Raw genomic sequence first — 288,358 nt, forward strand, 5'->3', positions numbered from 1 at the left:
ATCTAAATAGAGACTATAATATAGTAATTTCCATGGGGCGCCTGGGTGGCTCAGTCAGGTTAAGCGGCCGACTTCGGCTCAGGTCATGATCTCACGGTCCGTGAGTTCGAGCCCCCCGTCGAGCCTGTTTCAGATTCTGGGTCTCCCTCTCTCTCTGACCCTCCCCCGTTTATGCTCTCTCTCTCTCTCTCTGTCTCAAAAATAAATAAACGTTAAAAAAAATAAATATATAGTAATTTCCCTATCCTGAATGTAATGAATGCTCTAGAATTTCTCTAATTATAATGAGTGGTTTTGGCACATTGTTCCTAACTGAATATAGCATGTTCTATATATTAGATTTCATAAGAGGCAGGTGGAAAGTTAATGATAGAAAAATGCGACTAAGCCCATGATTCCCCTGAGCAGTGTTTTGAGTCTTGCAGAAAGAGAACAAAACAAACACAGAAAGTGGGAAGGGAATGTAATTTTGGGGCATGGGGAGAGACTTTTAGTTACCCATTGCAATGTGTTGTCACACAACTCTATTAAAGAACAATATTATTCCTAATTGTTCAAAGTTTCTCATAGATAACTATGTCTCATAAGAACAAAAGTAGGACGAGCATACATGTCTCATTTTGTAACGTTATCTGACATATATTGTTATAATACACAATATTTCTTGTTTTCCATGGTACTTAATCGTGAGTAGAAAGGAAGAAAAGTTGCAAAATGTCACTTGCTTTGCCACTTTGCCTAAAGCCAGTCATGCTAATCACATACTTATTATAGTTACAAATCAGCTTCCAAAGCTAAACACTTGATCTCTGGAGACCATTCAGAGGTGGCCCTTCTTAAAAATTATCTAGTGTAGACCTTGGACGATAACCTAGAAAAACAAAGACACAGGATATGGACCATTTGGTTATACCTACAATGCCATCTTTAAGAAATTATTGAAAGAAGGCAGGGGCTGGGCTTGGAATATAAAATGTAGCTGAACAGGGACAGAACCACAGTAATCATGGTTGGGATGAAGATTCTGTTTCTCATATGTGAAAAACTGAAAGGTAAGAAGGAGAAGGAGAAACAGAAGCACTGTGACCATACATTTCCAAGCTGTCCTAATTAGAATATAAAGGAAAAATAAGTATATGCATTCTCCAATATAAAACCAATATAATCAAAGGGTTATAAATAATATTTTAGTTTAATATTCTGTATGACCATCCACTTTTTATATCGAAAGAAAATAAAATGGGTGCCTGCATGACTCAGTTGGTTAAGCATCCAACTTGATTTTGACTCAGGTCATGATCTCACAGTTGTTGACATTGAGCCCCGCATCAATAGGATTCTTTCTCTTCCCCTCTCTCTCTGCCCTCTCTTTGTTCCCCCCCTCTCTCTCAAAATAAAATAAATAAACTCAAAAAGAAAAGAAAAGAAAACGATAAAAAGGCACAGAGGTTTTCTTCTTTGTTTTTTGCTTATAAAATCTCTGATGGGTGGAAACAAACAAACAAAACTTATTTCAATTCAAACAATACTTAGTATAGAATGTGTATGTGCTCAACCCTGTACCTGGATGCCATGCTATTCTGAAAAGTGTAGGCTTAAGTCATGAATACTTTAATATGTATGTGTCTTCCTGTTAAATAACTTTCTGCTTGCATGGAAATATAATAGCAATAACCATCTTTTCCACTTTTACTCTTTAAACTCTTCTCTGGTTGAATAATTTTTTTTTAATTTTTTTAATCTTTTTATTATTTTTTGGAATAATTTTTTTAAACAAAGGCAAGTATTTCAGTGTCTGCATGCCATTGAAGGAAAGACTGTTTCCATTGGATTTGATCCATAAACTAATTGCCTCAAACTGTAATTACCCATCCTTGAAGTATTGCTACAAGTCAAACTCTGTCCGGAACTTTAATATGGAAACAAAATAGCCAGTCTATTTTTTTTTTTTTAATTTTTTTTTTCAACGTTTATTTATTTTTGGGACAGAGAGAGACAGAACATGAACGGGGGAAGGGCAGAGAGAGAGGGAAACACAGAATCGGAAACAGGCTCCAGGCTCTGAGCCATCAGCCCAGAGCCCGACGCGGGGCTCGAACTCCCGGACCGCGAGATCGTGACCTGGCTGAAGTCGGACGCTTAACCGACTGCGCCACCCAGGCGCCCCCAAAATAGCCAGTTTAAACTCCAGAAGCAATAGTTCATGGATCATCAGGATGGCTTGTCGTGGAGGCTGACAAATAGAAGGCTAGAAAGAGAACTGTGATGTCCTTCACCTCGAGTCCTTCCTGGAGCCCTTCTCCAGCGCAGACCTACAAGAGCATAACGGTTTGCATATAGTCAAACTGCTTACAACACTGCTCAGAAATGTACCTTTACTTAATTTGCCAGAGGATTTGTAGAGTTACAAACTATTTTTGTCTTTTTAAATTAAAAAAAGGTATTTAAACTCTGTCAAGAAAACAACCTCAAAGTTCAGGCTTTTTTAATATCCTTCTTGCTTTTTTCCCCCTATGATTTTTAGGAATGAACACTATACATTTGAATCAGTGAAAACTGAAATCATAGGAGGAAATTTAAGGTGGAGAGTAATGTCCAGAAATCAATGTAATGTCCAAATATTGAGAGAGTCTAAAAGCCTAAGATTACGGACTCTGTACTTCAGAAGTCTTCTTCATACTTCAGTTCTCTACCTCTTTACCTGGGTGATGTGTTCTTATGATAATTCATTGTCTTGTGCATTTAGGAATGCTATTTTTTTCTGTATGTATATCCCATTTCCATGAAAAAAAGACAGAAAGACAGAGAAATAAAGACAGAAAGAAAGAGAGAAAGAAAGAGAAAGAGAAAGAGAAAGAGAAAGAGAAAGAGAAAGAGAAAAAGAAAAAGAAAAAGAAAAAGAAAAAGAAAAAGAAAAAGAAAGAGACATGGATTCTGAAACTAAACTGCCTAGATGTGAATCTTGGCTCCATACCGTACAATCTATGTGACTTTGGGTAAACTCCTTAACCCTCTGTGCCTCAATTCCCTCAACTATAAAATGGGGATGATAGTAATGGCACCTACTTCAGTTGGTGGTTATAGGATTTTACAACTTAATATATGTAAAACATGTGAAACAGTGCTTCACACATAGCAAGGTATATATAAGTATTACAGTTGTTAATAGTAACCCATTCACTTCTTTAACACTCTAGAATAAGAATCCTTAGATCATCCTTAATGAAAATCATTTAAGGAAATTTCCCAACTTTTCACAGACTTTTCATTGATTTCTCAAATTGCTCATTTTTTCCCTTTGTTGTCTGGAGAACTCCATAGGAAACAATTCTTTATCAGTTTTCCCTCTAGATTTAACATATAAAGAAAAGAGATTAAAATATATACCATTGGATATTTACAAATATATTAAATATCTTCACTGACATATAGTTGCCATTCTGCTTTTCAAATGCTATTAAGTCTACTTTTTAAAATATCTATTATATATATTTATTCATTAATCTTCATTTAAGAATAATTAACCTAGCCACTTTTGTGACTGTATATCCTGATTTTTTTCTGCATTAGTTGTCATCACTTAGCTTTTTAATGGCTTTGCTAAATATAGCCAAATAAAATCCTCTAACGAGGACTCAAAGACAATCACTCTGGGAACCAGTTTTTAATCAATGAAACAGACATTAAGTACTAGCATCTATTCTATATTCAATATTCTGTCAGGTGCCCTACCAAGAAGTTATGACACAGAGACAAGGAATTAACAATAAAAACCATCTAATAACAATATAAATGGTTTAAAAAAAAACCTTATATGTAATTTGAAATAGGTCATATAAATGATATATACTTGTGACTCAAAAGAATTGAGTGATTAAGGATTGGAATAGATTGGGATATGAGATGAATAGTAGATATATTGCAGGTAAGAAAAAGGACATGGCCAAAGACATAGAAAGAAGTGTAAGATAGATTAAGCAATAGTAAGTAGGCAAGGTGTTTGAGAGAGAATTTTTGTAACAGGATAAAAGAAGATAAGTGGGAAAGACACTGAGATCAGAGTATTCAGAATCTTGAATGCCAGTCTTAAAAAAAATTGTACTTTATGCTATAGGAAAGACTGTATTTGTGGGTTTGTTTCAGGAGAAAGATGTATTTAAAACAGCGTTTTAGAAAAATTCACCTAGCTGCCACGTTTAGGATTAATTGAAAACAAGTGAAAGAAATTAGGCAGAAATTAGGGGCCATTGCCATAGGACCAGAAATATTAAGAACATGTATTTGAGCATAAACCACAGGAATGGAAACAGGAATTACATTTTTAAGAAATTATTATTAGAATTTGATAATGCTCTGCTATCATGGGGGGTAAGGAATCAACAATGATTTCTAGGATTCAAGCTTAAATTATTAAGAAAATTAATAGAGAAACCATTAATAGAGGAGAGGTGTGGAGAGGTTGTACTTGTTTGAGAATATATCATGAGCATAGAGGCAAGGGGTTTGGACTTAGGTATATTGCATTGAAGGGGCACCTGGGTGGCTCAGTCGGTTAAGCATCCGACCTCAGCTCAGGTCATGATCTCACAGCTCGTGGGTTCAAGCCCCGCATCGGGCTCTGTGCTGACAGCTCAGAACCTGGAGCCTGCTTCGGATTCTGTGTCTCCCTGTCTCTCTGCCCCTCCCCCACTCATACTCTGCCTCTCTCTCTCTTAAAAGTAAATAAAACATTTAAAAAAATTTTTAAGTATATCGCATTGAAGAAATTGCTAGACATTTTTTGCACTAGATTTCTAGTTGGAAAAGCAGAAACAGAGCTCAACAGTGGGAAAAGCTATAAATGCACAAAATCTTGTGTCAGTATGTGTATTAAAATGCATCAGCATGTTTGTGAAGGGCAGAAATATCAGAACTGCATGTTCCCTGCAACTTTTTTTTGCTGTTATGTTCTAACTATACATGGTAATGAGCAAAATGTTATAATTCATATTCTGTTACTTATATATACAATCACATGACATCTGTAAACTCTGTGTGGGCTTAAAAACCTCTTAACTCTTGATGGAAATTAAACCTCATCTCTTTTTACTAGCATGGTTGGCTTGGTTTTAAAACATGATTGCAAAGTGTTATCCTTGTTTTAATGTAGTCTGATTTTGACTATACTGTAAGCTGGCAGATTTTTACTGGGGTATGATATCATCATCAAAAGGCTTTTAAGCAGTAACTCCTTGAATATATTTTACTTATTGTTTAATATGGTAAGTTTTAATGTTTGAATTTGGGAATTCATTTCACAAAAATTAGTTTGAGTGAGTGGCAAAGAATCTTTAAATGAATAACATGTGGATTTCAGTGTTAATTTGCATATAGACAACCTCTCTCAAAATATAAAAATAAATAATATTTCCATTAGAAATTATAAAAGGGAACACTAAACTTTTCAAAGGCCTTAAACAATTATGGTCATGTCTAAGCAAGCTACCAAATAAACAGTTAAAGGAAAAAAAATTAAGTCTAGTACAGCCTTCATTTGTTGGTAGAAGAAAGAAAGAAAGAAAGAAAGAAAGAAGAAAGAAAGAAAGAAAAGGAGAAAGAAAGGAGGGAGTGAGGGAGGGAGGAAGGAAGGAAGGTAGGACAACAACAAAGAGTAGAGTAGAATATAAACATATTCCTTGTGTTGCAAATAATTACACTAGTTGCCAAAAGATGGTTCAGTTCTAGTGTCTAATGCAAATTGTAAAAGCTGTTACCCAGTCAAATAAACCTAGAAACTCCTTTTCTCAAGTCTAACTTCTTCTTTCTTTCATAAATCATATGATATTCATGGAAATTAACTCAACCCCTATGTCACCTCTTCTTTAAATATTTTTATAATATATTCCACCATATATGGCACAAACCTATATTGAATACTGAGGATAATAAGAATAAAAGTAGAGTTACTATATTCTCTCTTCTCTACCAGAGTGGCAAGTGGTTCACACAACTTTTAGGATAGAAAGAGTATAAAATAATACCATTAATGGTTTCTTCTCCTGGATTAACACATGTATTAGCTTCTAAGGAGAAAGAGTTTCAGTCTATCAAGAAGTATTTAGAAAGAACTATTTATAAAAATGCATGTTGAATTCATAAAGACCAAGGAGTAAATTTTAGCTCTTTTAAAACTGACCTTCATTCACTGGATTCAAATTGCTTTCAAAATGACCATGATTTCAAGTTTCAATTACTTATTTTTCAAGGAGTATAATGATGTATGAAATTTTAATGTTTACAGGTAGCAGAATTTTAATAGAATGTGGCCTTAAAGATTTAATCCTTGGTCTGGATCTATTTGTGACTGATCTTAAAGGTTGCAATGACAGTAATATGCCATTTTGCTAAAGCACAAATGTAAATCTTACATTTACAATCTTATGCTATAAATCTTATGCTACAAACTATAAATTTGTACTTGTAACTGATAACTAAACTGGTAGGTCTAGTCAACTGATTACCCAATGTCTGTAGTTCAACATAGACTGTTGTTCTTATTTAATTTATTGTCTCACTTAATACTCCTTAAGTAACCAATGTTATGGCCATTTTACCAAAAAAGCAATTTTATCCTGGAGTGATATTCATGTGTTGGAAAGTCAGAAAGGTCATAGGACATAATCCTCATAAATACCAAGGGCTTACAATATATTAAAGAAGCAATACAATTAATCTGTTATTTACTCTTACTTTTCATCCAATCCACAATCGATATGCTTGGACTTCTAATACTACACTATAATCTCCATAACTGAAATCAGTAAGGTCTGTGGTCAATAAATGTTTCTGAAAGCATTATAAGTGCTACAAATCTAAAATTGCTCTGAAAATACAGCCTATTTTTAAAAATCATTACATTAGCAAAGTGTTACGTAAGTCTAATTTCAAAATATTGTTTAACACTGCAGTGTTACTAATACTCAATTTTATTAGAACATCTATAAGTCAGTCTGGGATATCTTAAACAGAGTTTGTATTACTTCTAGCAGTGGTACTATGATCAATGTACATAATCCAATTTTTTATGAGAAACAATATGAAAGGTCTCTAAGGAGATTATTTTAAATAAACTCAAAACCAAAACCATTAATTTTATTTACAGACATGCATACTTCAGAGATATTGTGGGTTTGGTTTTAGACCACCACAATAAAAGGAATATCACAATCAAGTCAAATGAATTTTTTGGTGTCCTAGTACACATAAAAGTTATGCTTGCACTACTCTATATTGTGGTCTATTAAGTGTGCAATAGCATTATGTCAAAAAATGTACATATCTCAATTTTGTAATACTTTATTGCTAAAAATTATTGTCATTTAAACTTTCAGCGAGTCCTAATCTTTTTGCTAATAGATGGTCTTGCCTTGATGTTGATGGCGGCTGACTGATCAGGGTGGCCGTTGATGAAAGTTGGGGTGGCCATGGCAATTTCTTAAAATAAAACAACGATAAAGTTTGCCAAATCCATCGACTCTTCCTGTCATGAATGATTTCTCTATAGCCTGGGATGCTGTTTGATAGCATCTTACCAACAGTAGAACTTCTTTCAAAATAGGAATCAACTCTCTCAAACCCTGCTGCTGCTTTATCAACTAAGTTTATGTAATATTCTACATCCTTTGTTGTCATTTTAACAATCTTCACGGTATCTTCACCAGGAGTAGACTCCATCTCATCCAGAAGAAGCAATTCCCCACTCACTAAAATTTTATCATGAGATTGCAGCAAGTCAAGTATAATAGTATTCAAAAAGTTTGAAATATTTCAAGAATTACCAAAATATGACACCGAGACAAGTGGCAACTGCTGTTGGAAAATGGCACCAATAAGCTTGCTTGATGCGGAGTTGCTACAAAACTTCAATTTGTGAAAAAAAAAAAAAGCAACATCTGCAAAGCACAATAAAAGGAGGAATGCTTGTAGTTTTCAATCAGAAGAAACTAGTTCAGTATCATCTTAGATGCAAATTAGCACTATTCTCTTACTATCAAGAATTTTGTGGATGCCCAATATCTTGAAATTTTGAACTACAGAGCCCTACTTTTAGGTAGAGTTTTAATCTTTCTCATTTTATAAATAAGGAAATCAAGTCATGGAAGGGAACTTAAGTGATTTGCCCAAAACCACATCTCATAGATGGCGGAGTTGGTTCTTGAACCCATGTCTTAATTCAAAGCTCAGTGGTTTTCACAGAGTGAAAAAAAAGTACACCTATTTGTAGAAACTTTATTTTTCTATTATCTCACTGCCACAATATTCTTTATTATAAACTTAAGTGCTAAATGCTGTGTTTAAATGCAGTTCTCTGTATTTCTTAAGGCTGCTGTAATGAGATACGATACAATGGGTGTCTTAAAACAACAAAAATTTATTCTCTCACAGTTCTGGAGACCAGAAATCTGAAATGAAGTGTTACTAGGGTCAATTCCTTCCGGAGACTCTGAGGAAGAATCTGTTCCATGCCTCTCTTCCAACTTCTGGTGGTTGCTGGAAATCCCTGACATTTTTTTTGCTTGTGCATAACTCCAATCTCTGCCTCCAAAATATACCAAATCAGTCTAAAACAATAGAGGCGCCTGGGCAGCTCAATCGGTTAAGCATCCACTTCAACTCAGATCATGATCTCACAGTTTGTGGGCTCGAGCCCCACGTCGGGCTCTGTGCTGATAGCTCAGAGCCTGGAGCCTGCTTTGGATTCTGTGTCTCCCTCTCTTGAAAATAAACAAATGTTAAAAAAATAAATTAAAAAAATAAAACAATAAAGTAAACTGCATCTCAATCACCAATTTCAGTGGATCATCTCAGAAATTCTACTAGACAATTAACCAATAAAATACTTCTGTCTTTGTCACATGGCAAGTAATTTGAACAAAAATGGATTCTTTGGGGGCAAAATGTAAAAATAAGAAATGCTTTAATAAGTAAATAAGTTGTAGTTTAGTGTAAAAAATTCCACGAAATTATAGTATAAACTGCTAATGGACACCCAATACCCTTTCTTCTTGGGTTTGTAATAAACCTGGTTTCCTAAATCCAGGAAAAAAAGTGAGGCAAACATTTATTTTTTTTAACTTTATTAGTCCAAGCAATAATAACTCCCTTCTTCCTACATTTTAACTGCATGCTCTTGTCATGCCAAGCAAGAACCTGAAACTGAGAAAGATGGAAACTACTGGAACATTCTGCCAGTATTGGAGAGTAGTTACTGAAAAAGCAGAATTAGATTACTGAATTGTACCTAGTTCCACCACATTACAGCCACATAACCTCTAGAAAGCATTATAATTTGGACTTTCTAAAGTGCTAATAATCTCATCTATAAAATGAAGATAATCATATCTGGGGATCAAATAATATAAAGATGGTGAAATCATTTAGAAGCTATAAAATAGAAAGTATTTTATTGTAGTTCTATGCTTATAATTTATGCCTAATGGTTAGAAAAACAGACAAAAACAGAATAAGTAAAAACATTGAAAATCAATTGGTTAACAAGTGCTTTTAAATATGTTGAATGTAGTGGCACCTGGGTGGCTCAGTCAGGTAAGTGTCTGACTCTTAATTTGGATTCAGGTTATGATTGCATGGTTTGTAAATTGGAGCCTCACATGAGCCCTGCATAGAGACCCTTATTGCCGTCAGCACAGAGTCTGCTTGGGACTCTCTCTTTGCCCTTCCCCCCGTGCTCACTGTCTCTCTCAAAATAAATAAACATTAAAAAAAAAAGATACTTTAAAAAATAATAAATATCGAATGTGGATTGTTTGTGTAACAGTAATTCAACCAAGGTGTAAGACACACATATATAAATGTTAAACAAAATTTCTTTATAGCAGTTACTAACTCTAAATTCAATCAAAGACCATACATTAGTTAAAACAGTTCAAGAGTTTTGTTTTTAGGGATGCCTAGGTCACTCAGTCAGTTAACCGTCCATCTTTGGCTCAACTCAAGATCTCACATTTGTGAGTTCGAGCCTCACCGCTTCGGATCCTCTGTCCCCCGCCTCTCTCTGCCCATCCCCTGCTCTCTCTCACTCTCTCTCTCAAAAATGAATAAACATTTTAAAATAAAGTTTTGTTTTACACCAATATCATATAGTCATTTTGCCTTTTGAAATGAAAAGCAAACAACATAAAGCTTTTACTTAATAATTAATAAACAAATTGCCATTACATAGTATCTTATGTTCAAATAGAGTCTCACAGTTTATAAAGTATTATCCTATATACTATTTGAGTCCATCTTTACAACAGCCTATAAACTATCTACTAAGTGCCAGGAAGAGAAAGATTGTTTGGTTAAGAAATATTATTTCAGTCGAACTTGAGGTATTAATAGAAATCTTAATAGAAGAGTTTCCTGAGAAGAGAGAAAGATTCTACACAGGAAAGAGTACAGAGAAGGTAAAGCCCCGCCCCCCCCCCCCCCCCCCCCCAGTACAATGGAGCAAAGAACACTAATGACACGTGGCAGGAGATGGGGCTGGAATGTACACGAGAGCCAGAACACAAGGGGTCTTGTATGGTGTGCGAAGTAAGGAGCATTTATTTTTACCATTTTAAGCGAGAAACTACTCAATGGTTTTATTCAAAGGAGTGATGTGATTTTATGTGAGTTTTTGCAATCGTTATGAGAATGAAAAAAGAAAAATAGTACAGCAGTGAGATGATGAAAGACTGAATGAACTAACACAGCGGCAGTGAGGGGTGTATTTGAGAGACGTTGGGAATATGGAATCCCTGAGATTTAAGTAACGATTTGACAGGGAATAAGAGAGATGGAAGGGCTGAAGGTGATGTGCGAGGTTCTGATTTAGAGCAAGGGGTTGATAGTGGACACCTTCAAAGTGCTAGGGAGTATAGGCAGACTGGTGGGAGCAGAGGGCAGAGGGGATAATCACTTTGTAGATGTTGGATTTGAGGTTACTGTGAGAAATGTGCAGGAAGATGTTCTGTAGGCAGTTGTAAATAAGAAAATAGACAGCAAGAGAAAAGTCTGGATTTAAGATCACCCATGGTCATTTTTTCTCTTCTGGAACATTTCTTCAGGATGGTATAATGAACTTAAAGGAGAAACATAGTAAGAACAGAAAACAAAAATTGAGGGAGACTTCTGTTTCTATTCTCCTTCATGTGGTAGATGAAAATGTGGGAATGCTGGGATAGGTAGACTTTTTCCTGGACTTGTTTCCTCCCCTCTCCCCCTCCCAAATTAGATGGTCTAGAGTCAAGGCAGGCAAGTAGCAGTGGGCCACACGGTGGAAGATTCTGAACACGTGACTTAGGGTTTGAAGTTTTCTCAGAAGAAAATGGGAGACTACTGAAGAGAAATAAGATGATCACAGTATTCACAATATTTAGGTGAATAAAAAAGTAGTAATTTATAGGGGCGGAATCATGACATTAATTGGAGTGGGGTGAAGAAAGAGAAGCTGAGGCTAACTGAAGAAGGCATCTGGAGATATTACTAATACATATTGCCTCGGTTTCTTTCTCATATGTAAAATGGATTATAATAGTAGCTATATGTAAATAAAGTCATTGTGAATGTAATATTGCATTTAACATGCTCAGTACACTGCTTGGTACACAATAGGTACTCAACAGGTGTCTGATAAATGAATGAGATCAGAAGGAATTCAACCTGTAGGCACTGTTAAACACAGCCATTAATTCTTCAAACATTTTTCTTTTTCTGTTTAAAGTATCAATACAACCCACTCTTAGAAACTCTAGTACAGGTACTAAACCTACATTCTGGAAGACAAATGAGAATCATCAGTGATCTCTTCCTCAACCTCCTTATGATGGTCAAATGAACTTTATTTTTTTTAATTTTTTTAACATTTATTCATTTTTGAAAGACAGAGAGAGACAGAGTTTGAATGGGGAAGGGGCAGAGAGAGAGGGAGACACAGAATTTGAAGCAGTGCTAGGCTCCAAACTGTCAGCACAGAGCCCGATGTGGGGCTCAAACTCACGGACCGCAAGATCATGACCTGAGCCAAAGTCAGCTGCTTAACCGACTGAGCCACCCAGGTGCCCCCAAATGAACTTTAAAGGAGGAATATGGTAAGAACACTAAAAAATGAGTCTACCGTTTCATTCCTCCTTTAAGCATGAAGTGAAAATATAAACGCAACTGTGAAAATCTTCTGGTAGAGAACGTGGGTTTGTTTTTGTTGGTAGTCTCAGGAGTGAAGAATTCATATTTTTATTTTCCTTTATATTTTATGCTAAAATTCTCTGTTGAGCTTAGGAGTATCATTATAAATTCAAAGGAACTATATTAAGGAAAATAAAGATTGAAGGTAGAAATAAGTTAGTAAGATCTCCTTTAAGCAAGAAGGGCTTTTGAAGACCCTTTGGCATCAGATGATTTCCAAAGTACAGAAGCTCCAGAATATGAATTCATGATTATATTTGCAGTGGCTATTCACACAACTAAAGAAGAGTACAGCCTAGCATACAGAACTATCTAAAAAGTCACTGAAGGAAAAAACAGGGATCATATTTAGTGTAATTCTGCTATTTTATGTGGTGAAAACACACAAAGATAGTGGTGGAAATTTCCAGTTTAAGAGCTGTGCTGGGATTCTATAGGTCAGGCCCCAATGTAGAAGACAGAATGAAGGACTCTCCATTCTTAAGGCTGCATACCACCTACATTTGTATGACCGTTTCTTTTCCTTTTTAGAGAGAGAAGGGGGGGGAGGGGCAGAGAGAGAGAAGAAAGAATCTTAAACCCAGCATGGAGCCAATGCAGGGCCCCATCTCATGACCCTGAGGTCATGACCTGAGCCAAAATCAAGAGTCAGACACTTAACTTACTGAGCCACCCAGGCAGCCCACCTGTATATTTTTTTAAAAATAGGGTAAATAAAACAGAATCAACATAATTATCTCATGTAATACATCTCCTCTGTAAGGATTAATACCTTCAGCTTTCTGAAACAAAGACACTTTACCTATACAAGAAAATTGCTATCATTATTCTGCATGAATTTAAATTAGTATAAATCCATTTTCCAATTCCTCTCTTTTCATTTTCCAACGTTGACTTTCAAACACTTAATTTTCCTTCCAATTTCCTAAATGCCCCATGCCTTAAGTTCCGCCATCCTTGGCTCATATACTTTATACACAGCATGTCTAATAAATAATATTACCACGAGCTCAGAGGACCACAAGCTCAGACCTGTTACCCTCCAGGCGTTCTGTGCTTTTACTGTCATTCTCAGTGTTCAACTTGTCTATGTCTCCATTAAAGTGGATGGCAATATTAAATGAAGTTGTGCACACCTAAAAAGTCATTCTTGGTTTTGTTTTGTTTGTTTAAATCTGGGAACGAGTAAAGTGGAAGTAAGACTACCTGGGAAAACAATATAATTTGCAACAGAGGAAAGGAACATGGCTACCCAGTTGTTTCTGGGCAAATGAGGATTCTACTAGATATTCCAAAAAAAAAAAAAAAAAGCCAAACAAACCCCAAAACTCCTCTTTCCAGCACCTTCCTCCCCCCCAAATCTCCAGAGAGTATGAAATCTCCAGAGGGTATGAAAGCTGACGCCGCTATCCATCCAGTGTTGCCATCCAGTGTTGCGGAGGAGACTTTAAGTAACAGAACAACTGCTTTAGCTTGATGGCAATGGCATTCTTTACTCAGCAGAGTGCGGTATTCCTGTCCCTTCTACGCCTGAGCGGGGGACCAGGCACCTCTGCTCCTCTGTGGTCACCAGAAACATCTGCAAATGCCTAAAGAAAACAGAGGGTTCCCTTATTTTTTTTAATGTCTGCCATTCTCCTTTTCAAGTTCATTCCACTATCCTAAAAAGGGGAATTGATTTCTGTAATTTAAACAATATTCCTTTGGTGTCTTTTAGAATTTGCTTCCCCTACTGTGGTTTCATGCTGCATATAAAACTCGACCAAAGGGCATCTCAAAAAAAAAAAAAAAGTTAACAACAACAAAACATTAGAGCTTAAGAAAATAAAGCTGCAAAATAGCTGGAGATTAAAAATCAAGATACCGCCTTAGGACGCCAAACGACGCTTCAGTGCAAATAAAACTTTTTAAAAATTCTGTCTGCCCAATTAGACAAAAGCTGCTTCACAAAAGCGCATGCATCTAAATCAAATCTCCCCTACAACAGAACACGGTTTAAAGTATCAGTGGTTCGTTTCTTCCTAAACACAAGTTGAAAGTAACTTATCTAAAACCGAACAATGCCGCGAAAGAGATCGCCAGGGCGCAATAAATAGGCCTGTCTCTTTCACGCCGAGAAATGGCATCCTGACCCCTTCCTTTGGCTGATGCAGATTGCAGTGCGGAGGCTGTTCTCGAGAGAGAAACCAGAGAGCCCAGCGTAAAACGCTTTAGTAGGGGAAATCGACAAAAGATGAGAAATTACTCTGAAAGCTTTGGAGATTGTCTCCGCGGCCAACCAGAACGACTCATCCAGAGCTGACTTTTGCCCCCACCCCATCCCAAACAACTGACGGAACCTCTCGGCGGGTCCCGCTGCGCAGTGCGCACTGCGGGCCGGGAGCGCGGAGCTGGCGCTCGCCAGACTCACAATGTGCTCAGTTGCCGCAGCGCGCCCGGGCGCGCGCCCTGCTCCGCGAGACTCCGCGCTCCGGGTTTCCGTGGTCGCCAGCACCCCGCGGAAGAGCCCCGACGGGAAGGGACGTCTTGGAGCTGTGTCCCGAGAGTCCCGCGAGCTCTCTCCTCTCTGCGCAAACTGCCAAACCCGACTGGCCCAAGAAAGCGCGTTCCTGGGCTCTGGGGCGGCCAGATCGGCTTTGAGCGTCAGGCTGTGGCTCAGGTGTCACTACTGGTGGTCCTCACCTGGCACAAGCCTTTTACAGGGCCGGAGACTGGTGGGGCGGAGTTTCTCCTGGTCTTCTCTAAGTGGCCTCAAGTTATTCCCAGCTGGACTCCCCGACTTGGCAGCCAGGAGCAGCTCCCTCCTGGCAACGGAGATTTGTCTGTCTCGAGCTCTTTTGCCACGGGAGATGCTCTTGGTGTCCTCGGAACCAAAAGATTAAGTAACACTGCAGTTTTCCTGAACGTGGTAAGGTGTGTGAAATTGTAAAGGTCTCTATTTAAGGAGAACTTGGATCTTCACTGTGCCTCCAGAACTGCCTCCCCTCTTGAAAATAAAACTCCCTCCTGAATGTAAACCTCAGGATGGGGTTTTGTTCGCTTCATGTATCCCCAAAGCAGTGGCTAATACTAAGTAGTTGGTTAATGCATAATTTTTGAATGAACGAATGAATTAATGTGCAAACATACACACTTGAGGAAAACTGATCAGGTTGGAAACATCTGGGAATTTTTGCTTTCCTGGTAGGGAGGCGACCAAACATTTACTGGACACTACTCCTTGCCAAGTCTTCTAGGCTTTGGCAGGACAGTGGGGAGCGGGGGAGGGCTAGCAAACACATGCATCCTTAGTGGACACAAAAGGGGGCACTATAATATCGCTTGGTCCAAGCCCTTAATCCTCGATTCCAAGGATGGTTTGTTCCCTCCCATCTACCACCCCCTCCCCGAGCATAGTCAATAAATATTTATTAACTGCATACTGAAGGCGCTTGTTAAATGTTTGTTGATGGTTAGCATGATTTGTCCAAGGTCACACAGGGCAAGAAGTCTCGGAACCAGCTCTCTTCAACACACATTTCTCTAACCGCTCTGGATAGGACTGTCCTCCCAGCATAAGACCCTAGGATGCAGTGGCCCACGGAAAGTGCCCACCATAACTATTCCTTCACAGGGGCCGGGTAGGTATGGTCACAGCTAGCTCTGGGGACATACTTCCTTTGGAGAAAAGGATTTCTGCAGTTTTCTCTGTCATCTTACAGCCCGACAAAGGGTCGGTCGGGGGTCCCCTGGGAGCCTTGGCTGAGAGCCTCGGGAAAAGCAGGCTCCAAGTGTCCCATTTCTGGCCTTCGCCTTCACCACCAGACTCCATAACAGCGGGGCGTGGTGAGCCCAACTTGCTCTCCCTACCGCCAGTCCAGGTGCAGGCTGCTCTGGTAGCCTGGCTCCCTTTCCCTCTGTACTTTCCTTTTGAGTTTCTGCTAAAATCTGGAGACATGGAATCCATCCGCGGGAACTCCGAGCCCCTCCAACTGAGCATGCGCCAACGCCAGGCTGCTTTTGGTCACCGGCTCCACAGCTCTCTCCACGCTGGGGCTGCGGAGCTGGAGGAAGAGGGAGGAGGGGAGAGGGGAGGGGGTGCCTCGAGAGGCGGCGGCTCGCGCGCCTGCGCAGCCAGCTCCAGGGACCCTAGGTTTTCTATGGGATTCCCAATCTGCAGCAGAGACTTACCCGAGCTTGTTGCGGCGGCGGCTGGGCTTGCGAGGCGCGATCCAAGAGGGATTTAAGCAGCCTACAGCTCCAGAGAAAAAAAGAGCGCGAGAGAACCACACACAGAGACGGCTTAACCGTTTTTCTGAATTATACATATATATATAAAGAACTGTTGAGTTTTATTATTTTCATTAAGTGACCGTGCGCAGCGCTATAACTGTAAGTGGAAAATGCAATCTTCGTTGCTTTTCTGCATGTGTAGTACAGCCAATTGTCTGAGAGATGCTTTGGCTATTGTCACATACTTTGCATAGAGCGTCCAAATGCCTGGTGACAGTTGCTTTGGTTAAGGCTGGCCATCTGAATGTGTTGTTAGTCAAAGGGGGATCTTTGGGGATGATGGGGGTGGGGGAAGGAGGAGTGTTTATATGCGGCGTGTTTGGGGGTTTGTCTGAAGCTAGATTTAAGATAGGTGAAACAGAGGTGCTTTTTTAGTGTAAGTCTATAAATAAGCGGATTTCCTCTCACACACATTTAAGTAGCTGTTTGACCGATTGTGAAGTTTTCCGGTTGCTGATAAAACTATTGAGCGGCTGCAGTCAAGTACCAACCTGCCATCCGTGAGCTTGGTGCACCATTTTTCTCACCGGGGAAGAGCAGTGAAGGTGTTTGCTAAGTGAAACTGAGTAGACGAGATGGTGTGGAAACCGGGGTTGGTTTCCAAGCGGGGTGTTAGTGTTTAGAACCACGGAGCGACGCGCAAAAGAAGCACATTTCTTAGTATTGAGAAATGAGTAGATAATTTTTCGGTTTTGATTCTTCGTCATGATGGTGAATGAGCAAAAAAGGAGAGATGTTCAACCACATAGTCAGCCGTCTGTCTTGAGCAGAGTCTGAGACCCAGAGCCTCTCTGAATGGAAGCTGTCAGACCCAAACTAGTTGCCTGCCTCTGCACCCCGTATTCCCATTCTGGAATGCGGGGTTGAGAAATGTAAGCCCAGATGTGTTACATTCGGTGGTGTTTCTTTAAAGGAGAAAAGGTCGTTTTGTGTTTTGAGTTAAAATGGGTTGTTCCGTGCCCAGGAACTAAAGCAGGGTCTTTGCAAGGTCAAACCCACTGTGGAAACCGGGGGCACTGGTGAATGGCGGTGGAGGGACAGAGGAAACGGTGAGGTTCTGGGCGAGCGCTCAGCACTGCACGCATGGATCGGTGCCCTGTGAGATTCGAGAGTGGGAATCCATTTTTCTAGAGTTGTGCTCCTGCCCATATTTTGGAGACTAAAATGAAATGGAAATGTTAGTGGGTGTAGAAAACACAAGTGGATACTATCTGTGTGTCACATCCCACTTGAAGACAAGAAGAGCGAAGGAGTTGTATTTCTCCATATTAATTTTTGTTTTTAATTTAAAGGAATTTCAGGCTGAGACAAATTAAAAATGAAACTCTTGTGAAAACATATTTGATCCCCACTTCCATCTAAACTGCGTGTGGTGGTGATGGGGAGGTGGTCCTGCATCATTGAATACTTCACCCATAAGTGCACTCTCATTAAGCTTGGGTGTTTAATAACTCCAGAAAATGCTGCACTGAAGCAGTTGGCAGAATGGCATGAGGCAGGCAGACAAGCGAAGAGCATGGCCAGTGAGCTGGATGGATTTCCATGGAAGAAGCAGATTCAGTTTCTGTAATGAAATAAATTTTCCTTCAAATAAGGCAGATCATTATAGGGCTCATTGGCCCTTTAGTCAGTCCAACTATTTTGAGCCCCTCAAAGAAATTTGCAATTTCTTTAAATGGATAAAATTTGAAATAAAAAATTCGAGAATATTCTCTCCGTGGAAACCCAAAGTGTAAATCACTGTTCCTCTCTTCCTTACCCCAGGGCAGAAGGATCAATCATTTGTCATAACTGAACCATACTCCTCGTCCTCACTAAGAGTTGAAACGTGCTTCATGAATCGTGCAGTTTTTACACTGCATTGATAAATGGGTAGTGCAGGAAGAATGGGGGATCTGGTACGAAATCTTAGAGGTGTTTAGTATCAGATACCCTGGCTCATGGGCTGACAGTCATAGAGACGTACCAGACAGAGACCTTCTAAAGTATCTAGTTCAAACCCCGTGTTTTACGTAAAGATGAGGCCATTGAGGCCCAGAAGCTAGGGAGCTAGGGAAATGTCAGTTAACTTCTAGTCTATGAAATAAACAACTACAGAGTAATGTTGAGCGGAAATGTTCCCTTCTCTCTATACTTTTAGCATCTTCAGTGACATTGCTAAAGTCTTTAGATAAATAATTGTCTGGTCCCCAGCACATCTTCAAGAGAGTCCCAAGGTTCCTTTTCACACTATTATCATTTCTCCTTTCTTGCAAGGTCTCTTTCTATCTCTTTTCTATTGCCCCTCACCTACCATCTACCCACCTTATTCACTGTGTAACCGCCCTTCCTGGCTGCCTCTGCATCTCAGTTAGTTTCTTTGGAATCCTTGGATTTTTTTTTTTTTTTTTTTTTTTTTTTTGAGAGAACTGGCACATCACTCAAAGCTCCTGTCCAAGGACTGCCCAGACCCATCTCCGTCTCCTCCATGCTCTAATCCTTCAGGGACTCCAGGCTTCAGAGACACTGCAGGTGCCGTCCTCACTCTTCTGCCTGTCTTACATCTTCCAAAACTGCTGCAGCTGCAGGGTCTGGGTCCTCGCGGAGTGAGGCGACTGCAGCGTAAACACACAATGGGCCCTGCCAGCTCTCCCCTGGCTCCTAGAAGGCAGAACCTAAATCCAAGATGCCTAACTGTCCCCAGCCTTCTTGGAAATCCTCCAGATGCAGCCACCTGCAGAGAAGGGGAGGGGCGGGGGCGGGGGGTGGAAGACTGAAGGAAGAGTGCTTGAGCGGCTCAACCTGAAGTGGGCGCTAGAGAGGACGGCAGTGCCGCCTGCAAAGACTTTAGGGCTTGGCAAGCCCTTGCACAGCCTCCTTCTTGGTCTTGCAGCACTGGGACTGCAAAGCAGGCAATGATTCCTGCCTACCTGGGCCTTCTTCTCTTTCCTCCTTTTTATATTATCTTTTCCTCTCGCTTGATTTTTCTATTGCTCCCTCGTTTTCTCTCCTGAATGCCCAGATAATACAGCTCTGGGCCATTTAAAGATAATCCAGGCCCTCCTGTTCCTTTTTGAAGAAATATACATCTCCCAAGCCCTCAGAAACATAACCAAGACCACCACAGATGCACCCTTTGGGAAAGTGCCAGGAATTCTTACCTGAAAAAAAGCTGAGGCATTAGGGAAGGCTTGAGGAAGACAGTCTGTTTCTTTCTCCTTTGAAAGATAAGTTAAATACTCTTGGAAGTTTTTGAGGAAGCATGGAGGTGAGTGTCTCAACACAGTCACCAATTAACATTTAATTTAACCCCTCCCCTCATGGTAACCCTTTGTTGAATTGGGATGAACTCTGTCTTGGATAGAGTCTGTCCCTAACAAATACTCTTGGGTCAGATGTCACCTGGTCTTATTATCCCACTCTGAAAATAGTCGTGCCCAGGCTATTCTGAACACCAGGTAGCCTATGCAGAGACCTGCAGCTGCCAAGCTGCTTCAATTTGCTGTGCTGTGAATCTCGTTCTGCAATAGGATAACTGGATTAGAAATGTTGTCCTGGTCAAGCTATAGGTTTTCCGTTGGGGTTGCATACAGGTATGGATTACAAACATTGCTGAGGACCTCCTTGGGGAGTTTCATAAAATGACAGTATAATGTCAATAGCAAACAAATGTTATCCTACTTCACGAGAGCAATACCTTTTAATGTCCTTCTAAAGATCTTTTTCTTTGTACTGAGTGATATCTATGCTCCTTAGATTAGTAATTATTTAGAAAGATTGGAAGACTCTTCTCAAAGAAGGATCACATTCAGTTTAGTCTAAGGTTGAAACTGACAATGTCCATCTCAGTTACATTTAGTAGATATAAATGCATTAATTTTCCTGAAGTATCCAATGGTACACAAATTAATACATGATTGATATTTCTACTCTCCCAATGGTTAATTCACATAATTAATACAGTGTAGGAACTGAATGGGATCCACATAAATTACTTAATCCATCCCTCCAATACATAAAAAACATAGGATATCAAGGAACATTTTCATTTTAAAGAGATATCTACAATATGAAAGCATAGTCTACAAGGGTGTATATTTTAATGATCTTTTTAATATTTCCACAATATTTGTACAATGTCTTTTATAGTACTTTACAATATATGTCAATTATATATCTGTTCCAAGAATCAGTTGTAAGCACCTTATTAATTAATTACATTAAGAAATTAAATTGTTTTGACTAAAAACATTGCACAATTAACATTGCTTTCAATATTCTTATGTTACTGAAAGGAAAAGCTGGACTGAATATTATTTTATAATTTATTTTCACTAAAGATATAAAAGCACTATAATAATACCTTCAAGAGTTCATTTTAATCCACGCATAATTTTTATCTCTTAAGAAGTAAAAATATAAATTATTTGTACCTATCTACAAGAACTGGTATTAATAAGTCAAAGAGGGAATTTAAACTCAATGGTAGCTATGTGTACTACTTAGATCATGGGTCCCTTGAGCTATGGAATTATTTTAACATGTTCACACGGTGAAGGGACCACAATAGTGCATTTCTTATTTACATTTTGTTTCTAATGGTAACATGTGCTCTCTTAAGTGAGTCAAAATAGTTTGAGTTGCTCCCAGCCTGGTTCATTGAGAACTTCATAAATGGGGAACTTGGGGGTGCTTTAGAAACTATTTAATGAATGAAACAGAAATGGAATAGCAAGTTACTCAAGAATCCTCACAGAGGTTTGACACTTTAATAATAAGGTGCCTGTGAATACATTAAAGAGATGTTCTATACCCTTATCAGCGAACTTAAAGCATGCAAGTTGGGTAATTTGTCATGATCCCTATGCTTTCTCTGGATTTCTCTACCGCCTTACTTCACTCTACTTCAAACGCAGATGAACTGCTGTGTAACCACCAACTGTTTTTTTTTTAAGACAATTCATTGCTTTTATAACCATTTGTTGGATTATTTTCAGGTGAACAATCTGTTTCCTCTTGTTCTAAATTACAGTTCAGACTTGGAGGACTCTCATTGATCAACTGGCCTTCAAGCTCAATATATCTGATAAAATAATTGCTGAACTTTTTATAGAAAATAAGGCTCTCATTTTATGAAGTATCACTCATAACAGACAAAGTGTTAACATAGCAGTTAAATTTACATGCTATTATTACAGATCTATAGAATGAATTCTTATTTTCTTTATTCTTGTTCAGATAAGGACTTTTCTGACAACAGAAATCTGTCACTTTAAATATTTTTTTATCTCCTTTGTTTGGATTTTGTTTATTATCTCTTAGGCTCTGAATTTTTTTTTTTTTAACCTTTATTTTTAAGACAGAGAAGGAAAGACAGAGTGCAAGCAGGGAGGGGCAGAGAGAAAGGGAGACACAGAATCCGAAGCAGGCTCCAGGCTCTGGGCTGTCAGCACAGAGCCTGACACGGGGCTCAAACTCACGAAAGCAAGTTCATGACCTGAGCCAAAGTCAGATGCCCAACTGACTGAGCCACCCAGGCGCCCCAGGCTCTGAACTTTTGAGGAGCTGAATGTAAATAGATTTTTGCAAATCACTAACATGTTAAATGGGCTTTGGAGCCTGGGTGGATTTCTTTTTAACTCAAAAAACTAGACCCTAATATTTCTGTTGTTTCATATTTTATTGTAATTGAAAATTTCTTAAAATATTAGGCTCTGGTGCTACAGAAGTCTCTGGTGTTTTATATTTTGTATTGGTTTTATTAATTTGTGATTAGTGTGTTTATTTCTGATTTCTTGAGACCCAATCTTTTTTTTTTGTTTTTTTATTTATTTTGAGAGAGAGCAAGCGGGGAAGGGCAGAGAGAGAGAGGGAGAGAGAGAGAGAGAGAATCCCAAGCAGGCTCCACATGGTCAGTGCTGAGCCTCACGTGGGGCTCGAACCCACGAACCATGAGATCATGACCTGAGCCGAAGTTGGATGCTCAACCGGCTGAGCCACCTAGGCAAGCTGAAACTGAATCTTAAATTATGAGTGAAATGTCTCATTGGAGGCTCATTAGGCATTATCAGTGAAGTTGATATGCTTATGAATATATTTTATTTTAATGCATCAAATAGTGCTGTGCAAGTCAGACTTTCAATTAACAACTTCTATTTGTTAGAATTCTTTGGCGAGTGGTGTTATGAGTTTATGAAAAACAAAACCATCCACTTAATCTTTATTCCTCTTTCGTTTGTGAATAGGAAAATTCCTCAGCCCTCACCAAGGTTTTAACTGACTCAAAAGAAATTATGATAGGAAATAAAAATAAGAGTTTTCAAGCTGGACACACTTAGGTATAAAAATCCCCCAGTTCCACTAGCTTATTAGTTCAAAGACCTTGAATAAGTGGTTCAAGCTCTCAGCCTCAGTTTCCACTTAAAATAGTAATCACAGGATTTTTAAACAGAAAATGAAAGACTACATATGTAAAGATATAATATAATGCTTCATCATTAAAAATGCGGGGCACCTGGGTGGCTCAGTCAGTTAAGCATCCAATACTGGGCTCAACTTATGATCTCACGGTTTGTGAGTTTGAGTCCCCCATTGGGCTCTCTGCTGTCAGCACAGAGCCCGCTTCAGATCCTCTGTCCCCCTCTCTTTCTGCCCATCCCCTGCTCACGTGTATGCTCTCTCTCTCTTTCTCTCTCTCTCAAAAATAAAAATAAACACTAAAAAAAGAAAATGCAATAAATGACAGTTATTATTGTCAATTATTGTCATTACCATTATCTCCATCAGAAATCAATATCCTGAAACACGTTAGTCTCTGAGTTGTAGTAGAACCAACATTCGTAGTAGAACGTCTGAGCGAGGAAGTGAGCTCTTAAAAGCAATGAACACTGAACAGTGCTTAGCCTACCTTGTAAAACAAGTATCCATGGAGTATATGTGCCAAGTACTGTGTAGTCACTGTGGAATCAACGTTAAATAAGATACAGTCCCAGCCTTCAAGGAATTTATGCCTAATGAGGAAGACAGATAAATGCAATTTACTAAGTCGGTAAAATAGAAAGTGGCATGGATGCATAGAAAAGAGAATTTCTAGAAGAAATGCCTACACTGAGACCTCAACCTTCCCATTTTTCTTATTCTTTCTTTCAGTGCATCTCCTTTCCATTATACCTTTTCTCTACTGTCATCCCCCTGCCATGTAATAGCAGCATATAATTGGGCCCAACAGAGTATGGAACTGGTAGCACATTTTTACATTCGTTTCCTCATTGAATACATTTCATAATTGTTTTTCAAGGCATAGTAGTCTCCTTTTATCTGTAGTTTCACTTTCCTTAGTTTCAGTTACCCCCAGTCAACCCAGGTGCAGAAACTTTTGATCCTCTTGAACACTCATCAGAAGGTCAGCAGTAACCTAATGTTAAGTCACATACATGCCTGTGTCACTCACCCCACCTCATGTCATCACATAGGCATTGTGTCATCTCATATCATCACAGGAAGAAGAAGTATGAGTACAGGACAATAAGATATTTTGAGAGAGAGAGAGGGAGACCACATTCACATAACTTTCATGACAGTGTATTGTTAGTATATTATTAGTTATTGTTATTAATCTTTTACTATGCTTAGCTGATAAACTTTATCATAGGTATTTATGTATCATAGGTATTTTTCCTATAGGAAAAACCATAATATATATAGGGTTCAGTACTATCTGCAGTTTTGTGTATGTGTGGGAGGACTCTTGTGTGATCTGTTCTTTTATTCTTTTCTCCTAGGGCTTTTATGATAAGAAAAGCAATCCTTCTTACCTACTGAGCTGAAAACTTGTTTCCAGCCTGTCTGTGCTTGTGTGGGTGTGCACACAGGCACGCACATGCACACACTTGCATGCGCACACACACACACGATTTCAAAAATGGTATTATTGTCTTTAGTTCTTCTCTTTTTAAAATGTTTCTTCATTTATTTTGAGAGAGAGCGAGCAAGCTCACGTTCATGCAAGCCAGGGAGGGGCAGAAAGAGAGAGGGAGAGAATCCAAAGCAGGCTCCAAGTTCAGCGCAGAGAAGTGGGGCTTGATCCCATCACCGTGAGATCATGACCTGTGCTGAAATCAAGAGTCGGACACTTAACTGACTGAGCAACCCAGGCGCCCCTGTCTTTAGTTCTTCTAAGAGCCATTTTTCATCTCAGCTTTTTCTCAATTCTCCCCATATTTCCTGCTTCATTTTCTAGGGAAATTCAAGTATATTTCTAATCTGTGGTTAAAAAGGAGAAACGTTTTCTCCTTTTGAAATCTGTAAAAGTCACACATCATTCTGAGGGTCTGTTGTACAGTAGGGGAGTCTTAGATCATTCCTAGAATTGGTCAGGATTTTTGGTCTTAATTAATTTGGGGGGCCCATTTTCTCACTTGTGAAATGGGATTAATATATTTACTTTATAGGGATGTCAAAGACCATATATATGTGTATGTACAGATATGCATATGTACAGGTGTATACACACATACCACCTAAAAGAGCTTAGCATAGTGTAAATAATCCTCCCTCTGTGGACTTCCACCTGCCCTCTTGCCATTCTTCTCAGTCTGCATCCCACTGTTTCTCCTAGTCTCCTGTTCTAAGTGTTCTGCTCTAAGCATGTTTGTTCTAACTCAGTCAACGTCCTAGCATAGACCTGTGTTCTGCATCCATTTGGGAAAGCTCTTCCATTTATTTAAGACGTGCCTCCTGCTAAAGTTCCCAAAGCTTCCAATGACCAACATTCAATTGATGAACAGTCTTTCCCACACCAATGACCTACGGTGTGCTTCATAAATAATGTCAGAGAGCATCTGCCAATGTTTACTTGTCTTCTGCCCTCTATCCTCTCTTTCCTTCATCTTTTCCTCCAAGGTGCTTAGAGTGCCTATGACACATCCCCATGACACCCTGACGTCGTTTCTTTGGTCAGGCCTAGTGCTATCACTTAGTCCATCTGTTGTCCATCAAATAAATATCCATCAAGTAACACCCAGTAAATGGCAGGAAGGGAAGCCTTGGTGGTACACACAATTAATGTTGTAGAACATGTTTGAATCAGGAGTAGCCTATCAGAGCCTTCGTTTGTTGAGTGTTTGTAGAAGTGCACACTAGTGCACATTGACAAAGAGCAGAGAACAGGTCTCAAAGCAGGAGTGAGGGAGCAATGCCTATACACGCATACATGATATGTATACAGTAAGTTTAATGTACCATTATAGATCATTTGATATTTTTAAGCAAAATATTTCAGAGCAAATAGCTTTATACCAAATCAGTACTTATGAGATGGTATTAAAAGAAAGGCCTATTGAAAGTTTCCTCCTTGTAGATGAAGTGGCAGAGTTAAAAGGGAGGGTGGTTTAAATTTGGTAGTAAGGACATTTTAAACTTTCTTTCTTTCTTTTTTAAGATGCTCCTCTTATTCTTTTTTTTTAAATTTTTTAACGTCTGTTTATTTTTGAGAGACAGAGAGAGACAGAGCATGAGTGGGGGAGGGGCAGAGAGAGAGGGAGACACAAGATCTGAAGCAGGCTCCAGGCTCTGAGCTGTCAGCACAGAGCCTGACGCAGGGCTTGAACCCACAGACTGCGAGATCATGACCTGAGCCGAAGTCGGATGCTTAACGGACTGAGCCACCCAAATGCCCCTTCTATTCTTTTTTTTTTTCATTTACTTATTTATTTTCAGGGGAGGGGCAAAGAGAGAGGGAGAGAGAGAATCCCAAGCAGGCTCCACACTGTCAGTGCAGAACCTAACTCAGAGCCTGAACTCACAAACCATGAGATCATGACCTGAGCAGAAATCAAGAGTCAGACGCTTAACTGATAGCCACCCAGGAGTCCCAAACTTTGTTTCCTTAAAGAAATATTTCCAAGACACTGATAGTTACTTCCCCACAAAAAGTTTTGTGAAAACTTTTTTTGAGGGAGTTCATGGTTCCTGCATCCCACTCTTAGATATTCCTAGTGCATGTGTGTATTGATGTAAGTCTGAGAGTTCCTTTTGTAGAGATCCTAGAGTCTGTTTAGCTTTGCTGGACCTTATGTTTCCAATGTTTACTCAGGGAACTCATGTTAAATTACACTTATCACCATCTCCTTGCCTTCTGAAGAACCCAGTTGGAAAAGCTGCTTTAGCAGGACACAAATGGAAGTACATAATGGAAAGACCATAAAAGTAGGTGGCATTAGCTGTGTTTTAGGCATCACAGCTGTGCTGCAGTCATCATCAATGCAAAGTCCTGGAAAAATCAATTAAATTTTTCTGAGTTTTCATTTATTCATGTGAAAATAAATATGGGTCTCAATTTCGTAGGGTATAACATACAAGTTGTGAATAACATAGTCTACACTTTATGATGTTCACATCATGTTTATGATGTCACAGTTTACCCAACAAGGAAGGGGGAAGAGAAGGAGATACTTCTTGAAGTGTGCAGTGTTTGTAAACGTGCTTGGCATATCCCATGCCTCTACACAAAGGGCTCTGCCAGGTTCTTTGCTTTACTTGCATATTACTCATCCATGTTCACAGCAATCCAATGAGATGGATTATCTCTACTTTAGATGAATAAATTGGTACAGGGATTGAGTAATTTGCCTAAAGCCATGTGGTTTGTAAGTGATAACTCTAAGATCCAGAACAGATCTGTGCCCTTTCTGACTACTCACCTGTCGTTTTTATGTTCATTACATTGTTTCTATATGAGGTACTATCTCTCTGACTCATCAATGTATTCATTCTTTCAAAAAATACCTATTGAATATCTGTCACTTGCCTAGCAGTAGACACGCAGGGTGAACTAAAATAACCATAATCCTTGACCTCATAGAGATCAGAGTCTAGTTAGAGAAACATAAATTAAATAATTACAAAATAGCTTAACATTACAAATAAGATTAAGTACACTGGAAGAAAAATACATGATGCTATAAGAAAATGTGACAGAAAGACTTATTTTGAGGTGTTTCAAATAATAGATTCCAGGGAAATCCAGTGAGAATTGGCAAATCTTTTACAAAGAACATTGTCCAAGGGGTCAAAAAAATCTTCATATTCCAGCCTGGGCTTTGCTTCTAGCTTTTCATCTTGGTTAAATCACTTTCTCTTGATGGGCATTAGTCTCATTATATGTAGAATTAGTAGGATTAGCTAGTATGTCCCTACTAACAGCCTTCCAGCTCTATCTACTATTACTGAAAATCTCATACATTTTCTTATCATAACTTTAAAGTCATATAAGTGTTATACAGCAAAAATCTAGCATTGAGCCATTTTCTCAGGAATAGATACAGATTTGTCTCCATATATTTATACCTCGCCTTGTCTCAGAAAGGATTAAATACTTCTATTGTTCTTTATTTGTGCAAAAGCAATATGATAAGAAAATGAAATAAGCTGTTTATTCAATATTGGAAAAGAGATTAAATTACTATTTTTTGCTGGCTGTATATAGAGAAAGTTGGAAGATTCAAGTAAAAATAAAAAATAATAAATGTTTGATAAGGAGTTTAGACATGAGATAAATTATAAAAACAAACAACTTCTTTCATTTTCGTCTACCAAAAAAGTATTCAGAAATGAAAAGTGGAAAAAATATTCTATATACAATAGCAACCAAGATGATAAAATGTTTAAGATTAAAAGTTTTAAGAAAAGCAAAGTGCCTTGGGGAGCACAACTATAAAATCTTATTGAAGAACAGAAAATATGATAACAACAAATGAAAAGACAATATGAAGACATCATATAAGGTAATGAATAGACATGATATGTTTGTAATATACAATAATTATAATGCCACAGGATTTTTTATTGTAGGCATCATTTAAGTTTTTTTAACTTGGTTTTAAAGTTTATCTGAACACTGCATCCTCAAATATCATGTCAAATTTGAATATCATGTCAAATTTGAATATCATGTAAAAAAGAATAGAGTAGTCTTGCATTACCGGATGTTAGAACATATAAACACTGTAATCAAATTAAGATGGTGTAGGCATATGAGTAGACAAATAGACCAGAGAACAAAATAGAGAATCAGAGATAGCTCATTTTCTTTGGGATTTTATGAAATACCACTAAGGGTGCCATTTTAATTTAGTGGGAAGGGTGCAATTTATGTAATAAATCGCACCAGAACACCTGATTGTCTACTTAGAAATATCTACTTATAGAAATATCCATCTCACACTATATAAATGTATTCCAGATATAGTAAAGACTTCAAATTTTTTTTTTAAGGCTTAGCAGAAAGTCCAGGAGATGTATTTGTAACCTAGATGTAGTGGGAAATAAGCAATCCAAAAACTCTAAAAGGGTAGGCATATTTGATTACATAAAAGATACTATGTTAAAAGATGTTATTAACATGGAAGTGTTCAATACTTTTTAGTGAACTTTAGAAGATAAGTTTCTGTATCCTCTGGACCATAATGCCTGGTTCATAGCTGAGATTCAGATGAAAGCATGCAAGTAGAATGGGATACGGGTCATGACAAGAAGGATAGATTTTGTTCTAAGAATTTTGGGTGTGAAAGAGCAAATTAGTTTTCAGTGGATTTCTTAGGTTGTCTCTTTGGGGCTCACAAGTTTCTTCTATGAGAATATGACAGTTAATCCAGCTCAACAAACAGTAACTGACTAATCCAGTTTAACAGACATTGAGTGCTTACTATGTACCAAACCCTGTACTGAAAAAATTTGGAAGCAAAAAAAGATAGACTCTCTCATGGAGCTTATGGTATGGAAAGGCATGACAAATGGGTGATTAAAAACTGATTAGTCTGAAAAAAAGGGGGAAGATTATGCTCCTGTGGGTATGCATAACAAAGAGACTTAGTCTAAGGAATCCTGGACTGACTCAGAGTGAGATTTATGCTGGATACCTAAGTAGGGGTGGAAGTTTGCCAGTTCAGGAAAGGTATAGAAGGAGTGCTCCCCACACAGGTAATAGCATGTGCAAAGAGCTGGATTTGATAGTGAACCTGGTAAGAAACTGGAGTGAGGCTGCAAAATTAGCAGCAAACAGCCAGGTTCCAGGTTGTGATGAATCTTATAAGGAATGTTAAGGGATTTTTTTTAAAGGTTTTTTTGTTTTTGTTTTTGTTTTTTTCTGCATCATGAGAGCAGTAAGAATCTATTAAAGATTTTAAAAAGGAAGTGACTTGATCAGACTTAAATTTTCAAATGATCCTTCTGGAGAATGAATCAGGGAGACCAGTTTGGAGGCAGTTGTATTTGTCCAGGTGAGAGGTGATATTGGCTTGGTCTAAAGTGGTACAGCACAGCTTCAGAGACCTGAACAAATTTGGCAGATGTTTAGGAGGTAGATCATATAGGAATATGACTATTTGTGAGGAGAGGGAGAAGAAAGTTAGCTACTGTGTTAGTGAGCAACTGTGTAGAGAACTGTACAATTCTTCAGATGGAAAACATATGCCAAGTGTCTGTTCTTTTTTGTCTCTTAAGAATGCAGCTCAGGGGCACCTGGATGGGTCAGTTTGTTAAACGTCCAGCTTCAGCTCAGGTCATGATCTCGTGGTTCATGATTTCGAGCCGTGTCGGGCTCCGTGCTGACAGCTCAGAGCCTGGAGCCTGCTTGGGATTCTGTGTCTCCCTCTCTGTCTGTCCCTCCCCTGCCCACACTCTCTCTCAAAAATGAATAAACATTAAAAAAATTAAAAAAAAAAAAGAATGCAGCCCAAAAGTTAATCAAGAAAATGACACTCCCTTTACATTGTTCTAAATAGGTACACTTGTCAGAATAAAACATGGGACTCACCCCAAACACCCTCACCATACAGCAGGGTCTGCAGTACTCCCAGCCTGTGGAATTGCTATTGGAGTCTGTTGAGGTTTAATTCAAGCCTTTTGAGGCTTCTTCTAGTCTACACTTTGTACCAGGTGTTCCCCATCTTTTTTACCACTACTTTATACTTCTGGGACTTCTCTGTAATGCCAAGTTTTTCAGACTCCCAAGGCTAGTAATTGTAATTTCATTATTAGTTGATTTCAGAGAACACATTGGGACAAATAGCTACTATGAATTCAATAATGTTTAAAATTCACCTTTAAAATTTACATTATTGATAGCAATAGTATTGACACACATTTGAAAAATAATACACTGATATGTGAAAGATACACTATTCCATTTCTAAGGCTAACATTCATATGTATTCACAGACCCTTTTAAATAATTGAATGCATTCTTCCACTTCCAGACTTCATTCTAGCAATCCACAAACCAAATTTTATCTTTAAGTCGATCATAAGCTTTTTAAATTTTCATTAAGAAGCAAAGCTAATGCTAATATGGTCTCTTTAACAATTGCACATTCTTTAGAAATCAAAGAGTAAATTTTTGTTCCCTAATGATGGCATTTAGACAGGACATTGAGATTATATAAATAGGTATTCTGTCTGTTTTGGCATAAATTGGGCCCTAGATTTAGAATCCAGTCTGTCCCCATTGATGGCATATATTGCCTTAAGGGAATTTTATCTTCCTCTGAATAGTATTATACAAAAAAAGACTTATTTTAAGGAGAAACATCAGAACTGGACCTACAGACCCGTTAGGGACCAGCACAACTAGGTATTTGCCACTGCCTCCTTTTCTTGATCTCTGGGATCCGAGATGTTCCTCTCTCTATACATAACATCTCAGTTTCTCTATCTGCCGGTTAGCTCTGCACCCACTATTGATGAAGGATTGATACCAAATCTCTTCCATTCCAAATCTCTGAAAGAGCAAGTCTGATTACTTTTATCTCTGTTTGCAAGCCCTTCCCACCATCCAACTTCATCAGCTGGTCTGCGCTGTGCCACTTTTGGGTCAGTGACCCATCTTTGTTTGGATTTTTACATCATTCCTGCCTAAAAATGGCTGAACTATACTTTTCTAAATATGAAGTATGGATAAGGCCACTGCAGCTAAAAGAAGAGATGAGACATATTAATAACTGATATGTCCAGTATGTTGGGCAAGGAATAACCAGGAAGGAGATATGAAGGGAGAAGGGAACTATTTCATGACAAAAATAATTCGGGCACCTCACATAGCAAAACTGGAGAATATTACAGTAGAGAGATATAAAAATCATCATCTTAATATTCAAAGTTAATATCGATTATTTGGCATATTTCTTTCTGGCCTCTTTTTTATATGCCTCTTTCTTTTTACTTAGTTGTGATGTTGATATAGATAAACTTTACCCTCTTCTAAATATTCCTTTTTAAAACCAATTCCTTTAATTATATCCAATGTTTTTCCAGTCATGCTCTTCTCCGTTTTTTTTGTTTTTTTTTTTTTTTTTTTTTTTTTATCTAGTCTTCTTCCTTGTTCAGAGAGGATTGCAGTTAGGTTTCTAATACAGTAACGTTTTTAAAAAAATTTAACTTTAATTGCCTATTTATTTTTGAGAGGGAGCACGAGCGAATGTGAGAGGGGCAGAGAGAGAGGGAGACACAGAATCCCAAGCAGGCTCCAGGCTCTAAGCTGTCAGCACAGAATCTGACGCGGGGCTAGAATCTGTGAACCACGAGATCATGACCTGAGCAGAAGTTGGACACTTAAGCGACTGAACCACCCAGGCACTCCTAATACAGTAACATTTTAAAAAATGAATTAGAAACGAGAGGTTTCAAAAAAGGAAAATGAAGATTGTCTTCTGATTTGTTCTATCCCACACTTCTGATTGTTAAATAGAACTTGTATGTGGTTTGGCAGCCTCCTCTGTGTCTTCTTTGAGTCTTTCTGACCTAAGATACACTTTCAGAGCCTATAAGCTGAAAGAAACCATAGCTGGCCAAAGATGTGTTCCGTTTTGGCACAGAAATGCATATTTATTATTAAGTGGACTTTATTACACCATCTCACGAGGGTGTTCAGAGAGGCCTTTAAGAAATTAATTCCAATCCTCATGCATAGGATTCTGGAGCAAAAACAGCAGCAACTATAAGCCATTACGGCCTCACTGTGTGTGTTTTAGTACAATGGCAAGAAACCAGGTGACTCAAAGAGTCACGCTTGTGCCAACTTTGAGTCTCTCAGAGCCTCTCAAGTTGCCTTGCAAATGTGGTTAAACAACAGTGTTTCAATATCCCTATTCAAGATGGAAATTGAAATTGTATTAAATCATTTTTCAAAACACTTACTGGATGCCCATGTGGCCTAGGCATTGATGAGTAAGAAGGGGTCCCCCTCTTCCAAGGGTTCCAAGAATCTAGTGGGGCCAGGCAAATAAGCAAGTGATTACAGAGCACAAAACTACCTTGATGTGGTTAAAGCAGTGGATGTTCCATTGGATGTATGCCTCCTTGTATTCACTGCAGCATTGATCAGAGAAGTATTTTTTCCTAAACCAAAAATGGACCTGCTTTAAATGGGTAAAATTCTTAGAGGATGGCACAATTTTCTCTTCAGCGTTCTGCCACATGTTTCCTTTGAAATGAACGTGATTACTCTTTATGATAAGAGTTGGAGGAAAACATTATCCAAAATCATAAATGACACCCAAGCCATTTGATTAATTAACCATCAGTGATGTAAAGTCCTTAGGAAAACATCAGAATTAGACAGAAATATGAATTCCAAATGCTTTAAAAGAAAACATACTACTTTTTTATTGTGAAACATTTCACACATTAAAGTTCAGATAATAATATAGTAAGTATCCACTGTCCTACTGCCTAGAATTCACAACCATTAATATGTTCTCATATTTTGAAATTCTCTTCATTTCTCTTCTTAGTTCCACTCACCTTTCTTTTTCCTCAGAAACATTCTATTGAACTTAGCATGCATTTTCTTCACGAACATGCTTATTCTTTTTACTAAATACATGTCTCTATAGTATCATCTTTGCCCTTTGACATTTAAGTAGATGACATCATACTGTGTGTCATTCTCCTACTTATCCTCTCAAAAAAAATTTTAGATCACAATTTTTATTCATGTGATATCATTTATTCATTTTAACTACTATACAGTACTTCATTATGTGACTATACCTCCAATTACCTATCCATTTCCTATTTTATGATCATTTAGGTTGCTCTGACTTTTTTTTCAGTGTTTGCTATTAAAAACTTGCAGTGTGCGTCTTTTTCACATATCCCCTTGGATATTTGTGTGAGTTTCTGTAGGGCGTATGTGTTGAAATAGAATTGCTAGATCATATTCTATATGCACCTTCTGCTGTATTAGATATTGCCAAATTGTTCTCCAAAGAAGATGTACCAGTTAATATTCCCACAAATAGTATATTAGAAAGAGTCCATACTTCTTTACGTCTTTGCAAACAATTGGTATCAGCATATTTTAAAAATATATTTAATTTTTTTAACATTTATTTATTTTTGAGAGACAGAGCATGAGTTGGGGAGGGCCAGAGAGAGAAGGAGATACAGAATCTGAAGCAGGCTCCAGGCTCTGAGCTGTCAGCACAGAGCCCAACCTGGGGCTCGAACTTGCAAACCATGAGATCATGACCTGAGCCAAAGTCAGATGCTTAACTGACTGAGCCAACTAGGCACCCCCCAAAATTTATTTTTATCAAACTAATTGGAAAAAATTGTTCTTTGTAATTTTCCATCTCTTTACTCTTTATTGGCCATGTAGATTTTCTTCTCTATTGATTATCTAGTTTTATGCTCTACCTATTGTTTAATAGTATTGTTTGTATTTTTCTCATTCATTACTTGGAATACTTCATATGTTCTGAATAAAAATTCTTTGTTATTAGGTACATTGCAGATATCTTCTCCTTGCATATTACTTATTTAACTTTATTCATGGTTTATTTTGTCTTAAAAATAGTTTTTAATCTCGAAGTAGTCTTATTTATCAATCTTTTACCATGATTTGTGCATATTGTGTTAATTTGGGTTTTAATCCATCGGAATATATTTTGTGATCAGTTGGAAGGTTGGCATCTAATTTCATTTTTGCCCAAATCTTTGAGCATCTAACTGATCACTTCCTTAAGTTAAATTCCTGGCATGAAGAGTATTGACAGTTGAACGGGCTTGATGCCTATTACCAAAGATGCTATTTTTTTTCACTAGTCATTAATAACTAATATGCTAGAAACTTGAAATATTGAGTATAAAATTAAACTACCTTTATTTTATTTTTATTTTTTTAATTTTTATTTTTATTTTTGAGAGAAATAGAGACAAAGCACAAGCTGGGGAGGGGCAGAGAGAAAAAAAGCAGGCTCTGAGCTGTCAGCACAGAACCCAATGTGGGGCTCGAACTTGCAAACCACAAGATCATGACCTGGGCCAAGGTCTGACACTCAACCAACTGACCCCACCCAGGCTCCCCCAAACTATCTTTAAACTTTTGTTTCTTTTTGCTTTTTTACTCATTGTCAAAGAGTGGCATTTAAATTCTTTTTATTTTTTTACATTTTATTTATTTTTGAGAGAGAGACAGACAAAGCACAAGTGGGGGAAAGGCAGAGAGAGAGGGAGACACAGAATCCGAATCAGGTTCCAGGCTCTGAGCTGTCAGCACTGAGCCCAACGCAGGGCTCAAACTCAAAAACCATGAGATCATGACCTGAGCTGAAGTCGGACGCTCAACTGACTGAGCCACCCAGGTGCCCCTCAATAGAGTGACATTTAGGTGGACCTTTGAGAATTCCCATAAATATTCTTTTCTTTGGGAATGTTTGAGGAGGACTGTTTTCTGCTCAGTCTCAGACACCTGGCATGATGAAGGGATATGCCTCAATATCTTGGCATATCTCTAAAGTGAGTGTCTCTCTGACATATAGTTCACTTCTCTTTCTCACTTCCCTCCCCAGTAGAGCAGGTGTGTTTTTTAAGGAGACGCTTTCTACAAAGAAACATAGCTTTTTAGTTTTTGTCTTGTTTCTTAATCCCTTAAGAGAGAGCCTACTGTGGAAGAATGAATCTCAAGAGGACTGCACTGAGATGTAGATGCTTGGGAGAATCACGCCTTAGCTGGGTGATTTATTCCTACACACCAGCCGTACACCAAGAATGTCTCACATTCATGTTCCAAGAAAGTTATAAATTGGTTCATTTAATGGGCCCATAATAGAATAGTCAAATTTTGAAATGTTAAATCTATTAACACCAATGGTTGACTATATTTGGCATCAAGATTTTTTAAATGAGTCCATCTATGGTTTGGTATTATTATAAAACTTTTTCCGAATGCAAATGGAATATATAGATCAATACTTTTACAATTTTACAGATGAGGAAGCCGAGTCTCAGAAACATTAGTTAACTGCCCCAAATTGTAAGACTAATAAACACCAAATAAACCAAATAAAACTGAGCTTTCCACTGTTCAATCTTGCTTTTTTAAAAAGTTTTTAAAGTATATTTATTTATTTTGAGAAAAAGAGAGAGAGCATGAGCAGGGGAGGGGCAGAGAGAGAGAGAATCCCAAGCAAGCTCCGTGCTGCCATCATGGAGCCCAACATGGGGCTTGAATCCACAAACCGTGAGATCATGACTTGAGCCGAAACCAGGAGTCTGACGTTTAACTGACTGAGCCACCAAGGCGCCCCCAAACCTCCAAAAGCACTCTAGAAACACAGAGAAAAACAACTTATAATTTTTAAATATCCAGAATACCAAGAATAGATGGTTTAGCTATGGTATGCGTCAGGTAATTTTCCTGAGTGGTAACCCACATTTTGCTCTTGGTCCTAGGATACTGTCTGATTCAAACCTAACACAATTAATAACATTTTTTAAGTGACACTGTAGCCCTAATATGACTTAAGGCTATTTATTTCAGTTGTTTCCTGAAGTTGGAAATAATTAAGGACTCTGCTGAGTTACATATCCTTATTGAGTTCGTGAGCAGGCAGATAGGGGAATTTAAAGTTGACCTTTCCTTCAAACAATTTGGCATACAACCTATTTGCACTGATATGTGAAATGAACACATTCATATGGTAACTATAAATCACTGTCACTATCAAGAAAGGAAGTTTATGTTTAAAAATTATAGAAAGTTAAGATATTCATTTTATGACTATTAAGTACCTACTTAGTATCTGGGATGGGTCTAGATACAAAGAGTGATAAATAAGACAGGCCAGGTTCTTGCCCTCTTTGAGCTGACATTCTATAGTGAAAAAAGACCATCAATAAATAATCATATAAATTAATGAATACTTTAGCTAAGTTCAGATATTCTTACGGGCTACAAAGAATATAAAACAAAGTAGGGAGATAGTCGTTGGAGAAGAGGCTATTAATAGTTACTTATTAATAGTAATTACTATTAACAGTATTAATAGTTTGAATAGAAGAACTCAAAAGGTGACATTTGATTAGTGACTTGAATGGTGAGAAGTCAGCCATGAAAGATCTTGGAAGAAGAGCGTTCTAAGGAGAGAGAAAACTAATGCAAAGGCCTTAATGGACGAATGAATGTGGTGTGTATGAGAGAAGGCCACAGAGTCCCTAGGGCTGCAGCATAGGAAATAAAGGAGTTTGATAGGTGATAAAGTTGGAGAGGCAGGGTGACAATACACCCGAATTTGCTTAAGATAATCCTGAATAATACCTATTGCCTTGGTAGAAGTAATAGCACGTTCCTTCACTCTCAGAGTGTGCTCTTTGGACAATAAATTATAAAGTCTCCCTATTGAGAGTTAAATAGGGGCCAAACTATTTGGTCTCAGACAGCAAAAGAGCAAAAAACTTTAGAGACCAGATAGCAAATTAATTCCTTCTTGTTCCTTTGGCTCTTCTTATTTTAATCTGAGTTGGAGTCAAAACATTTTATTTGGCATTAGTGTGATGTATGCAGTAGGATAAGGGAGATATACAGATAAGAGCTGGTTGCCCACAAAGAACATCTTGTGGAAAGGTTTTTAGATTTAGATCTGAAAGAGGCCCTTAGTCTTACCTAGTGACTAGAGCAGGCAAAGATAACTTGTGCTAAACCAAAGAATTAACACTAAGAGGAGGAGGAGAGGGGGAAAAGGGAGAGGAAGAAAGTGGAAGAGCTCCTGTCCTAAGCTATGCAATTTTCAGTATTCTATATTATCTCATCTTTAATTTTTACAGTTTGTTTTAAGATAAAATGAAAGCTATGAGAGCTTTGATAGCTTGATTGAAGTCACACAAGTAGTGAGAATTAACTCTCGGATTTGAATCTAACTCCATCTGACTCTTTCCATTAGGTTATCCTGTCCACCTGAAGCTTTCCAGCTGTCTTCCAGTATTTCTTTCTTTTTTTTTTATTTTAACACATTTTCATATTTGCTTGTACCCACAAGATCTTTTTATATGAATGTTCTTTTTAAAAAATTTTATTTATTTATTTTTTTTAATTTTTTTTTCAACGTTTATTTATTTATTTTTGGGACAGAGAGAGACAGAGCATGAACGGGGGAGGGGCAGAGAGAGAGGGAGACACAGAATCGGAAACAGGCTCCAGGCTCTGAGCCATCAGCCCAGAGCCTGATGCGGGGCTCGAACTCACGGGCTGCGAGATCGTGACCTGGCTGAAGTCGGACGCTTAACCGACTGTGCCACCCAGGCGCCCCCAGTATTTCTTGATCCGTGAACATGCCGTGTTCTTTTGTACCTCAATGTGTCTATTATTTCTACCTGACAATCCCTATCCAACCATTGCAAAGATTGCTTCTCATGTGAAGCTCTCCTTAATTCCCACAAATATGGTTGTTTCCTCTGCCCTTCTGTAACAACCATACAAATCTCTGTTACACAGTTTTATTCATCCATCCGTTCATTCATTCATTTATTCAGCTGTTGAATATTGGGCTTACAGCAGTGAGCAGGACAAACACAATACCCAACCTCACTGAGCTTATGGATAGAGAAGATTAATTAGCCAAGATATCAATGTCATTAAGAAATGTCTTTATTAAATTTCCTTTATCTCATTTATTCATTCATTTGTCCATTCAGTAAGTGCCTACTATGCTAACAGAGACCTGATAAAATATTGAAACATTTTTGAAAATGCAAATTCAGTGTGAGCATGAGTCTCAAAGTTAAGACCGAAGTAGTGAGAGATAGAACGGAAGGAAAGGCACCAGCAAGATCATGGTGGCCTCTATGGGTACTTTGAAGGAATTTATACATCCTTTTTAGGCAACAGGGAAGCACTGAAGGCTTGAAGTGGTCAGATATTTATTCTAGTAATAACAATATGGTGACAGCGTGAAGAATAAATTTGAAGGGTAGAGACTGCAGAAAGACTAATTACATAGTTGTTGACAAAAAAACAGTAGAGTTTAAAATAAAATAGAATTAGTCAAGGCAGAATTTCTGACTAACTAGGACTAGGGTACAAGGAATGGAGAAGCATATACAGCCTCCTAAGTGTCTGACTGGGCTTATAAACTCATGACTGTCCCCTGAATTACTGAGACAGAGATGAGGTCTTACCCCTGTATCCTCCATTATCCTCATAGTTCTTTAAAAGACAAGTAGCCCGTTTCTTCTGTCACCTTCTGTTTTCGTTGATGCACTCTGGGTGAAAGCTGCGTTTGAAGAGAACATTGGATTTGTGGTCAGGAGATGTGGCTCTGGAACTAGATCTTAAACAGACATTCCCTACACTCTTAGAAGAAGCTTATGTTTTCTCTAGGCCTCAGGTTCTCATCTGGAAAAGGAAAGCATTGATCTAAGATCTATTTGTTTACTCTCTCTCTCTGCACCTCAGCCTTCTCAACTTTATAATAAGGACGATTAATTAGATTTTACAGAGATCTTTTCAAGTTCTCATATTTTAATGTGAGTTAATATAGTAACCTATAGGAGATCTTTCACTATTCAGCATGAATGTGCTACCATAGAATCTTTTACATTTTTAGGGATGTCCTTATCGCTCCATATTATACATTGTAACTAAATGTGTGCAAATTATTTTTCTCTCCCATTGGATCATTGGTTTCTACGGGAAATAAGCAAGCAACTTCTTTTATTTTTATTTTTATTTTATCTATTTATTTTGAGAGAGAGCATATACGAGGGGAAGAGAGAGAGAGAGAGAGAGAAAGAGAGAGAATCCCAAGCAGGCTGCACTCTGTCAGCACAGAGCCCAATGTAGAGCTCGGACTCATGAACCATGAGATCACAACCTGAGCTAAAGTCGGATGCTTAACCAATTGAGCCACCCAGGCGCCCTAAGTAAGCATTTCTTATTTATCCCCATGCCCAGATAGATACATAGTATGATTTCTGCACATAGTCTGCACTTTTTATTGATTTGTAAGGAGGAAAAGAGGAAAACAACATACTTCATTTTTTTGCAGTAAATAGTTGTAATTATAATGTGTATTCAATGTTGTATGCCCACTTTTTGCACTTAGCATATCATAAGTAATTTGCCATGTTTCAAACTTGTACTTATACTTTTATATTCCATTGAGTCAACATACCATAATTTACTATTTCCCTAAAACTAGAGTTTCTACCATTACTAAATAAAGCTGTAATAAATATATCCCTTTGTATAACTTTTTCCTCTTGGAATTTTTCTTTAAAATGGGTACCCCTGGTATCAAAAGTGTTGCTGTTTACAGCTTCTTCATTTCTATTTTTAAGTGGGTTGCAGGAACATGCAGTTTTACCGTAGGATTGGACTTGGCCACTGAGATTTCATCTCTGTTCTTGTTGGTTGTTTAGTTTTCTATCAAATTCTCTTACCATTTATTTTTTTTAATTTTTAATGTTTTTTTAAATTTATTTTTGAGAGAGAGAGAATGAGAGAGAGAGAGAGAGAGAGAGAGAGAGAGAACAAGCAAGAGAGGGAGAGAGAAAGAGGGAGACACAGAATTGGAAGCAGGTTCCAGGCTCTGAGCTGTCAGCACAGAGCCCAAGGCGGCGCTCGAACCGTGAGTGAGATCATGACCTGAGCCAAAGTCAAATGAGCCACTCAGGCGCCCTTCTTACCAATTATTTTTAAGCACCTTTAATATTTAAAAAACATTTATGTTGCCTATTTTTTCTTCCACTTGACGTTTGCTATTTTTTTCTGGTGTTTTTAGACTCCCTAAACTTTGAATTTATGTAGTTCTATCTATCAATCTTATCTTTTATAGTTTCTGTCATTGCTTTTGTTTAGAAAGTCTAACTTGACCTTAATAAATAGGTTAAACATGTTTCTCTGGGTTTGTTTACTATTTGTGTTTATGCTGGTATGAATTTTCTATGTACACTCTGATCATTCATCTAACGGTTCCCTTAATAATTGGAATTTGCTTTATATATAAAGCATATAAAGCTATGTGTATGGATACCCATAGCTATTAACATTTTGTCTAGCGTATCTTCAGTTTCTATTAGTTTTCTTTGACATATTTTTATATTAAGCTTTTTATTCCAAATGTTAATGATTTTTTTAAAACATGGTACATAGTGTGGTTCTGTTGCAGGATATTTTTTTTTTACCTCAATACCCCAGATTCGTTGTCTCACCGCTTCGAAGAATGAAGAGGTAGACACAAGATGAGCAGCAGATTAAAGTTTATGAAGGTATAAGATTAGAAAGTAAGAATTTGAGCATAAGGTCAGAAAGTAAGACCAGTATGAAAGCTCTCTTTACAGAGAGGTGGCATTCGAAGGTGAAAGCCTGCGGACTGTAGGCAAGGGACTTTGTTTTGTAAGGTTCTGGTTGGCTCCCTCTTCCCTTACCCTTTGTTCCTTCTCAGGTTCTACCCTTATTGGGTGGGTAACTCTAAATGCCTAATCATTCCTTGTTGATTGGCTCATTTGCATTGTATGAGGCATGGTCTATGGTCTATGGTCTAGGTTCCTTGTGGGTCATACATTTTATGGTCTACTACTTACTTTCAGTTAGGTCTTTTGTCAAATTCCTGAGGGGAACCTGAGAGGGGAGTAGATGGTGTCTGTTGCATACTTAAGAGGAACCTTACCCCCCCAGGGAGTTTGTTGTAGTCAGACCCTCCCAGCATTGTTCTAAAATATCTGTTTTTCCCCTCTGGGGGCCTCAGGTCCCAACGTCTCCCTCTCTGCCTATTTTATCCTCTTTTCCCTATCATACTTCTGACTTACATTTTTTCCACCAAATTGCTATCAAAAGCACCACTTATAAAATTATATTCCCTTCTCCTCTTGTTCTGAAAAGCTTCCCTGATCATACATTAAGTAATTATGTATAGCCGAGTCTATTTCTAGACTCTCCATTCTGTTATGCTGATCTATAGGTCTATTTTTGTGCCAGTAAATCCTTCACTTACTTATTCAAGGAGAGCTCAAATTTCCTTTCCTGAGTCTTTGCTTCTTCTGGTTAAACATCCTCCGTTCCTTCAATTGCTGCAATTGTATTAAGCATTCAAGCCCCACCCCCCCCCCACCCCCCAGCCCCCAAGGACCAGAAGCTGGTAACTGGGAAAGAAACAACCTAGCCTCTTGGTACTGGAAATTGCCTCACTTGAGTAAAGAAATGCATAGATCAGGGCAACACCCAGGCAAGAAAAGAGAATGGTGAACCTTATATTGAAATAACAGTTTCTGTTCTGGAAAGTACTTTCTTCTTTCTCATCTCCTTTAACAGTGCAGAATAGTGAACAGTGGATCGGAGCCTTGCAGGGTTCAAGTGCAAACTCCACCAATTTTTTGCTGTGTGACCTTTGGAAAGTTTCCTAAATTCTCTAAGTCTTATTTGCCTTGAGTGTAGAATGAAGGCATAGTAATATCTACTTCATTAAATTACTATAAAGATGAAATGCATAATCCATGAACACAATAGTAAGTGATAATATAAGCTATGGTTATTACTGCTAAAATGTTAGTCATATAGATTTATTGTTTTATTTAACTTTTTAAAAAATTGTTAATTGAAGTACAGTTGACATACAATATTATATTAGTTTCAGGTGTACAACACAGTGATTTGACAATGATATACATTACACAGTAAGTGTGGTTACCATCTGTCACCATACAAAGTTGCTACAATATTATTGACTACATTTCCTGTGCTGTACGTTTCATCCTGATGCCTTATTTATTTTATAATTGGAAATTTGTACCGCTTAATCCCCTTCACCTATTTGGCCCATCCTCCCACCCCCTTCCCTGTGGCAGTCATCAGCTTATTCTCTGTGTTCATGAGTCTCTTTCTGTTTTGTGTTTGTCTGCTTGTTTGTGTGTTTCATTTAAGATTTTGAGGTAGTTATTAACATACACAACTTAAAGTTGAAAGAACGGAGTAGGAAAGTTTCAGGAACTTGCCCAAAGTTACAAGTTAATGGACATGCAAGGGTTCGGGATCTCCCTCTCTCTAACTCCTAGGCCTATGCTCTTCCTTGTAGATGCCATCACTGCACAGCATGATGGAAGAAGCTACTTGTGACTGATTCTTTGGGTTCTGCCTTGGTTACATAGGTGAAGTTGTAAGTTCTTAGGTAAAGGTTAGTAAAAGTTTCAAATGTATAATATGATATATATGTCTTGAGATTTCCTTTTGGTTTCAGTGTGCAAGGGCATTAGATTAATGGGAAGTAGAGATATGATTGAATATTCATATGCAATATTTATTTAATATTCATATTTAATATTCAATATGCAAATTGGCTGATGGGGAAACATATCCCTTCAAATTATTGCTCAACATACTGCTCCAAGTGGCAGTGACACGGCCCAGAAGCATTTGTCATCCCCACAGGGTGCCAGAGGAAGCAGCACTTCCTCTCCCTCAGCACATGTTACCTGTGCTCTCAGAAGGCACATGGCCGGCCGGGAGGGAGGCCGGTGGAGGATGCCACGTTAGCAGCCTGTGCACACAACTGCCAAGTCAAACAGAACCGGAAGGTCTAATTTTAGCCCACTCAGCCTTGGCATTGTCCCTTTTAGCCAAGATATTTTTCAAGCACCACAATAAAGTGCTTTGTTCCAGCCTTGCTGGATACTTCACAAAGGCCCAGCAAGGACAGGGTGAGCAAAATTCAGAACTGGAAACACATCAAAGACAGGAACCTCATTGGAGAGGGTCAGCACTGCTCCAGCAACCTTTGGCAAATATGCCCTTTCCATCCACCTCCCAAAGCTCCAAGAAAGGGCCCATGGCTGCCTCCCTCTTCCTCCAGCTTGTCAACCTTCTGTTGGCTGCCTGTCAACAGGTGTCTTTTCTCTTTCCTGCTAGGATTTGCAATTTACTCATTCTCTTTTCCCCTGCCTAATAAACCCACTTCTTTCCATATATCCGGATCTTGTTTTCTTTCCTGAGATGTCCAGAAAGTGCCCTAGATTACAAGCTAGAAACAATTTTACCATTTATAAGATTTGTCCATTACAACGACCTAGTGAATTAGGTGAGGTGGGAACTTTGATAGAATTTTTGGAGATGAGAAAACCGAAGCTCAAAATGGAAGCCCACTGTGGCTAAGGTCACACAGGAAAACACTGGTGGAGTTGGGACTTGAACCCAGCTCTGTGCTTTAGGGAAAATCGTGGTCTACCAACCTGTCAAAGCAGACAGTCCACACAGGCTATTTGGGAGGGCCCTGGAAAATGTTTCCTGAGAATGTCAGTTGGCTTTATAGTCAACAGCTCCAAGCTGAAGACTGTGAATCACCATTTCCTTATTTCCTGGAAAGAAGGTAAGGAAGGTTGATCCACAGACACATCCAGTGATGCTACTGTTTCCAAAGCCTTTGTAGGGGAGGAAAAATAATTTTCCCTTAACCTTTCCAGGTTCTTGGCTAAGATTCCCACCCCTGACCCCCCATAATAAAAGACAAGTCAACAGGAGGAAAACAAACATAAGTCTGATAACATGTATACCTCTTGCATACAAAGGAGATACCCAGGAAAACCAAAATGGACCAAACCATCACCTTAAATATCATCTCCAGCTAAACACAAATAGAATGTGAGGGACAGGAGGCAGTTTGGGGGGGTCTGTCAAGCAAAACAGTAAACAAGGGTATGGTTGTTATGCACATTTAATTCAGTTGCCTTCTCCATTACAGAGTTTCTAGAGATTTAGTCATCTCCCCCTTGAAGTTCCATAGTGAGACACCCTTACAAATGGAGATTTCTCTTATGAATATAAATGTCTCTTTCTCGGAAGGGTAACTTCTACTCATGTTAGAGATTGCCCTATGTCTTCTGTTTCTTAAAAATACTCAGCCTAAAATAATCCTACACCGAACAGGCATAGATTGGGGTAGCAAATTCTGCTCCATTTCACCTTCTCACCTCTTTCCTTTGACCTTCAAGTAGATCTCTCTGGATCTCATTAGACAATCTTAATCCAGCCTTAGGCAGCCATAAGTGATGATCTCTGGGATCATCATCTTTTCTATCTTTTGAATTTGAATTTCAGTTATTATAATGAATACTGGAGAGTGCTTTAGCATTTACAAAGCTCTTTTCTATCTTATATCTCATTTAAACCTTGTGATAACACATCAAGATTGATATTATCATCATCAGTCTCGCATGGTAGAGCTGAGCCTCAGAGAGGTTTCCTGACATGACAGATCCTGAGGGTCAGGAACTCTGACCTGGCCACACTTTGTCTCCCTATCAATGCTTCTCTAGGGCTTTGAGATGGGTGAGAAGGTGGCAGATTCAGGGTTCTTCTGAGCCTCTCCTCCATGTTCATCATTTCACCCAGAGCTACCCAAGATGGTCCTCAGAGTGGTCTTTGGTCTGGAAGTGAACCCTGACATATTGCTGCATCAATTGTTGGAAAAGGGAGTGGCATTAATTCAAAGCATCTTGGAAGTTCCCTTTCCGGGATGCCTGAGACTGTTTTCTGAACAAAAGACATTTTGTTTGTTGAGATTATTTATATATTTTTTATGATTATAAATGTTACATGTGCTCATTATAAAAAGTTCAGAAAGATATTAAGAAATGAAATATTACCATTATACCACCAGCAGTCATAACCACTGTTAAGATTTTGATGTAAATTATGTACTGCCCAAAGTTTCTTTGCACACAAGCTTGAGCTTGCATAAAGCAAAGCTTACATAAAGCAAAGGCAAGGTGATACACATACTGTCTTGTGACTTGCTTTTCTAACTTAACAGTCTATTGCAATGTCTTCTCTCCTCTTTTCTTTCTTTTTTTGGACCTCAAGTGCACGTTTATGGTAATCATACTCCTGTGTTCATGGCACACTGTCATCATTGTATATATAAAGCCCCTTTTGGATTTTATTATATATATTTTTTATTTTCTGTACTCCCACTTTCCTCTTCCATTCTACTGTGTTTAATACATGTCCTCAGTTAAGTGTTTATCCTTAAAAATACATAGTTGTTTTGTATATTCACATGTTTTAATATAAATAAATGACATCAAATCAATACCAATGTATGTCATTAGATGTAGATCTCTATTACTACTTCTAATGGCTTCATAATTTCCATTGTGCGGTTATAACCAAATCAATTTAACTAGTTTTCTATGACGGACATTTAAGTTGTTTCTTAGAAGGTAGGGTTTTTAAAATTATTTTATTTTTTTTTAATTTTTAAAAAAAATTTTTTTTCAACGTTTTTATTTATTTATGGGACAGACAGAGACAGAGCATGAACGGGGGAGGGGCAGAGAGAGAGGGAGACACAGAATCGGAAACAGGCTCCAGGCTCCGAGCCATCAGCCCAGAGCCTGACGCGGGGCTCGAACTCGCGGACCGCGAGATCGTGACCTGGCTGAAGTCGGACGCTTAACCGACTGCGCCACCCAGGCGCCCCTAAAATTATTTTAAACAATGCTGGAGTAAACATCCTAGTATATACATCTCTGGATTTTTGTGATTGTTTCCTTGAGATAATTTTGAAGGATTACTTTGCAAATAATTCTTCACACAATTTTTCAGCTCCTAAAGTAGTTTTATTACTGGTTCCCTAGAGTTCCCTCCCACACCTCCCTCTTTCTTTGTTCCTCCCTCCCTGTCTCTCTCCACTTGCTGGTGTCTCCCTAATGGCACTTAGCACATTCATCTTTGATCTCTGTTTCATATGTTCTCTCTTATCGCTCAGCTGATAAGCTCTAGCTAGTTGTTGACAGAGATCACATCGTAATTAATTGATTCAACAACATTTCCTGGGCACCTGTTCAGTGTAATCTGAGGCTAACCTGACAATCACTCTGCCCTTGGGGAAGCCCGGGTCTAGGGAGGTGGCAGACATGCCTTACGGTGGGCAGACGTGCCTTACAGCGACCATGCCCTGGCAGGTGGCATGGTGACAGCAGTGTATACAAGAGTCAGGGTGTAAAAGAGGAAGCCAGATAGTGAAGTCACCCCAGATGAGGTGTCTCATCTATGTCTAGAACATGGTTTGGAATTTACTAGAAGGCTAAAGGGGAGCTAATAGGAACTGCCCTCAAAGCCAAAGGAATAGCTAGTACACAACCAGAGGTTCAAGTTGATGCAGCAAGTTGGATCACGGGCAGGGGTGAAACCAAAGAGCTCCTGGGTGTGGGGCGGCAGTGGCCCAGGTGAGTGGTCTGGAAAGCCTGCTGCGGATTGGATTCAGGGTGAGGCTAATGGGAGTCCACTAAAGGGGTTAAGCAGGACAGTGGCATAATTGGATTTGGTGTTTTAGAAAGGTCCTTTGGCTATTATGTGGAAGATGGATTTCAGGAGGGCAAGACTGTCGATGGGAAGCAAGTTTGGAAGTTTGGATAATGATAAAAGTGAGAGATGATGGCAGTCTCAACTAAGATAGTGGCAAGAAAGAAGCTGATGGATTTTGAAAGAAAGTTAGGAAGTAGGATCTACAAACTATTTCACTTGATGATTGGTCGGATACCGGGATGTGATGAGAGGCAGAATCCTGCATAACCCCCAGGCTCTGAATGGGACCCTGGGCAGATGGCAGGGTCATTTACTGAGAGAGGAGCGCAGGAAGATATGTTGAGTTTGGTATGGTTGTAGGATACAAAGGTGGAAATGTCTAACAGGCAGATGGAGATATTATCTAGTATTCAGGAAAAGCTTACCTTGGAGATGATTTGGAAATCATCTTTATCTTTGCAATATAGCATAATATTGAATAAAAGATTCTTGAATAACTGAATGAATGAATGAATGAATTTTTAGTGTCATTCTCCCTTCAAATAGAACATTTACTTCTATAAAGCTACCTTTATTTGAGACTTTCAAACTCTCTGTATTTAAGACCCACCCGCATGAGTTAAACTATTTTTTTAGAATTACTGTAGAAATAACAATATAGGGACACGGTAAGTGCAAACAGCTCTCAGAAAGGAAAGACCACCAGCCTGAGAATCGGAAGACTTGAGTGACTTTGCCACTACATATAGACACTTGGACATGTTACTCTCCCATCAGGATAGATATCTCAGATACTTCTGAGAGCAAGGACTTGGATGTCTATCCTGACCGCTGATGCTCAAGGCTGCTCCCAGCCCGGGGACTGGTGATGTGCAGGTGACGCAGGTGCCCCTGCTCTGTGATTCTCTCCCGCAGCTCCCTGCTGCTCTGAGATAAGGGCCACGGTCCTTCCCCACTGGGACCTGGCAGCACAACCTAGCACACAATCTGTTGGACAGAAGGCTGTGATTATTAATGAAAGCATTTCCTCTGTTACCTCACAGAACTAAGTGAGGTTCTGACACTGCCAGAGACGGCCTGTTTCCTTTCATAGAAATCAATGCTCAGAACACATAGAATGGTTGGAGAAAGATGTACCAGGAAGTAAAAATAAGATGCAGAAAAGTGGGTGGCTGCTTGAAACACTCCCAGATGAAAGGTTACCAGCTATTAATCAGCTTACACTTCTGTTCAGTGGGTGAGTGGGGAATTAGATGGAAACTTCACTCAACAGTTGATGCTTAGTCAAGGCTGTGGGGTCCTCAGATGACTTTCCTCTGTCAGGTTGGATATGAAGCACTTTTACTTGGAGGAGAAGAAGCAGGAAGCAGGACCACAGTAAAATTTCCCAAGTGCCACAGTATGTGTACTTCTGTTTACACATACCAGGTCTTGTACGAGATGTCAGGGTTAAGGTGACGCCTAGATATTGAGGCCTGAATCATGAAATGTCTGCCTCCCCATCTTCTGGAGCCATCCAGTTTGCTGGGTCCCATGATAAAGATAATAATAGCTACTGTTTGTTGAACATCTGCTATGTGGCAGGCACTGTAGGAATAATTCAATGTGTTATCTCATTAATTCCCATAACAACCTTGTGAGCAAATTTCATCATTTCCATTTGACAAATGAGTAAACTGAGGCTCCAGTGGGCTGAGTAGCTTATCATAGAACATCATAGATGTTTTCTATGCAGCAGGAACATCATTTGATCCAGGTCTGCCCCCAGGATACTTATTTTTGTCCCGCCAAACTATGTCCAGTGAAAAATAAAAGAGACATTATGTCCCAATAGAAAAGGAAAAGAACTTGTAAGGGAGGGTGAAAGGGAAACTGAGTCTGAGCAGAAATTTTTCCAAAGTTATAGCCCAACACCTGGACGCCAAGTGTGGCTTCGGGTTTAGCCACACTTCCCAGATGTTTAAGAGATGCTCTTTGTGCCTGGGCAAGGAGGAAGAAGGTAATTGAGTCGGACCCCCAAAGCCAGTTAGGCCACTTGATGCCTTGTAGATCAGAGTCCCTGAGCACATGGCCACCTTGTTACCAGGTGGGTTTTAGTTTGGAACCACCTAGTCAGATCCAAGGGCTAACGTTCACAAGCGGCTCCCATCCTGGTCAGGGCTGTCCCCAGCTAAGGCCCTAGGAAACTTCAGACTCCACCCCTGAGCGGTAGAGAGGCTGCTCAGGTGGCAACTTGGCTGGAAACAACTGGGACAGGCCTAGAGAGGGAGGCCACTTTTCACAGCCTGGTGACAGGGACATAGATTGGTTCTTCCTAGTCCTGCAGGGCCTAGGACCCTCAACACAAATCAGCACCCAAGGGTCACAGGCCTGGGCATTATAGCAGCCTCCAAGTCTTCTTGCCCAGGCTTAGTAGCCAAGGTGCTGCTAGGCACTGTCACGGACTTGCTGTATTCCCCTAACGTTCCTGGACTCTTCTAGAAAACATAGGGGTCAGATCAGATGATTGATCCCTGGGACCCACTTCTGCTTTCACCTCCATGTATTTATTATCCTTTCTGGGTTGGAACTCTTGTCATTTGCCCTGATGGTGCCATTGCCACTGCCATCAAAATGTTTTTCCTCATTTATTACAGATCAAATAAGTACTCATGCCTTATCTTGAGTCCCCAGGGATTCAGTCCCTCCTAACCCTACCTGTTTTATGCTTGCAGGCCAGACCTGAGCTGTAATCCTATGAGGTTCAGGGCTTGAGGTAAAGTCATCAAAGAATGCCAAAAGAAAGCATTTTTCCCCTTTTCTGAAGCTGCGGGGGTCCCCAGAGACAGCAAGAAAGGCCAGCCTGGGATCCACACTCTGCCTTTGGGGAGATGCTGCTAGAGGCTTGAGAATACTCTGTTGAGGAGGCTACAGAGGAGAGAGGCAGAAAGAGCCACTGTGTCAGATAATTGTCCTTATTAGAAAAGAAAACCCCACACAATGTGCTGGGCAACTTTGAGGCATGGTTTTCAGGGTTGCTTTAACCATCTCTGGAAACTAGCAACCTCCTGTCATTTGTTTATAGTATCCCAGGGAGGTGGTGATGGAGATTGTTTCAACAACCCAGCTGGGAGATAAACATGCATCCTGGCTTGCAAGCTTTGGGTGTTTGGCCTGAGGACAGCGTGCTGCTGGGGTTGGAGGGTGGGATCCCCCAGCCGGGTCAGGAGACCAGGGTTTTCATCCCCACTCGGCCATTGGGTGCCCGTGTGATCTTCGAGATTCTCAAGCTCTCTAACCTAAAATCAAGGGGATTAAAAGCAGAAGAACGCAGGGGCAAATCTTTTCAACTTTGGTCTTCCCTAGTTGTGTGATTTTTAAATTCTTTTTTTTTTTAAATTTTTTTTCAACGTTTTTATTTATTTTTGGGACAGAGAGAGACAGAGCATGAACGGGGGAGGGGCAGAGAGAGAGGGAGACAGAAACGGAAACAGGCTCCAGGCTCCGAGCCACCAGCCCAGAGCCCGACGCGGGGCTCGAACTCACGGACCGCGAGATCGTGACCTGGCTGAAGTCGGACGCTTAACCGACTGCGCCACGCAGGCGCCCCTGATTTTTAAATTCTTAATGTTAATCCCAGCGCAGGATCTTGAAACAACATCAGGGGTGTCAGAAGGAGAGCGCGAGGCATTAGCGAGAACTTAGGTTATGTCTGTGCTGCTCTGTGTGTCTTCTCCTCAGACCATCTACTCTGATTTTTGTTCATGATTTTCATCACTGCTCCCCCAGTTGACATGCGTTGCTTGTTAAAAGTACAGATTTCCTTCTAAAGGAGGGTCTTAGGAAGCTGCATTAAAAAAAAATTTTTTTTAATGTTTATTTATTTTTGAGGGAGAGAGAGAGAGAGAGAGAGAGAGAGAGAGAGAGCATAAGTAGAGGAGGGACAGAGAGAGAGGGAGACACAGAATCTGAAGCAGGCTCCAGTCTCTGAACTGGCAACACAGAGCCCAAAATGGGGCTCAAACTCACAATCTGCAAGATCATGACCTGAACCCAAGTTGGAGGGTTAACTGACTGAATCACCCAGGCACCCCAGGAAGCTGCATTTTTCACTAAATAAAGATGATTCTTTTACTCAGGCGCATTTGGGGGACTCTAGTTTAGAGCTGTCACCTGAAGACCACCCACAGGTGAAGTTGCCTGATCTGGTGGGCATTTGTCTCTCTGTCCCCAGTGCTCCATAGGTCTCTGCTCTGAGCAGTCATGTCATCAGATCCCACATCGCCAGGGGCGTGAGGGTCTCCTGCATCCAGTTCTGAGCCTTTCAAGATTGGAACCACATCTTCTCTGTATATCCCACCATGCCTAGCACAGAACCTTTCTCGTAGACAACACCTATACCTGTCTGCCGAGCTGAGCTGCCCAGAGCTAACCAGGCCAGGGTCATTGTTGATGCAAACTATGCTATCAAGAGAAGAAGGGAGAGTGGTAGGAACTTGTGAAGTGTCAAAGAGAAGACAGCAATGGAACCGAGCCTTGCAGGAGGAGTCAAGTTTAGACAGGTGGTAAGGGAAACAAAGAGCCATCCGGGTAGGAATCTAAGCATGAAAAGGCCCGTCTCTTCTAGTTATTCCAGTGTACAAGTGAGGAGCCCAGGGCTTAGAGAAAGCACCTGATGTATTCAAAGTTTGCCCAGGTAATCTTACACTACAACGAGCTCTGCTCCCATTTAAGACTCTTTCCACACATGGCTATATTCCATCGGCCTCCAACTGAGCCTCTAAAGCTCTTTCTCTGCTCTGAGTCCTGCTTCCAGGCCTCGTTCCCCACTGGTATGCTTACCCTGTGTGTATCTGCACATGTGGCTGGGCCTCTCTCTCTCAGCCCCCAGTCTTTGCATGAATCTTGCCAGGATTCAGCCAGGCTGATGGCCAGATTACCTGTGAAAAGCCAGGCCTGCTGTTCTGTGTGCCTCATCGCACGCAGATGACCCTGCTGTGTTCTAGGAGGTTGGACTTAGATATCAGAGTGGGTAAAGGACCAGCTCAGGGCAACACACACACACACACACACACACACACACACACACTACTAGAATCTTTCTAGGACCCAAAGGGTTTGTGGAGGAAAAATGCCCATGGGTGCTCCTTACCTCCCCTGGTGGTCTTTTCCTCCTTTAGGAAGTCTCTCAGATCTGTTCTAAGGGCACTCGTTCATGTTCTGCCTCTTCTGCTCTGGAGACATGGCTGGAAGTGGAAGAGAGGTGGGCAGAACTCAAGGCAGGAAAACCAGTTAGAAGGTGGCTGCAGAATCCAGGCAAGAGAATATGACAGCCTGTATCAGGAAACCAGTGGGGTTCTGGAGAACGACATGTATTCTGAGCAAAGCTTTATTAGCTGGTTGAGCTAAGGCGAAGTACTCATTCTCCCTGAGCTTCAAAGTCCTCATCAGTAAAAGGCAGATGATAATAATCTCTTTCTTACTGGGTTGTTGCATGGGTAAATGTTGCTGCATGAAGACTTTTGTAAACTGTAGAGTATGAAAACATGGTCTTTTCCGGGTATCATTTGCAATTTGGTGCTGGGCTTTCATCACCCACAGGCCCATTCCTGGTGCCCATCACTGGTCCTGTTCTATGCCTGTCTTAATAGCCTGGAATGCCAACTTTAAAATAATGCACTCCAGTGCCTGTGCCCTCCCTTCTTAGGCAACAAATGTTCAAGTACCAACAGGTGCCCAGGTAAAGAATCCACAAAACCAACATGTGTGGACTCTTTCAAGACAAGCCAACTTCAAATCTGTGACTCATATTTTCATATTTACAGAACTTATGCTACAGATCTGTGAATGATGGGGTTGGAAGGGCCTTAAAGGTCATGTGTTCCAACTCATTTGTTTTTCAAATGGGGAAACTGAACAACAGAGGAAGAAAAGATTTGGCTCAAGATCACAGAATGAACTAGAAACAGATTTGGGATAACCTGCCACCTCCCCCCACATGGAATATTTTATTTTATTTTATTTTATTTTATTTTATTTTATTGATGTCATGAAATCTTTTTATTGGGAATATGATAAGCTTTACTGTCATTTTTACCCTTTCTGTTGTCCTGCTGCCATAATGAAAGACACTACTGACCCATATCACTGCAGCCCCAGGACAAGGGGAGTATAGGTGGGGAGTGTTAACCCAATGCTTTCCTTCACGTATCAGATATTACTAAGCACCACATTTATGCCAAATACTGAGAATATTGAGACAAAAGACATGAGCTCTGGCTTGAAGATGTTCAAAATTTAGTGACGAAGACAACAAAAAAATGGTCTCTGACGGGGGTGGGGGGCAGGCCATTTTCCAAACAGTTAAAAGAAACATTCTTCCCATCTGTTGCCTGCATGTTATATTTATACTTATGATTGCATTGACTCTTTTCATATATACATTACTAGGAGACTGACTTTCCCAGAAAGAAACATACCAAATACCACAACGTGATGAAGGCCAGTGCCAAGGTCCTTGACTGTGGACTCCACAGTGGCTCAGTGCCCCTCATTCATTCATCCCCTCAAAAATTATTTGTTGAGCACCTAGTACGAAGTAGCAGGGATGCAAAGATAAATAAAAGATGGTCCTCTTTCCCAAGAAACTAACAATCCAGTAGATTGGATAATGAGTAATGAATAATGACCATGAAAGCTTTTACAAGAGAGTGGAGACGCCTTTGAGAAAGGATGCCTAAGCGAGCCTTGGAAAGTCAGCAAAGGTTTCACAGAAGAGGTAGCATGTGAGCGGAGGCCACTTAAAGAAAGAGAAGAAGTCTGCTGAGCAAGTGAAAAGACAAGATGGGCAGAAAATGAGGATGTGAGTAGGCAGGCCAGGTGCCAGGCGAGGGAGATAGGGCTGCATGCTGTAGACAATGGGAAGTATTGACGGTTTTAGGGAGAGGCTCAGAGAGCAAGGTTTGTATTTTAGAAATTCATTCAAGCAGCCATACAGAAGGTGGGCTGGGGTCAGAGATCCCAGTGAGGATCATGAACCCAAACAAGGCGTGATGAAGGCAGTGGTAATGCTGCTTTGAGCCAGGCCAGAATTTGATTTTCTCTGTAACCCATCTACTGCCAGGCACACCTAAGTGATAGTGCTGAGCATGACCTATAACCAAGAAGCATGAAGTGCTGCATTTGAGTCTCCAAAATGGTGATTCATGGTCCTGACAGTGTTCCCTGTGTGAGACCACCCTGTCCCCAGTCAGTCAACAGGAACATAAATGATCCATGGAGAATCCACGCTTCCTTGCTTAAGAGAGAAGCTGACACGCTGTTGACCTTCTAAAGGCATTTTTGAAGGCAGTTTTTAATAACCCTTAATCCATTTTCCCATCATTAATACAAACCCACTCTGGCTTGTGGTTTTGGTAAACTCTAACAGTCTTTTCCCAACTAGGGCCTGGCAAAGTGACTGATCCCTCTCTCATCCCTTCTTTCAGCGCCAAGAGGCACTGATTCAGCCTTGCAAGCTTTCCTGCTTTTGCCCCTCCTGTTCCTTCTGAAATGCCTTCCATCCACCTGTCTGTCTGTGATTGTGCATTCGAGTCTTGCTAATCCATGTTCAAATTCTGGCTCTGCTATGCATTACTTGTATGATCTTGTACAGGAGAGCTGCCCTAATCCTTATTGCAGAGCTGTCATAGGGCCAAAGATCGAGGGTAAAATGCTCAACACAGTGCCTATCCCACAGCCAACCCTCAGTATTCAGCAGCTGTTATTGTTAGGTGAGATTCTAGTGCAGAAATGAAAATTTGTAATTCTCTACTGCAAACAACAAAGTGAAGTCCTGAAAGTTTGGTAATACATCTTTCGATTAGCAGGGTAACCATGGATTAGAGTGTTCTTACCCAGCTTAATTACACTTGACACCTGAGTACCCAACTTGATTTCCACATCCAGCTGTGGAATCCCACAGTAACCTATTATTAAGAGACAGTTGCTAATAAGAGACATGGAGCTTGAAATTAAGAGCAAATATCAGTCGAGACGCTCCATGATAAAAGAGCAAAGTGGCTGCTCCTCGGTCCTTTGCTCAAACAGAAGAATTGGGAAGAAAAATGGCCATTTTCAGGATATCTTCTCACTGTGTCCAGCTGGGATGATGCTGAGGAGGAAGCTTTCCCTGGAAGTAGCAAGAGTGGTTTGGTTTCACTACAGTGAAAGGATTTTCAATGTTAGGGCAGGTCACTGACAATGGGTATGGAATCTGTTGTAGAAGGAGGCAAAAAAAGCCCCAACAAAGCATGTGATGAGATTACCCTTTCTGGGTGATTGCAAGGATAGACCTGCCTGGAGCCTGAGAGAGAATTTGTCTCAAGAACATTGAAGGCCTAGATCCACTGGGGTAAAATTTTCAAAGCCTAATTCAGTTCCCGTATCAGGGTTTTGAAGATCTTGTGGCTTTCCTTATTCTGGTGGTCCTTCAGATTTTCAGTTTAATTTTACTTTTTAAATCAATCTGTGGTTAAGCTTGGTTTTCATTCTTTTTTTGTTATAAAACAACAACATTCAAGGGAAATTTTTAAAAGTCACCTTCAATTTTCTGGCACTAATACAAAAAATAGTTTAATTTTGGAGTATTGTTTATCTTTGTTTACCTACTTATTTCTTAATCAGCCATCACAGTAAATCTGAAAGAGTTTAGTTATTATATAATATATATAATATAATAAAATACAATATAATATATATTTAGTTATTATATAATATATATTTGGTTATTATATAATATATAATATATACTTTAGTTGTATTATATATGTGTAACATATATATTATATACATAATTTTATTAAGGAAGAAATTTAAGACAAAACAGTTCATTAATATTGCCCTAAGTAACATACATGGCAAACGGTCAATAACCTGGCACATAACTGATATAGGTAACATTATTTTATGTATTTTATGCACTGTTATTTGCTGATCAGATTTCCCAAGTCTGTTTGTGATCACTTGGCTATAAAGCCTTCTCATTGTGTGTGTCAACAATCCCACTCAATATCCTTACAAACTACATGTAGCATTAGGCAGCTAGGCGGCAAGTGCTAATGGATTTTAATTCAGAAAAAGAGGGCATAAACAGTTCCCATGTACTTTACATGAATAGCAAAAACAAGGATGGCTGTTTCTCCATGTAGGATCTATGCCATGTAAAAGGGGACATGTGACGGGGAAGGCTGAGCTCTGCTGCCTCTTGAGCTGTGAGAAGAGTCTTGTTCCGTCCTCTCCCTACTGGAATGCCAAATAGAAGGAGGCAGACTTGGGGGGACTTTGACCTGACACACGGGAGGGAGTTCCCACCAAGGGCTGCTCAGGACTCTGACGTGGCTCCTAATCAAGCTTGAAATGACCACAGCTAATTGCATTAATTTGCTTTCCTTCAGGCAGAATGGGGAAACAGAATAGCAAACTGGCCCCTGAAGTGATGGAGGACCTGGTGAAGAGCACAGAGTTTAACGAGCATGAGCTCAAGCAGTGGTACAAAGGATTCCTCAAGGACTGTCCAAGTGGGAGGCTGAACCTCGAGGAATTTCAGCAACTCTACGTGAAGGTAAATGGTTTCCACCTCTTGTTTTCTTAAGGCCACAAAATCCAGTCTTCATGAAATGTAGCTTCCTATGGAATTACAACTCCAAGTAGCCTATCTGTTTCAACACTGGTGGTTTTCCAACCAAAAGGAAAAAATGGGCATTTTTAAAAATGCAAAGGGGTGTGTTTTTTCCAGACGTAAGTCAAGCAGTTTCTGAATAAGAAGAGTAATTGTTCAGCCAAAACACTGACTAGAGTTCAGAAGATGACAGTGTTGGGTGAAAGAACAGTAGAAATCTCAGTACAGTGTTTGCTGATGATTATTGACAAGCTGTTAATTATACTATTGTTTGGCTTGTTAAAGGTATCTGCACCTCTCTCCATTAAAGAGAAAGTACCTGGGCCCTTTTTCACTACAAGGTGTCTTCCTATATGCAGATAAGAAAAAAACCTGGATTCCCACATCAGCACATTTGGAAAGGGGTAGGGAGGTCCGGTATACATTTGGGCATCAAGGTCTACAAAATGAACTCTTAACTCAGCATTTTGTACTGTTTACAAGTAAATCTTACCCTGGACATTAGATAAAACTGTTCCATGGCAGGTATAATTTCTACTGCAGTGGTATTATTTTGGTTTGTCTGAGTTTATCAGTTGTATTGTTTCTAGATTTGGCAAGATCTAAGACATTCTATTTTGTGTACACTTATCTAACGTTAGGCTTGTGGAAAAATGCATTGTTTTTCTTTTAACTTTTTCTGACTAAAATACCAAATAGAAAACGTTGCTTTTATCCTTTAAGTGTAGCAATCAGTTTGAGCAGTTGAACCATCCGCATGAATATATGTGTGGAGGATGATTGTATAGGCATTGTTTTTACCTCCTGAAGTTGAATGCTTCACATAGCTTGTGGTCTGGCAATTCCATCCTTGCACAAGCAGGGACACGTATAAGAATGCTCATAGCTGCACTGTTCACAATAGCAAAACTGGGAAACAACCCAAATGCCCATCAGAGGGAGAGTGGAAAATAAACTGTGATGTATTCACATAGCAGTCAAAACAGTTGATCTGTAGTGACACTAAAACGTTAAGTGCAAAAAGTGAGTCTTAAAATATTCTAAATTAAACACAAAGAAGTTTACAAAAATATTTTACAAGACTACCAATAAATGCAATAAAGTCATATAAAAAGGAAAGCAAGATTGATGAATACAGGATCCAGACTGGTGGCCACATCCAGTGGGGAAGAGGCAAGGGACGGGATAGGAGTAGGGCCACAGGGTTAGATACAGATTGTATCTACGTTGTAGCTGCGGTTTCAGGTGGTGAGTTTGCAGATGGGCGCTTATTGCATGATTAAAAGCTCAATAACCCTGTAAGGACCACTGATGAGTGTCAGGGACACAGAATTCTCACTAATACAAAGCTGAGCAGCTGGGGGCCGCAGGTAAATACAAAACTATCTCCTTAAATGTGTGTCGAAAGGTACCCTTAGGGTGGCCTGTGTGTATATCATAAGATCACTGTGCCATTTCTAAGATCGAAGAAATTAGTTTTTATCGTGTAGAGCTCTTTCAGGTAGAAGTGCTGAGAAGTGCATTTATTGTTCAATTGATATAAATTGCTTTTGCAGAGAAGTGGGATCATTTGCGTTTTCTTAAGTGATTAAACCACTCTCCATAGTTTTGAAAGTCACATCTTCTAACATTTTATCACCCAGGAGTTAGCCTGAGCCTCACAACTGTCTTCACTCTCAGCCCCAAGGGAAGTACAGACAAATGAGATTTGTCAAAGCTACTTTCATATCACTGGAGGTCATGCAAGCTGTCACTCTGTGTTTAAGAAAGCTCTGTGTGCCACATTCCTCGCCATTTGTTTCAAATGAGAGCAGTTTGCCTTTGAAGAAAGAGTTGAAATGCAGGAAATGAGGTATTTCATTTACACACTGAAAGTACTCAGCACTGGAAGAGCACTAGCCTCAAAATGGGGGGTGGGGGGCATATAAACATTAAACGCGGCTCAGCTGTGGTACAACTGATGTATATCTACCAACATCATCCACCTCCTCCACCTCTCTCACTCCACCCCAGAATGGACTTTTTTATTCCAAGAAGAGAATATATGACTTTCTGAGTGGAGTTTAGATTCCTGGCAGCCTCTTCACAACCATATTCAAACTCAGCCTATGCTCTTCCGTCAAATAGTCAGAAAGCAAGCAAAGTCTTCTTGTCCTTCCAGAGTTGTCCAAGGACATCATACAAAGCAGAACCACAGAGGAAATATGCTGTGTACACAGGGAGAGGAGAAGAAAAAAAAAAAAAAAAAAAGACAGCTCCAATATGCTAGAAGGAAGAAGCCCAGAGAAAGATGTGGATTGTGTAATGAGGCTCAAGAGAGGGGCTAACAGAAAAAACTTCCTTTAATGCTGCTGAAAAGTGCAAATATTTGGCAAGGCACGGTCCTTACCCTGGTGAATAGGCACATTTCTGTAGTTCCTTCTGTCTCGGTGTGGACACTGAGACATCCTAGAATCCGGCTGAGTGAGCAACTCTGCCCGTGGCCACTGCCCTCCTGTCTGGGTAGTCAGCCTGGTGCGGGTACAGTCACCAGTATGACCCATTTCAGGCTCTAGGAGAGACACCTGGCTGCTGTAGAACCACTCTTTTCAGGGTGTGGGGAGGAGCAAAATAATGGGAAAGGCCCCTCTGCAAGGCCCAGAGCCACAAACTCTGAACTTCAGAAACCTTTGCATCCAAAATGTAAAGGAACCCCTTCCTTAAGTCCATGTTTAAAAATGTTTAAAACTGAGGTTCAGAAAAATGAGGCCTGGTGTCATAGAAAGAAGGAAGGTAGGATGCGTATTAAAGATGGGCTTGCCAACCGTCCCCGCAGCCCACAGCCCTGCCTCATGACTGGATTCCATGGCAGCCCCCATCAGCCCACTCCAGCCCCTCCAACATACAGCTGCAGGAGCGAGCTTCGCAAAACACAGGTCTGGGCACGGGTCTTCCCTGTTAGGCTCATTCTTTAGTCCTGTAGACCATAGTCACCTCATTTCAATCAACATGAGACCCAGTGGTTAGGATAGAGCCTGCCACAGAACAAACATCAGTAAGCGTTTGTTTGAGTGAATTATATTAAATGCTGACTATGTATCTCCTTCTCAGGGAGCTTTGTAGTGAAGACATAGAGAAATGACTAATGGATGGTCCTGCCTGTCCTCCAGGATCTCACAGGTTAATTGAGAAGACACAGTTAAGCCCAATACAAGGCAGAATGACATAAATGCTTGTTGGTGGGGCAAAAGGAGAGGTTAATTTCAAAATGAGATACTAAAATAAGAAGCTAATTTATGCAATGATTAAAAGCAAACTTTTTTCTTAGCCTTTTGGAAGATAAAACGTCTGAGTAGATAGTTTTTTGTTTTTTGGGTTTTTTTACCTTTTTCAACCTTGGTACCATGTTTATTTTACAAAAATATATTGATGGGGGGCGCCTGGGTGGCTCAGTTGAGGTCTGGCTTCGGCTCGGGTCATGATCTTGCAGTTCGTGGGTTTGAGCCCCGCGTTGGGCTCTGGGCTGACAGCTCGGAGCCTGGAGCCTGCTTCGGATTCTATGTCTCCCCTCTGTCTGCCTCTCTGCTGCTTGCACTCTGTCTCTTGCATTGTCTCAAAAATAAACGTTTAAAAAAACTTAAAAAAAATATTGATGGAATCCCATTCAATAAGAAATTTTCTGGGCCTGAAGCTTTGGAAATGTAAGTCTACTCACCAAAACTCTATTGACACAACTACTCAGAGACATGTATTAAAACAAATAAAAAGAAATGATGTCACAGACTCTGGAGCACCTAAATGTTTTATGATAAAGATCTTTTGATAGACCAAGGGAGATTTTTCTAGTTAATGATGTATCAAAACCATATTCTATAATTCTTTATAGAGTTTTAGAACTTAACTTGCAAATTGTGTTCTTATGCCTAAAAACCAGTATCAGAAGAAAAAGGCATGCTTCCTGGAAGTTATATGCAAACATATAAATGTAAGATTTTACGTATAAAATCTTTGTTTTATAGAATATGGAATAAAACATTTGCATTTCATTCTGCCCTGTTTACTGTGCGACTTTGGACAAGTGACTTGGCAAATGAAAAAATTGATCTACATCCATGACCAATTCAAACTTGAATGTGTATTGGGGCACCTGGGTGGCTCAGTCGATTAAGCATCCGATTTTAGCTCAGGTCATAATCTCACAGTTTGTGAGTTTGAACCCCACATCGGGCTCTGTGCTGACAGCTCAGAGCCTGGGGCCTGCTTCAGACTCTGTGTCTCCCTCCCTCTCTGCCCCTTCCCCCCCCTCAAAAATAAATAAACATTTAAAAAATTACAAAAAAACTTGAATGTGTATCAAAATCACTTGGGCTATTTAATCAGCAGATTGATGAACACCTTCCTCAGTGCTGCTGTTTTACTGGGCCTAGGACAGAGCCCCAATAAATGGATTTCTAGTAAGACCTCACAGACAGTTCTAATGGAGAAAATCCATGATGGACTTGCTGAGAAGTGCTGGCCTAGAGTTTAACCTGGGAGTATCCTTGGGTTGGCTTCTGGAATTCTGTACATGCTGAGATGGTATGTAAAAGTCTGTATACTCTTTTGGGATAGCTTTCATCAGATTTATAAAGTGTTCGGTAGTCTGAAGAAAGGTTAAGAATCACCAAAAATGCTTCTAACCACTGTCAGGCTGACATTCTAATTCCCACCACAGCAGAGTTAGTGTGTCTTACACTAATACAAAGGGAGAAACATCTCCTTTTGAACTATACTTTCAAATGAACTTACCTGGCAGAAAATAAGAATGCACGTTTCTTATCTGCACCTCGTTAAATTGGTTTCCAGTTTGCAGGCGATGTTTTCCTGATTTGGGGACCTTAATTAATTTGTGTTTTATTCAGAGCCCCATGGAAATGAAAATGGGAAGGCCCCAATAAGATAAAATGTGATCCCTCCCTGTCATTCTCTCCTAAGCACACCTACGTGCTGGATACCGTGTAGGCGTGAATCCACCGGGAATGTCAGGGTTCCTTCCCTTGGGCCTCTGTGGTCTGGTCTGCCCTCAAGGACCTGATAGGTGAGTGTAGGCTTCATATATAAATATATCTATGATTGTGAGGAGGCCCATGAAAGACAAGGAAGGGTCTCTGGGCCCAGGGAGGGCTGGCAGGGAAGGTGATATTGAAGCTAATCCTCAAAGGAAAGGTGGTTTGGACTTAAGAATCTGTAGGTCTGTCTGGAAACTCAAGAATCCCACTGACCAGAATTCAAAAAGCTGGAATAAAAAATGATTATTGTGTTTGAGAGCCCCTTCCTATGGTGTTGGCAGGAGGCCCACAGACTGAGTATATTAGGCTGAAACGAAAACATAACAAAACAGAACAAACAGCTCAAAAGCTTCTCCCAGGAGAGCCTTCCTTGATCTCTCCATTCTCAAAGAAGAGTCTCTTCCTCTGCTTTCCTGTGACTTTGGTCCCCCCACCTCCTTTCACAAGGATATTATGTCTTTAAAGCACAACCATGCAAGCTTTTCTCACCTCACTAGCAAGAGCCCTTCTCCATCCCCCAGAGCCTACAGTGCTATTGGTGTTTTGCCTGATTACACATAAATGTGGTGTCGTTTAACCGGAAGCCTGGATGTGTACCTGCCTCGGCCATACACTAGCCATGTGAACTTGGGACAGTCTTATGCTTAAAAGTTTGTTAAATAAATCAACAAAACACTCTGACTCTCTGTTTCCTAATCTGTCAAATGGGGAGACTATTCTGAGTGCTATTAACTTAATGTGAGAGACAACCAAAGTGCTTTGTAAACAGCAAATCATCTTGTCCTGGAGAGGCTCAGCAGTGGCTTGAGCTCAGGCACATGGGTGTGGGAGGGCTTCCAGATGCCAGATTGCCCAATCTCTTGGGCTGTGACATCAAGAGCTGGCTCCCCCATATATTTTATCAAAAGAAAATGTGACAGAGATGGCTATTATGGCTTCTCAACATCTGATTCGAATCAATTTTGAAAGTAAAACTCTTGGCTCAAAACAGATTTTTGGATGATCAGTTTTCAGGGATTCAGACTGCTTGTTCCTAAGAGGTAATTAGGAGTAGGTAGGCCTTATTAAAAATTTGTCGGCAGAACTATATACAGAAACATTTTAATTCCTTCGGGAAATAGACATTACATAAGACACAAAATGTCATCCAGATTGGGCTGGTGAGGACGTTGCAATTTTTAGTGAGAACCTGGGAATTCATTTCCATTTGGAATGTTTGCCAACATGATTGAGGCTGCACTTCAGCTTGAATTAATGTGGAAAACAAGAGTTAGGGACTGAAATCTTGAGGAAGAAATGACAATAAAGTTGTAGTTCTGGGAAAACAAGGTCCCATGTGAGGCTCTAAAGCATTTTATTATGGTGAGATTGTCTCAGGGAATAGTTGGCTACCATCGCGTCTTGCATTGGAGAGAGCATTTATCCTAGAGGGGTAGAAGTGATAACCTTCTCCTGTCTCACAGGGTGTGAAATTATTTTGGATGGCTTCCAAAATAAAAACCTTGGGATTTTGCTTTCCAATGATAGGGCAGGTGTCAGTTAGAGAGATATCAATGGCCATTGCAGCCATGATATCCAAAGGAATGCTCTTAGATGATACCTCAACTTCTCTGCCCTCAGGATACGTTCACACAGGAGGAAATTGAAGCCCTTGGGGGGGAGGGGGGGAGGAGTCCAAGATGGAGCTGTTTCTTTATCGCTCCAGTTAACCCCCCAAATGCTGTGCCTCAACTCCAGCCTGATTATGGAGGTTTCAAGCCAGAAGGACCTACTCTCCCTCTAGCATTTCTCTGCAGCTAATTGTTAAAGAACAATCCATTTCTCATTGGAAATAAAGCCAAAGAGGCAGAAGTAGCCCATTTCTATTACAGAATTGGATTTGAAGATACAAATCATGTCTGGACCTCTCACTGTAAACTGCTTTACATTGGATTTGTCTGACCCTTTGAAAGGGTGACGGGGGTTTGATCTGATACCATTGACCCATCTTGGTGGGAATCATTTCCTCCCTACCTTCCTGTGGCCCACTGAATGCCTGCCAGAAGAATGCTCACTATTGTTGATTATTTGCTCTCGTGTCTCCACTTGGAATGGGTCTTGGGCCATTGGCATTTCTCTCTAAAGGTAGATACAGAGCTTGGATTCCCATCCTTGTGACCGCCTAATATTGCTATGAATCGTGTCCTGTCCTGAGCTCTAAGTCACTTTTCCCATCTCAGATGAAATGCAGTCCTAAATGGGGGAGAAATGGAGGAGGTCAGCAGCAAAACAGGGCTAAATCTACCTACAAAATATCCAAGGGCCTCATTAGCTCTAATGTAAGAGAATCCATCTGCAGATAGTAATCCGGAGAAGCTGTTAGCAGTCTCCCACCTTCAGCAAACACTATCAAGTGGTATCTATAACTAATTTGTAGCCGAGAGCTATGGGGTTGCATAATGTGAGTCAGATTGCCTCACTCACTTAAAGGCCTAGCAGAACAGTCTATATAGATAGCAGAAAGATAACAGAGAAAGTTTTATTTGTCCCAAGACCAGTGCAGATAATCCAGCCTAGCAAATTTCTGTAGAAGTACCTTCAGTGAAGATTTCAAGATACCTTGAAATATAAGTAGGATCTGTAGCTCTTAAGGATTTCCTTAAGAGGAGGGAGAATCTAAGCAAGGCACAAGGGCAGGGAGACCCGGGGATGGTATGGGACATACTCAGCAAGTTGTTGTGAAATGTGTTGGCTGAAATGTCAAGTGACCAAACAGGTATCACAGGAAAAGTGAGGTTGGAGATGTGAATGGGGCCCAATACAGAGGTCAACAAGTGCCAGAAAAGCCCTGAAGTCCTGAATATTGTGGACAAAGCAAACAGATGGTTTCCTGCCAAGATGTGTTAGATGACCACGGACGGACACGGACGTTCGGGTGACCTGGTGTTGTATGCTTCTTAAAACAACATAACGACAGTGTCAGGCCCGAGCAGTTCATTTTCATTTCCCTTGTAAGTGTTCTTGGTGACTCAGTGAGTAAGGCTGCAGGAGCTCACAGTGTGCCCTCAAGCGAACAACTTAGAAAAGGTTGGCTGAGTTATTCAGTGGGTATTTATTGTCTGTACCTTGTCTGTGCTGCACAAGACTAAACACAGAGAGAACCAGCAAGTCCCATGCTGTCTGGGGAGATAAAGCCTCCCAAACAGCCAAATGCGGAGAGCTAAGTAGGATATGAGTCAGTGAGAGCTTTGGGAGCTCAGGGGAGGAGGAGGGAGACACAGCATCAGGGAAGGTCCGGCAAGGCTTCCTGGGTGGAGGAGAAGAGGGGTGATGTGCAAGCTGGGTGCTGAGATCCCCCGAAGAACTTAGACAGGTGAAAAAACTCTCTCACTTCTCAAGACCCTGATCTTGGAATGACCGGGACACTGCTCAGGGACATTTTGAAATTGTACTTCACATAACCTGTCTGCCCAGGCAGCCTCTCCGTCTCCTCCCTTCAGTGCCAGTCACTGACCCCACCCCCCAGGCTAGTCCAGTTCTCACCCTGGTCCAGTTCCAAGCAGAGCTGCTGGCTGGGGGCCCTCCACTTCCTAGGGGAGCAAGACTTTCCTGGGTCTTTGTTTCTGTCACAGAGAGGAGCTGGTGGTGACTTGCTGAGAAGAAGGTGAATTTGTTAAATCTCCTGGGGTGGAAACAGCGACGCTGGGTGCTCTGTGAAGGCCAGCAGGCCTGGTCTGTGCAACCAGCTGCATCTATGAAGTCAGGCCCCTCTGCCTCCTCCTTGTAGATGAAATTCCTTTTCTCTCAACTAAAAAGTGAGCGCAACATGTTTTGGTTTGAAACTAAAGACAAATGGATGGTGTTATTAGTGTGGTTTACGTTGTTTTCAGGAAAAAATGCAAGCTAGGTATTGTCCTGTGTTTTTGTGTATATATTTTACTACTAAATGACAAAAAGATATAAGGTAAGGTTATGCGTATTATCATTTTGGGCTTGGATCCCTCTATCAGAGACCCAGAGAGTGGCTTAGAGTGGCTTAGGATATCTACGTGTTACTGAAAAGGTGGCTTCTTTTGTGGAAAGGCAGCCCTGATGCCAGACACAGCAGTCTGAACTGGGGGGAGAGGGGATGGTTAAAGAGCTGAGAGTTCTAGCACAGAGCCCTCCACTCCCCCCCTCCTTTTTTTTTCTCAGCTTCTGAAGCTGTTAAATGATTCTTTGCATGTCCCTTGCAAGGGCTTGACATTAAAGGTGCTCAATGAATGCTCAATGAGGTCACTCTCATTAGTACTGGAGCCTTGAGGACTGGTGACAGGAGCACAGGGTGAGGACACTGGCCTCACCGTGTGCTTCTACAGCAGAAATCTTTCATGGTCTGTTCGGCTCTGTGAGGCCTCAAGTGGCCATCTGCTCCAGGGGACTGTCCCTCCCTTTGCAGAGGGCTGTCTTGGCCTTCAGTCATGAGAACCAGCCTTCCCCAGGTTTTCTCTGTAAGCCTTCCAGTCTGGTCCAGCTCCTGTGTGGAAAGAGGGGAAGGGAGGAAGAGAAGAGCCTGCCCCAGGCACAGGTGCTGGAGGGAAGGCTCCCAGCGGTTGGGGAGGTGAGACAGCTGAGCCAGTCCACCCCTCCCTGCGCTTCTCTGAAGCAGAAATGAACAGCCTGAAGGTGTTACATTAACTCCAGAGAAAGGCTATGGGAGAAACATGACATCCTCTGAACACGGCATCCAAACAGTGTCCCTGGGTCGTGTGGCATAGCCCCCACTGAGGGCTGACCCAGAGGGACAGGATCCCATTTGAGGCAAAGCATCCCAACACTAGATATTAAGGCAGGTGGCAGAGAAGGTTTTATCTTGTGCAATCAAGTTTACTGTCTGCTCTAGGGGACTGTCACACGCACAAATGTTTTGATTTGAAAATAAAGATAAATGGTTTGTTTTATCAGTATGGTTCAGTGTTTCCACAGTCACCTGGTGGGGGCGTGCTGGTTGCCTTTACAACATAAAACACCATAGAAACTAGGCACACTTTAGGTCCTTTCTAGAATAAATCAGAGGGTGGCTAGATGCACAGATGAATAATAAATAGGTGATAATAGCCAGCATTAATTGAATGCTTATTGAGTGTCAGGCTCTGTTCCAAGCATAGCACTCTGAATATATTACTCATTTGATCCTCACAAGGGTGTATGAGGAAGGTATTACGATTGCCTCCATTTTACAAATGAGGTAACTGAGGCACAAGCTGGTTAATAACTTCCCCAAGGTCATGCAACATTCAAATGCAGACAGTTGGACTCTACTGCTAGTGCTCTTTACGAGGTAGGTGGATCCTTGATGGAAATCTCAGGTGTCCTGATCCCTGCTCTTACGGGTGGTTTGTGTGGTTTTTCTAAGCATAGTCTTTAATTAAAAACATTCAAATAAATGACCAGTGTGGTTTCAGATGACTTACAGCTGGAGTATGGCAGGGGGAAGGAGTAAGAGGTATGGGGTCAGAGATGAGTCTGCATCCTGGCTCTGCTGCTCCCCTGCTGCTGGGCTGTGGATAATTCTTCATTCTCCAAGTCCATATTTCCCCATCAGACAACAGAAGGCCTACTTTTGTTGCCTTCCAGTGTACCAATGATGCAGAGTCTGACAGTGTGAGAGCTCTCGTTGGCTGTGTTGGAGTTGGGTCAGTGGAAAACCTGGTGGGTTGACTATCTTATGAGATTGGAGAAGCCCACCCACCATGAAGAATTGCAACTTCCTCTTCAAGTACATTTAATGACCACAAATTATGAGATCATGCCCATAATGGGTGGCACTGACCTAAAGAGACATGGAGGGGTGGCTTGATTAAATGAGGTGTCAAACACGATTGGTCACCTACCCAATGGCCATCCTCCACTCCTCTCTTCTTTCTCTCTGGTTGTGGCCAGCCTCCCACTGTAGAAGCTAAGAATCCAGGTACACACTTTCCTAGTCTGCTTTGCATATAGTATGTGGGCATGTTACCTTATCGTAGTGAGAAGGGATCTAAGAAAAGATCTGCTGGGGGGTTAGGAAGGTAGTGTAAAATATTTTCTTCACTCATTAAAAGACTAGCATGCTGGTGTCTGTACTGTGCATATGATACCTGAAGAAACTATAGTTAACTTTCAACACTTAAGAGAGATATTGCATCCAAGCTGAACATGGTAGAGTAGAAAGATAGAAAGAACCTGGGCCCTTGGTGATATCCAAGATCTGTGAGATCAGTCCTGAAACAGTATCTGGACCATATGTTTTGTGGGATACTTGACTTTTTATGGTTTAGGCCACCTTTAGTTGGTCTTCTGTTCCTTGTAGGAGAAAGCATCCTACTTAATAAAAGAAAGATGAGAATGAGAGGCAGAAGCCCCAGTCCTGGTCAGGACAATGCTGCTAACAAGCTGTATGATTCTGGGCCAGTTACCAACCTCTCTGAGTCATAGACTCTCAGTTTATTGAAAAGCCTGGTAATCCCCACCCTATCTCCCTCAGAACATTTGTGGGACCACATGAAACATTTTTTGAGCCCCACCAGCTACTTTTTCTGGAGATCTAGAAATGAATAAAATATAGTACAAAGGCAGATATGAGAGTGAACTCCATGTCCAACAGACAGAAGTTCAGTATTGCTCAGAAGAAGAGAATGAGGGGATGAGAGATAGAAGGTGAGGTGTAGGCACAGCCTCAGTTTCTCCCTCTGTAAAATGAGGTAGAGAACCATATGACCTCTTAAGTTCACTTCCAATGCCAAGATTCTAGAAGTCGGGGGGGGGGGGGGGCGGCTGTCGCTGTTAGATTTCTGCTAAACCTGAATGTCCCTGTACTATAGGTCACTTGGCTTTCTAGCAGTTTTCCTGTACAACTACCCACAGGGACAGAGACTGTATCTTATTCATCACTGTATCCCCAGCAATCAAAGACAAAAATTGGTTGGTTGACAGAACGCATTAATAAATAAATAAAAGGCCCTCTCTTATAGATTAACTGAAATTCAATCTGAAGAATAACTGAAAAGAGGGAAACATTTTATAGTGTGTTATCCAGAATAATAAACCCACAGAGATTCATAGAGAACCATGTTGATGTAGAATACTTAAATAAGCAGGATGCAACATAACGTATCAGGATCACATTCGCAGAGTCAAGTGGCTAGCCAATTTTCTTAGGAAGATGTGAGGCACTAGCCAGCAAAACAGAGTAGTCCATGGACTTCCTTAAATATTATTTCCCCAAAGAGGAGATGAAAGGCTAAAATGTAAAACTAGAGATGTCTTATATGAAAAAGCTAGCTGATGATTTGGAAATTAGGCTGGTGACGTTTCAGTTTGGAATGAGATTATCAGAGAAAAGTGTGAAAACTGAAAGGATTTTAGAAGAAATGCAAGGGAGATCATAAAAGACATAGATGGTCTCTGAAAATAGATGACTGTGTCTGCTTTCTAAGTAAATCTCACTGCATAGTCAAGGTAGGACTTATTTTTATCCATATTTTTAAAAAAATGTGACATGTCTACCAGGCACGCAATAAATGATGACACCTTGTTAGAGCTAATAGGTTGTGGCTTTACGGCTTGGCCTCAGTCAAATCTCCTGTGGACTCAGAAGCTGGTGCCCAGAGACATCTTTCAAGATGACACAGCTGGGTTGCTGGGATAACTCACTAGATGAGGATTCAGCCAGCTTTGGACAGATTACATAAGACAAAACCAGGGGATGTCTTGGAGTGTTAAGGGATGACAGGAGTTGGGGTCATTGTCCATTCAGCTTTCAGGATGAGGACAATGGGGGGACTTTGGGAGTGGGTTGCATTAGCCACCTGAACCAGCCACTGAATAGAAAAATCTTGGTGTCCAGACTAATGAAGAATGTCCTGGGTAACTGGGGATTCCAGCTAATAGAGAATTAACATGCTATATCTCAAGCAAGGATGACTGTTTTCATACGAATCAGTCTTATCATTTCCTCTTAAGGTTTCAAAGATATCGAAGATGCCCAATTATTTTGTGTTAGAGACATATGTTAATATATGTTTATTGTTCAAATGGATGAATGACTTCCTTGAAGTCCTTCCTTGAAGGACCAAACTCAATTGAATTAATACCTGAAAATGAAGATCCTGCTGAGTGAGTGTGTGAGAGAGAGATATTATACATATACACACAAATACACACATATATATTCAATTTATGTATGAGGGTGCCTAGGTTAAGATAAAAGTTCAACTGAGTATGACAGACTCATGTGGTTTCAACATGACTAAAGACTGTTTTTCTCTCACAGAAAGTCCAAGCCAGCTTTGCAGCGCTGCTCCACAGCCATCAGAAATTCAATCCCTTTCTCTCCTGGTGCCCCTTCCTAGGGCATTGCTCTGATTCACATGACCCCAAGTAGCTCACCACAGTCTCACCTTCCAGCTAGTGGGAAGGACAAGACAGAAGGAATGGGAGAATATATCCCTCCCTTTAAGGGCAAGCCCCAGAAATTGCACACATCACCTCAGCCATATCCAGGACTTAGTCTCAGGGCAACACCCAGCTGCAAGGGACACTGGGAAAGTAGCCTTAATTTGGGATGGCCATGTGCCTAGCTAAGAAGTCAAGGACTCTGAAAGGAGAGAAAGCTAGATGGAAGACAGCTAGCAGTCTCTGCCCAGAAGGTACATTTTTGGTGGGTGTCTGTCAACAGCCTCTCTTCTAAAGGTCAGGTGCAAGATGTACAGCTGGGGTGCCATTTGAGCTTCTCTGTGGATGAGATTTGAGGCCAGGACAAGCAGAAATGGACTCACTCTGTGTGTGTAATTCTTCTTTACTGAGAGTAAGTGATGCCAAGATAACTCTACTCTGCTGCCTGCCTTGGGTCTGTCAACCTCCCCAGGTCTTCACTCTGTTGTACTGGGGCCTGATGGAAACTTTAACTAAATAGAGAGTTTAATTGTGGCCATAAAGGTACCAACAATTGGTCACTACATATGTGTCAGTCAGTGGAGTTTGTTTTTTAAACATGAGAAACTGTTGTCCATAATTTACTAAAATATTAACCCCTGTAGCTCTGCCCTCTTCCTGTACCTACTCCCCGAATCTTTGTCCCCACTGAGGTGCCTCTACAGGGTGTGCAGTGGACTGGTGGACAATGATTAGTGCTGGCATTTCTCTCCTGGTGTCAGTTTGGCAGCAGAGGCATGTATTTGCCTACATGACTTGAGCACAACATGAGAAGCAGGCCTGCGGTGGCATTAGGCAAATGTAGCGTCATGAGGGACAAACACTTAACAATGGGTGAGAGATGCTGAGACATAGGATCTGTAGTCACGCTCATAGTAAGATTTACCAGTGCAGAATGACTTCTTGGTCTTTGTATTCCATCCATCCATCCATCCATCCATCCATCCATCCATCCATCCTTCCATCTAGCTGATCCACCCATCCACCCATCCACCCAGCCAGCCAGCCAGCCAGCCAGCCAACCAGCTAATCCATCCATCCATTTACTCATTAAACTTATCAAGCATCTCCTCTACAACACTCTCAAATTAAGAACTTGCATCACTGAAATGAACCAACCGTCATGGCTACTCACTCAAGCTGTTCAGTTGATGGGGGAGCCTGTCAATGAAACTGGAAATGGTGATACATTGAGGTAAATGTTGTGCTAGGTTCCATGAAAAATGGGTAGTGCTGGGAAGAGGCTCTAAGGGAACTACCCAGAAGAAATCATACTTGAGCCCCATCTTAACATAGTGAGCTAGGTGGCAATGAAAACATGGAACTCCCAATAGCAGCAAGCATTTGCAATCTTTTTTTTTTTTTTTTTTTTTTTTGGCTAAGATTTTTTTTCCTAGTCCAAAATCATCTTGCAAGTCAAGATCCTAGCTATTTCTCAGCCACACTAAAAATACATCCGTAATCTAATGGAAAGAAGCGCGTTGGCAAAACGTTCCCCTTCCTGCCCATTAGTCAGCCCTTTATCAGAACAAGCCCGTCGAGGACCGAGAACATGACATTGGATTGCAATGTGTCAGTGATGTGGGACTGGAAGCATTCGATGACAGGGCCTTGGCTTTCAGTATCTACTATGCGTTTCCAAGGAATCTTCTTCTGAACTCTCGCCAGGCAAGGGCCACATCTCAAGGCCTTGACCTCTGCTTGCTGTGATGTAGTAGCGCCACTGTTGGCTGCTTCTCCTACGGATTATGGAAATTTTTGTTCCATAAAACAAGCGGTTGTGATATTTTTCTGATCCTGATGGCAATTTTCAGAAAGACAAGGGAAAGGGAGTTAATATCGACTGACTTCCTGCTGTGTGTCAGTAAATTCTATGAGAGAAACAGTGGAGATAGGATCCTCTGGAAGCAATACTGAATATTAACAATAACAAGATCAATAATAATAGAAAATACTTCTGTAGCATTTACTATGTATGAGGCACAATTCCATGTATGTTCTGTATATTGATTATTTTAACCACACAGCAGACTTTTGTACTGGGTAGCATTAGTGTCCCCACTTTACAGATGAGACAGCTGAGCACAAAGAATAGTAATGTGTCTAAGGTCACACAACCACTGAAAACTTATACCAGTGTATAAGTTTTAATTTTGGATCTCCCAGTTCTGACCTTTACTGTGTGACCTTGAACAAGTTATATAAGCTTTAGTTTCTTCATCTACATGATTGAGATAGCAATGCCTGACACACAGCTCTGTTGTAGGGATTCCAATTATGTTGAGAGACCATGCTTGCACAGAGGTAAAATGAAGGGTGATCATGCCATATGGAAAATATGCTGTGGTATGCTCATGTACAGCTGCTTCATCCAGGAAGCCTTCATCTAAGAAGGGGCTTGAACTGGGCCGAAAGGTGGACTTCTTCCTGGCTAGCACAAAGTTTGGAGGATTATTCTGAAGAGGATAGTGGTGGCTCCAAGTGTGAAATGAGCCAACTGTGTTTCCTGGGCCTTGTTCTCTACACCAAAGCTCCTTACCCCATGCCGCCCTCTTCTACCCTTGCCCTCCCCTCTCCCAAATGTTTCTAATTAATTTATTTATACTCCCATACCAATGACTGATTAGACTTAATTTGTATACCATGCTAAGGAATTTGCAGCCTATTAGGAAAGCCAAAATAGTAATGGTGAGATTTCAAGACCTGTGGAAAGGACCTTTTCTGTGTGCTAAAATTCACATCACATCATACGAGTAGGCAATGCAGGGCAAGACTTTGTTAATCATGAGGGGTGAGAAATTAGACAAGCCATGCCTAACTCTTCACTCCAAGCAGATAGGTATGAATGTGTGCCAAGGGTGGAGAAGGAATGGGTGTGTTTGAAAGTTTCTTCCTTCCTTGACTTTGGCTCCTTCAGCAGAAGAATCTCCTTACAGTGTGATCCTTTTTGGGGCTAATGCTCTCAACCCTTAGGAGTGAAGCAGAGGGTGGCCCCAGAGGGTGCTTGACACCTGTGTGATCCCTGTGGCTTGTGTTGGGGGACTGACCAGCAAGGAACTCCCATTCTAAAGTGGCTCCCCAATATAAAAGCCCCCTTCCCTGCCCACAAACATCCCATCAGTCCTTCATCAGAGACCCCTGGGGTAGGGTTAGGAGTGAATGTGGGAAAATCCTTATAGACATTCAGCCCCACCAAACTTTACTGAATAGATCACCCCAGATATTACAGAGATGAATCTATAGCCAATGCAAGGCCATCTCCAGAAGAGGTTGGGGAAACTGGAAGAATCTAAAAGAATAGTTCCTAATCTCAGGGTATGCATTCTTACTTTCCACATGCCAGATGGGGTCCACCCCTCCCTCTCCTGGTTCAACATAAAGGAGGTGAAATCAACATCTATACTTTGAAAAAGCTCCAGGATGACTTTGAAATGCATCCCAAGGTACCACTAGGCTTTAGTATGATGCTAAACGGGGACAGACTATTCTGGATGACAGCAGTAGTTTCATTTCCCAGAAGGTGGGTTTACCCATTCTACAGTTCATTCATTCAGTCAACAAAGAGTTCCCAAAACCCTTCTTGAAGCCAGGCTCAGGCACAGTCTTCAATGCTAGGGGATGAGTAAGACACATAACCATGCCACAAATGACCACAGTCCAGTGATGCCGTTTCTTCCCCCCAACTCCTCCACATCCTGCCTTCTGACTTCCTTCCCTTTCCTCCCTAGGCCACCCCCAAGTCCACTACCCTCACTGTTCCTAATTATCCCCTATCTTCCTTTGCTTTTGGGAGCTCATACTATATAGTGCAGCATCCTTCACCCATGATCCACTGTGGTCTACCAATGGCCAGGAAGGCCAACTTAAGTGGAACAAGCAAGAACATGGCTCTGTGATGGTATCAGCTGCAGGAGTAACCTCTCGAATCTTCAACAGGGATTTTTAGTGAGTACACAGAAAACATTAACTGAGGTCAAAAATAAGGATCATAGAGAACAATTAAAGAAATGGGTTGACAAGTAGAGTAAAATTTTTGGAAAACTTTTGATGAATTATACACATGTCTACATTCCTGATATCATTATGGTCGAATCCAGATGATGACCATAGGATAGTAAACAGAAGCAGCCTGGACTGCTAAGTGAGCCCTGGGCTGGATGTTAGCAGACAAGTGTTCTAGTTCCAGCCCCACCACTGTCCCTGGGAGACCTCAGACAAGACATTTCTCGTCTCTTGGCCTGTTCTCTCACCACAAAAGGCATCAAGACTAAACTACCTCTAAGGACTCTTCTTGGAACATTCACCCTAATGTTTCCTTCATGGTAAACACTGTTTAAAAAAATTTTTTTAATGTTTATTTATTTTTTGAGAGAGAGAGTGAGCATGAGCAGGGGAGGGAAGGGGTGGTTGACAGCAGATCTGAAGCAGGCTGTGTGCTGACAGCAGAGAGCCCAACGCAGGACTCAAAGCCATGAGCCATGAGATCATGACCTGAGCCAAAGCAGGACACTTAACCGACTGAGCCACCCAGGCATCCCTCCTTCTTGGTAAACACTCTTTTTTTTTTTTTTTAATTTTTTTTTTCAACGTTATTTATTTTTGGGACAGAGAGAGACAGAGCATGAACGGGGGAGGGGCAGAGAGAGAGGGAGACACAGAATCGGAAACAGGCTCCAGGCTCTGAGCCATCAGCCCAGAGCCCGACGCGGGGCTCGAACTCACGGACCGCGAGATCGTGACCTGGCTGAAGTCGGACGCTTAACCGACTGCGCCACCCAGGCGCCCCGGTAAACACTCTTAATGCCCAGGTTTCTTTCCCACCTGGAAGGGGGACCCTATGTGGGAAGATGCTTGGTTTTCCCCTGAGCCAGACAGAGCTACTGGTGCAAAGCTTATTTTTTCACCTTCTCACTTTCCATCCTGTTGCCCAGAAGCAAAGGATACATGTCTCCCTGACCAGTTCTTCATTCATTCATTTATTCATTCATTCCATAAAAACATACGTACCTCCTGGCATTTAAGTGACTTTTAGGGTGATTAAGAACTCGAACTCAGATAAGATCATGCTCCAAAGAGCTCCCAGTATAAGTGACAAAAGATAAATAGTTAAGGCCATAAGGTAAAGGGAAATGGGGTGGGGGGGTGGGAAACATGCACAGATGGGGGCTGTCAGAAAAGCCTTCTGGAAAAGGTCAAATTAGAACTGGTCTCTGAACTGGGGTGGGATTCCCCAGGGCAGTGGTGGAGAGGGCATGACATCAGGAGAGACTCTCACGCGGGCAAAGCCCCCTGGATATAGCTGAAGGCAGGAGAAGACTTGGTGGTCTCTCTTACCACCTCTGTTTTTGTGGCGGCATAGGAGGGGGCATCAGAACTTTGGCTTCCTGTTGTCAGATTTCCAGCTGGGGCAAACATTGGCCTAACAACGTTCAGCAATTACATATTTACAATGAATCCTGTTGGCAGATCTTCCCAGCCCTGAGCATCAGAGATGCCTCTGACAGCATAATTACCCTTCACTGTGAGTTTTGCCAGTTGTCATTTTCCCAAGAGCTTCAGTTAGCAGTAGGCAAGGAAGCCAGCCTGATGGGCTCCACGTGGCACTTCCTTTGGTTTCTTCTCCTATCCTCCTTTGCCTCCAAACCCCTGCCAGTTTGTCCCTGCCTCACTCACTCAGCTTTGGCCAGCCCCAAAGGGGGCACCCATGGATCGGGTCCAGAGCATTTTAGCTTCCCAGCAGGACCCACCAGAAAGATACTTTGTGGGCACTAGAACATGAGGGCTGTTATAACAGGCCACCCATGGAAAAATGCAAACCTCCTTGTTGGTGAAACAGAGGAACCAAGGTCTTTGGCGTCAGAAAGAACTGGGTTCAAATTCTAAGTGAGCCTCTGTAAAATGAGAATAATCTCTCAGAGGAGCTGGATTGAATGAAAATGCCTGACATAGTGCCTCCATTCAGGAAGCCACCAATAAATCTCAGTTTCCCATTTTCCTTTCCACCGGGGAGGTTTTGTCTGATTTGTTTATGCCCTGCTAATAGGTTAATGATTACGTATCAACTTCACCTTCCTTAAGTACAGCTCCCATGATATCCTACCTCCTCAAAAACCTGGATCCATGCTATCTCATTAAATGAAAAAGACCAATTGCAAAACACTTTATAGACATATGTATAGCATAGAAACACATCTCTCCCCACATCCTTCCTTTTTCATAGTGTTTAGTTTCTAGAAGTTTTGGTGAGAGGGAACCCTTCACTCCTTACTTTATATACTTCTTTATTGTTTGAAGTTTTCATAACACACATGTATGACTTTTATTTTAAACTAACCTTAGAAGCAACAACAAAAGCTCCCCTATGGAGGTGGGGGCGGCTTTTCCAACTAGAGAAAGTACAAATTCCATTTCCTTGCACTGGACCTGTGTCACTTACTTGGCTACAAATAACTAGAAATCCAACAGACAGTGCCTTAAACAATAAGAGTTTATTTTTCTCACATAAAAGGAAGTTTGGAGGTGGCCATTTGTTGAGTATTAGATCATGACTTCTGAACATCTGTGGGATTCTCTTGGCCTTACCTTCATGGATCCCAGCTGATTGCAGCCATCTGGCAGCATATCATCATTTGAGTCTGCCAGAGAAAGGGAAAGGGTACTGGCTGCATCAGTCCCTTTATATCAAGAAATAAAAACATCTCCAAGAAATGCTTCCACCCCACTCACCGTCAGCAGACTTAACTCTTTGGTCTCTTTGGCCTAAACTATATTTCTTGGCAAACAAACAAACAAACAAACAATAAAAATTAAAATTAAAAATAAAAAAATTGACAAGCAAAGAACAGGATTGCTATTATTGGTTTTAGTCCAATCATCATCTATTGCCTGGGGCTGGGAACGCTGATGCTGTGAACAAAAGCCAAGTTAGTGAAAAATTGGGGAAGAGACAGTAGATAGGTGACAGACTATCTGCCAAAGGACCTGCTAACCTCACTGCACTATTCCTAAGGGCTGCCTACAGTCATCAAACATTCTTCAATATTGCACCTCAACCCTGTACTCAAGCTGTTCCCTTGGTCTATGACATACTCCCTTGGGAGGTCCAGGTAAAGGGAATAAGGCACTCACCTACTGCGAACATCATCACAGAGTGAAGCCCAAGCAAGCCACACACAGTCCCTTGACTCCAGGTGGCCCTGTAGCCAGCTCTGGCTCCTGTCGGCTCTCATTTTTAATTAATGAGCTCCAATTTATTTATCATGAAGTGCTATGAAATGGCATAGTGTAGCCTTGCCCCATCCAGGCTGCTAACTCCCTAGACCCCTTCTGCATCATTGTAACAAGTCCCACAAAGATGGGGAAGGATGGAACTTCTTCAAACACCCCACTGCTGACTGGTGGTACAAGGGTAGGTGGCATGAGCTGATGGAGCAAAGTGAATTTGCTTTCTAAACAGGTAATCTTGACCAAGATGAGCTCCATGTAGACCCTGGATTGCAGTTACCTGTGTGTATTCTCAACTTCCCTGCTGGACACTAGCACTGGAGGTCAGGAGTTAGTGGAGCATCCTTAGAAAAGTTAGCTGGTTAATCAGGTTGATTTGAGGAGCGCCTCCTGCTTTGTGTGACCTGGGCCCCAGAGTCCCTCCTGGCCAGTGGCAGGGCTTAAGAGCCATGATATGGTCCCTGAGGAACAATAAAGGAAGCAACACCCTCGGAGCTCAACAGCAGGCAGGTGGACTCATGGCACGTTCACTGTGAAACAGGGCATGCCTCTGTCAAGGAATAACATAGAGAGCGGCTTCCTTCCACCTAACTGCTCCTGGGGCTTTTTCCAATGGTGGGGAAGGCTGGTTTTCAGAAACGCAGACAAATAGCCATCAACCTGACCATTCTTTAGCTCTGCCCTCTTCCTGTTCTCAGTTTATCATCTTCCCATGAAAGTCATCTCACAGTTGTTAGAGAGGCTCTCATGAGTCATCCTGGCCAGCCCCCTGTTCGTTGTACAAAAGAGGAAAGTGGGCTCAGAGGAGAGAAAGGATTTGAACAAGGCAATCTTGAATCCAGTGCTCTGTCCACTGTACTTTGCAGTCTCCCATCCCTGTTCTCACACTTCTTGGCTTCCTGAGTCCATGAAGTTATTGTGGAAAGGGGGGAGATAGCAGAAGTGCTCCACGCTTAGTTAGATATGCCAGACCCTGTCAGGGTGCAGAGCTGCTGAGCACTGGGTGGTAACTGGATTGCACAATGGCAGAGCTGTGCTAAGGAGGCAGCGGGCAGAAGCCAAGGGATGCTGTTTCCATGGCAACTGCCATTCATCCTGGCTTGCCAGGTTGGGCATCCTGAGTTGAGCAGGGCTGAATTATTGCCCCCATTGTATGGCACACTTTTTCGTTTTGAGATGTCCTTATCTACACACATACACGCACACACACATGTGTGGGTACGCACACATCCCTGCACTTTTTCCCCTCTACCTTTGCCCAGAAAAGAAGAGATGTGGTTCCTAGTGGCACATTTCAGGCATGGTAACACCTTCTCAGCCCCTGACAGTATCGTTAACCCGGGGAAGGAGTACTGGGGGAATGAGAGAAGGTGAGGAAGGCGGCTAGTGTCATAATACCTAGTGATCAAAGGAGTTTGGTGGCCATTGTTTCTATCAATGTTAAAAAATATAGTCACCTGGTGTTTCAGTTTCCTACTGCTACCTAACAGATTACTACAAACTGAGTGCACAAATTTATAATCTTATAGTTCTTAGAGGTCAGAAGTCTAAAATGAGTCTCTCTGTGCTAAAATCAGGATGTTGGCAGGAGTGCGTCCCTTTTAGGGAGAGTCTATTTTCTTGCCTTTTCTACCATCTAGGCTCTGGCTCATGGCTTCTCCTCCATCTTCAAATCCAGCATCATTGCCTCCTCAAATCTCTTCTTTTGCTCATCTTCTCACATCTCTCCCTCTGACTCTTTTAAGGACGCTTGTGATTACCTTAGGTTCATCTGGATAATCCAGAAATAATTTCCCCATCTCAAAGTCCTAAGTTTAATCACATCTGCGAAGTCTTTTTTGCCATGTAAAGGAACATATTCATAGCATTCAGGAATTAGAGTGTAGACACCTTTGGGGACAGCATTTTCCTGCCTACTCCATCCGGTTCCTATAATGTGGGTCCTCAATAACCTAATAAATTTCCCACATACTCACTACCTAATATGTGATAAGCACTCTGCTAAATTCTTACACAAGTTAGTTCAGTTAATCCTCACTAAAGCTCTGCGAGGATGGTATAATTATCCTAATTTACACATGGGGAAATTGGACATGAGAAGCTCAGTGAATTGGCTCATTGAGTTTAGGTTAGGGAGGCAGAGGAAGGAATGGCCTCAAGTGTATGTGGATGCTTTCCACTATGTCACCCCAAAATTCTCCCAGCACTTTAGACCAACTGTGACTGGAAATCATTGTCTCATTTCTAAACAAGTTGGAGGTGGTGGTGGGTGGGAGAGGCTGTGAAGAGCACCTTATGGTCTGGCTGAAGGGAGAGAGCAGTAGACACCCGCTGTGTAAGCGCAATTTGCTGGTGTCCACCCAAGCTGTTCCACTGATGGAACTGTGCCATCACCCCAGTTCTGTGGAGTCAACCACTGATGCCCGAAGGGGTTGAGTAACTTCCTCAGAGTGAAACAACCAATAAGTCACAGACCTGGAATTGGATCCAGGCTTCTCTGAATCCAGGATCCATATCTGTCCCTCTTCTTTCATTATATCTGCCTAGTTTCCCGGATGGTAGTGAGCTGGGCGTAGGCAGAGGGTAACCAGGGTCTTTCTTCTCAGAATGCTAAATTTACTTGAAGACTGAAAGGTGGTCGAGTAAGTTAACTATAAATTAATTGTAAACATGTTTCAAATTTTTCCAGCTTTATTTAAGTTAATTGATACACAAAAAATCCACACAAATTTAATGTATATAATATATACAGTTTGATAAGTTTGGGCATAAACATACAGCCATCACTACAGTCAAGGTAGTAAACGTATCAAACATCTCCAAGATTTCCTTGTGTCCCTTTGCTATTGTTTTTGTGTGTATGTGTGTAACATGACATCTACCCACCTTAATAAGCGTTTAGTGCACAATACCATACTGTTAGCTATAGGCCCTATGTTGTAAGCACATCTCTAGAACTTATTCATCTTGTATAGCAGCAACTTTATACTCCTTGAACAGCAACTCCCATTACCCCTTCTCCCATTCCTTAGCAACCACTATTCTAGTTTCTTCTTCTAGAAAAAGACTGTTTTAGATATCTCATGTAAGTGGAATCAGGCAGTGTTTGTCCTTTTGTGACTGACTTATTTTGCTTAGCATTATGTCCTCCAGATCTATTCATGTTGTCACATAGGGTAGACTTTCCGAATTTTGGGGCAATGAATAACATTCCATTGCATGTATATACCACATTTTCTTTACCTGTTCATCTGTCAATGGACACTGGGGTTGTTGAGTATTTCAATTTGTAAAGGAAGACATTTTGGAGAGCATAATGCAAATTTCAAGAAAATGTGAAATAAAATGTGAAACTTACAGTTCAGGAGCTGTAACCTTGCTGAGGCCCCAGGTATTCTCCACTCTTTGGGCGTCTGGTAGAAGCATTTGGGCATGGACCTCAATGTGTTCAATAGGCTGACTTTACCACATTTGCCTTTTTAGAAAAGGCTGCTTCTTGGCAAGGAAGTAGAGTAACCAGGTCAGAAACTATACTACAACACCCTGTTCTGATTCCCATCTGGTGGTCCTTTTACTGCACTGGTTGCCCTTCCCTGGTTGTGCATTTCCCCACCTGAAAAATGAGGTAACTCATTCATTCACAGAATAAAAATTTATTGGGCACCTACTATGACCAGGGTGTGTATTAGGCATCAGAGACTGAAAAATGGATTAGTCTCAGTCTTAAAAAAAAAAAATTAAAAATTAGATGCATCCCCTACCCTCAAAGTCCACAGGGGTGTTACAGGTCCATCTTAAGTGATTACAATAGCACAGCTAGTGCCATGTTGGAGTCACATTCAGGGTGTTAACAGCATGGAGGAAGGACACTCAACCTAGCTTTGAGGTCAAGCTTCCTTCCTGAACTGAGTCCCAAAGGACATGTAGGAAAATGCCTGGGGCATTTAGAAAGCATTAGAGTGGAAGCTCTTCGTGTAATAGGGAGAACATGAAGGTAAGGAACTATCTGCTGTACACCGCCAGGGGGGTGGCGGGGGTACATTGGGGAGCACAAAAGTTTGTTTTGCTAGAGCTTGATGCATGAGATCAGGCAGGGAGGACTCCGCTATACAAATGGGATAACCCTGGAGAGGTGAGCAGGGCCCCTCTCCTGGATGTTCTACTCCAGAAAGTGATGAAAAGCTAATGAAGCAGGACGACTCCATGAAATTTCTATTTTTAAGTAGCTCGTTCTGGCAGTAGTGTGGACAATGGATTGGCAGAGCGAGAGGAGCAGGCTAAAGGCAGGAAGGCTGGCCAGTAGGTGCCCACTAGGTGGTCCAGGCGGGAAAAGAGAGCAGCTGCGCCTCTTCCCTTGGGAAGGTTTGCCTTTTGCAGAAGGTTTGCTGGGTGGAGGACTACTTTCCCTGACGTAGGATCACTCATCCACAAATCAAGCCTCTAATTAAAACCAAGGGGCCACTGAAGAATGCAATCATCTCTGCTCCCCCGGGGAAAGTGGGCGGGTAGGTGAGCAATATGCTACTCATGATACTATCTTTTGAGGAAAAAAAAAAAATTTCACACCCACCATTGTCTTTTACCTAGTGACATTACAAATAGGTTCCAAGGCTCAGAAATCAAAGAGGGTGTATAATAAAAAATAGCAAAGTTCACACAATCTTCACTCGCTTGTGTAAAAAAAGCACAGAGTAGCCCCCTAATAAATTCAGGGGAAAAAAATGAGTAGAGTGAAACCTCTCAATTTAAGCTCACTGGGAAAGGCTTATTTGAATTTTACATCATTTCTAAGGAATGCAGTTATAATCTCACATCTAAGCATAATAAAATAAGAGAATCATTGTGTAATCAAATGCTAATGAGTAGAATAAGGCAATAATAAAATCATAATAGACTTGTGTTACATCCTGGTGAGTCATGGGCACCCTGGTCATTTGGACATCTGAGAATGAAGCTGATGAAGCATAGCTTTCTTAAAACAATATCCAGCACCTCACATAACAGGGCATCTCATTGAACATGCAGCCCCATGAAACCAGCAATGTCTGGGGAGGCTACTGATGTTTAGACTGGATTCTTCGGGATAGCTATGAAGACATTGAATAGTCAGAGTAGGAGAGGGTAAATTGAGTAGGTGAGGTTTTCATCATGTTCTTCATGCTGCTCAATTCTCCTGGGTCCCTTCCTTGCCTCCTCCCTGATAGAGGGCCCCACCCATATCAGAAGCCAAAGCCGGAGGTCTCCCAAAACCTTCAGCCTTCTCTCTCCTCATCTCTTAATCTAGCACCAGTCTTACCTCTATACATGGATAGGAAAACTGTCAATGAACCCTAGTAACTCATAGTTAAAGTATTTTAAAACAATCATTGGCCACAATCAAGTAAGCTTTCCCCTCCAGGAGTTTAAGGATGGTTTAGCATTAGAAAAACTATACGGGCACCGGGGTGGCTGAGTCAGTTAAGCATTTAACTCTTGATTTTGGCTCAGATCATGATCTCAAGCCTGGTGAGTTCGAGCCCCAAATCGAGACATGGGCTGACAGTGAGGAGCCTGCTTAGGATTCTCTTTCTCCCTTTCTCTGTCCCTCCCCCTGCTCATGCTTGCTTGCTCACTCTCTCTCTCTCTCTCTCAAAATAAATAAATAAACTTAAAAAAAAGAACTATAAATACTTCATAATAGAATTATGCCAATATTTTTTAAACACGCAATCATTTGGATAAATGCATTTAAAAGCAACAGCATCCTCTAAAAGAGAAAAAATCTTTAATATCTAAAAATGGAAAAAAATCTTTAATTTGAGGAAGGTTTGCTGTCTTAAACTTACATTGGCATCACCATCCTTAAAATAAACACCTATTAAAATCAAGACTGAGGAAAGGACACTCTTGATCTTTGACCACTATTATTTAATTTGTTACCGAAATTCTCCTCCATCCACTTAGTATCAGAAATTGAGAGATTTCATTATTGAAGGACCATGTATGCCCTCAAAATCTATGAGGACCAACAGAAAAAAAAAAAAATAGGTTAATAATGATTGATTTTAAATGGCTAGATATAAGTTAAAAATACAAGTCATTATCTTTCCAATATACCATTAATAATCAGAAAACATATTAGAAAAAGATAACACTATTATGGCAATAAAATAAAATACCTAGAAGTAGCCTTTAGAAAAAAAATGTGGGACTTGTATAAAGAAAATTTTATTGAGGGATATAAAAGAAGATGTAAGTAAATAGAAACACAGTGTTCCTGGCTAACAAAATTACATATTATAGTGATATCAATTATTCTGTAATTAATTTTGTGTAATTAAACATCAATTTTTGATTTTTCTGAAGTCTCTTTGGAAGAATAAATACTTGAGAACAACTGACTATTAAGTAAATGTCATATTTTCTCTGTTAGACACGAAAATATATTTTATACCTTCAGTAATTAAAACAGTATGGCCCTGGTGCTGGTGCCACCATAGAGAAATTCCTGAACAACTAAGTTGGAGCCCCCTGCATTTATATGTAGTATGTGATCAGATGCCCTCATTGACTGTTGGCTGTGTGGACAGCTGGTTGTTTTGTCTGTTTGTTTGTTTGTTTGTTTTTGTGGGGAGAGAATGGAAAATCAATTCGGATCCCCCCTTTGCACTAGACACAAAATAAATTCCAGATAAGTTAAGGAGATGCTTCTTTAAATTAAATAATAAAAAAATGGTAAGGGAAGAGAAGTGGCTGTTAATCCATTATCTGAGTGTGGGTGATTTCTAAGCATGAAAGTAGTAAGGACATACCTATTGGATCTGTAGGTTGACCATATACATATTAAAGGTAGTGTATGTCCAAAGCACCACAGGACAAATCGAAGGCCAAGAGCCAACTGGAATGCTCCTGAAGAAATCCATTGTGGCATATTAACACAAGGATGAATGGACCTGGTTAGAAATACCAATTTCTTCAAGGCAACCACCTAGGAAAGGAAGAACTCACTCATGTCTCCCAGACTTATTTCTGGGTTAAGGCCAGAGTTGATTTTGGCTGATAGATGTCAAATCCAGTCCTTTCAGGGACCCAGACGTGGATAATCGCAAACTAACCACTGGTCTTCAGTTTATGAACTGAGTAAACTTGGATTGGTCACTTCACCTTCCTGTGCATTTTGCCTCATGTGGAGAATGACAAAGGTGGAAGGCAAAATAATGCCCTCCCCCAAAGACGTCTTCCGGCGTCCTAATGCCTAAAGCCTGTGAAAATGCTACATTATGTGGCAAAGGGGAATTAAGAAGTTGTAGTTGGAACTAAGGTGACTTATGGGCTGACTTTCAAGTAGGGGCAACCCTGGATTATCCAGATGGGCCCAATGTAATCACAAGCAGCCTCAGAAGTGAAGAGGAGGACCGAGAAACGCAATGCGTGAAGGGCTCTGCTGGCCATCGCTGGCTTTGAAGATGGAGGAAGGAGAAGGTTGGCCTGCCAGCACTTTGACATTATCCCAGGAGACCCATGTCCAACCTCAGACCTCCCGAAGCGCAAGTCGATACATTTGTATTATTTTAAGCCAACAGATTTGAGGTGGTGTGGTACAGCAGCAATAGGAAACTACTACAAGTAGTATTCAAATGTATAGTTGAGATTATTAGACAAGAACACCTCTGTGTAGTGTCTCCTACGGTGGTTGGTACCCAGGTGCTCAATTAAAAATACCCTGGTTACCAGAACAGCAGTAGCTATAATGGGACTCAGTACCAGAAAACAGGTTTCCTGAAAAGTCTCGACTCCTTGACTTACAAACATGAAGCAGTTTTTTTTTCTTGTAACTTCACGCAGTCACCAAGCTGTGGCAAACTACTCTGACGTGTGTGGTGGTTGCTTTGACGGCGTCTTGGCAAGACTCCCTAAGTTTGCAGTCACTTTCGGTTATTAAGACAGGCTCATTTCAGACCTTTAGGATTCAGTCCTGTTCATTTGATGATATTCCATCTCCAGCTTAAGTCAGAGCTCCCCTTGCGTCCTCCAGAACAGGCTGACTTCTCCGTGGATGCAGCTTCTAGGGACAGGGGTGGGAGGTACCAATGACCAACTGTTGGCACACCACTCCTCCAGCCTCCCCTCCTGGCCACTCCACTCCCCCAGTGTGTTGGGCTAGGGAGAAAGAAAGAAAAGGGAGCCATCTCTTCACTGAAGGAGGAAAGTTACAGTCCTCCTGTGGCTGATCATCTAAGTTAGCTCACTGTCTCAGGGCTCCTGAGGACTGGATTCCAATGTGTCCCATCAATAAGAAGGAAGCTTCTAGCTATGCCATCTGATATCTGCTGCCCCTTGGGAGCTGTGGATATTATGCTGCATTCCTGTACAGACTCAGGATTTACTCCCAGTCAGACACGGTCCCTACCCAACTCTCAGCCAAGTGGGCACATGCAGGACCCATCATCCACCCCCCTTAGGAACTTGGGCATCATGAATGAACTTAGGCATCATTCCCCACATCATGTCTCTCCAATTCCCTTCCCCAGTCAGAACACCCAGGTGTCACTAAACAACTGGCCACACAGTAGCCATCTATGGAACGAAAGGCCAATCTTTCCTTGGCCAATCAGCATCCCTTGGCAGTAATTCCCTTGGAGCCCCTTTGGCTGCGGGGAGGGGAATCACTCACCCACCCCCTTCCTGCACGAGAGAGAGGGGGACAGGTTCTCTCAGATGACCTGGAGACCATGGTTGGATGCAGGACTCGTTCTGGAATTAGCACCGTGTTTGTGTGTGTGTGTGTGTGTGTGTGTGTGTGTGTGTGTGTTGTTTGTTTGTTTCTTTTTTAATTTTTGGAGAGGCAGAGAGAGAGAGGGGAAGACACAGAACCTGAAGCAGGCTCCAGGTTTTGAGCTGTCAGTACAGAACCCAACGTGGTGTTCGAACTCACAAACTACAAGATCATGACTGAGCTGAAATAGAATGCTTAACCGACTGAGCCACCCAGGCGCCCCTGGAATTAGCACCCTGTAATCAATCCCATCAGCATATGGCTTAACCCAACTGCCAGCAGCTCTGTGAAGTTAGAATGAGGGGTTAATGCCTTTGATTCCCAGTTTGGGGCATTTGTCATAATTCCAGGACACCAGGAAAAGTCTGTCACTGGCCAGAAGCGTCACTAGGATTCTTAGAAGAGGCTTTGGAAAGAGTCATGAATTTATTCACATGATGAAGAAGTATAGCACTCAGAAGCCAGCCCTGCTTCCAACTGGGTCTGATCATTGCCAGGGCCTACTGCATCCAGCATGCTTACCGCACAGACTCAGGATGGAGTAAGTCCCGAGAAGGGTTTTTAGCAGCAGTTAAAGCAATAAAGGACTATTTTGTCCCAGGCCTACTGTTCCTGGCCTGCCTCAGCAGTCCCACCCTCATTTCAACAATGCTGCATACTACCAGCTTCATGGGCAGCGTGCAAACCTGGGTCCGTGCAACTCCAAACTGGGCCCCCTTCTCTACACCACTGCTGTGTGGCAGCCTCAGGGTTGCTCCAGGAGGTTAGAGGAGCAAACTTCACACACTCACCCATATTTATATGCAGACAGACCTGAAATTGCTTCTAGGGCCTATTCAATTATTCATTCTTTCAGGGAGGCACCTATCATGTGCCCTGCTCCAATCTTTGACGGATACAAAGGTAGACAAGAGATCGCCTTTCTCCTTGGTAAGGTACCCCAATCTGCAGGGCAGACACAGACACATAGCTATTAAATAAGACCCTGATAGGATAAAATACCCTAAGAGAAGTATAAATAGAAGGTTAAGAAAGCACAGATCCGGGAGACAGATTCTAACCTGTACTGTAAGCAGACGCATAATGGATTGTGAGCTGTTGAGAACAACAGCCACATCTTACCTCTTTCTGTATCCATCTGGGTCTGGCACCATGTCTGACACATATTGGGTATCTAATATTTGTCTATCCATAACAATGGCAGCATATGAAGATATGAATGAAAACAAATAATTACACATGTCTGGGGTATAGCACAGGGAGGAGAGGGTTGTGACGAGAAAGCAGTCCCCATTTTGAAAGCCCTTGAATGCCAGGCTCAGGAGGCTACGCTGTTTCGTCCGGGCAAGAAGGGGCAGGAGAGATGTTGAAAAGTGACATGAAGATGGCTTTTTAGGAAAAATCACCATCAGTGCCCTGGGTGATGATGAAAAGCAGGTGTGGGGAAGTCATTTTCTTCCAGGGGGAGAAGAGATTTGTGAGGACTGCAATCATCCAAGTGTTCAGCTGTGGGTTTCAGTTTGCTACAATACCTCCTTTTAATTGGCATGAAAAGAGAAATTCAAAGTGACATAGCGCCTCCCGCAGGCTGCTTCCCTCTGGGGCGCAGGAGAGACCTTACCACTATGCCCAAGGTCCTTGGGTTGACAAGGGTCAGCCGGAGAAGGCACTTCAGTAGAACACGGAGGGGAGTGTAAATATGAGGAGTGTATAATATATACAATATTTATTTTTAAAGTAGTTTTTATGCCAGCTGTCTTTCCAGAGAGGATCTTGTTGGTGGATGTAGTTCACGCAGCAGTAGAATTTATCAAAATCTCTGGATAGTTGAAAGTGACCGGACCGAGGCCCGGCAAGGCAGCAGACTGGTAGGCAGGCAAACATATCTCTAAGAAAATGTACCAGCTGCTTTGAAGGCTGAAGATTGTTTTTGTATCACGTACAGCATGTAGACATTTTAAAACAGATCTTCGCTGGCAGGCTGTCCCCAGACCTGAACAGGAAGCCCGGCCTCCTGCCTGGTGTCCAGCCCTGCCAGGGTCTTTGCGGATCCAGGGCTCAGGAATCGACTCTCTCCACCGGCAGCTTTCAGCCCTTTTCTGGCACCCTCATTCTATCCCCTGCCCCACCTGCTTTCACTCCTGTCTCCCCCGTGGTCACAGAGCCTCCGCTCTTTTCTTGTCTGTATTTTAAAACTCCTGGTTCCCACTAGACAAAAATAATGCCTGCCTTCAACATGGGGATCAGAGCCAGGCAAAGCTTTCTCATCCCCACCTGTCTCCCATCTCTATATTTCCTTTGGGTCTCCGCCCCACCTGGCCCCTTTTCTAGGCACCCAGCCTGCCTCCCTCCTCTGAGTCTTTACCCACCCCCCAGGCTGGGTTTTCAGGCTGTTATTAGGTGCTTTCATGCTCAGGGTGGCTTAGTGAAAGGCTCGGAGAAAGACAGATCCAGGACCCAATCCCAGAGCATTAGCTACTGAGCCTTGGGCAGGTGAGCAAACCCTCAGCTCCTTCCATGACCAGGAACACCACCCACCTCCAGAGTCGGCCAGAAGATGCAGTGAGATGCTTACATAAAGCGTCTACCCGAGGACATGCACGTGAATTGGCACCTTTTCACTTCACTCAGGAAAGGTCTTTTGGGCCACCCCTACCAGCACCTAGGCTGGGGCAGTTTCTCCAGAGGAAGATCTATTTGTTCAGAGCTTCAGGGCTCACAGCTCTGCGAGAAAGGGAGATGGCTGTTCACACTCCAGAAGCCTGATCATTTGGGCAGACATAAATAAGCAAATGGACGCTCCAAGTTCTTGGATAGGAAGACTTAGAATTGCAGAGATGCCAGCTCTCCCTAAATAATGCAACAGCTCCAAGCAATCGTGATCAAAACCTCACTGGGTTTTGCTTTGTCTGGTTGTTTTGCAACTTGACCTAATTATTTGGAAGTTCCTCTGGGAGAATATATGTTCACTAATAATGAAAAAAAAAGAGGGAAGGGGGTGCTTGGCACCTATGAAAGTGTATTATACGCTTGCGATAATGAAGGCACTGTGCTGTTGATGAAGAATGGGCTGACTGACAGCCACAGAAAGAGAATTACTGGCCCACACGCCAGATCCAGTGTTCAGCCTGAGCACAGCATCTCACACCAGCAAGGAGAAATGGACTCTTCGTGAAATCCTGTGTAGCCGCTAGAGTCACAGAGTAAATGTGACCATTCCAAGAGAAATGAGAGAGCTAGAGAGAGATTGAATCCGTAGAAAACAGAATATCTTGAATCTCAGGGTGGGGAAGGCCTTTCAGTGACACCCAAACCAGAAGCGAATTAGGAGAATACCAACAGACTTTACCTAAAAACGTAAACCTCAGTAGCAGAGGAAAGAAACAAACAAAACAAAACTATTATAATCAAGCATGCTTATGATTTTCCCAAAGGGATTACAAAAGATATATACAAAAGACATGTACATCCTCACTAGAAATCAGGGAAATGCCAAAACACTTTTTCTTCTATCAGAGGGGAAACTAGGGAAAGTGCTAACGCCCAGCACAGTCTGAGATGTGGGACAGATCAGCACTCTGACGACCAGGTATTAGAATGTCACTGGGAGCGATGCATCAAAATTAAAATTTGTGTACTCTTTTACCAACAATCCATTTGGGGAGATGACAGAACAATTTGACGAATAAAAAAAAAAAGTTCACTGAAGTATGGATAATAATGAAATTTTTAACAGTTCCCTAAGGGTTAAGAGCTGGCTAAACAAATTATGAAACATATCAACCATAAAAAAGAGGGTCATACATGAAAAGTCAGTGGCATAAAAAGAGTTTCAGGAAATCGCACTAAATGAATACTAGTTAAAACAACAAGCTTGTGTGTGTGTGTGTGTGCGTGTGCACAGAACTGTACATAGGCACTTACGTAAACAATGACCAGAGGGAAGGAAAGGTTTTTTGTGGTTATGATTCACTGCTGTATCCTGAACGCATGAAGCATAGTCATTTTTCAGTAAATACTTGTTGAATCAGTGAATGATCGTCTAGGACAATGTTCACTGTTAATAGTGGCTCTCTCTGAGTGGTAGGTGTTTGGATAATAACTCCTTATCATTATCTCTTAATTTTGTTACAAATGTGTTTTATCTTTAGAGTCAGAAAAAAAATTGCTGTTTTCATTAAATGAAAATAAAATACTTTAAAAAATATCAACAATGAATTCCCAGTACATTGGACAGATCACTCTTTGGAGAAGAATTATGAGAGAAATGTAGAAATCAGCATGTAAATGATATCTCTTGGTTAATTTAATATAACAGTAAGAAAAGAGCTGCATATGAAAGACACGGTGGGGGGCTACCTTCACCCATTGTCCGCCAAGAGAGATTTATTGAGTATTGTGTTCCACGCATGGCCATTCGCTCAAGGACCTCATAGCAGAGTTGGTGGCAGGGGTACAAACAGATGGTTACAATGATGAGTAGCAAGTGTCCTGAGCACATGGACACAGGCAGGGCTTAGGTATGGGAGAGAGTGGGGTTCAAAGGAACGACTAGTCTGGGAGGACATCTCAGAGGAGGTGACCTGTGAACTGAGTGACAAAGACCTAATGGGAGCTAACAAGGAGTGAGAGAGAAAAATGATATTCCTGGCAGAGAGAGAAGTGTGGGCAAAGCATGAAAGAGCACTTTGGAAGGATTGCCAAGGAATCTGTACAGGCCCAGAGTGCCCGAGGTGTGGGTTGGGAAATGAAGCTGGAGCGATTTGCAGGCCCCAAGAGGTCCAGAAGGGCCTCCAGTGACTGGCTAGGAGGGTGGCTTTAATCATGGGTTGTGGGAGCCTGTGGTGGGGAGGGCGTCAAAGAACTTTCAGCAGGTAGGGGTGTCTGGGTGGCTCAGTCAGTTAAGTGTTCGACTCTTGATCTCAGCTCAGGTCATGGTCTCACGGTTGTCTGATTGAGCCCCGAGTCGGGCTCTGTGCTGGGTGTAGAGCCTGCTTGGGATTCTCTCTCTCGCCCTCTGCCCCTCTCCTACTCTCAAAAAAAGAAAGAAAGAAAGAAAGAAAGAAAGAAAGAAAGAAAGAAAGAAAAAAAGAAAGGGTTAGATCTGCCTATGTACTGGCTCATGCTAATGCAATGTGGAGACAACACTCGACCAGCTTCACTCCGGGCAGCTTCGTGGCTGTGACCGTGTTGCTGCTCAGGGCCCCAGGCAAGAAGGACCCTGTTCTTGGTTCAATGCTCTGCCGTTGCATCCTGAAATTCTTAATTTTTAAACAAGGGGCCCACTTCTTCATTTTGCACTGGGCCCCATAAAGCGTGTAAGGAGTCATGGCAAGACCAGAGGCTGGCTTTGTACTGCACTTGACCAGGAGAGAGAACAGTCCAGGGAAGGAGCAACAAGTAAAACGGGGATGTGTGGCATCGCCCAGGCCAGGGAAGATGCCCTGCAACGTATGGGTGGGAAAAATGAGTCGCAGGCAAAGACTTCCCACGGCCCCTTTACCTCCCCCCACACCCTCATTTTGCTTCTGCTTGGACACCGGGATTAGCCGAGCAAGAACAAGGTTGTCAGGTAGGTGCTGGGAGAGGGGCAAGACAGATGTTTTGTGTATTTGGTTTTGTCTTGCTGGGAGCACAACTGCCACAGAGAAGATGGGGACCACCCTGCTGGAGATCATTGAGTTCCATCCCCTCACTAGTCTGCTCCCATATCATCCTGGGCTCCTGCTGCAGGAAGGTGCTGCTTTGGCTTGGCTGTGCCCCAAACACACACACACACACACACACACACACACACACACACACGTGCATGCAGCTCTGGACACATGAGGGTTTGTTTTTGTCCCATGAGGGTTTCCTTCCACACATCTCAACGTGCACCAGCTGCTTAGCAACACGCCCTTGGGCAGAGCCAGGAATCACATGCCTCTCTGGCTGCTGCAACCACACGTGTCCCTTGGGAGGGGAAGGGTCTCCAGGAGGGGCTCCAGGACACTCCAGAGATAGCACAGTCGGGGCTCCGCTACAGTGCCAGGAACTTCAGAGGTCTGCTGGGAACAATGCTCTAGAAAACAGAATCACAACAGAAAGTGCAGAGAAGCTTCAGGCATGGCTGATAACAGGTGGCAGGCAAAATGTAAAAATCCAGAAGTACCTGCTGATGGGATTTGCCTTGGCAGGATCTGGGTTCAGATCATCATTTTGGCTGCCCTAAAAGCTTCTGCACTGGTTTGCAGTTCTTGCCTTTGGAGCTGAAGGTCAAAATCCCGTCCCCAAAGAGTCCTACCTCTGGTATAGCCACAAGACAAAAGAGGTCAGCAATGGGGCTCAGCAGGTGGATTTCCTAGGTTCACATCTCAGCTCTGCCATTTACTGTGCGACCTTCAGAAAATTACTTAACCTCTCTGTGCCTTGGTTTCCTCATCTATGAGCCTTAGCTCAGGACTATCTTGAGAATTAAGTTAAAACAGGTAAAAGGACTTAAAACAATGTCTAGCATATGGGTATGAGCCACCACTTGGTAAATCACACTTCTCCAGGATAAAAGTACTTTGTTGTTGGCGATGGCACAAACAGTACACTCCAAAACATAGAAATACATAATCCTGGGGCACCAGGGTGGCTCAGTTGGTTAAGCATCCTACTCTTGATTTCAGCTCAGGTCATGGTCTCACAGTTTTTGAGTTTGAGTCCCTCATCGGGCTCTGCACTGACAGCACAGGGCCTCCTTGGGATTTTGTCTCCCTCTCTCTCTGCCCCTCCCCACTCGCTTTCTATCTCTCTCAAAATAAATAAAAGTAAACTTAAAAAAAATATTTAAAAGAGTAACCCATGATCCTAGAGCAGGAAGAGATAGAAGCTGCCATTTTTAAGTGTCTTCTACGTATCTGGCATTGTACAAAGTGCTTTATGTCAGCAATTGCATCAATCATACATGGGCTTGGTCTTTTCATACTGGTGAAAACTGAGGCTCAGAAACAAAGTGTCCAGCTCAAGGCCACACGGCCACTTTGGAAGTACAGCTAGGGTTTAATGGCGGTCATTAGAGCTCCAAGAACCCTCCTCACTCATTCCTCTAGGCCAAGCCGCCTCTCCTATTGCTTCTCAGAGAAGAAAAAAAAAAATTACTGATTTCTCTTGCCGGGGGGTCAGGACTTGCTAGAGAGAGCTCCTCCTCAGCATAACATTCCAGAAATAGTGTACAAAATCCGTGTGATGACTGGCACTTCCTGGTACATGGTACCCAGGAAGGGGAAATACCAGCCAAGATTCCAGAGGCATGGAAGATGTTACCAAGGTATGGAGGCATTAGACACCTGGATTTGCAGTGGAAACATGGATTTGTGTAACCGTTCCAAGCTCCACACTTAAGCAGGAGGCCCAGAGCGGCCCCTCACTGGCCTACAAGCCTGGTGTGTCCAAGAACAGGAAGGGAAACTAGTGTCTAGGCCTGAGAGGTTACAACGTGTTCTCAGAGACGGCTTTCCTAGTGAACGCATAACCTTTTGCTTCCCTGACCAAGTGGACGCTTGCTCAGTGACTTATACATCTTCCTGAAGTTCATTTATAGCCGGAGCCTCAACACCCATTTGCATCGTCCATGCTGTCCCGGGTTGCAGGGTTCCATAGAGCAGCCTACATGGGAATTGAGATGTGCCATAAGTAGGACACACACACACACCAAAGTCAAAGACTTGGTCCAAAAAAATGTAGACTACTTTATTAATCACGTCAATATTGATTACATGCTTAAATGTTGTAATTTGATGTGTTTGAATACAGTGGTATAAATAAAATATGTTAGAATTAATTTTACTTGTCTTTCTTTCTTAACTTTTTTAATAGTTATTAGAAAATTTTGGATAATGGATGTGGCTCACAGTATCTCTCTATTGGACAAGGCTCCTCTCCAAGGGATTTGTCACAGGCCGTGAGCTCAGAGAGTCCTTTGGCTGTCATAAAGCATCAGCCTTTCTTTATGATAGAATCACAGAAAGTCAGACCTGGAATGAGGAGCCTTAAGCCATTTTGTTCAATCTCTTGATTTACAGGCACAGAAACTGAGGCACTGAGAGGAAACACATTTCTGGTGTTCCAGGTACCATCTGCAGACCCCTACCCTGATCCAAGCCTCCTTCCCATTCCCTCAGCTAGGGCTGGCTGACCCATCCTTTTTCAGCATCTCCTGCCCTGCCCTGCCTTGCCCTCTGCTCCCCTGCACTCCCCCCCTCTCTCTAGGGAAGGCCAGGAGGACTCTCCCAGGAGAGTCTCAGCATCTTTATTCATGAGCCTGGCGGAGGGCAGCCCTGGGAGCCTGTGAGAAGGCTGCTCTCTGCTTTCCCTGCAGAGATAAATATGGAAATGTGGGAGGAGAGCTTCCCTGTCAGGAGCCAGGACTGCTGCCTCATCTGATGCAGACATCTAGGGCTGGAGGAGGAGGCTCCTTGGGGCTGAAATCAGCTGAGTCTCTTCAGCCCAGCTCAGTGCCCCCTCCAGCCTGCTGTCTGTCACTGGGCAGAATCACCCTAGGCAGGCTCAGCAGACCCACTGGGGGTCTCCCCATGCTGGCTCTTGGTTTCTGTTCCCCACGCCACCCCCCATAGGCTGCCCCCTGACTCCCCACAAACGCACTGGTGCCTATGTACCCTCCTGCCACCCTCAGAACCCTGCTTCCTCCAGCATACCTCCCCTCCCCTCCCCAGGGCTGCCCGGGCTTCCTTATTCAAATCCCACATGCCTGGTATCTCCATTCTTGCTTCGTGTGGTCTGTGGACCACCAGCTCCTCCTGCATCACGTGTTAGATATGCAGACACCATGGGCTCCATCCCAGTCCTGCTGAATCAGAATCTGCATTTTAACAAGACCACCAGGAGACCCACTAGCATGGAAGCTGAGCCCTGGCTCACATCACTGAGAGCAGGACACTATCCGGTTAGCTCTGTACCCACTGCAGTGCCCAGCACAGTGCGGAGCTTACCAGGGATACTCTGAGCACAGAAAGGAGGCCCTTGGTTGGGGCCTCACAGTCGATGTGGCAGTTTTTCACCCTGGATGGTGCTGCACAGTTAAGTCAAGAATGCTTGGCTCGGGTCAAAGCCTGCAATCCCTAAGCAATCTCTGAGCCACGTGGCCCATCGGGAGCTTCAGAAGAAATGCAGACCTCACCTGCCGGTTTCTTTGCTGCATCTAACTTCATGGATGCAGATGGTCTACAGCTGGTATGTGGGGAGGCAGACTGAGATTTGGTGTCTGTGTTCTTGTGTTAGATCAGAGATGTGTAGCTCAGTGGCTACAGAAACTCTAGAGCCAAACGAATTCAAATTCTGCCACTAACTGTGTACGTGATCTTTGACAAATTAACATAATATCCCTGTGCTACTGTTTACCCATCTATGTAGTGGGGCCAGCAATAGTACCTACGCAGAGGGTTATTAGAGGATTACATTGTTAAATACTGACAGTGTGCTTAAACCATGCCTGGCACTTAGTAAGTGCTATAAATGTTTAATTAAATCAGCATATTTTGTCAAGTATAATGCTGACAGTGGGTAGATTTAGAATCATAGGAGTTGATAGAAGGCTTAGGGCTCACAGACAACCAACTCCCTCATTCTACACAGGAGGATACAGGCCCAGATGGCCACATCCCTCTCCTAACGTCAGACAGCCAATAAGAGGCACAGTGGGAACTTGAACTCTGTTGTCTGCACCAGGCTCATGCCCTGGAGGACATGAGCAGAAAGAAGAGTAGCTCCAGGTCTGGCCAACGGGAGCCCAGGTTGCCCACTGCTGTGGTTCCTGTCCTTTGTCCTTATTAGGGTGGGAGGATTCTAGCGGCGGCTTCTACTGGCAAGCCCTCCAGAGACTTCCCCTGCACCCGAAAATCTAATCTCTAAATCAGTCCTTCTAGACCACGGAACCCAGAATCAGATCACATTTGCCAGGGGGACGCCCCGGGAGAGGAAAATCAGGAGCAGGCGTTTGGGCAGAGAGACAGCAGAGGAGGGATCCTCCCAGGAAACTGAGTCAAAGGCTGGCTCACCCCTTGTTCTGAGGCTCTGCAGGGATGATAAGAAATGGTGGGGTCAGGTGCCTGGGCTTGGCCATCCCTTTGTGGGTTTTATGTTCCTGCTGCGTGTGCCCATGAGTTCTGGCTCTTGGCGCATCTCTTGGTCTTTCTAAATGAACCTTCACGTGTCCCTCAGCCAGGTTGCAGCCTCTAGGAGGTTGAGGTACACAGGACTCCCTCCTGGAGTCAGGCCTCTAGGGCTTAGCAAGGTTGGACCGTAGAGAGCTGGCAGTGTTCTGCAAGGATCTGCTGAAAAGTCTGGACTTTTCATTCTGCCAAGGGGCTGGGAGGATTCTGAGGTGCCCTGCCCTGCTGCCCTGGAAGGGAGCAGTAGTTCTCATGTTACAAAATTCTTTGCCTCAGCTGGATTACCGGTTTTGAGCAAATTTGGACTCTGGTTGATGCTGGTTTTGTATGGGCTTGAAGGTAATAAAAGGACGACCTAGAGACCGCAGGATGCATCTTGCACCTTCTGCAAGGCAGGGCCAACAACCCCACCCCCTCGCTGGTTGTGTGCTCCCTTGGCTGCCGGGCACTGCTGATGAACTCTGGGTGTGCTTCCCTGTCTGCTGCCCTAACCAGGCTGAGCTCCCGAGGTACAGTTTCCACTTTTCTGCATCCTTTTCAACACCAAACCCAGCGCCTGGCACACGGTGGGTGCACACACTAGGTGATTATTGACTAATTGATCAATATATTTTTTCCATAAAAAAATAAAAGGAAGTCATTTCCTTTATATGGATGTTTATAATGTTCCTCAGTCTTCATACTCTCGGTGCATATAGGGCACAGCCTTGGCAAAACACAAAATAATAATACTATCACAGCATCTTTCGTTTGCTGAGTGCCTACGGTGGGCCAAGTACTATGTGCGGGAGTTATTACACACATCATCTTAATCCGAGAGCATCGTAACTGGGCCCATCCAGAGAAAAAGAGCCCAGGTTCACAGCACCTCTTTAATAGAACTGCCCAGTCCTAGGCATCCTGACTCATTTCCAGTGTCCTTCCTGTTAGATTCCAGCCCAGCAGCCAATACTCCCCCACCTCCAGCTCATTTTTCACATGAATAAACTAAGGCTTTGAAAAAGATTTAAAACCATTTGCCCAAGGTCCCACATGTAGTAAACTGCAGAACTGGTATTCAATTCCAGACCCCTCTGAGCACAAAGCTCACACCCCCACATGGCACCTTCCCTTCTCTGCAGGATGTATCTCCTTTGTGTGTCTTGTTGCAGCCAGACCTTTTCCTATCCCTCAGGTGGCAGTGATGGGCGTACATGGGACTGAAATGATGGGGTAGCTGCTATAGATGTGTCAGTAATGGGGGACAGTAATAAATTTGGGGGACCATCTTAGAGTAGGTGGGAAGATTCCTCCTTTCCAGGAAATGAAGGGTACATCCTCTGAGGCAGTGGCCCTGTATATATTCATTTCTTACAAACTTCAGCTTCTGAAGACAGAGCTCCCCTCGCTCGGGCTACTGTTGCTGTCACCCACTGTATTATAGACAGCTCTCTCTCCAGGGCTGCAGACTGGTGGCCTATGGCATGCCAGTAGTGTTCTAATTGAGATGCGGTCAGGCTGAACATTCTTGTCACTGTCACCATGACCTTGTGAAGTGAGTTGAATGTAGGGTGAAATGGGAATCGATCTTGAGCAGATCACTTTATTCTAGGAGTAGGGGAGATGAAACAAATAACCAGTTTCAGAACCAGCTGTACCCACTTCAGTCGGAGTAATGGAAGAGAATACCAAGTGAGGGGTCCCTTTCCAGTTTTCCCCATGGCAACCAGCCTTCTCTCAAACACCTTCAAAGATCCTCACCCCTTCTCTAGTTTCAAAGATGAGCTCCTTTTTAAATTGATAAAACAATCTTCTCTCCAATCTTGACAGATTGCTTTTAGATGGAAATCCATGGCAGTTTCCAGAGTGTAATTTACTATTAGTGATCTCCTATTTTGTAATAAATGCTAACAGTGGACTGATTTATGTTGGTGGCTCAAGATTAATCAGCAAGAGAAGTACTAGAGGAACCCCCTTGCCCCAAATCAAGATGTCATTGATCCAATTTGTAATGTGAATGGGATATTAGACTGAAGTAGAGAGAGTTCATTTGATTTTTTAAAGTCTGAGTAACCAGTGAGTATCCATCAGGCTCTGTGAAACTTTCAACAGAAATAGAGGTGGAGATATGACAAAGGGGTAGAAATAGAAATAAATATATAGAGAAGGAGATAGAGATAGATAGAGATAAGGAGAGATGTTATACAGATAGAGGTATGATCTAGATTGGAGATATAGATATCTATAGATATAGGAGCAGAGTTATTGAGGTAGAGATACAAATACAGAGATATTGCTACCAATGCAGGTATCGATGTGGATATATTCACCCTTCAAAGTTTGATCCTGTAATTAAGACATACAAACACAAGGGAATGATAGGACAGGTGCTTTGGTTAACAACAAGTGAAAAATCATGGAAGTACCATTTGTTTGTCAAATTCATTCTTTTCTTTTTTTTTTTTTTTGAGATTTTACTTCCAGAATCAGAAAAATAAATAGTACAGCTAAAAGGAATTTTGAAGCTTATCTGATTTATTGCCTCATTTTATATTATTTAAAGGAAAATGGAAGTCTTAAGAGACAGAATGGCTTAGCTTTAGTCACACCCAGACACCTTGTCACTCAACCCAGCATCCTTTCCTCTGCAGCAGGTTGCTTCCTTTATCCATCTTAAGCATTTATAAAGCACCTACAGTATACCAGATCGTAATTTGATATAAGAAAGGGCAAAGCATAACATTTCTCTTAAAGTAGAAGTTATTTGGGCTTTTCTCTTAGCGATAATTCTAAAACAAAGGAGATCTGAAGATTAGTGAGGAATCTGGATTTCTGCTGCCTGAGTGTTTTTCTCTATAAAAAAGTAACAGAACTTCTCTGGGAGTTCTTGACCTTCTTGGGACAGTGTAACAGGGTCAAAATGCAAACAGAAGAACCTGGTCTAGGACATAGGTAAAAATTGCTTCCGCTGACCCAAGAGGCAAAGCCCCCTTCTCTAGAAATTTAGCTCAGGACTAATTTTCTTCTCAAATAGATGGAGTTATACAGGAACCAGGAGTAATTAGTGGTTGCCTTGTAATAAAGCCTGGAGCCCTGAAGGAGCCATGACTGCAGAAAATGGATATTGTCACCCGGAGGACAAGTGAAGAGGTAGCTTTCAGAAGTGACCTCAGGATCTGGGGGTGGCGTGGGGTGTGTGTGTTTTAACCTCCTCCCAGAGAGCCTATGTGTGGAAGGCAGCTCACTCTCTGGGCTGCATCTACCTTTCATTTTCTGCTCTGGGGCAGAGACCAGTTCTTCTATTTTACTCTGATTCTTTGTTGCCTCTCCTCAGCCTCCCTCCTGCCCACACAGAGCTCAGCATAGAGCCTGGAACCAATTAGGCTTTTGTGAGTATCTGTTGAATGAACACGTTGGCAGAAAACAGCTTTTGGACTCCCCATTTCTAATTAAGGGGAAGTGTCTCTCTCCTCTTCCCATCCACGTGACCAGGTACGTGAACTTCTCTAGGGATGATTCATACTGTCATGAATCATCAGCTAAAGTAGTAATGGCAGTGACATGTTTTAAGGCCAAATGGTGAGCCTTCTTTAGCATAGCTGCCTTAAAACAATCTTCAGAACATATTTCAGCCCTTTTACTGGTCACTGTATGCATTTACCGCTGTCTCTGGAGGCTCGAAAAAGACCCCGCTGTGCTGAGTCTCTAGGTCATTCAACAGATACTTACTGAACACCTTCTGTGCGCCTGGCCCCATACTAGGCACCAGGGATTATAGCCGTTGGGAAAAACCAGGCCATTCCCTGCCCCATTTAGCTTACAGTCCACTAGGGGAGAAAGTTATTAATCAAACAATCCCATGAACACAGGATGATGGTTACCACGGATCTCAGTGATGTGCATGTACCTAATGGAGGATTCTGACCTAGGTTCAGAGAAGTCTTTCCTGAGAAAATGAAGACTGAATCCAGGTCTGAGGACAAACAGGTGTTGACTGGGCCAGGGCAAAAAAGGAGCATTTCAGATGACGGAATCAATAGGATGGCAGCTGGAGAACCCAGCAAGGCCCCGGTGGAGTAGACATTGGACAGGCAGCAAGGACCAGACCTGGAAAGGCCCAGAGGCCTGGGAATAATCCCGCTGCTTCTTGTGGGAACAATTAGATGTAACTGGTGTGTACAGGAAGTGGACATGACTAAGTGGGTGTAAGAGTTTCTCTCCAGAACTGTGGGCAGGAGGGACTACAGAGCCCTGGGAGTGGGTGGGAGGGAGCAGGTGAACTGGAGGCAGAGAATGTGGGCTGGTGAGGCAGCCCAGGAGGCAAGGATCCTAGTTCTGGGTGAGGTTACATGAATGTGAGGAGCCTAAATACCAAACACCAAGTTGACCCTAAGGGCACCAGTTGGGCCAGCAGTCTGGGGGGTGTGCACTGAGACCCCACTATGAACCACCTGCTCACCTGGGTGCATCAGGGTATGGGATATATCACAGCAGCCTTGAGGGACCCTCCAATACCCAGGGTCCCAGCTCCTTGTGACCTCAGGCACCTTCCACATCTGTCATCTCCAGTAAATCTTACAACAATCCTACACAATAGGAATTGATCACTGTTGCCCCATTTGGTGGATGAGGAGACTGAGTCTCAGATGGGTTAACAGGCGTCCAACATCACACAGTCAGACAGAACTGGGTTTGCATCCCACCTCTGCCTCTCATTAGCTGTGGTGGGTCCTGCTTTCCTTCAGGAGCCCACACCTGCAGCCCTGGGGGGAAAGGATGGCGCTGGGCCTCAGCCAGGGTCCAGGAAATCCTTGGGCTTGGTTGGCACATCTCCTTCTTTCCACAGCAGCACCCACCCCAGGGTCAGGGGCCATAGCCCCCATCTGCCTGCCCTGAGAGTGAGTAGCTCTGCGTGGGCCTCAGAAATCCCACCAGGCCCCTTCTGCTGCCTGGGGAGGCAAGGGTAAGTGTGGAACCTATGTGAGGAGTAGCATGTTTACCGCTTTCGTCCCTTGTGGGTGCCCTCCTTCCCACAGGCCTGCTGTGGCCTGGCCCAGTCCTGCTGAGGACTGCAACAGGAAGTCAGGGCTCCTGTGAGCACAGCACAAGGCAGGGGAAGCACTGTGTGGGGACTAAGAAGCGGAGGGCTGGGAAGAGAGAGGCAGAACCTTTCTGGATCCTGGTGAGGAGGTGGATCGTAGCTTGGAGTTGAAGGCTGGGCAGATTCGGCAGCTATGCACACAGGCGGCATTCCTCAGACAGAGCCCGTGTGCCTAGACCAGCCCGCCTCCCCTTAGTGGTATGACCTAACCCACAATAATGCCCCTCAAGTCCTACACTTGGTGAAGAACCAGCTGAGGTAGCATATGAAAAAGGCCTTAAGGCCTTGATCCCTGATAGACCCTCATGAAAAGGTAGCCGCTTGGCAGGGCCTGGAGAGGTGGGCACTGAGCCAGGGATCCACAGGAGGCTAGAAGCCTCTGGCTCATTCCAGCAGAGATGAGGGCAAATGACCTGAGGTAGAGTAGCCCTATTTCGGGGGTGGGGGAAGTGAAGAAGACTCCACCCTTGGGGAGGGGATTGTGTTTGTGGGCACATTAGCCAGAGAACATAGGCTTCTGACAGCTGCGAACAAAGGAAAACAGAATTGACCTGAGTGAGGACATTTTTAAAGGGATGGTGTCCTATGAGAGATTGAATGGCCGACCTCTCCAAGACTGTGAGCTGTGGAGTGTCCAAGAATATTCTTGTGCTCTTTGATCCCATCGTGAGCTCTATTTCAGGCAGACTAATGGGCAGAAATCTGCTCTGAGGCCTGAGAACTGATCAGCGTCAGCCGGGAGCTGAGCAGAGCCCTGGAGAGTCTGTCCTCCCCAGCGGCTCTGCCGCCAACCACTCTTAACACAGCATATCAGCCGTCACAGTGGGCCACGGCTGTGCTGTAAAACCTCCCTCAACCTGAACGTCGGGCGGGGGAGCCTCTAGGAGACCTGCATCCTCCGTTACATTGAGGCAGGCACCAGTGTCCACTGGGAGAGGGCGAGGTTCTCATGGGAAACGTTGCAGTGCTTTCTCTGCACTCAGCACAGCTTCTGGAAGGATGAGATGTGCAGGCAGCAGAAGAGTGCAAAGGACTGGAGTGGAGGGTTCAGAGGAAAGACTGCCCGAGGGACTGGAAGCACAGTGTTCGAAGGCTATTTCTTAATACGGCCACCAAAGAGCCTTCTGTGCCTTACTTGGAGGGGCCCTGGGGTTGCAGAGGCGAATGACACCATGCATATTCAGCACGAAGTGTCTGGGGCTCATTCACCACTTATTAAAAGAAACAAACCTTTTAATATTCACAACTGAATATTGAAAAGAAATGCAGGGCTTTGGCCCTCTATCTGCAGGGAAAAGCCTCTGGTGGCTTTGGAGCAAGCTGATTAATGGATGGAGAGTTTCTTACTGTCTTTCTGAGGAAAGACAGTCCTCAAGAACTTCCTGGGATTTTCTTTTGCACGTTGGTTGGTTCAGAGGAAGGCTGTGTAGTACAGTTGGGTACAATCCAGGTTTGTGAAATCCCGGAAAGTTTCAGACTCTGAGACTATTCCTAAACTATGAATAAGAAACAATGAATTGGCAGAAGCCTGCATATTAGGGTGCAGGGAGAAGACCATGCAGTAAGTTTTTGGTTAAGTTTCAAACTCATAAGACCATCCCCATTAGTGGCTGTGGCTCTATACATTTGTGATGGATCAAAGTGTAATTTTACACTTATTTATGTAGTTGTTTGCTTCGTATCTATTTCCTCTATTATCCTTAATGCTCTAGGTCTTTTTTAATATTTTATTCAGTATCTAACACGATACTTGACACAGAGTAACTGCTCAGTAAATGCTGAGTTAAAGAATGAGTCCTAAAAATATCCCTCAGCATCCTTTTAGTAATTTCCATGCAGTACACACATGCTGTCAGAAGGTGGCGACAAATACCCACTGCCAGGGATTGAGGCCCATACATGGAAGGTAGCAAAGAATTACATAATGCAACAAATACGGTTGCTTCATAAATGTGGATTTAGGTTTATTTCCTCAGCTTGACAAAGAGAAACAGCAAGATGTAGCAGAAATGACCAGATCCACCTGTCACATTCTGCTAGGAACCTGGGACAAATGCCTGCAACTTTCAAGCTTGTCTCCTGGTCCACACAGAGTTTATGATGGCAAGTTTTGCTATAAGAACCGAATGAAGTAACACGCATAAGAAGTATTAGAACTGAGCTCATTCCAGTGCTGTATGATAATCACGAAAGCGTTCCAACAAATGTTGACATAGATGACAATCTGTCCCTGACCTTTCTACCTTCTGTTTTGGACGTTCTTATTCTGGGAAGATGTGTACATTTCTTACTGCTCCTTTGCATAAACTTGCAGCAGGCTGACACAGTGGAAAGAGAATTAACTTAGGGGTTTGCTGGACCTTTCTGAGCCCATGTTTCCTTGTCCATGAAGTGGAGCTGAGGGTTACTGCTTGACAAGGGTATTGTGAGAGCTGATGACATAGCATAGATCACGCTACTCACTCAATACAGAAGCCAGTTGCCACACATCGCTACCTAAATTGATACGTGTGTTAAATAATATTAAAACATGCAGTTTGTTGGTTACACTAGTAACATTTCAAAGGTTTCTTCCCCCAATGCCCTCAATGCTCTGTCTTTTTACATTTAAAAAAAAATTGTTTTAATATTTATTTTTGAAAAAGAGAGAGAGAGAGCATGAACGCGGGAGGCACAGAGAAGGAGACACAGAACCTGAAGCAGGCTCCAGGCTCTGAACTGTCAGCACAGAGCCCGATGCAGGGCTCAAACCCACGAGCTGTGAGAGAGCTGTGAGATCATGAGCTGAGCCAAAGTCAGATGCTCAACTGACTGAGCCACCCAGGTGCCCCAGTGTCTTTTTAAAATTTTATTCCCAGCACCTCACGGTGGTTGACCCATATGGCTGGTAGTTATCATTTTGGGCAGTGCAGTTGTTGAATATTGTTATCCTCACAAGAAGTTCTAGAGGACAGAGCTGGCTAGATTTTAATAAATGTCCAATGAGTGGTGGCTGTTTTCAGCAGCAGTGCTTGAACACCTCTAGTTGGCACTACAAGTGTTTCTTTCACTTGGTCATTCAACGAGATTGTATTTTGCACCTGTCATCTGCAGACCCGCGGTATGTGCTATGGATACAACAAACAGGCTTTGCACTCTGGGGATTTACAGTTTAGTAACTGATATCAAATAAATAATCCCCTAATAAATAGGAATGACAGTGCTGAACCTCTGCCTAAAAACCCACTTCTCTGTTACCAAGGAAAAGTGAAAAAGAACCAAATCATCCCTTTGGGTTGTCTTGAGGATCCCAGGAGACAGTGAACGTGTCACCAGTTGCAACCCTGCAGTGCCGTTATTAGGCAGGGCAGCATCAGTTCTGGCACCTTGATTTTGGCTCAGATAATATTTCAGTTTGTGAGTTGGAGCCCCGCTCCAGTGCAGAGCCTGCTTGGGATACTCTCTCTCCCTCTCTGTCTGCCCCTCCCCCTATCTCTCTCTCTCTCTCTCTCTCTCAAAATAAATAAATTTTTAAAAAGAAATTGGTTCACTCTTTCATTCGCTAAGTCATTGAGCACTGCTAGGCAGAGATTAGGCAAGGAACAAAACAGCAAAGGAGCCAAAGCTCTCTGCCCTCACGGAGTTCACATTTCTCACGGAGAAAGAAAGACATCGAATAACTAATTGAAATATGTTGTATGGTGGTCAGTTTTTTGGAGAAAAAATTGAGCAGCAAAGGGAGATAGGGAATTCTAGGAACAGAGCACTGACATTTGACGAGTTGATGTCATGGTTTTCACTAGTGTTCAGTTGTGGCAGGAAACTCTGCCTGCCCTCACAGGAGCGTGAAAGCATTTAGTTAACTCAGCACCCCCATTTCACAGATGCAAGAGTGACATAAATGGAGGTACAAAGATGTGTGAGACCGCAGTGCCTGTGCTCACTGGAATGGGCCCTTCTCAGGAGGCGCTAAGCACCGCTACAGGCCCACAATACACATGTGGTGGCTGCCCTTCCGGGACTCCCACGCCAGGAGGGACACAGCAGGTGCAGACCAGGGTCTACGACAGAGGGTTTGGGAAAACTCATCTAGAAATCAGTGAAGCACAAGCAGAGGGAGAGATTCAGTCCAGTCATGAAGTTTCCACAGAGGCAGGGAATTTGAGCAGGACGTAAAGAAAAGGTGGGATTTCTCCATTTGGCCAGGATGAGATGGGATGCAGAGGAAGGCATATAAAATACAGAAGCAGGGGGCATGTGTGGTGGCACCTGGGAACACAGCCGGGGTGCAGAGGCAGAAAACAGAGGAATGAGAGAGACGTGCTTGCAGGTTGGGGCAATCATGAAGGGCACCAACAGCAGGGTTCCAAGTTCAGAATTCAACTCTGCAAATGTGAGCCTCTGGAGAGCAGAGCCCAAAGCAGGACACGCAGGATCGAAGGCACCTATTGGGTCAGATATGGAAGCCCTAGGTGTTTCTGTGAAGAGAAATGACACAATCAGAGCCACACTGTAGGAAGATCAGTGCTGCTCAGGTGTTCGACCTTGAGGAGACCGGCGGCAATTAGGGGACTGTGGCCAGAATCTGATGGGAGGTGACAGGTCTCTGGTGGAGGTAGAAGGGAGAGAAGGGGATAAGCTATATTCAATCCTCCAAATGGAATATCCACCAGAGAGGTTGCACGAGAAGACAAGCAGAGGAAGTCTTGACCCATCAGGACCTCCCTGAAGAGGAATCACTGAATGAGGAGAAGGTGTTCTCTGGGCTGCTCTCCTCCACAGTGGAAGAGTGGGCCCTGTGAGCTTCCCTGTGACCCAGCCCTGAAGACAGACAGCCCCTGCTATCAGACTGTGCCCACCTGTCTGGGCTCTGCTGGGTGTCCAAGTGGAGGGGTCCTGGTCTTTCTGCTCCCCCCCACCAAGAAAGAAGACACAGTGGGTGCAGCTCTCCTTTGCAGCAGCTCCCCACAATCTGGTGGCCAGTACAATGGCAGCCCTCATTTCCAGGCATCCTGGGAGGGGAAGTCAACAGGAAAGGAGGATGGGTGGCCCAGAAAACTTATCTCAGGAACTTCCAGAAATCAGTCCAGGGGAATACCAATGCCATAGGACACAAACATGCTCCTCCTCCTTGTCATTCAGCAGGAAGAGAGCAGAAATGGTGACATTTTCCTGTGGGTATCATGCTACATGTGGTAGCTGGGCCCTGGTCCCACCATAGGCCAGCAACATCTAGAGCTTTCTCAGAGCACAACTGGGGCAAAAGACTGCCCCTGTGGTATGACAGGGACAGCTTAGTGTACAGACTGATCTTGAGGTCAGAGTCTCACCAGCAGGGCCAGAAGTAGCCAGGGACACAGGGCCCTTTCTGCCCCCCACCTTCTACCAGTCTCCCACTAGTAAGCTGGGAGCCCCTAAGTGTCAGAGCAAAAGGGCTGTGGGCTGGCAAGGGGAAGCACTGGACCCGGGGAAGGGAGCTCCAGGGTCCCTGAAGAAATTGCCGCTGTCCGGTGAACCATTCTGGCCAGCCATCATCCTCCACCTGCCTGGGGGACTGGCCTGATCACCTCCACCCCCAAAGACGCCTTGTCCAAACTGGAGCTGACAGTGCAATTCCCACCCTCAGGATGGAGTCTAGGGCTCTGCGGCCAGCAGCTGAAGCAGGCCCTGCTCCACCCCCAAACCCCGCTCTCCAAAGACAAACCTTCTCTCAGGCACCCTCAGGAGGGCAGGCTGACCTGAGGTGCCAGGCCTCACCAGTTTGGCCTCCAAGAGCCATACCACACAATTCCCAAAGTCACCGGAAGGACTCCGGTATCTGATTCAGTCAGTGGGGATCAACTGACCATCTGCAGCTGCTTCCCAGATGGTTTTCTTCTTTTAATGGAAATGCAAGATATACTCGATACAAAATTTGTGACCGACCAAAAGTAGAAAAACTAAGCGTGTATGTATATAGACATAAAACAGACACTAGAAATTCATCAAAGACTGGCTATATTCAATCATCTAATACAGTTTGTGATATTTCTCACAGCTAGAGTCATCTTCTTGCTAACAAATTGCTATGGACTAAATATTTGTGTCCCTCCACAAATTCATATGTTGAAACCTAGTGCCCAAGGTGATGCTATAAGGAGGTGGGCCTTTGCAAGGAGCTTAGGTCATGAGGGTGGAGCCCTCATGAATGGGATTAGTGCCCTTATAAAAGAGACCCCACACAGTTCCCTTGTCTTTCCTCCCATGAGGACAAAGCAAGAAGTTGGCAGTGTGCAGCCAGAAGAGGGCCTTCACCAGAGACTGACCCTGATATTGGACTTTGTCTTCCAGAACTGTGGAAATAAATTTCTGTTTATAAGCAGAAGACTTGTAGATTATTCATGCCACTGAAAATTATTTCCACATCACCATATAATACAGTTGGTAAGGCAAAACACATTGACTTTAAAAAATAAAACACATTGCAAGCAACAATATGCAAAAAAATACTTACATTTCTCAGGTACTATCGTAGTCCAGAAGTGAATGTGAGTTCAAGACCCTGATCTCTTCCCAAAGAGATTGAAGAGTATGGCTTTGCTTTTCCTGTGATGATGCAGCCAGAGTTGAATCATTTCATCAAAAGAAAGAGCATTCCCCTGATTAGAAAAACTCAAAGCGCTCAGAACACGATAGGATGAATTTTCCAAAGGGAACAAACCATCCAGATACGTGAGGGGTCCTGGGCACACGCTCAGTTCTTCTGAAGTGAACGCATTGGCTCTAAAAGTCAGTAAACAGGCCTTCTGCAAGGCGCATGTAACTTTTATAGCCCAATTGATTTTTTCCTCAAGAATTTTCAGATCTGAATTAATTTTTAATATACTGACCTCAAGTTCTCAGCTATTTTTAGATAAAACTCTCAGATACCCCTTCACTTTAAAGTATGCTATGAGAAATGATAGTTAAAGCCTTTCACTTCCAGAAACCCACACAGATGTTGAAAAATACGCAGCGGTCTCAAGTCACTGCATATAGTAAGCCTGGTGGATACACGGCACTAAGGAGAGTGGGAATCTGCTCACTCTGCTCTGCTCTTAGGCCATTTCACAGGTGCCAGCTCTGCCCAAGACTCCTGACCACAAGGCAGACACATCAGCAAAGAGCAGAAAGGGGTGAAGAACACTCATGCACACAGCACATGTGATATAATAAATACATAATCGGTCTTAGTTCCCAGTTCGTGACACAAGAGCTTCTTCTAAGACCCTTGGAATCTCTGTAGTGAACACAGTGCCTTTGTATGCTAATGACTGCTGTCTGGGGCCCCTAGATAGCTTCAGGATGGGAGCTGGTCACCAGAAAGACCCAGGCATAATTAGAAGATTGAAACTTGTAGTCCAGCCCTCACCCTACCTCTGGGGAAAGGAGAAGGGCTGGAGATGGAACTGAATCTTCATTGACCTATGGTTGAATGAACTGTGCCTATGTAATGAGGCTTCCACGAAAACCCTTAAACTACAGGCCTGAGAAGTTGGTGAACACGCTGAGGTGCTGGACAGGTGGCATGCCCGGAGAGGGTTCTGCATACCCTTCTCGTGCTCTCGCCCCTTACCCTATACGTCTCTTCCCCCAGGCTGTTCCTGACTTGTGGCCTTTAAAATAAACTGGTAATAGTAAATAAAGTGCCTTCCTTAAGTCTGTGAGTTGTTCTAGCAAATTATTGAAGGAGGGCATTGTGGGATGCCCCTGAGTTTACATCAGGTCTATCAGAACTACAGGTGGCAGCAGGGGACATGCCACTGGCATCTGAAGTGGGCGCAGTCTTGTGGGACTGAACCCTGACTCACCTGTGGGGTCTGCACTGACTCCCCAGGGGTTAGTGTCAGAATTGAACTGAATTCAACTGGACCAGGTTAATGTCCAGAAAATTGGAGAATTGGCTGCTGGTAGGGAGAAACCAAAAACCAAACTAAACCAAAACAAAGCCCACACATTTGGTGTCAGAAGCATCATTAAGTTAACAAACAGTTCAAAGCACATGTGGCTCAAACTTACCTATTTAGAAATTGTCAAGGTCAAGTTCAAAAGTCAGCACCTGGCAGCCCATCTTCAGGTATCTACGATGCCTCTAATGACATTGGGGGGTGGAGAGAAAACAGGCTGAGCCCGCGACAGAGGACAGGAGCCTTTCTGTCTTAACTCTCCTGTCTTGAAACCAACCACACGGTCTTTTTTTTATATATATATGTAACATTTTATTTATTTTTGAGAGACAGAGAAAGACAGAGTGTGAGCAGGGGAGGGGCAGAGAGAGAGAGAGAGACACACAGAATCAGAAGCAGGCTCCAGACTCCAAGCTGTCAGCACAGAGCCCAATGCGGGGGCTCGAACCCACCAACTGCGAGATCATGATCTAAGCCAAAGTTGGATGCTCAACTGAGCCACCCAGGCGCCCCTCTTGAAAGTAACCACGCGCTCGTTAGCATTAGGAATGTCTTGTTCCTTCTTCTGTTGTAGTCCTTTTCTGATAACATGACCTTCATTTTCAGTTCCCCCCTTAACTGCAAAATACCAGAGCCTGGGGACAGTGAGGTGCTGATCTCTGCTTTCCCAGTACCAAAGACAGGGCTGGGCCAGAAAAAGGCCTCAGTGGATTTTGATGAATCATGAAAAATGAAGGATAGGAGACATAATGTGTGTAGGGGATGAGGGAGCAAAGGATAAAGTTGTCCTCCATAGCCTCAGAAAGATAAGTTGGTTGCTTAAAAAAGAAGTGGTTGTTGGGGCGCCTGGGTGGCGCAGTCGGTTAAGCGTCCGACTTCAGCCAGGTCACGATCTCGCGGTCCGTGAGTTCGAGCCCCGCGCCAGGCTCTGGGCTGATGGCTCAGAGCCTGGAGCCTGTTTCCAATTCTGTGTCTCCCTCTCTCTCTGCCCCTCCCCCGTTCATGCTCTGTCTCTCTCTGTCCCAAAAATAAATAAACGTTGAAAAAAAAATTTTTTTTTAAATAATAAAAAAAAAAGAAGTGGTTGTCAAATCTTTATTTTCTGACATTAATGAAAGAATTGTTGTTTTAAGCCACTCTGATTTGGGGTGATTTAAAAAAATTTTTTTAATGTTTATTTATTTTGAGAGAGAGAGAGCAAGCGGGGTTGGAGCAGACAGCAAAGGAGAGAGAGAATTCCAAGCAGGCTCCACACTGTCAGCGCAGAGCCTGATGCAGGGCTCGATCTCACAAACTATGAGATCATGACCTGAACTGATACTGAGAGTTAGGTGCTTAACCGACTGAGCCACACAGGTGCCCCTTCAGTGATTTTTTGCACACAATAGTAAGCAGAACAGATCTCAGTGTCCGGAAGCGAGTGCCATTGAAATTCAAGCCCCAGTCAGCTCTGCATCTTATATGGAAAGACCTATTTTATTTCTGGAGGGAAATGTTCCACCTTTGGATTTGTGGGCAGCAGGCCCAAGGGCAGGGTGCATAGTGAGAAACTCCCAAAGGGAGACAGCCCCGGGTGGGCACGAAGCAGGCCATCTGCATGGAGGCTGGCCAGACTGTTCCAGTCACAAGTGGCAAAACGTAGGAAGGAGCAGGGAGACCAGTGACATCCTCAGAAATCTGCTTTCATGTTTGTATTTGCTAGATTTGCTCACCCAGAAACATGTATATACCCTTTCTGCCTTAAAACAGCACATGGTTTGTTTTTGCATTTGATTTGGGGTTGGTTTGTCTTCCACCCTCCACCTAGAGAATGTCCTTCAGCTTTGCTGGGACAGAGGGTCAAGTGACAGAACTGCCTGCTGTTTGTGACTGGCCTAGACTCCTATCAGGGGGGCCGACACCCCTGCCTCACTGCCCATGGTCTTACCTCCTCTGGGGTCTGCCCTTCCTTTGCTTCCTGGGTCCATTCTTTGTCTCCCTACAGCACTCTTGCCAACTGTTGGCTCTGAAAAGAAACCTCTTTATATCTTGCAAAAATAAACCCAGTCATGTTCTATTTTTAATGGGTTTTAAATGTCTGTTCTACAAAAGAAAAGTCCCTGTGAAAAGAAGTGAAACCCTGGAGCCTCATCGAGGGAGTGTGGATGGGAAGCCGGGCAGGGGGGCAGGAAAAACCAGGTCTGGGCAACCTTGCTCTGGCCCCACGAGGCAGTGAACCTGGACATCCACAGGGAGAAAGGGGGAGTTCATGGAGCGCCACCCCGTGTGGGGAGAGGAGTCTGCTACCTGCCTCAGTCCTCGTACTTGTGGGAGGGCGGCCAGGGAAGCCACGGATGAGGGACGCTAGCTGCGGGCTTGAGGGCCTGGCCACCACAAAGGCATGTCCCCGGCCTCACCCACAAGAAACAGCCAGGCGTCTGAGTGAGGACGCGCTGATGGACGCCTGCCCTTGGCCTTGAGCGCTGGCCCAGGCAGGAGGCCCGCCGGTCACACCCCCTCCCACGACAGCCCACGAGAGCGCCCGGTGCAGCCCGCGGTCTAGGCTTTCCTGGGCCGCGCCCCGGCCTGAGGTTTCGGGCCCTCCCGGCACCTGAACCCGTGCCTTCTGCTTGCAGTTCTTCCCTTACGGAGACGCCTCCAAGTTTGCCCAGCACGCCTTCCGAACCTTTGACAAGAACGGGGACGGCACCATCGACTTCCGAGAGTTCATCTGCGCCCTGTCCATCACCTCGAGGGGCAGCTTCGAGCAGAAACTGAACTGGGCCTTCAACATGTACGACCTGGACGGCGACGGCAAGATCACGCGGGTGGAGATGCTGGAGATCATCGAGGTGAGGCGGTGGCCCCCGAGGGGCGGGGCCGGGGCCTTCGGGTGGGGGGCGAGGGCGAGGGCGGGGTCGGGCTTTCGGGGGACCTGGGCGGGGCTGGGCAGGGCGCGTGGGGTGGGGCACCCTATGGAGCCGCCAAAGGGAACCCTACGGAGGAGGAGGGGGGCGGGGGGAAGGGCCCCGCAGGCCGGGGCTGGCCTTCCGGACGAGGGCAGGGCAGGGCAAGGACTCGGGGTGGACTTGGCCGGAGCGGGACTTCAGGATGGTGGGCGGTTAGGCTCCCTGGCTGGCCGACGGGCAAGTAAGGCAGAGACCCCCGGAGGAAGCTTCCTGGGGCGTGGGCCGTGGCAGCTTCTTTTCTTCCCTGCCAGGAGCCCTGCATGCCGGGCCTTGAATTCTCCGGACCCCTGTGCCCCTGCCTCAGCCTCAGCGCAGCGCTGGGAAAAGTCACAGATCCATGCCGCTGGGCCCAGATTCAGTTCTGCCCTTGGCTTAGCTCTGCTCTGCTGGATGTCCCCTTCTTCCTCAAACCAGCTTTCCCTCTGGTGGATGTAAGATGCTGCCCGTGGCTCTAGCTGGCATTTTTTTTTTTCTAACTGACATTTTTAAAAACTTTGAGTTATTTACAAACCATAAATTCATCCATTATAACTGTACAATTTACTAAAGTAAGCCGCCATCGCCATAATCTAATTTTAGAACGTTTTAATTCCCCCAGTAAGACCCCTCATGTCACCTGCCTGTTCCTATTCCAGACTCAGAAAACTCCACTCTTCTTTTTCTCTGTGGATTTGGGTTTCTGGACCTTTCATATAAATATAACCATACAATATAAATATCTATACCCTTAATGAATGACTTCCTTTTTTGTTTAATCTATGTTGTAAGACTTATCAGTATTTCAGTCTTTTATATTACTAAAATAGTATTCAGTTGTACAGATACATCATATCGTTTGAGCATTTGTGTCGTTTCTACTTGGCTATTATTAATAATGCTATGAACATCCACCTGCAAGTCTTTTTTTTTTTAATTTTTTTTTTTTAACATTTATTCATTTTTGAGAGAGACAGAGTATGAGCAGGGAGGGACAGAGAGAGAGGGAGACACAGAATCCGAAGCAGGTTCCAGGCTCCAAGCTGTCAGCACAGAGCCCGATGTGGGGCTCGAACTCACAAGCTGTGAGATCATGACCTGAGCCGAAGTCGGACGCTCAACCGACTGAGCCACCCAGGGGCCCCCACCTGCAGGTCTTTGTGTGGAAGGGCATTTATTTTTTTTCAGGCAGTTTCCTAAAAAAGTTGTTTCTATTTAGGAAATTCTCACATTGAGAGATAATTGTGTACAGTTAATTGAACTGGACAGTTGGAAGTCCTTATGAACAGAGTCCTTGATCCACAGATCTCCCTAAAGTGTCTTCTTTCTGGACTAAGTTTTACTGGCTTGCCTTGCTCAGTTATCCTAGTAGATTGTAAATTCCTTCTTGGTTGGAACCACATTTTCTGTTTTCTTAAATCTTCAAGGGCTGGTGCTCACCTGCACCTCAATCCCAGAATGTTTAAAACAGAGCTCAGCGCTCTCCTCCTGAATAAGGATTCCTCATCCATTATTCTTGTGCTTACCACGGAGCCACTCTTTCTACTCACTTCCTCCAGCCAGAAACCCGGGAGTCAGACAAGACACACATATCTGATTATATCTCTGTCTTATTTAAAACGATTTAAGGAGTCCTTTGAAGTAAATTTAAATTCTTTATCATGTCGTAGGAGAACTTTACGCTCTGTTTCTGGTTTTCCCAAGGCTATCTATAAGATGGTAGGCACTGTGATCATGATGAAAATGAATGAGGACGGCCTCACGCCTGAGCAGCGAGTAGACAAGATTTTCAGCAAGATGGATAAGAACAAAGATGACCAGATTACACTGGATGAATTCAAAGAAGCTGCAAAGAGCGACCCTTCCATTGTATTACTTCTGCAGTGCGACATTCAGAAATGAGCTGAGGTCAATGCTATGGACTGCACAAAAGTCTCAATGTTCCATTCAGTCTGCAGCTATACACACACACACACACACACACACACACACACACACACACACACAAATATTGCTTGGACTACCTATCAATGGACTTGCTTCTTGTGTTTGAAACACTTGTGTGCATGAGAATGTCATTTGCTAATGAATTTTAAAAGCATATATTATAAAACAAACAACCTGCCACGATGTGATACGTGTAACATCATTTCATAAAAACCCTCCTCCCCTAAAGCCTGGGCAGAAATGTGCTGCAAAGAGTTCTATGGTTTCTTGTTCATGTTTTGCCAATGCTCGTGTCTCCTTGATTACATGTTAGTAGCACTGAGACCCCCACGGTAATGTAACTTTAATATAAGCTGTGTCACCATTCTCCTGTAAAATAGTACTGACAGACATGTGGAGGGGCCTTGGCTCCTCTGTGTGGTCCATACTCGAGATCTTGTCTTATCAGTGGAGATAAATGTGCTACATTTGCATGCCTCTTAGGTTTGCCTTAATTCTTACCTCATTTGCATCCTATCAATCTGGAAAGAGCTATGTTGGAATTAATGCAGTATAAAACTTAAAAATCCTGCTAAATGACTCGTTAAGTATATCTATCTATATATACATATACACAAAGATATTATTTATTGAAAGTAAAAAAAACAAACAAACAAACCTGGAAGTGTATTGATTTCTGCTTGAATTTTCAAAGGCATCCAAAGAGGTGGCAACAGATGTCCCAAATAAATTTATAACATTTGACTTTTTCCCTCAATTCTTACTTCGTAATTTTAAACTTGATGTTCATAATCAAGGGTCAGGTAGCAACAACTTACCAAATCGACCCTCTTAAACACACAACTTCGGAATTCAGAGAATTAATGACACCAAATGACAGCAACTTTCCAACCCTTCATCCTGGCCCTCAAAAGCAGGGCAAAAAACATGCTATGTAAAGTTGAAATGAAACATAAAGCTTGTTTGTTCTCAACAAATGCTCACTGTGTGAAAATAAGCTTCATCTCAACGTGACTGGGTGCTGAGGACACATCATCTCTTTTCTTTTTCTTTTAATTTTTTTAATGTTTATTTATTTTTGAGAGACAGACACAGAGCATGAGCGGGGGAGGGGCAGAAAGAGAGGGAGACACAGAATCCGAAGCAGGCTCCGGGCTCTGAGCTGTCAGCACAGAGCCTGATGAGGGGCTCGAACCCACGAACCGCGAGATCATGACCTGAGCCAAAGTCCGACGCTTAACTGGCTGAGCCTCCCAGGTGCCCCAGGACACATCACCTTCTTCAGAACCATGTGGAGGACACGTGCAGCCAGCTAAGTGTCCTCCAAAAGTAGCCCGTAGGAAAGAATACGTCTATCTTTCCAAGTCAAAAGTATACTGGTTGTTATTTTTAATGATAGAACAAAATGCTGACCCTTTTAGCCCTGAGGAAGGCAGGTGGAAAAGATTCCCTCAAGAACTCTAAAGGCAGGTTGGGATTTTCAGAAAGTATCTAGAGAAGCTGTTTTTTTCTTCAGGGCTGTGCAACAGAACTCTCTGGGGTGATGGAAATGTGTACGTCTGCACCAGCTACATGTAACCATTGAGTACTTCGATATGGCTAATGTGACTCAGGAACTTAATTTTCATTTTAATTAATTTATTTGCCACATGTGGCTAATAGTTACAGTATCAGACAGGGCAGTGCTATATATTATTCACTTTTTATTCCACGCCTTTTTTTTTTTTTTCTCTAAGTACTCTTCCTTTGTCTGTCTTAGGATCATTAAGTCAGACCAGAGACCAGGGCCTAACGATTTCATGCAGCCATTCAACAAGAAGCTGTGAGCAAGCACACCTCACCACAAACACTCGGGACGCCGATGGTACCTGAAACACTGATAGAACCGTCCCAAGTGCTAATAGAATGTCCTTCGCCCCTGTGCTTGGTGAGTCCAAAGTGGGGGCAGGGAGAGATGGGAGAGCCTCGGTGCCCCCCGATATTCTCTCCCCCTACTAAGTGACGGGGAGGTGGGGTGAGGAGCCGGGGAGGCTCCTTAGAATGGTACTCGGTTAAGTCAGACTCTGGCTATGCATTCATAGCAAATCTTCATTGTCCGCACCCTACGCACCCAACGCCCTTCTCACGGGGGGAGAAAAATGATACCCAAACACCACACACACACACACACACACACACACACATCCACCTGTAAGAACAGCGAAGAAAAGAACCATGAGCTGAGAAGGATGGGCAGCGATGGCACGTAGCAGTAACTATTTGTGACGGAGTAGTTAGGTGACATGTAGAGGAAGACCTGAAGGAAGGGAGCCACCGAGATGTTCAGGGCAATTATGGAGAGAGAAAAAAACCCAACCCTCCAGCAGCCCGACTCGTTCTTTTCGTAAATACAATGTGGGGACTGGGCCAGCAAGTGAACACGGCACCGGTAGTGTAGACGGGTGCAGCCGAGCTTGGCTAGAGCAAGTGCGCGGGCGCTCTGGGAGGCAGCATGCTCACTTCTGGGTGTATTGCCCGGAGAAGTGCTCACAGACCTACAGGGCGCCGTAAGGGGACGTGTCCCAGGATGTCTGTGACACCGTGTGGGGGAACTGCAGGCAACCTGGCGGCTCATCGCTGGAGGAATAGGTAGGTAAAGTGTGATCGATGGATCCTAGGCGAACTACACAGAGGCCAGAAGCAACAATGCACGCACAGCAACGTGCCGAACGGGGAAAAGAGAAATAAAATCTCTTGCAGGGTGTAATATATAAACGTCAACGCATTCTCATGGTAAGAACACTGAAGTCATGTTGAAACAAAAGGAAATATCACATCAGAGTAGTTATTGGGGGTGGGGAGTAATGGGAGTGGTTCAGTCACCGGTGTTCCACAACACCTCACCCCCAACACCTGGTGGCTTGAGATAGAAGCAATCATTTTACTATTTCCGTGGTCTGCGGGGCAAGGGTTTGAGAGAGGTGTGGAGGATTCTGGCTCGGGGTCTCTCCTGCAGTTGCAGGCCTGTGGCAGCTTGAGCTGACACAGGGGTCTGGAGCAGCTGGGGGTTCTCTTCCCATGATCTCAGGGCTCCCCCCCCCCCATCTGGGGCCAGTTTGTGCTTTCTCACACTGTGGTGGCCTCAGCGACTTTCATGGTGGTTCAGGCTCCAGCTCAAGTAGTCCTAAGAAGAGGCTGGACGTTTCATAGTTTTTTCTGACCTGACCCCAGGTCATGAAATACCACTTCCACAGAAAGCATTTTACTGGTGACAAGAAAGTCAAAAACCCATCCAGAGTCAAGGGAATATGATTCCATGTCTTGCTTTTTACAAGGGAATCCTTTTGTTTGAAGAAATTATATTTCCTATAATTCACTCATTTAGGATAAGTCTCTGGATGAATAATATGAACTTCTTTCTTTTTTTTTTTTTAAAATTTTTAATGTTTATGTCTATTTTTGAGAGAGAGAGAGTGTGAGCAGGGGAGGGGCAGAGAGAGAGGGAGACACAGAATCTGAAGCAGGTTCCAGGCTCTGAGCTGTCAGCACAGAGCCCGACACATGGTTCAAACCCACAAACGGTGAGATCATGACCTGAGTTGAAGTCAGATGCCTTACTGACTGAGCCACCCAGGTGTCTCTGAATTTCTTTCTTAAAGAGCAGAATTTTCTCCACACGGTTGGAAATAATGTCAAGAAGTAAAACACATGCTTAAACAGATGTGTTCCGAGAGCCCTATGGCAGAGGATGTGTAGGGCTGTGGCGAGAAACTGATAGTCAATTAGAGCCTCTAAATACAGTAGCATAGGGTTCCCGTAGGTCCTTTCTTGCAAGCAATTACATTTCTCCAGTATTCTGGGCACACAGTTTGGATTTTTCTCAGCATCTTGCAGGTGAACTATAGATCTTCAGACTTTTAAGTGGAGTTTTCCATTCTCACACTCGCCAGTGTGACTTTCCTCATCAAGTAGCAGTGTGCTGGCCTCCTCGTCCGCTCCTTTGCCGCCCTTGTGAAAGGCACCGCATCACCTTAGGTTTTAGGCCCCAGGCCAATTATCCTTGATTCTTCTCTCACAACTCCCCAGTATTACCAGCAACTCCACTGCCTCTAGATCTCAAATTTAAATGCTTCTCCGCCCATTACTTTGGCCCAAGTCCCCATGACCTCTTACCTGGACCACCGTCAGGGCTTGCTTTCTGTTCACCACGGCCCAAACCCTACTCTATTCCCACGGCAGCCAGGAGGAGTCTTTAAATAGGTTTACTAGACCAGGTCTGGAAACTTCCTTAGACGTCAAATGATCTTTCTTCTGCCTACCTCTGAACCTCATCCCCTTTGCTCATGAAGTTGTATCAACATGAGCCTTTCGATTCCCGGACATGAAGTTCATTCTCACAAGAGGGCCTTTGCCCTCATTTCCTCTGCCTGGAACTGCTGCCCTAGGTCTTCCCATAGCTCGTTCTCTCGCTCGTTTCAGGCTCTGCTTAAATACCTTCTGCAAAGTCTTCCCCTAACAGGGCTTCTGAGATACCACTCCCCTCCACTGTTAACTCCTTACCCTGCTTTATTATGCAAGCAATTACAGTTACCTGGAAATTATAACTTTCAGCTCCATGAGGGCAGATTTGGTATTACTCACAGGAGTGTCCCCCGTGCTTTAAAGTGCTATAAGCACATGGCAGGAACTTCATCATTTTGCATGAATTAATCTCTACATTCGTATACTGCAGAAAATCAGGGAGCAACAGCCCTCTAAACTTGCTGATCAGTGAGTGTTCTCAGGCCACAGTTGTTTCTATGGACTCTATCCAGATGCCCCGGCCAAAATGTAATAGGGTAGGTATCAATATTATATATAATTAGGACAGAACATTTCGTTTGCTGACTCAAAGAAACAGTGAACTTATATCTACCCTATTAGTTTACCACTCTTTAATCAAAAGCTATTCCTATTAAATACTGTTTTGGTGAATCTTCAAGTCCACAGCCATTTAGCTCCTGTCATGAAGTATCTGTTACCCTATGAACTCATAGAACTCTAAGTTTCAAACCAGTTCTCCAGAAAGTCTGAGCTGGCTGAGGTACATCTATCTGTGTTGACGTAAAACCAAGTCCTAAATCTAACTGGAACATTACTGACTCGGGACACAATACTTCGTACTAAGTTGTGCCACACCTGCCTGTACAAAGGAAATCGGGATCCTTGGGGCTCCACCAGTCGAAAACACTTCTGATTCAGCCCAAGTCCTAGACAATAGTTTCCTACTCAGAACTGAGACATTTTGGAGACATGTGAAGGAAAGAAAAAAAAAAAAAAAGCAGCACTAGAGAACAGGAGAAGTGAAAATACTTAAACAAGAAGGCAGTGACTGAATCTTCAATGTAATCTTAAATATTGAGTAACTATTATTTATATCTTGGTTTACTAAAACTCATCGTATTTGTCACCTTGAGACTGGTTTTAATCACGTCCACCCCACGGATTTGAGAAGGTAGGATTGAAGAGTCCGAGGGAGTATGTGCCCCTTGTTTCCCAGGATTTCATTCCTCAGTTCAGCCCTGATGATAAACCAGGGGTCGAGGAACCCTCTGATGTAGTGAAGTCACCCCATACATATACGTTTTAAGCTTTATTTTTAGAAGTTACATATAGTTATTTTTTTTCTTCTTTTATTCTAATTAATCAATGTTACTATTAATTAGAACATTAATTGAGATTATTTTCACTTATGATAGTTGAAACCAAAACTTTGTGAGGCTAAAGCAATGAATAATCTTCAACTCTTAGCAAAAGATACTCAGATACTTATTTTCTGGATTTTATTTCCCACTCTGCACTCAGAACCGTAACATTCAAAAACTATTGTTAAGGATTTAGATGCAAAAATTATTTAGCTAATCTAAGTTTACGCATTTGGTATATTCATTTTTTTAATTTGAAAAAGCACATGTATGTTAAAAAATAGTTTTGATACAAATTAGTTATAAACATAACTTGAAAAGGTCAGACTTTGTATGGTTATGGAGGATGTTTAAAACTTTCAGCATACATCTCCTCTTTCTATAAATTCTTAGATTAGAAAAGAAGTTTGCCAACTGATCTCACATTAAGGCTAAATCAGACTCCCTTCCCTAAAATAAAAAAACAAAATCCATTTTTTCTCAGCAACAACAGAAGTGTTGTTTTTTAAAATACTGTTTTTCTTAAAATACGTCCTTTTCAATTACATAAATATTTATTGCTGGCAATACAGGAAGTGCTTCTTGAATACCCATGTCTGTCTTAAAACTTTAGCACTTACCCTAGTATCAAACACAGAGAATCCAGGCAGAAGTCCTATTCATGCCTTCTTAAAAAAGATTAAAAAAAAAAAAAAAAGCTGATAAATACCATTTCCTACAATATGCTAGATTTTATCATTCCAAGGCCAGATCTAAAATCAGGAGAGGTCTTTGATAGCACTGATGTCAGTTCCCATCAACAGGCTGGCCTTTGGCTCTGGGCTGCTTTCCTGCTCCACAGGGGCCCCCAGTTCTCCCAGACCTTCTTCCCAGCCTGGGTCCTCTCAGCTGAGCCAGAGCCCAGGAGCCCCAGACAGCGGACTGAGGGGTTGTAAACCAGGCAAACAGGCTGCAGGTCAGGGTGCAGTCCTGTGTCACAATCCCGTTGTGACACGGGTCAGACGCTTAGCTGGGTGGACGACAGGGGACTCTGAAAGGCACTGTGTCAGAGCTGGTGGTGTTCCAGGGCTCCTTCAAAGTGCCATACAGACAGAGGGCATCCTCAGTTTGAATGAGATATAGTAATTAAAAGTACAGCTCAAATCTATAGTTGTATCTCTAATGGTACAAAGTGACCTGTACAGGGATTCTGACCAAAGCTTTATACTCCTGTGCAGGCCCCTCATCATTAATAAGCACAGACAGACAATAAATCCACTGTAAACTGGTCCCCGTCCCCAGACCACCTGTGCACCACCTGCGATGAGAATGTGATATTCGGGAAAACAAAACTAAATATAATCAGGTGCTCAAACTTTTATTTTAATTCTTACAAAATACCATAGAAATGAACCCAAACTAAACAGATATGTACATGTACATATGTACAAAATTTTACTTCTGAAAAACAATCTATAAAAGTAGATGGTTAAAAAAAAAAACTTAAAAAAAAAAGATTTAAAACCAGTACTATGAAATTAATTTTCTCAAAGTAAAGTAACAGTAATTTTAAATTGCTGGTTGTAGTAGGCTTTCTAGATTTATTTACACATTTTATTGGGGCCAGATGCATAAAGGAGCTTCTTTTATTTCGGAATATCTTCAGTTTCATTTTATTTCATCACAGACTCCTGAACTGTTTCCCTTTACAACTCTTCCACGTGAGGATGCAGCCCGTGGCACCAGCAGCTACAGATCAGCTCCGGTCTTCTTCCTCCTCATGAGTCACAGGTCGGAAAGGCAACGTAGTCTGTCCTCTTTCAGGGTCAGACATCCGAAGAATTCTAATCAGTTTACTAGATGGAAGTGAACTAGAGGAAGTAAAGTTAATTATTCAAAACGTCTAGGAAATTTTCTTCACATTAAAAAAAATTCTACTCCTACCTCAAGAAAACACAAATCTACCCTATCTACTAATGTGGGATATGTTGAATATCAGGAGTTCTAGGAGAAATGTAATTTGCAATCAAGAAATAATTTGTTTTCATTTTTAAAAATTAACTTCCTGCTAAATGCCAGGGGCTTTCAGTTTAGAAGAAAAAGAAAATGAGATTTATATACCAGCTCTTTCTAACTCTTGCTCTTCTTGTCTTGCCAGGAAATTCTGTCTACCTGAAAATTCCCAGTCACAAACTTAAATCTTGTCTACCTGAAAATTCCCAGTCACAAACTTAAATCTCCCTAGGACCAAGTGACCGCTTTAGAGGCAGAGTATCAACTCTAAGTGACACCATGCCGACTGCCAGCAGGGGAGAGCTCCTTATTTAGCCGTAAGTCACCGGGAAAAGAGCCAAGACTAGGGAGATCCTGAATTGTGTCTTTAGTCTAAACAGAATTAGTAAAATTAAATTACTTTATTAGTTGGTCATGATAATTACAAAGGAACAGAGTCAAAATGGAAATAATAACAAGTCAGTACTCATATTTAAATCAACTTGGTTTTGTTATGGAAGGGAGATAATAAAAATACAATTTTAAGTACCTAAAAAGGAAAAATTATCTTAGATCTCCTGACACAGGAACTGATTTATTTCTTAATATTGGTGATTTATGTGTTTGCATTTTAAAAATTTAGATTATAAGAGATTTATTTTCCCCCTTTATATCTTGATGTATATATTCACAGAAGAAGTTTTTCAAAGTTACCTCATGCTTTGAGGGGTAAGCAAGATGAACTGTCTGAAACGCTGGGAGTCCGCCATCTTGAGTATCATATCCATGGCAATTCTCCGGTTAACCATGTCCTAGGGAAAAAAATTAGGGTCACTGCTGCATTAATCACGTTCCTGCAGAAGCAGCATTCTGCTGGCTGATACCAACTCCTGCATTTTTATCCAGGGATCATCTACTACCTTATTGATGATGCCAAACTATTCTTACAGGGAAAGATAATATCCAAAACTATGAGCGGAAAATGATAATACAGGTCTCTTCCAGGTAATTTCTATAGTCAGATTGTTTTAGTAAACATAGCTCCCTCCCTCAAATATATTTAGCAATTAAAATAATCAACAAATATCCCAAAGACACAACTCAATGTTACAAAATGAATCTAATTTGTACAGTAATAATAATTAATACCTCAGGAGAACAACATAAAAAATGACTAGCTATAAAGTTTCTAATTCTGTCAAAATGTCCCTCAATGATTAAGGTGTTTTAAAACCTCTGACCCTGCCCCACCACTTTCTACAATGTGTACAATTTGAACCAATGTAAATTTACAAACCAATTCCTCCATTCAATCTTTAAGTTGAATAGCATATCAGTGTATAGAAAAATAATGCTTCATTATAACAGGGCTTTTTTAATTAATTTTTTTTTCATTGTAACAGGTTTTGAAACTAAATTAAACTGTGTGCTTACATTTTCTGAGTTCAATTATCAGAGAAAGAAAAAAATCAAAGTACTGCTCCCTACCTTGAAACCTTGAAAACTGAAAAGTTGAAAACATAAACAAATGTTATTATAGGCATAAATTTTTAACAGTCTATTTGAAAATTTATGTGGCAGTACAGCATGGTGGTTAAGAACACACTGTTTGGGGAGCACCTGGGGGGGCGGTTAAGTGTCTGACTTTGGCTCAGGTCACGATCTTGCGGTTTGTGGGTTCGAGCCCTGCGTCAGCCTCAGTGCTGATAGCTCAGAGCCTGGAGCCTGCTTTGGATTCTGTGTCTCCCTCTCTCTCTGCCCCTCTCCTGCTTGTGTTCTGTGTCTCTCACTCTTTTCAAAAATAAATAAACATTAAAAAATAATTTTAAAAAAAGAACACACTGTTTTGGAGGCAGACAGGTTACTAACATCCTGGTTGCACAGCTCAATGGCTTGTATTATATAAATTCTTCCCTCAGGCATATCTGTAAAGCAACCTAACTTAAAGTTAACAAAAATAACGAGAGCTTGTTCAAGTAGAATGCTTTCCTTTCAAAACACTGCCCTGGGGAGGCCTATCATTTGATAACAAAGCCGCCAAACCACCAAAATGTCTGCATTTGCTTCCAATTGGTTTTCAGGACTTAGGTACATTTTTCTGAATAGTTCCAATGGGGCAAAATGCCATTTTGATTAAGAACCTCTAAGTTTCCAGGGGCGCCTGGGTGGCTCAGTTAGCTAAATGTCTGACTTTGGCTCAGGTCATGATCTCACAGTTCATGGGTTCAAGCCCCACGTAGGGCTCTGTGCTGATAGCTCAGAGCCTGGAGCCTGGAGCCTGCTTTGGATTCTGTGCCCCTCTCTCTCTCTCTCTCTGCCCCTCCCCTGTTTGTGCTCTTTCTCTTTCTCTCTCTCAAGAATAAATAAACATTAAAAATTTTTTTTTAAAAAAGAACCACTAAGTTTCTAAAAGAGAAAGAACAGAATTAAATTTGACAAATAAAAGAGAAGGCTGCAAAATGGCATTTTGGACAAAATCACTGCAGGGAAAGAGCAATCATCTTCTGCGATTTGTGAATTAGCTCTGAAGCCAATTCTCTGAAGAATTTCTAAGCAATCGCAGCAATGTTATCACAGGGAAAAAATGACACTGAAGGATTAAACAGGATTAAAATGCTCCATGAATGAGCATTTTCTAAATACTTATGGGCCAGGCATCAGACAGGTAGAAACATGATCAAGCCATAGTTGGTAACTTCCAAAAAAAGGTATAATTTGGTAGAAGATTCAGACATGAGAATAGGAAATGGCAACAGAATGAAAATGTACAAAAATCTACGTAATAGTAAATGTATATAGTACAAATTACATAATAATATATTCTATAATATAAAAAATAAAAATAACAGTGTGAATTGGTGTAGGGTGGTGGCAAAGGAGTTCTGAGAGGTTCCTAATTCTGCCTGGTGTTCACAAAGGTGACATAAAGGTGACATCCGAACCAAGCCTTGAAAGGTGAGTAGACAAAGGGGGGCACAACACGCAGAGGCACAGTGTTTAAAAATCGTAAGTAGTTAGGAAAGCCAAAGTGGGTAGATACTCCATCAGGAAGGGTCTCACAGATACCCAAAGAACTAAACCTTTATCCCAGATAGTTCACCACCACAGAGCTCCAAACAAGTGAGTGACCATGATCAGATTCATTTTAGAAATATAAACCTGGCAAAACAGTGAGGGAGGAACCAAGGAAGAAGCAAGATTAAAGTCTGGGCGTCTGTACAGGAGGCGGTTATGACAGGCAGGGGGTGAGGAGACAGGGACAAGTAACAGGAAGGAGCAGAGACTCGAAAGGTCAGATGTGACTGTGACGGGCAAACGAAAAGGAAGGGAGGATCACAGATACATCAAAGGTCTAGCAAGGTAACTGGGCGGGTGATGGCTATTGGTCACCAATCAAGGTAGGGGATTCAGGAAAAGGAAGAGGCTCTGAGTGGAAGACTTGCTGAGTGTGAGGCGTGGTCATGCCAGATGACATCGAAACTGTTGGGCATATGGGTCTGGAGTGCGAGAGGGGCCAGGATGAGACACTCAGATTTGCTGGTATCCAAATGTAAGTGGTAGTGTTGGTGGCAGTTAGAGTGTGTTTATGTGTGTGTGTGGGGGGGGGGGGGTTGGGGGGGGTGTAGCGTGAAGACGTACTCAGGGTATGGTATCCAGGAAAATCAACAACAGTATCAAAAACAGACAAAGAGGACCTCACACATTTCAGGAGAACAGCAGCTTGGAACACACCAGAACCAGGAAAGAGGAGAGCAGAAGCTGGCCAGAATGCACATTGTAAGAGATGCAAGATAGGTCTGTGGTGTCAACTCCTTCAAAGAATTAAAATAATACTAAAGGTTCATTTGTGATCTTTGCTAAACAAGTTTTGCTAGAGTACTGTAGTCTAAACCCAGATTACAGTGGGTTTAGAGGGAATGAGCCAGGAACCATACAGAGGCCGGTTAACAGCCAGTTTGGGAGGGCCTACTCCGTGCCTCCACCTTTGTAAGTGCATTTGCACGGAAGACCTCACTGGAGTCTCACCATAACCCTCTGAGGTAGGAAAGATGAGTAATATCATTTTATACATGAAGAAATTGAGACCCCCAAAAGGATAAACAGTTTGCCTCAAGTCCTTCGGGTAAGTTAAGTCTTAATCTTAGGTTTTTAATTTCGAAGTCAAATGTTCCTGCCCCTTGTGTTATATCTATTGCTCTTCCAAAAAGTGTAGCTGTGAAGAGAGGGAGAAAATCAGCAGTGGCTGCCGTTCGTCCAAACAAGGAATTGCTTGTAACTCTGTGTTAAAATGGAAGATGGAGGGGCGCCTGGGTGGCGCAGTCGGTTAAGCGTCCGACTTCAGCTCAGGTCACGATCTCGCGGTCCGTGAGTTCGAGCCCCGCGTCAGGCTCTGGGCTGATGGCTCAGAGCCTGGAGCCTGTTTCCGATTCTGTGTCTCCCTCTCTCTCTGCCCCTCCCCCATTCATGCTCTGTCTCTCTCTGTCCCAAAAATAAATAAACGTTGAAAAAAAAAATTAAAAAATAAAATAAAATAAAATAAAATGGAAGATGGAAATAAACTAGGGAAGACACTGACGGCCTGGATGGGGTCTCTAGGGCAGCAGGGAGAACACTAAAACTCTTTGTTCCTTCCTACCACCTATCACGGACTGAAGTGTCAGGCAGGATCCCTTCTACTGTGGGTAAAACTAAACAAAACTATTGCTTCCTTTCAAAATACACATTTCCAAAAACAAAGATTACAGAATTCAAAATTTCACACTACCATATAGACATCAAATTCATCCAAGCATCTGAAAGGAGACTCAGCAATGGACCACAGAGAAAGAATGAAGCAAACTGTGGAAAAAGAACGTTCTCCTCCGGACAAGGCTCTCATGTCATTGAAAGCAGCCCTGTTTCCCTCTCCAGGCTGAACCTGCCAAGAATTAACAAAGAAACAAAGTACAGCAAAAGTCAGACTAAAGTCTTTACAAAAAACATTGGCTAGAATTAAAAAGAATGAGTTTATAGTAAAAAAAGAAAAAGAAAAAAAGAATAAAATCATTTAGTGATGTGACATCTACTTAACAATATTAATTCTGATCCATGACTGTGGGATACCTTCCCACTTATTAGTGTCTTCTTCAATTTCCTTCATCAATGTCTTGTAGTTTTCAGTGTATAGATCTTTCACTTCCTTAAATTTATTCCTAAATATTTTATTGTTATCGGTCTTGTGAATGAGATTGTTTTCTTTATTTCTTTTTTCCAACATTTCTAAGTGCCAAGATAATCTTACATTACTTGAATTACAGTGACATCTAGTGGTTAAGCCAAGTAATTACTGAATGTCAGAAAGGCAACAGGACCAACTTAGAGGCTCACACTGGCCAAAGAAGAAAAGCAGCAATGATTGAAACATAAAATCTCTTCCAAAAGAGATTCAAATGGGGACAATAAAAAAAAGCAATTAATAAAATTAAAAACAAACTCTTTTACACAGTATGCTGGGAAGACAGTATAAAATAACATTAGAGGGGTGCCTGGGTGGCTCAGTTGGTTAAGCAACCGACTTCACCTCAGGTCATGATCTCACTGTTTGTGGGTTCGAGCCCTGCGTCGGGCTCTCTGCTGCAGCTCAGAGCCTGGAGTGTGCTTCAGATTCTATGTCTCCCTCTCTCTCTGACCCTCCCTGGCTCGCACTATCTCAATCTCTCTCAAAAATAAACATTAAAAAAAAAAGTTAGAAGGAATTCTATTTTCATTTGGATAGAATTCCAGACATACATATATACCATACCCACAAGGTAAAAAAGCAGAGCACCATCAGGTTTTCTATCATAAAGTTTTATCATGTGCTTTAGCAGACCCGTAGCTTCACATACTTTCTCTTCCACTCTTTGAAAAATCACCTCTCAAGTAGCATTCATATCAAAGGGTTATAAAAACATTCTGAAGTTACACACACTGACATTTTACATTTATTATCCATAAGTCTGAATCTGTAAAAATCCAAATGAAAAAGCAACTAAGTAGTAAAAAACCAAACCCACCCAACCAAACAAAATACCCCACATAAAAGCAAGAACTAAGTAACTAGATACTGTCTTTTGCTCCCAAACTGCATTTTACATCAATCTAATAAACGAAGCCCTAGATTAATTGTGGAGATCTAAATTTTACCCCTGATCCATTACTAATTAGGTTTTAGTTTCCTTATTTATAAAATGAAGACTAGAGAATTTAAGGATTCTTAAAACAGTAATATGCTTTTGAATAACAGGGATGATGATGCAGAAGGAATAGCTTCAGTTGTCCTGCACAATTACCTCTGGGGATAAATTATCCAAACACTCCTAATATTTTCTCTTTTTCATTTTTATTAGAGTATAATTCATATACAGTAAGGAACATAAAGCTTAAGTTTTCTGCTCAATTACCTGGGTAATTACTCAGATCAAGACCTAGAACATTTCTACCATCTCAGCAGATCCCCTGTGCTCTCTCCCAGGCACTATGAAATCCAAAAGGTAACAACTATTCTGACTTTAATCATCACCATCCAATCAGGCGAATTTTATCAGTTTTAGAAGAGTTCTGAAGAGTGGAATTGCTTTCACAGACACTGTGAGACAGGTTTCCAAATTAGTTCTATCAAATTATACTCCCACCAGCCAGGCATGAGGGTTCCAAGCCCACAGTCTCACCAACACAATACATGATCGGCGTTGAGTTTTAGTCACACTGCTGGCAGCAGGACAGTCATTGTTTATGATATAAATTTGTATTTTTCTGATGAAAAACTATATTGGACACTTTTTCATATACTTATTCACCATTTGGATACTCTATAAAGTTTCTATTTAAGCCTTTTGACCATTTTTACATGCACATTCTTTCTCTTAATTATTATTATTCTTTAAAAATTTAGATGAGTCTTATATACATGTACTGTAAATTATTATTTATCCTAAGTATAAAATGAAGTATAATTTTTTTAAAAATGAAGTACAAATTTATGGCAACTAAGAGCAGTAAGCAATTACTTAAAAAATTTGCCCCAATTATTTGGTTGCTCTTGACTTGGCCACATAATTTTTAATGCAATATCCCATACTTCCTCTTTCAATGCATGCAACTATGAAGGATCCACAAACACAGACCCCACAAAGTTGAATACGGTGGCTTTGCTTATCCAATTGAGGCTAGATCTACGGACGCATTCAGAAATAAGTAAGTGCAGACAATTACATGGGGTAGAACATTCTTCTGAGAAATCCTTTCTTGGATTCCTTATAATGGCTTCCAGAGAATATGGACTTTCTATAATATCCCACATAATTTAAAATGCTGTATGAGTTTTAAAAAGAAACCTGTGGAGTGGAAAGAGGGTAAACATTTGTCACTGAAAATAAATTTCCTAATTATCTTCATAGTGGTTTTCAGGGGGGATGTAGCTAACGCTACAATGGCAGCATTAGCTAGTGATCAGTTTAATTTTCAACACTCTGGCAAACACCAGCCTTAAAAGTAAGTTCTTTTGTTTTCCAAAGATAATAGATTAAAACTATTAATGTATTATCAAAAGAAATGCAGCAGCTAATTCTAACGATTAGCATACAAAGAGTTAAGATACTTACTGATATGCTAAGAGTTTCATTCTTATGGTCAAAATTCATTTTCCCGCAATAGGCCCGCTGAGATAGTAAGTTGTCAAAGTATAATTTGCATCGTAAAGTCAAACATCTTGGAATAAAGAAATGGGGCACATTAAAAAGAATATAAAGATATAAAAACTGTATATTCAGCATGATCTTTAAACTAGCATGTAAGACCAGAGAGGGATATGCCGAAATGTTAACACTGGTTGCCCATTTAATAGGTAGGATTCTAAGATTTTTCCCCCCCATCTTTATGTTTTATTTGTGTCTCCACATTTTTACCACTTCATTTTCTTTTACAATAAACAAACATCATAAAATGAATAAAGATGTTATCCCACATTTAATATAGGTCAGCGAGTCCACATGAATATATCAATCATTCAAGCAATTTACATGAGACATCACCCTAATACAGAAGACATGAATCTTGCCCTCGAGAGATTATACTCTAGTAGTGTTAAGATAATAAATAAATGGCCCATCCATGTGCTTATCTCCTCTTAACTTTATGGTGACAAAAAAGGGCTCAATCATTCTGTACCTATAATACTTTACCCACAGCCTGGCACAATGCAGACTCCATTAATCACATGACATTCCACTGTAAGGAAAACTTTTCCCTTCTTTCTCAATTATTTATTTACTTATTCACTTTTCCATTCATTGGGATGGAGTCACAGATTCTTATTTTATTCTCTGGATTACCATATTCTTGCCCTCAAACAGGCAGGCCCAGGTTTCGCCAGTGGGAGCCTCTTCAGGCTGCTTCCTACATTCTTTTATCATGACTCTATGTTTCTTCCAAGCACCTCCTTACTTTCTGGCGTAGCAAGAGGCTCACATTTACCTTCCCTGCCCAGCTCTGGAATCAGCCATTTCTCCAAGGAGGGAATGGTATTTAGAAAATAAGATCTAAATGAAAGGAAACTTGGTATTTTTCTTAACAACTCTGCTCCTTAATGAGTCTAAGGCTTGCTTCTTCAGAGTAACTATCAGTTTATTATTATCTCTCCTAATTCCCTTCCTAAACTACATTAAATCTCCATCCCAGAAAATACTGATAGCTTGAGTTTTCTTTTGTGACACAGCAATGACTGCTAGCTGGTTTTCAGAATTTTGTGTTGACATTTCTTTCTTTCACTACTGATATTCATCATGGGATGTCTAAGAGAGATTGTCCTCATAAAATGGCAAGGTTCTTGCCATTTGGTGCCATTTTGGTGGTGAGGAAACATATGAAGGTAATAGACTGTAAGACGAATACTTTTACAGAAAATATTTTATTTTATTTTTTAAATGTTTGTTTATTTTTGAGAGGAGAGACAGAACGTGAGTGGGGGAGGGGCAGAGAGAGCGGGAGACACAGAAGCCGAAGCACGCTCCAGGCTCTGAGCCATCAGCCCAGAGCCTGATGCGGGGCTCGAACTCACGAGCTGCGAGATCACGACCTGAGCCAAAGTCAGACACTCAACCGACTGAGCCACCCAGGCGCCCCCCAGAAAATATTTTAAATACAATACAAAAACAAATCCTACTGCTACTGGAAAAGAGGCAGAAGTAGGCACTGGATTTACTTAGCCTAAAACAACCAAAACATTGTACAAAATAAATGAAATAAGTTTTCAGACTGGACATCAGATAGTGCAGGCAATTCCAGTCAAAATGATCTCTAAAATATGGGAAACAAATGAATTGGGCCTTATAGATGTCCCAAGTCACTACTTACAGAAAGAGTGAAGGGGGGCAGAAACCCAGGCGGAGCCCAGAGCTTTCCCTGTTTGAGAAGATGGAGCTGGGAGTCTGGGGAGGCCAAGGCACTCGGGTTCTTAAAGCCTAGAGAGTGCAGCCAAGGGAGAACTCCAGAGGCTAGACACAGGGTGGACAGAGGGCGCACTAGTCTCAAGCTGACAACTCTCTCTGCACATGTGAGGTTGGAGCAAGAAACATCCCAAAGCAGCAGAAGTGATCCCCACAGACTGCCCAGAGCCAGAACAGTTCACGTTCCCACAGGCAGAAGCTTCCTACCTCACAAGGTACACTGCAGTGGAGGACTCCGAAGGGCGCTGCCTCACAGGTAGGAAAGAGCTGGCCCTCGACTAAAGGCTGCTCTGGTCCCACTTAATGGAACTTACAAGCAGCCTCACAAAGATAAAAATAAATCCTACATAACTGAAGTCCTAATAACATGCTTACAAAACTGAAGCACACATCTCAGGGGCACCTGGGTGGCTCAGTCGGTTAAGCGTCCGACTTCGGCTCAGGTCACGATCTCTTGGTTTGTGAGTTCAAGCCCCGCGTCGGGCTCTGTGCTGACAGCTCAGAGTCTGCAGCCTGCTTCGGATTCTGTGTCTCCCTCTCTCTCTCTGCCCCTCCTCCACTCACGCTCTGACTCTCTCTCTCTCTCTCTCTCTCTCTCTCTCTCTCTCTCAAAAATAAACATTAAAAAAAAATATTTTAAAAAATATCTGAAGCACACATTTCAAAAACTAACCTATAGTTTAGTTAAGGAACACGGGCCAAACGTGCAAAGCCTATTTCTCTTTATGGAATTATCTGAGTTTCCTCATATGCACTAGAACTAGATGTATTTCTTTAATTCTATAGTCTCATGGGGCTGGCTGGGTGGCTCTGCCAGTTGAGCATCTGACTCTTGATTTCGGCCCCGGTCATGATCTTGTGGCTCATGAAATCGAGCCCTGCGTCGGGCTCTGTGATGACAGTGCAGACCCTGCTTGGGATTCTCTCTCTCCCTCTCTCTGCTGCTCTTTCTCTCTTTCTCCCAAAATAAAGAAACAAACTTAAAAAACAAAAAAAAGCACTCTGTTAATTCTATAGTCTCAGGATTATGGAGTTTGGGTATAAAGACTGGTAAAAAGCAGGTCACTGAGGGAATACCATTGGGGAAAACAGAGGTTAAGTGGAAAAAGACTAGGACTGCCTTGGATACCAGTAGGTCAAGAGCCATCCCTTCCTACAACCTATCCTCTGATTTATTTCTGTTGTTTTTGAATTTTTTTTGGGGGGGGGGGTCAATCTATCCCTGAAAGTATGAATATTTCTAGGTAGTACAGACATTTCTCTGATCCTGTGTTCATTCTTTGAACCAATATATTATCAACTTCCTATTATATTTCAGGCACAGTAGTAGGTCCTGGAGACACAGCAGTAAACAAAACAGATTCTACATCCATGGAGCCACATCATTCAGATCATAAACTGAGATACTGCCTCAACAGGTCCCATCAAAACTTGTATCCCTTAAGAACATGCAGTGTCCAAAAGTAAAAGAGGCTGTTTCAAAGCCAGTGAGCTCCTATTCAAAGGACCTACGTAAGCAGTGACTGAACAAGCCATCCCGAGTTATCTAGTAAAGGGATCTAATAGTGGAAAAATTGGATAAGCCCACTACGCAAATCCCTTCTAAGCCAGAATTCTGATTAAATCATAGGACCCTATGTATCAACCAATACAGGAAGCACTGCAGTTTCTTCTTTAACTGGATTGTATAAAGTTCTTTCAACTGAATTTTATTTATAAAGGACAATGTGAAAATGAAAGTACAAAATTATATACGTGGTAATATTTTTAAATGCACCTACCGTCTAAATTGTTGGTATGTTTTGTATCTATGAGTCATTATTTCTTCCAGCAATTTAATAAATCTTTTTAAAGTCCTTACTTTATTATCCAGATCAAGATAGGTTTCTCTTGCTTCTTGGTACAGCCTATTTTATGAACAAAATATTAAGTCAATAAATGCCATTCAAAGAATCACAAAGAAAAGTAAAATCTCAGATATATTTAATGGGAGGAAGGGAGAGTGCAGGGATGCCCAGGGGATCAGCGATTGCAGGTATCCTGTCTCCAGGCACAATACACCCCCAGAATGAGCATGTGTTGCCCTAAAGTGGAAGAGCTGTTAGCAGGGCTGGGCAGGAGAAAAGTCCAGGCCTTGCAGAAAGCAGAGGAAGTAAGTGAGGAAAGTGCCCAGCTGGGGCCCAGAGTGGCAGATCTTAGAAAATGCCAGCAAATATACACCTTCTAAAAGTGAAGTGATCACACTGGAAGGCAAGAAATGTTTCCCTTAGTGACAGATGGCAGTGCAGGAACAGAGAACACAGGGTGAGTGTTAGCATCCGCCAAGCCCAGTCTGAATAAGACAAGGTCAAAGAGGCAGAGAAGGCATGGCCACTCAGCAGTGCTATCACAGAGCGCGCCCGCTCACTGCTACAGCAGTCTGAAAGGCCTGGCCAAGGCTCCACAGCTACCCACCCCATGTTCGCTCAGATGCTCAGTCCAGGAAAATCCAAGTAAAAAATGACTAACAAAAAAGGCACAGAATCCACATGCAGGTATTTATAGAAAAAAGGCTTGGGAAAGAGCAGAGGACACTCCCAACAAAGAAAGCACATTAGTACAACGTGGTTACAAAGCAGACAAAAGCTATAATCGAAAATCATGAATTAAAACAGAACAGAATATGAGGTAAGTGCTACCAGGAAGGGATGCCCCAAAGCAGAAATAAAAGAACTGCAATAGACAAATCACTCAGAGAACAGACAGGTAAACAAAAGAAGGTGATAAGCGGGTTAAGAGGAGGCGGTAAGCAGGAACCTGCAGAAGCCACGATGGGGCAGGGGACACGAAGACGAAGACAAAGTGAGAAGATACCGCACAGAGATAAGAGACAAGAGACAAATGCAGAAAACACTGACAGACACAGAGATCGGGAATGAGAAAAGCAAAAAACTGGGGAAAAAAGATAACATGGTCAGACAAAAGAACTAGAGAAGACAAAGGACATATAACACCTGTGCAACAAAGGCCTAAACAAAGACAACTAAACAAGAGAACAGAAACTATTTAAAAGTAAAATACAAAAAAAGAAATTTTAAGAAATAAGATAAACCTACAGATTAAAAAAACCACAGCATACACCAAGAAAAGGATCACGGACTCTGACTCATCAGAAACAGATACTCAGGAGAAAAAGAATTTTCTATCAGGCTGAACTATCCTTCAAATTCAAAAGCTACAGACAAACAGTTCTGAACATGCAAAAACCAAACATTACTCCACATGGCCATTCTTAAGGAAGCAATTATAGGAGAAACAATTTCAAACGGCTACACAGCCCTTCAAAAAGAGGTAAAATACAATCTTCACACCAAAAAAAATCACAGAAAAATGAAAATACATAAAAAGTTCGCAGAAAAAGATATAAATAAATGGTCCTTAAGACATAAATAGATGTTCAGACTCAATATAAGTGAAATGAAAATTAAAATTACATTGAGCTATATTCTTTTCTTAAGGAAATCTACCTGTCAGCAAAAAGAACCAAAGGTTGTCACACACTGTTTACGCTGAGGGGAAACCAGCCTCAGATACACCGCCGATGCCAATGGCCGATGAAGTGCAAACACGCACAGTCCAGGGGGCGGGTGTGTGGGGGTGGAATCTTCCAACATGGAGTTAATCCTGTAAAACACCCTGACTACATTGGGGCACCTGGGTGGTGCAGTCGGTTAAGCTTCCGACTTCAGCCAGGTCACGATCTCGCGGTCTGTGAGTTCGAGCCCCACATCGGGCTCTGGGCTGATGGCTCAGAGCCTGGAGCCTGTTTCCGATTCTGTGTCTCCCTCTCTCTCTGCCCCTCCCCCGTTCATGCTCTGTCTCTCTCTGTCCCAAAAATAAATAAACATTGAAGAAAAAAAAAAAAAAAAAAAAAACACCCTGACTACACAATAAGACACATATGTGCCACCATTTATAACAGATTAGACTTCAACTACCCATCAGGAGATGATTAAATACCATGTAATTACAAAAAGCAATAAGAAAATGCCTATGTACTGCTAAAAAAAAAAAGTCTCCAAAACATACATTAAAGAAAGCAATTTGTAAAACAGTTTGTTTATTTAGTGTGCTACCTCTTCTATCTGGCAAGAATGAAAAATAACATACACCACTTTGCACTTCCGTAAACAATGAAAGCATATTTAATAAATTAATTTATCAAGATAAAAAGAGAGAAAAGTGCTGGAGATGATGAGACCAGAGAGGAAGTCAACACCTATCATGGCCTCTCCTTTACACTGTACTTAAAACATGCGAGGTAACACTCTCTCAGGTCCTCGCTTCCAAGATGAGCAAGAGGAGGACTTAATCATGGTCATGTCACACAGGGCCACAGCTGCCTGCTACCTATCTGCTGCACCCTGGGACAAGGCCAGGAAGAAGTTGGTTACTCAGAACAAGGCAGGGGCCACTGCCATCAGGGACATTTCCGAAGCCAGTGTCGTGGACGCCTGCATGCTTCGTGAGCGGTATGTGAAACCGTGTCCTGCAGGAGCTGGGCCATTCACAGCAAGGGAGCCTGGCGCCGTTCTCCTGAGGCCCCACAGGGCTGAGCACCCCCACCCCGATTTGGGCCCGCGGGTACTGCCCCACGACCTCCTGCACGGCCCACATGAGGAACCAAGTACTTAAGGACTGAAGAGAAACTGTTTTCTGGAAAAAACTAAACTGGAGATTATACTTTAAAAACCAAACATGTGAGGTACTATTTTAAAGAAAAACTTCCATTTTTGTGTTTCTTCCCATTGGTTCCCACTGTTTTTGAAAACAGGATTGAGATCACTCCTGTTCCTGAACTATTGTATTAGGAAAAGCTCTTCATAAAGTGTAATAGCTGTAATTTTCTCCATAATTCAATCAGCATCCTACAGTTGTACACAATTCCTAATTTTTCAGCTTTATAAATGTCGCTACAATATGCTTTTCTGATTTTGGATTATAACAAAATTACTTGGCCAAATTGAAATTTTTGAAGGTATCTGACAAACTGCCTTAACGCTTTTCAGAAAAACTTTAATCATAATCACATCTAACATTTTAGGAACCCTACAAATTGTTTTATCATGGACTAACTCATTTAATCTTTATAGCAACCCTTTAACTGTAAGTACACATACATTACACGTTACAGATGAGAAAATGAAGATTCAGAGAGATTAGGTAATTTACAAAAGTAACATAAGTAGGTAGTAGAATTAGAGTTCAGACCAAGGTACTCTTGCTTGAGAAACTGTGCTTTAACTATAGTAGAGCCTCCATTCTTACCAGTAATACGAAAATATCTATTTCACTGAAATCTCCCTGACATGAGACTATTTTTATCATCCTGACATATATGAAAATGGCTTCTAATAGTTTTGATTTGCATTTCTTTTAATTGCTTGTGAAACTGAACATTTTTGTCTATATGAATCTTAAAGGTATAAAATGGCATTTATGTTAAAATATCACCCCATAATGAGTTTTGTTTCAACCCAGAAGAAAAGTTTATTATTAATGACACATATGAAAAACTAGTTTGACCTGTAGCTATATCCCATAGCAATACTATGTGTATAGACATAGATTTTTTTATGTCTTAATAATATGTATGAGTAATAAAGTAGAAAAGCTACCAACCACGTACCTCATTATTTCCTCTCGATCTCCATGACTAGCATGTTCAGCTTGTATCTTTTGTCTTAATCTATTAATTTCTTTGTCCAGAATTGATGCAGATTTTTTTACTTCAATCCGTTCTGGGCAGATTTGTCTCGCTTGTGACATTTTCTCCTAAGGTAACAGATGTTTAGTATCTTTAAAACTTGTCTTTGACATAATTCATTGTACTACTTGTGTCCACAAACACAAAGTAAAGTTCTGAACTTAGAATCAGAATTTTAGATGTGTTTTAATTACATTTAGTATCAATGTTATTTCTTTACACCTTATATTGAGACTACTCTAGACTCATTATAAATCTTCAACAGAAAATTGCATTACTATACATGACTTTAATAATTTATAAGAGCTCCATATGTTCCTAGGGAAACAAATTTCAAGTAACAGTAATGAAAAGTTTGGCATTTTTATGAGCGAGGTCAGACAGCTTTCTGTATGTTTTAGGATGGCCTCTGAACACCAAATAGTACTGAAAACACAAAGAAAAAGATCTTTGTACTCATAAATAAAAAACCCAAAGCACTTTTACACATAGTAGTTTATATTCATAACATTCCATATAATAAGTCATAAACAAGTAAGATAATAGATCAGAATTTAAGCGTTCTCCTAAGAAAAGTTAGAATTTATCTCTTCTAGTTAGAGCAATAGTGCCCTAAGCTTCTCTAAAAGCAGAACAGGGCTGCTGCTGACAGCTGTTAACAAGGGTATGTAGTAAGTAGGGGCTGAATTCCAGCCCAGCCCACACCCAAAGGAAGAGGTGCCTTTTTCTGACATAAAGCTGCTAACCACTTGCCAAGCTGGGCATTTAAGGAGCTATGTTAGCTGAGTGCGAGTCATTTTCCAAATCACTCAAGAGGCAGGAGATCAGCCTTGCAGACCAAGCCAAAGTCCTCTTTGTGGTAGGTGGTCTGTTTCAGTGTCCACACCCTGAGAGTTTCCAAGACTATTCCTTTCCTTGATTCACTGAAACACCTGTTACGCTACATGAAGTGGACAGTCATCGGACTGCTGGTCTATGTTTGGAAATGTAACATTAAGGAAAACACCTGAACAGCCGTGACTAAGGTTATAAACAAAACATAAAAGAAAAATGATGGATAACCTCCAGTTCTTTTTCTTTCATATCCAGTTCCCGTTTCTTTTTATTTAAAGTATCCAAGTGTTCCTTCTGCTTTTCTTCATAATGCCGCTTCCCTCGTTTTTGATTATCCACTTCAGAATCAGCAAGGTTTAATTCATCCTGTTTGAATAAAGCCAACATAATCTATAAAGAAAAGACTGTTTTGAAAAAACTGCCAGCATAGGTATAAAACTAACTGACAACTCAACAAAGTGGACAGGGTTATGTTGCTTGCAGAGCCAAGTGTCAGAGCTCATATCCAGGTGTATGAATAGAAGTGAGGGGTTTCCCTAAATTAAGAAGTCACATTATTATATTCAAATCCTAACATGAAGCCTCCATATGTTACGGTGCTTTCAACCTTTTTTTAGTAAACAAGGTAGTTTTGTGGAAAGCCACATTAGCCTGAAGAGACCTAAAACAAAGAAGTGTTGGATATTTACAGAGCTAGTCTGGGTTTTAAAAAGGTGAGTCAGGGTGGAAGAGAAAAGGATGCAAAGAGATTTACCACTAACTTATTTAGTTATCATTCTGGAAATATAACCTCACAATTTTGGCACAAAATTTAACTGTAAAGAAACTATCTCAAGATCACCTTAAAAATAAAGAGTAGTGGACTATGAAAAGGTAAAGATGCATATTATAATGCACAGTAACCGCTGGAAAAGAAAAGAGTTATGGCTAAAAAAACTACTAGAAGAGATTTAAAAAAAGGAACACTAAAAATCACTTGGCTAATTCCAAAAGAAAAAAAAATAGAGAGGAAATAGGAACCAGAACAATTAAAACATAAATAGCAGCTAACCATTACTTTCAAGATTAAATGCTCTCTTTTTAAGATCAAGTACAAGACAAGGATGCCTAGTTCCATTGCTTCTATTCAACACTATATTGTAGGCTCTGGCTAATTCAATTAAAAGTTAAAAGAGAAATAAAAAGCAGTGAAGATCAGAAAGGAAGGGTAAAACCACAGTTAAAAAGAGACATTATTTATGAAGAAATTTCAAAGGAAAAGTTTTTAAATTAATAAGTTTAGAAAACTCACTCGATACAAAGCCAAAATAAAAATCAGTAATATTTCTACGTTTGGAACACTTTAAACATTAAAATCTATAACATTCACCACAGCACCAAAAACATCATATACATCCCTGGAATACATACAAAACTCTTAAAACTCAATAAGAAAGGCATACAATGCAAGTGAACAAAGGGCAAAGATTTGATCAGACATTTCTCCAAAGAAGATATATAAATGAACAATAAAAACATGAGAATTTGCTCAACAGTATTAGACATAAGGAAAATGCAAATCAAAACCACAACAAGAACATTTCACATTTAACAGTATAGTTAAAATAGAAACAGCATACAATAGCAAGTGGTGGTTGGCAAGGATGTGGAGAAACTGGGACACTCAAATGTTGATGGTGGGAATATAAAGTAGTGTACTTTTGAGAATAGTTTCAAAGTTTCTCAAAACATAGGATAAGTGTGTAGCCTAGCAATTCTACTCCTAGGTATCTATCCAAAAGAAAATTATGTACATGAATGGTCATAGCAGCAGTGCCCAAATGGCTGTCAAGTGATGAATAAATAAATTAAATGTGATATATGATTGTGTTTCATTAGACAATACAAAGGCACAAACTACTGATAACATGTTAGAACAGGAATGAACGCTGAAAACATTATACTAAGTGAAAGAGGCCAGTCACAAAAGACCACATATTGTATGATTTTATTGACATAAAATGTCTAGAATAGGCAAATCTATAGAAACAGAAATAGTGGTTGCCAAGTTGTTGTATAGGACACAAGTCAAATCATCTCTTTTGAGGAACTGTGAATGGCGTTGTTTTAATTTCAGCCTCCATGTGTTCATTGCTAGTGTATAAAAATGCAATTGATTTTTGTATGTTTATCTTGTATTCTGATACCTTGTTGACCTTATTTATTAGTTCCAAGAGTTTTCTTATAGTCTCCTTGAGGTTTTCTAAGTAGAGAATCATGGCATGTCAAATGGAAACAGTTTTATTTCTGTTTAATCTTATTTATAATCTGTTTAATCTTATTTCCTTTTCTTGCCATATTACATTGGCTAGAACTTCCAATATTAACTACATTAAGTAAGTGTGGTGAGACAATCATTTTTACATTCTTCATGTTAACTAGGTTTGTTGATGGTCTTTAATCTGTTGAAGAAATTCTTTATTTCTATCTTTTTGAGACTTTTAAAAAATCATGAAAGGGTGAATATTATCAAATACTTTTCCTGCACTGATTGATATATGATTTTCCTTCTTTAACCTATTAATATGGTGGAAAGAGTCTTGCATCTCCAAAATAAGCCCCATGTGGCCACTGTGAATAATACATAAAAAGGATACGTATATTATAATTTGTTTTGTTTGGTTTTACAATGCATTCATTTAATCATGAAATGTAGACAATCAGAGACACATGGATGTAATGGTATCAAGGAAAAAAGCCTATCAAAATCTTTTCATTTTTATTAAAGGCTCTGACAACAGCTTCATAAAATGTTATGAAACTCTATTTGCTATACAATGAACATCTATTTTTGAGGAGACATATGTCATATAAGCAATGATTTAATGTGTAAAATAATTCTGAATTCTTACTATAAAAATATTTGGCTAAAACATGAAATATCTTTGTAATAAAAATGACAATGTAGCTTAAGTGAGACTTCAGAAATGTCTCCTGGAAAAAGTGCGAATGTCTCCTTTTGCCAGGCAAACTCTGAACAGTTAAGGTTAAGGTGCCATAAATTAGACAAAGCTAGAAAGGAACATCATGTTTCTAGAAAAGAACAGCATGCAACGTGAACTTCTTCCAGGTCAAACTGGCAACCACTTAACAACAACTTATCATACACAGGAAAAATACAATACGTTCATCAGAAGGAAATGGTATTACAAGATATAAACAAAACTCTTACTGAAGTCTTGAATAGCTTCAGAGAACATCATCACAGACTAGGTAGAGGCAATTTTTATGACATTAAAGGATTCCTTTATATTATGATAACTTCCTTAAATATAAATCCAAGTCAAACAGACCTGTAACTCTGTGATCCTCTTAATCAAATATTTGTTTACAACCACACTCAGCTACTAGAGACTTTTAGATGTAAAGGTTTAACTCATACTAATCTGGACAAGCCAAGGCAGAGATTCTGATTTGGAGCCAGTGGGCTCCTGCTACTGCTGCTGCTGCTGCTTCCAGGTATCACTGGTGGCATCCACTTAGGTTTTCAGCTTTCAGTTGATGGATTGCGTATTTGGAATGGTTTCCCAGTGGCTTCTGAAGACAAAGAAACCTTTCTGGATGAAGGCTGAGATTCTGATTTCACAGACCTGGAGCAGTCTCCTGAAGTCACTTACAAAGAATTATATTTGGATTTATGTTTCTTCTTCAACTGAGGATTTAACCTTTACTTCTTTTTTTCTTAATTTCTTTCACTTTATTTTTCCTCCTGGTGAAAACTTCATAATTATCTTCCCTCTCACTAAAATCAGACTCTTCACCAGTTGCCAAAGTCTGGTTCAGAGTCATTAGCACTATCGCCATTACAGCCTTCCAACCCAACCATCTTCCTCTATTGTATCACTGCCTTTGATGTTGCTTTTCTTTCCCCTTGAACACCATGAAAATCATCTTCCCCAGTAACCTTAATCCAAATCTAAATAATCACTGGCTACACTGCAACTGGAGATACGCAGGGACTTACTCGTTGCTTCAGTTTTGCTACTGCCACATTTTTCAATGCTTTTATCGCCTTGTCCACATCAATGGTGACTGTTGGAAGTTCCTTCACTGACTTCTAAGTCTCACTGGTAGAGCTTGTCATCTAAAGTCATCTTTTTTTTAAGAGGTTTTCTTTCGTAGTGGAATATCTTCTTTCTGGAGATTCTTCAGGTTTGGTTTCCTTGTTTCTAGTTTTAACTCCTTTGGTGTTATTCTGGGTTTCTTATTTAAAGGCGTGGTTGCAAAGCCCTCAAACTGAGTAATTGACCGGTTATTTATGTATCACAGGCAGCACCATAGCCCCCTCCAAAGCTGAAAATGTGCAGCTTTGAATTTCTTGTTCGCAGCAGTCTGTATATTGTTTTTCTAATAAATTGTTTAGTGTCATAAATTTCCTTCTCAGCAATGCTGTATTTATCCATAAATTTTCATAAATCATCTTCATTTCATTTGGTTCAAAATATTTTAAAATTTCTCTCAACACTTTCTCTTTGGACCATGGGTTATGTAAAAGGATGTTAGTTTCTTTTTTTTTTTTTTAATTTTTTTTTAACGTTTATTTATCATTGAGAGACAGCGTGAGCAGGGGAGGGGCAGAGAGAGAGGGAGATGCAGAATCTGAAGCAGGCTCCAGACTCCGAGCTGTCAGCACAGAGACTGACGCGGGGCTCGAACTCACGGACTGCAAGATCATGACCTGAGCCGAAGTCAGACGCTTAACCAACTGAGCCACCCCGGTACCCCAAAAGGATGTTAGTTTCACATGTTTGGAGATTATCCTTCTATTAAAAGATCTTTAATTGAGGATCCATTAAAGATTTCTAGTATGACTGCATTATGATTAGGAAAGACACTATATAATTTCAATTCTTTTAAATTGTTGGGATTTTTGTTTTGTTTTGTTTTGTTTTTAATGGTCCAGGAGATGATCTATCTTGGTATACATGAAACAGGCACTTCAAAATAAGGTGTATTCTACTGTTGTTGGTAGTGTTCTCTAAGCATTGATTAGGTCCTGTAGTTTGATGGTGCTGTTCAGTTTTCTAAATCCTTATTGATTTTCTGCCCTATCAATTGTTGAGGGAATTCTGTCACATGTTGCAGCTCATCTGGTTGGTGCAGCTCTGCTGTTTGGTGCATACATTTAGGACTGCTATGTATTCTTGGTGGATTAACCCTTTTGTCAATATATGATGTCCTTCTCTACCTCTGGTAATTTTATTTTGAAGTGTACCTTATCAGATTTTAATATAGGTGTTCCTGCTTTCATTTGATTATCATTTGCAAGATATATAAACTTCCATTTATTTATTTTCAACCTGTCTATAGGTTACATTTGAATGGACTTATATTCTGGTCATGTTTTTGACCTAATCTGCCTATATGTGTATTTCAACGATTTATTTAGGCCATTTACATTTAGTGTAATTATTCATATATCAGGGCTTAAATCTGTGATTTCATTTTTTTTAGCTTCTTTTTTCTGCCTCATGTGGGTTACTTAAACATTTTTTAGAATCCTGCTTTGATTTCTTTAGTACGTTTGAGGATCTCTGTGTACAGCTTTTTTAGTGGTTGTTCCAGGTATTATATATTTATATTATATATATTCCACAACATAGTCTACAAGTCATAATTTTACCAGTTTGATAAATCTTCCTTTCCAGCTTTTCAGGCTTCCTTATTTTAATATAATTGTCTTAAATATTTCCTCTACATATTTTATTTTATTTATTTTTATTTTTATTATTATTTTTTAACATTTATTTACCTTTGAGATAGAGAGAGACAGAGCATGAACGGGGGAGGGTCAGAGAGAGGGAGACACAGAATCTGAAACAGGCTCCAGGCTCTGAGCTGTCGGCACAGAGCCCGACGCGGGGCTTGAACTCACGGACCATGAGATCACGACCTGAGCCGAAGTCGGATGCTTAACCGACTGAGCCACCCAGGCGCCCCTTTCCTCTACATATTTTAAAATCATCTCAGATATTATAATTTCATTTGCTTTCTGAACATTTTAAAAATTCAAGAAAAGAAGAAAAAGGCTACTGAATTTGGCTGTATGTTTAACTTGTTTTTCTTCTTTCTTGGTGTTCCAAAATTCCTTCTTTTATTGTTTTCTATTTAGAGAACTTTGAGCCATTCTGTTAAAACAAGTCTGCTGGCAACAAATTCTCTAAGTTACCCTTCATCTGAAAATGTTTCAATTTTTCTTTAACTGCTGGAAGATATTTATGCTGGACTTAGATTTTGGGTTGGCTGGTGTCTTCATTCAATACTTGAAAATGTGCTACTTCCATATGGTCTCTATGGTTTCTGTTGAGAAATCGGCTATCATTCAAATAGTGTTTTTTCCCATATAGGTGATGTTTCTCTCTTGCTGCTCTTAAGACTTTTTTTTTTGTCTTTAGCTTTCAGAAGTTTGACTATTATATGTTTTATGGTGGATTATTTTGGGTTTATCTTGTTTGGAGTTCACTCACTTTCTTAATCTGTAAATTCAGACTTTTTGCCAAATTTGAGAGGAGTGTGGTTATTCTTTCTTGGAGTACTTTATCAGCCCTGTCCTCTTTCCCCTCTCCTTCAGGGACTCCAATGATACAAATGTCAGATTTTTTTTTTATATAATTTTACAAGTCTTTAAAGCATTATTTATTTTCAATTTTTTTTTTTTGTTTAGTCTATTTTCTCTCTGTTGTTCAGATTTATAAAGGACAAAAAGGAAAAATTATGAACTACATGTTCAATACATGTGATAAATGTCAATGAAACAATATAGTCCCTAAGTAGAAAACTTAAATAGCTCAGTATCAACTAAGGAAATTGAATTCATAAAGAAACTACCGTCCACAAAGAAAATTACAGGCCAAGATAGCTTTGCTGGTAAATTCTATTAAACATGTGAAAAAGAAGTAATTCCAAATCTACAAAAACTTTCTGAAGAGGGAAGGGGAACACTTCTAAACTCACTCAATAAGGCCACTTAGGGGAACCAGGGTCACTCGGTTGGGCATCCAACTTTGGCTCATGTCATGATTTCAGTTTGTGAGTTAAAGCCCTGTATCAGGCTTTGTGCTGACAGTGCAGAGCCTGCTTTGGACTCTGTCTCCCTCTCTCTCTGCCCCTCCCCCACTCATGCTCGCTTGCTTGCTCTCTCTCTCTCAAAAATAAACATTAAAAAAATTTAATAAGGCCAATATAGCCATAATAAAAAAAAGTCAAACATATCACAGAGAATCAAAGACTAGTGAATAAACATGGGTCAAAACTCTTCAAGAGGCTGTGAGATATTTTTACGTATATGTATATACATACATATATGTATATACAGTGGACTAATGGACTATTATTAATCATAAAAAAGGAATGAAATCCTGCTATTTGCAATGACAAGGATGGAGCTAGACAGTATTATTATGATAAGTGAAATAAGTCAGAGAAATACAAATACCATATGATTTCACTCATATGTGGAATTTAAGAAACAAAACAAATGAGCAAAGGTGGGGTGGGGGGAGAGGGAAATCAAGAAACAGCCTCTTAATTACAGAGAACAACTTATGGTTACCAGAAGGGTGAGAGGTGGGTGGGAGTGGGGGGTGGATTATAGGTGTTAAAAGAGTGCACTTGTCATGATGAGCACCAGGTGTTGTGTGGAAGTGTTGAATCACTATACTATATACCTGAAACTAATATTACACTCTATGTTAACTGGGATTTAAGTAAAAACTTTTAAAAAAATCTTAACTAAATTTTTGGCAAATAGAATTGAATCATTTATAAAAAGGAAAATAATTATGATCATGTAGGGTCTGCCAAGCTTTGTTTAATAGCTGGCAAAATAAAATCAATATTATTCTCCATATTAATGAAAAAAGAAAAAGAAAAACTATATGATTATGGCTTTTAACAGCAATCCCACACCTAGGTATTTAACCAAGAGAAATGAAAACTTCATTTCACATAAAAACCTACACTTGAAGGTTTATAGTAGCTTTCTTCATAACCATCAAAACTGGAACCATCCAAATGTCCTTTAAGAGGTGAATGGATAAGCAAGCTGTGGTACATCCATATACATTTCAAATACACTACATTACATGAAAGAAGCCAGGCTCAAAAGATTACAGACCATATGATTCCATTTATATGATGTTATGTAAAAGGTAAATCACTAACGATGGAAAACATGACTGCCAGAGGTTAAGGGTCGGGGAGGTTTAACTAGAAAGGGGCAAAAGAAGGGAATTTTGAGGAGGACGACAGAACTGTTCTATATCTTGAGGTATTAGGTACACAATTCTGGATTGTCAAAATATGTTAAGTGTACGCCCAAAGAGTGAGTCTTACTGTTTGTAGATTAAAAGATTCATTTTCAAAAGTACTATTTGTAAAATAACACAGATGAAAGAGGAGATCAGGAGCTCTAGAAAAAATGTGTTACTCAACTACTGTAATTACTCAAAATATAGCTCTGTCATGATAAAGATGTCAAGGTTGAGGACACATGTGAAAAGTTACATAAAAGTAGTTCATGAAATGTGAACACAAACCAAGCAGTATTTCTAGTATTTCTAAACATTAAATATAACACTTACGTGATTCTGAATTCACGTATAGCTAAAAGTTAATAAACTGAATGTCATTAAGTTTGCATTTACTTACTCCCCCTCATAATTCATGTGAACGGTGGCCAAAACACATTCTCCCTGGTTATTGTGAAAATGGAAATGTGCCTTATATTAGAGGATGCCTTATATGCCTTATAGATATAACATGCAATTTCTTCAGAGAATGTGTAGATTGGTGAAAGATTTTAGAAGATGATATATGCACATAGCCATTAATTATGGCAGCTCTCTTAACAGATTACATTCTAGTCAATTTGGACGTTTTAAAAAATACACAGATTTCCAGAACTCACCTCTGGAGATTTTATTTTAGTTGGCCTGGAATCCATGAATCTCAATTTTTAAAATGGCTCTTGATTTAAGAACCACCAAAAGAAAGTTCAGACTGGCAAACAGTGTTTTCATTTAGTTTGATATACAAAGACTTCTACACTATTCCTCATTGTAATAGCTCCCAAACTGGACACCCATATGGTCCATCAATAAGTAGATGAATAAAAAAAATATGATACATCAAATACAATGGAATACTACTCAGCAATACAAAGGAGTGAATTACTGATTCAAGTAAAATATGAATATCATAGTCAAAAAGAATAATTTTTTATTCACTTTCAAACTATAGTATAGACATTATGTGCTAGACAGTGTGTTATGTTCTGAAAAAGGTCAAACCCCCCAAAAAGTAAGAGTACATAATGTGTGATTCCCTTATATATAATTCTACAAAATGTGTAGAATTACACAGAAATTATACAGAAATAGTAAGCAGATTGGTAATTGGGACAAGGGGGACGGATAAGGAGAGAGAGATGACAAATGGACATGGGGAAACTTGTGAGTGTGAAGGACACGTTCCTTTCTCTAATTGTGTGGCTTCACAGGTTATACACGTCAAAACTTATCAAACTGTACACTTAGATGTGTATTTACTATACATCAATTATATCTCAATAAAATGTTTTGTTTTGTTTTTAATATCCTGATTTTAAGAACCACCAAATTAAACTCCACTCAGTTGTTGGTTTGATTTTTGGGCCCAGCATTGGTCATACACACTGTGATTATCATGGTCAGCCTCAAGAGTGACAGTTATAAACAGAGAAAAAACACAAACTAAGACAGCAATAACAGCATCATGAAAGATAGAATATGTGGAAGTATCCCAAAAAGGAAAAGAACTTGTGAAATATCTTAAAAATTGAAAACATTTGCCCCATATAATGCAGGATTTAGGCCACCTTCTATCATAAGAGCACAATCTACTGCATCTTGTTCACACTGCTGAATAACTATCACCCATGGTAGATGTCTGATTATAAAAGAGTTCTAGTAAAACTTCCACGGAGGATGGAGATAAGCTGTTCATTTACTTCAAGCAGTTTATTTGAATTTTTATGTTTTAGGTAGTAGGAGACATTACAATTAGAAAATAGAGTAACTTATGAAAGAGGATGGTTGAATGCTAAGTTTTCTAATCATTTGTGGTAGGAACTTTGAAACAGTCCCCATATTTGCTTCAGGGAGCCAGAGGGGTAAAATGACCATGAGATCAAAGTGACCTGAGCTGAAGTCGGATGCTTAACCAACTGGGCCACCCAGGCGCCCCGTAATTTTTTTTTTAATGTTTTATTTATTTTTGAGAGAAAGAGCACAAGTCGGGGAGGGACAGAGACAGAGGGGGACAGAAGATCTGAAGCAGGCTCTGCACTAAAAGCAACAAGCCTGATGTGGGGTTCAAACTCACCAACTACAAGATCATGACTTGAGCCAAAGTCAGACACTCAACCAACTGAGCCACCCAGGAGCCCCTTATCTTGGAATTTTTAAAAGAAGAATCACCCTTGATCCAAACAAACTCTCTATATCAGGCCACGTTTGTGCTGGTTAATCTTCCCTCCTGGCAACTGTGGAAAGTTACACACTTAACTCATATAACAGGATGAAAAGAAACTCATACGATGTTACTATCCCTTTCTCCACACTTATCATAACAGACTTCTCTTATGTACTTAATAAATTTATGTCCTAGGTACCATCACATTTAAAACTAAAAGGGAAGCAAGAGAGTATTTTATTTCATTTCATCTTATTGATGACATGAAGATCAAGAGATTTGAACAGTCAGTTAACATTCACCCTGGGTTAGATGAGAACTAGGAGGGATTAGGTCTAAAATTAAAGGCTGATGTAGCCCTAAACCTAGAGCATTTCTAAGCTTTAAGAAATTACAGCCTTTTAAAAATAGGCTGGGGTGATAGAAGGAACATAATCCTCAAAAAATGTCATTCTCTTTGATGTCTAAGTAACCAGTTTTATTCGGCAACATTGGACAAACTGCTACAGCATTATTACTGCCACTTGCTTCATACAAATCTATATTCATTATGAGGTTTTAAAAACCTATGAAATATTATCTTATAATCTTTAAATTTTATTTGTTTTTTTAAATATGTATTTTTCAGAGAGAGAGAGAGAGAGAGAAAGAGCATGAAGAGGGGAGCAGCAGAGAGAGAGGGAGACACAGAATCCTAAGCAGCTTCCAGGTTCTAAGTCAGCACAGAGCCCGACACAGGTTTCCAAACTCACGAACTGTGAGATCAAAGTGACCTGAGCTGAAGTGGGACGCTTAACCGACTAGCCCACCCAGGTGCAATTTTTTGGTAATGTTTTATTTATTTTTGAGAGAAAGAGTACGAGTGGGGGAGGGACAGAGAGAGAGGGGGACAGAAGGTCTGAAGCAGGCTCTGCACTGAGAGCAACAAGCCTGATGTGGGGCTCCAAGTCACGAACTGCGAGATCATGACCTGAGCCGCAGTCAGACGCTCAACCAACTGAGCTATCCAGGTGCCTCTTACTTTGGAATATTTAAAAGTACAGTCACCCTTGATCCAAATAAACTCCCTATATCGGAAACTGAGAGCCTCCTACTCCAATAATGCAGACCATCTATCTTTGCAGGCTCGATGTGAGCCACACTCCTTGTCTGACAAATTTAACTTGCAAATAAAACTGAAGCATCAAATTTGCAGTGTAAATCAAAACAGACTGTTTAAAGTGAGAAAAATATTCCTTATACCAAAATTTCATGACTATATATCTAAACAGAGTACTTTACCCCTCACCACCCTTGACACAAAATGAACAACTGTCCTACAAGCAAGCAGATGACATCTCGAAGCTGCTAATATATCACGATGGCAGTGTCTCAAGAATTAAATTATTTTGTTAGCCATATCCTGTTGGTCCTGCAGTTATTGATGGCTAACGTGACATGATACTGAGGAGGAAAAGCCTCCTGGCTACCAGCTGACTGCATGCAAGTTCACCGAAGGACTCGCCTCCTGGCTTTCAGTTATTTGCAGCCAGGGCAAAGAGCTAAGATCAAGAATCTTTACTGCGTTCTGCCCATATTTTCTGCTCTTAAACTTATTCAAACTCCCAATCCCAGGAGTTGCATTAGCCTAGAGATAGATACCTACAAGAACAGAACACAGCTTACTCTTCTTCATTTCTTGTTTTGAATTTTAAGTTGTCTGGGATGAATAATTTAGGTGCAATTTTACTTTTTCTAGATTAACATATTTCATCATTTTGATTTTAAGTCAGCTTGTTCAATCCCTTACCCATTTAAAATATCTTTTTAATCTTACTTTTGTTGTAACTTCATTGCTCTAATTCCTGAATTCTGAATTCTACCTAGTCTATTCTTTTTTTTTAAACAGATTTTAACATTTATTTATTTTTGGGACAGAGAGAGACAGCATGAACAGGGGAGGGGCAGAGAGAGAGGGAGACACAGAATCGGAAACAGGCCCCAGGCTCTGAGCCATCAGCCCAGAGCCCGACGCGGGGCTCGAACTCACGGACCGCGAGATCGTGACTACCTAGTCTATTCTTGATGATTTTAATATTTATCTTACTCCTTCTTATCATTTTCTTTTAAAAACTAATTTTGTCTTTTTTTTATCCTTTTGCCTTTTTCTTATTTCCTGTATGTAGCAAATGCTTTCTTAATTATTTTTCTCAATATTATCTTTAATACATTTCTCTTCCTCACAATTTTAATATTTAAACTTTATATTCTTCTTCATCAGTTAACTTATCAGTCTGTTTTCTGATTTTTCATTTGTATCGCAAACAGAAAAGAGGTAAGCCACCCTGGGTTACAGAGGCAGGCAGAACCCCAGCTCCTGGGCAGCATCTCCAGAGAGACCACCGCAAACAGGGTGTTTGCAGGCAGCACATGCTGCACCTTCCTTTAATATTCTCCCAATTCTAAGTGAAGTCTTCCAAAATTTTCATTGGAGACAAGTAGAGTAAACCTTACATGCACAATTCTTTTAAACTATTAAAATACCTAAATCCATTTTGATTCAGCAAACCCCCTTCAGATTCTTTTTTTTAAGCTTATTTATTTTGAAAAGGAGAGAGAGCCTGAGGAGGAAAGGGGCAGAGAGAGAGGGAGAAAATCCCAAGCACGTTCTGTGCTCTCAGCTCACGGTTCGTGAGATAATGACCTGAGCAGAAACCAAGAGTTGGACACTTAATCAACCGGCCCACCCAGGCACCCAAGATGCCTCAGCCTCTTAAAATACACTATTCGTTCTTCTCAGACTCTTATAAATAACATTTAAAGTTCTGAGAACAATTGAGCTATTTGTAAAAATGATAATGACAATAATCTATTGATAACTAAGCTAAACAGGGAAAGGTATACTATTTAATTGTTAAATAATTTTATTTCCCTAAATTTGGTTTCAAAGAGCATGTGTTTACAACGTTTATTTATTTTTGGGACAGAGAGAGACAGAGCATGAATGGGGGAGGGACAGAGAGAGAGGGAGACACAGAATCAGAAGCAGGCTCCAGGCTCTGAGCCATCAGCCCAGAGCCTGACGCGGGGCTCGAACTCACGGACCGCGAGATCGTGACCTGGCTGAAGTCAGACGCTTAACCGACTGCGCCACCCAGGCGCCCCTCAAAGAGCATGTGTTTAAAAAAAAAAGTTTTTTTTAAAAAAGACCAGTTTAATTCAGCCTGGAACATAATAGAAACATGTCAATAAACAAGAATTTAGTAGCATGCCATTTCAAGTTGGCTTTTAAATCTAATCTACAACTTTAAAAAAAAAATTTTTTTTTAGCATTTATTTATTATTGAGACACAGAGAGAGACAGAACATGAGCATGGGAGGGACAGAGAGAGGGGGAGACACAGAATCTGCAGCAGGCTCCAGGCTCTGAGCTGTCAGCACAGAGCCCAACACGGGGCTCGAATTAACTCATGAACTGTGAGATCATGACCTGAGCTGAAGTCTGACACTTAACCAACTGAGCCACCCAGGTACCACTTTAAAAAAATAATAATAATGTTTATTTTTGAGAGAGAGAGAGAGAGATAGCGTGAGTGGGGAGGGGCAGAGAGAGAGGGAGACAAAGAATCTGAAGCAGGCTCCAGGCTCTGAGCTGTCAGCCCAGAGCCCAATGCGGGGCTCGAACTCACAACCTGTGAGATCATGACCTGAGCCGCAGTCAGACGCTCAACCGACTGAGCCACCCAGGTGCCCCTAATCTATAACTATTTTTATACAACTAATCCTTGAATTACTGAAGGAAAGCCAAGAGAGACAACAGAGTAGGTGAGCACAGAAGCAGGGTGGATGGACAAGATATCCCTGCTTCTGGTTCTAAACAAGGAAGAAAAAAAAAAATTCATCACAAAATAAAGAGGAAACAAAAGCTGTAATCTAGGAGAAACAGAAATTTTTAGCAATTTATTTTCCTAAAGACATGAACAGAAGTGTTTAATTCTAATTGGCCTACTGATGAAAATTTGGTTTGTATCCCATTTTATTTGGTTGCATTTACATTTAACCATAAATTCTGTTAGGGCAGTATCTAGCAAGTACAGTGTGGATACACAGCTGAAACATAAAATACACATATAACAACAGAGTAACAGTAACATACCTTAAGTGGTTCTGCTAGGTCTGATAGTTGGTTAATTTTCTGTTTAATCGCATCATACTTGTTTTCTGCTTCTATTTTCAGATTTTTAAGATGTTCCATATTTTCTTTTTGTTGTTCCATATTTTTCTCAACCATTTTCATTTTGATTTTATTTTCTTGAGCTTCATCTTCCTGGTCACATTTACAGAACGTAAGGAGTTAATTAAAATACTTAAGTATGAAACAGAAAAACAGCGCAAATGATTCTGAGAGAAGAGAAACTACAGGCTCCAGGCGATCCAGTGAAAGACAAATACAAAGAGCACTAGCAAATTTTCATACCCTTGGTGGTAAATCAGAAAGTAGAAAATGATTCAACAGTAAGAAAGACTGACATATGGGAGACAGGTGAAACTATACTGTGCTTGAGGTCATAATCATAAGTAAGATTTATTTTATCTAGTTACTTTTTCTTTCAAAACGCAGTGTGCATACATATTTATCATGTGCTAGACAATATGTTAGATACTGAGTAAACAAAAATAAGACATAGCCCATACCTTTAAGAAACCTAAGGAATTAAAGCAGAAAAATAAAAAATGGAGAATAAGATCACTAATAAAAAACGAAGACAAATAACTCATTAGCTTAAAGCTCCATCAGTGCCAGGACTTTATCTGTCTGGTTCACTGTTATATCCCCCAGCACTTAATATGGTGCCTGGTGCAGAGTGGACATTCAATATACATTTATTCATTTTAACAAGACGGTAATCTATCTACTGCACTGCTTACTGTAACTTAGAGAAGCTAAGTTGAATGTAATAAACAGTTGTCTGAAAAATAAAAGACTAACAAATGTGTGATAAAATGAGAACCAATTTCTTAGGGGAAAAAACCTCAACAATGAAGAGACCAACTGCAACTGACTAAAAGATATCCATTAATATTAATACTGATTAACTCTGAACAAAACTATGCTAGGCAGTCTGGTTTGAAAGGCCACTGTTTAGAAGCATGCTGTTCAAGTTTTGATAACTTTATTACATGTAGTAGAAGACAAAATCAATTATCATGCATGCAAGTTGCACATACAAAACATTAAGGAACTTGAATGCTACAAGCCAGGTAGTGTTGACCTTATTTGGAAATAAAGATAGCAATTACGAAAGGTAGCATCATATAAAGGATTTTAAAAAAAGCTTAGAGTACATGTTATTAACCTAAATGACAGCTTTGTATTTCATTTTATTTTTAATTTTTTTAACATTTTTTATTTATTTTTGAGAGAGAGACAGAGAGAGAGAGAGAGAGAGAGACAGTGTGAGCGGGGGAGGGGCAGAGACAGAGGGAGACATGGAATATGAAGCAGGCTCCAGGCTCTGAGCTCTCAGCACAGAGCCCAATGTGGGACTCGAACCCACGAACCGCGAGATCATGACCTGAGCCGAAGTCGGACGCTTAACCAACGGAGCCACCCAGGCGCCCCTGGCAGTTTTGTATTTTAACATTACATGTAAATCAAGGAAAAGAATCTTACCAACGTTGCGATATCTACAGACTGGTGTTCTTCTATATTCTCAAGCTCCCGAATTTCAGAAATACTTTCTGTTATTTTTACCTGAAAGAAAAGTATTTCGATTTTAGTAACATAAAATAAATGAAACAGGCATCTGGCTGGCTCAGTTGGTAGAGCACACGACTCCAGATCACAGGGCTGTGAGTTCGAGCCCCCACATTGGGTGTAGACAAAGGAAGGAAGGAAGGAAGGAAGGAAGGAAGGAAGGAAGGAAGGAAGGAAGGAAGGGCCCCCCAGAAAGGATGTATTAATCCACAAAGTCCTTACTCTGCTTTTGTTACAGAGGATTTTGTGGCAAATGACAGAGACACATTAGTACTGAATGAACAAAAGGAAGCTGCGTATAAAGTCTGTCACGATCATCCTTATTGCTAATCCAGTCCCATGAGAAAAGGATGGAAACACTCCTCCTTAGCATTAAAATGATGACAGTGTTGACCCTACTGAGAAAACCCTTTTCTGAAAGGTGGAGGTTATGGCAAGATTACTTCAATACGCTGCTTCACAAAGTACAATCCAAGCATCCCCTGGTGCTTCTGAGATTCTTTCAAGGGGTCATGAGGTCAAAACTATTTTCACAAAAACACTACATTATTCACCCTTTTTACTATCACTTTCTCACGAGTGTGCAAAAGGTTTACAACTATATGATGGGTAATTACTGCAAGAGACTGACTGCAGAAGCTGATGTGATGATTCAGTTGAGTTTTATCAAGCCAGATATTAGAGGTTTACAAAAATATAAAAATGTCAAGTTTCTCACTATTTTTGGTTTTGTAAAAATATAGCTATTTTCCATCAAAACATTATTTTTGTGAACACATAGTTTTTTTTTTTTTTTAAAGTTTATTTATTTATTTATTTTGGAAGAGAGTGAGAATGCACAGGAGGAGCAGAAAGGGTGGGGGGGGTGGGCGGTGGACAGAGAATCCCTAGCAGTGCTGACAGCTGTCAGCACAGAGCCCAACGCAGGCTCAAACTCACGAACCATGAGATCACAACCTGAGCCAAAATCAAGAGTTGGACGCTTGACCAACTGAGCCACTGAGGCACCCCATAATGAGTTTTGTTTTTTTGTGTGTGTGTGTGTGAACCAATAAATATTCTTAAAGTTTGTTTTAATTTTTAATAATTAGGTAAAACCCATATAAATGAAAGCTTTTTTAGGGCTGTAAAGGGGCTTGAGGCCAAAAAGTTTGTGAACTGCTCCTCTAACTAAATAAATGGTAGGCTCTTAAAAATAACTTGGAAGTCATTAAAAAAAAGGGGGGGTGCCTGGGTGGCTCAGTCCGTTGAGCGTCTGACTTTGGCTCAGGTCATGATCTCATGGCTCATGAGTTCAAGCCCCGCATCAGGCTCTGTGCTGACAGCTCAGAGCCTGGAGCTGCTTTGGATTCTGTGTCCCTCTCTCTCTCTGCCCACCCTTGCTCATGCTCTGTCTTCTCTCTCTCTCTCTCTCTCTCTCAAGAATAAGTAAAACATTAAAAAAAAAAAACAAAACTTGGAAGTAAGTTGAGCAAAACAAAAGGACATTTTTTTCCTTACCTTTAACTCTCTATAATGTATTTGGCGCCTTCTAAGAAATTCTTCATTGCGTTTAATGTCCTTTTCAAGGGTAGACAAATGTTGCTGAAGATTTAGTATCTGAGCCTTCTTATTTTCAACTTCATTCTCCAAGTCACTAGACACAAGAGGATAAAAAAACACCTCAAATCTGTTTCTGAATATTACAAATACTTTAGATCTTTACAAAGGAGAGCTTATTTGTGATAGTTTATTTGCAAAACTCTATCCAGTTAAACCAGTTCTATATTCCTACTAAGTTATTAATAACATGAAAATACAGAGATTTCAAAAGACATCTAAACTAGTCATATTTCTCTTACTTCATTAAGAAATATTTTTGACATGATTTGTGTGGCACACATCATGCACAGTGACAGGCAGAAGTGGAAACAGAATTTTGATGTGAAGGAATCAAACTAAAACGAAAGAAAAATCAGGAAATAAGCTGTAACGTTAAAATGTGAACAGGACACTTTACATCCACAGAACTATGGAAACAGAGGAGTGAGTCTGGGAGAAGTGACAACTGAACTGTGTTCTCTAAAGCTTTCCTCAGTTGGACCAACTAGGAGAGAAGACGGAAGGACAGACACAGAAGCACAGAGCAGTGAAACATAAACCCAACAGCTCAACCTTTACTGCTGGTAGATGAATGCTCTGAATGTGTGGGAGTGAGAGGGATGGAGAGAAGACAATGAAAAGGGATGGAGGGAAAAGCAAGTAGAGGCCAAAGCTATAAAGCGTCTCCGTGACAGCGGTCACTGTCTTCAGAAGTCACCTCTTCCTGCCTCACTGACCCAAGCACCTATCTCCCAAAATCGTGTGCCTGGTGGGAGAGAACCACCTTTTCAGTTAAAAACTGGTCTCGAATTGATAAGATGCATATGTTTCCCACATTTTAGCATCTCTGAAATCACCTTCCATTCCACGCTTGAAATAACAGCACTTTTTCTTTTTTAATAACAGAGCAGCTTAAATTTGATGAAATATTCTGGGGCGCCTGGGTGGCTCAGTTGGTTAAGCGTCCGACTTCGGCTCAGGTCATGATCTCACGGTCCGTGGGTTCGAGCCCCACGTCGGGCTCTGTGCTGACAGCTCAGAGCCTGGAGCCTGTTTCAGATTCTGTGTTTCCCTCTCTCTCTGACCCTCCCCCGTTCATGCTCTGTCTCTCCCTGTCTCAAAAATAAATAAACGTTAAAAAAAAAAAAATTTGATGAAATATTCTAACTGCACTACCTTGCCAGAATCCTCAAAATTAGAAAACGACTCAATAAATGTTAGCCGAATGAATGATGAAAATGAAGAAAGAAGGAAAATAATGATGGTATTCCTGGTAAAAATGGGGCGAGATACAAAAACTTAAGATGGTTCCTCAAGATTAGTAAGAAATATTTGTTTTATCATATATAAATCTAGACCTTTATTAACAGTAACTTTGCTAAAAAACCAAAATATTTACCAAGTAAACAAACTCTGAAACCTAGAGTCTAAAACAAAAATAAAAACCGATGAAATAAGCACAGAAATAAGCACCGATGAAATAACAATAATATTGTTATTAAACAATTTCCTGCATATTTAGAATAAACTTAAGCAATCAACATAATTTATATCAACAAAACGGCTAAATCATACAACTTTTTTTTGCAGGGGAGGGCGAATTCTGTTACACACTTTCATACAGTGTTCCTCCTTAGTTTTTAATTAATTTTTCCACGGAGCGAAAAACCTGTGCTACTAAATGAAATGTGCGAGCACGTGCACGTGGTTTGTGTGGGATACACACATGCCCCGGAACGGCCAAAGTAGTACACTCCTGGGTCTGCAGCCCTCACTCTGCTGTGTTTGTCTCCATAGCACTTGGCCTAGTTACAGTATTCATCTAGTCTATCTCCCCCTTCCTAATATTAAGCTCCAGGATGGGGAATTTTTTGTACTTTATTTTGTGCCATGTCTTGTGCCTCGATCAGGGCCTGGCACAGTAAGTATACATGCGATATCTGTTTTAAAGAACAAAGGAAAGAATAAATTTGAAAAATAAACTTTGGAAAATTATATTTAAGCTGTTAAAATACTTTGAAAATTCAAAAACCTACAGGTACATTTTTTTTTTTAATGATCTTGTATATAAGCAGTTACTGCAATGTAATTATTCTGAGAGTTAACTTACACATTTCTTTTGCTCCTTGCTTTGTACTTTCATCATGGGAAACCACACGGGGGTAATCAAACCAAGTCAGTACCTGTACTTAAAACTTAAAACCCTTTCCCTGTTAAGAAGCCACTCTGTTCATTATGAAACTGTGAAATAAATTATAATCTCTTCACTTAAATTCCAGAGCCATTTTTCATCAACAGGAATCTGTCAGTGATGAGCTGACAAGGGTATAGAGAAGCACCCTTCACGTATTCCTAATATGATGGGAAACTGGAGAATCTTTCTGGAGTCATCTAGCAATCACTATTAAATGGCCAACTTACATAAAAATAAAATGAAAGTGTTGAATTATCTATTTTAATAACTATTAGAGCTCATTTAATATTGTACATATTAAAAATATTAGTATTGCTTAATATTATTAAATATTTAAAATCAAAGCATTACTTGTATAGTAATACATCCATTACAGTCATTTGGCAACAGCTATTAAATAACTTAAAAATTCACATATCTTTTTAGTTAGCTATTAAGAATTTAAGCTATATACTTTCAAAACTATGCCAAGATCCATGTATGTGTGTTCTCACTGCAGCACTGTTATAAGAGAAAATGGCAAATAACTCTCATGTCCATCAACGGGAACTGGTTAACTCCTGGGGAGCTACCAAGAGGTAGTTCTAAATGTGCTGACATGGAAAGACTGCCCAGATTTAACACTGAGTAGAAAAAAAGCAAGATACAGAAACCATATGCACACTTACACACAGCTCACACTTAAGTGGAAGAAGCCAGACACAAGAAGTTGCATAGTGTATGTTTCCATTTATATGAAACATCCAGAACAGACTAATTCATAAAGACAAACCCAAAAGTGGATTAGTGGTTGCCAGGGGGTTTGGGATTGGGGGAATAATGGCTCATGGATATGGGTTTTCCTTCTGGTGTAAAGAAAATGTTCAGGAATTAGCTTACACTGATGGTTGCACAACCTTATGAATATAATAAAAATCTCTAAACTGTATGCTTTAAAATACAGTGAATTTTATAGTATGTGAATTATGTCTAATTTAAGTCACCGTACAAGGATTCAAACTATTTTGGGAACACATGTAAGAAACTGCTAAACTGTTACCTTACTTTTGAAAGAGAGATGAGAATGGTCTCATTTTGTATACTTTTCTGCGCTGTTTGGACTACCTCACCATATGCACAGATTCCTTCCTTTCTTTTTCTTTCTTTCTTTCTTTCTTTCTTTCTTTCTTTCTTTCTTTCTTTCTTTTTCTTTCTTTCTTGGACTATCTCACCATATGCACAGATTTCTTCCTTCCTTCCTTCCTTCCTTCCTTCCTTCCTTCCTTCCTTCCTTCCTTCCTATCTATCTATTTTTGAGAGAGAGAGTGAGCGAGCAAGCGAGCATACATGTGAGCAGAGGGCGGGGGTGGGCAGGGGAGGGAAAGAGAGAGAAAGAGAATCCTAAGCAGACTCCATGCTGAGTGTGGGGTTCAATCCCAGGATGCTGGGATCATGACCTGAGTCGAAATCAAGAGTCAGACGCTCAAATGACTGCGCCACCCAGGTGCCCCTCTTCTAATTATTTTTTAAAATATCAATAAGGACTATGGAGAAACAGGATCATGAGCTACGTTTGTTTCCCAATTTATACTTTTCTATATTTAAAAAACACTAATGAATTTTTTTTAAACTTGCAAATATACTGGTTTGGGTCAAAACAGATGACACAAAAGTCATCTAAATATCATTAGAACTTGGTATATTCTCTGTCTTTTTTTTTTTTTTTTAAAGCTTGGCTTTTTTAAGCTATTAGCTGTTCTCTCTCTTTTTGTAAATTGAGGTGTAGTTTACGTGCAATATTACATTAGTTTCAGGTGTACCACAAAGTGATTTAATATTTATATACATTATAAAGTGACCTCCACAAAATCTAGAAGCCATCTGTTACCAAAGTTAACATATTAATATTAATATACTATACATTACATCTCTATGACTTACTTACTTTCCCACTAGAAGTCTGTACCTTTTAATCCCTTTCCTCTATTTCACCCAACCCCTCATCCCTCTGCAGAGACACTGTTCAACCACCAGACTGTTCCCCATATCTATGCATCAGTTTGTTTTCTTTTGTTTGCTTGTTTGTTTTGTTTTTAAGATTCTACATGTAAGTGAAGTCATACAGTATTTGTCTTTCTCTGTATGATTTATTTAAATGAACATCATACCCAGAACTTGGCATATTTACAATCAATAGTTTATTGATTCCCATATTATTTAATAGGGGAAACGATTTTTGAAAAACTGGTTCACCTGACTTTTAAAACAAATGATGTGTCCACTACACATTAGTACAAATACCGTTAGCTAAAAATTGAAGCCAAATATCAACTCGAAACCTTTATTACTAAAATACTGGAATACACAAAAGCAAAAAAAATAAAATAAAATAAATAAACTGTTGGTATCAGAGATCCCAATTTGCTGCTGAGGCATACTTACAATCTTTTCCAAAAATGTCATCCTTTTTTTTATCTTTAACACTTGGGACATAAATACATGAGGCAATTTTTATCGAAAGATAAAAATTCACTAATTCAGTTCCAAAACCCATCAATTCATCAACTGAATTAGTTTGGAAAATCATGGCTTTTTGGTACCAAAAATCCTTTCTGCATGCTTGTGCATCTCATTGAATACACTTACTAGCTTGTCATTCAACTTCTCACTTAGTCTCTTCTGGAAGCTCTGTTTTCCTAGATGTATGTTCTAATTCTGCCGACTGATCCTTTTAGAACAGTGCAATTCAAAATACAGTAAGAGATGTTAACAGGGAACTTGAGCCAGAATGTAAACCAGCACACCTATACGCTCACTGAGCAGAGTCAGAGCTGAACGCCAGAACAGTGGTGTAGCTGACGGACACTCTGGGTTCAGCTCTCATCTCCATGCAGACAGGCAGTAAACGATGTGCAGACCAGCTGGTCAAGGGAACACACTTGTGTTCTCCATCCAAAATACTGTTGTCAAAGTGATGATGGGAAACAACCATCAACCCAGAATTCTACATCCAGCTAAATGATCTTCGAAGCCCGAAAATATTCACAATCCTTCCCTGAAATAACTGCTGCTAGAGTAATATGAAAGGAAGCACACTGCAGGGCGCAGACAGAATACCACAGGGAGCAGTCAGAATACCACAGTAAAGCTTGCACTGAGACTAACCTTATCTCAGAATCCACATCTTTGCTTAGGAATTTAGGTCTTGTATTTTCAGATGAATAGTAACGTCCTGCAAAGACCTGATCGCCATCAGCAGTAAACGCTTCTCTACAATTCTTGGGTGGCTTTTGAGACTGCATTACTGCGCGAGCTACAGAATTACTCTAAAAAAATAGAGGGAAAAATACATTTTTCAAATTATGCCATAGCCTTTCTGATGCACAATTTCAAAATGCTACCTATCATTATAAGATTCAAGTATTTTTATTTAAACATAAATAAAATCATTCCAGAAAGTTAAAAAAAAGAATTTCAAAAACAACTCAAGATTCAAAGAATTAAAACTACTGAGAGTCTTTAGAACACCATAGTAGGGGTGCCTGGGTGACTCAGTCAGCTGGGAGACCAACTTCAGTTTAGGTCATGATCTCACAGTTTGTGAGTTTGAACCCCACATCAGGCTTTGTGCTGCTGACAGGGTGGAACCTGCTTCAGATTCTGTCTTCCTCTCTCTCTGCTCTTCCCCTGTTCAAATGTGCCTGCTCTATCTCTCGAAAATAAATAAACATTAAAAAAAAAAAAAAAAAAGAGGGGCGCCTGGGTGGCTCAGTCGGTTAAGCGGCTGACTTCAGCTCAGGTTATGATCTTGCCGTCCGTGAGTTCGAGCCCCGCGTCGGGCTCTGTGCTGACAGCTCAGAGCCTGGAGCCTGATTCAGATTCTGTGTTTCCCTCTCTCTCTGACCCTCCCCCGTTCATGCTCTGTCTCTCTCTGTCTCAAAAATAAATAAACGTTAAAAAAAAAAAAAAAGAACACCATAGTGCATTGTAAACAATGCTTTATGACAAACTAAGTTCTAATCCGTTTAGAATTAAAAATTATTTTATGTACATTTTCATGTGGGAATATTCATTTTAGATCAGTTCATACAAATCTTTTTCTTTTCTAAATGACTTTTACAGCCTGGAAAGATGTGAGTGAACAGCAAATTACAGTAAAAGATTGGTATACTGAATTACGTGGGGAAGCCTAGAAATATTTAAGCCCTAGAGAAAAGTAAAAAAGGGATTAGACTTAATGGAGGCCTAGCCAACCTCTAGTGACAGACAAGAGGACTTCATTATTTTCTTTCAAGTATCCTTTTCTTTTTTTTTTTTTTAAGTTTATTTATTTATTTATTTTAAGAGACAGAAACAGCATGAGTGGGGGAGGGGCAGAGAAAGAGGGAGAGAGAGAGAATCCTAAGCAGGCTCCTCACTGCCAGCCCGAGCCCCATGTGGGGCTTAAAATCACGAAACCACGAGATCATGACTTGAGTGGAAACCAAGAGAGGGATGCTTACCTGACTGAGCCACCCAGGCGCCCCTCAAGTATCCTTCTAAAATATGAGGGAGCCAAGCCCACAAATAATTACAATATTACTTTGCAACATATATACTATATATATACATTTAAATTACTGACACCATTACTTCTCAATTTCCAATAATGAGAAAAACAAACTCTGCTTATTTTGGTTAGATCTCTGTTTTGAATTTCCTTGTTCCTTCTCAGCAAATTTATGTCAATAGATGAAACACAGTTTGGTGATTTAATCCAACAAGTACATAAAAATACATACATAAATGAAAAATATTGACTTATTTTCCGATACTTTCAAAATTTTAAGAAAAAGAACTCATGAAATATCAAGTAGACTATTTGTTTGAAAAATAGAATAATAACATACTTATCTGTAAAGGTAAATAAAAAACAGATCTGGCAACCAATCAAGAAAGAAAGAAACAAAAACAAAATTATAGCATCATTCACCAAAATAATATGTATTTGTGAAATGATTTACTGAGGAAAAGCCAAAAGTTAAAAAAGTTCTCTCAGGCAGAAAACGCACAAAGCACCCAGTTCTATGTTATTCTATAGTGTTCTATGAGGTAAAAGCACAATGGTAAAACATATTAATAACTCCAGAATACAGAAGGGGAACAGGAATTTATATAACCAATTTCAATTCTGGAAACTGAAAAATAATACAAAATACAGCAAACATCTTATCTTACTTTGATCAGAAGCACCGTCTCTATGCTTCTCATGTCAATCAGGCTGTTTGCAACAACTGCATTATCTATTTCTAAAGCAGTCAGGACTGTTGGAAAGTCTGGATGATAAGCAGCTCTAGAACACAAAAATATAGAATATCAACTTATCAAACTTTACTATTATACATATATATATATATTTTTGAGAGATGAAAGAGAGTGAGCGCATGAGTATACGCGTGGGGGAAGGGCAGAGGGAGAGGCAGAGAGAGAATCCTAACCAGGCTCCATGCCCAGCACACAGCCCGATGATGCAGGGCTCCATCCCGGGACGCTGGGATCATGACTTGAGATGTAATCAAGAACTGGACTCTGAAAGGACTGAGCTACCCAGGCGCCCCTTATGTATATGCCTTTTTAATGTGTGACTATAGATAACAATGGAAAATATCTGATAACATTTGAGAACATTTGTAATAGGTTTATTTTATTTAAACAGCAAACGTTTATATTATGTGCTAGGCATTCTAAGAATATTATAAATATTAGCTCACTTAAATCCTCAGAGTAACTATATGAGATTGATATTATTACTCTCTCCCTTTAAAGGAATTTTTTTTCTTTAAGTTTATTTATTTATTTTGAAAGAGTGTGCGAGCAGCGGGGAGGGCTGGAGAGAGAGCCAGTACTGTCAGTGCAGAGCCCTACATGGGGCTTGACCCTGTGAACTGTAAGTTCATGACCTGAACCAAGATCAAGAGTCAGGTACTCAACCGACTGAGTCACCCTGGTGCCCTAGTGAGTTTGCTCTTAAGATGGAGGAGGAAAACCACTGACCTAAGATGTTTAAAGGGGAGAGAAGTCAGTGGAGTAGGAACATTTAAAGTTCAGGAGAGAGTTGAAGTAATGAAAAGAAATGGTTCACAAATCAGGGAAGAAAGCATGTAATTCAGAGCCTACGGGGATTAATAAACAGCTTTAGAGAGAAAGAGCATCTCCTCTGTTGAGTGGGAGAAGACGTACAGACGCAGACAAGGTTGTGGGTGGTTAGCATGCTAAGCAGTTCCATATCCTCTATTTCCTCTGAAAAGAGGGAACAAGGCCATTTGCAAAGGAAAGGAAACTACTCTGAGTATCTCCTGGGAAGCTATGCACTTTCCCGGGGAATCTCTGTTGAGGTTCCTCAATATGAGCCTAATATTCCTTATTCATTCTAATATTCCAATAGGGTTTCACTGTTCTTTTCTGCATTAAAATAACATGGACAATTTTAAAATTTAGCATTTGAACCACAATATATACTGATAAAGTTCTTCACAAGAAAATCATCCCTCCAAAAATGGACAATTTTAAAATTTAGCATTTGAACCACAATATATACTGATAAAGTTCTTCACAAGAAAATCATCCCTCCAAAACGTCTGTAAGGCAGCTAAAGTTGAGAGAATATTACATGTACCCAACTTGTCAATACTGTCAACACCTAAAAGTAACATCCAACTTCCTCTAGTACCCCCACCAACTTGAACTTCAACATAATACCCAACTACTCTGAAAGGCAAACACGGACTCTGTCATACTCTGGAGCCACTCCATTACTCTAATTTGCCACTGTTACCACGAGCTACAGCCTTCCTGGCTGACCATGCCTGTCAAATCTGCTAACTTCCTGTGGCCCACCTACAGGTTTTCTCCCAGGCCTCACTTGCTTCCTTCTCCAGCCAAAGCCGCATGGCCAGTCATGAACTACTTTCCCAGCAGCACTCTCAACTGCTTCTCTCTTCTCCTGCAACACCTACCCACTCTAAAAAATTCTAATGCAGTATTAATTCAACAGTACACATTCTCTCTACTCAAACCTATTAAAAAATAAAAAATCCTGCAGCTACCACAGGTGTCTGAATCCTGAGTAGACTGGTTCAGCTTCCTCTCTCACTCTCCCAAACCTACCCAAGTGGTGAGGCCCTCATTCTCAGCACATGGACTCACCTACTTCTGAGAAGTGACCTCAGGCTGCACAAACGTAGCTCTCACTCTGCACCACCTCCCAGGATGTGCTATGCTGCTAGGAGCCTGGAGCCACAATCCCCGGGGAATCTCTGGGGACACAGCATGCCAGTAGGGCAGCACCAGGCTTTCCTACTCATGGCAGTCCTCACAGCAGCTCATGGAGCCATCCCGACAGTTCAGGACCCAAGGTCCTGGTCCCCAAATGACAGTGCCAGTGAAAGAGGATATTCCTCACAGAAGTCAATCTCTCATAGCCATCCCCCAGGGGCAGTTTCCAAGGTCCCCGTAGGGAAACGCCCAATTACGAGTCACCACGCTGGAAGACCAGGTGTTCAGAGTTGTCCCGCTTCAGATGCAACTAACCTGTCAGGGGACATTTTTTACCATAAGCAATGCTGTCTGGTAGCACACCAGAAATTTCACTTTTATCAGGTCTTAGAAATTAGGAATCAAAGCTAGAAACTAATGTAGGGTCAAATTTTTCTGCAGATTGAGAAAACACTTCACCTCCAACTCCCAAATCCTTATACCTAGCCTAAAAAGCTCAAAATGGACAGTTCCAAAACAGGACTTATCCTCTTTTGACAAATCCACTTTTTCCTTGTACTTCTCCTGAACCACACACCTGCTAGGCACTCACTCCAGCCAGAGACCTGAAAGGCATCCTCAATTCTTTTGTTTTCTTACATTGAAGTGACAGGGTTTATTGATTTTGTCCTAAATAACACTTTTAATCTGTCCCTTACTATCCATAATGCACACGCTATTTTTTTGCAGAATAATTTATGATGCCGTGCCACTATACGTTTTGCACATAGAATTCTATTTGCCCACAAAGCAATTAACCCTTGTCTGTCACTAGACAAACTCATCAGTTCAGGAGACTAATCATTTGTCCTCTTTTCTCGAATCTCTTCCCTAATCTAGCTACTAACATCTAACGTGTAATTACTTTCTCATCTGAACTACATCTGCATTTTGTGATCTAATTTTATCAAAGCTGAAGATTAAATTAGAAAATATGTATTATATTTAAAAGTAAAGTGAGTAGCTAGTCAGCAGTTAGCAAAGAGGCCAGTTTGGGTACTGGGCCCTTGAGGTTTATTACGGTCATCAAAGAAAACAACTACGGTTCTTTACGGGATCTGCAAAGCACCTTGAGAGTTGAACTGTGAGTAATGAGTGTCAAAGCTCTTTGTTAGTACACCCCCCACATACCCCTTAATTTGTCTAGGTCTGTATCACTTCCCTCAGCATTGGTTCTATGCCACACTGCATCTCTCTCCCTGTTCTGGCTCCCACAACACACCTCGTGTAAGGAGCTCAAGGCCAGGGAGCAGGTCTTATTTACCTATGCATCTCCAGTGCCTAGGCTGAAATTAAAGAAGCAGCTTGATGAAATTTCATTAAGTCAGTACTATTTGGTTAACATAAAATTTTTTTAATTCTTTCTGATCTTGGACATGATTAAGCAATTCCAGAAATGGCACTTAACTAGTGATACCTTACCTGTGTCTTACATCGTACATCTCATTCCGAAACTCAGAAACTATTATCTGTGGCCGTGAGGTCCCTCGTGAATAAAACTTTTCCATCAGTGCCTGAAGGACTCTTTCATCAGCATGGTTATGGCAACAATAGGCTTGCAGAAGTCCCTTTAAGCAAGATTCGATAGCCAAAGCAAGCTCAGGGTCCCGAAGATGAATGCAAGCTCCTAAAAGTGAGAAAATTATTAAAAGGCCCATAAATCCTTACTTTGAAATATTTTTATAACAGTTTATAATTGACTTCAAAATATTTTCATATAAAGTATAGATGACATTACAGATCTTCTGTTAACTAAATGGGAAATCCCTACTTATACGTTGGATACACTAGAAAGACAACTCATCAAATCCTATGAAAAGAACTGTCCCACTCATTCCAATGTAAATCAGCAGAGGCCTTTCTATGTAATTGGATACTATGCCAGCCTCTGAATGGCATTTTGAATATCAAACCAAAAGGTTTACATACAGATCCTTTATTATTTTCTGTAAAACTGATTAACATTGGGATTTAAAAACAGAGAAGAAATGCCTCATCCATTGAAACAGATCCTGGTACAGAGGTACATATCATTTACATGAAGAGACATCACCATAATATAGTATGTAATGCCACATTTCCACAGTAAATATATTTAGTAATAAAATATATATATTTATCTTTACAGCATCATTTTCCCCTAATGATATTACAGAATTAGAGATAATTTCTCAGAACTCAAAAGACATGTATATATTTTTAATCTTCTGTATATATGGGGATAATGAAATACACCCAGGTTTTCCAGTTGAAAAAGGACTTCGAAACAATCCTAAATAGAAACTAAGAAAAGATAAGTCATTTTATAAAAGTTACACAAAAATCAGGTGGTGAGAATTCTTCTATCTTGATGTCACTGGATTTTCCAACTAATCAATTATATTCAAATTAGTTAACTCATTTATTCATTCATTCAGGAAAAAAATCTGAATCAGATTATTCAATTCTATAGTTACTTTTCCTAAGTTATCTTGCTTTTGGCTATTTTATGTTTTAAAGATACAAAAGGAAAATTATAAAGTTTAAAGTGATTTTTGTTATTATTTCTTAAAATATATACAATTAAAATCCACATATAATTACATAGCCCTTTGATAACACTTTTAAAACTAGATTCAAGAGAACCTTTCCTGAAAATAAAACCTTATTTCTAATGTTCCTTGTGTCCTGACCAAATGGTGACAAATACCTAAAGGGCCTATGGGTTTACAGGTAAAACGCCCACGCCTATAGGCGTCATCTATTGCTTCAAGAAGAGCTGGCACATGAGGCCCAAATCTTTTCAGTCGATCGGTTTTACTATCTTTCAGTTCTTTCAGTTGCCTCTGATTATAGCTCAGTGTATGCTTCACATCTAGTTCTTCTCGCCTACAAAATAAAAGCAAAAAACCAGAAGAAATATGTGCTACAATTATACAGGAATATCCAGCCTTTCCCCCCTAACACCTGCCTACCAGTGAATGACGTAGCTACCCAAAAGACTAAAGGCAGATTTATTTGAAAATGATTGTGTTACTGGAGAAAAATCATCACAAGTCGTCAAAACTTCACACACACACACACACACACACACACACACACACACGCACACACACACCTTATTCAGTACATGAACCAACAATGAAACATGTTTTCTGTCTTCATAAACACCAAACTACATGATTTTCAAGTGATTAAAAATAATCATCCTAAGGATATTGAAACTTACTTAATTCTCACCCGTTCTTCTTTGTCCTTTTCTATGGCTTGTTGAAACTGTTCAATCTCTTGATTGATTGAACTTTCCTGATCCTGCAAGGCCTTTACTCTCTCTTTTAACCAAGATATTTTTTTTTGCCTTTCCAATCGTTCAGGTTCCAAAGATTGATCGGTACTAACAGTAAATAATCCAAAATAGAAAATGTTATATGAAATAACATATAACTTGAATGTTTAGAAAACCACAAAGCAATGTAATAAAATTCCTTTAGAAATAGTACGGAAAATCTGATACTCCATTTCACTGATGGCACTGTTGTATAAAATGAGGTAATCATGTGCAATGCAAAGTAACCATCTTACCTTTTCTTTAGTTCTTCAATTCTTTTGCAAAGCTGTTCATCATCTTTCATTAATGCTCTATACTCATTTAGAGAACGGTTATATAAAACCTAACAAAAAATAAGACATACTTTGATAAAATAAATATATGTATCCTATTCAAACCCACTTTTGCCAAATCTTCAAATCAGAGGCTAAATATATGCAGAAATATATTTTTAAAACAAAGTACATAAATGGCCACATGAAACTTACATTTTTTAAAATTTGTAAGCAACACAGATCTTACTTAATTATAAAACCCCTCCTTTTAAAAGTAAGTGAACAGTATTTGTATTTGATCCATAGTATTTGATATTTCAGGCTGGAAAATTTCTCTCACCTCAGCTTCATTATAGGTCCTTTTCTTAGCCGTAACATCTGTTTTCAGTGCCATACATTCTGGTGCCCGTGCATTTGTCTCTTGACTAATCTTTTCTAGTTTATCTTGAATATCTTTGTATTTTTTTTCTGCCTCATTAAGTCTAACCTTTAAGAAAATAACATTTTGGAGTGTATTTTAATTTTCTTCAATAAACAGAAAAAAATTTTAAGTTATATATAGTTCACATCCAATAATAAACTTGGTTTCACTCTGACTAAATAATCTCAAGACATCAGGTAAGCAAACATAATTATATAAAATACTAGAATATAATTTTTTTTATTTGAGAGAGAGAGCGTGTGAGAGGAAGAGAGGGTCAGAGGAAGACAGAGAGATCTAATGCTCAGCATGGAACTTGACACGGGGCTTGATCCCACAATCAGAGTCAAAAGCAAGAGTTGGATCCTCAACCAACTGAGCCACCCAGGTGCCCTCTAAAATATAATTTTAATTCCACATTTCTTTATCCAACAAAAGTACTATCTTCTGGGGATACAAAGATACAGTAACAATGGTCTTCAGGTAACACAATAAATGGGAGAGAGGCACAATTTATCAGAGAACAGACATGGAAATTGATCATACAGTTTGGATGCAATAAAGCTTAAGGCTATATCTATTTAGAACTGTGGAAGCACAGAGAAAGAACCTAGAGGTCTGCCACAAAAAGTCAAGAATGCCTTCAAAGCAGAAGTAGCATTTGAGCTGAGACCTGAAAGATTAATCAAAATGTCCCTGGAGAAAAGTTGGGGAAAGGTGTTAGAGGCAGATGGAAAAGCATGTAGAAAGGCACTAGTCCTACTTTGGGAAATGAAAATATTTAAACTAAGAACGTAGTGGTGAGAGCTGAGCCTGAACGGTCAAAGAGTGTGAATTCCTAACAATCAGCTTACAACTTAACCCTCCAGACAACAGGGAAGCGAGGACATTAACGAAATTTGTATGTTAGATCACTTTGAAAGCACATGCAGGGTGAAGGGAAAATTACAGGAAACAACATCAGTAAGGAGTTAATATTCCAAAGCAAAAAGGAATGAGAAACCAAAGCAGGGCACTGACAAAAGGAATGGATTAGAAGGGACAAATAAGAGAACTATTAGATCAGGGATCAGCAAACTTTTTCCAGCAAGAGCCACATAGTATAGTAGACACTATTCCTTTGCAATCCTTCCATTCAATAGTTATTCTATAATCTATGACCATGCATACACTACACGAGAGGTTTTGTGTAAGACATGGTAGGAAGGATACAATTATAAAATAAGATTGTTCTTACCCTCCAGAAAGTGCCTAAATGCTTAAGTGGGGCAAACGCCTATAGAACTGAAGTATAATGAAGCCTCAAGATCCTCCTTTTCCCATTTGAAAAAAGGTGAACATCTATTACTCAGACTAGATTCCATTTTTATTTTATTATTTTTACTTTTATTTCATTAAAGATTTTATTTTGAAGTAATCTCTACACCCAATGTGGGGCTCAAACTTGCAACCCCGAGATCAAGAGTTGCATGCTCTACCTACTGAACCAGCCAGGCACCCTTGGATTCCATTTTCAGATTGGAGATTATCTAAAGAGAAAAGTAACCTAAAGTCCTCCACTATGATAAGCTAAGAAGTGAGGATGAGGAAAATCTGGTAAAATAAACAATTCTAGAATATTCTCGCAGAAATGAAAATCCAAGGTAAGAAAAGTAGGTGGGTTGAACTTCCATTTACTACCTGAAGAGGGAGTACGAAATTCAGCTTATTTCTGTTATTTTTACATATTTATCTCTGTTTTGATGGATTAATGTCATAATTCTTAAAATGGAAAAACATATCTGCATACTTGGAGGAGAGACAGGAAAAAGCAAGGTGGGGGATATTACGTCCTATACTACAAACTAAGCTTGGGGGCCAAAAATTCGTAAGTAGAACAAAATACTATGGGGTTAGGCCAGCCACACTGAGCAGATGGGGCTTCTATAAAAAAGAAAAGGCTAGGACTTCTACTTCTGGCATGACAATGTGAGGAATTCTGCACTGCTGGCTACATACCCTTGGGAAAATACTAAGAAACCACTCAAGTGTAAATTTTTAATGTGTGAATTGTATGGTATATAAATTATATCTTAATAAAGCTGTTAAAAAAAAAGAACGAAAAGACAAGTATAAAGAGTGGATCTGCTATATGGTAAAAAGGTCTACATGCACACCCCCAACAGAGAATTACTGCTTTTATTTACCATTCAACCAACTTCTACCTCTAGGCCCAAGTGGAAGACTTGTGGTTTTTCTTGAATCTTACATAAATAGCATAGTTTCCACCTGGGCTCTTAGATCTCGGCTTGAAATTAACTTTATAGACCTAACAACCTGTCCCACATGTGTTCTACCTACATGGAATCCTCTGATGGTTCTGGGCCCTAAACTTCAGTTCCCTGTAAGTTATGGTAGCAGTCTCTGGGTATTGTGTTCAGTTTTGAATTGTTACACTTCACGATACTTAACTTTAATGCTATTCTAATTCACTATTATCCTAACACCTCAAGACTTCTTATGTTGCCACTGCTAATGAACCCAGAGTAAAAGCTTCAGGCTGTAGCGTCTCTAGTTGGTAACAAAGTACCATTGTCTGCAAGCATGAGTTCAGAGTGCGACATCACTGGGCTCAACTGGCTGATCATGTCCAAATACAACACTCTTTTAAAAAAGAGAGTTGCCACAATAGTCCTTGAACAAAAGTTTAGGTCAGATTCACCTAATAAATTAGGTAATAAATTCACACACAGACAGATATATAGGTTGACACTTCTACTTTTGTTAAGTCTTTTAAAATAGTCTAATATGAGTAATCTTGTATGATTAAACTACCAAATCTGTATTAGAAAAACTACAATTACCTGCTGTTCTTCCATCTTCCTGTCAAGTCTAGCAGCACGATCTTCTCCAATTTTGATATTATCTCTGATAGCATTCAATTGCTTTTCAATTTCATTGACCTACAAAGAAATTACACAGTAAATCATGTAGAAGACTAACTGTAACCAAATATATTCTGCATATTAAAAGTATAAGTGAGGGGCGCCTGGGTGGCGCAGTCGGTTAAGCGTCCGACTTCAGCCAGGTCACGATCTCGCGGTCTGGGAGTTCGAGCCCCGCGTCAGGCTCTGGGCTGATGGCTCAGAGCCTGGAGCCTGTTTCCGATTCTGTGTCTCCCTCTCTCTCTGCCCCTCCCCCATTCATGCTCTGTCTCTCTCTGTCCCAAAAATAAATAAAAACGTTGAAAAAAAAATTTAAAAAAAATAAAAAATAAAAATAAAAATAAAAGTATAAGTGAATAAGTAATTAAGTAAAATTACCACTGCCCAAGCCATTTCATGTTTCAAATATTCTAAATTAGTCTTCATTGTACTTAAGCCAGCAATACTTTGAAAACGTTCTTCTTTTTCCAAACACTGGCGTTTTAGTTCAATAAGTCGCTTAAAAAAAGAAAAAAAGGAAATATTTCTTACTGACATTAGAAAGACACGACATTTTACAAATGTATTTAAGTGTACTGCCTTAATGGTATTAAAAAAGATATGCAAAGAAATGTCTTCTTTTAAGATGAAAATAAAAATACTTTTGGTTCTTTGATATGCTTTGACTAGGTACAACTATTTTCTTAATTTCTGCACTACAAAAATGGCCAAATACTATTCTAATGATGATCAAAGGAACAAAGGGTTTAAGACCTCACAAGTGCAGACAAATCACAAAACTCAGTTTCCCGCTTCTCTTGACACCATATCTGAGAGACAGAATGGTCTGTTCTTCTGGGCAAAGTATACCCAGCACCCTTTCCAAAGATAATGGAAGATGTAGAAGACATTTATTCCTAAAAGCTAAGCTACAATTTTTAAAACCTAAGTTCTCACTTAACAGTAAATAAAATCATTAAATATCAGACAGAGTGACATTAGAATGGCTTCTGAAGTAGCTCCTAGACTTCATATTCTGTACACCAGGGTAGATAGATGGCCTCTCCCGTTCACTGGTGCTGACCATCTTCAACCAGGGCCTCATGCTGTAGATCTACAAGGGTGTCCCTACAAGTCACTTTCCCAATTTCCAGGATCATTTCAATCCATTATCACGCTCTTCACACCTCACACACATGCCCCCCGCGCTAATCCTCACTGATTCTCCCTGCCTCCTACTCAGGGAATTTAGTGGCCATCAGATGGAAACTCCAACTTCCAATAGCCTTATCTACAAACCTAACGCAGTCACAGCTTCCTTACGCTGAAGAGGAGGGGCCTTCATTACACTGAAGTCCAGTCCCCATCTATCTATACCTTTTGCAGTCAAATGCTCTACCCCTGAGCTATACCCCCTATCTATACCTTTTGGATGCGACCACTTGCTTCTGCCTTCTTGGGAGGTCTAAATTACTTCATTTCTCATCCCATCTTTTCATCTTTGTTTCCACTTTATCCTCTTCACTGACTCCCTTCCACTATCATTTTTATTTCTTGGAGACTGCTTCCCTCCTCTCACCATCCCTCTCCTGGCACTGTTCATCCTTCATTTTTCATCTTAGACATAAGCCTTAACAAATCCACCCTTCCCGAGTCCCTACACCCCAGCACTAATACCCTATTAAGTGCTTTTGCACAAACCCAGTCACAAATAAGTCCTTTAGTAGTGACCACCATACTCAGTTATTTACCATCTGGTTCCTGCTGAGTAGTTAGGTCTATGACCCCACGAGCCCTCAAGCCCTGGTATATATTGGCTGTTTATGGCCACGGACAAAGCACAATGCCAGGAGGCACACAGTGGAACTTATTATTTGTTGGCCGAATGCTTTCTAGTTTCTAACCTTCACATACTGTTTCCTATAAATTTAGTTATTCAAATTCGGAGTTTATTTTGAGAATATAAAGTTCTTCCTATAGATTTAGCTATTTAAATCCAGAGTTTAAGAATACAGGATATTTAATTAATATTTAATTAATTAATTAGAAAAAAGTTCTTATTAAGTGCACATTATACATACGGAACTCTGCTACATGATATAGGGAAGTGCTTCTTTAACTTCATAATTAAAATATCTTTACTAGTTGATAACAAAGTATACCATGAAGAGAGTGGGTGTCTAACCCCCCCCCACTGTCTAAAGCAAACAAATTTCTTCAAAGTCCTGACTTATTATTTTAAAAATAATAAATGTAACATACACTTTTACTTTTTTCTGAATATGCAAATATTTCCTTTCCCCAATAACACTGATACTCCAAGAAAGTGTGCTATATTAATTCTGTGGTTTACAGCGCCTCCTTGTACACTACCACATACCTGGGGTTTAAAGGGACAATGTGGGGAATAAAAAATAAATATACCCATCCTTGCTTTTTAAGTTTTCATACAACCACAGACCTAATTTTACATATGCAATCCTGAAAACTTGAAGTAAAAGGGCCAGTGTGACATCTAACTAAAGGTGACCTGGATCAATCATTAGTACAATTCTGTGTCAAAAGCACAAGCTAAGAAACAGCTGAAAGCTGAACTGGTTGTATGAAACTGACTAACAAAAGAATAAGATACAGAATCACACAAAAATTGGTGGACTTAATGTACTGGACGAAAGGCTCAAACGTAAGCCTTATGACTTTGAGGTCTCTGATTATCAGACAGAAGGTTGGATCTTCAGGAATCTGAAGAAGAAAGTATAAAAACAAAATACAGCAGATGTAAAACAAATTTAAGTAAGTCACGCTGGCGTGAGTAATTTCAAATTCACACAGATATGCACAGCTGCTAACCTGGCAAGTTCAGATGTGACAGTTGCCACCAAGCTATCAGTGCTTAATGAATGTTAACAATTTACCAGTGTGATGAAATACTTATCTACCATATATAATTACATGTGCATTTAATACGTTTAATATCAGCTTGAGGCTTGTGCTTCTTTTGCCAACATAAGAAATACTACAGTTTTCAAACGACTTCTAGTGAGAATTAGTGATACCTTATTGTAGAACCAGTAAGTCATATATCCAGGCATAAGTATGTAAAATATTGCCCTGTCCTCTAGTTTATAACTTAACAGAGGAAAATGTGTACATGCCCATTATTACATAACAAAGTAAAGGCTAATAAAATACCCTGAATATAAAAACCACCCTTCGTATATTTCATAGAGTACCATGGAAGTGCTATTAGTTTTCTATAGCTACGTATTTATCTATAAGTATATAATTTTACAGTACCATTTATCTTATAGGTACTATAGCAATTTGACCTCAAAAATATTTGCATCAAGTGTTTACAAACCTCTTCTCCTTGATTTATCTGCTCCTTTGTTCTTTCTTTTGTTTCCATAATGTACGAATAATCTTCCTTCATCTGCTCAAGTTGGGTTGCTTTCATAAAGAACTGTATCAATAAGGAAAACACAATTAGGAGTCTGTAAACTTCCATGAACTGTAAGAAAAAAATTGTGGACTAATTATGTAAAAAGACACTAAAAACAATCTTGAGCAAGTAAAGATATACACAAAAGAACATGTTTTCAGACCCCAAATTTATTTCACCTACTCTGTTCACATCTACACATTTACTTGAAAGAACTCTTAAAAGCCTATGTAAGAAAACACTTTTGGTGTGATAATAATACCATCTTAAAAACTCACGTTCACTATTCTTTCATTCTTTAAGCAAGTATGAAAAAAAGAGAAAACATCCATATCCTTGATCTTTACACATCTTAAATTTTTAGAAAAGGAAATAGTGAAATCCATTCAAAAGTTACAGCATAAGTTTTAGTAGAAGTCAAATACTTTGCTAGCTTTATAATTTAAGGTTTAAAGGTTGTTATGCATGACCAATCATTCCTTTTAATTTTCTTAAAGATTAATTTTAGAATAATCCGTTCTCTCTCAGAATTCAGAGCCAAAGAGTGAAAGCAAGAATTTACTATGAAAATTACATTTCTATCATACCTACTTATAACTTTCCTAAATTAGCCCTACACTATTACTATAAATCAATGGCTTTAAAAAAAAAAAAAAAAAAAAAAAAAACTCAAGGGACCCTTAGGTGGCTCAGTCGGTTAAGCTTCTGACTCTGGATTTCCTCTCAGGCCATGATCTCATGGCTCTTGGGTTCAAGCTCTGCACCAGGCTCTGCACTGACAGTGCTAGGCCTGCTTGGGATATTCTCTCTCTCTCTCTCTCTCTCTCTCTCTCTCTCTCTCCCGCACCCCTGATCATTCTCTTTCTCTCTCAGAATAAATAAACATTTTTTAAAAACTCAGTATTTATAACATGAGCAAAAGTTATATTCAGTATATATGCTTAATCTAGAAATATATTCTTTTTTGATAAATTCATATTTACTTTGGTGTTCCTTACTTTGTATTTGTCTCCCTCATTTTTAGACTGCAAGAACTGCTTGCTCATCTCTTGTGTTAAAACAGAAACTGGATTATCCACCTGAAATAAATAAGAAAGATTATTTCTGATTATTTCATTTTAACGACTTAAGATAAACCGACTGAAATACAGAATAGAATTCACCCATGGCATCATCAAGAAGGCTAAGGTTACGGTATTAGGGTAAATACACAAAGAAAAAATGTTAGTTATTAATGTAGGGAAAATATTTCAATATTTCATGATACTAAAATAAATAGCATAGTCAAAATTTTTCTGCCACTATATGAGGGCACAAGAAATCTCTGAAGAAGTATTTTTATTAGAAAGTTGTTACTTCTTTCACCTGTTTTATAGAATATCACTCCTATGCTACTGGTTAACAGTCAGACAACAGTGAATAAAGCTCTCAGCTGACTTGGGTTCTTGTCTCTCACCCCCTATGTTGCCCTGGGCAAGTTAGTTTCTCCAACTAAATACAAAAGGTCCAACTTTGTTATTTCTTAATGTTTATTTTGAGAGAGAGAGAGAGCAAGAACACAGTGGGAGAGGCAGGGAGAGAGGAGAGAGAGAGAATCCCAAGTAGCAAGAGAATCTCAAGAATAATACAGAACCTGATGCAGGGCTCAATCTCACAAACGGTGAGATCATGACCTGAGCCAAAATGAAGAGCTGGCTGCTTAACCGACTGACCCACCCAGGCAGCTCCCAACTTGGTTATTTCTAATAGGAATTATGATGACAAGTAGTGATTATTTTTCTTTCAGATTTGTTATTTCTTCATGAAGATATTATAAAATAAATCGAAATGCTGGAGTTATTTCTACCTTTTGGAGGAGGAGTCATTTAAAATAAGCTATTGCGCGGGGCGCCTGGGTGGCGCAGTCGGTTAAGCGTCCGACTTCAGCCAGGTCACGATCTCGCGGTCCGTGAGTTCGAGCCCCGCGTCAGGCTCTGGGCTGATGGCTCAGAGCCTGGAGACTGTTTCCGATTCTGTGTCTTCCTCTCTCTCTGCCCCTCCCCTGTTCATGCTCTGTCTCTTTCTGTCCCAAAAATAAATAAACGTTGAAAAAAAAAATAAAAAAAAATAAATAAATAAAATAAGCTATTGCTTGAATTAAACTATCTGTAACTAGCAAGTTAAAGTACAGTTAAAGTAACAGTAAAGTACAGTAACTCATCAAAGTACAGGTGAAAAAGTTTAAAAAACATGTAACTTGCTTCAGAAAAATTCAAGGTCATTACTCATTTATGTCTTTGGCATTAATAAGAAAATAATTTACATACTAGAAAATAATACGGTTTGAAAGTTATGGAATATGTAGGACCAGTATAAATGAAAAAAATTTTAAACTCCTTCATTTTACCATCTGTAAAATTTGGGGTCTTCTAAGATAACAAAACCATTTATGCAGTTATAAAGAAACCTCTACAGGGGTGCCTGGGTGGCTCAGTTGGTTAAGTGTCTGACTCTTGATTTCAGCCAAAGTCATGATCTCAGGGTGGTGAGACTGAGCCCCGCATTGGGCTCCACACAGGGCATGAAGCCTGCTTAAGATTCTCTCTCTCCTTCTGCCCTTTCTCCACTCTCTCTCTCAAATTAAAAAAACAAAAAACAAACTTCTACATGCCACTTTTTATTATTTTTATCACTACTATTATATAGGTAGGCCACACAGACTGCCACGTATTTTTTACAAAGCTTGCCCTATATCTTCATTTCACATTCCATTTGACTTCTTAAAAACAAGACCTAATGTTCTAGTCTTTAATGACAAGACATTTTAACCAACTTTGAATCAGTTAACTTCACCAAAACTTATATTCTTTTGTCTACAACTTTTTGATTGTTTTTGAAATGGGATTCCTAGTTCCTACCCTACTCTAGGGATTATGTAAGAACCTTGTAGCTTTACCTGTCGAGACTCTAGAACAAGCAAAAGGCAAGCACAAACGGGTAAACTTCAGAGAAAGGATAAGAAGAATAGGCACAGGGGACAAAATAATTAGGTACTTAAAGACATTAAATATTCTCCTCCCACTTGGTTATCCTAGGCCACCAATGTCTAATAGATAGATAATGCAAATCACATAGATAATTTTAAATTTGCTAGTGGCGATATTAATAAACAGGGAAAATCAATTTTAATATATTTCTAGTCTAAAATATCAATTAACAAATAACCTATATAAAAATTGAATTACTCCTTTGCAGTAACTCTTCAAAATCTCATATGTATCTCACACTATAGTACATCACAATTTGGACTACCTACATTTCAAGTGCTTAATACCCACACGTAGCTATGGTTATTATACAGGTAAGTGCAGCTCTAGACCTTCTATATTTTGATAAATGAACCTTTAGCAACTGCATCATACTAGAAGAGGACTAGAAGAGTTGTAACAATCTTTACATATTTCAAAAGAAATAAACATGTTTTTATATTCCCCAAGGAAGCGGGAACTTAGAAAACAGGCTTAATTCAACTTTCCCATAATTTTTCTTTCTGATAAAGAGTTGTCCACAGAAGGAATCAGAAGCCTCAGGCAGAAGTGATTCCTCCATCACAATCCACTTAGAAGTAGTTGCTGAAGAGTGAAGGATTCCACACAGGGTAAGTACAGAGTGTGAGAAATCTACTGGATGCCCTCCAAGATCCTCCCAAACATCTATGATTCCATATACATTTGGTTTTCCTGATTTTGCTTTAAAATTGTCCTGCATTCTAGCTTCAAATTTATTTGATGTGTCTGCTTTTCTTCAGATTTTAATAAGTATTTTTCTAAATTTCTGTTGCCTGACATGGAAGGCACTACCCACATGGAGCTTTTTACACTTAAGTAAATTAAATAAAATCAAACACTCAATTTCTCAGTCGCACATTTCAGGTGCTCAAGAGCAAGATGCCAGTGGCTACCCCACTGAATAGCATAATACAGAATATTTCTACCATCACAGAAAGTTTTTCTGGATAGCTTTGTTCTGAACCAAACTGGCAAAGATACCTAGACTTGTAATTGTTCTTTTCCCTTGGTGACTAGTCTTGGTGTTCTTCGTCCCGGAATAAGGCAGGGTAGTACATCAGAATGTAACAGGGATGCCTGGATCCCAATCCAGGCTCTACCAGCAAGCATGCCTAGACGACTGTAGGTGTACATTTACTTTTTCTAGCTCCTTCCTCACCTACAAAATATAGGTGAATCAGATGACCGCCCGGGACAATTCCAGTGCTCACATCATAAGACTACATGCTCTATTTCTAATTACTCAAAGTTATCTTAGCAGAAAGGACTTGACACACCTCCTGCAGTTATGATCAAGAACTCCAAAGTACATAAAGAAATGCTTTATTTTTTTGGAATAAATTTCCTTTCTACAACGACTTAGCAACTGAGCTTAGGGAGCCTAGGGCAACAGAAAGCAAAGAAACTGTATAGCTTTTATGAACATCAGTTCTATCCCATACTGGTGCAGACTACATGTTCTTGACTGCTCTGTCAAAATACGAGTGTGATATTAGGCATTGAAAACTCCTGCTGAATTCGCAAATTTTAAGCAATGTCGCTAACAATAGTTGTACATGTTCCTCCTGTGGTCAATTTACTCATATGAGCCCATCTGAATTGTTTCGACATTGCAAATGACAGCTTATGAAAAAGTGACCAGATGCATCAATCAGGAATGCAGATTTAGCAATTACCTGTATGTTAAAATGATCAAGAATTGCAATCAGCTCTTCTTTTCTAGTAGAAACCACGGTGCCTGGTTAAGAGAAACACATACAAATGACCAGACTGTTTTTAGGGCAAAAATACAGAGAAAAATGAAGCAATTATTTACCAATATAAGCATTACTATTTTTGTGATGTCATCAAGAATACGCACGCATCTGAGAGAGCTGGCCACTACGGTAATCATGACCCAAGCACACAGAGGAAGAAGCGCGGACACCATGACGGTGCTTCTCTTCTTCCCATTAGCTAAACGCTTGCTCTTCCTTCTCACCTACCTCTTTGCCTCCTCTTCCTTTTGCGAACCTTTTCCCCACCTTTTGCGAACCACATCTTTCCACATGTGCTAGCAACTACAGGGGTGAAAGGAGGTCTGCGGGTGAGGACGAAATGGCATAGCCTGTTTCAAGTGGACCCAAACTCTGATAATCATGGTTCTGCTGTCCAATGTCCTGGGATGAAACAACTCTGTGTATATATGTACGTACATAAACATGTGCATGTACACATACATGCAACCAACCCATGATCTGACATGAGAAAGGTTTCAAGAAATTAGGAAGAAATGCCGTTTTGATGAATACCTGAGCAATCACTTCACTGTTTAACTGAACATTTACTAATATTTTATATGAAATGAAAAGACATTCATAACAAACCTGTTTCACTTTTTAGTTTATAAGATCGACTTCCATCCATGCTGATGTGTTGTTGCACAACTATAGAGTTACCGTACACGTTTGCTCTATAGGCATCATCTCCTCTGTTCCTTAATGTTATTGAGATATCTGCCGAGCTAAAGCAAGAAGGTTAAGGTAAGTCACATGAAGGTACAGTGCAATTTCAATACTAGGTTACTAGAATTTTCAAAACCTCCAAAATAATTTGCCTAATTCATTTGAAAAGTAGCTTTATACCAGTAGTTGATGGCTGACAGGCTACTACAGAATAATGCTGAATATATCATGCCTAATAAAAAAAAAAAAAGAGAGAATAAGAGTTATGAAAATACTGACTATTCTATCCATAATAGAAATACCACGGTCACATAAAACCCATTAAAATTTTGGTTGTTTCAAATCATGCAGATAAGTTATACACCTTTTATAGGCAACATGGAATACTACACTGTCTGACTATAAAATACAGCATCATGCTGACAGCAATCCCTTAAGAATGATGAAGTAACAATTATGGGGAAATAATAACATCTTCCAAGAACATTAGAATTAAATGAAGCAACTTTCATCTTTCAAATGTAGGGCAATAAAAAAATGAAAGTATTTGATACCAAGAAATGTAAACGGAAGCTCAGAATTTCTTGAAATTCTATTGATATTATAAAGGAATTATTTTTAAAGTTTTAAACAAGTTTAGAGCATTTATAGCCATGCACATTTTTATACAGGAAAAAAAATCAATCTTTATTTTTCTACCTTTTTTTGAAAAAATAAGACTTGGTAGAAAAACAAAAAGTGTTAAGGAAGTATATTACTATATACACACTCATAATTTCCTTAAACGTAAAAGCAATCAATTTTTTTTTCTGATTCAGGTGAACATCTCCCAAAATGCTAAAGCCCTTTAATGCAAAACTGCTTTAACTAGTAATTAAATGAAATCTTTAATAGAACTTGTTTTCATGAATTTATAATCAGATTCCCAAACTGTTCCCATCTGCAGGAAATGCAGAAAAAAATACTCAAGATAAACTTCACTGTAAACTGATATTACAGTAGACATACTGAAGGGTTTTGTTATCTCCTGCTCCAGTCACCCTCTTCTTCACCAGAGCCTGAGCAGAAAGACAGGGCTTAGTAGCCTGATCAGTCCTCACCCTGCCCTCCAGGGATGGAGCTAAATATAGAAATCTGATTCGAACTCAGAAAGAGTAACCTTAGTTACTTGAGATGTCAACATTAAGGGAAATTAGATGAAGGGTATAAAGGAAAGTGTACTATCTTTACAACACTTCCATAAATCTAAATTATTTCACAATGAAGTTTTAAAAACAAACTCAAATGAAGGCACAACCACGTTAAGAGCTGGTGATTCCCTGAAGCCTCTGAGGACTAGAGAAACCAATTTGGGGCTTTTACTCAGATGAGCAAGCAGAACATGTGCAGAGGCTACAGAGAGAAGCAAGAGCACACAACAGATAACCTCTTAGAAAACCACCTAGACCAAGTGAAAGAGACACACCCACAGATATTGGCAGTAAATAAGACACAGAGAACTACACAGCCCCAAAGACTAAGACAGTTAGACGTGGATGACTGGATGACTGCACAAAGACACAGAGTAATGAAGACTTGGCTAAGTTGTAAGGTAGAGAACACACACTCCTCACAAACCCACACACCTGTCATAAGGAGACAGAGGGAAGGGAGCACAATATGGTACAGCCCATTATACAAGGGGGTGAGGGAGGTGGAACAGAAGGGTTGCCGCATGGACCCAAAGGAAGGGAGAGGCAGATAGAGGCCTAGAGACAAAAATACAGAGAAAAACCCATAGACACAGAAAAGAAAGGCCCAGAGACAAAAGATCCTTGGTTCTGAGGTCTCTGAGTACCAGTTACTCATGAGACCCAACTATACTTCTTCGCTCCTGCAGCTTCTAATATACAAATCCCTGAATTTTTACAATAAATCTCCCTTTTTTTAAAAAAATGTTTATTTATTTATTTTTTTATTTTTAAAAAAATTTTTTATTATTTTTTTTTTATTTTTTAAAAAAATGTTTATTTATTTACTTATTTATTATTTATTTATTTTCAGAGAGAGCTAGAGAGCAGAGAATAGGGGCAGAGAGAGAGGAAGAGAAATCCTAAACAGGCTCTGTGCTGTCAGTGCAGAGCCTTATGCAGAACTTGAACTCAAACCGTGAAATCTTGACCAGAGTCGAAATCAAGAGTCAAACGCTTAACTGACTAAGCCACCCAGGCACCCCTAAATCTTGTTTTCTAAAGCTACCCTAAGTGGGCTGGGGTGTGTGTATTTTGTTTTGTTTTTTTTTAAAGAGAGAGAGAAGGCGTGCGTGCACAAGCGCACATGAGCGGGAGAGGGGCAGAGAGAGAGAGAATCTTAAGCAGACTCTACATCCAGCACCCATGCGGGGCTGGATCTCATGACCATGAGATCATGACCTGAGTCGAAATCAAGAGTTGGATGCTTAACCAACTGAGCCGCCCAGGCGCCCCTGTGTGTGTGTGTGTGTGTGTGTGTGTATGTGTGTGTGTGTGTGTGTGTGTGTGTGTGTGTGTGTGTGTGTATTTAAATCAGAAGTACCCAATTAGGACAGATACACTCCAGACAAGTTGTAATTAATGGGAGGTTTTTTTTTTAATTTAACATTTATTATTGAGAGACAAAGACAGAGCATGAGCAGGGGAGAGGTAGAGACGGGGAGACAGAGAATCTGAAGCAGGCTCCAGGCTCGGAGCTGTCAGCACAGAGCCCGACATGGAGCTCGAACTTGTAAACCATGAGATCATGACCTGAGCCAAAGTCAGACATTTAACCTACTGAGCTACCTAGGTGCCCCAATTAATGGAATTTTTAAAAGCTCTCCAGTTGATTCTAATGAACAGTCAAAGTTGAAAACCGTTAACTAAAGTATAGTAGGGGAAGGGCAGCTGCCCACAATACGGAATAAAAATATTTTTTTCATTAACTCGTATGTTTACCTATATTAAGTGAATGTACTTCATGAAAACATTTTAAAAATAAAGTGATTATATATGTTTCCTCTCTGAATCATCAAACATCTCTCTTGATTAGCAAACATATATTTTATTATTTTCATTCCTAGCTACTCTGTGTATTTAATAGCTACCTTTAGTATTGTGAGAACTTCGGAGGCACTGGTATTCTGTTGCGATGTGAACTGAATAAAGAAAATCAAGTTTTTCAAAAAATTAAGGTTTAAGAGAAAAGCCTCCTAGTAACAGGAGACAGGGACACCTTTGCTGGGCACTAACTGCTGTCTCCTCAGCTACTGATGTGGCTAATTCTCAATTTAGGTCAAGAGCCAGGGAGCCCAACGTCTGTAAATACAGGAAATCCTTAAGTGAAGAGTTCTTTTAGAATGACATCACAAACAAGCAGTGCCACAGAAAGAATTTGGCTTCTTTCTCAACCCTGGAAAAGTCTATCTGCACAGAGGTACCTGGCAGCAGCACGAACATAGGCACGAACAAGGCACGAACCATACAAAAATATGATGCATCTGCTGTCTCTGAATAGCCAGCTCATCTGCAGTTAAGTTCTGTAGCCTTGACTAAATACATCAGCAATGTACAGCACGAGTAAGAGTTTTTGTCCCTCCATAACTCACTCCCAATGCTGCAGCTGTCAGATCCCAAGGCAACCAGGGCTAGTATTAGAAAGCCAAGGGAGGGAACAGTGAACTAAATATGTTCAAAAAGAACCTGAATAGTGAGGGTCATGAGACCTTGGGGCACTGACAGTGGTTTCCAAGGGAGAAGTTGTATTAGGTGAATTCATTCACCACCACTGTAAAGAGCTGGTAGCTGACAGAGAGGTGACGCCCAGGCAGAGTGTCTCAGGGCAGGGTTCTCTGGCTTCTCCAAATCTCACTAGGCAAGACTGCTACGGAGAGCTAAAACCCCAAAACAAGACAGGACTGAGCCCAGGTGCTACCAACGGGGAGCGTAATGTTTGACATGGGGGGAAGGAGAGTCCCGAGGACTCTCCCAAACCTGTGCCAGACAGACTACCTTCAGGGAAAATGGAGCAGACACGCAAATTTTAGATGTAAAACTGACTTAAGACTAGAACTGCAAAGCTCCATGAGGTGAATCTGTAAAAAATGATGACAGAATCAGAGACTATAAAATATGAAGAGATTCACAGATATCAAATATTTTAAACAGAATGGGATGACTAGGGAAATAGTAGTGGGTTTGGAAAAGCTGTTTTTAAGCTACTTTTTCAGTCAAGGTCTGTAAAAAGGAGACTGAGCTCAGGTGAAGGCTTTTAACTGTTATTAACTATTTAAAATATATTAATTTCCTCTAGGCAGCTGTGTCCTTAAAAGTTGGTGATCTGTGTAAGCTGGCCTTTTCCTTTCTTTTTTAAAAATGGTATTCTGAAGACAAGTCTCAGAAAGAAGTTTCTGCTTTGGTCCAGCTACTTCTCAAATGGAAAAAAACAAAACAAAACAAAAAAACAAAAAATTATTTAATTGGGATATAAAACAATTAGGGCTACAGAAAAAAACTATTTCTTTTCCTGAAGCTTCTATCTGAAAGATCAATGTGTTATCTGACTAGGTAGACTATGTGACTGTTTAGACTACTAAGAAATGTATAGTTAAGTACAATGAATTGAAACAGAGCTGGAGCCATTAAAAAGGCTGGAATAGCTAATTTCTTATTTCAGAGATCATTTGGTTGGGGACTATGGAAGGGGGAGAAGACCTTGCTGAGCTGCAGCCCAAATAAGATAAGGAGAGACAGAAAATATGCTGGAGAATTGTTACCGAATAGTTATTTTCCATGGCCATACAGCATGGGGAATGTTTTCCGTGTATCTTTACCTCCCTTCTCCTGAGTCCACTTGGAACCCTGGCTTGGGTTAATATTCCTACAGCTTTCTGAGAAATACATGAGAAAACTGCAATCCTGGTTCACATCCCGTCCCTATTCTGTTTTTTGGTAATAAAATTGAAGTTAAACGGAAAGAACATTGAGCAGAAGGAAAGTCTGTTATATGAGAAAAAAGATCTCACTGCTAATTATCAAAGTTCCAGAAGTTCTGGGCATGGGGTGTGCAAAGGAGCACTGAGCAATGGGAGCGGCCTCACTCTGCGAGCCAGCAGAACAGTTTGGGACTTCTAGTTTTTAGGAGACGCAAGGACCCCTTCGGAGTTATTCGAGGCAGTAATAAGAAGAATAAGGAGACCGGCCTGAAGAGTGCTCCTAATGGGCAAAAGGCCATCTTAAGTCTATGATGATGCAAATTGGGCAATTTATATGAAGTTACATGAAGGCAAGTTATATCAAGAAGAAATACAGGTGTAGAGTGAATGAAGGCAGTTTTATGACCATTTTCCAAGAGTCAAGATGGACCACAAACAGACGTGTGGGTGTAGTCCTCAAATCAAACCCAGTTGCAAACCACCTGAGTAAAGGACAGAAAATCAAAGACACCAGAATACTTTTTTGGAATTCTTAGTGAACTGGAGGCAGAAATTTTGTGCGGGGACCCTTGGCTGGTTGCTGACTCTGCTTTTGCCTGTAACACACCAACATGAACTTGTTCAGGCTGGGTCTGGATCAAGAGCAAGGTAAGTCCAATGTTTATAAATATCTCTTTAAGTAGAAGTACATAGTGGGGCGCCTGGGTGGCTCAGCTGGTTAAGTGTCCAACTCTTGATTTCAGCTCAGGTCATGATCTCACGGTTGAGACTGAGCCCCATGTTAGGCTCTGCATTGACAGCATGGAGCCTGCTTGCGATTCTCTCTCCCCCTCTCTCTGCCCCTCCCCAGCTTGTGCGTGCAACTGCGTGCACTTCCTCTCTCCCTCAAAATAAAAGAGTAAACATTAAAAAAATAAAATAAAATAAAATAAACAGAAGTACATAGATTCATCATTGCTTGTTCTTTCCTCCAAAAAGGTAATAGAAACAAGAGTGTAAGAGGGCAGGCACATGGCAGTACTTTACACGAGCTTTCCTTCTGGAGAGCTGAACAGGCAACAGTGGGCCATACTGGCAACAGGGAGAAAAGAAAGGAATGGAAAGATGGGACTCTTCCGTTTCAGTTCTGGGAAGCCAATTCACTTCCTATCATGTTTACATGAACTGGGAATCTAAAGCAGCCGCTTCTTACTAAAGAACTGGAAAATACATGTAGAAAGCAAACACTTACTTCTGTCCGTCTTTCACAAAACCTTTTAAAGAAGAGCCTCTATTGGTAGCGACTGCTTTTCCGCCAAGACCAACTATGAGAGCTGTGAGCACTGCACTCTTCCCACCTACGGAAACAGGTGTTGATGAAATCACATTCATTAAGGAGACAGAAAAGAAGAGGCTGACTCCCACAATTTGATTTCTGAATGAAAGATTTCTGAATGAAATCCCACAATTTGATTTCTGAATGAAAATGTAAATTAGTTCTAACCCTGAAATGAAGTGTTACACTTCGATTACCATTTTCTTTCAGCAACCTTAAAAAAAGAATTGTATATATCATGAAATATTTAGCTGTTGCAATTAGAAACAAAATTAGTATAATGCAGGACTCAAATTTTTGCCACTAATAAGAAAATTAAAAAAAAAAAACAAAGGTTGATATCTTTCCAACCTAAGATGCTCATTGTTTCATCTTGGTCCATCAGCCTATTAAATGAGGTTATCTTTTTAATTACACATAGATACTGAATTTATCTAATCTTTATCACATTCTAATTTAGGTATGATTTACTTTTCCACAAATTCACAGAAGCCAGAAACTATTTTTAACAACTGGTGAATGCAAGCAAGCTCCACAGGGACAGGATGTTGTCTGTTTTATTCAACATGATACAGCCAATAGTGGCCCATAATAGGCACTCTGGTATTTACTGAATGAATAAATGAACTTCAATATGAAAAAAAATCATCAGTCATACAGATAAATGTTTCTATGTAATATTTTGACAACTCTTATTCCTAATTGATTATTCATTTGCTAACTTTCTGAAAAGTATACTTCTTTTGACTCTAACATATAAAATAACACAAGCTGAAATTTCAATATCTAAACAATTACCCAGAATATGCAATCATTTTCTGAACTCCACAATCAACCAATTCAATCAACTCTTACCAGCCCATCATTTCCCACAACATACCCTAAATTAACCAAAATTCACCACTGGCTAACCTGATTTAGTTCCTCGAATGCCTTTCAAGTCTCTGTTCTAAATCTCTCCTTCGTTTCCAAATTCATTGCCTCCACTATTTGCATTATTTTTTCTTCTCTAAGTTTTATTAATAAAATAACTATTTCAAAATTTAAAAAAGAAGACCTAATTGCAGAACCCACAAGTTTTTCCTTACTTCTTGTCCTGTGGGACCTCCCAGTAGCACTAATCCCTCTGTCCATTCTCTCCTTCTGAAAACACTTTCCTCTGGACTGAATATACAGCAGGGGAAACAAAGAACAACTAAGCAGAATGTGGAGCTGCATTCACCTACTATCCTGTTCTAGCACCATCACCATCCATAGACTCTGGCAAGCTTCCTCTCCATGTACTGGTCAGTCAAGCTGTCGACAGCTCATGCCTGGCTGGTCCATCACAAAAGCTGCATAACTGGTCTTTCTAACCCCCATGCCTCTCCCCTTCTAATCCATTCTCCACAATGTGGCCACTTTGTTTCACAAATCTTGACCATGTCATCCCTTACTGACAAACTGTAATTGGTTCTCCACTGACTTCTGAATACAACACCAAAATCTTTATCGTGGCATTCAAGATCCTCACCAGTATCACCTACAACAGGCCCCTCCAGCATCAGCTTCTGCCCCTCCCTACCATGTAGGATATGATAAAGCCATATGAGGCTGTTCACCATCATCCATGCACATCTATTTCTGCCCCTCCAAACCTCTGCTAATAAGCAATCTTCGCCTGGAACATCTCAGCCTCCTCTTCCCCAGTGAGGCCTAAAGAATCTATAATTTTCATTCAAGTGCCACCATAAATACCACCTCCTCCTTAAGCTTTCATTGGCCACAGTGAGAAATAGTTTCTTTCTTGTCTGGATTCCCATGGCACTATATTTGTGCTCTATTATAACATTTAATAGATGTAAAACACAGGGCTGCCTTAATCACAATGAGGCTAGTCCTCTCTTGTGGAAGGCTTGTCCACTCTTCTATGGTATGAACACCAAGGTAAAAGGAGTCAAAACAATAAGTAGGAAATGTTTATTCCTACTACATAAATAATGAACCTAGAGTTAACTTATTATTTTCTTTAAGTACAGAATAGCAGCAAATACTGAAAATATTCATGACCACAGTTTATAGATCCCAAACTTAGATTTATCAGCATGCACAATCACCTACTTTAAAAAGTTAGTGCATTCTAACTTCAAAATACTACTCAAAGTAAAGTAAGGAGGGCAAAAGCACTTACTTCCATTGTTGCCAACAACAAAGTTGACATTAGAACCAAACTTAAAGGGTCCAAGCATCGAATGACACATGAAGTTTCTTAGCTGAATACTCTCAATTATTCCAACTTCTGCTGCAGTCTATTAACCAAAAAAAAAAAAAAAAAAAAAAAAGGAGAGAGCAAGAGACAGAGGGAGAAAACAATTAATTATTAATCTGTCTAATAAACTCATTATATTCATCCAAGCATTTGGAGAAAGATCAGCAGTGTTACTAAAGAAAAGTTATATAACAAGTGAATAATCTTAACTTCAATGAGTAAGATGAAATTAAATGGGAACCTTCAATGAATAACTACTCATTCTCAAGTCCTTAAAGGATCTAATAATTGTATTACATAGTTTCTTAATATGGACGATACTAACCTTTTGAGTCAGGTAATTTTTTGTTGGAGGGGGGCTGCTTTGCGATTTTGAGAATTTTAACAACATCCCTAGCCTCTGCCCAGTACATGCTAGAAGCACACATCTACCTAAGTTGTGCCAATCAAAAATATATCCAGATGCTGTCCCCCAAGGGACATTTAAAAACTCTTAAAAAAAATAAAGTCTTTGGGGCGCCTGGGTGGCGCAGTCAGTTAAGCGTCGACTTCAGCCAGGTCACGATCTCGCGGTCCGTGAGTTCGAGCCCCGCGTCAGGCTCTGGGCTGATGGCTCGGAGCCTGGAGCCTGTTTCCGATTCTGTGTCTCCCTCTCTCTCTGCCCCTCCCCCGTTCATGCTCTGTCTCTCTCTGTCCCAAAAATAAATAAAAACGTTGAAAAAAAAATTTAAATAAATAAATAAATAAATAAATAAAGTCTTTAAAAACTCCCTGGCTGTCTTCTTTTGGATGCCATCTTATTAAAAACCGGAAACATTTATATCCTTTTATAAGTAGAATATCAGAAATTATGGTTGAAGTTTTTTTAAAATAAACTTTTATTTTGATCTAATTGTAGATACAGTTGTAAGAAATAACACAGAGAGATCCTATGAATTCTTTATTCATTTTCTGCCCATGGTAGTATCTTAAAAACTGTGGTACAAAATCACAACCAGGATACTGACACTGATACAGTCAAGATACAGAACATTTCCATCACCACAAGGATCCCTTAGGTCACCTTTTATAGCTGATCCACATCCCACCCAATCCACTCCCACCTGAACCTCCGGTCCACTAATCTGTTCTCCATTTCTAGAACACTGTCATTTCAGAAATGTTATAGAAATGTCTATGGGGTACCTCGGTGATTCAGTCGGTTAAGCGTCTGACTTTGGCTCAGGTCATATCTCACGGTTTGTGGATTCAAGCCCCGCATCAGGCTCTGTGCGGACAGCTCAGAGCCTGGAGCCTGCTTCGGATTCTGTGTCTCCCTCTTTCTCTATCCCTCCCCTGCTCCTGCTCTGTCTCTCTCTCCCACACACTCTCTGTCTCTCAAAAATAAATAAACATTAAAAAAATAAAAATTGAAAAAAAGAAATGTCTATTGTCACCTACATCAGGAGGTCACTGCTAACTAGTATTTCATGGTATGGATGTACCACAGTATTTAACCATTCACTCACTGAGTGACATCTGGGTTGTTTCAGTTTGGGCTATTACAAATAAAGCTGCTATAAACATTCATGTATAGAATTTTGTGTGAAAGTATATCTTCATTTCTCTGGGACAAATGCTGGGTTATGTGGTAGACAGGTGTGTGTTAAATTAAAAAAAAAAAAAAAAAAGCCAAGCTATTTTTCAGTGTGGCAGTATCATTTTACATTCCCACCAGCAATATATGAATGATCCGGTTTCTCTGTATTCTTGCCAGCATTTGAAATTGTCGTTATTTTTAATTTCAGTCAGTCTGATGGGTGTGTTGTAACATTTCATTGTGGTCTTCTTAATTTGCATTTCCTCAATAATAAATGATGTTGAACATCTGTCATGTCATTGTCATTTTGAAGCCTGCAGGGTCAGTGGTCATACCTACTGCTTCATTCCTGTTATTGGTAATGCCTTCTTTTTTTTTCCCTTTGTCAGTCTTACTAGAGGTCTGCCAAATTTATTGATCTTTCCAAAGAACAAGCTCTTTGTTTTAAGGGTTTTCCTAAATGTTTCTAATAATTCACATAAACTTCAGAATTAGTTACATTATTTTACCTTAGTTTTTTAAAAACTATACTGCTTTTCCTGACATTGAATTATCAAGAATATGACATATAAGCCAAACATGAGAATCAGGCCAATCCAAAAATTTTGCACTTACCAAAGTAGAGGTACCATTTGTGAAAGAAACCGTACATTCATCTTCATCACCATCTTTGTCAAAGTCATCCAACTCTTCTTGTCTTGGTCTTTTGGCATTTTCGGGAGAGAAGAAATTTTCTTCCTTTCTTTTGGCCATCAGGCCTGAACATGTATTAGAGTAACAATGAAGTAAAATAAGACAAAGCTTAAGTTTTAAGTACTACGTCCATTCGTTTTTAGTTAAAAAAAATAAACCTATCATCTGTGCAGAGGAAGAGGGCCATGAGACAAAAAACACAAGTGGCCACTTGAGGCTGGAAAGGCAACCAAACAGATTCACCCCTTGAGTTTCCAGAAAGGAACAGCCCTACCGCCACCTTGATTTTAGCGCTCGGCGCTGCAGCAGACTTCTAACCTGCAGAAGTGTAAGACAAAAAGTTTATGTTGTGGCTTTTTAAAATCATGTGCACATGCCACACTAGTTGATTTTACTTCAGAGTTATTCACAGCCAAGATTTTATGGATATGGGCCTCCCTAAATGTTTTGACTACTGAAACTCACAAAAGGTAAAAACTCTTATTTGTGAGACTCTGTTTTCTAGTTTCCTAGATCTATTAATAGAGATGCCATGTCTTCTGAAAGTTTTCCAAAGCAATCATCCAATTTTTCAGATAAAAGCATTAATTTTAAATTAATTTCCCAAAGAAGAATATCTTGATGCCATGTTGCCTAGTATCAGTAGTTTCCCTTAATTGTTCCCTAAAGAAACAAGCCATGCTATTTTTTCCAATGTACTATAAAATTTATGCCTAGAAAATTAATGTATTTAAAATTAGACAAGACTTTTTGAACATATAAATACTGCACCTCAAGTCAAAGCTGACGGTCTGTGATTAAAATTAAATGTTATGAGTCATTTGGTTGTTACTTTCATTGTTCTCTCTAAAATACACTTAAGACTTATAATGATACGCACCTAATAACTATTTGCTAAATAAATGGAGAGAAAATCCATAACATAGGTAATCAAAAATGTCTAAGATACAAGGAAAGAATATGAAGAATGGTTCTAGTCTCTACCCAAGTCCACCAAGGACTGTATACCACAGCAACCAGGTTTGCACCAGGTACCTGGGCAGCAAGAGAGTAAATGAGGTTTTCTCTCTCTTGATTTCGGACTGAAGGATTCCAGTCAGTCCTCACTACAGATGATAGCCATATGTGATGATATATGCACACAGGGTAACAAAGTAGTCTTTGTGTGTGTGTGTGTGTGTGTGTGTGTGTGTGTGTGTGTCAGAAGGGTGGGGGGCTAGTGGAGTGGTGTTCCAAAGAGAGTATGAAGTAGATGTGTAGGAACCAGAATGGGGCCTCTAGAGAAAGAATGTGAGCAACAAAAGGAGGGTAAGGGAGAAAGAGATATCCATATATGTGTTTACTTTTTAATCCACTGCTTTCCAAAATTATACTGACAGAACTGATCTGGCAGAAATATGAATTATCTATACATATTATGGAGGAACTGGTTTGGGGAACTATCTTTGTTAGGCTGTGTTATTTTGATAATGTATACCTCGTTAAATGAACTAAGTGATTTTCCCATCCTTTTAATGCTCTGAAATCACTTCAACTGCATGACACATTAAATGTTTTTTTGAAAGTAAGAAAGAACTAGGCTAGGGGCACCTGGATGGCTCAGTTGGTTAAGTGTCCAACTTCAGCTCAGGTCATGATCTTGCAGTTCATGAAATTGAGCCCCACCCCCCAGCTCGCATCAGGGCTCTGCTGACAGCTCAGAGCCTGGAGCCTGCTTCAGATTCTGTGTCTCCCTCTCTCTCTGCCCCTCCCCCGTTTGCACTCTGTCTCTCTCTCTCAAAAATAAACATTAAAAATTTTTTCTTAAGAAAGAAGTAGGCTGAAAGCTATTAGAAAGTAGAGCTATTAGTAAGTAGAAAGTTTGAACGTTAACTTTATGAAATCACTTACATTTCTTTCTTGTATACTGGTTTTAACAGGTTTACAATAACCTCTTGAATCAATTTTTCTGTAACTTTATTTTCAAAACATTGATATAATGTGAACCCTCACACTTACGAGACAAGATTACCTTATGTTTTGTAAAATCCTCATCAGTAGTCATGACTCCTTTCATGCAAATTATATTTAATTAAATTTTGAAATATTTTCTCTAAAAATTAGGTCTTTATCAAACCAAGGTTTTTCTTTAATGGGAATATTTTAATGTTGATTCATATTTCTTATACAACCAAATGTAAGGGATATTCAGTGTGAGTCTAGAGTTCAATCTCTCATTCTTTCTCCCAAAATGAAAGTTAAAAAAGAAATCAGAGACTTCCACTTCCAGGAAAATGGAATAGATACGCTTTTCCCTGTTTCGCCTGCTTAGTGAAACTAAAAACTTTGGAAATCATATATAAAACAAACATAAGACAACTCTGAATGAGAAGGAAGTAGATTGGCTAGGAACCTCAGGACCCAAGGAATGACATCAAGGTAAGTTCCCAGAGTTTTTGTTTTGCTTTAAATATCCCAGACTTGGAGAAGACAGAAACTGGGGAAATACCAACAGGTGCATGGGAAAAAAAGACCTAATAAAAGCTTCCTCTCTCTAGCCAAAGGACCAGGCAGCCTGACAAGACAGAGAGCTTTTAGACAATAATTGCTCTATTCCAGCCAAAACCACGAAAAAAAACTGTGGCGCCTCCTTCTACTCCCCCAATGACACACACTTCAGCAAAGGTCAAGTGGGTAGCCTGGACCTTATAATGCCATAAGAGGGCATCTCCATATCCCATTTGGGCCAGTGTCAGAGAACGTTATGTAGGCCAAATAGGAAGTCATGATAATGGGTGTCCATGGAGCCCGCCTAGAGAGCCTAGGTGTCCACCTTGATCAGGCAGTAATAGGTTGCTACTTACTCCCACTCCCGGTTGGATGGTGTCTCATGAGACCTTTTACTACCATCCAGAGAGGTAAAGAGACCACCCCCCAAAAGTGTACGAAAACCATGTGGAGAGCCAAAATTCCCACTCATACCAGCAGTCACTGTGGCTAAGAAAAGAGCTCTGGTACAGTTCTACACCTCTGAGTCTTAGTGTCTACAGCTTAATACCATAGGGCAGAAGTTCTCAAAGGTTGTGGTCAATCTCTTCAAAAGTACTAAGGATCTCAAAGAGCTTTTTGTTTACGCCTATCAATATCTATCATACTGTAAATTAAAACTGAGAAACTGTTAAGCCAAAGAACACAGTCAGTCCTCAAAGCAATGACATCACCACATGTCTCATAGCCTCTGGAAAACTCCATTCACTCATAAGTGAATGAGAGTGAAAAAGGCAAATAATATCTGACTATTATTATGAAAATTGTTTGACTTTGTTGACCCTTTGAAAGAGTCTCAAGGGTCCCTGGGCCACAGTCTGCAAACTGCTTAGTGCAGACGATACTGTAAGTAATCCATGACACAATGCCATAAATTATAAGGCGTAGCTAGCAAGCAATTAAGTTAGAGCAGCAGAGAAGAAGCCAACCATCAAATAACTTATAGACTTGATATTCAATGTGTGGTCCAAGGACCAGCAAATAGCATTTACATCTCCTGGAAATGTATTAGATATCCAGAATCTCAGCCCCCTTCCTAAATCAAATGAATCAGAATCTTCATTTCTAACAAGATCTTAGGAGATTCTAAAGAAGAACCGTTATAAATAACATTTAAAAACTTGGCCTTTATCTTATCCTGAAGGCAATGAAGAATTTAATCATGATAAAACAAATACCATCTAAAAGGTGTATTAGATAATCTGAAGGACATTTAACCTAAACAAATCCCTGAGATAATATTAGCATTAGTCACAATTACATAAGAGTCAACATCTCTTTTATAAATAATTGAATGTTAATGTTGAATCTCTTACACAAGTCAAAACTTGAAAATCCAACATATTTCTTAAACTATTTAACAAGAGTCAATGTCTCTTAGTTTCAGCTTGTTGCTAACTTACATTTCCTGGAATACCACCATGCCATTATTTTCCCCAAAATATCTCCTTTTCTCCCACCCGTCCTCTATCTCCTTAATTACTGAGCAATAATTTATTTACTGTAGAAGAGCAAAAATGAAGCATTACTGTTTGGTTTTCCCCACATTAAATGTCCCTTTACATACCGTTTTTATTAATGCCCAATAATGATCCTGCAGTAAGCAGGCGCTCAGACATCAGCTGACTGATTTTTAGTATTTTACCATTAAAAAAATGGCAGTTTTTTAAGTAAAACTGGGGGAGGGAGATGACGTAGGTAAATGTGATAAGCTTCTTACAATGAATGTGAGATTCTGTACTACACAGAAGATGGTGTGCAACATGATGACGATGTGTTTTATTTGCTGCACTTGGCCTAGGATTTGCAGTTTGCTATTACGTTGCCATGGTAACATGCATCAGACACCAAAGGATTCTACCTTTTAAAATAGGAATCACTTTGTAATTTAATGATAATGAATTTTTAAAAACACATATGAATGTCCTGAGCATTAGATACAAGTTAATACAATAAAACTGTTTCCAAAAGGCTAAAGAGACATAAAAACAGATGCAAAGAAAAATACTTCTAATATTCTGATATACACACAAAATGGAAAACATCTCCTCTGGGACTTTTAATACATCCATAAAAGCTCATTATGTGTTTATTTACAATCAAAAAAAGTCAGAATTAAGGAACATCTCTCTCCCTCACAGGAAGCAAATCAGAGTAGAATAGTAACAAATATGCAACTATCAATAAAAAATAAGTTCAAGAAGAAAAATCAATAAGCAAGAGTTCATTATAGAAAATAAGTGAACTGGAAATTTAATGGATCAAATACACTTCAACAGGATTTTAAATTCCTAAATTTTAGATTTTATTGTGATCCATATAATAATTCATACTTCTCATTAATATCCAAGTAGGGACTAACAGCAGTGAGTACAGACATAACAGAACTGAAATTATCAATAGGAAATAGAGGTTAAAAATAACGGCAGAGGTGCCAGGGTGGCTCAGTCTGTTAAGCATCAGACTCTTGATTTCCGCTCAGGTCAGTGATCTCAAGATTTGTGAGATTGAGCCACACACCCAGCTCTGCACTGACAGCACAGTGCCAGCTTGGAATCTCTCTCACCTGTTCTCTCTCTCTGCCCCTGTCCCACTCACTTGCACACACTCTCTCGCAAAAATAAAGTTAAAAAATAATTAAAAAAAATAAAGGCAAATTGCTGCTATATCTGAATCTGCAGTGGACTGTGTTTACCTCATCCCCAATTCTGCCCCTCTCACCGCCACCAACATCCTCAATTCTGCATTAAACAATCTCATTTTAAATGTAATGAACTCATTAAACACACTGCTTAGGATATATCATAAAATCATAAGACATGATAAATATTTAAGTGAAAAAATTCATACGTCCACCTATCAAATAACTCAGATCAGCAAAACTGGGAAATACTAAGCACAGCATTTCAGATAATAAAATGTGAACACTCAGATATATGTTTTTAAAACATCCCTGTGGCCTCAGTATAAAAGGAAGATGAGAGAGGGAGATTAGAGGCAAAAGAGACAGCCTCGAAAGGATGAGGGGCACTGAACAAAAGTAGTGGCAATATCAATAATGAAGGAACAGAAGAAATCAAGAGATTTAAAAGTATGAGTAAAGTGGGGAAGTAGAAGTAACATTTGTTGAATATCTCCTTTAATCCCCAACATTTTTTAAGTACTGTCCTTATTTTACAAAAGGGGATATTGAGGCTCCATAAGACATTTTGCCCAGGTCTGTCTAGCTATAAATTATCAGAGCTCAGATCTAAACCCACGTTTGTCAAAACCCAAAGTCAAACCTCTTCAATGCCCAGGTTCCTCCAGGCATGAACAACTGAGTTTGTTTATAGGTAGTGAAATTGGATATTAATCTACCCATCTTCTTATCTATTTTTTGTTAATGTATAAAAACTACAAAAAGGATTCTATTGTGATGTGTCCTTCTAATGTTGCTATTTGAACCAATTAAAAATTGGGCTTTATAAAATTTCACCTTGTGTTTCATTTTTGGAAACAATCTTCACACAAGGCTAAATGCCATTATAAGTAGACAGAGCAGATCTGGAAAGAAAAGAAGTAAAGAGTACATTTATTTTGTTTGGAAACACTGAGTTTGAAGCAATCCTAGGATACTGAGATTGTGAAGCCAATAGACGGTAAAATATACTCTGCAGCAGGGGTGGAATTGGAAGTGTTGCTAAGAAAGCTACAGAAATTATTTTGAATTTGGTCACTAGGTATGTTGAATGAGAAAAGATGTATCTCATGTACTAGTGAATCAAAATGCTAACATTAATATAAGTGACTATACTTGACCCTCAGTTACCTGGACTTATGAGTGTATGTGTATACAGAAGTGTAACAGGTAATTATGCCTTAAATATAATGCATACTACTATGGTAAAATTTTGAGTTACTTGTTTATTGATTCCTGAAAGTAACTCAAGTATAGCTTTGGTTAATTTTCCTAACTTAGGTCTAAAAATGGTAAGTCAAGATTTAGGCAGGTTTTATATAAAATTCTACATCTAGACACTCAGTAAAATAAACCTTTGGGGAATAAAAACAGATTCTCACTTTAACAACTTTAATGTACCATTTGTAGTTACTTTTCTGCCAGGCTCAATACTAAATGCTTTATATTCATTACATATTTAACACACATATTGAAGAATCTGGCCCACTGGGTACTACAGCTATTTTCCTCCAATTACAGAATAAGAAATAAAACTTAAAGAGGTGATACCAATAAACTCTGGGTCACTCAACACTGGTTCTCTCATATAAAAACATGTTTTTTAAAGCAATATTCTAGTGATCTCCAAACTTTCTGTACGCCCACCCATTCAGGAAAAGAAATTTGGAATACACATTTTGACATAAAATTATCACTCTGTGTGTATTTCACACAGTACTAGAACGAGATAAAGTAAATCTAAGTAGAAGTTCTATTATGTTCCCTCCCACCCACACGCCTGTGGAACTACCTGCAGTCCACTGTACAGGATACTGAAATTTTTTTTTTTTAATTTTCTTGCTATTGACTACTTTAAAAGACTATATAGCAGCCATCTAAAAATTAGGGAGTTTGGGCGCTTTTTTCCCCCCCTTAGAATATACATTCCGGAATACCTTGCCTTTAAAACACTCGCTGTTAATGAAATATACACAAAATATACACCAAGTAATAAGCGCTCACATAAATTCTGCCTTCAGGGTTTAAAAACAAAATAGTTGATTTTTCCAAGAATTATCAGTTTTATCTCAAGTCGTATTGGTCCTACAGCCCTTTCTCTATCCTTGACTCTAGTATTCCGCAATTCCCAGTCGGGATTCTTCTCCAGTTTATTTCCACAAGAGGGAAAAGAAATGCCACCATAAAACCTCCAAACGTTACATTTTACTTTTTCTAGATAATACAGCCTCCGTTGTCATGAAGCTGGGATTTAACAACAAATCCAATTTAAGTGCTATTTGCATACATCTCGTAAACAGACGAAGTTGCTGCTGGTGAGGGTATCAGATTCGCTCCAAGAGCCGGATGTCCGAGCCCACCCTCCCTCCTGACCCCATCCCCTCGAGCAAGTCTTCTAAGCCTGAATGCAGCTTGGGGCCGGGCGCCGGGTCCAACAGCCAGGGCCAGGATTTCTCAGCCCCGCCGGCGGAGCCGCCCGAGGAGGGGCTCAGCTGCAACGGGCAAGTTTCCCGCGGTTCAGGGGACCTGTGTCGCCCGCAGACAGCCCGAAAATCCGCGCCGGCCGGCTGGTCCGCTCGGGCCCGCGGGGATACCCTGGACACCGCAGCAGCTCCGCTGACCGAGCCGCCGCTAGGTGGGCTGTGGGGCGCCGGCTAAGGGGGTAACGACAGGGGATGGATCCGGAGCAAGGGAGAGCGACAGCGCGCGCCCTCACCTTACCTCGAACAAGTCGAAGTCTCCCCCAAGGAACACGATCAGCGCGGTTGTCGCGGTGCAGCGGGACGCTAAGGACACCCTGGGTCGTCTCGGCCTCGGCTGGCCACCGTTGGCCCGCCGGGAACCGCGCGCCGGCGGTGGGAGAAGGCAGGAGCCTAGCTGCCCTGGCGCCCACCGCGGGACACTACGCGCCTGCGCCCCGCCCCCCCTCCCGCCAGGGCTCTGCCCGCGCGTGCGCGTTTCAGGGTTTTCGCGCCACTAGCGTCTAAGAGGAGGGGCCGGAAGTGCTCCTCGGCGGGCGGGGAAGCTGGTAGGCTCGCAGGGCTCGGCTGCGGCGAGACTTGGGGGGCCGGGTGATTTGCCTAAGTGAAAGGGAAGAGAACTCGGAGTACCCCGGCAACAGTTCCAAGCATGCGTAGAGCCGACCGGCTAAAAGCCAGAAAAGCCTAGAGAGAGACTGGTCGCGGAAAGGGGACGGTTACTTCCCGGAAGAGGCGGGGCCATTGAGAGAGGGCGCCGAATTAGAAGTGATTGTGGCGGCTTCCCGGGTTGGGGTGCTGCGTCCCAGCAGTTAGTCTTTGCTTAGCGAAAAAGGTAGAGAACTTTTCCTTTTCTTTTTTTTTTCCACTTAAGTTTTTAATTTTTTTTATTTTAGAAGAGAAAGTTTGGAAACTTGGAGGCAGCAGTAGTTAGGATTCAGGCCAAACTAGTAAATGACGGAGGGGCGTCTTCCAAAACCAAGGAGAAAAGGTTGTCCGGGTAAGTCCCGCGGACCGTGGAGAGGCGGCCCCGCCCGCCTTCCTCTGGCTCCTTTGAAAAGCTGGGTTAGGGGCGCTCCTGCGAACCCTGGTCAGAGGCTCGGCTGGGAGTGCGGTGGGAGAGCCGCCCGACCACGCTCTGGCCTTGCGTGCCTGGCCGCTGGCGGCTCCGCAGAGGCGGATGGCCCCTGGATGTCCTTCCTTCCCGCACACTGGAGCAAACGCCCACGCCCGGTTCTAGGCCGAAGCGGGCAAAGTCACACTGGAGTGTTCCTTTTTCCTTGTTAACGTGCTCTGAAAATACATGATAGCAATTACCTGAAGGCATTGTGGTTGTTTACACCCCCCCCCCCCCCCGCACTGGCCTATTATTGTAAACCCACCCAATAAGTATCGGAACTAATTAAGTTTTAAGTTCCTTGACGTAACTTTCAGGGATGTTTTCAGCCCGTCATTAAACCTATCTCTTCTCTTCTGCCTTTACACAGCTCTTCAAGAGTTGGGTTGATCTAGTGAAATAATCTACTTTATTTACTCCACAGCCTCCCGTTGTAGATAGGAAAAAGTGGCATTTACCGCTACCCCACTTCACCCCCAAATAGATAGATGATAAATTTCTCAGCCCCAGTAATGAAATTCCTTCCATCGAAGTCACCTTTTGCCTCTAAAGGTAATCAAATGTATATCATATTCCCAGTGTGGCCCTTGCATGAAAAGTAGGACCTGGTCAGACTACGCTAAAACCCTACAGTCTGGTCCAAGAGGTCCTTGTTGGTAAACAATAGGAAACAGTTGGGAGGTTTTTGCTCAGATGTCACTTGATGCCCAGTATTACGTAGAGTACTTTATATACTCCTATAGCTCACTCATAATACCTCTGCCTGTACTTGACACATTGTTGTAATTCTCTTTTCATCTCTACTCTCAGTTGCCCTCCTGGGGTCTTTAGATGCAGGGCTTTATCTTTCATTATTGTATCTCTAGCATCTAGAGTTCCTGGTACATAGTGGACATTTAATAAAGATTTATTGATAACTATAAGTTAAGCCGGGTATATTATCCTTCAAAGTTTAAGCTAAATTCATATGAAAATAAAACTGAAGAAAATTAAACTAGCATCAATTAGTGAAATTATGTAGTAAACCCATACAATTCAGTCTTGTACTTAAAGAAACTATTTGCCTATCTTTATATGAAAACAGTCTTGAAATGGGAATTGGGAAACTTAAAGTATTTTTTGCTTTATTGCTACAAAGTTTTTTCCCTAATGTTTTTGCTTAAAACTTAAATAAAATTGGAAAACTGTTGGCCTAACAAAATGTGTATTTTTGCATAAATCTAACCAGTGACCTCTGTTTATGTTCTTTAAAATTTGATTCATTAGTGAAATTAGCAAGGTTCTGTGCTTTTCTCACCTCATTCAGTTTTATAATTAACCAATAAAAGCTTATTAGCTCTTAAGGAAGTTTTAGGAGCATAAATTGATTTATGGGCACCATATGGTTACATCAAAGGATTTGTTTTGTTTTAACCTGAAGTGGATTCTTGAGCCCTTTCTTTAAATTAGAAATTCATGTTCTTTCTGTCAAGCAATACTAACGAATATCGAGTGATTTTATTTTAGTACCAACTTACCCAAAATTGGTCATGAGATTCAAAGGATATTAGAGTTTTATAGTTCATCTGGTTTCCTACCTCTCATTTTGTAGATGGGTTGGTTAAATGTCTTCCAAGGTCATACAGCTTCAGTATCCAAGACCAAAATCCTAGGTTTCCAATCCCAAGTCTAATGCTCTTTCAGTAAATTAAATAAATTGAAGCCACTAATACATTATAAAGTTATTTGCTAGGGTTATTCTGATGTTTTTGATTCATGTAAGTATTCTTGTGTCACTTTAATTCTCAGCAATTGTTAATATGTTAAAGAGACTTTATATGTAATTTATATTGACTGCATGATCAGATTGATGTCAGTAAGATTATCACATTATAAAATATGGGAGTAGACACCAAATCCCACACCACAAATTTTTTTAATTGTACCCTATTAAAAAATAAGGGAAAATTATATGTAGTTTTGGGTGAGTTTGATATATGTGGTATTTAAATTTTACTTAATGCTGAGCTATTTTAGAGTAACCTCATCAGGTTGATCATGACCTCATTCAAAAACCATCTGTTCTATCTTTGAGTGTAGTTGCACTTGAATATCTTAAAAACTGTTGCGTTCTGTCCCTTTTGAAACTTTACATACGTTTACAATCTTCCCATTGCAACTTAGTGTTCAGAGGAAGCATTGGTGCAAAGAAGTGGAAAACAATAGATGATTAGAATAGACATTTTGTATTAACTACATTCTTAAAACATGTTGTGGTGTTGTTTTTCATAAAATACACATTTCATATAATTTTGCCCTTTCAGAACTATTGGGATATTCTTTTTATATATTCTGCTTTTATGAGTGATTTTCAAAAAACATGCATTTTAAACTTAACCAATTTAGATCATAGGTCTAATGAAAATAATCCTAAAAATAGTATTTTAAAATAATGTACTGCATGTAGAACACTTAATGTAATTCTACATTAATATTTTTTGCATTGTATAACTGGCTATAAGATATCAACATAAGTAAATTAACATGTACAAACAGGAAGATGATTTTAAAGCATATGCTTTAGATTTTCAAACAGGATCACTCTGGCTTCTATGAAAACGATTGTTTTCATAGAAGTGGAGGGATGTAAAAAGTAGAAGCAGGGAGGCCAGTTGGGTGACTGTTACAGTTGTATACAGGAAAACGCAGGGCAGGGGGAGACTATCATTAGAAATAGGGATTTAGGATATATTTTGGAGGTAGAGGACTTGCTGATGGAATGGGTGTTGGGGAACCAAGTAAAGAGGAGAATCAAAGAGGACGGCTAGGTTTTTGGCCTATGCAACTGGATATTGTGGAGAGATAAGTAAAACAGTTCTGGGGAGAGATGAAATCAAGAGTTGGATGCCTGTTATGCATCCATGTGAAGGTAAAGTAGGCAATTAGATGTTCTAGTTAAGAGCTCAGTGGAGATGTCCGATGAAGTGGGAAAAATATTATTAGGGAGAGTTCATTATATATATATTTTTTTCAACGTTTATTTATTTTTGGGACAGAGAGAGACAGAGCATGAATGGGGGAGGGGCAGAGAGAGAGGGAGACACAGAATCGGAAACAGGCTCCAGGCTCTGAGCCATCAGCCCAGAGCCTGACGCGGGGCTCGAACTCACAGACCACGAGATCGTGACCTGGCTGAAGTCGGACGCTTAACCGACTGCGCCACCCAGGCGCCCCTCATTATATATTATTAAAAGAGTTCATTATAGACTCTTCAAAGGACACTCAGCAGTAATGTCCTTTCTGGTGTAGTCTGCCTCTAACTGATTCTAAAAATATTCTTCCTATAATTCCTTTTGCTCACTTTCCATATCCCATGCCCACTCCCAATCCTTTTAACATGTTGCTTGGCATAGTTCTAATTCATTATTATTATTATTATTATTATTATTATTATTAGTTAAAAGTAGTCAAGGCTGTGTAGAGCCTTGCAGTAATTCAAGAAGGTCTAATAGAAGTTCATTAATGTAAAGTTACTCAGAGAAAAAAGATTTGTTGGGGCATGTCTAGCTCCTATAAAAATGTCCCCTTGATTCCTGTCATTCAGAGAAAATGGTCAAAAAGGCATATTTCACAATAGCAACAATTCTTCCATGCTTATGAAAGAAACAGAGCATTACTACTTTATAGGAGTGTGCTTGGGGAGCACAAGAGAGATTCACCTTTTTCAAATCCATGTATCTATACACAGGGACTGTAGGTTAAGGGATCAAAGTGGTTTTAAAAGCTTTGAGATGGATTTTAAAATACGGTGACCAAAAAGATTGGCAACGAAAGAGACATTTTTCTGGAACATACCACATAACTCAGGAAAATTGGAGAAGAGAACACTTTAGCTCAGAGATAGTCAGATTTTGCTTTTCTGGAACCAACAGATAATTCTGCTACTCTTTTTCTTTTTGCCTACATTGTTCTTAACAGTTGTGTTTAAATAGCTGTAGTTACATTTTGTAGTCTTCACTCCCATTTTAATAAAGGAATAACTAAAACATGTTCTAGGTAGACGTTACAGGTATCTGTTCAACTACCAGTGCTGGTTGTTTTGTGACATAACTGTGATGGTCATCCTTTGAACCAGGTTTATTCTGACAAAAGAAAATAAAATAGCATGAAGAATTAAGTTTTAAGTGTAATATTTATACTAAAAATACTATTTATGGGCTTAGTTAAAAGCCCTCTCTATGTTGCTTAAGGGATCCAATCTGTGGAATTTTAATGTTTTAGTAGAATTAATTCCAAGCTTACTTTTTTCTAGGCATGGCTGCCTTAGTGAATAATATTCCATTAAAGTCTTTGCAAAACGTTCCTAATGTGCTTGAAATATTTAGAGGACAACAGTGTGTAATCAAGAGGCTGCCTTATCAATGTCTCTTTTCTTTCTACAGCCTTCGGAAGGAATACAATATGCATGGCAGTCCTTTACATAAATGTATGCTTATGTGTGCCACCGTAAACAACACTGCACAAGATGGCAATCTTTGTTCATTACATATATACTAGTAATATTATGTAGTGAATAATATTATGTAATATTAGTAAAATCATGTAATGAAGCTTTAGAGGTAAGACAAAAAGGAAGGAACTTGCAAACTGGAAAGGCCAGAGGAAAGGATGCACCTTGCCTAAGTTTTCATGACTAGCTCCTAGATGGTATGACAGAAACCGGAAAATGTGAGTCTCTCATCCCTAAAAAAGCCATACTGAAGTCAGATTTGATATCAGGTATTATATATTTGCAGAACTTTGCTTTTTGACCTGACCCATGAACTCTAGCCATATTTGGTCTCGTAATTTTTAGGCAAGATGCAAACCATCTAAAGATTTCTTGTTTTATTTCCCCAACCTTTTACAGATAGGACCACATTAAAAAAAAAAAAATTATGTTTATTTTTTGAGAGAGAGAGAGCAAGCTGGGGAGTGTCAGAGAGAGAGGGGGAGAAAACTCCCAAGCAGGCTGCACACTGTCAACAGAGACTGACATGGAACTCAAACTCACAAACTATGGGATCATGACCTGAGCCAAAACCAAGAGTCAGATGCTTAACTGACTGAGCCACCCAGGTGCTCCAGATAGGACTACATTTTTTAAAACTTTTTTTTAATTTGAGAAGTAATACATACATATGATTATTTAAAAAACTAGCACAAAGGAGAGTATATTTTGAAGAGTAATTCTTGTCCCCATTCCTGAACTATAGTCATCCCTGAAATATAATCTATGTTGTACCTGTTTTCACTTTAAAACTTGGAGATTGTACATGTAGATCTATCCCATTTTTTTGCTGCATCATCTGTTCTATTTCAACCTACCATAATTTATTAAAGATACTCCTCTATTGATGGACATTTGGTTCTGCTCATTGTTTCACTGTTATAAACAGTGCTACGGTCGATATCTTTTTATGTAAATCTGCACACAGCTAAGAGATATCCTAAATTCCTGGGAGAGCTTTTGCTAATCAGAAGACCTGCATTTAAAATTTTGAAGGCTAGAACCAGGGGTACATTTAAATGAAATATGATCAGTTATAATGTTGCGCCCGAGAGAAAAATCTCATAATTTCCTTCAGTTAGCAATTCATTCCAGTGTACAACTTGAATCACGAAAGAAAAGCAACTGTCAAAAGAACTTCCCTCTCAAACTTGCTACTTCTGAATTTTATGCATTCTGATGTTTAAGACTTAGAAGCCTTGTTTCCTTTCATAATAATGAATTAGAAAATATATATGTCCCCACTCTTTCCAGAATTAGCTACAACTTTTCACATTAACAAAGAGATAAAACTATCTCTGAATTGATGCCACAATGCCACATTCAACCAGTGAGACTTCTTACGTGAAGTAGACGATATTAACACTGAGGTACCATTCACTACCTAATGCTTTATCCTTTGCATTTAAATCTGTATATTCTTTGTAAGGTGACATATCAGCAAATATTGGTGCAGTTCTTCATAAAAAATAAATGCACAAAATAATACCTGTGGCACTGGCCACATTATAAAATTAAGATTCAGAGAAGTGCAGAGAAAGTAACAATACTTCCAGCCTTTATTTATTTATTTTTGCAGCCATGTACAATTTGAGAAAATTTGCTTTTTTTTTTTAAATTTAGAATGGCTTTGCATTGGTTTTGCATTTTGCATGGTGATAGCCTTTTGTAATATTTTTTATATCCTACTTTGTGTTTCTGGAATGAATTAAGGTCATTTTCAGAGGATGGTAATCTGGATTATGTTTGTAGAGTCAAACTGAATTTTCACTGCAAATACTACATAATACTCTTATCAAATAATAGCAAAGTAAGAGAAAAATAGATACAGGTGTTTAGTAAAGAAAAACAACTGTAGAACATACCAAAGCTAGAATACCAGAGTTCAAGCCACTTTTGTCTTTAAAATGTCTTGTACACAGAAGAGTTTAACATTAGTTTACTTTGAATAGTGGCACTATAGGTGATTTAAAATTCTTTGTTCTTTTAGAAGACTTTATTTTATTTTTCTACAATGAGTATGTGTGGCATTGCAATTTGAAAAGCCAAAGCTCTTTTTAAAAAGATATCGCATATCCTTCCAACTCTCCATTTTCTGTCCACACCCCCCCCCCCCCCCACAATCTTCCATTGACTTTTCCTGCAATGACCCCTTGGGATTTTTTTTTTTTCTTTAGTTTACTTTAACATGCCTGCTTTCTTGCTTTTGTTTTCTTATTTTTCCTGATTATGGTAGGGGACTAGTCCTACTCTTGCTTTGGATATGTAAATCAAGGAGTGAATTCTCAAGTAGACAGATATGATTTACAGCATCCCCAGTGCCCATGGCTGCTTGTGTTATCCCTTGTTAACAGCTGGAACAAAGCCAGTTTTACCATTTTGGGGTTTTTTCCTTTTATTTTCTAAGTTTCATTTAATATTAATGTAACCATGTGAAAAATATTCTCCACCACTGCTAAAGAGAACATAGAGAAGAAGAAAGAATGAGGAGGGACAAGACCATTTACATTTGGGTTACATTAAATTTTAAAATAACTTTATTTTTCAGTACTACAGAGAAACCCATATTTGTTAATGAGTGGATTTTTAAGGATAGATTTAGCATGGTACAATTTGCAAATAGCTTTTACTCCGTTAGTTACATCAGTATTTTTGTAGCTAGTAGGTCAGTTACCACCATTGTTAATGTTTCAGATGTTCTTGATTCATTTGGAAAAGCTGACTTGGGGTTGGGGTAGGGGGCAGTTAGAGAAGGAGGGAGCCAAACCATAAGAGACTCTTAAAAACTGAGAATAAACTGAGGGTTGATGCGGGGTGGGCAGGAGGTGAAGTAGGTGATGGGCATTGAGGAGGGCACCTGTTGGGATGAGCACTGGGTGTTGTATGGAAACCAATTTGACAATACATTTCATAATAAAAGAAAAAACAAAGGAAAGGCTGACGTCTGAAATAAATAAATAAATAAATAAATAAATAAATAAATAAATAAATAAATAAATAAAAGAATTCTCTATTTATGAATTATCCTAAACTAACATATATTATTTGAATTTCTATTCTGCGCTTCTGTGTCTTTTAACAGTCTTTTGAAGTGTGTTTCAAATAACAGCAGATAATCACCATAATGGGAGTGAATGACTTGTGGCAAATTTTGGAGCCTGTTAAACAACACATCCACTTGCATAATCTTGGTGGGAAAACCATTGCAGTTGATCTGAGTCTCTGGGTATGTGAAGCACAGACAGTCAAAAAAATGATTGGAACAGTCCTGAAGCCCCACCTCAGGTAGAGTAAAAGTTCTTAGGATATAAATGTATGATTGTATCAGCAGATGACATCTTGGTTTTGTTTCCACTTTGTTTATTGTTGTTGCTTTACGTTTTGAGATTTTAAAATATATTAACATGTCTGCCTCTGCCATCTCTAAATTGATGACTCACAAATTTGTACTTCTTACTCTTTGAGCTCCAGATTCAAAGACCTAGCTGCCTGCTTAACATAGCCACTAGGATGCTTTGGCGACTAGAAGCCAGAAAATTGGGAGCCATTCTCTCTGTTTGACCCCTCCTCACATCCAATCTATCAGAAGTCTTGCCAGCTCTACTTCCAGAATATACCATGTGTTCATAAACTTTGGTCAATGTTCAGAGGCACCACCTCACTGCCACCACCCTCTCATCTGTTCTGAAATGACCTCCTCATGAGTTTTCCTCCCTCAGTTCCTGGCCGCCTCCTTCTCCAAACTGTTTTCCATGTAGCACTTAGAACAATCATAAATCCCTCTTGCTTAAAAACATTTAGTGTTTTCTCAGTTCACTTAAAGCAAAATGTTAATAAATAAAATGTTACTGCATGTATGTAACCTTTTTGATACTAGTCTGATGTTCTTGCCATTATGTCATACTGCTGTGTAGACTTTCACTATCAATGTATGAAGATTAATATATTATTAATTTTTATATTTAAGGAACTTATTTTTTCGTATCTCATATTTAACGCTAATGGATGTAAAACTGGTGTTCGTTATGGAAGGGGAACCCCCAAAGCTGAAAGCTGATGTCATAAGCAGGAGGAATCAGACTCGGTATGGGCCTTCTGGAAAAGCATGGTCTCAGAAAACAGGGAGATCACATTTTAAATCAGTCTTAAAAGAGGTGAGCATTTAGATATGATTCAATAATTGTCATATGAAGTGGTGAGTACATTTTACTCTGATAAAGGTTGTTATATAATTATCTTTAATACTCACTAAACTTACTGTAAATAGAAGGCCAGTGTGTATAGAGACAAGTTGATATTCTGTAGTGAAACTGACCAAGTTCAAGCCCTGGCTCTGGCATATAGAAATTCTGAGATGTTGAGCAAGATTTTTAAATTATATCTGCCTCATTTCCTATCCTGTGCAATGAGGAAAGTAGCACTTTGTAGGGATAGGGTGAAAATTAGAAAAATTAAAAATATCTGATATTTAAAGCAACCACTGCATAGTAGGGAGTTAATACATGTTACCTGTTGTGACATCTTCAGCACTTAAAGAATTCCCAGAATAGAGATCTAATTAATTCATACTTCACTCATTCAGAATTAATGATAGTTCATATATAGAATATATATTTAGGACTTTCTAATTTTTAAAAGTACTTATTGTTATATTTTAATACACTTATATATTACAAAATACGTATTTTTATAGAAGTTAAGAAATGGAGAGATCATCTATAATGAAATATATAATGAAAAAAATAAAAAGCAACTATTATTTTGCCTCTCTTCAAATGTATATATTTTTTTAAACTTGCCTTTAATAGTGCACAAGTGATTTTTATCTTGGACTTTTTTTTTTATGTTTATTTTTGAGAGAGACAGAGCATTAGCGGGGGAGGGGCAGAGAGAGAGAGAGAGAGAGGGAGACACAGAATCCGAAGCAGGCTCCAGGCTCTGAGCCATCAGCACAGAGCCCGACACAGGGCTCAATCCCACCAACTATGAGGTCATGACCTGAGCCAAAGTCAGCTGCTTAACCGACTGAGCCACCCAGGTGCCTCTATCTTGGACTGTTAACTTATCATACCCTTATATGCCTGTTGCCACATTCTTTCCAAATCCATCACTTGTAATGGTTGTGCAACATGTATGAAATACTATAAATAGCTCTGAAATCATCCCTCATCATTTCATATATGGTTTGCTTTTCGGTTCTCTATTACATGTGAACTTATGAAGATTTTTTTGTGTACATAGCTTTTTCTTGTGATTTGGGATTTTAACATAATTACCCAAAGTGGGATGGATAGATAGATAGATAGATAGATAGATAGACAGACAGACAGACCAAAGTTTAGGAATGATTTTATAGCTCTCGCCAGTCACTTTCCATCAGCACAGATATGAGATAAGCAGTTTTAGTACACCCAAAGAACATCAGGTGGTAGGAGGTTTGTCTTTGTATTATTTAGTATATAAAAACAAAAGATATTTCTTTGTTTATGTAATATGTAGGAGTACATATAATATATATTTAATATATATTGGTCTTTTTTTTTAAGATTTTTTTTTTTATTTTAAATGTTCACTTATTTTTTTTTTTATTTATTTTATTTATTTTTTTTTTCAACGTTTTTTATTTATTTTTGGGACAGAGAGAGACAGAGCATGAACGGGAGAGGGGCAGAGAGAGAGGGAGACACAGAATCGGAAACAGGCTCCAGGCTCTGAGCCATCAGCCCAGAGCCCGACGCGGGGCTCGAACTCACGGACCGCGAGATCGTGACCTGGCTGAAGTCGGACGCTTAACCGACTGCGCCACCCAGGCGCCCCAATGTTCATTTATTTTTGAGAGAGTGCAAGATGGGGAGGGGCAGAGAGAGGGAGACAGAGAATCCCAAGTGGGATTGGGACAGCAGTGAGCTGTGAGCCCCAGCCCAAGCCCAAGCCCAACATAGGGCTCGAAATCGTGAACCATGAGATCATGACCTGAGCCAAAGTTGGTTGCTCAACCGACTGAGCCATCTAGGTCCCCCAGATTTTATTTTTAAGTAATCTATATACCCAATGCAGGGCTCAAACTCACAACCCCAAGATAAAGAAATTTTTTTCTTTTGTTTTCTTTATGTTAAGGATATAAACTTTATTATATTTGCTTTTAATTCATATCCCTGTTTTCTTTTTAATTATGGTTAAAAAGTTCATTTCTTTTAAACAATATTGTATAAATTAATCATTTTTTCTTGAAATTTTATTTTCTATTCACATAAGATTTTAAAAAATAGTTTTCAGTTGGTGACTTTTTCCACCTTAATGACTATCAGTAGTTGAAGAAAATATCTGTACTGGATTCTAATTATTTCTTGTATAGTCTGTTCCTAGAAATATCCATGGTCTGTATACTCAGGGCATTAATACCCAGTATAAAACAAAAAGATGTCTATCTCTTCTTGAGAAAATTGTTCCATTTCTGTTTCTTTATTGCAGTAATTGTGATGTCCTTAAGCATTTTGTGTGAGTGTTCAGTATTGCGTGAATGAATAAAACTTTCATTTTTATATTTCTGTACCCTCAGTTTCTAGGCCCTACTTCCTGCTAACCCACTGCAGTCTCTTAGGTATAAGCATGAAAACACAAATTAGTCTTCCTCCAATACCACCCCACATGACAGACACTTAGGGTAGCAAAATTTACAACCAGCCTTCCAAATTCTGTGCTGGTTTTTGAAGAATTGGAATGACAATGCAGGAATCGAAAATAACTTCCAAATTCTTTTGTTTATTATGAAAAGATAATTCTATCTCCCTAAAGTCACCCAGCCAGAGTCCTGGAAAGTACTCTTTTTCTAACACAGTACTTTGTCTTTTTGAACCTTGTCCACCTTGGGCAACATCTAGCAGAGGTTTGTATTATGTAATGTAGCATGCAAGCAGTCAGTTAAAGCAATAGATGATATTTACTTTATCAGTCTCTAAAACTACCGGTAAAAAGGCATTTTTCCTCACCATACCCAGTATTTCTCAATGTGGAATGTGAAAATGACAAGAAACAATGCAGTAGGCTATAAGGCTAAATTACAAGCTGTTCATCCAGATTCAACTCATAATGCAAGGAAAACTCACAGAGGATTGTTCATGAGTCAGCAAATTGATAGAAAGAAATCGCTTGCACAGACAATTGACTTCTAGGAGCAAATCAACAACTGGCTCCTACTTGGTTTCCCACAACATGAGAGTTTCATTGTACAGACATGATAGAGGAAGAAAAAAGAACCTTAAGGTCTCAAGTAAAATTGGATAATAGTATCTTCTTTGGAAGCGCTCATGGGAAGAGCTCCCATCATGGGAGAAGAATTTTTGTTATTTTGCAGATATTAAATCTTACTGTGATTAACTATTAATCATTTAGAAGATATTTCTCTTTAATCTTGAGATAACATTGACCAAAATGCAAATTGAATATTTTTAAATTAATTTTTAATTGAATGTGGAGTGCTTTTTTAAAGTTTATTTATTTCGAGAGAGAGAGACAGCACAAATGGGGGAGAGGCAGGGAGAGGGAAAGAGAAAATCCCAAGCAGGCTCTGCACTGTCAGCACAGAGCCCAATGTGGGGCTCGAACTCACGAACTGTGAGTACCATGAGATCAAGACCTGAGCCAAAATCAGGAGTCAGACACTTAACTGACTGAGCCACCCAGGCATCCTGAATATGGATTACTTTTTAATGGACGTTAAAATTTTTTAAGTTCATTATAGAAAATGTTAAATCAACACAAAAGTAATTAAACAATTATCATCAATCTTAAACAATTATCAACTCTTGTTTCACCTATGTCCCCACTCAGTCCCTTCTCCCATGTCGTTCTAGAGCAAATCCCAGACACAATATTGCTTCAGTCTCAATATTTCATTATCTTTGTCTAAAAGATAAGGGCTCTTAAAAATAAACAAAAACATAACAACAGTACATTTCTTATTGTCACACCTAAAGTTAAGCAATCATTCTGTAATGCCATAAAGTATTCAGTATTTAAATTTCCAGTTATTTCTTAAATATCAGAATTTGTAAAACACTTAAATAGTTAATATTTGTCATGTAGAAATCAGTTAAACACTGAAAGAAAGAGCAATAAAAATGGTCTTAGATATCTTGCTCCTACGTTTTCTTTCCAGTGCCTTGATATGCTGGAATGCTTAGGAATTCCCTGGGTCCAAGCTGCTGGGGAAGCTGAAGCCATGTGTGCTTATCTTAATGCCAGTGGTTATGTGGACGGCTGCCTCACCAATGATGGGGATGCTTTCCTATATGGAGCCCAGACTGTTTATAGGAATTTCTCTATGAATACCAAGGTACCTTTGTTTCTTTCTCTCTGTCAGCATTTGTTTCACAAAGTACCTTTTTAAAAGGGATTATTAAATGATGGAATGAAACAATATGTGTAAAATGACTACCACAATACCTGGCACACAGCAATTGCTAAATGAAATGAATGTTTACTGTTGTTACAAATATCATTGATGCATAGTTCATTTTCTTTGAAATGTGCATTTCTCTCTTAAGGGCTTGATTTGTTTCACATGGTTTAATTCTAAATGTTTTGATAATATATTATAAAAATGCATATGAAATGTTTTGCTTTGACCCCAGATTTCCATTTTTAGTAATTTATCTTCAACAACACCTCCAAATATGCAAGAAGAGATGTATGAGGATGTTAATTGCAACATCATTAGTAATTACAAAAATGTGGCAGACAACCCAAATGCGCATTTCTAGGGAATGGTTGAATACAGCCATGGTTCTTAGAGAGGTCAGGGGAAATTTTGGTTGTAACTTTTCAAAGTTGGCCAAGACAACAGACATTTGGTAGATTGGAGCCCGGAAAGCTAAAAACCTCTTGCCAGACAATTCTGTTACCTCTCTGAAAATGTTCATTGTGTGCTCACTGAGAAACATTGCCTCAGAGTCCATTATAATGTAATAACAAGCAGTCATTAAAAAGATACGTATTACTGATATTAAAGATATATTAGCAAGCAAAAACATGTTACAAAGTAGCACTTCCATATAATTCTATTTTTGCTTAAAAATATAGCTAATAATAAATATTTGTATTTATGCGTCAAAGTGTTTTTTGAAAGAACATGCGCTACACTATTAATAATAGTTAATTTTTTAGGTGTTTATTTTTGAGACAGAGAGAGACAAAGTGTGAGCAGGGAAGGGCAGAGAGAGAGGGAGACACAGAACTTGAAGTGGGCTCCGGGCTCCAGGTTCCTCACTGTCAGCACAGAGCCAGACATGGGGCTTGAACTCACGAACTGTGAGATCATGCCCTGAGCCAAAGTCAGATGCTTAACTGACTGAACCCAGGGGCCCCACTAATAGTTAATTTTAGATGATGCACTTACTGGGAATGTTTACTTTTTATAATATACACTTTACAGTGTGTAATTTTGTAAATTGAAAATATTTTGTAGGGGCGCCTGGGTGGCGCAGTCGGTTAAGCGTCCGACTTCAGCCAGGTCACGATCTCGTGGTCCGTGAGTTCGAGCCCCGCGTCAGGCTCTGGGCTGATGGCTCAGAACCTGGAGCCTGTTTCCGATCCTGTGTCTCCCTCTCTCTCTGCCCCTCCCCCGTTCATGCTCTGTCTCTCTCTGTCCCAAAAATAAATAAACGTTGAAAAAAAATTAAAAAAAAAAAAAAAAAGAAAATATTTTGTAAAACATCAAAAATAATAAAGAGGAACATTTTGACTATAATAGTTTATTTTTTAAGCCATTTTTGAAACTATGACTTTATTTCCGGATATTGAAGTGTTGGAGTCTGAAGATCCTGGTGATCAGCACAATTTTTCCCACTTAACTTTAAGGAATAATTAAGCATTTAGAGACAACTCTGACCAATTAGTTTTTGTAATGCTTAATGTATAAATGTTTACTTTTTGAAGATGAAACTAAATCCGTAGTTTCTTCCAGGATCCACATGTTGATTGTTACACAATGCCATCTATCAAGAGTAAACTAGGTTTGGATAGAGAGGCTCTGGTCGGACTGGCGATACTACTTGGCTGTGATTATCTCCCCAAGGTACACTTAGATTGTCGTATTTACTTACTGGTCACAGTGTATCTTTTTTGATGTCTTACATGCTGCATAAATATGAAAATAATATGGCTATATGATTAATAACCTAACTTAGAGTATAATTTTAGGCATAATAAACAACTCAGTAACTAAAAGAACCAGCATTTCAAGTGGCATTAAAAAGCTGGTTCCTTGTGACACTGAATGTTGCAAATGAGAATGGAATAGTAACTAGTCCCACAGCTTGAAGATCAAGACTTTAAGACTTACTCTAGACTAAGAGATTCACATTCAAGTTTTACCGCCGTTTTAAAAATGTATAGGAATCACTCTTTCCTCATATCATACCAATATTAGTTTCTATCACTGTTTTGTCTATTTTGTGGTTTTCAGTCTTCCTTCCAGCTTTCCAACTGCACATGCTCAATGTTATTACTGTTGCTAGGCGATGTAATTATTGGGGTAAGCCATTCATCCCTCCTTGCTTCTTAGCATTGCACTGAGTTTTATTCATGAAAACATTTTATTTAAGATGCACAATAAACAAATAGGTGTACTAATAGGTGAGTGATAAATTAAGCATTACAAGGATAACCCCATTCTTAAGTATATTTAAAAATATTGAATGATTTGTCTTGTAGTTCTTAGTATGTAGTCCTGTCATCATGTCCTTACTGATCATTTCTGTATTCTTACTGAATCCCTTGTTAGACTACATATTCCATCCCCAAGAGAAGTCTATAATTTTATTTATTTTTTAATGTTTGTTTATTTTTGAGAGAGAGGGAGAGTGCAAGCAGGGAAGGGGCAGAGAAAGAGAGGGAGACACAGAATCCAAAGCAGGCTCCAGGCTCTGAGCTGTCAGCACAGAGCCCGATGCAGGGCACGAACTCACGAGCCGTGAGGTCGTGACCTGAGCTGAAGTCAGATGCTTAACCAGCTGAGCCACCCAGGCACCCCAATCCCCAAGAGAAGTCTAAAGAAGAATGACATATATATTATATATATAGAGAGAGAGAGAGAGAGAATATATATATATTTTTATCAGAGCTTAGGGGAGAGGGAAAAAATAGGATACTAAAATTATTAACCCTCATTTCTAACTTATGTTCTCAGTGATCAGAGAAATCACTATTTTTAAATTTATTTTTAATATAATGTATTGTCAAATTGGCTTACATACAACACACAGTGCTCATCCCAACAAGTGCCCTCCTCAGTGCCCATCACCCACTTTCCCCTCTCCCCCACCCCCCATCAACCCTCAGTTTGTTCTGTATTTAAGAGTCTCTTATGGTTTGCCTCCCTCCCTCTGTGTTTGTAAGTATTTTTTGCCCCTTCCCTTCCCCGATGGTCTTCTGTTAAGTTTCTCAAGATCCGCATATGAGTGAAAACATATCATATCTGTCTCTGACTGACTTAGAGAAATCACTCTTTTAAGTAGTATCTAAAGGAAGCAGGAGGAGGGAAGCTTTTAAATAACACAAAAATAATTATTTCATTATAGTTCTCATTCTGAAATAGAAGATTTTTATTTCCCGTATGTCATTATATAATAATTAAAGTCTAGAAACAGCTGAATGTTGAAAGTAAGAAAAAATTCGCAAAATTAAACTCACAGAAACCAATTTTAGCTATAGTGGTGTTGCATTATGCATTAACTTTAGCTATTTTGACATTTTCTATCCTTTGTAACGAAACCACTATCCATTTATATTGTTCTACTTAAAGATTTGTAAGACTTATGGACTAACATGATTTACCTTCAAAAAGCTTAAGATGTAGCTAAATGCTAATATAAGAAGGGTGGTATACAAAATCTGTAGCAACCTGTATGCAAAGATATAGGCTGTAGCCATGAAACAGACTTCTGGGAACCACTCTTATGCCAGGTGTGACCCTTTTATTGGCTGATCCTGACTGTAAGTGGGTTGGGAAGGAGATTCAGACTGGAGGGGAGACCCCTTTGCCAGCAGGCACTTAGGATGCTTGTGCAATGAATATTTATTAACCGATTAGGAAGTATTAACACTGGTATGTCTGTCCCAGTGCACGTTGCTAAATGGCAGCCCTGCTTATAAGGATACATGCATAAACTTCTCTAGGAACTGGATGACTTAAGAAATTGTCCTGCAGGTATACATTTATTGACATTTTATTGTGTGTTGGACAGTTAACACTTGTTTTCATTTTTCTTAAGTTTTCATTTCAAGAGTTAACTTGGAAGAACATTGTTCTCTTTTGATATCCGAGTTTTTAAATATTAAATGTTCATCAGAGTAAATGAACATGCTTTTTCTGATTACAAATATAACTTGAAGTAGATCAAATTAAAAGATTATCAAAGTAAAGTAATTAACATAAAAAGTAAAAAGCCTTCTAAAATTCTTTTCCTCCCTCCCTTAAAATAAGTGCTGCCAGCAGTTAAGTATATAACCCTGTGACTTTGTTGTTTGCATAGATTAATGGATGATGTAGTAGTTATTTTACTTACAAATTTAGATCACAGGGTGAGCTATTCTGCGATCTTTGTTTTACACATGGCAGTGTACCTTGCACATCTTTTCCTATCGTGACCTAGTTACCTTATTCTGTCAGCTGCACAATCTCAGACTGCAGGATATGCCATACTTTATTTCTCCATTCCCCTGTGATTAACATTGGCATTTCTTTTCCACTTTCTGAAAGGGAGTCCCTGGAGTTGGAAAAGAGCAAGCATTAAAACTTATACAGATTTTGAAAGGGCAAAGTTTACTTCAAAGGTAACTAAAACTTTCTTGTGACATTAGACATTTATTCTTTTTGAACTGAGTAGTAAATATTTCAAAAAGTATTATGCTTTCTGAGACAGAGTTTTGTATTTTTAAGCTCCTCTATATTTTCATTTAAAATCACAGATTTAAAAAATAATAATAATAAATAAACAAAATCACTGATTTTTATTTATTGTGAGGTTTTTTTAAAGAAAGGATGAAAGTATGTGTCCTAAGCCATATTGTATTTTTTTCATTATTAGGTCACTACAAACACAAGTAGTAAGATGCCAAATGTGTTTATTTATAACCTCGGGCTTTTACCACAGGCTATTTTAGACTATTTTGCCACCAAGTAAAGGTAAACATAACTATAAAATAATTTTTATTTAAAATTATTTTCTATATAAAATATTTTGATATCATATACTCTATAAGTGAAATGCCTGACATATTGCAAATATTTAATAAGTAACACTTGGTCAAAATTTTTCCTTGAGTGCCCTTTCTTCTATAGCCACATATTTAGTAATATATAAATTCTAATTGATTTAGTCTATACAATTTGAGGATTCAAGACAATTAAGGTACAGAATATATGGAAGTTTACCAACTGTGCTATTTAATTTTGAAACCATGTGAATTATGTTTACTTAATGAAAGCAAGTCTATGTTAATATTAATTATTTAATATTTATTTTAAAATTAATATTAATGATAAAGTGTCAAATGAATAAGAAGGAACTGGGATAACTAGGAGACTTAAAGCAGTCTTGGCCTCCAATAGGTTTGAGATGGTGAGTGCATGAAAGGAAACATTAAGTTGTAGAAATCAAGAAGGAATGGCCATGAAAAAAACTTGAAATTGTTGTGCTCCTTCAAAAGCTATAAAGCTACTGATAGATCTAAGACTTCAATATATCCATTACTGGTATCAGTGAATATGATGCCAAAGCAGGAAAAAAAAGATATACTTTGGCCTGGAATCATTTGGGAATGTGAAGAATAATATAAAGAATAAAAAGCAAGAAGGTATGGCACTTGACTAACTACAGATCATTCTTATTGTAATAGTTTCAGCAAGTATGTATTTTTGGCAACATTTTATGAAATGTTTGAACACTTGAAGAGAATAAAATTACATTTTATTACATTACATAAAATTACATTATCATTATGTGCCATTCTAACTGATTAATTTAGACTGACTTTCCCCCTAGGTTTTTTTTTTCTTCCACATTTGAAGTTTCTGTGTATTTAACCAGCATCTATTAATGCTAATTTTTAGCAAGCTTATACTTGGTCTTTGTAATAAATGAATCAGAAATTCCAAAAGCCAAATAATAACTCCTGGTGTCAGATCCTGCACAAGGTACTAAAGAGATAATTCGGCTTTTTATTCGAACTTTAACTTTTATAAGCAGAGGAATATAATTCAGAGCACTTATGTTTTATGATGAATACTTAACTATCCCCTTGGTGGTTTTATGTTACCTAGAATTTTGGCCAAAAATAAAATTAACTTTTTATTCAGTGGACATTTTAGCTGAAAGCATTTTCTTTTTTTTTAAGGATTTTTTTTTTCAACGTTTATTTATTTTTGGGACAGAGAGAGACAGAGCATGAACGGGGGAGGGGCAGAGAGAGAGGGAGACACAGAATCGGAAACATGCTCCAGGCTCTGAGCCATCAGCCCAGAGCCTGACGCGGGGCTCGAACTCACGGACCGTGAGATCGTGACCTGGCTGAAGTTGGACGCTTAACCGACTGCGCCACCCAGGCGCCCCTGAAAGCATTTTCTTTAAAATCACTCATTTAACAGGTAATGTTTTTGCTGCTTGCATAAGATTTTAAGAAAATGATAATTTCAAATGGTCTAGATTTTTTAAACAATTTTTACCCAGAAGTTTGATGTTCTATTTAGTTTTATCCTTTACCCTGCTCCCAATTCCTGATACAGGGTAATGTTCATGTACATGATTCTATTTGTTTTATACTCTGGCACACAGAAGAGAGATCAAACAGGTATATACATCTCATTCTCTCTACATATTGCTGCCTAACTTAGGATTCTTTAAAAAAAAAAAAATGAATACAAGAGTATACACGTGAACACATATACACATACTCTTTTTCTCTCTTCCCTCACCCTTCCTCTCTCTCCTGCCTCCTCCCTCTCCTCCCCCTCCTGTGTCCTCCTTCTCTTTTCCTCTGTGACTGTCTGATTCTCTCTTCCCCCTGTTGCAATTCTGTTGTCTTTGGAACCACATTTTTAAATTGAGGTACATAGACTGAGAGTTTTCACAGGCTGGGCCAGCAACTTCATCTCCTGCAAAGGGAAAATGAGACAGGTGGTAAGGGAACAGAATAGGCTGACCTTTGAGAGCATGGCATTTTGGTGACCTTGTTTTTGTTTTGTTTTGTTTTGTTTTCCTTTTAAAATCATTTTCCTTTACAGATTTACTCAGTGGAATGAAAAACCTTCTTTCTCTGATCCACAGCCAGTAGTTATTAAAAAACTGGCCCATTGTTCTGTGTGTTCCCATCCAGGTAAGCAGACATAGGGGGTGATATCTCTAGAATATAAGTGTCTGATACCCACATCCTGTTCTGGTTTTCTTGTTTTTAATTTTTACTTCATTTTGAGAGAGCGTTCCCACACACACACACACACATGCACACACTCACATGTGCCATTTGGGGAGGGGCAGAGAGAGACCGGGGAGAGAGGATCCAGTAGGGTCTCTCTGCTACAGCAAAGAGTCCATTGTGGGGCTCAAGCTCACGAACCTTGAGATCATGACCTGAGTCGAAGTCGGAGGCTTAACCAACTGAACCACCCAGGCACCTCATCCTGATCTTATAATACTTACATGCCTACATACATACCTGTCTTCTTCAGTAGATTGAAAATTCTTGGTGTCAGGAGTTGTGTCACATATACATAGTAGGCACTCAATAATTGTTAATTGAAATAATGTGATGTAAGTGATAAATACAGGATAAGTGAAGTTTTAAACTATGATACCAAATTACTTAGATGTTAAAATTATGTTTTGAATGTAGAAATCCATTTAAACAAAAAAAATATATCCTGCTAAGTCTTAGGGGAAAATCGAACTGAAAGCATTTGTTTTTATTGCATGAAGATAGTGACTTAACACTAATTTCTAATACATGTTCATTGTTATTGAAAATAGCTTGGTTCCTCTTCATTAGTCTTGTTTAAAAAAAAAAAAAAAAGATGTCATTACTGTATACTGGATCAGAAACACCTTTCACTCCCAGGAGAGACTAGGAGATCTTATTAGCTCATCTTTTAAAAGAAATTCTTTATCTATTTGTCTTAATATATGTTCAGAAACATTGTTAAATTAGAGACAAAATCATAGAAGAAATAAAAGTTTCATAAGATGTTTTATAAAATTCCATTCTGTAGTTTTTTGATACTTTATAAAATGACAATTTTAGTTTCTATCAATTATATGTGCTCTTCTATATTCTCAAACCAATGTTTTTTTTTTAAACAATTTTTTTTTTCAACGTTTATTTATTTTTGGGAGAGAGAGAGACAGAGCATGAACGGGGGAGGGGCAGAGAGAGAGGGAGACACAGAATCGGAAACAGGCTCCAGGCTCTGAGCCATCAGCCCAGAGCCCAACGCGGGGCTCGAACTCACGGACCGCGAGATCGTGACCTGGCTGAAGTCGGACGCTTAACCGACTGCGCCACCCAGGCGCCCCTCAAACCAATGTTAAAGGTAGTCATGCTTTCGTTCTAAGGGAGCTAGGGCCCCACACCTGTGCCACATTCATAGTATATTCATGTTCCAAGCAGTTTAAAAATAGCTGTAGAGGGGGGCATCTGGCTGGCTCAGTCAGTGGAGCATGTGAGTCTTGATTTCAGGATTGTGAGTTTGATCCCCACAGTGGGTATAGAGATTGCTTAAAAATAAACTCTGAATAACTAGATGGCTCAGTTGGTCAAGTGTCCAACTTCAGCTCAAGTCATGATCTCGAGATTCATGGGTTCGAGCCCCCACCTCAGGCTCTGCTCTGACAGCTGGGAGCCAGGAGCCTGCTTCAGATTCTGTGTCTGTGTCTCCCTCTGTAGCTCCTTGCCCCTCCCCCACTCTCACTCTGTCTTTCTCAAAAATAAACATTAAAAAAAATTTTTTTAATTAAAAGATAAAATCTTTAAAAATAAATGAATAAATGAATAAAAATAGCTGTGAGGTAACTGAATTAACTAGCAGAGGTAATTAACTGTTATATTCTTTTAATATTCTCATTAAACCATTTCATGAATTATTCTATTAAGTAATCTTTTTTAATGCTAATAATTATATCCCATTTGTCTTGCATATAGCTACCAAATAAACCACAAAGTTTTAATTGTTGATTATTGTAAATGTGTAACTTCTGGTTACAAGTTAACACTTTCAGATAGAAGAGTAATTTATAGAAACAAAAATAGTGTCATGTAAGTGTAATAGCTCAGGATCTATTTTGTCTTAAGAATTACTGTAGTGTTCATTATTCTGTTCAACCTAAATGTATTGGAACCTTTCTATATGCTAGGCACTTTGCTAGGCAGTATTCGTTTTTAAAATTTTGGATAAGGGCAAAAAAAAAAAAAAAAAAAGATGTGTGTAGAAAGTAAATCTAAAAAGCAGTGAAAATCATACTTTGTGTTTCCATAAAGGTTCACCTAAGGATCATGTACGTAATGGCTGCAAACTGTGTAAAACTGATCGATATTGTGAACCACATGATTATGAATATTGCTGTCCTTGTGAGTGGCACCGTGCAGAGCATGATAGACAACTAAGTGCAGTAGAGAACAGCATTAAGAAGTAAGGTTTTTTTTAACTTATTTTTTCTGTCCTTACCTATTTATACACCTCTACTCAAATTACTTCCACATAATCTTCCCCCATGTCTAGATTAGTAACATTTCACAAAATCCTTTTTTTGATTTGGTTCAAATATTGGGCTATCTCAGAAGATAGTGATTTAATAGTTACTCAAAGAGAAGCTTGAAGACTAGGATATTATCCAAGAACATTTTTCACTAAATGAGCAGAAATTGGATGAGATGAATTTAGAGGCTGAGTTGACTGATTATATTAACAACACGTATATAATTTATTTTCAGAAAAGCTTGCGGTTGTGAGGGATTCCCTTTCCATGAGGTAATAACTAATAGCTCAAATGTGTGTTTTATTTCAGAAGTTCTTTTAAAAAGTTTGAAATCTGAATTCCTATTTTATTTTCTCTTGCTAGGTTATTCAAGAATTCCTTCTGAATAAGGATAAGTTGGTGAAGGTTATCAGGTACCAAAGACCTGATTTATTATTGTTTCAGGTATCAGAAAATACTTACCTTATAGTATGTAGTGGGATACTAGGAAGATAAGGGATACTCACTTTGGTGTAAGAGATTTAAAACAGCTATTGACTGCCCATGTATTTTTCAGCATTTATTTCTAGTTTTCATTCCTTTGCCACATAGGAACCATACTTTGCAGACTACACCCAGAAAATTTGAGGATTGAATATGTTGTTATAAAAGGTGGTATAGTTTACAAGGTCAATGGAATTTTTTTTTTTCAGTATAGTTGATATACAAGGTTACATTAGTTTCAGGTGTACAACTTAGGAATGTGACAAGTTTATACATTATGCTGTGTTCACCAAAGGACATTGGGATTTTTAATCAGTGACATAACTTTAAATTTGGACAGTGTATCACTTACTCTGTGACCCTGGATATGTGTTATCCTCAAAATAGAAATAATATTACTTATTTCGTGAAGTCACTGTGAAGATTAAATGAGATTGGGGCACCTGGATGGCTCAGTCAGTTAAGTGTCCAGCTCTTGATTTTGGCTCAGGTCATGATCTCATGGTCATGATATTGAGCCCCACGTCAGGCTCCACAATTAGCATGGAGCCTGCTTAAGATTCTCTCTCTCTCGGGGTGCCTGGGTGGCTCAGTCGGTTAAGTGTCAGACTTCAGCTCAGGTCATGATCTCATGGTCCTGTCCATGGGTTCAAGCCCTGCATCGGGCTCTGTGCTGACAGCTCAGAGCCTAGAGCAAGCTTCAGATTCTGTGTCTCCCTTTCTCTCTCTGCTACTCCCCTGCTCATACTCTGTCTCTGTCTCTGTCTCTCTCTCTCTCTCTCTCTCTCTCAAAAATAAATAAACATTGAAAATTTTTTCTTAAAAATTCTCTCTCTCTTTCTCTTGCTCTGCTCTTCTCCCCCACTCATGCTCTCTTTCTCTCAAAATTAATAACTAAACATTAAAAAAAAAGATTAAATGATATTCTTTATAATAGCCCCTAATACAGTGACCAGAGAAACAGAGTGGTTCAATAAATTGTAACTACTTGTTGCTTATCCCTACCAACCTCAGTAGTAATAATGGCAGCCAACATTTATTGAACATTAAAATTTGCTGTGATATTTAACCCATTACATGTAACTTCACTTAATCTTTGTAATCTCTGAGCTGGGTTATATTTTATGATGGAAATCCTGAGGCTAAAAGAGGTTAAGTAATTTACCCAACATCTCAGAAATATCATACTAGGGTTCAAATTGACAACCCTCACACTTGATCATTGTGCAATGTTGCCTCCTTAGGAAACTCCTTATTCTTTCCATGAATATTCTCATTGATCCTGCTTTAACTAATGTTAATTCAATAGGAAAAAAATAATACCACTTAAAAGTGCTGTTTGTCTCCAAGAGATAACAAAATCTTGTTTTGTTTTATATTTACAGAGATTTACTCTTGAAAAAATGGAGTGGCCCAGTCACTATGCATGTGAGAAATTGTTAGTGCTTTTGACCCACTATGACATGATAGAAAGAAAGCTTGGTAGAAGGAATTCTAATCAACTACAGCCAATTCGGTAATATAAAGAATTGAATGAAGAAGTCTGTGTGTTTCCATTTGAGTATCTTATGATCTAAAATAATCTTCTTAATATCTTTAATAGTGGGGTGTATAGCTCTCCATTATATAAAGTTGGAGTAAAGGTCTAGTAGAAAATATTAAGAGCTTATTCAGGGCTTATAGTCAACCTAACATAGTAAGTTTGTGCCTTCACACACTTTTCTACTCAAACAAGTAGTGATACCAGATTATTAAAAGAAATAAACATAAAGTGAGATAGCCAAGCTTAACCATAGAACTATTTCAATGGACCAGAAAGGGAACAAAAATGTAAAGTGAATGAGGAACAAAAGCTAAGAATTGGTGAAACTCAGTGAAGGGTATGTGAGTGTTCATTGTGTTATTCTTGCAACTTTTCTAAAGGTTTGAAAATTTTCAAGCTGAAAGTTTGGCGGGGGGAGTATCAAAGAAAAAAGATAAACTACAAAGGAATGTCAATCTGGTAACACAAATCTTTCATGACACTAATAGATGCCAGAAGATGATAGAGTAACATTTCAAAGCTTTGAGTAAAAATAATTGGCAACCTAGACATCATTAATGCATGATTTACTGGTTGGTGAGTAAATCACAGATCCTCATTAAAACCACTGTTAAAGGATGTATCTAAGCAAGAAGAAAAATGAACCTAGAGGGATGATGTGGATAACAAAAAACAGTGGTCAATCAATAAAGAGAAATCAATAAAATGTATTAGCTAATTTAATAAATTGGAAAAATATGTATATAAATAGCTGCATAATGCTTGATGATTAATATATGATGATGATGATAAACTAAAACTTCCAAAGTATACATGTAAACACTGAAGGGTAACCACTAAAACACCAGAAATACGATCTCTGTCTTCAAAATTAATACATAAAATAGGAAAGTAAAATTGTCAAACCAAAAGAATATAGGAAGGAGGAGAGGGGAAGTACCACAGAAAAAGCTTGGTAACAGAAACACAAAATAAGATGTACGAATGAGTCCAGCTAAATCAGTAGTCACAATAAATGTAACTGGATTAAACTTCCCTATTAACAAAAAATAGGCTTTAAAAGAAAGATCATTATTATGGAAAAGAGGAACACTGAATAATAATGAAATCTGATAGGGTAAAACAATTACAAACTCTGTACACTTAACAATAAAATTATCTTGAATAAGTAGTCGGAGGAATAACTATGTCATAATCTTTATAGTATTTTTAGAATATTATAAAAATAGAATAAAAATGAATGGAAATTGAATAATCTACAAATTGGAAATTTCCAAATACCTACTGCAGTTGGACCTCATTAGAAGAATTTGTTTTTCAGAATTGTTAAAACCCGAATCAGAAATGGAATTCATTGCTTGGAAATAGAATGGGAAAAGCCTGGTATGTATTCACTTTAGGCAAACTTTGTAACATTTAATCATATATATTTAGCAAATATTGTATACATATATAAAACATGTATGTATGTAAAAAATAAAGACATACCACATTCACTGAGGATTGACTTCATAGTTTACCTGTACTATTTAAATAAGTTTTGATGAATAGTAAATATTAAAAATTTCAAGTAATTTTATTTTAATACCTTAAGTTGACATTTATTTTGTAATGTTTAAGAATATAATATGGAAGCAGTTTTGATTTCTATTAAGAAAATGCTGCTGTCTTCTCCTTCTTTACTCTGTTTTGTTTTTATGGGGATGTATAGTTGTCAAATTACTCTTATTTTGCTGCAGACAAAAACGCAGTGAACTCTGAGCTACCTCCAAAACTGAAGGCAGGGAAAGCACAGATCATTTAAAATGGAAAGTGATTCCAAATTCATTTCTGTCTGGCTTTGAAGTTAGATTGTGTGACTATATGTGAATAAGTGAGGCAGTAGATTTGTCAATGAAAGTTTAAGTTGTAGATGATTTTGAAGAATGAAATTATAAAGAACTAGATAAACTAAGCAATAACAGGAAAATAGCTGAAGAATTTTGAAGACTGTTTAGGAACAGTTCCACCAACTGTCATATATTTTCAGGAAAGAAAATAGCATTGACCCAGTTCGGCAGTACATCTCCTCTGTCCAGAATCGAGCATCGTTCTTGTGGGTTCTATTGCTTAAGGGAGAAGATGTAAGCAAGCTGTTTAACTAGGAAATAGTTTAAGTTACCTGTTTCCTCTCTTTGTACTTTAAACCCATCAACTAATATTTTCTCTATAGTGTGGCTTCTCATGCAGCTTTGCACTCATGTAGGATAAACATAAGTACCTAACCTACTATTTATACACCTTATTGTAAATTCAACATGCAAGCATTCTCATTTTCATGTATCAGCCACTTGTGCGTCCAGTGAGCCTGAGTATATCCTCAATTCTGTTCTTTTCAGAAGCCACCACTAAAGAAAGTTAATGTTGTGGTTTTAGGAAACTGTCTGTTCCCACTCTTTTTCTGGAAATTTTAACACTCCTACTGAATTCAAACCAACTAACCTTATCTAAACAAAGTTTTCTATTCTGTAAGTACCATCTTTAAAGCAAGAGAATTTAAAGTTCTAATTTTGAAAGGAATCATTTTCCAGGTCTTGCAAGGCAGAAGAAAATCAATTCTGCACTAGTATCAATAAATTGTTAGAATAGAGATATTGTAAAGCAAGATTTGTAATGAATCGTCGATTTGCTCATGATTTAGTTACCTAGAAAAATTGAATTTTACAAACCTTCAGTTAAGGCTGTTTTTACTGTATTTTTAATCTTTTAGAGTATTATGCTATGGAAGATAAACATGGAGAATTGGTTCTAAAAACAATAGAAGAATTATCGTTGTTTGAAGCAGCTTATCCCGAGATTGTTGCTGTTTACCAAAAACAAAACTTAGAAATAAAAGGGAAGAAACAAAAAAGTAAGTATCACATTTGATAGCTGTTTATACCACACACAAATGTTTAATGTTCTATTTGAATCTATCTTGTCTATATTTTGCTGAAAGTTCTATGAAATCAAGAGCTAGGATTATACTCTTGCTTCTTTGTCTTGAAATACTTCTTTTAAAAAAAATTTTAAAAAATGTTTTCAGTGTTTATTTTTGAGAGAGAAAGCGTGAGCAGAAGAGGGGAGAGAGAGAGAGAGACACACACACACACACACAGAATCTGAAGCAGGTTCCAGGCTCTTAGCTGTCAGCACAGAGCCCGATGCAGGGCTCAAACTCACAGACCATGAGATTATGACCTGAGCCAAAGTTGGATGCTTAACTGACTGAGCCACCCAGGCACCCCTTGACATATTTTGTTTAAAGCCATGAGTAAACCATTCTACTCTGTGACTGCTAAATAAACCAAGTGTTAATAGTAATTGTACTAACCACTTAGCGAGCAACTAGTATGTATAACATCTTTTGGATTATAAATACATTTTCTTTATTTCCAAGAACTTGATGAGAAAAAAATTCAATTATAACATTGTTTCCAAAAGAAAATATTTTATGATATTTTGTTAATAATTATTTTGTTATGATTATAATATAGTTTCTAGGAATACACTGAGACAAAAAAAGGCAAAAATTGCTCATACAGAAAATTTCTGATCTGCACTCTTTTATTTACTCAAGGTAGGGAAAATGAAATCGATTTTAATAATGCTGTATTTTTTTTCTTTTCAGGCTTGAAAATTAAGCATAAAGAAAACAATTGGCCAGAATCAGATAATAAGAATTTCCAGTCACAGATGACTTTAAACCCCACATGTGACATCTTTTCTAAGCAGAATTCCAAGTTAAATTTGGAAATTACCCCTCATTGTCCATTATCCCAGAAATCTATTTCTGCATCATTGAATAGCTTGCTTTTACCTGAAGATACCCCTTGTTTGAATACACAAGAACATTTAATGTTTTCTCCAGGACCTTTGCCTATGCAGCAAATTACAGCTGTCAGTAAGTCTCTAATTCCAGAATCTACTCAACCTAGTACCTCATCCTATAATGTATCGGTGATTGCTGATCTACACTTAAGCACCATTGACTGGGAAGGTACTTCTTTTAGTAATTCTCCAGCTATTCCAAGAAACACTTGCTCTCATGGTTTAAAATCAGAACTTGAAACAGCCATCGCTGAAAATTTTAAAAATATCCCAGAACAATCGTCCTTTGCATCAGAATGGTGCACCACTGACATTAATGAAGTATTGGATAGGGATCTTCAAAAGATTGATGATACTGAAGAACATCTACTTTCTGGCATTACTGATTTACATCTTCAAGATTTGCCTTTAAAGGAACGAATACGTATAAAATCATTGTATCCTCCGGATAATGCACAACCAAACGTCGACCTGAAGACTTTGTCCCTAGTTACCATAAAAGAATCTTGTATTGCTAACAATGGTTCTGATTGTCAATCACATCTTTCAAAGGATCTTCTAGGAAATCATTTGCAAAATGAATCTAGAAAATCTAAAGTTCTAAAAGGATACTCTCTATTTCAAGAAAACTATAAAATGAATACTTCTGTACCTTATTCTGTCAATAACCCAGTAACAGTAAAGACCTCCAGAGGTGGACCATCAAATACTGCTTTAGATTATAATAGAAAAGTTGATGTGCAAAGCACTCAGAAAAGTGTAATGAAGAAGAGTGTTTGCCTTGACAGACATTCCTCTGATGAAGAAAGTGTCCCAGTGTTTGGGAAAGCTAAATACACAACTCAAAAAATGAAGCCTCGTTCTCAGAAGCATTATCCAGCCCCGTTCAAGAAAGATGATGCCAACAAGTTGAATAATCCTAAAATACATATTAAAGAAACTGAACAGTGTGCCCAGGCTTATGACACAACTGGAAAGGAAGACTGTTTCCCAGATGCAGCTAAAGGTTCTCTGGGTTTTCTACAGCATCCTAAGGACAAAGGTGACTGTGGTACTTGTTTGGGTAGTCCTCTTCCTTTATGTCAAAGATTAAAACTAAGGTTCCAAAACTCTTGAAATGAAATTAAAAATATTTAAATATAACGTAGTATTTTAGTACCATTAACACATAATCTCTGCATTTGGCATAAAAATGTAATGTGCTTCTGTATGTCATGAGACACTCTTTTCCATTTTTAATTAAAATTGTAATAAAAGACGTTACCTAAAACTTTGGTTTTAAAAGGTGATCCTTGTGAGAAAAACTTCAGATAATGTACATTTCTAAAACATACTTTTGCCATTTTTATATCGTTCTTGATTTTTCTTTAGTTAAAGCTTTAAAATGTTGATACAGTACTAGGAAAATGCTTCATCTATTTGCTCACTTTTATTCATTTTGTTCACAAACCTCTAAAGTTTTGTTTTTTTTATTTCAGCTTGTTCCCAAGAGGATAACTCTTTGTAATTGCCTACTCTCTCTCAACGTCTTCTGTTGTGCTTTTCCTGAGAGTTGTATTTTCTCTCAATATGAAGATACATTTAGGGTGCTCTTCCAGTTGTGCTAATCTTATTCTTTTCATGAGGGGCAAAAATGGAAAAGGAGGAAGATGCTCAAAATAATTAGGAAAAATCATGGTTGTAATGGCTGACTAAACTGAGGAAAGCTACTTCTTACATAACCCCGGGAGTTCACAGTATGCCAAATGGAAAAAGATCTGCAAGATAGAATGTATGATGGGAAGAGACTTAGAAATTTGCTCAGGATCACACAACTAATTAATAATGGTGTGGGAACCAGGTTTCTTTCCTCCAATTTATTGGCTTTTCTGTTTTCTTTTTTTTCTTTCTGTAGCACTTTATTTCCTTTCTTTTTAAAAAATAAAAATGAATTTGTACAATATTAACTTCAATAACTCTAAATATTAAGTTTTACATAAATTTATTTAGCATTCAAAAACTCTAGAGGTAACCAGGTTGGAAAGCAAAAAGTAAAACTGTTGTCATTTGCAGATGACAAGATTTTGTATCTACAAAATTCTAATGAACCCACTAAAAACTATTAGAACTAATAAATAAAAGATCAATATGCAAACATCAATTATATTTCTATATACCCACAGTGAATAATACTAATGAAATTAAGTAAATTCTGTTCACAATAGCATCAAAAGGGATAAAATACTTTGGAATTAATTTAACAAAAGAAGTATAAAATTTTTACTCAAAACTACAAAATACTGTTCAAAAAAAAGAACACCTAGTAAATGGAAGGACATCTCATGTTCTTGGATCAGACCACTTGATATTAAGATGGCAATATTGCCCAAACTAGTTTCCAGATTCGATGCAATCTCCATCAATTCCAGCTGATTCATTTGCACCAGAGTACAACCTGATGCTAAAATCCATATGGAAATTTAAGGGACACAGAATAGGTGAAACAATTTTTAAAAAAAATAAATGAGAGAACTTGCCCTTCCTGATTCTGATTTCAAACTTACTATAAGGTTTCAGTAATGAAGAATGTGCTGTAATGGCATAAAGGTAGACCTATAGATCAATGGGATGGAATTGAGGGTCCAGACATACACCCTAACATTTATGTTCAATTGATTTGCAACCAGAGTACCAACACAGTTCAATGGGGAAACAGTTTTCTTTGAGAAATTCTACTGGTACTACTGGATATCCATATGCAAAAGGATGAGTTTTGAGCACTACCTCATACCATATTAACTCAAAAATGGATCAAAGACCTGGTTGCAAACTACAAAACTCTTAGAAGAAAACATAGACATATGTCTTTGTGACTTTGGATTAGGTAAAGATTTCTTAGATCTGGCACCAAAAGCTCAGACAACAAAAGTAAATACATCGTACTTGATTAAAACCAACAATTTTTGTGTTTCAGAGGATACCATCAAAATGAAGAAACAACCCATAAAAAGTAGAAAATATTTTCAAATGATAAATGTGATAGAGGACTTGTAACTAGAAACATGTGTCTCAATAGCTCTTACGACTCAAAAAAACAAATGAATAAATATATCTGAATAAACACTTCTCTGAAGATGTACAAATGGCCAGTAAGCACATGGAAAAACTCAAAGTCATTAGTTATCAGAAAAATATAAATCAAAACCACAATGAGTTACTACATTACACCTAATAGGATGGCCTGAATCATGAAGACGGATAACAACAAGTGTTTGTGACGATGTGGAGAAATCGGAACCCTCCTATCCTGGTAGGAATGTAAAATGGGGCAGCCGTTTTGGAAAAAGTTAGGTGGTTCCTCAAATGGTTAAACATAGTTACCATATGATCCAGCAGAACCACTTCCAAAAATATACCCAAGAGAAATGAAGACCTGTGTCCACACAAAAACCTTTACACAAATGTCCATAGCAGCATAATTCACAATAGCCCCAAAGTGGAAACAACCCAAATGTCCATCAACTGATGAATGGGTAAACAAAATGTGGTATATCAATACAGTGGAATATTGGCAATAAGAAGAAAATGAAGTACTGATACCTGTTACAATATGATAAACCTTGAAAGCATGCTAAATGAGAGGCCAGTTGGAAAAGATGACATGTATGATTCAATCCATGTACAAAATTCCAAATAGGTAAATAGGTAAATCTATAATCTGTAGAAACAGAAAGTAGACTGATGGTTACCAAAGGCTATGGGGGATGTGGGAGAGGAGAGGAGGTTGAGGATGGAGAAGGGAAAATGAATGCTAACAGGATGGTTTTTTGGGGGAAGTGGGTGGATAAGGAAAATGTTCTAAAGTTGATTGCAGTGATGGTTGCAAAATTCTGAATTTACTAAAACCATTGAATGGTGTGATTTAAATAGATATATTCTGTGGTATGTGAATTATATCACATTAATTATATCACAATAAACAAAAACACATTAAAAACAAAAAGGAATTGTACAGCATTATACCTGTCCAACTCTTTAAAATGTTTATACTCTAACCTCCCCATTTATACACTGGCACCATTATATTATAGATTAGAAAACAAGTCCAGAGTAACAAAGAGGTTTTCCTAAGACTGGAGATGAAATTGTGGCTTATTTATCTAGTATTTATTACATTATACTATGTTTTAAAATTAAATTTGTAATACTTGTGAATTTTTGTGCTTTTTCTGAGGTTGTGATTTTATTTTTTTTGAACATTTCCTTAAATATATATATAAAATGCTTTGAATCAAGTTTACCTGTTTTAGAAAAGTGTAGAGCACTCACTATATATAAAATCCTAGGCAAGTGGAATCCTAAATAAAGGCAATCAGTCCTCTGCTCTCAAGGATCCCACCTAAGCCTAATTCAACAGATTGTGTGTGTGTGTGTGTGTGTGTGTGTGTGTGTGTGTGTGTGTGTATTTAAATAAGTTATTTTTTAAGGTAGGAATTTCAATGGTTAATTAAAAAGATGAAATAGTCCAAAAGTATAGAGTGAAAAATTCAGTCGGCTTTCTACCCTAATGACCAGACTCCAATTCTTATATCTAGAGGCAAACACAGTGCCTAATTTCTTGTAGATCCTTCCGGAGGTGTTCTGTACCAATATATTAATGTATCTTAGAAATTATTCCATATCAATAAATATGATGTGTTTTACTCTTTAATGACTCATGTCACTCCATGTGTATTTTTGCCCAGATGCCTAGAGATATGTCAGATGTGAATGTCATGTTTGATTTTAACTATTGATAAATGTACATTAGTTGAAGCATTTTTGAGTCTCTAAGGCCATCTAAACTATGGAATGTCAAATATGTGAACTAAATCAGCTGAGTGCCTCTTAAACACATTGATTTTGTTGTAAGTTTCCTTTTAAGAATCCTCCAAATATCCTTTAATAGTTTAAAAAATTATAAATGATATGCATTTACTATACACATGAAAATAGTAAATTTGCTTCGAAGACCAGACATTAGAAAAACTTGACAGTGTATTTACCAAGAATGGCATTTTTCTGGTAAAATAACCATAGTTTAAAGTTTGAGCTAGCACTCACATATTTTAGTAACCTAAATTTTAAATGCCCATACGATGTACATATTTAATTTTTTTTCAAGGAAACTATACTTTTGATTTTAATTGGACCTTTTTGCACAGATGTGTGTACAGCTGTCTCTATGTTCTGAGGTTACAGTTGCACAACCCGGGACTACTATTGAGCTGTCAGCGCAGAGCCCGATGCACGGCTCGAACTCACGGTCTGCAAGATCAGGAACTGAGCCGAAGTTGGATGCTTAATGGAGTGAGCCACCCAGGCACCCCCTCCCAGGACTAGTATTGAAGGAGATGACGGTGAAATTTTTTTTAATTAATTTATTTGTTGTTTAATTTACATTCAAGTTAGCATATAGTGAAACAATGATTTCAGGAGTAGATTCCTTAATGCCCCTTACCCATTTAGCCCATCCCCTCTCCCACAACCCCTCCAGCAACCCTCCATTTGTTCTCTATATTTAAGTCGTATATTTTGTCCCCCTCCCTGTTTTTATATTATTTGCTTCCCTTCCCTTATGTTCATCTGTTTAGTGTCTTAAATTCTTCATATGAGTGAAGTCATATTTGTCTTTCTCAACTAATTTTGCGTAGTATAATACTTCCCAGTTCCATCCACCTAGTTGCAAATGGCAAGAGTTCATTCTTTTTGATTGTTGAGTAACAGTATATATATTTTTTTCTGTATATATGTATATAGATAGATATAGATATAGATAAAGAAGATGTGGTATATAGGTATATACCATATATGTGGTATATAGGTATAACCACATCTTTATCCATTCATCAACGACGGTGAAATTTTACTTTGGAGTAATTGATTTTGTTTGGAACTGCTCACCTGATCCTACACCCCATGCTAATTATCTTGATTATGTTCTCAGAGATCTAGCTAAGGACTCAATTCCTTTTTCACTTAACTGACTTTCCTTTTTTGAAGTACAGTTTATGTACACTAAAATCCACTCATTTTCAGTGCAAAGTCTGATGAGTTTTGGTTAAGTGTATACAGTTGTATAACTTCCACCATAATCAAGATATAGAAAAGTCTCATCGTCCTCATGTTTCCTTCTTTATGCTCCTTTGTAGTTAACCCTCTGAGATTACCTTGATCCCAGACAACACTGATACTTTCTTTCACAATGTTTTGCCTTTCTAGAATTTCTATAAATGGGACCATTCAGTATGTAGTCTTTGTGTTTGACTTTTACTTAGCACATGTTTTTAAGACTTATCTATGTTGTGTATATTAATACTCTGTTCCTTTTCTTGCAGAATAGTATGTCATAGTGTTAATATGCTGCCATTTTTTCCTCCATCAGTTGATGAGAAGTAAAGTTGGTTTTTTTTTTTTTTTTTTTTTTTATTTTTTTTTATTTTTTTTTTATAAATTTTTTTTTTTTTTTTTCCCAACGTTTATTTTTGGGACAGAGAGAGACAGAGCATGAACAGGGGAGGGGCAGAGAGAGAGGGAGACACAGAATCGGAAACAGGCTCCAGGCTCTGAGCCATCAGCCCAGAGCCCGACGCGGGGCTCGAACTCACGGACCGCGAGATCGTGACCTGGCTGAAGTCGGACGCTTAACCGACTGCGCCACCCAGGCGCCCCTAAAGTTGGTTTTTATACTTTGGTTATTATGAATAATATAACCATGAATATTCAGATACAGATCTTCAGATGGACATTTAATTTCTCTTTGATAAACATCTAGGGATGTTTGGGGATGTAGGGATCTTTGGTCAGCATATGTTGAAATTGTTAACCTACTGTCACACTCTTTTCCAAAGGTGCAGAATCATTTTGTGTACCCACCAGCAATATGTGGGAGTCCTAGTCACACCGTATCATCACCAAAACTTACTATGGTCAGTCTTTCATTTTAGCCATTCTAGTAAGTGTGTAGTGATATCTCCTTTGGCTTTATTTTCATTTTCCTGAAAACTGGTGACATGAAGGATCTTATGTCCATATTACCCATTCATATATCTCTTATGGAATTGCAATTTTTTCTGGCCAATTTTTAATTGGGTTATTTGTCTTCTTGTTATTAAATCATAAGGGCTCTATTTTTTCTAGATATAAGCCCTTTGTTAGATATGTGCTTTACAAATATTTTGTCTGAGGGGCGCCTGGGTGGCTCGGTTGGTTAAGCGTCCGACTTCACCTCAGGTCATGATCTCACGGTCCATGAATTCAAGTCCCGCGTCGGGCTCTGTGCTGACCGCTCAGAGCCCGGAGCCTGTTTCAGATTCTGTGTCTCCCTCTCTCTCTGCCCCTCCCCTGTTCATGCTCTGTCTCTCTCTGTCTCAAAAATAAATAAACGCTAAAAAAAAATTAAAAAAAAAAACAAATATTTTGTCTGAGTCTGGCTTATCTTTTCATTTTAACTGTGTGTCTCAAAGACTGAAATGTTTTAAACTTTGATGTTTATTTTATTAATTTTTGTTTTCAGTAGCCTATTTAAGATGTCTTTGTCTAACTCAGTGTCCCAACTAATTTTCCTGTTTTATCTTCTACAAGTTTAATGGTTTTTATCTCTTATATTTTGGTCTATGATTCATTTTAAGTTTATTTTTGCATGTGAAAAGAGGTAATGATTGAAGAACATTTTTTTCTCCATACAGATACCCAGTTGTGCCACCACAGTTTGTTACAAAAACATACCTTTTACCTCATTGAATTACCTTGGCTCCTTTGTTGAAAATCATTCAACCATGAGTGTAGGTCTATTGCTGACCTCTCTTCTTTCCACTGATCTATCATTCCAGTACCACACTGGCTCAATTACTGTAGCTTTATAGCAAGTCTTGAAATCGGGTAGTTTATCTTTGTTCATTATTTACATTTTCCTGTCAAAGTCACCAATTTGGCTTCCATGTTACTAAAGTTAAATAGTCTCAAATTTACCTTTCTCCAGAGTTTGGGACTATTGAACTTTTTGAAAGTTTCTCTTCTCTTATTTTTCATTTAACCTTTGATGTAGTTCCAAGTCTTGCTGTAACTGGTACCTGGTTCCAAGTGAAGTCACTTGGATAGTGCACATTGATTGACCCCAGCAATAGTTATTCAAATGCCAGGGACTGCCAGGAAATACCTGGTGGCGTAATACCCAATTTTTACTTGCAAGGAATTGACAATCTAGAGCAAGATAGGGAAATGTGGCATATTTATATACAAGAATAAATTATATTGGCTAGCACAGAATTAACTGTTGAATGAATGGAATAGGCAATCTATACTACACCAGTCTTTCAGAGGAGGGAGGATTCTTTTAGCAAACATGAGAATTGACTGGGCTTTGAAGTATAGGCAGAAATTTGATTGGCAGGAGCAGGATTACAAGCAGAAGATGTTTCAGGGGATGAGGGAATAGGTTGAAGTAACCTGGGCTTGGAATAAAGGGTAAGAGTCGGCATGCTTATGATGAACAATACATTTCAACTATGGAGTCTTACTTGGAACTCCAGTGTCCATGGAACAAATCACTACACAGGCAAAGAAATCGCCAAGGATGGAGAAGTGATGAGGAATCTGGAGCAGAAAGCCAGCTAAGATGTATTAGGGCAAAGGGAAAAATGAACAGGACAAAATGTAGCAAAGAACCTGACCAGGATGCTAAAGGATTCTGACTGTATAAGTCATACATGGATAGTTTATATGCGAGTTCAGCAATTCACACAAAGTACCAAAGGTGACTCTGTGACCCAGCCTGGTCATAGAGGAGGAGGAAGACAGTGAATTTAAAATTGCTGGGCAAGAGGGAAAAGGAACATTTCTTGAGCACCTACTATGTGCAGACTAGGTTTTTCACAAGCTTTTTATTCTCTTAACTCTGTAAAGACTATATTTGCAATATTTTGAATATTCAGAAGCAAAAGTAATCCTTATTAAAACATTCCTCCAGGGACCTGCTTATCTTGATCTGTTCACTCCCAGCATCCAGAGCTGTTCTTAACTTGGGATTTTATAAGCTGGAAATGAAATTAGTTCAGAGTCACTGATCTGGGTTGCTTTTGCTCAATATCTAATATAGGCATGAATGGATGAATTTGGACATCAGTTTTCAGTTTCTCCTCCTGAAGGATTTCTCCTCTTTCATTATTCTGATCCTATCAATCCTTTTTAAAGCCTTCTATGTTGTTCCTGTTCCTTGCTGATTTGGTCTATGATGTCACTTGTAATATAGACTTTTATGGCTGTGTACGTGTTCCTCACTTCATAGACTGTCGTGTTAGGGAGGCCTTGCTTTACTCCAAAATGCACTTTCAAAGAGCTGCCTCTCAGCCACCGGAATCCCAGAACTGGTTTCAAACTAAGGTCCTATTCTGGCGTAACTACTCTGGGCTTTGTATGATCAGTCTTTAAGTTTGGGGGTTTTCTTCCACATCGCATAATGAAGAGGACCTGCTTTTTGAGGGGTCACATGGATCATGTTTTTGGACATGCCTATTTTCTTCTCTGCTCCAGATTTTCTATGTGAACTTGGGGGCATTTCCTAACTTTTTTGAAACTCATTTATTCAAATATTTATGCAACAATTGTTATGTGACAAGCATTATTCTGGGTCCTACAGACACAGTGGTAAATGGTATACTATAAGATTGTTTCAACATCTTGTAGATATTGTAAAATGGCTGTCACCATTGACACCTTATGGGCTGTCAGCTATGCACTTACCATCATTTGGAAGGAGAGCAAACTTTCAGATTTGGATTTAAGCTGAGTGTAAGCAAACATTGCCCTTCAGGTAAAAAATGTGGACACCATAATACTCTGCTAGGAAGCAGTGTGAGTGTGGGAGAAATGGTTTCAGAAAACGGAAATTCTGTCTGTATGTTAGCATTGTCAGAAAAGGGATCCTAAAAGATAATGGCATTTAAGCTAAGGTTACAATCCTGGAAAAAAATAATGTGCTTGTTCAAATAGAATTGGCAATTCGTGTATCATATATCAGCCACTTAACATAAGCCACTTAACTGAGAACCTACTTTGTACAGGATTTTCTGTGTATAACAGCTAGCTGGAGACCTATGTAGTTTAAAAATAATTTTCCCAAGCCACCCAGATGGAAAAAGCTTAAGCTGGGACTAGAACTCAGGTCTCCCAATTCCTTACAGAACGAAATGCCCTATGTTTCCTTACTTCATTGAGTTCTTTACTCAAATGTCAGCTCAAGGAGCCTTTCCTGACCTCATCTAAAATTACTTCTTTTTACACTTAGCACTACCTGACATTATAACATTTTTAGGGCCTTTTTCATTGCTGCTTTTCCAAACCAGAATGCACACTTGATGAGGGCAGGGGATGAGTCCTTTTTGTTCACAGAGCACTGGAACGGCGCTCAGCATAGTAACTTCTAGCTGTGTGCATGGTCCTCCCACCGGGAGCCTGTGCCAGCAGTGGCTTCACAGTCCTTGCAAAATACGGTCTCAGAACCCCAGCCTGGCCCACCAGGTTGGGGCAGTCTGGCCCCCACCCATCTCTCCAGCTTCAGCTTCAGGCATTCTCAGCCATGAACCTTGGCTCTAGCTGCCTAAGTCCACTTGTTATTCCCCAAACATATATTTATGTCTTTACTCATGAATGTCTCACTGCCTGAAATCCTTGCTCCTTCCTTATTAGCTGGATGACTTCCCTTCATCTGTCAATGACCAACTCAAATGTCATAATAACTTCTGATTCCAACCCAAACTAGTTGCTCTATTTGTGCCCCCCAAAAAACTATGCATACCTCCATGAGAGTATTTATCACGTTTCATTGATTCATTCAACAAATATTAGTGGGGTGCCTTCCACGTAGGAGGCACAGTATTCTTTAAAAATGTGTCCATTTTTTTCTAAGGCAAGACTGAGAACTCTTTCAGGGGTCAAGTCATATTTATTTTTGTAGCTCTCAGAACTCTGCACAAAGTTTGACTCTGCTTCACCAACTCTCATTTACCCATCAAGATTCACTGTGAATATGGTATTCTCTAGAAAAGTTTATATAGCTTGTTAGGGATCCCTACAATTTCTGATAAACTTCTAAATTATTACCTGCAAATAGGTGTGTGTTGATTCATTTGCATTTTTGTCTGTGGCACCAGCTGCAAGCACCTGTTACTTTTGAATCTGTAGCACCTAACAGAGGAGCTGGCACAGGAAGCTTCAATGAATGGGTGTGGACTTCCTGGTGGTGAATTCAGGGTCTTAGTGCCTCCATTCTCCTTGGAGAAAGATCAAATCTGGTTGGATGGCTCCCTTCATCAGCTTGATCCCTAGTCCCTCTTAGTCATTTTAAGATGCCATGGTGAGATGCCTCACTTTCTGAAGTTGGAGAGGCTAAACCAACTGCTGAGTGTTTCTGCTGTGCTGGTAGCACTTCGGGTAAAACAGTATAAATAATATCACTGAAGGCAGCCTCCTTTCATCTGCAGATTAACTGGGCAATGTTTATCACCTTCTTAGCCAGGAAAAGCTTTTATCAGGCTCAGCTAACAGCTTGCATTAGCCTCCTACAAGGACTTGCCACATTGCCTTTAAACTGACATGCTGCAGAGTCAGCCCCGGTAAGAGTCCAAAAAAAGTGGAATCTTTTCTGATGACTGTCAGAATGGATGGTGTATCTATCTCCAGGCTGGAGAAATTCAATAAATTGCCTGTTTGGCAGTGGAGGGGAGAGTCATCAGTAAAGTAGGCTGACCTTTATGTGGGCAGAATGACTGAATATTTTGCTAATGTTCAGAAGAGTTCTCTTTGTAAGCACCATGGCAAAACTTCTTTAACAGAGGTTAAGTGTCTGAGTTTCATCAGCATTATTCTATGCCAAGACCTGAACAGGTAAATGTTGACCTCCCCAAATGGCAAAAATTGCCTGCATATTTAGACTTCTTTGATCAGAGACCCAATGAAAGTATTTCTATAGTGTTCACCTCATCATAACTTAAATCTCTTCATTGACCACTCACTGGCCATGAGTGAAGTTGGAAAGGGCTGTCTCCCCTTTGAATCTGAAAATGAAAATGAGTGATTTATTCAGTGTCCATGGGAAGGTAGACTATCCATCCTTTCCCTTTTTGTTTTGCTTTGTTTTCAAGTAATACTGGTTGCAGTAACTGCTCCAGTGTAATCGTTATTGCTGAAATCATTTGCATTTCTATGACATGGAGAATGGTGACTCCGTGGATGCCAGATCCCAGAAGGCTTATTTTACAGGGTTGTCCAAACACAGACATCTCCCGTCCAGGCCCTGTGAAGCCCCCACGACTTCACAGCTGGGATAGTTCTATGTGAGGTGTCAAAGGACTCAGTACAACCAGGTCTACATCCTGTGAAACAGACCAAAGGACACCCTTTAACCTCGGAGGCAGTGGTCTGAGTAATTGTCCTAGTTCTGAAGAGATTAGCTACCTTCCCAGCCTCTGGCTTGCTTCTCCTTCTCATAGTGAGCATGATACTTCCTCCTTTCTTCACACTCATTTACAGATTGGCGATGAACGGCCTCTTGAAAGACATATATTAATGTACAAAGTTAGCATTACTGATTTTGGTATATCAAATCCATTGATGGACCACAAATGATGTATTTAAAATGCTTTCCATTATGTCCCACAAAGACTCAGAAAGGCAGGCACTTTTATCCTCTATTTATATGTGAGGCTAAGAGAAGCCGAGGAACTTATTCAAGGTCAATACCCAGTAAACAGCAGAACCAGGATTTGAGCCCAGAGCTAGTCTATCTCCAAAGATTTTTTGGTAAAAATTAGGCTTCTATATACTCTGCATTTATCTAAGGCTGTGGCACTGTTCAAGAAACCACCCATCAGTGAGATGCAATGATCTATAATGACTGGATTTATAGAAAACTAGCCACTAAATCCGAGTCATTCAGAGTCCCTGAAAAGCAGTATTGTGGATACTCAAGAAACGATCACGAAAGTTGCTTTAATTTTCAGAATTAAAAAATAACTATCAAAGTCAGCACTTGGGGAGACTGGGGGATTTGGGTGTGTGAGGAAGGAGTAGGATGTGAGGGACAAGCGGGACACTGAATCTCCCAGAGCGTTCGCCCCCTTCCTTCAAAGCTTTAACCACCAGGGCCAAATGTCCGCAAGACTGGTCATCCGCAAGTTCACAGCAGAGCATGAGTTAGGAGCGTCTCCTTTTTAGCATTCATTTCTGACTTTAATCACTTGTGCGCCATGCCTACAGTGGGCCAGGCCTTGTTATAATCAGATAAATACATGTTTTAGTGATCTTGAAAACAACAGAGGAAAGTAAAGCAACATGCCTGCAGCCACACAGTACCCCCCGATTGTGTTGCTATCTCCAAAGGCAGGTCCCAGGCAGGTCCCTACTGCCTACTCCAAAGGCAGTAGTTTGAAAACTACTAAAAGCATTTTCAAATTGCTCTCCTTGCTTGAAAGCATTTGTGCCCTTCACAGCACACATATCTGCTAAATCTATTGAAATTGCAAATCACAACCTAACACTCACCCCAACCCACACCCATGTAAAAACTTACCAAGACACTGCATAAATTCCAAAATCCCTGACAGATCCTATGAGGTCCACCACGGCTGGCCCCTGCCTATCTCCCTAGCCTTGTCTCCAACCTCTTCCCCCTCACTCACCTTGCTCCAGTGGTGCTGGCTTTCTTTAATTTCCTTAAACATACCAAACTCTATCCAAATTCTGGCTCTTGAAATTGCTCTTCCCTGTGCCTGGAATTCTCACAGATCTCTGGATAGTAAGCTCCTTATCACCATTTAGCTAGTATTTTTATGACCATGCTAACTAAGTAGCCACTCCTCCCACCCTTGGACACACACTCCTTCATACTTACCGCTTACTCTGCATTATTTTCTTCACAAATCACTAGATTTTTGGTTTGTTTGGTTCTTATCACTAAAATAACAACACAAGAGAAGAAACTTCATCTTGTTCTTTGTTATATTCCCAGAGCTTTCAACAGTGCCTAACATGTAGCACACATTTAATGCATCCTTGATGAATGAATGAAATGGATGAAATGAACCTCTAAACCCAAATCTGCCTGAAGCAAAAGGCCACGCTTTGACCACCAATATGCTGCAATTTTTAATTAAATTCTTAAGATAGATTCAGTAATGGGCTAGGCAGGAATAATATCTGGTCCCTCCCTTCAAAATGTTTACAATTTAGTTGTAATATGACACTTATGCGTTCTTGGGATAGCAAATAATAGCACTGAGTTCTTGGTAAAGGGAATGGTATCCGAGGGCATCAGAATGCAGAATAGAATGGTCAGTGAGGACCCCGGCAGTCCTTAAAGGCTTTCTAGAGGTGAGTGATTGGTAGGAGCTTTGAATGGTGGAGGCAACTTAGAGAAGGAGAGAAGACTATTGGGTTCTTGGTTAAGAACCGATATTGGTTAAGAACCGATAAGCATCGGTGAGTTTATCCAGGGCAGAGTCTAATCAATGACATGTATTTTAGGACATCCCAGACTAGGGACATTTGTTAGAGCCTTTTTTCCAGGAAAAAACAACAACAACAACAACAACAACACTCACCCTTCATGTACAAAGTACAATTTCACAAGAAAACAAGGCAAACAAGGGAAGAGGAAAGGAGGAAAGGAAATGAGGCTCCATGTTTCTGATTGTGGTGGTGGTAGGGGAGAGACGGAGCTAGCACACAATGAGTATCAGATAGTTGTTGGCTCTCTTACCCTTGAAGTTCTTTTTTTGTGGAATTCATCTGGAATTTTATGCTTTCTTCAAAAATAAGTCACCAATAGTAGGGGCTCATAAGAGGAGGCCACCACTTTGGGGCAAATGGTAGGGCAAGGCCTCTCTGTAGCATCGTATATACCCAGGTATGGGGCCGCACAGAGCCCTGGCCATTGGCAGAGACCATCCTAGAGTTTGTCAGAGGGCTGTAGCTGCCCCTCAGAGGAGATTCTCCCACCTCCAATCATGGCTCCCAGGGAAGTGTAGAGCAAGGAGATCCTTGAGAACTAGGTCACTAACTAGTAAAGATGACTTACAATGTTCAGAATAAACATCCATCCATCCATCCATCCATTCATTTAACAAGCGAGTATCATGCAAATTTCAGGGGCTATAGTAAGGGAGAGATAGTTTTCTTGAGGAATTCATGGTCTACCCACAAGGAAGCCCATGTGCAGTTAGTGTCTTAACTGGCTACTCATGCTTCCAGGTCTGGGTTGGATGAAAATGTTTATCACATATCCAGGCCTGACCACAAAATCACACCAAAACAAACCAAAACACTCCATGAAGGGAAAGACTATGCTTAACCTTTTTTTCCTCTCAGGCTCTTCCCAGAAAGGTGATAATGGAAGATTTGGTCCCAACAGGGACACAGGCAAGGGATTTGCATTTTAAAGTTTGACAGATATTTATAGGCCTTTTGATCTCCTTTTTCCCCCTTACCACCCACCCCCTGAAACTTGCCTGCCTCCTCCTCCCCCACCCAATTCTGTGCATTGTCCCAGGTACAAATCAAAGAAATGGTGATGGCTCCAGAGCCAGAGGACCCTGGTGCACTGATGTGGTGTGCCCAAAATCACATAGTTCCTATTTATTGAATATTGACTATATATCAAGTACTTTTCTTAATTCCTACCCCCCACAGTCTCCCTGCAAGCTTCATTTATGATTTACCTTTTGTTGTTGTTGTTAAGGGGTGGGGGGGACTGAGGCTCAGAGAGATTAAAAAACCTGCTCCAGTCACCAATAAGTAGTGGAGACAGAATTAAAACCCAGGTCTGTATGTCCCAACCTATGACCTTTTCAGTAAGCCAGGCTGACTCCAGTAGACAAGGGTGGTTCTTGCAGGCTGCTTAGCTAAGATCCTTCTCAGAACAGATTATCCTGCATTCCAGTTTTGCTGGTGTTATTCTGGAAATAGCCCAATAAATGTCACAATTTGATTTACTTGGGACAAATTGGCAGCTGCCTTTTCCTTTGCAGCTCTTCTTGGGCTCAGAACTTTCCCTTTGCTTCTACTCATCTTCCGCACAGGCCACTTCGGCCCAACAGCTGCAAGCCTGGGTTTAGAACCATCATCTGCAGCCTCATAGGGTTTGCTGAACACAGCTTCTCTCCAGCCCTAAGAAAGCCTATTGGAAACAAACTCAGAATCTCAGACCCTTACATTTTTGCAGCTGGAGGGGGTCTCGAAAACCATCCAAGAAACAGACATTCAGACAATGACTTGTGCAGAGTAACCGGCACCAGATTTATTAGAATACTATATATTTGCTATATTAAAAGTGGACAGGTGGCAGTTATACTAGTGAGGAACAGTGTAATGTGTAAACTTGTCAAATCACTGAGTTGTATACCTTTTACTAATGTAACATTGTGTGTCAAGTATACTCAAAAAAAAAAAAAAAAGGAAAGGTAAGAGAAACAAATCACATTAACACTTCCATGTGCTAGGTGGTTTGTTGTATTTAATCTTCACTACAACCCAGTGAGGTACAATTAATTACTGTCCTCATGTTACAGATGAGTCCTGGCTTAGAGAAATAACTGACTTAAGGTTCTTAATGAGTACCTAGTGGGACCAGAAGATCTGAACTTGGGCACTGCAGGTACCACAGACCCTTCCTGTCCCACAGCAGGTGGAGGGGTGTGATGAAAAGCACAAACAACACCCAGGTTGAAGTGACTGGCCTAGGAAATTTGTTGCTGTGCAGAAGAGTGAAGAGTCAGCCGAATGAAACAATGAATGCAATCATTTTGTGGACTAATTGAGGTTGGATCTGTAATCTAAAATCACCCAGCATTCACCAGCAACCTGAGTCAGATTTTGAGCAATAGGGCCTCCCCTGGGAAACAAGGATGGTGGGCTCTCCTCCAGAATCTTGAGGTTGTCTGGTACATGTCAGAAGATTCTGCAAGTTCCCTTTCTCCTTGGAAAATCCACCCCCCCACGCCCAAAGAGGGGGCCTGAGAAGTGTCAAATTGGGAGCCATAAGAAAGTCGTTGCTGGTGCTGGGTCTTCCTGTTGAGGTTGAGAGATCACGTTCAAAGCTCAAACTGCAGCTTCCTCCCCACCACCCCCCATCCCATCCCATCTCCAATCCAGACAGGGAATGCCTCTTCCCTTCCCCCACTGTAGTTCCTTGTAAACACCTCTAGATTGTGCTGAGCTGGGGTCAGACTGGGAGTCTGAGGCATCCTTTTTGCTCTTTTCAGATAGAATCCAACCTCATGGTAGAGGCTCTCCGTAAGGTTCCTCTCCAGAAGAATGGCTACAGAAGGAGAAATCTCCCTTCCCGAGCACCCAGGGTAGATTCTGGTGTGGACTGAGCTGCTCCTGAGGAAACTCTTTTCTGAATGATTGCCCATCAAACACATAGTTGTGGGGCCCAAGTTTCAGGACAACAGGGGTCCGAGATGATGCTGGTCCAACGACTTCAGATTTTATCCAGCATGCCCTGGCCCAACCCCATCTGCTCTTAAGGTATAACTTACAACTTATTTCCACCAAATTTTTTTTTTCTTGATCATCAATACCAACCTCATTCTCCTCAGAAATGAGATATACCCACATATAACTACCAGGAGGATAGACTGTGGCATTTAGTTTTACCTCCAGGGCCTTGATACCTAAGGAAATTTTTCTGCATCTTGATATCACCCACTCTGGAGTAAATAGTTGACCTGTTAATGACAGGGTTACTAAAGATCCCAATTTGGCATCATTTTGTTAGCTTGCCGGTGATGACATTTTCTCTATTTAGAAGTACTCTCATCATTATCCATCCATCTGGTAGCTACTTAGCCTTTTTGAGTTACGCAAAACTTTTAAAACGTTATGAAATCTATAGACCTCCTTACCAGTAAAATATACCCAGACACATACACGGTCATTGCTGTGCACTGCATTTGACATCCTGAAGCCCATTCCTGACCTCTAGTACCCTGCAGATAGATGTCTGTTCTAGAAAATGAGCACCCTGGTACAGGGACCTCATCTGGTTCCTGGTATGTCTCCAGAATATAGGGAGGTTTCTGGTACATCATAGATAGAATACTTAGAAAATGTGTGTTGCAGGCTGGATGCATTAACCAATCTGGAAGCGAGTTTGTGAGAGCAAAACCAGCTTGGTGATACCCTGTGAAGGAGGCTGTTGCTATTCTGGCCCAGGAAGAATGGCATTGAGAGACTGTGCACAGCTCACAGGAAGCCTGCAAGGCTGCACTCCCGCAGAAATGAGAGAGGGTGGGCCAAACGAGGCCGACAAGCATTGACAAGGGAAATACCTTGGGATGTTCTGTACTGGATCAGACTCCAGGTAGGTAACCATGGGGATTGCAAACCGCTAGACCAATCATTCCCAAATCCAGCTTTCTTAAGAGGACTCATCTGAAGAGTCTGTTATAAAAACAAATTGTTGGACCTTATCTGCCTACATTCTGAGTCAGGTGGTTTTTGGGTCACACTTAGAGAAGCAGTGCTGTAGATCAGAGAGGGTTGGAAGGGGCCTGGTGCAAGAAAAGAAGGAAAATGATGGCATTTGTGGGGCACAGATCCATTTACCACACCTTGTATTGGCCTGCATGGCACACACGATGGGTGCGATAGTGGCCACTAAGGTGGTGGCTAGTATTCAGAATAGACCAGAAAGAACACGTAGGGTTTGGATAGGAAGTGGGGTGGCACCACTTGCCCGAGGCAGAAAACCTACACTGGCCAAGTCCTAGCAGTGGGAAAAGAGGCCTGTTTTCCAAGGAAGAGTGAGAAGGGGAGGTCCAGCCTGGAGGAAAGGGAAATGTGGGGAAGGAATAGGGAAGCTTTAGGGACAAGTAAGATGGGTAATAAGAGAAAACAGAATATGGGCTCATCAGCAGGCACGGTCTCTTCAGCATCAAAAAAAGATGCTAAGATCCATAAGATGTCAACAGCTGGTGTCATGGGGAAGGCATGGGAGGGGAGGGGAGCTGGACATTTATCTCCAAATCCATTGTCTGTTCTTCAGCACAGACACTACTAGGGCTCCTCAGCTCTGCCAAGAACATTCTTCTGCAGGGCTTATCACAAATGCTGATGATTAAGAAGGTTGCACAGCCCGCAAAGACTCTACTTTTCATTTTGCAGAATGTCCAGGAAAGGCTAGTTTAAGACACTTACCTTCATTCTGACGGCTTTCTCACTTGTACTTGCCGAACCCGGTGTTCCTGTAAGGAATAATGACATGACATCTTTAGAACATTTTTGAGCTGTGAGAAGGGACAACGCTATGCACACACACACATAGGCACAGTTATTGTCGCAGGGCTCTATTTCCCCGTTCTCTTCGAGCCCATCTCCTGGTAACAGCTGTGTGGCTCCCTAAAGCCGGCAACAGCTGCAATAATGAGCCTGCCATTTGAGTCTGTGGATGGCACAGGCTCAGCCCCGAGATGCAGCTGTTCTTTAAAGCCTTGGGGCTTGGCCTCCCCTGCTCTGGACAACAAAGAGGGCCATTCATTAACCCTCCACATTGGAAATATTCATATGGGGGAATCCCTCTTCCTTTTACCAGTGGTACAGTCTTGTAATTCTGTCATTTACAGATAGTTTTGCCATAGGCAAGTGAGAAAGCCTCCTTAAACATAAGTTTACTCAACTCTCCGATGGAAATGATAACACTATCTACCTCATGTGGTTGTTGTAAAGCTCCAGAGATATAAACAGGAAAACCATTTACATGCTATAAAGCAATATTCGTGTATTAGTTATGATCAAGGCCCTTGTTCCTGAGTTTGACAAGTGAAAGAAGTTACTGAGCAATGCAGGACAGCATGGTAACCTTCGGAACTGGGCTGTCTGTATAAATGGTCACTGAGGGGTGGACAGGACACAAAGGTTTTTGGAGGAGACACTTATACTGGGCTTAAAGGGATTAAGAGAATTAGGTTAAGGGAGGGAGAGGGCCTTTGAATGTGAGACACACCCAGGAAAAAGTCAAGAAAAGAAACTGTGGTCTAGGGACAGTGTAGAGCCATCCTGGAGTGGGGTAGAGAATGTGCCCGAGGACCAGGGGGACGTAAAGTTCAAAGGGTCAGGATGGGCCAGAACATCCTAACCAGCCTTAAATGTCAGACAGACAAGTTATCAGGAAAGCTTTTAATAGCATGAAAAAGTCAAGGAGTCTTAAAGGGCTAGACATCATCCAGTCCTGCTCCCTGTGTCCCATACTTTATGTCTATTTAACACTCTAGACAAAGAGACCAGCACTGGACATGCCCTTGGTTTCCTGGTGCCAGACTCAGTAGCTTTCAACCCTCTGGAGGTCTTTTGTCCGTCCAAATCAGCGGCTTGTGACTTCCCTGATTATTAAAAAAAGAAATTGGCTGGGCTCAGCCTAGACTTATCAAATCAGAATCTCCAGGAGAGGGACCTGGGAATCTTCCTTTTGAAAATAAATCTTCCTCTTTCCCTAGGTGATCTTGTCATCATGCAAGTGTGGGAATGTGTGCATGTGAACTCTATGACATGTATACTGAACATAGAGCTCCAACAAGGACTTGGCAATGCTTACTGTATCCGACTCGCCAGCGTCCTATTATCTTTACAAGAGTAATTCCCCTGCCTTCCTCCTTTGTCCTTTCTTCATTTTTGAGTAAATGTGCTACCCAGATGCTTTGATTCAACTTGAGGGCAACTGTGGTTCCTGAGTCTATATCCAAGGCCAGGTATCATGCCATTTCTCTACATGTATTAATCTCCACAACAATCCTGTGAAATGTGTACTGTTATCATCCCCATATCACAAACAGAGAAACTGAGACACAGAGAGATTCAGTTACCTGCTTATGATCGCATAGTTGTAAAAGGAGAAGGGTCAAGATTTGAACCTAGGAACACTGGCTGACAGTCTTTGCTTCAAACCATGCTTCAAACCATTAGACAACGAAGCAAGTAAGGTGAATAAAGAAAAATACCCTCAATTCCTCTTACCAGAAACAACCACTCAAACACTTAGTCATTTTTATATGCAAACATTTTAATTGAATCAAAGTATTAATTTTATATGCCCTGCTTAAAAACTCTACGATTAGATTATATCTCCTCTGTTGTGTGTTCCTTGCAAATCTGATTTTTGTTAACTATGTAGTATTCCATCATACAGAGAGGGCATAATTTATATATCCCTCCTTTGTTGTTAGATTTCAAAGTTGTTTTTAATTTTTTACTATCATAATATTATGATAAATATTCTTTTTTATAAATATTTGACTGTGACTTTGGTTCTATAGAATAAAGTTCATATGCCAAAGGTAGTTTTAAATCTAAAATGCATTCTAGGGACACCTGGGTGGCTCAGTCGGTTAAGCATGCAACTTTGGCTCAGGTCATGATCCCGTGTTTCATGGGTTCGAGCCCCAGATCGGGCTCTGTACTGACAGCTCAGAGCCTGGAGCCTGCTTCAGATTCTGTCTCCCTCTCTTTCTGCCCCTACCCTGCTCATGCTCTGTCTCTTTCTGTCTCTCAGAAGTAAATAAACATTTAAAAAAATTTTTTAATGCATTCTGGATATTTTAAAATATTTCTTAAAAATCTAGCCAGTTTACTCTTCCACAAGCAGTGTGTGGACAGGACTACTTTTTCACCCTTTTGCCAACTTTGCCAATTTGGAAGGTGCAAAATGGCCTCTCCTTGTTGTTTCCATTTACATATCTTTGATTACTATTGAGGTGAACTTTTCTGTTTATTAGCCCCTTGTACTTCTTTGGTGAGTTGTTTATTCACTCCCTTGTTCATTTCCCCAATGGCAAGCTTGTGTTTTTCTTATCAGGATGAGTTTTCCAGAACAATACTCCTTTGATCCTCATATTTATGAGAAATATTTTCCCTACTTTATTCTTTGCCTTGTATCTGCTTTTTAGCTGCCAGTCTACTTGTAAGTAAGGAAATCTGGATTAAAAAATGGTCCAAAGGAGAGGCCAATGTTTCTGAAAATAAGCAGGGTCATTAGGCAGATATTTTCCTAAAAAACATGTTTAGTATTCATTTTAATACCAGGACTTCTGGCATCTTAATTTCTGGCATTGGAGAGGACTGAGGAAGTAATTTCACACTTCTTTTGCTCTTCAGGCTGGTAAGAACAGAGGCAAATCCTTAGAGAACAACCTCAGTGCAAATTGCTTTCAACTTTTTTGACATGGGTATTAAAACGCCACCCCAAGTACCAGCGGTAATAAAAAATCCAACTTAAAAGGGGAGTAGGTGTAAATGTAACACATGAGATTTTTTTTTTTTTTTTTTTTTGAATCTTGCTAGCCAGTTGCTGAAGAATCAGTGGAGAAGCACTCAAAGCTGCTTCCCCTTTCTGGTCTGTGAGGAAAACCCGAGCTATTTGGGGCTAAATGTTGACATGAGATTTTTGAACCAAGGTGAACTGCTCATATTCCCTTGCACTAAGGATTAATCAACACATCCTGCCCATTGCTCTCAAGGGAGAATTAGTTTCACTTCCTCTTTTTACTACCCTTTTCCTCTGTTCTGATGATTCTCCACCCATATGTCTCTCTACAACCCTCCTGTCTTCCACCTACATGCCCATTTTGTGCAGACATGGTGGCTGGCTTTTCCCCCCCCAGATGAACATACTTAGTCGTATTTTCAAAAGAGAAAGAAGTTTAGGGACCCCACAGGGACATGGGTACTTGGAGTGGATTCTTTCTGAGACAAAGCCACACAACCTTGGCTTCCATCTACACTGATTTTGCAAAGAAAATTCACACAGCACTTGGCTATAAAGTTGGTTGATGAGTTAGGATCTTGAGGTCAGGTTGTTTGAATGCTGGAGGAGAAAGGAAGCCTTACAAATTCTTGGGAGGGAGGATTCTGTTGTTCTTCATGACCTGGCTTAGCAAGGGGGTGGAGATAAACTTAATTTCTGGTCAGGGAATCCTCCTCAGGAATGGCTTAAGAAGTACACAAGGGTTTTATCTTTCTGTTCTAAAGGACTTCTGGAGTTGATTTTTATTTATTTATTTAGTCATTTAAAAGCTTAATTAAAAAATTTTTTTTTAATTTACATCCAAGTTAGCATATAGTCCAACAGTGATTTCAGGGGTAGATTCCTTAATGCCCCTTGCCCACTTAGCTCATCCCCCCTCCCACAACCCCTCCAGCAATCCTCTGTTCTCTATATTTAAGAGTCTCTTATGTTTTGTCCCCCTTCCTGTTTTTATATTATTTTTGCTTCCCTTCCCTTGTGATCATCTGTTTTGCTTCTTAAATTCCTCATGAGTGAAGTCGTATGATATTTGTCCTTCTCTGACTCACCAATTTCACTCAGCATAGTACCCTTTACTTCCATCCATGTAGTTGCAAATGGCAAGATTTCATTCTTTTTGATTGCCAAGTAATACTCCATTGTATGTATGTATGTATACATATGTATGTATGTGTGTATGTATACACACACACACACACACACACACACGCACACACCACATCTTCTTTATCCATTCATCCATCGATGGACATTTGGGCTCTTTCCATACTTTGCTTTTTGTTGATAGCGCTGCTATAAATGTTGGGTGCATGTGCCCCTTTAAAACGGCACACCTGTATCCCTTGGATAAATGCCTAGAAATGCAATTGCTGGGTTGTAGGATAGTTCTATTTTTAGTTTTCTGAGGAACCTCCATACTGTTTCCCAGCGTGGCTGCACCAGTTTGCATTCCCACCATCAGTGCAAAAGGGTTCCTCTTTCTCCACATCCTCACCAACATCTGTTGTTGCCTGAGTTGTTAATGTTAGCCATTCTGACAGGCGTGAGGTGGTATCTCATTATGGTTTTGATTTGTATTTCCCTGATGATGAGCGATGTTGAGCATTTTTTCATGTGTGTTTGCGATGTCTTCTATGGAGAAGTGTCTATTCATGTCTTTTGCCCATTTCTTCACTGGATTATTTGTTTTTTGGGTGTTGAGTTTGATAAGTTCTTTATAGATTTTGGATAGTAACCCTTTATCTGATATGTCATTTGCAAATAAGGGATTTCTGGAATTCAGCACATCTATCTTCTGTCTCTCATCTCTCCCATGACATAAGCCAAATTATTTTGTTTCTATTTTTTTCCTGATATCTTGTCCTTGTCAAATACTCAGCCTGGGAAAATAATCTATTTGTTCATTTGTGTAATGCTTTATGATTAGTTAGGCCAAAATATTGGGGTTTTTTTGGCTTTACAATGAGCTTCAAACTCAAACCAGGAGAGCCAAAAATGCTTATTATTTCCCTGGTTTGTAGTGAAAGTAATGGCAGTGACAGGAAAGTAATTCTCCCAAGCACCTCAGGCTGCCTTTGCTAAAACTCTCACAAGCTTGACAACACAGGGGCTGCGTAGGAAATTGCTACTTTTATTTCTCTTTACTAGCTCAAGGACATAAGAAGATATCCAATAGCACTTAGGTGTTTTAACACACACACAGACACACACAGACTGACACACAGAGACAGACGCACACACACACGTGTACATACACACGCCATATTCCTTTTGTCTCACAAGAATTATCTGTTTTGTTATTGTTGAGCGTCAGCTGTGTGCCAAGATTGTGTGAAGAGTTGAAAAGATCCAGGTTCTTAACTTAGCCCTGATGGTTTTCAAAGGTTAGGCCCATCGCTTGCCTACTAGGAAGGTCTGGGGGTGGGCTGCGCTGGCCAGTGGGGACCTGTGTGGCTGTGGCTGTGGCTGTTGCTGTGGCTGGACGGACGAATATACAGAGGTCAGGGGAGTACATGGAGCCCAGAGCAGGCAGGACGCCCAAAGGCTAAGGACAGCTGTCAGAACTAGGGCACTCTGAGTGTCCTGTGCTGAGCACAGAGCTGGAGGCAGGAGACTGGGTGCGTTACCACAGCTGACCCAGGGTGCGCCAGCCACAGAGTTGTCGGGTGAAGGTGTGGCCTTGCAAAGAGAAGCTGCGTCCGCTGACCTTGGGCCAGGTCCTTGGCGTCTAAGTTTGGCTTCCTCTCTTGTAAGCTGAGGGCGACGCCTACCTCGCTGGACTGTCGAGGATTGTATGGGATGATGTGTGCCAGGCTCTCATCTTCAGCCTAGCACAGACTCGGTGCTGTAAGTAGTCAAAAAAGGAAAGCATTAGGGGCACCTGGCTGGCTCAGTCGGTTCAGCGTCCGACTCTTAATTTCGGCTCAGGTCATGATCAGTTCATGAGTTCAAGCCCCACGTTGAGTTCTGCTTTGAGAGAGCGGAACCTGCTTGGGATTCTGTCTCCCTCTCTCTCTGTCCACGCCTCCCTCAAAATAAATAAACATTTTTTTTAAAAAATAAAAAAAGGAAAGCATTAGCACTGTTATTATCAACATTAAAACGGAAAAGTTTTATTTACAAAATAATAAGACATTCTCTCTAAAATTTTAATTATAGGATAATATGCTTAAATATCAGCCTTACTTGTTGTTTGATAAAAATTATTGCATGGTGCAAGGCCAGGGAAAGTACCGGGAAGTGGTAGGGAGAGACAGATGCCTTCTATTTTAGAACTATAAACCCAAAGTTGTAAAACAGCTGCAATCCTTACAACATGTGACAAGGGCCCAGTCCAAACCCCTCCCTCACCCATGTCTTCCCTCATGGTGTAAAATCACCCCCTCGAGCCTGATGCTCTGGAGTCAGACCACCCGGGACTAGATCGTGTCTCCTCCACATTTTAATCTCATGGTTTGGGGCAACCTCTCAACTTCTCTAAGCCTCTGTTTTTTTCTTATGTAAAATGGAACAAAAATAGTACTTGCTTGAGAGGATTTTTGTAAGATTTAAATTAAATAAGTCATACAAGGCATTTAGTACTAAATACATTTATTATTCTTATCATCCCTGGGTCTGGCCAAGAAAGGGGTATCTCTCCAGGTCACACATACACGTACACGACACCCCCCCTTAGACTACCAGAATGAGACTCACTGGGACAGAAAAGAGTTCCATGGGTGCTTAATTTAGGAATGAAGACAGAAAGTCTAAACCTACTGAATCTTCTCAGCCCCCACAATGCCTAGGACCCGGGGCCGATCTCCAGTGCTCTGAATACCCTGGCTACATGACTGAACGGCACCAACCAGTCAGTCTTCTCTTACTTATTGAGCTGAGGTTCAAGCTTGAGTTCTGGCTTCAAGAGCCCTACAGAGACCATCACACTGATGCCTGCAGGTGTTCTCAGTTCTTTTAGCCAGAGGTTAAAAGCCTGGACCGCGGGCGGCATGCCTAGGTTCGCATCCTGGGGTTACCAGTCATTAGGTGTGGGGCCTTGGGCAAGTTGCTGAACCCCTCTCTGCCTCAATTTCTTATTAGTAAAACAGGATGAGGGCTGCTTCTGGCACCTACTTTGTACGGTTCCTGTGAGGACTGATGTGAGTTAATCTACATTAAGCAACTAGAACAATACCACGTGCAGCCATGGCCTCTATGCATGATCTCCACCAGCAGCTGGTATGGTGGCCCCAGGCTGGGCTGGCCCACTCTGCCTCCACTTCAACCTAATGACGAGGACTAGAAGCTCCTTGTCACCTGCCAGCTATGGTCCAAGTGCCTTACCCTTAGGGACAAGACTTACTTCTCCAACCTCAGCCTCCACTGGCCCCCCTGTGGGCACTGAGTTAGTGGTTTCCTGCACAGTTCATGCTACATCTAACCTTCAAGCAGTGTCTAGAAGGAGCTCCCCTAACCTTTCATCTTGCTAAAACAGGTCTGCTTTTAAAGGAACATGCTTTTAAGAACGCGAAGGAGTGTTACTTAAAAAGCAAAGCAAGGCTGTAGAAATCACGTCTTTCAGAAAGTCCTCCCGATTCTTCTCTGTGCCCCTCATCTATGTGTGAATATTTATAAGATTTGACTCAGGTTTAGTCTGCCTCTAGTGGCTCTCCTCTGGCCAGTAATCACTTCCTATCCACCCACCAGTGTTTGGTGAAGCACTGAAAGTGCTCATTTGTGATGGGGACACATTACAGAGGATTCCTGGGGGCTGTCACATACAGTCATGCCTGTGCCCTATGGTTAAATTTATCACAGCATTTATACATTGTTTTATCAGTATTTTTACTTCTCTATCTCCACCCTCAATACTCTAAGCAACATGAAGACAAAAGCTTCTTAATTTAATTTTCTGTTCTCAGCACCCAGCACAGGGCTTGGCCCTCAACATGTACCAAAAAACAAACAAACCAACAAACAAACAAACAAACAAATAGGCTAATTGACGGTCACCTTCTTAACTCCACCCACCATGTTGTGGCCCAGCAAAATAATCATCCATACCTTCAAGGGACTTGCAACATAATTGGGAAAGCAAGTCAGACTAATGTGGATAGTAAACCAGAACATCAGGCAGTATATATTAGTGTCAAATGAGTGGGGTCAAAGCTGTGGACTGTCAATCAGAGAAGGAAGAAATTCTGAGGGCTGAGGCAAGCAGGGAAGGCTTCTTAGAGGAGGTGGGATTTGAACCAAGCTCCGCATCTTGCAGATTTTCTCAGTGATTACACTCCATGGGTGACATTGCTTCTGGGGGCCAGAGTCTACTGTGGAAGGAGCCTGGATGTGGCATTCATACAGACTTAAGTAGTACCTACCCTGCTTTTATGTCCTCTTGCTGTGTCCGCTGGGTCCCTTTCTGAACACGGGGTTCCTCATGTTTAGCATGTGAGTAGTCGTGATCTTAGACCCGTTAATGAATCTCTCTTAGCTTCAGCTTGGTCTGTACTATTGAAATACTAATACTTAGCTCATAGAGAACACACTTTTACCAGGTCTCTACATTGTAAGCTTTAAGTATGGTGGATTATAACCTCTACCATACAGAGTGTGGAAAAATTAAGATGACCTAATAGATGTAAAAGAAACAGGTGTAATTCTCAGTACCTGGTAAGAATTCAACAAAGAAGCTTTCATTTTAATTAGACTCCAGGATTAGTATTTTCAGTTTACAGATCTATTGAAGGACTTTCTGCAACATCATGAGAAGTTGAAATCCACTTGAGCCCTCCCTTGGTCTTGAGTAAACGGTCCATCCAAACTGCCTTACGTGGTACAGGGGTCTAGGAAGCCATAAGGGGAATAGACCTTCCATCTCGATGTTTCCTGAAGATCTGGGGACAGCGCTACTTCTCACAAGATAGACTTTAAAAAGCCAGCTTCCATGGTGATTCACTTAGTGTTATGTGGCATGGCAAAATTGCCAGGTTCAGAGTGGATGACTTCATGGGTGACCGTAGTAACTTTTATTAATCTTGAAAACATCTTAACATATTCTTATAGCCCTTTCCACTTCCCCAATGGCAAGCTTCAGCTTTAAATCTTTTTAGCTTCTTACAACACAGTATACAGGTTGACCCTAACTTTCCTGGGAGGAAACCGCAGCGCGTAAAGGGTGAGTGACTCACTCAACATTCCGTAGTAAAGCAGGGTCAAAACTAGGACTAGGATTGGGGCACCTTGGGTCACAGTTCCAAACTTCTGAGCAAAGTTTAAAGTTCTCTTTGGCAGTGGTTACCAAGGAGAGGTCGGTGGTGGGAGTGCTCCGTCTCAGCTAGGAGTGCTTGTTTTATTTTTGTCATTGTTTAGAGTTGGCACTGGAATGTGACAGTAAAACACAGGCCAACTTACAGTCAGCTTTATCTCTGTTTTCAAATGATCTAGGGGCAATACATCCCTTTATTGACTGCACAGGAAGCTGATGGCTCCCATCACTGGCTCTGGGCAACTACTGCTCTTTGGTGAAGGACTCTAAATTGGTTTTGTTAAAAAGAAAAGAAAAGAAAAAAAGGCTTCATTTGAAGGTGAGAAATTTGATTTCTAAGCCGAGGTGAGTTGACACCAAAGAAGATAGGAGAGATGTATTTATAGTCCCACATATGGTGCCCATAACTTCTCTTGACTCAAGGAATCAACAGCTCACTGAACAGGGTTTAACACCTATGGCAACATTAGTTGCCATACTCAAAGCTTACAGTGTAGACACCTGGTATGAGGTGAGTACTAGTATTTCAACTGTACAGACAAAGCTGAAGCTAAAAGAGATTCATTAAAGGCTCCAATATCACAATTCCTCAACAGCCAACGTAAGATCAGGCTGACTCCAGTGGACACAGTTTTGCGACTACTGCCACTACCTATCTGTCCAACGATATCTGAACAGTCACTGAAGTACTAAAAATGCTAATGTTGCAAAGGAGACACATCACCGAGGGCTCCCAGGGCCACTCTTGGCAGAGATTGAGCCCTGCATCAATGAGCCTGGCCAAGGAGGTAAGTGGGAACTGAAAGAAGCCCAAACCAGGTATTTTTTTCTAATTTGCACAGAGGTGCCTTATGGGCCAGCAGTGACATGGGACCATGGGTGGTTTTAGGTTCACGCATCAGAGCAGTCTGTTGCCCTCTGTTTCCTGTTGATTCTCTGAGCCCCGTTTGTCAGTTTCTCAGAAGTGGCTCTGCCTAGCTTCCTGGCCAGTTCCAAAGTCTACGGTCTCCTGTACAATCTCCACTACAGGCTACTGAAAAATGCCTAGTTGGCCACGCCTCTGTCATTGCTGTTATCAGGGATATGACTGGCATCCCCTCAGAAGATCATCCTGGTGAAAATTAGACATTGGGACACTCACTCATTAATCTGTGTGGCAAATTGTGGGTCCTGCTCACTGGGGAGAGTTACAATCAAAAGGCTGCCATGAGCCTGGTATTTGAGAGCCAATCTGTACCTCCACATTACTCTTTGGAAACTAGGACCAGGAAATTTTGCAAGGCCTCTTGGGGACATGCCTCAGGGTTGGGGACTTCTTTTCGGTTTGTTACCATCATAGTCACAATATCTTATCAATGTTTGCTGAGGGAATGACCTTTAGATGCACATTAAGACATTTATCCTGGGGCACCTGTGTGGCTCAGTCGGTTAAGCTTCTGACTTCGGCTCAGGTCATGATCTCACTACTCATGAGTTCGAGCCCCGTGACGGGCTCCGTGCTGACAGCTTGGAGCCTGGAGCCTGCTTTGGATTCTGCGTCTCCCTCTCTCTCTGCCCATCCCTTGCTCACGTTCTCTCTCTCCTTCAAAATAAGTAAACGTTAAAAAAATTTTTTTTTTAAGATATTTATCCTACTAACTCAGTAATGTGGGAACTATGTAGTCTGACTGATATGAAAGCGTATGTGTCACTTAACCTGCATTATTTTCTAGGGAAGAAAAATTGGGGAGTCACACAACTTTGCTTTCTGTTCCATTTCTGCCGCAGCCTTTTGATGTGACATTAAACAAGTCATTGTCATCTCTAGAATGCAGATAAAAGGATGGACTTAATTGTCTCTAAGTCCCTTCACACTGGTATGGTGGGTGCTTTTAATCGAGCTCACACACACAGTAACTTGTTTCATTGCATTTTAGAGCTGGAAGGGAGCTTAATGATCCCTTGGTCCAAACACCTTATTTTACAGATGCTCTTCATCGAAAAGACAGGACAGATACTATTATCCTCTTTTTACAAAGTAAAATCCTAGAGCCCTGAAAAGGTGAATGATGTGCTCGAATGGGGATGAACTCTGGCTCATCTTTCTACTATACCACACACTCAACTAGGTTTTACTGGGTCCCGTCTAGCACCGTCCAGTTTTCTGCCTTATTGTCAACGGATGTAGAAAAACACCTAACTAGCGCGTGCCCAGCCACGGTCTTCAAGTGCTAATGGTGTTTTACCATCCTGCACAACCATTTTCCTCAGATGGGGCCTAGGATACTTCATGGAGACCAGCAGGAAAATGCAAGCTTAGTTCTGGTTGATTTCTTACCAGAGAGTATACACTGACAAACATAGAAACCAGGCAGCTTTTCTTGCTTAAGAACAGTTTTTTTGGGGAGCGGCACTGCTGGGGTCTGGGGTCAGGGGTAAAGGAGCCAGAACAGAATAGGTCATTCTGATACTGGTGAGTCTGACCATGAGTGACAGTCACAACAGGAATAAAGCCTACACTTACCAAGTGTCTATAATGTACCAACTATTTGACAGATCCTGTCTCATTTAGGAAATGAAATTTCTGAAAATAGAAGTTTAAGAAATAAGCAATTTTAGAAAGAAGCTATAGAAAGAAAAAACATCTCTGGAGTCTGAGAGCAGAAGTAGTATTACAAGGAAAACTGTGAAGTTTAGAATATAAGGGCTAAGACCTTAGTGTGTCAGTGGCCATCACAGCCACCTTAGGTCTACTGAGAGTCTCCTTCTCGTTGAACCCCATCAAGTCACCTGCATCTACTACAAACAACTAAAATGAGAAAACAGAATTTTTTAAAGAAGTGGACTTTGGGGTCTTACCAGGACTCTTGGCTTTACCCCTTGCTACCAGGGATATCTTAACTGAGTTTCCTTTTTAAAAAAAAAAATTTAATGTTTTATTATTATTTATTTTTGAGAGAGAGAGAGGGAGAGAGAGAGAGAGACAGAGTGTGAGCAAGAGAGGGGCAGAGAGAGAGGGAGACACAGAATCCGAAGCAAGCTCCAGGCTCTGAGCTGTCAGCACAGAGCCCGATGCGAGGCTCAAACTCACAGACTAAGAGATCATGACCTGAACTGAAGCCAGACATTCAACTGACTGAGCCACCCAGGTGCCCCTTAACTGAGTTTCTTAACCTCTTAGAGCCTCAGCATTTTCATCTGTAAAATGAGACTCAAAGAAATAAATAAATAAATAAATAAATAAATAAATTAAGGTTAGTTATATATAAAGTTTCTTGAATAGTATTAGCAGATTCTAGGCTTTTCCATAAGAATTGAAGGAAGAGAAAGCAGCGGTGGGCAGAGAGAAGAGGTTATTTATCACACTTATATGTTTCATTAGTGTTTATTCTTCACAATAGGGTCCTTTAGTAAGTGGTGAATTTAAGAGCATTCTTCTACAGATTGGCTGCTTTCGCTTTTTCTTCCCTGGGCCTAGTTAATTAAAAAATACCATAAGTGTTCTAATTAAGACCATTGGCATTTCTTTTCAATAATTGCAAAGGGACTTAATCATGTTAAGGGACATGTTAAATGTTACTCTGCTACGTAACTCGCTTTGATCTGATGTTAATACTAATTCGTAGCACTAGTTACATGGAGAATAAGTTAAATTTATGGGACAAATGGGGAATCTGAGACCCCTTTCCAACACCGAGGGTCTATCTCTCAGAGCGTGTAGGAAGTGAAGCAAACTAGCAGGACCATCCAACTTAACACATTCGGTGGCATTTGGAGCCACGGTGGGGAAAACAGGCTCCCTAGTTAATTTCACACTTCCTCTATACATTTCAAAAACCAAGGTGTGATTCTGCCGCTGGATTTTTAAAAGACCTTCAGAAGGCAAAATGCCAGGTATTCTGCAAACTCCCTGCCTTAAAAGAGTTTTCTGTTGCCTGGTGTCTGTTTGCCGTGGGGAATCCCAATCTGCTCAGTTAAAGCAAGGCCTTTAAGCTTCTGGAAGGATATTTCCTGCTCATTAAGGCTCTGGCTTTCCTGAAGCTGCTGGCCTTTGTCATTCTGAGTGTGGGCATGTTGGAAGCACAACTCAGGAAAATTTGCTGAAGAGGAAGGCAAGAGGGAAATCGGCATTCGCTGTGTGTCTGCTGGGTGCTGTCTTCTGGAAAGCCCTCTGAAGTAAGAGTCATAATTGTCCGCATTTGACATACCATGGAATCCAAGCCCAGAGGGGTTCCCTGTCCCTACACCACGCTGCTTCTCCACCAGGATACCCCATCTGCTCTGAAACGTCTAGGAGGTCTTGCTGAATGGGGATGGTGGCCCTCTGGGGCACCCTGGGACTCTCCACCAGGGCTCTGGGCCACCACCTCCTTGCTGCAAATTGCCCCAGGTTTGTTTTCTTTGGCTCCCTCATTAATGAGTTCCACAGGACAATGCTAAGTCTAGTTAGGCAGCCTTAATTGGTTTAGTTACAACAAGATAATTCCTTTTTTCTTCTCTTGGAGGCCTTTTTGTTTAAAGACATTTTAGCTGGAAGATGCTAATTATCAATGAGGAGAAAGTGACACCTGAAGAGTTCATTTTCCATCTTGGTCCTTGGTGTCTCCTTTGAACTCCCCCCACCCGGCCCTCTTTCCCACTTTATCACTTCTCCCCCACCATCATAAAAGGGAGCTTGCCCTGGCTGGCGGCAGAACTTTCTTTCTCACTTGCCAGGGAGCCGTTCTCTCTGCAGCTGTCACCCAGGCATGGACAACCTGCGTGAGACCTTCCTCGGCCTCGAGGAGGGCTTGGGCCCCTCCGACAGCCCCGGCCTGCTGTCGTCCTGGGACTGGAACGACAGGGCAGGGCCCTTTGAGTCGAATGAGGCCTCCCCCACTCAGAGCCTGTCTCCGGCTCCATCGCTGGAGTCCTATGCTTCTTCTCCCCGTCCAGCTGTGGCTGGGCTGCCCTGTGGGCACGGAGGTGCCAACAGTGGGGGCAGCGGTGCCTGCGGTGGCCGTGGGACCGGTGGCCTGGGGGAGGTGGACTACAACGTGTTAGCCTTCCAGCCTGCTTACCTGCAGGGCGCTGGTGGCCCCAAGACCCAGAAGGGCGCCAAAGTCAGGATGTCTGTGCAGCGGAGACGGAAGGCCAGCGAGAGGGAGAAGCTCCGAATGAGGACCTTGGCCGATGCCCTGCACACCCTTCGGAATTACCTGCCACCTGTCTACAGCCAGAGGGGCCAGCCGCTCACCAAGATCCAGACGCTGAAGTACACCATCAAGTACATCGGAGAGCTCACAGACCTCCTCAACGGCGGGCGAGAGCCTCGGCCCCAGAGCGCTTGAGCTCCACCCCAGGACCACGACCCATCCCGGCCCCTGGGAGGGGACAGGAGAGCTTTCAAGACCTGGACAAGCTCACGGAACAACAGCGAGTAGTTATTTTTTTTAATACAGTAAGCGTGGTGACTTTGTTGTCTGAAAAGTCCCGAGGGAATTCCCACTGGGAACACTTAACAGCCAGACAAGCAGGTATTTTCTCGTTTTCTCATGGTTTCTCAGGAACCCGGCGCCTTTGCGAAGAGACAGATTGCTGTCCCCTTCTCTGCCTGTCCGAGGTATTTTAGAGGGCCGATGACTTTAAATGCATTTTGTCCATAAAGTAAAATTGTCACGATTAATCTTCTCTCCTTATTTTGGTGGTGGGAGCTTTCTTTCTGTTGCCGACTAAACCCATGTTTTGTGTAGCATCCAGCGTGACACCTGGATTCTTATTTAGAAAGATGTGTATCAAGTAAAGGGTTATAGCATTCCTGTTTTTATTTTGTCTGTGTGCTTATGTGTGTACTTGTGTGTTTGACTAAAACCGTGCCTTTTCTTTTGCAGGAGCCAAAATCACGTAAATGCAGAAGGAATTAGCGTCATGGTAAATAGCAAGGCACAGGCAGACAGACCTCATTAAGATACAGTGAAGTACAGGCCAGCCCCTCCTCTCTTCATGCGGGGGACAGGAGGCTGCACACGCCCGATGCCGGGGTATGAGCGAGCGGGTAGGAAGGAGGAGGAAGGTAGGGGGTACTCAGCACCACAGCGTGGGCCTGAAGCAGGGCTGGTGGGGGGCAGGCACGGCCTGGGCCAGGCCTGCAGTGACAATAACATCACGGAGTCCCTTCGTGGAGTCCTTTCTCAAATGGAGAGATTGGTTCAAAAAAAGTAAGAGACTATTTTAGTTCTATAGATGAGTGTAAGTGTTGGGATTAGAATTCAAGTCTGTCTCTAGCCCCTCCAGAGGTATTTGTTCTTCCTCTGCACATCCCCCCCCCCCCCCCCCCCGCCACCTCCAAATCAGCCCTCCTGCACCTATACACAAACACACATCCCTACTTCACGGGGGCCTTGTCTGGGGGCTGGTGAAACGCACTCTCGCCTTGGCTAATGTGAGTGGCACAAGCAGTCCAAAGGGGGCTTTGAGTGAAGGAAGTTCTCAAAACCTTTGAACTAAAAAGGCTTTTTTTCTTTTTTTAAGGCTACCTTTTTCTCCAAATGGTTATTAACAATTAATACTTTTTTTCCCAGTGAACAGTCTGTTAACGTTTCCTGTCATTTCTTTTCCTATTGATGATTTTTCTTTCTCTCTCTTTTTTAAAATTTTTCTTTTTTTTAAAATGACATATTAACAAAAGCAGTATATGTGTTCACAGTTTAATGTATAACTTTTCCACTTTTTTTCCTTTGTGGGTACAAACATTTACAAATAAATAGAGGCAAACATACACTTAAAAATACCTTGAGTTCCGCAAACTGCTTTTTTTTTTTTTTTTTTACTTAGCAATACATAGTAAATTCCTTCTCATTTAACAGAGATAAATCTGACATGTAAGTGTCATTATTACCTTGATTTTATAGATGGAAATGGAAGCACAGATTTGCTCTGAGTTACACATGTGAAGAGCAGGGTGGAGATCAGAGGGTCAGCGTGCCAGAGCACAGGTATTAACATAATTTAAGAGTCACCTTTTGAATAATACTTGGGCTGTTTCCCTTTTTTACTCCCCCAAAATGCTATGGCAATCATCACGGACCATTATATTTATCCATGGTAATTTTTCGTAGCCTGGAAATTTCCCACCAGTGGGATGCCCGGATCAGAATATATGCACATTTTAAATTTAAATAAATACTACTAGAAGACTTTTATAAAAGTTTGTAGTTATTTATGGGGTCCCAAACCCGATGCAACAGAACTAGCTGTCCCACACTGCCACTGGATGTTGCTAACCTTCTGAACACTTAATAGATAAAAAAAATGGCTATGTCACTGTTGTGTTAATTTTAATTTCCCTATCTACTATTTGAGACGGTGAGTTGTTTTTTAGTTTACATGACTTTTGTTCATTTTGCTTCCTCTTCTGTAACTTGTCAGTTAATATTCTTTGCTATTTTTTCTATTGGGTTACTTGTCTTCTCATTAATTTGGGAAAGTTCTTTGTACATTATACATATTGAAAAGATTTCCTCCTTATCTATCATTTTGTCATAGTACCATGTTTATGGTATCATATATTTATGCTTTTGAATGTGGTGTCCTTTTGCTCTATGAAGCTTTTCATTTTTATATGGTCAAACCTCTCCCCCTTTTATGACTTATGTTTTTTTTTCTTTTGCTTAATTTTTCCCAGTTCCAAGGCTATCCAAATGTTATGGGTTTTTCAAATATTTTCATAGTTATTTACATATGTATCTTTTTATATTAAATATAATTTGTTGTCAAATTGGTTTCCATACAACATCCAGTGAGTGCTCATCCCAACAGGTGCCCTCCTCAGTGCCCATCATCCACCTTCCCCTCTCTCCCACGCCCCATCAAACCTTAGTTTGTTCTCTGTATTTAAGAGTCTCTTATGGTTTGTCTCCCTCCCTCTCTGTAACTTTTCCCCCCTCCCCCTCCTCCATGGTTCTCTGTTAAGTTTCTCAGGATCCACATATGAGTGAAAACATACATATGTATCTTTAATATACCTGCATTTTATTTTTGTCTATAGTACAAAGAAGGGATATAACTTTATTTCTCATTAGTGTTGTTATAACCGAAGAATAAATATATCTTGTCATCAGGGATGGTGGGTTGTGGGACAGTTGCTAAAATGTCATTCTATGTCTACAAACCTTCATCAGCTTCTCATATATTTGTTGCTGGTGCTTTATAAAAGGAAAGTGTTGGGCAGTATATCAAGATTTTCTTCAAGGGACTCTGCCCTGTGCATTTGTAGCGAGAGTATATGTTCGTGCACATGTATATGTATTTGTGTGTGTGCGTGTGTGTGTGTGTGTGGTTTAATGTGTGGGGGGAGGAAGATTAGGGAAGATAGTAATATGGGGAAGGGGATGTCTAGCCTTTGATCAAGTTTTAGCTAGTTATTTTCCTTGCTGTTTTGAAAAGAGTGGGACCCAAATGCTCTTGGCTTTTGAGTTTTTCAAGATCGAGCATTAAGAATGGTTTATAAATAGGGGCCCCCCGGGTGGCTCAGTTGGTTAAATGTCCAACTTCAGCTCAGGTCATGATCTTGTGGTCTGTGAGTTCGAGGCCTGCATTGGCTCTGGGCTGATAACTCAGAGCCTGGAGCCTGGAGCCTGCTTCAGATTCTGTGTCTCCCACTCTCTCTGTCCCTCACCCGTTCATGGCTCTGTCTCTCTCACTCTCAAAAATGAATAAATGTTAAAAAAAAAAAAAAAAAAAAAAGAAAGAAAAAAAAAGAATGGTTTATAAATAGCTTGGGTAATTTTGGTTGCCCTGGGGACCAGATGCTGTGGATGAGTTAGGAACTGCTTGTCCTCACTGTCCAAAAACCTGGAAAGCCACAGACTCACCTACTAGCTGGGCCTGCCCTCAGGACTCCAAGGTGCCCATGGGAGGGGAGGTGTGTGGAACATGAGGAGAAGGTGAGAGCTCTGTGGGAGGGGGCTTCTGGCGTGGGGCCTTGTCTCACAGACACGGTTGAGCCCAGCACAGCTGCAGTCCTCCCCAGACAGGCTTCACAGCCCGGGCCCCGTCCGGCAGAGACAGCTGTATACAGGCGTTTGCCTCCTGCGGCAATGCCCCCACGAAGATGCCTCCCTTGTGGGGAAGATAGCTGGATCAGGTCCCTGATCCCTCTAGGGAGCATTTACGGGCAGTTGGCCGGGCAAAGCTCATAAATAGGAGCAAGTTATTTCTGGTGCTTGGATAGGGAACCACAGATTGTGTGTGTCTGTTATGTTGTCCTCAGATTTTCATATTTATTATTTCACGTAATCCTCCTAACAAGCCCAGGAGGGGGCATTATTGATCCCATGTTGAGGGTGAGGAAACTAAGATTTGGGCCAGCTAAACAGTGCAAAGCCCCACGATTAGTGGCACATGGTTGACTAGTTGGCTGGAGGGTTCAGCTCTAACTCCAAAGCTGAGGCCCTTCCTTCCAGCTCACTCTGGGATGCTGTGTGCTGGGCAGTGGAGAGCTTTCTAGGCAAACGCTCGCTCCCAGGCTTCTCCACCATTTTTCTCTGCTTCCCCGTCTCTGGTACCCTCATTTCTTTCACCATCGGAAGCATTTCTGAAGAGGCTGTCATTTGTCTTGTCCTCTGAATTATTTCCCTTTGAACCTCTGCCTCTGCCCCAAACGTTTCCTCAAAAATCCCTTTCACTTCCTTGCTGGCACCTAGGATGAACCACAGAGGAAACCTCACTTCTGTTCATTTGTGTTCAATAAAGTGTTCCACAATTCACACCGGGCTGAGGATTCTTTGTTCTTCTTGTCGTTTCTGCCACGAGCTAATCAGCAGAGAGGCCAGAGCAGGGGTTGGGGGGGATCCTTCACAAATTGACAAGTAGACAGAATTGCCTCTACTTTAGAATATTAAAAAAAAAAACAAACAAAAAAAACAGCAAAAGACAATGCACATGCAAGTGAGTTTTGGCGTCGCTGCCTTTGAGGTCCTGTTAGAGTAGCTTCTGTGTGCCAACTCTGAGGTGTCATTTGATTCCTACACACACTCCAGGCTGCAGGACAGGCTGAGCTTGGACCCCAGACGGGCTTCAGGGCACCCAGAGTCTGGCACTCTGCTCTGTCCTTCTCTGAGAATCTGAGGGGCTGCTACCTCAAAAATGAGATGTTGATGGGGCGCCTGGGTGGCTCAGTCGGTTAAGCAGCCGACTTCGGCTCAGGTCATGATTTCGCAGTCCGTGAGTTCGAGCCCCGCATCGGGCTCTGTGCTGACAGCTCAGAGTCTGGAGCCTGTTTCGGATTCTGTGTCTCCCTCTCTCTGACCCTCCCCCGTTCATGCTCTGTCTCCCTCTGTCTCAAAAATAAATAAACGTTAAAAAAAAAAAATGAGATGTTGAAGCTGAAGCAGTGCTTCCTAGAGAACATGGAAGGACTTGATCTTGATATTTTCGTTCCAGAAAGGCCGTTAAACTGTGAGCTGGAAGAAAGCAAAAAACTTCTGAGGAAGTGGGGGGAAAAGGCAATTATTTGTTTGCCTCTTGGGTTTGGGTTTGGAAACTATTGGGTTTGGAAACTATTGACTGCCCTTCCCCTAGCAGAGCCTCCTGCTAAGTTCTGCAAATGAACTCTATTGACTTCTGTTTTCCTTCATTGAGTGAAGAGGGCAGAGGGGCAGGGCCGGGGTCACAAGAGGAAAGCACCACCACGGGCTATTCCCAGCAGAGCCAATGCTAGTTGTGGATCCCTCCTGCGAGGTGCGAGGCTCAGGGCCAAGTTCTCTACATACTCTTTCCCCTTTAACTTTGACAGCTAACAATAGTGGAGGGCTATTATTAGGCCAGTTTGCAAATAAAGAAACGGGATCAGAGAGGTCAAGTCACCTTGCCCAGGGTCACATAATTGGTGCAGAGCCCAGAGTTCCATCGGATCTGCTTGACTCCTTCCTCTGGCCATTCGAGGCTCCACGTGCCAGCAGTGGAGACACACGCCAGAACGGTCTCTGCAGTCAAGTCTTTCCCACGAGCCTATGCTCTCGTTTGAAGAAGTGTGCTTTTGCAGGGTCCAAAGAACTCATCAGGACTTACACAGATCAGGGCATATTCTAAGTTGTGATTCCCTTTCTATTCTCCTCCTACACGATGTGGAGCATGGTCGTGATTCTCTCTTTTAAGATACAATGTATGGGAGGGGTTTTTTTTTTTTATGTTTATTTATTTTTGAGAGAGAGTATGAGTGGGGAAGGGGTGGGAGAGGGTGGTGGATAGAGGATCCAAAGCAGACTCTGTGCTGACAGCAGAGAGCCCAACGCAGGGGTCGAACCAATCACCCACTAGATCATGACCTAAGCTGAAGTCCAACGCTTAACCAACTGAGCCACCCAGGCGCCCCTCCATTATTATTCCCCTTCATAATTCAAGTGTGTAGGAGTTTTGTAACGACTTTGGGGGGTATTTGTATGCCTCCAGAGGTATCATAAACCAGATTTCAAGAAATACCTGTTCATAGGGACTACAGCTTACACACTCTTTTCCTTCGGTTTCTTTTAGGCCCCAAATGACAAAACTGAAACGGCAATCATAATAACGGCCACCACAACAACTAATGTTTACCGTGTGCTTACTCCGCGTAAGGCACTCTTCTAAGCACTTTATAGGAAACAGCTATTTTAACCCCCTATCAGGTAAGAGACAGCTCCTCGAACGACCCTATAAAACAAGGACTAACGTTATCCCCATTTTGCAGATGGGGAGGCGGAGGCACAGAGAGGCGAAAACTTATCTAAGATGGTACAACTTGGAGGCAGCAGACCCAGGATTGGATCCCTGGTGGTCATGCTCCACCCCTGGCCCTTACTACCACTCCACTGTGTCATCCCACTGCTTTCGTGATTACAAAGCATTTTAGTTTCGTCATCCTGTTCCACCCTAATCTAAACCTCATTACACATGAAGTTGAACAGGGACCGCCATGTCCCTTTTACAGATGAGGAGGTTAAGGCTCATCATGACAAGATATCACAGCGCTTAATAAATGGCAAAGCTGGCATCAGAATCCTAGTCTGTCTCGTTCTGGCTAAACGCTTCTGTCTCCTGAGAATATCTAGTTGTGCCCTGAAGCCTGCCCCCAAAGGCATCTTTCTCAAAACAGGTACATTTCTTCAAGGTGGGTTTTGCCTGAAACCTTTCCGAATTTTTGAATCTAATCAGTGTGCACTCAGAAAATAACCAAATCCACAGGTAGGGTAGGGTGATGAAATCCTAAACCCTTGAACAGAATTTTATTCTCCCTCATAATTCAAGATTTTGCATCCCCAGGACCCCCCCACGATTTTTACTGTGCATCTAATTACTTCTAGCAGAGAAAGTAGACGAAATGTAAGTAACTTCAGGTCAAGGAAACTAACAAACATCACGTGTAAAGGCACGGAGGTCTGTCCGAGCAGCAGGATTTGGGGGATCCGCTGTGGGCTGGTTTGGCCCAAGCACAGGGTTGGGCTGGAGGCTCAGGGAGAGCCAGACGCTGGGGGCTCGAACATCCTCCAAGCTGCCACGGAGAGGAGCCGACTCTCAGCCTGGGGGCAGGCCCTCACTCACGGGCTAACTGGGGGGCCAGCTCCCTGGGGCCCAGGCACAGCAACGGGCGTAGAACCTCACACACACGGAGTGAACGATGGGCAGCGTCCCACGTGGCTCAGTCACTAAATGCCCGAGTGTTTCCCGTTTTGCTTCTGCCAGTACTGCTTTTCGTACCTGTGACGGAGAAATCCAGTGCTCAGTGATCATGCTTACAATCTTCTTCCTACTCGTGTCTGTTTTCTCTGCCTCTCACAGCTCCTTTCCTTCAAACCCTGCAAACAATTCCTTCTCGGGTGTGCCCACGTCACCCTTGTCCTTCACCCCTCTGTCTCCCCAGCACCCCCAGCCTTTGGTACTTGCCCCTCCCTCTGTTCTGCACCACACCTGCCCAGCCTAGCAGGGGAAGCCGGAGACTAAGCAGACACAGCCGGAAACTTCTTTGGTGGCAGGTTACACTCATTCAATGGTCGTCCTGTCCCATTGGTGAGGACAGCACTGGGTGAACCGGCTTGCAGTTAGGGTCTCTTTCATGGTCTGTGTGCTGCAGATTATTAACCATACGTGTCTCTGGCTGAGTACCAGGCCTTGTGGCAACACACAGGTGGAGGGGGACCAAGGCACCACATATTTAAACACAAGTAACATTGTGTTCTTTCTTGACCATTGTGATCTTGTTCAATCCTCATAATAACCTTGTGAGGGCAAAATGCAGTCTCTGTTCTCAAGATGTTTCAGTGGAGCTGGGAGGGATAAGCCTATACCTAAATAAGCATATTATAAGCAAAAAATAAAAGAGAGAAAACATTTTTAAGAGGTGTCCCAAACCAATGGGAATAAGGGAGGGAGAGAGGAATTCTGTCTGAGGGGGCACCTGGCTTCGTAGGTAAGCCAGCATTGAACTTGAACCTCAATGGGTAAGTGGAATCTCGGTAGGGCAGAGGGGCATTTCAAGACAGGAAGAGCAGCAAAGCTGAGGTAGAAAGGCAGGGATCGGCAAGAGGCAGAGTGCCTGGGCATGTGGGCTGAGGGCGTTTGGGAACAGGTTATGAAGGGCCAAATGTCAAGCCAAGGGGTTGGAGCTATAAAATAAGGGCAAATACCTTTATTTTTTGTTTGCTCATTCTGGCAGGGTATGTGATGATGATAAATTTATGCACTGGACAAGAACTTGTGAGTTCATGGCATGTTTCTTAGCCTGCACCTGGTACCTGGGAGAGAGGCAGGACCCCTGTGCTTTGGGAGCTTATCCCCTAACAGTGGAGGAGTCAGATTCCATGACGAGGAGAAAGGACTGTGGCGTGGACAGTGAGTCTGCTAGGAACCCTAGAGATGAGTATCTGCTCATCTGGGGATGAGCAGTGCAGACTGAGGGGTTGAAGGGGTTCCTGAATATGAGAACTGAGGCTGGGTGGGTGGTGGAAAGGGAGTGGAGGGTAGAGCGTTCTTAGAAGAACTGAAGAGCAGAGTGAATGAGGGGCCAGAAGCGGTGGGAAGGGAGAGGTAGGTCTCGTTTTGGAAAGCTCTGGAAAAGCCAGTGCCAAAGACAGCTTTCTGGAAAACTGATTGTACCCGAGCGTTATGTTGCTCTCAAATACTCACTTCAGTGAACACCTGGCCCTAATACACCGCTTACCGCATGCCTGCCACTTCCTAGCCCTTCCAGCAAGGCTGTGAAGTAGCTGCCATTATCCCCATTTTACAGATGTGAAAATGAGGCTCCCAGAGGGGAAGCAAGTTGCCTGGGGCCTGTGGCTAGTGAAGGGCTGTTTGGTCACAGAGCTTCCCCAGGCCCTCTCAGCGGAGCCACCCTCATTCAGACAAAGAACCCGGAAGTACAAACTACAGAATGATGATCACGAGGGACGAATAACTGCTTAGGGCAGGTTCTAAACACAGGGAATACCTGTGATTCACACTAGAAATGATCAGTTCCAGGAGAGGGGGAGGGGCAGATTTCGTCCTCTGTTTACAGCCGATTTAAGGAAGTACGAATGCCTCCCCCTTTTGATCTTTCAGTTTTCCTGTTTGGAAAGGGCCCATTCAAAAATCCCAGGGGGTGAAATAGGTATATAAAACCAAATAAATGCGCCGGTCACTTCCCCGGGGTCCCCGGTTCCTGTGATGGAGGCCCTTTCGGTCTATCCTACTCTGGAGCCCCCCTGCCCACCTCTCTCCGCAGCAGGCCAGCCAAGCTGGAGGTGCCAAAGTGGGCCCCTGGGGGGCTGGAGGGACCAGAGGCGCCATCATAAAGGGCTCTACTTAAAAGGAGCAAAAGGTGTCGGAGAAATGCTAGGGCCTTGTTGTTTGTTTGTGTGTGTGGATTTTAAATACCAGGGGAATGACAGGCTCACGGTGCCAAGGACCCAGTAGCAGAAGTGCAGTGCATCTCTGTGGAAACAGGAAAACAGGAACTGGAGGCAGGTGCTCTTTCCCCCTCTTTTGGAAGTCTCTGCCCGTCCCATTTGTCAACAAACTGCAGGTAAGTCTCCCGAGCCACCAGGCATGCAGTCATTGCTTCTGGCCGCCCCACGGCCCAGGCTCACCGTGAAGGGCACGGACAGATGTTCTGGCTGCCAGGGAGGCCCCTTGCTGCAAAACAAGGGATCCATTCAGAAAACTTTATTTCCGGGTGAGCAGGCAATCCTGCTCACCGGTCCTGGGCTGCAGAGAGGCAAGAGCGGAAGGAATGGAATATTCAGGGAGGCTCCAGCATGCACCTCAGGGGCTGTGCTCCTGGGCTCCAAGGTGACAACCCTTTCTGCCAGCCAGGCTTTGAACAGACTGCCTACCAAGGCAAAGGAACAGCTTTGGGCCTCTGGTTGCACGGTCTGAGAACTCGAGACAGTGAGAAGCCCGGTGGTTTAGTGAAGTAACATAGCAATGTCTCCAAAGTCACAAAGTTCATGAAGTTTTTATCTGCAACGTGTGGGATCAAAGCTTACATCACAGGCCAGTATGAAGATGAAATGGCATTAAGTTTCCTGCACAATGACGGAGTAAATGCTAGTTTTTTCCCCTCAAGGTAAGGAGATCTGGTAAACGATTATCAAAAAGTTATATCAGTAAGCTTAGTGGAGGAGAGTTAGCAGTACATGATCTTTCCCCCCCGCAGTGGGTAGGGGGTAGATGGCCCCATGATGTCAGAGACTGGGCTCACTATAAATGATCCATCCTGGAGGCAGAGATCCCAGATCATCCACAGAAAGAAGCTGCTGCCTTTATTTCAGTCTTGAGATGATAGAATTATTTAAGTGTTTGATTATGTAACCCAGTAAAAAAAAAAGTTCAAACAGTATGGACAAACTGAAAATGCAAAGTAAAACTTTTCCTCATTGCCTAGACAACGGCCATACTGTTTTATACTCTAGAGGTTGCCTTATGAGTTTAAATGCCTTATGAAAGACAGAGAAATTGGCATTTACCTATTTCATCTCCTAATCGTTCTTAATGACTTTTTTTTATATCAGTAAGATTTATAACATAAATTTTGCTAGTTACAGTGAGTTGTTCTGAATGATGTGTTTGGAGCCTTATGGAAACAGTATATCCGTGACTCTGCCTGATGCATAGTTTAGAGTTCAAATGTATACTCCCTGCATGGCCTGGGGACCCCCAAGCACAGAAATGGCCATCTTAATCTTTAGAGGTGAAGAAGAGGACCCCACGCTGTTCGGGGCTTATCTTTGCCACAACAGGGAAGGTCTTTCTGAGAAGGAAGAAGATGAAGTGAAAGGCTAAGCCAGGCATGCCTCAAGGGGAGCTCTAACTGAAGTTTTCGGTTTCCTGAATGAAGACCTTTCATTGACCTGGTTACAACTGGGGATCCGTTGAGTGCAACCAAGAGCCCTAATGCAGGAATAGTCCTACATTGTACACTAGGCTAAAAAGCCAGAGATTCAAGTGCTCCCCAAACAGCTCGCTTTCTGTTACCCATAGGCAGGCTGCGGCTGGGTGCACCAACAAAACCATCCAGCACGGCTTAGAGCAGAATGATCTGACAGTAAAAGTAATGCCTGGCATCTGCCAAGAATCACAAGTAGTTAGAATCCTGACAATTTGTTTTAAAGTTTGTTTTTGCAAGGTCTAAGCTGTATTGCTGAGTGGTTATAAAATAAATCCATTTGCATTTTCTATGCAAAATGTGTGTCTCAGAATTTTATGAGAAATAGCGTCTGCTTCTATTTGCAAATAGCATTCCACCTCTTGTCATTTAAAAGCCTTTTTGACTAAATAGTATTTTAATGGCTATTTGATGATGAAGAGACCATAGTCTAAACAATCTTAGAGTCTGAGATTTCAAACTTCCCTTAACAATGCCATAATATTTATATTTTCTATACTCAATCTATATATATGTTCTTTAAGGGGTATCACAAGGTCAAGCAATAAGAATTTCATAACAAATTCAAACTGCTTTACAATTAGTGTTCCTATCATTAAAAATAGTCTTTGTTAATCTTGGGGGGAGAAAAAAAAAACTCTACAAGTTTTCATTCATAATTCATACATTGTTTTTATCGGAAGAAAAAGATATTCTTAGATTTAGAAATTCACCCACCTTTAATTGGCGGGCTTCAGGGGCTGTGAACACAGCTCACAGCACGACCCTGATGTCAGTCCCCTTCAAGGCCACACACCTGGTGAAGAACGGAGGTGGGTTTAAACTCAAGTGGTGGTGGGTCAAACTCAAGTCTAAGTGCTCTCCATAACGTTTTGTGGTTTCTCTAAGATATAAAGCTCCTTTTTGAAGGGCGAGCCACCCCAAAACAGCTGTTGCTTATTGGTCAAAGTCAACTATTTACAAGCACGCATCCATCCAAATGTGACATCTACCAATTATTCCATGGCCAGAGGTGCAGGTCCCAGTGACGTAAAACTCTACAGATGGCAAATGGAGCTGGTTAATGCTAAGAAAGGCAAAAGGTACCAGGGGTTTATGGGAAACAGGAGGTTTGAGCTGCCGTCCTTTGACAAAATGAAAACAAGCAGAGCTGCTAAGACTCACCATACCCCTGAGAATCCGGAGCAGTCGAAGCTGAACTCGTCAACTGCATAAAGGTCAGTTTACATGTCTCTGCTGTGCGCAGGGCTCCAGGGTCATGCATTCCCTCTGGAGTCAGGAAGTCTGCATCTGCATGTGTGGAGCAAAGTGAAGGGGGTGATGGGGCTCTGAATACCACTTGTAGCCGCTCTGTGTCCAGGGGGACATAGAGTCTTATCACCTACCTGCGGTAGCAGCTCCATGTCTGAAAACCAAAGCTCCTAGATGAATTAACATGCAATAAAAGCACAGATCTGACCATTAAGTCTGTACACGAATGCCTTCCTGTCTCTGCCTTGAGAAGTGCTGAGAGAAGTTTACCAGTCAGAGAAAGAGGGGGTGGGGGCGGGGAGGAGACGCACAGACACATATGCATAGAGAGAGATGGACAGACATGCACAGAGAGACGGACGCACACACACTCACACCCACACATGGGGAGAGAGATTGAGAGAGTGAGAGAGATGATCAGAACCCTGAACCCTGAGGTCCTGCGGCCTCTCTCAGCCCCAATGTTAGAGCCCGGTGGGATCACTCATCTCACAAGATGTGGAGCCGTGTTACAGCAAGAAGCCCAGCCTTTTGGCCTTTTATCTCTGCAGACAAGCTCTGCTTTCTGTTTGGCCTATGAGCATGGAACTGCCCTCAGTGGGACTTGCAACCATCAGGAGACACCATTACAGCTGCCCTTCCTTCCTCCCTTCCCAGCAATAAGACAGGATCCAGGAGAGCCGTCCTGCAAGGAGGTGTCACTGTTTGCTGATTCTTTCCTATGGCTTCCCTTCAGCTCAGTAGGAATGTTCCACAGACACTCCATAGAGGCCCAAGTAGGGCTGCCAGATAAAATACAGGATGGCCTTGTTAAATTTGAACTTCAGATAATGCTTGGAATATTGCAATATTTGGGACATACTTATAGTAAAAGATTGCCCGTTGTTTCTCTGAAATTCAAATTTAGCAGGGCATCCTTCATGTTTATTTGCTAAACATGACATCTCTGCTGAAAAGATTTTGGCTTTATTGAGTAGAAAAGGAAAGCTTTAGAATGAGCTAGAATAACTCATACATATATATGGACAGTAATATATATATATTGTATATATAACTATATATAACTATATATATATAACTATATATATAACTATATATATATAACTATATATATAACTATATATATATAACTATATATATATAACTATATATATATAACTATATATATATAACTATATATATAACTATATATATATAACTATATATATATAACTATATATATAACTATATATATACATATATATGTATATATATATATATATATATATAAAACTAAATAATTTTTTTTCTGACACTTTTGGTCAGATGTACAAATTAAATGGGTAACAAGGAAAGACCTGTGAGATGTTTGGCCAAGACTAGGTGAAATCAGCCAGGGCATGAGTAACCCTCAATATGTTTGTGCACACCAAAACATCTCTACTCACCGGAATGGGAACTTTTCCACGGCAAGAATATGTCATGGATGAAAACCCTACTATTTACCAGGGATTGTGCTAGAGACCAGGAATATGGGCATGAATAAAACAATTTCTTGCTCATGGCTCACCCGCTGGTAACTTAGCCCCTACGCCATTGGTATGCATCCTCAGGAATTGCCTGGGTGAGATCTGAAGCTGGCCTCATACACAGACGTCAGGGATAAACCAAAGAAAGAGGCAGGCCACTCCAGACTGGTAGGTGGTAGTTTTACTACACAAGAGAACTTATGAGGCTTCTCCTGGGCACCACAAATGAGGGGATCTCCACACCCATCCTCCAGGATCTTAAAAGTTTATATAGAGGTCTTAACTGGGTTCAGTCACATATCCTGTCCAGAAGCTCTCAGCCACACATTTTTTTCTCAAGTCTACATCCTTAATACCAGCTCCTAGTGCAGGGACGGTGGGCTGCACATACATTCCAAGGACAGGGGAGGGGGCCTCCGGTTGTCCAGGTCAAGCTGGAGGGTCAACCAGCAGTCACATCCTCTTGATGATGTCCTTCAAATCAGAGCTGGCTGGTGGACACACCCAGGAAACATGAGCTCCTCAGTGCTCTGTGTGGACTTATATACGCTCAGCTGCTAACCCGGGTTGGGCATCCAGTGCTGGCAGAAGGCTCAATGAGCAGTTCATGGCTGATGATCCCTTTTCTTTTCTTTTCTTTTCTTTTCTTTTCTTTTCTTTTCTTTTCTTTTCTTTCTTTTCTCTTCCTTTTCTTTTCTTTTCTTTTTTAAAGGTTATTTGTTTTTGAGAGAGAGAGAGAGAGAGTGTGTGTGTGTGTGTGTGTGTGTGTGTGCACGAGCAGGAGAGGGGCAGAGAGAGGGACACAGAGGATCTGAAGCAGGCTCTGCACTAACAAACTCTGCTGTTCAAACTCAAGAACCATGAGATCATGACCTGAGCTGAAGCTGAAGCCGGATGCTCAACCGACTGAGCCACCCAGGTGTCCCTGGTGGTTCCTTCCTAACAGCCCTGTGGATGATGAGGGGGCAGCTGTCCCCAGTGTGTTACGGGCTATGGTTTTTAATTTGCTGCCAGCGATGTGCCAGACACTGGAAGTTTAGCTTTTCCCCCCCACCTGTTTCACATTTAAGACACTCTCTTAGGATCCACAATTACAGAGCTGCCTCTCGCCCTAACCTGCTGAGCACTTTGGTCAAGTCCCCTCAGGTTGCTGGGCTTCTATGTCCTGGTAAGTGCAAGGAGGTAGCCAGGCTGGATGATCTCTGAGGTCCTGCTAGCTGGGGCACCGTGTGATTTCTCATTAAAGATGCTTCCTCCGATGAGGGTGCTGGTTCCTGAACTATGACTTTGGGCACAGGCTTGGGAGGGTCTGGCTGCCATCGAACAGGGCTTGGGGACTGTGGGGACACAGAGGGATTTCTTCACTCAGTTTGGGACTCCTGGCTGGTCACATCTGCTGGAACGGGTGCTTCAGCATGAGTGGGGAGGAATTCCCAGAGTTTGGAACGTCCCTAAGCCAACGGAGGAGCATTTTTAGGGAACAGGAGAAAGCAGACCCAGGAGTGACCCCTGAAAGGCAATGCCAGTGACTGTTGGGGGTCTGTGGGGGCGCTGAAGTCATTCTGGTTGAATGTGTAAAATTGATGAACAACAACAACGGCAACGACAACTTTGGAAGCTGTCCCAGCAGATGTGATTCGAAGACCCCCTCGGTAGGGATAGCTGGAAGTTCTAGTCCGGCAGGTCTAACATCTCAGATGTAATGGGGCTTTGGGGTCATAGAAAGGTGTGCTTGATTCCTGCTCTTGATATCCTCCAGCTGTGTGACCCTAGGGAAGTTAACTCTTCTTTTTTAAGAATTAAAAAAAATGTTAAATATTCATTCAGTTTTTGAGAGAGAGCAAGCATTATTGGGGGAGGGGCACAGAGAGAGGGAGACACAGAATTGGAAGCAGGCTCTGGGCTCTGAGCACAGAGTTCGACATGGGTCTTGAACTCACAAACCGCGAGATCACGACCTGAGCCGAAGTCAGATGCTTAACCTACTAAGCCACCCAGGTGCCCCATTATTTAACTCTTCTGAATTAAAGTTCTTTATCTGTAAAGTAGGGCTTTCCTGTGCCACAATGTTCTCCTGTAAAAAGCACCTGGCAAATTATGGATACACATTCAGGAGAACATGTAAGAAATTCCCTTCTCTCTTTCCATCCCCAACTCCTACCTGGAAGAATAGAGATTCCGTGTGTGTGTGTGTGTGTGTGTGTGTGTGTAAGAGAGAGAGACAGACAGACATACAGACAGTTGAGAGAATTACTGAGTGTAATATAGGTCATTATTTCCAGTAGTTCAGCAATTACTTCATAGTTTAATACAATAATTTTTTTATATTAAAAAATGCCCAAGAGTAGCAAAATTTTAAATTATCTTGGGAAGTTATGAGAAAAAAGAGACTTATAGATCTGCATTCTTTTTGTGCTAATGGAAAGGTTACTGGAAGTAAATACAACAGAATGGTAATGTGATGATTTCTGTGCTCAAGGTTCTCAGTCCTTAAAATTTTCAGTCGGCAATCTTGTGTCGGTGCAATGGCAGAGATAAGCCACACGGGGGCGCCCGGGGCTCTCTAATGGGTTTCAGGAGGCTCTGCATCACCGCAGGTGGTGATGAGAGTGGCGTAGGCCTCGGACAGTCCTAGTCTTTGGAAGGACCCTACTGAAATAAAACGTGCCGTAAGCCCTGCGATATACACCAGCTGGCTCCATTAGGGAAGGCGACATGCTAGAATGAGGCTGGGGTTGAGAAAGACGATCTCAGGTCTGAGGTGGTGTGGCTCAGGGTCAGGAGACCAGGCCTCCCCTCTGCTTTCCTGGGTTGACTGGGCTTCTCCTTTGGCCCCTGTGCATCTCTGGGAACCAAAGTGGAAGGACCGAGTCCCATAGCAGAGGCGAGTGCCCACCACAAGCTCGGAAGCAGTTAGCTCCAAGCATTCAGTAGGACATTAGGTAAAGGTGAGATTGGGCGACCGCCAGAGTGGAGACCTTGCAGTCCTGTCCTGAGCCATCCTGAACAAGTAGGAAGGCCACCGGGGAGAGACGGCAGAGAGGCATGGCCACCCTTTGGTGCGTCTTGAAGGATGAGTTTCCCACGGCCCTCCTGGATACCGCGGAGGACCCTGAGGCATGCAAGTTTGCCCTCCTTGACAGCCATCTACGGGAGTGGCCTCAACTGCAAAAGGAGGTAGCTGGCAAGGGGAAGGAAGAGGTGGCAATCTGGGTTGGAACCTCCTGGGTGAGTGACACGTGTGGAAGGACCCTGTCAGGTCCTCTGAGGGGTGCACACCCCTCATCTCCACCCACATAGGACACTTGTCACACAAGAGCATTGCTGACCAGTTGGCGGGGGTCAGAGGAGCCATGACCACTGACAGAGGACCACAGCAGTGGCCAGTTCATTAAAAACAAGGAAAAGTCCCCAAATCATACCCCTATACACACACACACACACACACCCAAATGCTTGGTATTTTCCCCCTCTTTCTCTCCTGTCCGCCCCAATATGCTGGAGATGTTGGTGCTAGAGAAGAAGGTGTGGGGGAGGGCTGGGAAACAATCACACCTCTCCACTCCAAAGTGTGTCTGACTCCAGGTCCCTCCAGGTAGCCTTGTTCTGGGCGGATTTCATAGACTCTGGTTCTTTTCTTTTATTAAGGCTAGTGCAACCCAGTTTACAATGCCAGACTCGTATGAAATTCAGAGCCGTTCTCCTTGGCCCTTTGAGGCCACTGCCATGCTCAACAGCCTCAGAGACAGGAGGGAGAATGTTCTCCTTTTCCTCCTCCTCGTCCTCTTCCTCCTTTTCGTCCTCTTCCTCCTCTTCCCCTTCTTCTCCTCCTCCTTTTGCTTCTACTGCCTCTTCTGGTCTTCAATCCAGCAGAAAGTTGGGGCAGGGAGGCAGAAAGGGGGCGGTGGTGTGCTGGTAAATAATGACCAGCTCTCCAGAAAAGATTCCCTGATTTGTAGTATCTGCCTGTTTCTGTGGGATAAATGTCCCACCAAGCTGCCAATGCGATGTTGCTGGACATGGCGTTGGGAAGAAGTGTGTGCAGTCCCCCAAGCTGATGTGAACTGGTGTGAGCCAGTGTGAGGTGGGCTGAGTTGCAGTGAGCACACCCCTGGATGACAGATAAAGGGCTCATCTACCTGAGAGGGCACAGATCTGGTCCTCTTTCTGCCGACTGCCTCTGTTGCTCTGGCTGCCATTGATGGGCTCCCATGTCCTCTGTGGGCTGGCTCCTGGGGGCCCCACTGCTCAGTCCCTGACAGGGAAGACCTGAGTCTTTCCCTCCTCTTCAGCTCCCGCCACCAGAGCCCAGTTCAGGGCCTCTCGCTGGTGCTCGCCCTGAGCCAGATGGGCAGCCCTCCCGCGTGGGGCACCTGTAAGATGGCCCAAGCTGAGCTATGTTCCGAGTGTCTGCTTGATGCATGGAGAAACCATGCATCTCTGACAACAAATCACAGGAGTGCAGGTGGTTTCATCCCTGTCTCCCCACCTTGAACTTTCTACGAATGAGTTTTCACTCTCATACCACTTCTGACACCAAATGTGTGTGTTTTCCATTCCAAGTCAGTCCCCAACTCTTTGTGGACACTAACTAGATGTCCTACAAGTCAATTCAATTCTAACGCTAACTACCTGGCTTCCTTCTGTCGTGTGAGGACACAGAGAGAAGACGGCTATCTATGACCCAGAAAGCAGGCTCTCACAGACACCAAATCTGCCAGTACCTTGATCTTAGACTTTCCAGCTTCCAGAATCGTGAGAAATAATTTTTTTTTTAAGTTTAGCTTTGTGAGAGACAGAGAGAGCATGCACACATGTGGGGGAGGAGCAGAGAGAGAGAAAGAGAATCCCGAGCAGGCTCTGTACTGTCGGTGCAGAGCCCGATGTGGGGCTCAAGCTCATGAGCTGCGAGATCATGACCTGAGCCCAAGTGGGATGTTTAACCAACTGAGCCACCCGGGTACCGCAATACATTTCTGACCTATGCAGAGAATCTTATAAATACACGTATCCAACATGGGTGTTTTAGAGAAATTTGGATTCCTTCAGGAGAGAGGAGAGCTTTTAAGCAAAATAGCAGAGACGTGAGCAGCCATTGGAATCACTGATGGTCACACAGGGAACATGGACAAGTTCCAGGGTGGTGGTATTGGATGCTAGCAGTTCCCTAAGGCCGTGGATTTGTGTGCATAAGTTGTGGGTGGGGGTGGGCAGGGGCCATGCAGGGAATGCATTGGTAGGAGATAGGTTGCCAGATTTAGCAAAAACCCCGAAAGGTGTGTGTGTGTGTGTATATATATATATATATATATATATATATATACATTATAATGTGTATCTATCTATCTATCTATCTATCTATCTATCTATCTATCTATACACATTAATGTGTGTATGTAGTACCCTAATAACCATGGGCTGAATACTTGTGACCTCCCAAGCTTCATCAGCCTCCACTGTGATGGTATTTGGAGATGGGGACCTTGGGAGGTATTTAGGTTTAGGTTAGGTCTTGAGGGTGTAACACTCATGATGGGATTAGTGTCTTTGTAGGAAGAAGGAGACAGAGAGCACTCTCTCTCTCTAGAGCACACACCAAGGAAAGGCCATGTAAGTATAGACAGAGCAAGAAGGTGGTTTTATATAGACCAGGAAGAGGGTTCTCACCAGGAACTGAATCTGCTGGCACCTTGACCTTGGACTTTCCAGCCCCCAGAACTGTGAGAAATAAATGTCTGTTATTGAAGCCACCCAGCCTATGATATTTTGTTTTAGCAGCTAGGCTGACTAATATATATATCTATACATATATCCCAGTTAAATTTTTTTAGTATAAATACATCCCATGCAATGTTTGAAAAATCTCCTGAGAATCATTCTATCAGAAAACAATAATTTAAGGACACATATTAAAAAAACAATAACATAATATGTGAGTCTTAAAATTCCTATGCATCCCCACTCATGCTAGAGCACAAAATATCTGAAAAATTAAAATATGTGTGAGTTATTGGACACAAAATAAATGCAATAAAAATGTCCCCAGGTTTGGATACCCTAGTCTGCTTGGCAGTGGGTCAGTGGTTTCAGGCTTAGATTTTCTTGTATTTATGTGTTTATTTATGTGTGTATGTATTTATTTATTCAGAGTGTGTACATAAGCAGGGTAGGGGCAGAAGGAGAGAGAGAATCTTTTTTTTTAAATATGAAATTTATTGTCAAATTGGTTTCCATACAACACCCAGTGCTCATCCCAAAAGGTGCCCTCAATACCCATCACCCACCCTCCCCTCCCTCCCACCCCCCATCTGCCCTCAGTTTGTTCTCAGTTTTTAAGAGTCTCTTATGCTTTGGCTCTCTCCCTCTTTAACCTCTTTTTTTTTTCTTCGCCTCCCCCTTGGACTTCTGTTAAGTTTCTCAGGATCCACATAAGAGTGAAAACATATGGTATCTGTCTTGAGAGAGAGAGAGAATCCTAAGCAGGCTCCATGCTGATGTTAAGACTTGATCTCATGAGCAGAAGATCATGACCTAAGCCAAAATCAAGAGTTGGACGCTTAACCAACTGAGCCACCCATGTGCCCCTCAGAGTCAGGTTTTAGATGTGAGTATTACTAGATGAATTCATGTTGAGGAAGAAAAGAAAGGAATAGGCTTCATTTTTTTTTTTAGAATGATGGTGATGATGATGATTTTTTTTCCCTTCATTTTGGTCTTCTCCAGAGTGCTAGCCCTGTTCTAGCAGCTAGTTGAGAGAATGCTTGGGAGCATGAAGTGTGTGGTTGTGCTTGCATACTGTGTTTTATAAAGAAGAACTTGGAGGCCCTTTTGAAATGGTTCTCTGAGTGGTAGCCTGCCCCAGGAGACAGGGCTGGCACTTCCTGACAAGTGTGAATTCTCCAGCACGTCTGAGAAATAAATGGCAGAGAGTTTTCCAACTGGGACTTAGCTCTGATTGGGAATGGATTCTTCCAACACCAGGTGAACTGGGCTCACCAACCAAGAGAACTAAATAAATCAGGAGTGGTGTCAGAGGACAGTTTGGATGGTTTGAAAAGAGTAAGCTAGAATTCCCAGTTTCTCACCAGTAGCCAGTCTGCCCGGGGGTCTGCAGGGCTGTAAGGGATGCATGGAACATACACCTTTGCACTTGCTCAGGAGACAGATGAATAGAGACCTGTTAGAAGCAGTCTGACTCTACTGGAATGGCTGGACAAGGGTTCCACATTAAGGTCCGCTGACCTTCATGAGCCTTTCATGATATACACTGGTACCTACTTCAAAGGCTTGGAGAAGATGGCAGAAAACCTTTGTGGTATTTGTGAAATTTTGGGAGCTCATCTAAAGGCAAAGTCCAATACTTTCTTCATCACGTGAAGCTTTTAGTAATGTCATAGGTTGCTATGTCCATATCAAGGCTAAGTTGGGTGCTGTGGGGGCAGCCCTGGGCTCCAACTTTAGTAACCATTAATGTCAGCATTTATCATCAGCCAGGTGTAGGTGCAGAGGCTTAGGACTCCTGTCCTGCCAGTCCTACCCTCAGACCATCACTTCCAGTCAGAGACCACAGGCTTCTGCAATGGCAAAGGGACTGGTCTATCAAAGAAGGAGCCATGGGAATATCACCCAGGCGGGAGACTGAGTGCACATCAGTGACAGTTATGTCACTCAGACCCAAGATAGGGAAGAACAATGGTTGGCAAATTGCTCATTGAGAAGATTCCAAGATGCAGAATAGTGGGGGGTTGGGGTGGGGTAGGAAATAAGCCTTTCTGGTGGCAAATGTGATTGTGCTCCTGGTTGCTAGTAACTGAGATGTGACTGACCAATTTAATCAGAGTAATTTCCTGAGAGCTCACAGAGTTATGAGAGCCCAAAAGATCGCACTTGGGAATGAGCAAGAATCAAGGGCATTCTGGAAGGTCAAGGAGCAAAAAGCAGAAGCATGGCAGCTATATCAGAACTGCTGCCACGGCCACCACCACCGCCATCTGAATCCAGTTCCACCGCCTGCCTCACATTTGCACGGCCCACTTACAACACACAGCTTGGGAGAGAGTGGCTGATTGGCCAGACAGAGGGCTCCATTCCATGTGGTTAAATTGTTCTCTTTCCCTGAGGAAGGATAATCACCCTGGCAGTCTCCAAGACCTGCCCCCCAAACCTGTCTTTTGCTCTGACTAACCTGGGAAATCCAATGAACATAGAAAGTAACTACTACCCTTCCATACAGCCTGAAAGCACAGACGACTAAATACTTAGTAAAAGGCTAGAAGAAAAAAAAAGCTACCTTTCGACAAATGGAGCTGACAAGAAAGCTTGTCTGTTTCAATTTGGATTCTGGGTAGAATAATTTTTTTTTTCTACTCTCACAATTAGGTTTGGGACTTGTATTTACACTATCTTACGGTCCATAGAACTACCACACCATGACATTAACCTAAACATGGTCTCTGACGATAACATGTCTGAGAAAATAAAAACCCTTTGGTACACAGGCTTGAAACCAGGCCTTACAGACATCTTGGATGAATGAGTTGTGTTCATTAGGCTGTGTGTGAGGCTCCCTTATACTGTTGGAAGGAACTAGAATAGGAAGGCAAGAGTATCTGATAAGGCGCTGGGGACCTCTATCTGTGCTCTTTTCATGGCCCCACAAATGGCATAGCCAGTAGAGGGAAAAGGGAATACATGAAGAACCAGCTTTCCTAGAGTTGATAGAGCAAGCTGAGAGATGGCAGGAAGACCTTGGAACTTGGATCTAAGAGAGCTGGTGGAGGCCCTAAGAAGGGGAGGAAGATGGAAAGTCCACGTAAATTTGGAAGAACCCCAGAGCAAGGGTACCACTGCCCATTTTTGAAGCCATATAGAGATACCTGCTCCCAGCACGGCCTTTGAGAGCAGTGACAGCGGACTAAGCTATCTGAAAATGTGGCCCTCGGTGTACCTTACAGGGGCCACATGCCCCATGTAGTGTAGGAAATGGGACCAGGAGATTTAGACCCTGCAGAGATAGTGCAGGCATGCTGAGATGGAGTGATGGCCCCAAAGTGCTGGGGTCAGGTCCGCAAGGGAACAGGGTGAGTTCAACAAGCAACAGAGGGCCCAGCGAAAACATGGATACCAGAGATGTGTGATGGGGTGGGAGGAATATCACTCAGTGGGCAGCTCAGTGCAGTGGAGGCCCATGGTGATGCTATACTTCACTTACCCACACTGCTGGCGTGATGCACACACAGCCCTCCATGGGTCATAGAGATACTTCAGAAAATAAGGGAAGGGGGTGGAGGTGGGGAATTTAACTCTAGAAATCACCAGATTTACCTGGAATTACCAATATTGTTTTCTGCTGCCATGCAGAAATGAGTTCTCAAGAGCTATCAGGGATAGAGAAATAAAGAAAATAAAAAAAATTTGCACCTTTAAATCTGGGTTCTTGAAATTCCCATTCAAGAATCCCAGTTCTTTGCACTGATCCTGGTATAATATTAATGTTCAGAAAACCTTTGTTGACTGCGGGAATGAATGAATGACAACATAGATCTTCTGATTGTCAGGGAGAACATATTTGGAAGCCACGCTGCCAGGCCTCTAGCCTAAGGGGTCCCTCCTGTCATCATCTGGCAGGATTTGTCCCTGGGATGGTTTATGTAGAATAAGAATGTGGTTCAACTAGCTACGTACAACCTAGTGCTTTATTGTTAGGAGGAAAAAAGGGTGTGAAGTTTATGTGGGATTTATGTCGATGCTTCTCATTAACCAAACTGGAAATTTATTTTGTTTATGAGAAATGCCTCTTTATATACAGAATAGGAACATGAGTGCTATAAGCCAGGAAGGAAAGTGGAAGGTAATTCACACTTACTATTCCTTCTTGTGCTTGGTGGGGCACCAAGCCTCAAGATAAACTTTTAAATTGGTATTATTATTACCTCTCATTTTATAATGCCTCAATTGGAGCTATGGTTAGTATACTTCACACTCAATAGACCTTCAAATGTTGGCTGAAGGAATTAATAAATGAAAGTTGAGTCACATGCTCAAGGCTAAATAGGTGGTAAGTGGTAGACCCTGGAAATACCTCTGAAACTTACATATTTCCAAACTCCATATTTCCATCACACTCTGACATTCTAGGATTATAATTTGTTCCTTGGTGGTCATTTATTAAAATTCTCTTTCTCTACAGTCTTTCATGTCTTGGTCACCATTATATTGACTCTCCTAAGTGCTTCGGTATAAGCACCTTTCTTCAAAGCGGGAGAGAGAGAGAGAAAGTGTGGAAGCCTCAGAGAGACTTTGAGGTGGACAAGATGGAAGGTGAGGGACCACACCTCCCACAGCCTCTATCTTCTCAGTCAGCAGGTGGCCAGGTCATGTGCTAAGGATGAGACCTGGGGATTGAGTTGAGATGGAGACACTCCAAGGCTTAGAAGGGAAATTTGGATGGGGTTCTATGGGAAGTGTTGAAAAAGTAATAAAGACTTGCTGAGCATCAGAAGGTATCCCCGAATAAATAGCTCACAAGTTTCTGATGGCAGAAATTATTATTCCCAGGTTCTACAGGTAGTAAGCATTATTTTAGATCTCTTAAATTAGCCATACATTTTTAGAGCTGGCTCTCGACATTTATTTCTCAGTTGATTATCTGATAGAATGGTCACTTTTTGAGAGCATTGATTATGTTTCTCCTTCTTTGTTTCCCAAAGTCCGTAACACTATGTGCAGCTCTGAGCAGCCTCTCAAAGGACTGGGATCAGAGCCAGAAGTTGAGGTCTAAGCGACATCAAAATATACAAGCAGGGACTGAGTCAACTGATAAGCTTGTCGAGAAGAGCACCCTTGGAGAGAGAACAAAGGCTTGGATAGAAGCTTAATTCACACTCTCATGGAAGTGTCCTCCATGAAGGTGAGCCCTCATAATGACCAACTTACCCCCCAGCTCATCAGGATTCTTCTTCTGATCTTGAGACCGTGTCTGGGAGGAGATCCCCCTCTTCCTGCCTCTCCCCGCGTGCACCTCCATGACTAATGATCGACTATCAGGCTTTCTTGCTCTTGCTGTTTATGACTCAGCATCCTACCATCAGCCTAGTATACAAGGTTATTGAAATTAATAACTCATAAGAGCTTAGTGCTTTGATGAAGGAGAGACTTGGGGACTCCGCAATCTCAGGGAGCCACTGGAGAGTGGATATGAGGGTGTACCTGTGTGTGGCTGTGTGTGTATTTGAAGCATATGTGTAACTTCCTGAGAGTAGGTGCACACCCATGCAGGTGTGGGCATTTTAGTGTGTTTGTGTGTGAATGAGGGTGCATATGGGCCCAAGTCTTGTACAGCAGATTTACTGGCCTGAAATTTATCTGCTAGTTCAGAAGAAGGTAGAATTTTCCATACTTTGCAGTCACAAAATGACCTGAGCCCGAACATTGATTTGGATCTCCTAAAGGAAGTTGTGAAAATGTCTGCGATGCAATGCTGTACCACCACAAAGCTTGACGTTTCAGAAGCTAAAAAAGAAAGAAAGAAAGAAAGAAAAAAGATCATGAAGCATCTCAATTTTTAAAAAACCTAATGACATCTTCAAGAGCTAAATAAAATAGTATGCGTAATATTTATTAATACGAAGTATTTGTTGTAACAGTTGAGATAAGGATCACTTGCCTTAATACACACGCTGACACACAAATAAACTATTTATTTTTCTCTTAGATAAAGGAATTGCAGGGGGCACCTGGCTGGCTCAGTCAATTAAGCCTCCGAGTCTTAATCTCAGCTCAGGCCATGATCTCATGGTTCGTGAGTTCGAGCCCTGAGTCAGGCTCTGCACTGACAGTATGGAGTCTGCTTGGGATTCTGTCTCTCCCCGTCTCCCTGCCACTCACCTGCTTGTGCGTGCTCTCTCTTTCTCTCTCTCTCTCTCTCTCTCTCTCTCTCTCTCTCTCTCTCAAAAATAAATAAATAAATAAACTTAAAAAAAAAGAATGGCCATGATTGGCCGTATATGGCATTATATAATAGTTCCATGAAGTAGTGGAGGCCCCAGATTTATGACTCTTTG

The 288,358-nt window shown here is 40.8% G+C and overlaps 4 protein-coding genes, 1 long non-coding RNA gene and 1 pseudogene across 6 annotated transcripts; 4 read left to right on the forward strand and 2 right to left on the reverse strand.

The window, feature by feature from the left end:
* Positions 1 to 16,306: 16,306 nt before the first annotated feature.
* On the forward strand, positions 16,307 to 114,864 carry VSNL1 (visinin like 1). The gene is made up of 4 exons (XM_025927262.2): positions 16,307 to 16,581; positions 56,446 to 56,612; positions 111,865 to 112,080; positions 113,878 to 114,864. Exons 2-4 carry the CDS (start codon positions 56,451 to 56,453, stop codon positions 114,073 to 114,075), a joined length of 576 nt encoding a protein of 191 aa, XP_025783047.1. The 5' UTR covers positions 16,307 to 16,581; positions 56,446 to 56,450; the 3' UTR covers positions 114,076 to 114,864.
* A 6,260-nt stretch (positions 114,865 to 121,124) lies between these two features.
* Positions 121,125 to 199,799, reverse strand: SMC6 (structural maintenance of chromosomes 6). Its single transcript, XM_025927088.2, has 27 exons — positions 199,602 to 199,799; positions 191,597 to 191,739; positions 189,325 to 189,442; positions 187,071 to 187,176; positions 180,835 to 180,971; positions 180,145 to 180,206; positions 176,420 to 176,500; positions 175,341 to 175,442; positions 172,379 to 172,498; positions 171,920 to 172,018; positions 168,996 to 169,142; positions 168,635 to 168,723; positions 168,282 to 168,446; positions 167,763 to 167,941; positions 166,496 to 166,700; positions 162,998 to 163,112; positions 160,946 to 161,106; positions 155,527 to 155,662; positions 153,943 to 154,023; positions 152,425 to 152,595; positions 138,027 to 138,164; positions 136,887 to 137,032; positions 133,000 to 133,125; positions 129,377 to 129,482; positions 126,520 to 126,672; positions 122,469 to 122,566; positions 121,125 to 121,633 (listed from the first exon to the last, which is right to left on the reverse strand). Exons 2-27 carry the CDS (start codon positions 191,732 to 191,734, stop codon positions 121,519 to 121,521), a joined length of 3,294 nt encoding a protein of 1,097 aa, XP_025782873.1. The 5' UTR covers positions 191,735 to 191,739; positions 199,602 to 199,799; the 3' UTR covers positions 121,125 to 121,518.
* LOC147582261 (RAD51-associated protein 1 pseudogene) lies at positions 138,173 to 142,949 on the reverse strand (annotated as a pseudogene).
* Positions 185,824 to 186,780, forward strand: LOC147582262 (uncharacterized). The gene is made up of 2 exons (XR_015248900.1): positions 185,824 to 185,943; positions 186,025 to 186,780. It is a non-coding gene; the product is annotated as an uncharacterized LOC147582262 (long non-coding RNA).
* Positions 199,800 to 199,888: 89 nt separating the features above from the next.
* On the forward strand, positions 199,889 to 229,970 carry GEN1 (GEN1 structure-specific endonuclease). 2 transcript variants are annotated; one of them, XM_086700069.1, is made up of 14 exons: positions 199,889 to 200,357; positions 208,085 to 208,287; positions 208,970 to 209,156; positions 213,161 to 213,337; positions 214,967 to 215,077; positions 217,763 to 217,836; positions 220,286 to 220,377; positions 222,532 to 222,682; positions 222,985 to 223,021; positions 223,113 to 223,193; positions 224,618 to 224,748; positions 226,097 to 226,158; positions 227,525 to 227,665; positions 228,425 to 229,970. In XM_086700069.1, the coding sequence occupies exons 2-14, from the start codon at positions 208,127 to 208,129 to the stop codon at positions 229,738 to 229,740; spliced, it is 2,721 nt and encodes a 906-aa protein (XP_086556195.1). In that variant the 5' UTR covers positions 199,889 to 200,357; positions 208,085 to 208,126; the 3' UTR covers positions 229,741 to 229,970. The 2 variants fall into 2 exon arrangements, with proteins under 2 accessions (XP_086556195.1, XP_025783159.1); XM_025927374.2 differs by lacking the exon at positions 199,889 to 200,357 and having other exon boundaries at positions 203,694 to 208,287.
* Positions 229,971 to 261,904: 31,934 nt separating this feature from the next.
* MSGN1 (mesogenin 1) lies at positions 261,905 to 262,486 on the forward strand. The gene has a single exon (XM_025927429.2). It carries the CDS (start codon positions 261,905 to 261,907, stop codon positions 262,484 to 262,486), a length of 582 nt encoding a protein of 193 aa, XP_025783214.2.
* Positions 262,487 to 288,358: the final 25,872 nt, after the last annotated feature.

The sequence above is a fragment of the Puma concolor genome, chromosome A3 (genome assembly GCF_028749965.1).
Source record: "Puma concolor isolate L17-30 chromosome A3, mPumCon1.1.hap2, whole genome shotgun sequence".
Taxonomy (NCBI): Eukaryota; Metazoa; Chordata; class Mammalia; order Carnivora; family Felidae; genus Puma; species Puma concolor.

What these genes read in the sequence shown, in the direction of transcription:
- VSNL1 (XM_025927262.2), top strand. Translation starts at nt 56,451, where the DNA reads ATGGGGAAACAGAATAGCAAACTGGCCCCTGAAGTGATGGAGGACCTG. An exon ending in TTCAGCAACTCTACGTGAAG is followed by an intron (nt 56,613 to 111,864) that starts GTAAATGGTTTC and finishes TTCTGCTTGCAG; the next exon opens with TTCTTCCCTTACGGAGACGC. An exon ending in AGATGCTGGAGATCATCGAG is followed by an intron (nt 112,081 to 113,877) that starts GTGAGGCGGTGG and finishes GGTTTTCCCAAG; the next exon opens with GCTATCTATAAGATGGTAGG.
- SMC6 (XM_025927088.2), bottom strand. Translation starts at nt 191,734, where the DNA reads ATGGCCAAAAGAAAGGAAGAAAATTTCTTCTCTCCCGAAAATGCCAAA. An exon ending in GGAAGATGGAAGAACAGCAG is followed by an intron (nt 169,143 to 171,919) that starts GTAATTGTAGTT and finishes ATTTTCTTAAAG; the next exon opens with GTTAGACTTAATGAGGCAGA. An exon ending in ACCTAGCAGAACCACTTAAG is followed by an intron (nt 138,165 to 152,424) that starts GTATGTTACTGT and finishes TTATTCAAACAG; the next exon opens with GATGAATTAAACCTTGCTGA.
- GEN1 (XM_086700069.1), top strand. Translation starts at nt 208,127, where the DNA reads ATGGGAGTGAATGACTTGTGGCAAATTTTGGAGCCTGTTAAACAACAC. An exon ending in ATTTCTCTATGAATACCAAG is followed by an intron (nt 213,338 to 214,966) that starts GTACCTTTGTTT and finishes AGTTTCTTCCAG; the next exon opens with GATCCACATGTTGATTGTTA. An exon ending in AATCAACTACAGCCAATTCG is followed by an intron (nt 224,749 to 226,096) that starts GTAATATAAAGA and finishes TTTGTTTTTCAG; the next exon opens with AATTGTTAAAACCCGAATCA.
- MSGN1 (XM_025927429.2), top strand. Translation starts at nt 261,905, where the DNA reads ATGGACAACCTGCGTGAGACCTTCCTCGGCCTCGAGGAGGGCTTGGGC.